Source organism: Notolepis coatsorum, assembly GCF_963971535.1.
Source record: "Notolepis coatsorum genome assembly, chromosome: 20".
Lineage (NCBI taxonomy): Eukaryota > Metazoa > Chordata > Actinopteri > Aulopiformes > Paralepididae > Notolepis > Notolepis coatsorum.
In genome coordinates, this window is record NC_140184.1 from 68,724,205 (window position 1) to 68,973,371 (window position 249,167).

General features: G+C 44.8%; 1 protein-coding gene across 1 annotated transcript; it reads left to right on the plus strand.

The window, feature by feature from the left end:
- Positions 1 to 135,030: 135,030 nt before the first annotated feature.
- hnf4b (hepatic nuclear factor 4, beta) lies at positions 135,031 to 242,799 on the plus strand (the record flags this gene model as incomplete). Its single annotated transcript, XM_084337141.1, is given in 9 exon segments — positions 135,031 to 135,097; positions 209,380 to 209,410; positions 209,412 to 209,478; positions 211,108 to 211,267; positions 212,241 to 212,393; positions 213,150 to 213,330; positions 213,332 to 213,396; positions 233,895 to 233,963; positions 242,672 to 242,799. Coding segments are annotated over 9 exon segments (921 nt in total).
- Positions 242,800 to 249,167: the final 6,368 nt, after the last annotated feature.

Sequence of the window (249,167 nt, forward strand, 5' to 3'; positions counted from 1 at the left end):
GCCTTGGTTGCTTGTGGTTGAAACAGCGTTTTTATAAAGCAACTGAGATGGGGGTTTTTCCTCTTCCGGCGACCACATCCCATGACCTGGGTGGGTTGTCGACGGATTCTCGTTCATGTCTGGGGGATGATGACGGGATGGATCTGAACATATGTAGTGGGGTCTCACGCCCTTGGGGTGGGCCACCAGGCGCGGTTCGTCCGAACGTCTGGGTGGCGCCTTCTTTTCATGTTAAGATCAACACGCATATCTGCCCTTCTCCTGGAGTAGGCATGTCGGCGTGGTTAGGGCACGGGACTGGTTCTGGTCACGCTGGTCCAGATCGGTTGAACCCGTTGTCCGCCGGGGATGCAGATCTGCTGTTCTGGTACCCTGAGGGACTTGGGCTTTTTTCAGGGGGAAAAATGCCAGGTCGGTCTGGGTGTCACAGGGTTAAGCGCTATGGAGACCCTGGTTGGGTATGTTTTTACTCAGCACTGTCGTCATGGCTTACAGCCATGCCATTCTGTACGCGCTCGATCTCGTCGGATCTCGGCCGCTACACAGGTTGGTCCTGGTTAGTACTTGGTTGGGAGACCGCCGGGGAATACCAGGTACGGTGTGCTTAGGGGCTGGTTCTCCATTATTTTTCGCTCCTCTCTCACGCATGGCGAAGAGGGGCCTGTGGGGGTGGTTTTTTGACCTCCTCTGGTGACCCTGTGCTTCCCGTACCGCCAGGCCCGGTCCGAAGTGATGTTTGCGACCCGTAGGCCTGGGTTAACCCTTTTTGGAAACTGAAACACTTGTACTGCGGTATAGCCGGTGTATACCCGCAGGTGTGTTTTGGAGTTTTTTCTTGAGGGGTTATAGGAACAACCACCGCATTGGGTAACACCGAGGTGGTTGATTCCCTGGTGTGTTGGAGCAGTGTCAACTCCCGGGTTCACCGGTTGAGGGTGCCCCTGCACGTTCATGACGTCTGCCAATCGTGTCAGCCTTCTCTGCCTCGACCCCTCTGGGTGGGGGTTGTTGAATGGAGGCTTGGTCATGCAACACCGCCAGCTTACGCTCCTTCCGCCGGGGCGGCTGTGTTCAGCTGTCCCCTCTGGCGCCTGTCTCGTCCGCAGTCTCCAGGCTAGGGTTAACAGCCTGTTGCCTGGTTTTTCCCCGGTGCGCTGCCTGCTTCCGTTGGTTAACCTTTTTTGTGTGCTTACGGCCATGCTGACTGCCTATTCTGCAGGGTCAGTGTGCCAGGCGGTGTACTATTGGGGGGACGGGGCCCGCTCGGCTTACGGCCATACCGACCTGAACACGCCCGATCTCGTCCGATCTCGGAAGCTGGGCAGGTTCTGGCCTGGTTGGTTCCGCCTGGGAATACCAGGTGCAGTAACTGAGGGGCCTTTGTCCGAATACGCTGGCGATGTGGGGGGCGGGGCACTACATGCCCACCTGGTGGGGTCTTGATGCTGGCATCATGGACTTCTCCGGGCCCCCATTCTAGGGAGTCCAGTCCTTTTGGTGGGTCTGGGTCTTCCTTCGTGCTCCGCTGCTACGGCCTTGCCACGGGGTTGGGTTTGCCCTTGACCCCGTGATTCTGGGGGCAGTAACGAGGTTGTTCCTCCGTTCGTTCCCGGGTGGCATGCGGGTTGTGCGTGTGTGTAGTCGTGGGGTCAAGCCACGGTCTGCTCACCCTGTGCGTTGAGTTGCTTGAGTGCCTCTTCGCACGGTCGGGTCCGTCGCCCTCCCGTGACGTCCCTAATAGGGGGGCTACCCTCCATTAGGGGGGGTCGGGGGGGCTCGGCCCTTCCTGTTCTGATGGTTTTGGGGGGCTGTCAGCGGGGTGTATTTGTCAGCCAAGTGGCTCCGCTTGGCCTCCCTTGTGCAGTAGCGATGCCAAGCTAAGCCACTAACGATACAGAACGTTAGGTTATGACTATAACCAAGTTCTGTTAGTTAGGGGCGATGCTTGGCATCGGACGGCCGCTGCAGCCCTTGTCCTCACCTTGTGGTGAAAGCTTGGGAAGGAGGAGAGCAGGTGACCACACACCTGCTTATGAAGGTAAGCTGATGAGGGGTGTGGTCAGACTAATACTGGTATTAGAGGTACATTTGTGGTTTATTCAGTACGCGTGCACGTACGCGAGATAGTGCAGTAGCGATGCCAAGCATCGCCCCTAACTAACAGAACTTGGTTATAGTCATAACCTAACGATATCATTTACAGTATTTATTATTATGCAGAAGATACAACTGTCAATTACTGGGTCGCTCTTTTATGGCGAATGATATTAGAAAGTCAGCAAGTAGCAAAGTCAGTGGGAATGAATAATTCCTAGGCTAGGTATACTAGACCAGACGCCGCCTGGCGTGGGATGGCAATATAGGGGGGCAAAACGAGGGTACAGCTGGAGACTGGTGATATCCTCCCAGAGTTGTAAGCTCCAGAGGAAGGAAGAATGTACGGATACTCAGGCTGTTCACTTGAAGAAAAAGGGGTTCTCATACGGATCCGGTCTTTATAATCCAAGTGCTCGGCAGCAAGGTAATAGCTGTAATCCAATGCCCGATAGCAATGATGATAGCCAGCCAGCTTCGTCCACGAAGCTAGCCCGTGGTCGAATCTTCAGGGTAGTTAAATCCAAACGACAGTGGGTATTAACGATGCTCTTCTCCACGGTACCACGTTTCCACAATCACTATAATCCAACCAATAATGGTTCTACAATATCGCCGCGGTAGGTTCCAATGCGCACATGTCCAATAGTTCTGCTACTAGGCGCACCTCGTGTGCTGGCACTAATTACTTTAAGTCCACACACACTTGCTAAGATTCACGCTAATTACTAAACGAACGAACTGCTTGTTAATGCTGCACACCGAACAAACTGCTGTAATACGATTCACACTAAATGACGACTCTTTACTTCACATTAAGTTAGGTCGAACTTGACCCTGCTATACGCTAGGTTCCACTACTGCTGTTGCATTACTCCGGACGAACTTCACGTTACTGCATTAGGTTGAACTTCACCGTTGTACTGACGAACGAACCAACTGCTACTTCACCGAACTGCTACTGTTCGCGCCTTCCACAATATATATACTTAGAGGGCTTTCTAGTGCGCAGCCGAAGCTCTTGTCTGGGATCAATGCGCTGGCCCCAGGCATGTCCCAACATGTCCAGACTCGTCTTTGAACTTGTCTCAGGGGCGCGATTCTAGGCGCCGCCGACGTCAAGGGCATTATCCAATGAGGAAAGCGAATAATGCTATGATTCAAACGAAGGCTTAAAGGGATATAGCTTATATATATAAATAATATACAAGTTATATAAAACAATAAAACGTAGATTCTCAATGTTAATCTGGCCCTTCAGAACAGCCGCCTCCTAATTAGTCCGCACCTAATTAGTAAAGGGAGCACAGATTAATATTAGGGTCCAGTCAACTTCTCCATACTTGTTGTGAGGAGTAGGGCAATCTACAAAGTCAGTGGGTCATGGTCGTCATCAGGGGAGTCAGGGATCTCCGGCAGCTCTATCAACTTCGCCACAGGTCGGGTGTAAGTCCGCCCTTGGACTATGACTTCTGCCGCTCTGACCTTCCCATCGGCACCAGTAATCACTCTGCTCACGCGGCCGGCCGGCCACGTAGCTCGGGGTAGTGACTGGTCTATTATCATGACGACTGTGTCCACCTTCAGGTTGTCCCTGTCCTTTACCCACTTCTGACGGGCTTGGAGGGATGGTAGATAATGGAGGAGGAAGCGGGTCCAAAACTGGTCGGCCAATACTTGGCTGTGTCTCCACATTCTCCGGCCGTTCATCTCATCTTGTCTGTACACCGCCTGTGGAAGGGCAGGGTCCAGCCGCACCATCAAGAGATAGTTTGGGGTGACTGGGTCGACGTCTGCTACATCACTTGAGACGTAACCGAGGGGCTTAGAGTTCAAGACGCCCTCGATCTCCGTGAGGGCGACTGTCATCAGGACTTCCTCAACCACGGTCTGGGCCCCAAGTACGGTGTACATAGCAGTCTTTATAGAATGGACTTCTCTTTCCCAGGTTCCCCCGAAATGAGGGGCGTTCGGGGGGTTGAACTGGAATGTGATCTGAGCGGGAGCGAGGCGGGTCTTAAGTTCTTCACCCATAGCCAGGAAGCTCTCTCTCAGTTCTCTGTCTCCTCCTCTGAAGTTTGTCCCTTGGTCGGACAACAACACAGATGGGGTTCCTCTCCGAGCTTGGAATCTCCGGAAGGACATGAGGAATGAGTCCGTACTCATGGTCTGGAGGATTTCAATATGAACAGCTCGGGTGGTCATACACTTGTACACAATGCCCCACCTCTTCTCCGTCCCTCTTCCTTTCTTGACGTTGAATGGGCCGAAGCAGTCCACGCCCGTGGAGTGGAAGGCCCTCTCACCGAGTCGGAGGCGGCAGGGAGGCAGGTCGGCCATCATCGGGATACTAGGCTGTGCTCTCCACTTGCGACAGGTTAGGCAAGTCCGCTGGAAGCGACGTACTGCTTCTCTCCCTTGGAGTATCCAGAAGCGTCGTCGGATCTCAGCGAAGACTCTCTCTGCCCCCGCGTGGTGCACCACCTCGTCGTACTTCTGGATGATCAGCTCGGTTATCTTGTGTCGGCTGTTGAGGACGATAGGATGCTTAGCATCGTCAGTCACGTCCGGGGCCCGTCTCAATCGACCACCCACCCTGATGAGGTGCTGGGCGTCGAGCTCTGGGGCCAAGGTGAGAAGTCGGCTGTCTGAGGGGACAGGCTTTTCCCCTGTCAGGCAGTCTAGTTCTTCTGGGAATGAGTCTCTTTGGGCTCTCCTTAGCAGAAGAAGTTCGGCTTCTTTGTAGTTCGATGCGTCAAGGTCTGTGGTGGGGGGAACCTCAGGGTGGTGCCACAAGAATGTCCTTTTCTGAGCACTCTCAAGAGTTAAGCAGTCGTCTAGGTTCGGGTCCGTTGGAGCCGGGGCGTGCGTCAGCCCGCAGAACATAGACTTCTTGATCTCTGCCTCCTCTTGACTCGCCTCCCGTGGTGTGGGGGTAGGCCACTTCTCCTCCGGGAGCTTGAGGAACTCAGGACCGTCACTGTAAGGGTTAAGACGTGTGAGGTCGTCTAAGGACATCCCCCGTGTGATGACATCCGCTGGGTTCTGCTTGGTGTCAACGTATCTCCAACATGCTGATCCTACCAAGTCTTGGATCTCGGTGACTCGGACTCAGACGAAAACTTTGTATCGACAAGAGTCGGACTGGATCCAAGTGAGCACAGTCATAGAGTCTGACCACAGGATTGTCTTTTGCACCGTTATGGTGAGTTCACTTTGTATCAGCGTGGCGAGTTGCGCACCTACCAGAGCTGCGCAGAGCTCTAGACGCGGGATCGACTGCTGCTTGCGGGGAGCTATCCTCGAGCGGGCCAGGACGAAGGCTATATGTACTTCTCCTCCCTCTTCTCGGGCTCTCAGGTAAGCCACCGATCCGTAAGCCACTTCGGAGGCATCACTGAAGACGTGCAGGTCTATCTGACACGTCTCCAGCCGCACTGTGGGGGGGAAGTAGCTCCGTCGAATGTTCACATCTTGGAGTGAGTCGAGTTCTCCCTCCCATTCTCTCCAGGTGGAAGCCAGGTGCTCGGGTATGGGGTCGTCCCAGCCCTGCTCCTTGTCCCACAGTTCTCGCACCAGCATCTTCGCCCGAGTGGTGTAAGGTAGGATACACCCCAGCGGGTCGTATTGGCTTGCGAGTGTTCTGTATACACTCCGTCGAGTGGTCGGTAGAGGGGTCGACCTTCCCTGCTCCGTGGTCAGGGGTGTGTGCTTGTAATGGAGCGAGTCTGTTTTGAAACGCCAGACGAGGCCCAATGTCATTTCCTGTGCTTCACCTGGGGTGGTCGCCATCCAGGTCTCGCTGCTTGCTGCCTTTGTCTCTGGGGGGAGGCTGCGGAGTACGTAAGGGTCACTGCTGGCCCATTGCCTAAGGTCGAATCCGCCTTTGACCAGGGAGGCTCGTAGCTTCAGCAAGATGCTCTCAGCTTCTTCTGGCGTAGATACGCTCTGTAGGCAGTTGTCCACGTAGAAACTCCTTTCCACGCTGTGTCTGACCTCCTCGTCGGCTCCAGGGTCTTCGGCCACGTGCTTCTGTAGCGCGAACGTGGCGCAGCATGGGCTGCATGTGGTGCCGAATGGGAGGACCTCCCATTGATAGATTGAGGGTTGTTCATCGTCGATCCTCTCTCTCCACAGGAACCGCAGCAGGGGCTTGTCTTCCTCCATCGCACTTGTAGGAACATTCCTTTGATGTTGCCGCTGATGGCTACTTTGTCCTGGCGGAAACGTAGTAGTACGCCGAGGAGAGAGGGGCAGAGTGTCGGGCCGGGCAGGAGCAAGTTATTCAGGTTCTGTAGTCCGATCTGATAACTGCAGTTAAATATGATGCGGTTCTTGCCGTTGTGTTGGACCTTGTGATGGGGCACGTACCAGGATTCAGTCGTCTGGTCTGCCTTGTGGTCGTCGATTTTCTTTATATGTCCAGCCGTGATCAGCTTGTCGATCTCGGCGCGGTATATTGTTGCTTGAGGGGGGTCTTTAGCGAGACGCCGCTCAGTGTTCTGTAGATAGCGTTGTGTCACTTCCTTTGATGCGTGCAGGGTGGGCATCCCCTCCCGCCTCAAGAGTGGAGTCGCGTATCTCATCATTCCGTCGACCTCGACCCTCTTGGTCTTCTGCTCGAGGAGAGCTATGGTGTACTTGTCTTCCTTGGAGCGAACTAGTTTACGTTCGTTCTTGAATGGCAGCGAGTCTAATGTCCATAGTCTCTCGACGTGCTGCAAGAGGGTAGTGTCTTTGTCGCTCAACTTCGTGTAGAGGCAGTGTGTGGACGTTGGTCGGTTGGAAGGCCCGGAGAGGGGGCCTTGGAGCGTCCAGCCCAGGCGGGTCTTGACCGCGGCTGGGCAGCCTCTGGGTCCGATGTGGACCGCGTCCGTTGGGACGATGAGGTCTGCGTGGTCGGAGCCTATGAGCAGGGTCGGTGTGGCGCCGCCGATGAGCGGTATAGGCAGTCGGCGTAGGTGCGCGTACTTCTCCATCAGCTGTGGGATGGGGTAGTCATAGCGTGACAGACCTATGTCATGGCTTGTAAACGCCTTGGTGATGCTGTACCGCTTCTCGGGCTGCTCGACCGCTGCTATTGTGAATGAGACGTTTTAACCCTTTATTGTATTTAGGTCTCGCCGAATGGTACGGATTGTCATTGTTTCCTTGGTACCCCGCAGGCCCAACTGGGCTGCGGCGGAAGCGAGGAGGAGAGTCTTTTCTGACCCGTCGTCGAGGACGGCGTAGGTATCAAGGACCTTGTCCTCGTAGCTCAGGAGCACTCAGACCACCTTGAGGAGCACTCGGGAGCTCCCGCTCTTCGCAGAGTCTATGTATAGGACGTCTGCTCTCGAGCTGCTTGGTGGTGCGGGTCTCCGCTTGTTGCTCTCGTGTAGGACCTCCAGGTGGGCGCCGTCACACTTGCTGCATCTTTTCTTCAGGCGGCACTCAGCTGCCATGTGGCTGCGCGCGCAGCGGAAGCAGCGGCGGTTCGCTTTAATCCACTGACTCACTTCTTCAGCGGTCAGCTTCTTAAAGGTGTCGCATTGAGATAGCCAGTGTTCGTGGTCACAATACTGGCAGGCGATCTTCCATTTTCCCTTCGCGGGGGGGGTGTTATGGCTCTTGTGCCGCGGCACTGACTCGGCCTGGTGCATCACGGTCACGGACCGGCGGGTGTCGTTGAACCTTCTCGTCCATCTTTAGGGTTAGAGCCACCCCACGCGAATGTGTCTATTCGTAGACTGCTGACCTCCCTGGCTAGGAAGTCAGCAAGGTCTAGGAGGGATTGTTCTGGGCCGTGGTGGTCACGGTGGTCTCTCTGCCGCCGAAAGCGCTCTTGACGGGCTGGGGGGAGCTTCTCCAGTATCCGCTCCACGTTGGAGTTGGCGTATAGTTCATATCTCCCCTTCTCCTTCTGTGACCCGAGCATCCCTACTAGGGATTGTACTTTTATAGATAGGTCATCTAGGGCTCTATTGTCTTTAGCTGGGGGGAGGCGTTCGATCTCCCGTATTTCTTGAATTACATAGTCCCATGTACGTCCATAACGCGCGTCGAGGGCCACCAGGGCATCAGAGTAGGGGGTTCTTGAGTTCGAATATGCCAGCGCTATGTTGTGCGCTCTGGGTACTTTAAGGTGCTTGAGGAGGATGGCATATTTGTAGGACGCGTCCTGTACTTCGGACATAATAGTCTCTAAACACATGCGTAGTTCAGTATACTGTGCTCTGTCCTCACGCGTAAAGTCTGGGAATGTGGGTGTCCCAATGTAAGATGCCATGGATGGCTGTGACACCGATGCGCGTAGGGGGAGAGGCCTCCTTGGCAAGTCTCCCCGTATGTGGGGTTGTGGGTTAGTGCTGGGTGGGAACCAGAGGCCGGGCCCCCAGGTACTGCTCCTCGGTGCTGACTGTTGATTAAACTCACCCCTGGGTTGGGTCGGGGGTTCGTAACGCAGCGTCTCTGGGCTGAGGTCGGGGCTGTACTGTGCCTCCTGGTCCGAAATAGGTTCGTGCTGGTGGGCTTGATGTCCTCCCTCGTCCTCCGCTAGGCCTTGAATTCTCTTAGTTAGTTTCTCGGCGACGTAGGCGGGATCTACCCGTTGGCTGGGTCCCGTATAGATTGGTCGGGGAGGGGTATGTGCCCTCGACCCGTGTAGTGATGATCTCCGGGAGCTCCGGGTGGAGGAGTGGGGGGTCGCCCTCTGGAGCACTTGCTCCATCATCTGCGCCTGCAGACAGTCTCTTTCCGCCTCGCGCTGTGCATTGGCGGCGTCGCGCTGTGCATCGCGTTGCGCATTGGCGGCGTCGCGCTGTGCATCGCGTTGCGCATTGGCGCGGTCTCTCTGGATGTTTTCTTCAACCTGGAGGCGCCTCTCTTCCAGTCTGATGTGTTCTCGCTCGCTCTGTTGTTGCGCTTGGAGACGTTCTCTTTCCACTACAGAATGTTCGCGCTCACTCTGTTGTTGCGCTTGGAGACGGTCTCTTTCGGTTGAAGCTGTCAGCGTGGCGATCAGGGCTTGCGCTAGTCTCTGGTCGGCCTCGCTTGGGGATGACGCTGATGAGGGTGATCTGGAGTTGACAGGACTTGGCGTTGACCTGTTCTCTTTACGCGCTCCGAGGTCCATCTCGGTGGCGCTGTGGTCTTTGGGCATAGTCACGTCATGTCCCGCTTGTCCCCCCCCCCGTGAGCTAAGTCAGTTTCATTTGAACCCGCTGGGGTCTCTACTAGTGGGGCCGACAAGTCGATAGGATTGGGCATGCTTAAACTATTAGTTTTATCCGTGCTTAACGTCTTTTTAGATAAGCTAGGAGGTAAAACGAAAGCGTAGTCCTCCAATTGTGGAGGGGGCTGACGTTGGCGCCTAGGGCGCGCTAGTTTGGGAGAGCCGTTTGGAGAGTGTCCGCCGCTGGCCATATTACTATTAATATGATTAAGATTACTGATACCATCCGGCTCGAAGGACCAATTGTAACTGAGGGGTTACAAAACCCTGACTGTATTAAAGATTGTGATAGATTAAACCACTACTACATATTATTATTATTATTACTTGCCAGACAGTACAGTTAATTATGGCAGACACTCAGAATAGACGGCACGGTGACAAGGAGATATCATTTACAGTATTTATTATTATGCAGAAGATACAACTGTCAATTACTGGGTCGCTCTTTTATGGCGAATGATATTAGAAAGTCAGCAAGTAGCAAAGTCAGTGGGAATGAATAATTCCTAGGCTAGGTATACTAGACCAGACGCCGCCTGGCGTGGGATGGCAATATAGGGGGGCAAAACGAGGGTACAGCTGGAGACTGGTGATATCCTCCCAGAGTTGTAAGCTCCAGAGGAAGGAAGAATGTACGGATACTCAGGCTGTTCACTTGAAGAAAAAGGGGTTCTCATACGGATCCGGTCTTTATAATCCAAGTGCTCAAGGTAATAGCTGTAATCCAATGCCCGATAGCAATGATGATAGCCAGCCAGCTTCGTCCACGAAGCTAGCCCGTGGTCGAATCTTCAGGGTAGTTAAATCCAAACGACAGTGGGTATTAACGATGCTCTTCTCCACGGTACTACGTTTCCACAATCACTATAATCCAACCAATAATGGTTCTACAATATCGCCGCTGTTACAAAGGGTCAGATTAAACCGAATATATATATTTACTGATTGATATATATTGCATAATATTTGTATATCGTTTGATATCCCTTGTGTATTCTTTGTACATATACACGGAATATCCCTTTAACCTAGTACAGACCATAATATTTCGTTCTCTTATTGGATAGCGTTCCACCAGCGCCATTGCCATACCCCCAGAGCCGAGTTCAAAGCCACCGTCAAGACATGTCTGTACATGCCCAGCTTTGCCCAGGAATACGAGACAGAAATAAGGTTGGCACTCGATTTTTTCACCTAACATATAAATATGGCGCAGGTGAATACAGAAGTAGTTCGAGTTCGAGTTACCCAAGTGAAGCCTCACCCACTATGCAACGTGCGGTGAAGTAGGGCCCGTTTTGCCCCAAAATAGAGTCTTGTCTTATCCTAATACGTTTGTTCAGCGTATCGTTCGCTCCTTACTAGTAAAGCCTTCATCACGAGTCAACGACCAAGTGAAGTGAGCAACCGTGTGTCTAAATAGAGCACGTATAGCCGCGTGCGAATAGGATAGTAAAGTGTCAGAGCCTAGTTGAATAATGTCAAGTTCAACTTAGTTAATGTGAAGTACCGCGCACCGGAGGATCTACACCAGTGAATGCAGAGCCCTTTTCCGGCAGGATTATTATTCTTATTGCTTTGGACCAGGCTGTTGGAGCGGAGAAGAATCGTCTACACCCACTACTGTGGGATCTACCCGTGAGGAACATCACTCGAGCCCGTCTCTATTGGAGAGGCTGGCCGGCTTTCACCTATGCGGCACGCATACTGGGATTACAGCTGCTGCTTTTCGTCTGCCGATCAGGGAGTAATATACCGCCTCCCAGAGCAGGAGCTTATTGAGTCCCCGCTGATCCAGACTTTGCATTCGAACATTTCCTCCCCCTGCTGGCTTACAACCGGTGGGAACCCCCTACCCGAATCTCCCGCTGCCTCCCCAGAGTACCATAGATATAATTCCTAAGATTCAGGTTGTATTCTTATCTCATGCGTAATATGAGAATGGACATGCATTATTGATTTGCCTACGCACATTCCTTTGCCTTATATGCGCATTCAAAGTAAAATAGAGAAGTATATTATGTACCTTTTGCTGCAATAAATACTTAAATACAACTTTGTGTGGAACCGATTTCATTGTGGGGAAGTGTTCATCATCATATACTTGTGTACGGTATGGCCAGTAGTAATGTACATAAGACGGTAGTGGTTTAATGATACCATACTTATTAATACAGTCAGGGAATTGTACCCCTCAGTTACAGCCGCGGTAGGTTCCAATGCGCACATGTCCAATAGTTCTGCTACTAGGCCCACCTCGTGTGCTGGCACTAATTACTTTAAGTCCACACACACTTGCTAAGGTTCACGCTAGTTACTAAACGAACGAACTGCTTGTTAATGCTGCACACCGAACGAACTGCTGTAATACGATTCACACTAAATGACGACTCTTTACTTCACATTAAGTTAGGTCGAACTTGACTCTGCTATACGCTAGGTTCCACTACTGCTGTTGCATTACTCCGGACGAACTTCACGTTACTGCATTAGGTTGAACTTCACCGTTGTACTGACGAACGAACCAACTGCTACTTCACCGAACTGCTACTGTTCGCGCCTTCCACAATATATATACTTAGAGGGCTTTCTAGTGCGCAGCCGAAGCTCTTGTCTGGGATCAATGCGCTGGCCCCAGGCATGTCCCAACATGTCCAGACTCGTCTTTGAACTTGTCTCAGGGGCGCGATTCTAGGCGCCGCCGACGTCAAGGGCATTATCCAATGAGGAAAGCGAATAATGCTATGATTCAAACGAAGGCTTAAAGGGATATAGCTTATATATATAAATAATATACAAGTTATATAAAACAATAAAACGTAGATTCTCAATGTTAATCTGGCCCTTCAGAACAGTTATTGTTAATGAATTGAAAGCAGGAGCAGTTTTGGTGCCCCCCCCCCCCCCCCCAACACTAGACCAGACCCAGCCTTCAGAAAAAGGTGCACCCACTAATCTGGCCTCATTTTCTGCCTCTTTAACCATGACCAATGTATTTAAATGGCTGTTCCTTTGACAGATGCTCAGTTCAAATTATTCCTAACTGGAAATTTGCAGGAGCGCTATTAAATATCCTTCAGGCCAGGCTGCTTAAAAGAGAACGATGGAACATCAAAAGGCCAAACACTTCAAAAACTAAAACTAATGATCCCAACCCACCTCCAGAGAGCAGGAGGGATCCGACTCAGTCCAACATCCTCCTGGCGGCAAGAAAAAACACTCCTTTAAATGGAGATTTGACCATTCCCACAACCCATGCCATTTAAAAATAATTTAAAATAAGATAGATAATGTAGATCTCTCTTTCAGAACCTACAGCAGAGCAGCGTGTAGAAAATCCATTTCAGAACCTACAGCAAAGCAGCATGTAGAAAATCCACCAGGGAACATTAGGAGTGGATGTGTCATGATGACATCCTGCCATTCTGATTCTGTCTGTCTCTCTCTTATTTCTCTATCTTCTCTATGCAGTCACAAGCTGATGACATATCATTTGCATAAATTAGGAACAGTAACGGTAGTATGCTTCCTTGTGGAACACCATTGTTGTCTCTCTTGTTTCTCTGTCTGTCTCTTGTTTATCTGTCTGTCTCTCTCTTTTGTTTCTCTGCCTGTCTCTCTCTCTCGTTTATCTGTCTTTCTCTCTCTTGTTTCTCTGTCTGTCTCTGTTGTTTGTCTGTCCCTCTCTCTTGTTTCTCTGTCTGTCTCTCTCTTGTGTATCTGTCTGTCTCTCTCTTGTTTATCTGTCTGTCTCTCTCTTGTTGTCTGTCCCTCTCTCTTGTTTCTCTGTCTGTCTCTGTTGTTTGTCTGTCCCTCTCTCTTGTTTCTCTGTCTGTCTCTCTCTTGTGTATCTGTCTGTCTCTCTCTTGTGTATCTGTCTGTCTCTCTCTTGTTTATCTGTCTGTCTCTCTTGTTGTCTGTCCCTCTCTCTTGTTTCTCTGTCTGTCTCTATTGTTTTTCTGCCCCTCTGTCTTGTTTCTCTGCCTGTCTCTCTATCTTGTTTCTCTGGCTGTACTATATTGTTTGTCTGTCCATCTCTCTTGTTTCTCTGTCTGTCTCTCCACCTTGTTTCTCTGTCTGTCTCTCTATTGTTTGTCTGTCTCCCTCTTGTTTCTCTGTCTGTCTCTTGTTTCTCTGTCTGTCTATCTTGTTTCTATGTCTCTCACTTGTTTCTCTCTCTGCCTCTCGCTCTTGTTTCTCTGTCTCTCTCTATTCTTTCTCTGTCTATATCTCTTTTTTCTCTGTCTGTCTGTCTCTCTTGTTTCTCTCTGCCTCTCTTGTTTCTCTGTCTGTCTCTCTTGTTTCTATGTCTCTCCCTCTTGTTTATCTGTCTCACTCTCTTGTTTCTGTGTCTGTCTCTGTTATATACCATACTGGCCAATCACGTCTCGCTCTGCCTACTGAGATATTACATTATCTCCAGTACCTACCGTACTCTGGGAAACAAAATAAAATGCACCCACTTGCACGTGACCACGCCACTCCCATGCGTGACTCTATATTACGCCCCCTCTCTGGGGGTGGATGCCTTCTCGATGTATCCATTCTGTATGCGTTCCCCCCATACACCTGATAGCTCAGCTGTTGGAGCGGGTACGTCGGGAGCGCAGGACTTTGATCCTGATCGCGCCGGACCGGGGCGCGGCTGTGTGGTTCCCGGCCCTGATTCAACTCTTGGTGGCCCCGCCGTTGCCTGTTCCGTGGTCACCGCTGGCCCTCTCTCAGGCATGCAGAACTCTGTTTCTGCCTCCTGTTCTGGGGCAGCCATTGATGGTTTGGCTGCTGAAAGGGTGAATCTGGAGGGGATGTGTCTTAACCCTACTGTGGTTGACACCATCCGGAACACGCGCGCTCCGTCCACTACTGCGGTTTACGCTGGGAAGTGGCGTATGTTTCAGGAGTGGTGTGAGGTTGGGGGCCTGGACCCAGTGTCTTGCCCCCTGGACTCGGTTCTTTCCTTCCTCCAGTCTATCCTGGATAGGCTGTCGGCCTCGACGGTGAGGGTATACGCCGCGGCTATATCCTCTTGTCACGTGGGCTTTGAGGGCGGTACGCTGTTCAGCCACCCTCTCGTGAAACGTTTCCTGCTTGGCGCTCTGCGTCTCAAACCTGTGGAACGTTCTCTGTCTCCGAGTTGGGACCTCCAACTGGTCCTGGGTCGGTTGTCGGAGGCCCCGTTTGAGCCTCTTGAGCAGGCGCTAAGCGCGTGGGTGAGCTGTGTGCTATCTCTGTGCGGCCTGAGTGCCTGTCTATTCGGGCCGATAGTGGTGCGACTCTGAGGCCTAATCCGGTCTTCGTGCCAAAGAATATCCGGAGCTCTTTTCGCTCCAGGGATATTGTGGTTCAGGCGTTTCATCCTCCTCCTCATGCTCACAGACTCTCTGTCTGTCTCTCTTGTTTCTATGTCTGTCTCTCTTGTTTCTATGTCTCTCCCTATTGTTTAGCTGTCCGTCTCTCTCTCTTGCTTTTCTGCCTCTCCCTCTTGTTTCTCTGTCTCTCTCTATTCTTTCTCTGTCTATATTTTGTATTTGTATTTGTATTTATTTATTAACACAGTTAAACAAAAGTAAAAACAATACATAATAAGTTATAACCATTGTGAAGGAGACGTTAGAAGCCTAGAGGCTTATCGAGAACTTCCCCTGTTTTATAAAATCAAACATACAAAAATACAAAAATATACATATAATAAAATACCAGAATACATAAAAAAGATACATGTTAATACAAACATACATACACACAGTACATAAATGCATACTGTATACTGCATACATAATAATATATAACAACCCACCCACCTGCCTACAAACCTACCCACCCACATAACCAAAATCATACCTACATGTATGACCTATTTATCTATCTACTACTTTTGGATATGAGCACTCTTTTTTCTCTGTCTGTCTGTCTGTCTCTCTTGTTTCTCTCTCTGCTTTTCTTGTTTCTCTGTCTGTCTCTCTTGTTTCTATGTCTCTCCCTCTTGTTGCTTTGTCTCTCTCTCTCTTGTTTCTCTGTCTGTCTCTGTTACGGATGCCGTCACTTTATGTTTGGGGATTTGTGTTACGTGTGTTATGTATGTAGGTTTAGGTTGTTTTGTCTTCTGTCTTCCCCCTGTTTTCTCCATATCTTTTTCTCAGATGCATCCCCTGACATTATAGAGGGCGCCACCCAGACGGTCAGAACACAAAGCACCGTGCCCGGTGGCCCACCCCAAGGGCGTGAGACCCCTCTACCAATGCTTCGATCTATTCTGTTAACATCCCCCAGAGATGAACGAGAATTCCCAGTTGCCCCATAAAAACGCTGTTTCAATGATGAGCAACCAAGTCGCGCAAGCCCATGTATGGTTCCTATCAGAAGCACCCAGGGCCAGCACTACATACACGTCGAGACCCAAAACATATCAATGGAAATTCTAACAAGAACCCACATACCATTCCTCCAAGCCGCCTGGGAGAACGACAAGAAGCCGATTTTTTTACAGAAAAAAATACGGACATGGGTCCCATACGACGCGGCTGAGGGAAAACAACACCCCGTCAACCTGCTCCATAAAAGAGGGGACGGGGAACCCCCAGAGAGACTTCCCACGTGAGCTATGTAACAATTGGACTAGGACTCTCTGAGGAGGAGGCTCTGGAACTCTGAGGAGGCTCCCTCACTGAGAGGGAGGTTCTGAACTCACAGAGGAGGCTCTGAAACTCCCTGAGGAGGAGGCTCTGACCCAATATACACACTACTAGTAGGGAGCAGAGCAGAAGAACAAATCGTCTCTACTGCATTGCATCACCTACCAAGCTCAATACACATACAACAGAGCAGAACTTCTTTTTAAGTTCTACTCACCTTGACAATAACAGAGGTCCACAACATGGAGCCTGAAAACAACTTGTGAGAACGAAAGTCTCACAACCAATAGAAACGCGCCCAGTGACGTACTCTATGGCGGGGGGAATTCCGTGGCCCACCGCCCAATATGGTGTGGGACCAGGAAACTCCCTTCTCCCCCCCCCCCCCCCCCTCCCTACCCTGTGACGCACTGACCCAGCAACGTGACAGGAAGCCCGAAGGACAGGAGGCCCAACCCCCTGACCAATCAGAAAAAGGGGAGGGAGGTTTTATCAGTTCACCCCCTCATGACCCCTCACCCCTGATACGATGCAATTACAAAGCAGAGCCATGACACCAGTCATAGCGTGTTACATGAAGCGCATGTACACCTGTCAAGGTAACAGCTTCACATAGGCTCATGTGCGAACCTGCCACCTGAATTTGTACACCTTTTCCTAAAGGAAGAAACACACAGACCAAGAGAGGGCCCCTTTAAGGGCCCTGGTAAGAGCTTACACATGTAACTTCTATAGGCCAACACCTAACCCAGTTGTGGATCTTAACGACACACACAACCCTCCATCACAACAAAAAAGGCAAAAGTACACTCTCACTATGAGGGACGCCGTTTTTCATAACGAGAGAAGACACAAGTCCTCGATTAAGTACTGGTCACAGGCCTTGCTAAGTCCACATGACAGCGACCAACAATCTTCAGAAAAAAATTGCCTCTCTAAGCAGGAGCACAACCCCAGCAGAAGCTGAGGGGTTACACCGTATCCACACAAACATAGTGAAACAATATATTGTAAGCAAAATCATGTTTGAGGGGAGGGGGGGGGGCCCAGGGGAAAACCGGGGGAAAAAACCACCCCTCACCACCTCACCCCTGATACGACTCGTTTGAACAGGTACAGCCCTGTTTATATGTGAAACTCGCCACCAGTTTATTGTCATCACAAGCTGAGAGAGGGACTCACCCCTCGATCACATGCCACTATGCATAGCTTTGCAGGGTTTTTAACCCAGTCAGTTGTGAGCTCAGCTACGTTGCCTAACGTTACATGAACACACAACCTCTCATCATACAACAAAACCAGTTCATTTTTACTCACGTAAAAAACAACGCCGTTTTCTAGGTAGAGAGAAAGCTATACCAGCGATCAAGACAATTCACACACAACACATGTCGCATCCCCAAATGTAGTGAAGCAACATACGTTTTGGAAAAAAACATCGTTATTACAAAACATTCGGAAGGGGAATGAAGGAAGAGGGGGGAAGTGTCCAATGGACCCTTACCTGCACCAATGAACGCAGGCTGAGAGGACCGCAACAGGCTGGTCTCCACGTTGACGAAGGCCCTCGCTGGCGGGGCAAAAGAAGCTAAGGCTGAAGCAAGGCTCCGGCGAGACGCCTCCCTCCAACAGCCGATCATGGTGCAGGGCCGACTACATCTTCTGTCAAAGATGACGTCGTAGTCAGAGTGCTATAGGCCTGCTATTCTCACGGCTAATGTTCAACGGTGTAGCACAAGCTAACAGCTAACTCCAGGCTAACTGGTAGCATCAGGCTAACGTTCCCAGCCGAGCGAGCGTACAGAGCTAGCGTCGTAGCTAACAGCTAACTGGCTAACAGGTAGCTCAACCCAGCTAGAACGCAAGCTAAGCAGCTACCACCGAAACTGCACAACGTGAGAACACAATATAGGCCAACACTTCAGACAGCCGCTGTCTGTCCCTCTCCTCATCCAAAGAGAGAAGAGGAAAAGAAGTCAACACAGTCTTCAGAACGGTGATTATCAGACACAGCGGTGCCGGCACAATTCCCTCATGGGCTGCAGCCGACTTGAGCGTGGAGATATTCTTATAACGAAAGACCAAACCCATCTCCCTCGCGCCGGGTAACTTTCATCTTGAAAGGCGGGGCCCGCACAGTGACAGAGAGTATCCGTTTGTCCAGAGATCCAGGGGATTGAACCGCAGATTCAGATACGGTCCCAGGCAACAAAGCTCCCGATGAGGAGCTCATGTAACGTGGGCGTCAAACCAGAACCCTCTCCGCGCCGCTAAGAGGCAGCAAAAAAGGGTACCAGCCTGGAGCCGGCTTTCATAAGTCATGCAGCCATTCCCCCCATAGCAACACAACTGGTGCTTGCATCTCAAAACCATCACCCGCCCGGAGAGGCAGCTGGCCCTCACACAGCCGAGCGCCTCTCAAGCAACGTCCAACTGCAGAGCGGAGGTAATACCTGTCCAACTGCAGAGCTGGAGGAATGCCGGTGGGGATTAGGCCAGCGACGCGAGCCCCTAATAGGAAAATGCCGGTGGAGGTCAGAATGATCATCATCTTCTAGACACCCCGGTGGCGAAGACATTATCGCTGTATTTCCTCGAAAAAAGTGAGAGAGAAAATAAAGATATAATGTCAACGCAGCTCCTTCATCGTAGCTCCTCTTCAACATTTCACTAATCTCAAAGTGGTGTATACAGACTGTAAAGAACCAAATTCCTCTGTTTATAATGTTAGACTTGATTTTACGTGGAATTGTTTTTTGCTGTCTCTTATTTTGAAATGCTGTCTTTTATTTTGACAATACTGGTGGTCCCCTTCACGCTGTGGATACTCTTGCGTTACAACGATATCCGGTTACCTTTGCAGGTTCAGAGAAATGGTTGACGGGAGAGAGTACTAACGTAAATAACTCGTAGATATCTCTCATTTATATAACTTCGTGAAGGAAACCCCCTTTTTTACCTTGTTTAGCACCTAGCTGGAAGGCGAAGAGGTATGTGTTTATTTATGGATTGTGTTATTTGTGTTATATTGGCAATCTTCATATTTTATGTATTGAGCTGAACTAGCTAAGATGCTAACCAGTGCTACACCTTTCACTGGAAACGTGGTTTGGACAAACGAATGACTGTATGTCTGTTTCCACTTTCAGCTCTTACGGTGTCAAATGGTGAAACTGTCAATAAATGGTTGGCATACCGCACCATAGCCATCAGTCTCACGGAGTTCATTTTGTCTGAAGTAAAGTCCAGCTTGGGAAATGCTACACAGACACTTGCCGTGGTGAAAACAAGGAAGGAGCTGTTAGTATGGCCAAACCCCTGCTTATGTAGAGGAGCGGATAGGGGTGTGGCCAGGCGGATGGGTGTGTAAAGGTGCATGTGGAGATTTATTCAGTGCTAGTACTGATACAGAGATGTATTCCAGTAGAGGCAGAGCGGAGCTACACGACCTATAACCCTAGTTTAGAGTGAGCACCACCCGCTGTACTTTTGGGTGCTTAGCACCTGCAAAGGGGTGGGTTTTCTTTTCTTTTTTGTGTTTGATTTGGTGCCACTGGTAGTCCTCCTTGCTCTCTGTGTTGCTTTGTATATAAATAAATATTATTATTTTGCAAACGGTTTCCTGGTTTTGTGTCGCTGCATCCTCACCCATCATGTCTGTTGCCTTGTGGTGCGCCCCTCCACAGGGGTGCCTAACAGTCTCTCTCTTGTTTCTCTCTCTGTCTCTCTTGTTTTGCTCTCTGTCTCTCCCTCTTGTTTCTCTCTCTCTTGTTTCTCTGTCTGTCTCCCTCTCTTGTTTCTCTGTCTGTCTCTCTTGTTTCTCTCTCTGTCTCTCTCTCTTGTTTCTCTGTCTCGCTCTCTCTTGTTTCTCTGTCTGTCTCCCCCTCTTGTTTCTCTGTCTGTCTCTCTCTCTTGTTTCTCTGTCTCTCTCTCCCTCTTGTTTATATGTCTGTCTCTCCCTCTTGTTTCTCTCTCTGTCTCTCCCTCTTGTTTTATGTCTGTCTTTCTTGTTTATCTGTCTGTCTCCCTCTCTTGTTTCTCTGTATGTCTCTCTTGTTGCAATGTCTGTTTCTCTTGTTCTCAGTCTGTTTCTCTCATTTATCTGTCTTTCTCTCTCTCTCTTGTTTCTCTGTCTGTCTCTCTCTCTTATTTCTCAGTCTGTCTCTCTATTGTTTGTATGTCCCTCTCTCTTATTTATCTGTCTGTCTCCATCTTGTCTCTCTGTCTCTCTATTGTTTGTCTGTCTCACTCTTGTTTCTCTGCCAGTCTCTCTCTTGTTTCTCTGTCTGTCTCTCCATTTTGTTTTTCCGTCTGTCTGTCTCTCTATCGTTTATCTGTCTTTATCTCTATTGTTTGTCTGTCTCCCTCTTGTTTCTCTGTCGGGTCTCTCTCTTGTTTCTGTCTGTCTCTCTATTGTTTGTATGTCCCTCTCTTATTTATCTGTCTGTCTCTATAGCTCTTTTTTCTCTGTCTGTCTCTCTTGTTTCTCTGCCAGTCTCTCTCTCTTGTTTCTCTGTCTGTCTCTCCATTTAGTTTTTCCGTCTCTCTCTCTCTCTCATTTATCTGTCTTTATCTCTCTCTTGTTTATCTGTCTGCCTCTCTATTGTTTTTCTGTCCCTCTGCTTCTCTGTCTGTGTATCTTGTTTCTCTATCTGTCTCTCTCTTGTTTATCGATAGGTTATGTATATAACCTAGTTATATGAGTACTGCGTCTCGCTCTTTCGCCATACCGAGATATACCTCATCTCCAGTACCTACAGTACTACATGAACGAAAACAAAACACCCTTGCACTTGACCAGGCCCCACCCCAGTGACCTACTATAAGTCACCAGGCGTGGTCACACTCGCCCTTCCTCAGGAAGAGTTTTCCATCAGAAACCCCCCCCCAAGGGACCTCAGGGCGCGCTAAAGAGCGAGACGCTAAGCCAGTACTCATATAACTAGGTTATATACATAACCTATCGTTATATGGTCGTACTGGCGAATCGACAACCGGCCGAGGACCAATTGAAGGTCCCAACTCGGAGACAGAGAATGTTTCACCGGCTTAAGGCGCTGAGCGCCAAGCAGGAAACGCTTCACAAGAGGGTGGCTGAACAACGTAACGCCCTCAAACCCCTCATGACAAGAGGATATAGCCGCAGCATATACCCTCACCGTCGAAGCCGACAGTCTATCAAAAATAGACTGAAGGAAGGTAAGGACAGCGTCCAGGGGGCAGAACACCGGCTACCAAGAGCTGGATCAGGATCGGGAACCACACAGCCGTGCCCTGGTCCGGCGCAATCAGGATCAAGGTACTGCGCTACCAACGTACACGCTCCAACAACTGACCTACCAGGTGTTTGGGGGAAAAGGCGTACAGAAGCCCGGGCGGCCATGGATACATCGAGAAGGCATCCACCCCCAAAGAAGGATCGTCCCCCCGACTGACCGAGAACCACAAGGGGCACTGGTGTAACTGTCTGCTCGCAAACAGATCCACCGAAGCTTCCCCGAAGCGGTCCCAGACCTGCCTGACTATGTCTGGACGTAGTTTCCACTCGTCGGAACGAGGACCGCCCGCGACATCACATCTGCGCCCACATTCTCCCTGCCAGGGATGTGGAGCGCCCTCAGGCTGCGCAGATTGCGAGACGCCCACAGCCAGAGCTCGAACGCCGCCCGGTGCAGACGGATGGATATACGCCGCTGCTGTCATGCTGTCTGTCCTGACCAAGACGTGCTCGCCTACCACCAAGTGGTCGAGCTGCTTGAGGACCAGGAGGACCGCCTTCAATTCCAACACATTGATGTGCATGGCAGACCGGGCAGCATGGATCGTCCAGCTGCCCCCCACTGCGTTGGTCTGACACGTCCCCCCCATCCCGTGAGGGAGGCGTCGGTGAAGACCGTGATGTGCGACCGCCTGCTGCCCATGGGGACCCCGCTGGTGAGGGTATCAGGCCTCCTCCAGTGGGCGAGATCCCCCCGTATCGTCAAGGGAACCTTCAACCGTTTCCACTTGTCCCTCACCGGGTCTATTTTCATACTGGAAAACCACCTCTGTATCCTCCTCATGAAGAGGAGGCCAAGAGGGACCACAGAGTGAGCAGATGCCATCATACCGAGCAGGCGCATCACATACAGCGCCGTGACCGTCCCGCCAGGACGGAAACCCCCGAGCACGTTGAGGATAGACACTCGCAGTTGCTCCGAGAGGGTTGCCCTCATGGGCCTTGAGCTTAGAACCAAGCCCAAGTACTCCACCTGTTGACTGGGAAGAGGCGTACTCTTCTTCCAGTTCACAGCAAAACCCAGCTTGGTGAGGAATTCCACCACCAGCCTGGTATGAGATCTGGCGACCTCCTCCGACCGGCTGAGGAGCAGAATGTCGTCGAGGTAGAAAATAATTCGTATTTTTTGACGACGTAGACGTCTCTACGCACTTGGTGAATGTGCGGGGGCCAGAGAGTAGCCGAACGGCAACCTCTGGTATTCGTACGCCACGCCCTTAACCGTAGGTATTTCCTGTGAGGAGGGAAAATCGGGATGTGAAAATACGCATCCTTCAGGTCTATGGAGGTGAACCAGTCCCCCACCCTGACAGCGTTTAACAGGTGTTTGACGGTCAACATTCTGAACAGTCTCGCCACAATCAGAAGATTGAATGCGGACAGATCCAGTATAGGTCTGACAGCTCCCGTTTTTTTGGGCACCAGAAAATAACGGGAGTAGACGCCCGACATCGCGTCCTCCCGTGGGACCACGACTACGGCCTGCTTCGCCAACAGAGATTGGATCTCGTCGGCCAGAGCTGTCACTGCTGCCGACCCTGACAACAGGGTCTGCACCAAACCTGAAAACGGAGGGTGGGGTTGTGCGAACTGCAGGACAAGCCCACGCCTCAACGTTATCTCCATCCACCTCGACATATGGCACTGCTGAAGCCATATGTGATGATACTCCCAGAGCGCACCCGCCGCCATTTGGCGCTGGTCCGCAAGGAACTGTAGATAGGCAGCCCGGTCCCTCCCGCTGTGCGTAGCCAACTCTGAACCCGCCAACTGTGCGGGCAGGGCGTTCCGTGGAATCGGGACAACGGTCCCTGATACAACCCACGAGGCAATCGCACCCAAGGGGGGACCCCGACAGAAAGGGCCGGTTTGATACAGGAGAAGCTGACATCATACCTGGTGACAAAAGCCCCCCCACTGAACACCCCTCCAGAACATGCTGAGGAGTCGTTCTGCAGCTGAACATGCAAGGTGTGAGGCCCCCATGGGTTCCTACACACTGTAGCCCTGCAGTGATATTACTACCACCCAAATCACGCGCGCCTGCCAGACCACTGCCGATCTTGCGGGAGTGGGAGGCACCAACGTGATACCCGGCCTGGCGAAGCCAAGGTCGGGGAAACCCACGCTGAGCATTCTTTCGAAGAGGCCTCGAGTCCCCCTGCTGACAATCTTTGAAGGTGACAGACGTAACACCAGGCTCACCAATCGCAGACGCATACCGCATGGCGAGTGAGCCACGTGACAGCACAACATTCTCATGGACAGACCCAGGCTCAGCCATCAACTGGGTGTCAGCCCCTGTCCCCATGAAAAGCGAAACGTGGGGCCGCATACGCTTCATTGAAGGCCCGTGGCCCGCAGCCAAAGGAAACAAATCAGAGCCCCTTTTCCACTGGTGTTGGGGGAGGGAGTGATCGGAGAGCAGGCTGCACGTGGCAGGACGGCGACGGTTTCTTAGGCCGTGCTCATCCAATGTAGCCGATCCCTCGGCCGCCAAGGCTGTCGGCCTTGTGGACACCTGTTGACTTAACGCCCAGGGTACCTCTGGCGGGGGAAACATGGCCGCTGGTCGAGGGCCTAGCCATAGTCGCTGACGAGGCCGTGCTCTCACCTCTGTCTGCATAGCGTGAGGCGGTGTGGGGCCCAGGCCAAATACCGCCCGCGTTTCCGCAGAACGACAAAAAAGTCCTTCCACGGAAAGAGGAGCCTTAAGGAGAAGAAACCTGTCCTCCTCCCCAAGGGAAGACTGCTCCAACCAGAGATGCCTATTAACAAGTGTTGATAGCATCCTGATCCTCCCTGCAGTTATAGCTTGCGACTGATTCAAGATTTCTATAACCCCAAAAACATGCAAGATGTTTCAGCGTCGGCTGGCCCTGTAGCCCCACTACCCGCCGCTAATGTGGACAGAAAAACAATCAGCTGAGCCATGACACTGGCCGCAGCTAAATTCTATCCTATGGCAGTATAACCCTCATCAGTCCATACTGCCACCTGCCGGGCCGACTTGCTCTCAAGCGTTGGCTTCCGGGTGGGACACCGGTCAACCCCGCCGGAGCACAGGATCGATGCTACCTGGCTCTCCAGCCACGGCACACCTGCCCTGCGCCCTGTTGTCAACCCATTTACCCGTAAAAATGGTAAATAAGTCTCAGCAAAACCCCCCACATTAGCTACCGACTGACCTTCATCAATGAAGCGGTTAAGAGGAGGGAAAAGCGGTGACATCCCACAGCGGGGAACATTAGAACAGTGACCCAGCATTATAGCATTAGTATTAGCAGCGAGCTCCAGGATAGCCTGGAAAACGTCCAACTCAGAGTCGCGTTTACCCAGATATCCTGCCCCTTGCGCCAATACACAACTCGGTTGTCTCACAGGACAACAAGCAGTATTACTAACACCAGCGTTAATGCCTGATGGCACAGAGTTAGCTCGATAGCTACACATCGCACGCTGTCCCTCGATCTGCTGTCACAAGACGAGGAAACACCAGGACAGACCCGACGTGCCGTTGGAACATGCCGAGAAGATTCCAGGGGCTGGCAAATCTCCGGCGAAAACCCAACATTGTTCAATTTCTCTCTGCATTTCATAACACTAGTTACACAGGGTGCAAAGCACGGGCATGATGGAAAACAAAAAAAGAGGAAGGGCGAGTGTGACCACGCCTGGTGACTTATAGTAGGTCACTGGGGCGGGGCCTGGTCAAGTGCAAGGGTGTTTTGTTTTCGTTCATGTAGTACAGTAGGTACTGGAGATGAGGTATATCTCGGTATGGCGAAAGAGCGAGACGCGATTCGCCAGTACGACCATATAACTGTCTGTTTCTTTCATTTACTGTCTTTCTCTCTCTCTCTTGTTTATCTGTCTGTCTCTCTGTTGTTTGTCTGTCTCCCTCTTGTTTCTCTGTCAGGTCTCTCTCTTGTTTATCTGTCTGTCTCTCTTGTTTCTCTGTCTGTCTATCCCCCTTGTTTCTCTTTCTGTCTCTTGTTTCTCTGTCTGTCTCTCTCTCATTTCTCTGTCTGCCTCTCTCTTGTTTCTCTGTCTATATATCTCTCTTGTTTCACTGTCTGTCTCTCTCTTGTCTGTCTGTCTGTTTGGCTCTCTCTTGTTTCTCTGTCTGTCTCTCTTTTTTCTCTGTCTGTCTCTCACTCTGTTGTTTCTCTGTCTGTCTCTCCCCCTTGTTTCTCTGTCTGTCTCTCTCTTGTTTCTCTGTCTGTCTCTCTTATTTCTCTGTCTGTCTATCTCTTGTGTATCTGTCTCTCTCTCTTTTTCTCTGTCTGTCTCTCTCTCTTGTTTCTCTGTCTGTCTCTCCCCCTTGTTTATCTGTCTGTCTCTCCCCCTTGTTTCTCTGTCTCTCTCTTGTTTCTTTGGCTGTCTCTCTCTTGTGTTTCTCTGTTGGTCTCTCTCTCTTGTTTCTCTGTCTGTCTCTCCCTCTTGTTTCTCGTTTGTCTCTCTCTCTTGTTTCTCTGTCTGTTTGTCATGCTCCTCCAGACCTCCAGGGTTCCCGTCCACCTTAACTCTCGTTATTCCCTACCCAGCTACTCTCCCTCTCTCTCTCTAACTACAGGATGGGGTGCAGGTGTGTGAGGACCAGAGGAGCAGCTGATTGGCATCTACAGGCTGATTACTATTCCTATTTAGACCTGGCCCAGATGTCATGAAGCTGCCAGATCGTAGTTCCCTATGTCCAGTCAGTCCGTATTCTCGCGCCTTGTTCTCTTTGTCAGTCCGTGTTCTATTGTGCTTATCTAACGCTCTTGCCCTCCTTTGCTCACAGTTCCTTCCTGGCTCCACTCCCTGTTCCCCCGTCTTGGATTCCTCCGCCTGCCTGACCTTCTCTCCGTGAACATCCCTGGACTGCATGAGAACCCGCTGCTGGCTACGACTCCCCCCCCTCGCTAGTCTGACTACCCTGTAACCTGCTGACTCCCTGGACAGTCTGACTACCAGCTCCTGGCTACGACCGCTACGCTCATCTGACTACCCCGTACCTGCTCACTCCCTGGACAGTCTGAGTACCAGCTCCTGGCTACGACCCCTACGCTCATCTGACTACCCCGTACCTGCTCACTCCCTGGACAGTCTGAGTACCAGCTCCTGGCTACGACCTCCCCGCTCGTCTGACTACCCTGTGCCCGCTCACTCCCTGGACTGTCTAGCGACTGGATTCTATTACTCTTCTTTTCTTATTAAATACACCCGACTTTTGGGTTATACTCTGATTCCACATCGTCTCTGCTTGTTTGTGTCTGCATGTGTGTTCTGGCTTAGTGAAACCGTTACACTGTCTCTCCCTCTTGTTTCTCTGTCCGTCTCTCCCTCTTGTTTCTCTGCCTGTCTTTCTCTCACTCTCTTGTTTTTCTGCTTGTCTCTCTCTCTTGTTTCTCTGTCTGTCTCTTATTTCTTCGTCTGTCTCTCTCTCTCTTGTTTCTTCGTCTGTCTCTCCCTCTTGTGTCTCTCTCTATCTGTCTCTCTCTCTCTCTCTCTCTCTCTCTCTCTCTCTCTCTCTCTCGTGTTTTCCCCTGCAGGTCCAGCAGATGTCCCCAGTGGGTTCCTCATGTGTGGTCATGTCTCCTGTCTTCCCAGCTGTTCCTCGTCTGTGTATTATTGTCCCTTGTGTGTTCTGCCCAGCTGTCGCCCCTTGTGTGTTCAAGTCCATAGTTAGTCCCAGTAGGATCTTCTCCCTGTCTTGCTGGTTTCTGCCTCACTGTTCCTTTCTGTCCTACCTGTACATTCCTGCTTAGTGTTCCTTATCTTTATGCAACCAGTTTTATTGGAGTCTCTTTTTGTTGCTCTTTGTTCCTTTCTGGTTTCCAGTAACATTGAGTTTGTTTTGCACCTTCCTCCGACTGTCTGCACTGTGGTCCAAACCACCAGAAATATTACAGGATGTCTACCATCCTATCTGACCTATCAAACACTATCTCCACAAAATAAAAACCAACAATATAATCCCACAATAAAAAACACAGTATTTTAGTCTCTTTGAAGTGAGGCTCTGCTGCAGTGTGAATGAATGAATGAATGAATGAAAACTTTATTTAACAGATTGCAGAATGGGTACAATACATACATGACATTTATGGCATAGGGACATACATGACATACAGGTATTTAGTAATGTTACATTTGTGACATATACGATATGCAAATATACAGTACTGTTACCCATAGATCCTGACAGAGTATATACATATGATGGGGAGGGGACTGTACATTAGGAGGGGGTGGGTGGGTGGGAGAGAATATATACATATGATGGTGTGAGGTTTTGCCCGCTGCTCACTACCTTTTCTCTGTCTTCTTTAAGCCTACTGTTAGGAATTCCCTACTCACTCTCTCTAGCCCCCACCCTCTCGTTCTTTACCCTTAGTGGCCACACCTGTTTGATATTCTATTATCTCTCGCACCTGTGGTGGCAGGCTAATTAGTCCCCCTGTGGGCTTTAAATACCAGGGCGCTTCCCCTCGTTTTGGCGTGGGGTCGTGTTGTATACTTGCCGAGTCATATTCTCTAAACATCTAGACTTTTTCGGGAGATCCTCTGTCTGCCTATGCTGTTCCATTCTCCGGCGTCGAGATGTTGCTCCAGCCTTCGCCAGCTGTCGCCGTTGCCTGTGGGGGAGACTGGTCTGCGCTCCCTGTACTTCCACGGGAGGCACCCCAGCGTTCCACTGCCGACCCCCGCGCAGCTGTTCGTTCCTGACGCACATCCAGACCAGCGCAGACGCTCTCCAGTCCTCAGCGCGCAACGCGCATCTTCCAAGGACGCTCGAGCTTGGCACGCTCTCCAGACCAGCGCGCAACGCGCATCTTCCAAGAACCCTCGAGCTTGGCACGCTCCTCCGTACCAGCGCACGGACGCGCATCTTCCAGACCTTCGAGCTTGGCACGCTCCTCCGTACCAGCGCACGGACGCGCATCTTCCAGACCTTCGAGCTTGGCACGCTCCTCCGTACCAGCGCACGGACGCGCATCTTCCAGACCTTCGAGCTTGGCACGCTCCTCCGTACCAGCGCACTGACGCGCATCTTCCAGACCTTCGAGCTTGGCACGCTCCTCCGTACCAGCGCACGGACGCGCATCTTCCAGACCTTCGAGCTTGGCACGCTCCTCCGTACCAGCGCACTGACGCGCATCTTCCAGACCTTCGAGCTTGGCACGCTCCTCCGTACTCAGCGCGCCGACGCGCATCTTCCAGACCTTCCTGCTTGGCACACTCCTCCTCGCAGACGCACCCCGATGCGTCTCTCTGTTCCGACGCGCACACCAAGGTGTGGCGCGCCACTCAGTTCCTCGGCTCCGACAGCGGCTACCCGGTGGACGACGCCCTCGCCACCGCCACTGTTCCGACGCGCACACCAAGGTGTGGCGCGCACTCTGTTCCTCGGCTCCGACAGCGGCTACCCGGTGGACGACATCCTCGCCACCGCCACTGTTCCGACGCGCACACCAAGGTGTGGCGCGCACTCTGTTCCTCGGCTCCGACAGCGGCTACCCGGTGGACGACATCCTCGTCACCGCCGCTGTTCCAGCACCCTGTTCCTCGGCTCCGACAGCGGCTACCCGGTGGACGACATCCTCGCCCCCGCCACTGTTCCAGCACTCTGTCCCTCGGCTCGGACAGCCAGCCACCCGGTGGCGATGCCCTCGCCCCGTTGCTGTCCCTGTACCATCACGCATACGCCTGGGTGAGTTTTGATTGTGATGTCACTCACCCAGCGTAGTGCCCTTGCCCCCGTTCCCGCTGCGTTCCCTGTACCATTACGCATACGCCTGGGTGAGTTTTGATTGTGATGTCACTCACTCAGCGTAGTGCCCTTGCCCCCGTTCCCGCTGCTGTCCCTGTACCTTTACGCATACGCCTGGGTGAGTTTTGATTGTGATGTCACTCACTCAGCGTAGTGCCCTTGCCCCCGTTCCCGTTGCTGTCCCTGTACCTTTACGCATACGCCTGGGTGAGTTTTGATTGTGATGTCACTCACTCAGCGTAGAGCCCTTGCCCCCGTTCCCGCTGCTGTTCCTGTACCTTTACGCATACGCCTGGGTGAGTTTTGATTGTGATGTCACTCTCCCAGCGTATTGCCTCTGTTAGTTAGTTTGGACATTTCATCTCCCAGCGTATTGCCTCTGTTAGTTAGTTTGGACATTTCATCTCCCAGCGTATTGCCTCTGTTAGTTAGTTTGGACAATTCATCTCCCAGCGTATTGCCTCTGTTAGTTAGTTTGGACATTTCATCTCCCAGCGTATTGCCTCTGTTAGTTAGTTTGGACATTTCATCTCCCAGCGTATTGCCTCTGTTAGTTAGTTTGGACAATTCATCTCCCAGCGTATTGCCTCTGTTAGTTAGTTTGGACATTTCATCTCCCAGCGTATTGCCTCTGTTAGTTAGTTTGGACATTTCATCTCCCAGCGTAATGCCTCTGTTTTTGGTTCTCATTTAGAATAGTATTTTTGGACTTTACATCTCCCCCTGTGTGTTTGTCACACGAAGATATTATTACTTTGTTCACTTTGTTATTTGGACTGTTCTGCACCTGCTCTGTTTTTTCCCTTTGTGCATTAACTCTCTCCTCTGTCCTGCAGAGCGGCCCAGATGTTTTCCCACCAGTCCCCAGTTCCTCCCTGTTCCCCAGCCCGCCTCCGCGGGCCTCAGTCCCCTCTGTTTCTAGTTCCACCTAGTTCCTGTCCCAAGTTCTCCCCTTCTAGTTCCAGCTAGTTCCTTGTCCCTAGTCCTCTATCCCTAGTTCTCCTAGTCCCTAGTCCTCTATCCCTAGCTCTCCTAGTCCCTAGTCCTCTCTCCCTAGTTCTCCTTGTCCCTGGTTTACCTAGTCTCTAGTTCCTCTGTCCCAAGGCGTTTTCCCTTAACCTTCCCTTAGGCGTTCCCTTACTTTCCCTTAGTGTTCCCTTTTTCCTGCCCGCCTCTTAAAGGCACCTTTCCTTCCCCTCATATTATATTCCTGTATTTGTGATTCTCCCTTAAAGGGACAGTGCCCTTTTCCCTGTATTTCCCTGTTGTTCAATAAATATCTGTTTCTTGGCAAACCATCATACCTGTCTTGTGTTGTGCGATTGGGGTCGGTTACAAACCATAACAGTACGACCCCACCAAATCGACGACCCCAGCCAGCACAGACGGTGTATGTTGAGTTTGCCTTTTTTTTTCTTGTTCCCTCTAGCTCCCCTGTTAGCCCTCTAGCTCCCCTGTTAGCCCTGTTAGCTTCCCTGTTTGCCCAGTTTAGCTTCCCTGTTAGTCCTGTTTAGCTCCCTTGTTAGCCTGTTACTCCCCTGTTTAGCTTGTTAGTCTCCCCGGTTAGCTCCCCTGTTTGCTTCCCGTTTTGCCCTGTTTGACCCCCCTGTAGCTAGCCATGCCAGGCAGCTAACCCAATTCCCTCTGCATGGCCCCGGTCTGCTAGCTTGGCCCCGGCTGTTAGCACAGCCTCTATGTTAATGCAGCCTTGCAGCTGGCATAGGCCCTGTAGCTAGCCAGGCCCAAGCAGCTAACCCGGTCCCTCTGCATGGCCTCCACTTTTTTGTGTAGCCTCTCCCACTGCTAGGACTGCCTTTTCAGCTAGCAAGGTCAGTTTATCTCACACAGCTAGGACTGTCCTTCCAGCTAGCTTGTTCTCTCATGCTGGTCCAGCCCTGTCTGCCAGCCTAGCTCCGGCAGCTAGCGCAGCCTCTATGTTGATGTAACAGTACAGCTAGCATAGGCCCTGTAGCTATCAGTGCCCTGGCAGCTACCCTTTCCCTCTGCTAGCCTAGCTCCGGCAGCTTGCGCAGCCTCTATGTTGATGTAGCAGTACAGCTAGCATAGGCCCTGTAGCTGTCAGTGCCCTGGCAGCTAACCTTCCCTCTGCTAGCCCTTTTCCCGGTGCTACCATGGTTACCCCTTTTGCTACCCTGCTTGCCCCTCAGTTCTCTAGACCCAGTTCCTCTAGACCTGTTCTCTAGACCAGTTCTCTAGACCAGTTCCTCTAGACTAGTTCTCTAGACCCAGTTCCTCTAGACCAGTTCCCCCAGTTGCCCCTCTGCTACCCTAGTTACCCCTCGGCGACCCTGTTTCTTTTGCTAGCCCCACTCTTGTGGTGGCTTCCCCTGCTGGCTTGGCCAGTACCGTCTTGTTTTGCCCCCTGCCACTCTGTCTGTATTTGTTTTGGGTCGCCGGGTGGCTCCCGTTGGAGGGGGGGATACTGTGAGGTTTTGCCCGCTGCTCACTACCTTTTCTCTGTCTTCTTTAAGCCTACTGTTAGGAATTCCCTACTCACTCTCTCTAGCCCCCACCCTCTCGTTCTTTACCCTTAGTGGCCACACCTGTTTGATATTCTATTATCTCTCGCACCTGTGGTGGCAGGCTAATTAGTCCCCCTGTGGGCTTTAAATACCAGGGCGCTTCCCCTCGTTTTGGCGTGGGGTCGTGTTGTATACTTGCCGAGTCATATTCTCTAAACATCTAGACTTTTTCGGGAGATCCTCTGTCTGCCTATGCTGTTCCATTCTCCGGCGTCGAGATGTTGCTCCAGCCTTCGCCAGCTGTCGCCGTTGCCTGTGGGGGAGACTGGTCTGCGCTCCCTGTACTTCCACGGGAGGCACCCCAGCGTTCCACTGCCGACCCCCGCGCAGCTGTTCGTTCCTGACGCACATCCAGACCAGCGCAGACGCTCTCCAGTCCTCAGCGCGCAACGCGCATCTTCCAAGGACGCTCGAGCTTGGCACGCTCTCCAGACCAGCGCGCAACGCGCATCTTCCAAGAACCCTCGAGCTTGGCACGCTCCTCCGTACCAGCGCACGGACGCGCATCTTCCAGACCTTCGAGCTTGGCACGCTCCTCCGTACCAGCGCACGGACGCGCATCTTCCAGACCTTCGAGCTTGGCACGCTCCTCCGTACCAGCGCACGGACGCGCATCTTCCAGACCTTCGAGCTTGGCACGCTCCTCCGTACCAGCGCACTGACGCGCATCTTCCAGACCTTCGAGCTTGGCACGCTCCTCCGTACCAGCGCACGGACGCGCATCTTCCAGACCTTCGAGCTTGGCACGCTCCTCCGTACCAGCGCACTGACGCGCATCTTCCAGACCTTCGAGCTTGGCACGCTCCTCCGTACTCAGCGCGCCGACGCGCATCTTCCAGACCTTCCTGCTTGGCACACTCCTCCTCGCAGACGCACCCCGATGCGTCTCTCTGTTCCGACGCGCACACCAAGGTGTGGCGCGCCACTCAGTTCCTCGGCTCCGACAGCGGCTACCCGGTGGACGACGCCCTCGCCACCGCCACTGTTCCGACGCGCACACCAAGGTGTGGCGCGCACTCTGTTCCTCGGCTCCGACAGCGGCTACCCGGTGGACGACATCCTCGCCACCGCCACTGTTCCGACGCGCACACCAAGGTGTGGCGCGCACTCTGTTCCTCGGCTCCGACAGCGGCTACCCGGTGGACGACATCCTCGTCACCGCCGCTGTTCCAGCACCCTGTTCCTCGGCTCCGACAGCGGCTACCCGGTGGACGACATCCTCGCCCCCGCCACTGTTCCAGCACTCTGTCCCTCGGCTCGGACAGCCAGCCACCCGGTGGCGATGCCCTCGCCCCGTTGCTGTCCCTGTACCATCACGCATACGCCTGGGTGAGTTTTGATTGTGATGTCACTCACCCAGCGTAGTGCCCTTGCCCCCGTTCCCGCTGCGTTCCCTGTACCATTACGCATACGCCTGGGTGAGTTTTGATTGTGATGTCACTCACTCAGCGTAGTGCCCTTGCCCCCGTTCCCGCTGCTGTCCCTGTACCTTTACGCATACGCCTGGGTGAGTTTTGATTGTGATGTCACTCACTCAGCGTAGTGCCCTTGCCCCCGTTCCCGTTGCTGTCCCTGTACCTTTACGCATACGCCTGGGTGAGTTTTGATTGTGATGTCACTCACTCAGCGTAGAGCCCTTGCCCCCGTTCCCGCTGCTGTTCCTGTACCTTTACGCATACGCCTGGGTGAGTTTTGATTGTGATGTCACTCTCCCAGCGTATTGCCTCTGTTAGTTAGTTTGGACATTTCATCTCCCAGCGTATTGCCTCTGTTAGTTAGTTTGGACATTTCATCTCCCAGCGTATTGCCTCTGTTAGTTAGTTTGGACAATTCATCTCCCAGCGTATTGCCTCTGTTAGTTAGTTTGGACATTTCATCTCCCAGCGTATTGCCTCTGTTAGTTAGTTTGGACATTTCATCTCCCAGCGTATTGCCTCTGTTAGTTAGTTTGGACAATTCATCTCCCAGCGTATTGCCTCTGTTAGTTAGTTTGGACATTTCATCTCCCAGCGTATTGCCTCTGTTAGTTAGTTTGGACATTTCATCTCCCAGCGTAATGCCTCTGTTTTTGGTTCTCATTTAGAATAGTATTTTTGGACTTTACATCTCCCCCTGTGTGTTTGTCACACGAAGATATTATTACTTTGTTCACTTTGTTATTTGGACTGTTCTGCACCTGCTCTGTTTTTTCCCTTTGTGCATTAACTCTCTCCTCTGTCCTGCAGAGCGGCCCAGATGTTTTCCCACCAGTCCCCAGTTCCTCCCTGTTCCCCAGCCCGCCTCCGCGGGCCTCAGTCCCCTCTGTTTCTAGTTCCACCTAGTTCCTGTCCCAAGTTCTCCCCTTCTAGTTCCAGCTAGTTCCTTGTCCCTAGTCCTCTATCCCTAGTTCTCCTAGTCCCTAGTCCTCTATCCCTAGCTCTCCTAGTCCCTAGTCCTCTCTCCCTAGTTCTCCTTGTCCCTGGTTTACCTAGTCTCTAGTTCCTCTGTCCCAAGGCGTTTTCCCTTAACCTTCCCTTAGGCGTTCCCTTACTTTCCCTTAGTGTTCCCTTTTTCCTGCCCGCCTCTTAAAGGCACCTTTCCTTCCCCTCATATTATATTCCTGTATTTGTGATTCTCCCTTAAAGGGACAGTGCCCTTTTCCCTGTATTTCCCTGTTGTTCAATAAATATCTGTTTCTTGGCAAACCATCATACCTGTCTTGTGTTGTGCGATTGGGGTCGGTTACAAACCATAACAGATGGGGAGGGGACTGTACATTAGGAGGAGGTGGGTGGGTGGGAGAGAAATATACATATGGTGGGGAGAGAATATATACATGCAGTGGGGAGGAGACTGTCTATTAGGTGGGGGTGGGGGGGTTTGGACATTTACGGTGGCCAGTTTCGAATTGCAGCCTCCCGTAGGTGCTCTTTAAGAGCGGTTTTGAATGTGGGTAGGGATTCACATTCGTTTACAGCTTTGGGTAGGGCGTCCACATTGATGTGGCATAATTGCGAAACGTGTTTAGTCCCTTGTTTGAGCTGAATCTGGGTTTAACATGATTTGTTGAGCTTCCTCTGGTGTTGTGGTCGTGGTATTCATTGACCTTTGGGAAGTATTTTGACATACATGACATTAGTCGTATAGTGTATCTTGTAGACCACGCCCATTGCAAGTTGCTGTACTCTGTCGTCTACTCTAAGCCATCCTAGGTTGTCAAAGTGGGCAGGAGTGAAGTGGGTTCTAGGGGTAAGGTCAAGTAGAAGTCTGACCAGTTTGTTTTGTGATGTTTGTAATCTTGTTTTTAGCGCCTTTGAGGTGCTTTGGTACCATGAGGTGCAAGCATAGTCGTAGTACCCTTGAATGAGTGCTCCTGCCAGAGTCTTCAGGGTATTCTTGTTTACCAGAGAGGAGATCCGGTAAGAATCTAGTTCGTTGGTTGACTTTTTTATTACCTTGGATGCCATTTTGTTACAGGAAAGATTTGCCTCTAGGATGGAACCTAGGTATGTAATTTCATCTTTCCTTGTGACAATATTGTCACCCACTGTAACTGAGAAGCCGTCGGTCTTGCTGAGTTTGTGTTGTCTCCTTTAATGGACTTGTCTCGTGAAGTATAGTATTATCTTAACAGTACAGTACACTGCTGTTGTTCTTTCTTTTAGTTGCTGGTTACGTTACCCATAGGAGAATATTACGGTGATGGATGAATCATCAGGCAGAATCCAGAGCTCTTGTCAGAAGGGGTTGCATTTATTGCATATAAACACAATGTATTTCTATATTAAAAGGTTGAAATCCAACAAAACTCAAGCATGAGTCTTTGTTGAAAATAGTCTATATTCAAATCAATGATGTTCAGAACAGCTTTGAATCTATCTAGCTGACTCAAGTTCTTTGTTGTCTGGAGAAACCAGGAAGTTCTTTGTCCAATCTCTTTTGTTGTTGTTTAATTCGTTGCTATGGTAATGAGTTCCTCCATCTGTTCTCGTTTGCCGTTGTCTGCCGCTGGGGTCGTGTGTGTTCTGTCTGCTGTGTGTTTCCTGTTTCTGTTTTTATCAATGAGAAAGACCTCTGTGTGATGTCATCAAAGGCCGTCCCCTAGACGTTTTTCCCACCAATTACAACTCTCACAGTCTGGATGTATTTGAAATTGGGGGTTGCTTTTCTGGCCAACCGTCCCCTTTGTTCCAAATCAGAGTAATAGAATTAGTCAAAATTAGGCTTAATACTTTTGGTATTAAGCCTCAAGATATTTTTGGTTGAATTCTGATTGATTCCCTAAACACAGACATATTATTCTTCAAAAGCTTTTAGGTTGGAAGATGGCCGACATGTGAGGTTGTGCAGCCAGAAGCTCAGCAAACAACTATCATAATTGAAGTTAATATACCATGTGAATGAATTAAACCTACGCTTAATTCTTATATATAACATTTTCCACCACTCGGCGAATCGAATTTAATCAGTTTATACACTAAACGGCGATGTCTCCTCGACGTGGTGGGAGGCGAAAAGGTGCCCAAACAAAAGGTAAGGAGGCTGACGATACCCGTGAGACACCTGAAGATGATGCACTCTCCTCTGGGACTGACACTGACACTACCCAAGGGCTGCCTGGGATTGATTCGAGGTCTGTGGATAAGATTATGTCGGCTATTGAAACCCTTGGAGCAAAGATGGATACACAGACGGCCACTATCCATAAAGAAATAGCGTCGATCCGCCAAGAGCTACATACGACCGTCAGCGCTCTACAGTCTGCTAACTTGCATAATGCTAAACGCATTGACGACATAGATGGAAATGCTACAGAATGCAGCTCATCTATCACGGCTCTGGAAACTATAGTTGGACGGCTACAGTCGGATATGCGCACTTTGAAGGACAAATGTTTGGACTTGGAAGGCCGCAGCCGGCGCCAGAACATTCGCCTGATTGGAATCGAGGAGGGCAGCGAACGAGATGATCCACGACAATTCTGTGCAGCTGTGCTGAAGGAGATTTTGGACCTCGAGGATGCTCCACGGTTGGACCGTGGACACCGCACATTGGTACAGAAGCCACGGGATGGAGAGAAACCCAGGCCGTTTATAATGCGGATTCACCATGGAGACGTCAAAGATCACATTCTCCGACTCTCAAATCAGAAGAAACAACTATTTTACAAGGGGAAGCAGGTATTTATCTTTCCCGACTACGCACCGGAGATTGCCAGGAAGCGGGCCGCCTTCACAGCGGTGAAGCGCCTTCTTTATGAATATGACAAACCAAACGTCAAATTCGGCCTCCGCTTCCCTGCCATACTCCGGATCACGTTCAACGGAGTGGAGAAATCATTCGAGGACCCCGATCTGGCCATGTCATACGTGAAAGAGAAGATTCGATCAACACCATGACATGAGTATGGTCAGGTAATGGCTGTATAAGCCACTATTTTTTTTTTCGAACTTGAGAGACTATTGTATTGTTACCTAATTTAATGTAGATTACCACCTAAATTGTACCATATTCAAGTGTCCAGCAGATGGACCCAGACGCTAATTTTTGGACTTGAGTTACAGACCAGATAATGAAATATATCTCTTTCTCCTTTTTTTTATTATCTATTTTTTGGTTCCCATCTTACGCAAGGCGGCATCGGGCCCTACTAAGTTTTATAATGTGGGACTATTTGTGAATACAAAAGGACACTGAATGACTGAACATTGAAATGCCTTCTCTGTTAATATTATATAGATTTAGATAAAAACAAATTTAAAAAGGGGGGGGGGGAGTCCTTTTAATACCCCCTCTTCTCTCTCTGTTTTCCTAACTCTCTTTCTGAAGGTATTTTTTTCTTTATTTTATTGTTTATGAAAGAGAAGATTTGATCAACACCATGACATGAGTATGGTCAAGTAATGGCTGTATAAGCCACAATTTATTTTTTATTTTACTTTTTCATCTCTTTTTCAAATTCCATGCTCCATGTATTATGACAACTGGGGTTATTTGCTATTATTACATGGCGTTTTCACATTCGCCGAAATGCTTGCTTGTGATTGGTCAACAGCCCCCCGACTGCGGTCATTATTTTTCAATAATGACCGCAGATTTTTCAATAATGACCGCAGAGTGCAGCTGTTCGCAATCAAGCCCACTGACACACTGTTTCAGTGCAATTAGACACTGCCGTGCCGGCGATGACAGGGGGCGGAGCGACGAGCGATACTATTGGAGACAGAACACAGCGGAGCCAGAACACAGAGGCTGCCCGCGATAATAATAATCACTTTATTTGGGCTGACAGAGCCACAGAACAACTGCGATTTGTCAAATGAATTAGGTATATTGTTAGTAAGTTAGCCATGTAATAAGCGGGATAATGTATAGCGCTGCACTGACAGCGGAGCCAGAGGCTGCCCGCGATAATAATAATCACTTTATTTGGGCTGACAGAGCCACAGAACAACTGCGATTTGTCAAATGAATTAGGTATATTGTTAGTAAGTTAGCCATGTAATAAGCGGGATAATGTATAGCCTACTCGGTCATTGTCGCAAAATAATTGACCTTCACTACGTTTAAAACACCTCGGCGCGGCGCCTCGGTATTTTAAACTCCGTGTCGGTCAATTATTTTGCGACAATGACCTCGTAGCTATACATTATCCCTTACATATAAAATACCACGGTAGTGACCAAAAATATATTTTCGGGTATCTTGACAAAGCATGGTACTGTAGGTTGTCTGTACTGTAATAGGGATATACCCTTTTCTTTTGTATTATTATTGTTTGCTTAGTTATGGGTTTGTGAAAGAGAAGATTCGATCAACACATGAGTATGGTCAGGTAATGGCTGTATAAGCCACTATTTTATTTCGAACTTGAGAGACTATTGTTACCTAATTTTATGTAGATTACCACCTAAATTGTACCATATTCAAGTGTCCAACAGATGGACCCAGATGCAAATTTTTGGATTTGAGTTACAGACCAGATAATGAAATCCACCTCTTTCTCTTTTTTTTATTTATTTTCTTATTATCTATTTTTTGGTTCCCATATTACGCATCGGGCCCTACTAAGTTTTATAATGTGGGACTATTTGTGAATACAAAAGGACACTGCTATTTCCCTACCATTCTTTCTGAAGGTGTTTTATTTTATTTTTATTTTTATTGCTCCATGTATTATGGCAACTGGGGTTATTCGTTAATATAAAATACCACGGTAGTGACAAAATATATTTTCGGGTACCTTGACAAAGCATGGTACTGTAGGTTGTATGCACTGCAATAGGGATATACCCTTTTTCTTTTATATTATTGTTGTTTGCTTAGCTAAAGGTTTGTTTAGGTTAGCCTGGTAGGACCAGGGTTCCATTGAGGTCTAGAGAGAAGCTACAAAAGCTTGGGCTTTTTTTTGGTTGTCCTAGAGATGACATGGGGGGATATTGGGGAGGGGGGGTATATTGGGGAGAGGGGATCAATGTGTTGTTTATGTTCTGGTTTGTTTTTTTTGTCTCTGTTTCACATCTTCTCTTGCTCTGAGGTCACACAACTGTTCTTTTTTCATACATTTTACCTGTGCAAATGTGTATACAGGGTTTTTCATATTTTCTCCAGTGATTCAGGATGGTGACACCCTCCACTACAACCTCGAAAGTTAAGGGTTGCCAAGTCAACCTTATCAGTTGGAATGTCAAAGGACTGAACCATCCACTCAAGTGTACTAAGGTATTGTCTCATCTTCTGCACCTTAAGGTGGATATAGCTTTTCTTCAAGAAACTCATTTGAGAAATGCATCGCACTTGAGAATTAAGAGAAATTGGGTTGGTCAATTGTTCCATTCAACATTTAACAATACAGCACGGGGTGCTGCGATTCTCATTCATAAATCTACCCCATTTATTGTCTCAAGTGTAAACACTGATCCACAGGGTCGCTATGTGGTAGTGGTGGGCTCATTATATAATACCCCTCTAATTTTGGCAAATGTATACGCCCCTAATTGGGATGATAGTACATTCTTCAAAAAATTCCTTTACTCCTTGCCCAATGTAGATACGCATCAGCTGATCCTTGGGGGAGATATGAATACCACAATGGACCCAGTGTTAGATAGATCTTCAATACGATCCCGTGTTATATCAAAATCCTCTGTGGTCCTAAAATCCTACTTGGAGTTATATGGTGCTGTTGATGCTTGGCGATCTCTCTATCCATTAGCTAGACAATATTCTTTCTTCTCTCCTGTCCACCAAACGTATTCACGGATTGATTCTTTTTTTGTTGATAAAAAACTGTTTCCTAATGTTAAGACCTGCACATATAATAGCATAGTAATTTCGGATCACAGTCCCCTTACTTTAGAGCTCAACTTTCCAAACCAGCACTCGGCTTACACGTGGCGCCTTAGTCCTCTACTACTGTCAGATAACGGTTTTGTCCAACATATTTCTGAGCAAATTGACATTTTCTTTGAAACAAATATGACTGCTGATGTAACATTCGGCACTATTTGGGAGAGCTTAAAGGCATTTCTACGGGGCCATATAATTTCGTATTGTTCGTTTATCAGAAAGCAGAAAGAAAAGCGCTTAACTGAACTAGCAGATCTCATTAAGAAGCTGGATCAGCAGCACTCAATGGCACCGTCGACAGACCTTTATAAACAAAGACTAAACTTGCAAACGGAATTCAATCTACTCTCCACTAAGCAGACGGAACAGCTGATGCATAGATCCAGACAGTCATGGTATGAGCATGGGGACAAACCATCCAAGATCTTAGCTCACCAAATTCGTAAATCGGAGGCTTTGCACATGATCCCTGAAATTGAAACCCAATCTGGACACCCCTCTAAGGACCCTAAAGTAATAAATGAGAGTTTCCAACATTTCTATTCGAAACTTTATAATTCGGACTCGTTAAAAAACCCTGAAGTGTTTGATGCATTTTGTGAGGGCCTGGTGTTTCCAACTTTGGGGGACGATGACAGAAGTGAACTTGATCAGCATATCACCTTAGAAGAAATTAAATTGGCGATCAAATCAATGCAGTCTGGTAAATCACCCGGTCCAGATGGCTTTCCGGCGGAATTTTTTAAGGTATTTAGTGACAAATTGTCTCTGCTCTTGCTGGACATGTACTCGGAATCCTTCGACTCGGGATGCCTGCCTCCCACTCTCCAGCAAGCGACAATTTCACTTATGTTAAAATCAAACAAGGACCCATTGCAATGTTCGTCGTATCGCCCAATATCACTTTTGAATGTCGACTGTAAAAAAAAACTGTCGAATCTAAAACTCTAGCTCTCAGATTAGAACATGTGTTACCTTCTATGATATCCCTGGATCAGACAGGATTTGTAAAGGGCAGACAGGGCTTCTTTAATTTGCGTAGGCTATTTAATATTTTATATACCCCTTCACCCTCGACACCTGAGATTGCTCTGTCATTAGATGCCGAAAAGGCGTTCAATAGGGTGGAGTGGGATTATTTGCTTTTTACTCTTGGAAAATTCGGTCTAGGTGAAAGGTACATTTCGTGGGTAAGGCTCTTGTATAACTCGCCCATGGCCCGTGTCAAGACAAACAATGTATGTTCCCCTTATTTCCCACTGAATCGTGGAACCAGACAAGGATGCCCATTGTCCCCTCTCTTGTTTGCAATTTCTATAGAACCTTTAGCTATGAAGTTGCGAGCGGAAGACAGGATCAGGGGAATCCATAGGGCTGGCCTAGAACACAAATTATCCCTCTATGCTGACGACCTGTTACTTTATGTGTCTGACCCTTTGGAATCGCTTCCCCATGCTCTTACCATTTTCAGAGATTTCGGCTGTATCTCTGGATATAAATTGAAATTGAGCATAAAAGCGAGTTGTTAGCCGTCAACAGTGAAGCTGAGGAGATCTCATTTGAGGCATTTCAATTTAAGGTAGCGGATCATCTGACTTATCTAGGCATCAAGGTCACTCGCTTACATAAAAATCTATACGAGAAAAATTTTGCACCACTCCTGGGCCCTCATTCATCAACGTGTTCTATGCACAGATCTGTGCTTACCCTGTGCGTACGATCATTTCTAAGCAAAGAGTGGGATTCATCGATTTCGATTTGAACTTGACTCCGTGCTTACATCTACGCACAGGTCAGACCACACTTACCTGACGCCCAGTGGTAGAATATATTATTACAACAAGGAAATGAGCTTCTGTGCATAATAACACTGGCATGTTCTGTACGAACCGTAGTTCATTATAGTTCATTGTAAAATAGCAACAGTAGTGTAATTATGGTCAAAAGCCTATAAATAGCATTTGGAATAATAGATCTTTCTCTCAGAATGAATGCAGCATGGTTTATATAGCGTTATCGGAATATACGGGGTGTAGGCTACTGACTGACTGCGCTCCGCGTAGCTTGATTGATTGATTGATTGGAAAGTTTATTAACAGATTGCAGAATGGGTACAGTACAGTACAGCTCAGTACATACAATTGTTAATTGGGGATGCAGACCAACTTTCGTCTTGTTTACATCAGGGTCCCCCATTTTCAATTCATCATAAATCATAAAGCTCAACTCGTTATTATTTTGCGCACAGACCGCCGAAACACGGGAACGTTTTGATTATATTTAAAAGGCTTTACGTTAAACGAAACAAGTGGAATTTCGAAGCTGTAAGCAGAATAAGTCATATGAATATAGTGTTCTTCCCCCTTTTTACTGTATAAGAAAGAATAGAAAACGCATTGCAATGACACCATGCAGATAGTGGACAGACTATGTATATGATGGGATTCAAGTTCGCGTTTTTGTTGCTCATAGGCATGCTGTCAGAGTATGATATCTTAATCAAACATTCTAGAACATTTGTCGTCACAGATCATGTCCTAATAGAACATAGGCTATGGCATGGATCGTGATATTGTGTGGACTGTAATTATTACTGTACCGGTACCACCCATTGTGACAACAGCCTTGTGAGTCCCGCACACAAACATGATGGAATTCAAGTTCATGTATTGAAAGGCATGCCTACATCATACATGCAGTGAGATTCATTGTTCTTGTATATGCTCTCTATTATTGTTTATATAGGCTACCCAATACTGACATCAAAAATAAATAGATTGTAGTATGCCTCTAGAAATCATATGCAGCAGGTAGAAAATTGACGGGAGATCCATCGCGATTTGGAATAGAATTGAGGAGAACTTTAATCCCTGGGTATCAATCAAACAACACGGGAAAAGGCAGTCATATTCCAGCGCGGTCTTTATTAGCCGACAACAAAATAGATGCCTCTAAAAATCATATAGCCAATCGAACACAACTAATAAAGGCATTCATATTACAGCACGGTTATAATGACACAACCAACGCCAAACAGTGGTCAACGAACGGTCTTTATTAGTATTCTGAGCTGTCCAGGCAGAATTGCAGCAATGGTCTTAGGGAGCCGTTGATATCTGACATCACCGTTTACAAGTCCGCCTTTTATTATTTATCCCATAATACGCGATAGTGTCTTCTTGGTTCGACAGCAGTGAACAATCTTCGTGGAGTTTCTCAGGGTTCCGCTCGGGTCAGTCCATTATTTCACATCCCATGGGGGGTGTTTCCTCATTTTCATGACCATATATGGATAATCATGCACGAGCATTGACGGTAGAACAAAGTGGTATTCATCAACACGGAGGAGCATAGAGCCTGCGTACGCACCGTGTGATGAATCCCGACTTCCCTGTGCGTACACTAGTTCTACATTCCGTGCTTACGTGTGGAAATAGAAATGTTCTACGCACACTATTGATGAATGAGGGCCCTGGAGCGTACTAAATCAGATCTTCAAAGATGGGATAGGCTTCCCTTATCACTAATTGGTCGTGTTAACGTTGTTAAAATGAATGTCCTGCCCAAATTTTTTTATATCTTTCAGTGCGTCCCAATTTATTTACCGAAACAATTCTTTAACACACTAGATAAACAGATTTCGGCATTCATTTGGAATGGCAAACTTCCAAGGATTAGGAAGCCATTTTTACAAGAGGTGAAACGGTCAGGGGGGCTGGCCTTGCCAAATTTAAAATTGTATTATTGGGCAGCAAACGCACGCAATATTCTTTACTGGATGGGGGATCGGTCGACTGAGACTCCAGCGTGGTTGCATATTGAGTCCTCTCACTGCGGAAAAACCTCATTGCAAGCTTTGATTAGCTCAGCTCTTCCGTTAAAATTGGATGCATACCGACATAACCCGATAGTGCATCACTCTCTTAGAATCTGGATACAATGTAGGAAAAGGCTCGGTCTACAATCAATGTCGTCTCGGGCACCAATCCCTTGCAATCATATGTTCCCACCGCCCCTATTGGACTCTGCTTTTAAGATCTGGAGCAATAAGGGTATATCTAGTTTTAAAGATCTGTATATTGACAATGTTTTTTCCTCATTTACTCAGCTGACTCAAAAGCACGACATCCCCCGGACTCATTTCTTCCGCTATATGCAAATTCGTGACTTTGTACACAACAGATATCCTACATTTCCCAACTTGCCTGAAAAAACAACTTTAGATGAATTTCTAGATGTTAATGTATATAGAAGGGGAGCGATTGGAGTATTGTATGATATATTGTCGACCCTATATTCCCCCTCTCTCACTATTATCAAATCACATTGGGAGGATGATCTGTCTGTAGAATTTTCGGATGAACAATGGCAATCTATTCTCCGGAATGTTCACTCTTCCTCAATATGTGCCAGACATGGGCTCATACAGTTTAAGGTGCTACACCGTCTACATTTCTCAAAGGAGAAGTTGGCTAAGTTTTATCCAGGGACAGATCCTTTGTGCAATAGGTGCAAGACGATGACGGGTTCTCTCGTTCATACATTCTGGACGTGTCCAAATCTATATAATTATTGGACATCTATATTTGATACTTTTTCTGCAATATTTGGAACCAAAATTGACCCTTCCCCTATAATCGCAATCTTTGGAGTGGCACCAGAGGATATACCTATTCACATAAAACACTCGAAAATCATTGCTTTTTCTACTTTAATTGCTAGGCGTTTAATACTTATGATGTGGAAGCAGGAGGCCTCTCCCACACATGTTCAATGGACCAGAGATGTAATGGGGTTCCTGCACTTGGAAAAGATGAGATGCACCTTAGGAGGCTCTACGGATAGATTCTATAAGACATGGCAACCCTTTTTGACGTATATGGAGAATGAAAGGTTGGGTACACTCCCATAGTGGAATCTATGAGACTATGTTGGGACCTCGGAGCAAGTTGAAGATGTGAATGTGTTTTTGTTTTTGTTTCGTTATGTTTGCATTTTCTGTTAGTTTAGTGTTTGCCTAATGTGAGTCTGAGTTGAATCTGGGAGGGGGGGGTGGGCTGGTGGGAGGGAACTGGTGGGAGGGAGAGGGAGTTGAAATGAAAATAAAATTATCAAAAAAAAAAAAAAAAAGCTTTTAGGTTTCAGATAAGAGTCAGTCTTTTACCATCAAGCCCAGTTCTATAGTTTTCTAATTATTTCTTTTAACTTATTCAATCTTCTATGCTAACAGTTCTTCTTAGTTATCATTTTAAATATGTCCAACTTGGTTCAAACAAGGCTTGATTGTAAACCTTCAATGACTCTTTTATCATAACTACAACATGTTTCATATCCTTACGTTCAGCAGCCTTTGTACAATATAACAGAAATATCTACCGCTTGTTTGGAGTTTAAATTAAGGACTTAAACGTACATTTAGTTACTGCAATAGTGAAACTTAAACTCCTCCTCAGACTTCTGTCTCTAAGTGTGTGTCACAGGGAGCAGATCACAGCAGCCTGTGATGTATTTAAATCCTTTGTTCCAGCTGCTGGCCAACTACTCTATATAAATCGACCTCTGTTTTTGAGCAGGCACCAATCAGCCTCTGTAGACACAGACACAATCTATGAACTGCAAAGTCTAGTCCAGGTTACTAGTATTTGATTTCCAACTGTTACACTTTGACTGTTTAAGATTAAAACATGGTTCATTCATTTTGCACACAGTTGTATTTCCTCACTAAATAACTATATTACTTACAACGTTTTCTCTTATCTTGCAACAAGCTCTGTTTTCCTGTAACAAATAGCTGCCTCTAGCTTGGCACTTTGACCCCTTTGGTTGACTGAATAGGACAGCTGTTTTCTGACCAAATCCTATTTAAAACCTTCTTTAGGGACATTTTCCAGTACCTTTTATGAGCTATAATTAGCATAATATACGACATTTGTTATTTGATCCCGAAGAGAATGGACTCTGTTTTACCCAGGTGTAATGATAGTTTGTTATCAGCGAGCCAGGTGCAGATTCTGCAGAGTTCAGAGCTGATGGTTTTTTCAACCTGTAACTTGTTCTTGTCAGAGACCAGCAGGGCTGAGTCGTCCGCGAACAAGAACAAGTTGCAGTCACAAGCTGACGACATGTCATTTGCATAAATTAGGAACAGTAGCGGTCCTAGTATGCTTCCTTGTGGAACACCGCAGCTCACTGTGAGGGGGGGGGGGGCTAGAGTACCGTTTACCTCCACCATCTGTTCTCTCCCCTCAAGGTAGGATTGCATCCAGCTCACTGATAAACTATCAAAACCAATTGCTTTTAGCTTGTCAATCAGAATGGAGTGATTGACAGTGTCGAAGGCCTTTTGTAGGTCCAGCATGACCATGCCGCAGTATTTGCCCGCGTCCACCTCTTGTTTGATGTGGTCGTTCAAATAGAGAAGGCATGTGTCAGTGGAGTGGGACGTTCTGAAGCCAGATTGGAATTTGTAGATTCGATTTTTTTCCGCCAGGTACTTTTCGACCTGTTCGTAGACTATTTTCTCCATGACTTTCGAGATGGAGGTAAGAATAGAAACAGGGCGGTAGTTGCCTGGGTCTAATTTGCTGCCCTTTTTGTGCAGAGGGGTCACTCTCGCAATTTTGAAGTCCTTGCGCTCAGTTTTTTGAGTACCTCATCGGTTGTTACCATTTCTAGTTTGAAGTCGTTTTTGTAGTATGCTATGTGTTCAACCCCATAATGCCCTGAGTGGGAGGGTAGTTTGTTTACCAGTGTTGTGGCTATGTTTGTGAAGAAGATGTTTAAGTAATTGGTTACATCCAGCTTGTCTGTGATGAGCATGTTGTCCTTCTTTATGTTTATGTTTGAGAATCTGGTTTTAAGTTTTTTACTGCAGCCTAGTTCATTATTGAGTAATTTCCAAAGTTCACATGGTTTGTTTTTGTTTTCCTCAGTTTTGTCATTGATGAAATTTCTTTTTGCGGTTTCTATCATGGTGTTTACATCATTTCTTAGTCTGTTTCTCTGAATTTGTTGTTCAACCACGTGGGCTTGGAGTTCACTGTTTGAGCTTTTGGAAAGCTTTGTCTGACTTTTATGAAGTTCCGAGCATTTTTTGTCTCTGGTTTTCATAGCGGTCAGTATTTCAGTGTGCATCCATGGCTCAGCGCGATTTTTAACCCTGGTGGTTCTTAGGGGTGCCATGTTGTTAAGTATTGTTGTGAATTTGGTTTTGAATCCAAGCCATGTTTCTTCAACCTGTGTACCACTGAGTTCATCTGACCAGTCCATGCTCTCCAGTTCTTGGTTAAAGGCCTCTCTAGAGTAGGATTTGAGGTCCCTAGATGTGACTGTTTTGTGACAGCCGGCCTTTTGTTTTAGCTTTTGCGGGTACAGAAAATCATATAATGATCACTTAACCCGCATGCTATCACCCCTTTATTGGAGATCATGGACTTGTCAGAGGTCAAAATGAGGTCAATGGTGGTTTGTGTTGAATCACATACCCTTGTGGGTTGGGTGATTAGCTGGCTGAAACCGTGCAGATAAGAAAACCTACTGAAGGCCTTGAAGACGGGTGCTGCTTTACATAGCATATCCGTGTTCCAGTCCCCAATAAGAATTCTTTCTACACCCTCCACCCCAGCTAAACACCCATCAAGTGTGTCATAGAAGCCACTCTGTTCTGGCGGTCTATAGATTGTGCCTACTAGTACTGATTTCGCCCTATCGAATAATTAACTGCACCTTTGCATCTACATAGACATATTTATTTATGATTTAATTTTATTAGGGATGTCCGATATTATCGGCCGATATCGGCATTAAAATGTGATATCGGAAAATATCTGTATCGGTTTCCAAAAAGAATATATATATATATATATATATATATATATATATATATATATATATATATATATATATATATATATATATATATATATTTTTACATTTCTATAACCTTTATTTACCCAGGCAAGCAAGTAAGAACAAATTCTGATTTTATTTATTGTCAAAAGTATGCATAATGTTGTGTTAATTCCACAACAAGAGATATGTAATGTTAATTACCTGAAATTATTCAATTTTTTGGGGGGGGAAACCCTGCATATATCGGTATCGGTTGATATTGGTTGATATCGGTATCGGAAATAAAGAGTTGGACAATATCGGTATATCGGTATCGGTAAAAAAGCCAATATCGAGCATCCCTAAATTTTTTATATATATATATATATATATATATATATATATATATATATATATATATATATATATATATATATATATTATATACATTTAGTCATTTAGCTTTTATGCAAAGCGACTTACAAATTGTGAACAAGACAGAAGGAGGGCTACACCTCTGGCAGCTAAGGGTGTGTGGTATTGTTCGTCTAGCAGTGCCAAGCTTGAGTGCTACACTCTGAGTGCATAGTAGAGTATAGTCATATTAGCATAGTAGGTAGTAATAGGCATAGCAGCATAGTACATAATAGTAAAAGATAGTAAGAAGGTTAGGGTTTTATCGAAAAGGTGTTTTAAGAGTATTTAAGTGTGTTTCGTGTTCTTTTGTGTTTTTTTGTTTTAATAGTTTTTAACCCATCTACACATCCAGAGCCTCTATAGTAAACGATAGGTTATGACTATAACCAAGTTCTGTTAGTTAGGGGCGATGCTTGGCATCACTACTGCACTATCTCGCGTACGTGCACGCGTACTGAATAAACCACAAATGTACCTCTAATACCAGTATTAGTCTGACCACACCCCTCATCAGCTTACCTTCATAAGCAGGTGTGTGGTCACCTGCTCTCCTCCTTCCCAAGCTTTCACCACAAGGTGAGGACAAGGGCTGCAGCGGCCGTCTGATGCCAAGCATCGCCCCTAACTAACAGAACTTGGTTATAGTCATAACCTATCGTTCTGTATCGTTAGTGGCTTAGCTTGGCATCACTACTGCACAAGGGAGGCCAAGCGGAGCCACTTGGCTGACAAATACACCCCGCTGACAGCCCCCCAAAACCATCAGAACAGGGAGGGCCGAGCCCCCCCGACCCCCCCTAATGGAGGGTATCCCCCCTATTAGAGGCTTCACGGGAAGGCGACGGACCCGACCGTGCGAAGAGGCACTCAAGCAACTTAACGCACAGGGTGAGCAGACCGTGGCCTGACCCCACGACTACACACACGCACAACCCGCATGCCACCCGGGAACGAACGGAGGAACAACCTCGTTACTGCCCCCAGAATCACGGGGCCAAGGGCAAACCCAACCCCGTGGCAAGGCCGTAGCAGCGGAGCGCGAAGGAAGACCCAGACCCACCAAAAGGACTGGACTCCCTGGAATGGGGGCCCGGAGAAGTCCATGATGCCAGCATCAAGACCCCACCAGGTGGGCACGTAGTGCCCCGCCCCCCACATCGCCAGCGTATTCGGACAAAGGCCCCTCAGTTACTGCACCTGGTATTCCCAGGCGGAATCCCATCCAAGTACTAACCAGGCCAGAACCTGCTTAGCTTCCGAGATCGGACGAGATCGGGCGTGTTCAGGTTGGTATGGCCGTAAGCCGAGCGGGCCCCGTCCCCCCAATAGTACACCGCCTGGCACACTGACCCTGCAGAACAGGCAGTCAGCATGGCCGTAAGCACACAAAAAGGTTAACCAACGGAAGCAGGCAGCGCACCGGGAAAAAAAAAAAAAAAAAAAAAAACAGGCAACAGGCTGTTAACCCTAGCCTGGAGACTGCGGACGAGACAGGCGCCAGAGGGGACAGCTGAACACAGCCGCCCCGGCGGAAGGAGCGTAAGCTGGCGGTGTTGCATGACCAAGCCTCCATTTAAAAACCCCCACCCAGAGGGGTCGAGGCAGAGAAGGCTGACACGATTGGCAGACGTCATGAACGTGCAGGGGCACCCTCAAACGGTGAACCCGGGAGTTGACACTGCTCCAACACACCAGGGAATCAACCACCTCGGTGTTACCCAATGCGGTGGTTGTTCCTATAACCCCTCAAGAAAAAACTCCAAAACACACCTGCGGGCATACACCGGCTATACCGCAGTACAAGTGTTTCAGTTTCCAAAAAGGGTTAACCCAGGCCTACGGGTCGCAAACATCACTTCGGACCGGGCCTGGCGGTACGGGAAGCACAGGGTCACCAGAGGAGGTCAAAAAACCACCCCCACAGGCCCCTCTTCGCCATGCGTGAGAGAGGAGCGAAAAATAATGGAGAACCAGCCCCTAAGCACACCGTACCTGGTATTCCCCGGCGGTCTCCCAACCAAGTACTAACCAGGACCAACCTGTGTAGCGGCCGAGATCCGACGAGATCGAGCGCGTACAGAATGGAATGGCGTGCCCTAACCACGCCGACATGCCTACTCCAGGAGAAGGGCAGATATGCGTGTTGATCTTAACATGAAAAGAAGGCGCCACCCAGACGTTCGGACGAACCGCGCCTGGTGGCCCACCCCAAGGGCGTGAGACCCCACTACATATGTTTAGATCCATCCCGTCATCATCCCCCAGACATGAACGAGAATCCGTCGACAACCCACCCAGGTCATGGGATGTGGTCGTCGGAAGAGGAAAAACCCCCATCTCAGTTGCTTTATAAAAACGCTGTTTCAACCACAAGCAACCAAGGCGTGCCAGTCAATCGCCTGTTTACAGCGAGCTAGCACTATACGTGCGTCGGGACACACCCCCATCAATGAACAGGCTATTTAGACCTGTCATTGAATCCCCAAGGCGCCCAGGGGAACGACAAGAGGGGTGTGACACTCCCTAACTCCAACACTTCTGGAATAGAAAGAAGGAAGCATCAACAGTATGTATCCCAGTCTACACAGCCGGGGTAAAAAATGTTCACATTTTTACATCCCACCACCCTCCCATAGGAAGAGACGGGGATCCCCAGAGAGACTTCCCACGCGAGCTGTACAGATTGAAAAGAATATATTGCACCTTGAGCCATGTAAAAAACTGGTTTTAGGGCCTCCGGGGAAGAGGCACTGAACCCATACACACTCAATAAACGAATTGAATCGAATATACATACAATAGAAAAGGACCCTTCTAGAGGGTCCACTCACTTTGACAATCTGAGGAGGAAGGCTCTGTACTCTGATGGAGGCTTCCTCACATGGAAGAAGGAGTCCGAACTCACAGAAGGCCTGAATAGGCGCTTGGTGAGGAGGAGCCCTGACCACCCCCCCTGAAAACAGATCCATCACATGGACCTGAACAGCACACGGAAGTCCTACCAACAGAGACGCGCACGGTGACGTACTCTATGGCGGGGGAATTCCTGCGGTGCACACGCCCAATATACCAGGCCGTGGGACCAGGAACTCCCTCCCCCCCCCCCCCCCCCCCCCCGTAACGTGCCGAACCGCCACGTGACGGGAACCTTGAAGGACAGGGGGTGTACCCCTGACCGACAGAACAATGGGGAGAGGAAAGGTTACCAGTTCACCCCTTTACGACCCCACACCCATGATACGACGTAACGACAAAAAGAGATTATGACACAGTCATAGTCAGCTCTATGAAGCGTTTCACAGCTCCACACAGCGCATGAGCTAACCTGCCATCTGATTTTTACTAAGGAAAAACACAGAATAGAGAGGGCTCTAAGAACCCCGGTCCAACATACACATGTGCTTCTGTGGCCAGTACAACCCAGTTGTAGGTCACATGACACACACAACCCATCATCACCTACAAAAAATGGCAAAAACACTCAACAGAGGAACGCCGTTTTTTTCACAATGAGAGAATACATCATTCTTGATTAGTATCGACCACAGGCCTTGCTAAGCACACATGACAGCAACCAAACCAATTTCCCTTTAGGAAATAAGTTTCTCCAGCAGATTTAGCACAACCTCAGCAATCAAGCTAAGAGTTACATCGTATCCCTACCACACAAAAGACACAATTAATGCACAACATGTCTGATAGGAGGTGATAAAGTCCCCAGGGAACCGGGGGGGGAAACACAATCCTCCTATTTTACCCTCAATACGGCCAGTTAAAACAGGAAAACCTGTTAATGTGTGAACACACTGTTCATTGTCATTACAGTCTGAGAAAGAATATTCTTTTACTCACTTGTCACCAAGCACAGCTTCATAGGTTAGTTACCTTAGTTGTGAGTACACGGTCGTGTTACTCACACAACAACCAGATCATTACATCCTGTTTGCATGGAGAAGCTAACTGCCAGTGACAAAAACAGCTCACACATAACCCGCAACGTATCCTAAATGCATTGTCCGTTATTCACAATACATTTAGCAAAGTAAAACCAGAAGACGTGTTATGAGGTCTGGCCAACCCCGTACCTACCCGGAACGCAGATCAGCGAAGTGCAGTCACAAGACACCGTAGAACACAGCCGTCCTGTGTTGTTCGATCCGGGCAGCGTCGCCGCTCCAACCAGTCGCTACAGTCCTCTTTGTTGACGCAATCCCCGTCCAGGCTCAGGGCAGGGTCGACGAACATCCCCTGTCAAGGATGACGTCGTGGTCAAGAGTGTAAAACATGTTAAAATCAAAGCACGTTCAACAGAATAGCATCAAGCTAACGGCTGCTCCAACCGTTCGGGTGCTATTGCCTCTGCTCGCGAGACGCCAATCTAACGACGCACGCGATCAGAAGCGAGCTCCCGGCGGCGCGCGAGAAGCTAAGCTACCCCGCGCCAGGCCCTAACCGTAAGCTATGAACATGTAAACAATGACATAACACTCACCCAGACAGGCCGCCGTTCTGAACCTCTCCTCACTTTTTAAGAGAAGAGAAAACAAGATGTCAACACCGCTTCACAACGGTGACATTACCACATCCGACGGATCAGCACAGTACCAACTGGCCTGTGTAGCTGACATTGAACATGAATCTGCCGCTATCGCACATTACATGCACATATCCCCTCGTGAAGGAATACTCTCATTTGGATATGAAAGATGGGGCCTTAACACGGTGACAGAGAGAATCCACTCGTCCAGAACACACAGGGATCACCAGTGTCAATGGTCGCGGCCCACTAGTTAAAACTATAATGGTCTCCAGACCAAGGCCTTCTGTCGCCTAGGTGGCTGAACAAAGGACCCTAGTCTGGGGCCGGTTTCCATAAACTTTGTCAAGTAGCCCCCATAGCACTAACAGACAAGTGGAGCACGCCAGCAAACACTACTCACCCAACCTGGAACGCACCGCTTCTCACAACAGCGGCATGTCCGACAGTTCAGCTGTGGCCTGACAGGTTTCACCCCAACAAACACAGCAAGGAACTGCAGTTGAGAAGCATGCAGCGGCGTGCTCCCAATACGAAAACCGGTGGAGGGTTTTTAGAATGATCATCATCTTCCAGACCCTCCAGTACGAAGACAATATCGCCGTATTTTCTCGAAAATAGTGAGAGAGAAAATAAAGATATGATGTCAACGTATCCTTGTTTCCCAAAGCTGTTCCTAATCCAATTTCTTCCATCATGGTGTCAAGTGTGGGGATCTACCGAGGCACTTCTTCCTTGTGGTGAAAGCGAGAAGGAGGAGAGCAGGTGACCACACACCTGCTTATGAAGGTAAGCTGATGAGGGGTGTGGTCAGACTAATACTGGTATTAGAGGTACATTTGTGGTTTATTCAGTACGCGTGCACGTATGCGAGATAGTGCAGTAGTGATGCCAAGCTAAGCCACTAACGATACAGAACTGTTTGCCAGGCCCACATACTGCACTGTGCTCGCCAGCCAAGGATCTTCACCACCATCAAGAGGCCACTGCATGCAGAGCGATTCTGACATGCTTAGGGGGAAAACAGAGAGTGATCTGAGAGAGAGAGAGCGAGAGAGAGAGCGAGAGAGAGAGAGAGAGAGAGAGAGAGAGAGAGAGAGAGAGAGAGAGAGAGAGAGAGAGAGAGAGAGAGAGAGAGTACAGGTAGAGAACAGCTGGCAACGTTCATCTTGGGATCTGATGGGATCCGACAGCAGTGATTAAGTCATAAAGCCACCCAACTTCCAGACTTGAGTATCTTGAGTACACAGGCACACCTGGTCACGGGGGCAAAGGGTGAGAGGGGTGAGAGGGGTGAGAGGCAGAAAGGGCAATCATGACTCGGGACACTTTGCCTCCTGTGCTGTAGGAACAGACCATGTCACTAATATAAGCTGAAGTGTAGAGGCCTAAAGAAACGTAATTGTGAGCATGTTATACACATGTGAAGGTGCAAAGCATGCAATGCGTTTTCTTACCCCCCCTCTCTACAAGCCTTTACACACCGATAACACCATTAATAGACAGTTTCAGTCGGATTCCAAAGAAACGATACCCTTCCGACCAGAGGGTTACGACACCAGCTGCATTATTCAACTGTAAGTGGAAGAGGTTTTTATTTTTCAAGATATGTACGTTAAGTACGGTAATACATTGTTAAAGGTAACCCATTAACTCATTGGACGACAGACCCGAGGATAGTCGGGGTATCTAGCCATGCGTTGAGCGCCAGTATACTCGGGTTTTCATCGTTATTTCTTTTATTCGATTTTTTTATTCATGTCAAGCACACGGACCTCGGGGTTACCATAGGGAATCATTCTGAGATCGCTAGAGTGCAATACCGGCCGCATCCTGCTAGGTGGCAGTATCGCCCACCCTTTGAAACCTTTTTTTCACACCAGGTGTTACATTTAATTCCCTCCGGGTGCAGTATTTTGGGTCAGGCGAGTCTAGCGGTTCACCCGATCACATTGAAACTCGTCCAATGCCCCCGATGCATGTGTTGTGCCGGATTATGTTGGGGACACGATGGACACCAATACTGGAAATTGCGATCAGACAATTGGAATATTCTTTTTGGGACACCTCCTAGTAAAGGTAAGGACTATATGACATCAATCCTACTTTGATCCAAGCATGATTTCACATTGATCGCAACAATCATATGTAACGAACTCCAAACGTATGCTGTTGGTGACGATCAAAGCATAAAAAAACGACCCCCCCACCTCTTTTATGCATTCATGATGAAACATAATACCTATTATATACATTTGATTTGGAAATAGTAGCGTGTCCAGGCAAGAAACGCCAACGCTTATAGCAGAATTCACGTAGCGCCCTATAACTCATCTTTTCAGGAATTAGCCTGGATCACTCCTAAACTATACAATATTCACCACGGTATAACACGCAAACATATACATGAAAAGATTTATTCTTTTTCACATGTTGAACGAAGGATAGTTGATGTCAAATGAGCCATAGTATTGTCTCCATAGCTATAATATAGAATATAGATTATAGCCCTGCAAACACCGCCACGCATCCCTATCTCTTAGAGCGTGGCACAGTAGGAACAAAGATGGCTAGACCCGCCGGTGCTAAAAGAGTTAAGGATTTTATACATATATTATTGTCAAAATACTTTTTTGATAACAACCACTTGTACTACTTATTTCAAATAAACGATAATGACAAAATCCTACCCACAACGCCTTCAAACAAAGTCTAGTTCCAACAAAGGTTTTCCACATTTCTGGTCATATCCCCAGAAAATAGGGTTAAAACAACGGGTTCCAAGAATATGTCATAAAGAATCCAGGCCGGGAAGCTCAAGCATCGCTGTAAAGGACAACCTATGCACATTAGTGACATGTTGAAATATTAACAGTGAAATGAATGGGCACCGTATGGCGGCTTTTAATGAAGCGCTGTCTCTGCCAGTGAGAGGCCGTATTCTGTTTCTTCAAGCTGTGGGGTTAAACAAAAAGCAAATGTTAAACTTAATTCCTCTGAAGTTGTGCCTGGCTTTGAAAAACAAAACCTACACTCTCCAGCCCCGGTCTCACCCACCGTTTTATAAGTCAAATCAAATGGCTGCTCAAACCGCCGCTCATAATTTACGACACCGGTGTTTTTCAGTGCTATTGTTATATCATTGTTACGACAGCCAAGAGAGGGGGAGAGGAGCGGCGCGGCTGACAGTCAAACGCCAGGCAGCTATTTGGAATAAACAGAATATGGAGGAGGCTTCAAGGGAGGCTGTCAAGAGCAAACACCTCAGACGGTCTGTCCAGCCAGTGTGCTAATATTTGGTTTATGGATGTCATGGAGAGAGACAGTCTGAACACCACGCATTCCGCTGGGTAACTTCCAGTGGTTTTCTGCGTCTTACTGAAGTGTTCTACTCTGGCATATGCATCAGATAACCCCAGCTATAGGACCACTCTAAAGGATACATGAAAGAGAGAGAATGTATAGTTTCAAACTACTTCAAGCTGTTATTTAATGGGGGGGAGAAACAACAATGTTGTCCGTTGCACGTTTGGTCTGGTTTGGTTTGGTTTATCTATTTGAAAGTAAAAAAAATAATGAGAAAAAAACACACATTTCACATTATAGGAGATTGGCCGTCTTAACAGATTTCAACATTCAACAGTTAAATTCCCTCTTCATCGTGGGAATGATATTGTATGATTCATATTTCTTCCCGCTAATAATCCGCATAATGTCTGCCGGGCTAGGAGAAAGAATGGCTTTTAGTGTGAAATATTACAATGCTATTAATTATAGAAGAACAGCTCGGCCTGGTAATAAATGTATCTTTCTTTATACTGTCATATTCCGCTACATGGTACATTAGACCTCACAGGACAGAGAAAGTCCGTCAGGTGCTGGAGTCGTACGAAACTAGAGTCTTTAAGGACCAGCTCAGAGCACACATGAGGCCACAGGAGAACAGGTTCCTCCTGCCAATCATCTTCAATGCAAGACATTTCAGCAATTTAAAGCAGAGCCATTTGGCAGTCAAGGGCCAGAATATTTCCGGGCCATACCTGAGAGGTGGAGCTCCCAGGGGCCATTAGTCTAAAAGAGTTTGGTTTCCTCCCGCAGTTTGCAAGTCACTCAATGGGCAATTGTTTCACTCATAGCACCTCTGGTGACAAGATGCATGAAATTTGAAAGATCTGCACACTTCATATTTTGTATGTACAGCAAACAACAGCAGGAGGAAGGAAATTCATATTGATAAAAAAAGGCTTTTGGCAGGGCATGGTTGCATCTAAACCTGTAAGTATTAACCCATAACAGCCATCCCTGTGGCCTTGCAGAACTCTGCATCAGAAGAATAAACCCACAGTCCTGTTAGCCACATGGATTTAATTTTTGCCATCTGCCGGCTTCATGCTTCTACACTTTCCATCCCCACTGCACATTCTTCACAAATTCAGTAGCTTCCTTCTTCTACATTTGTAAATGTTGTTGACTGTGGAAAGCGTCCATGTTTACTTTGAATCCCTTGCCATTCCTCGGCCCAGTCTAATTACCCGCAGCTGTTCACTTCTCCGCTGCTTTCCTTGGCCCCACGCTTCAAACACGCAGTCCTATTTTCAATGTAAATTATAGATTTGTAATAGACTAAATAAAAAGTGGCTCACTTTAATAATGATATTTTGAGATAATTTTTCATTATCATTTTTCCTGGCACGCGTCCACGCGTGGCGATTACGTTACAAGCCGTTTGGTGGCTGAAATACTTTGTTTCTTTTTTATCCATTTTTTTCTCTTCTGCTCAGCTCAAGACGCGCTCCTTAGAGAAAAGAAAAACAAAAAGCGAGTGGCCGACCTCACACACTCCATCTGAAAGCGGTGTACTGAGTGACTGAGTTAACATACTGTCAGATTCAATATACACACGTTCTCATTGTCTGCCAACAACAGCACCGTTTTATGCATATGGAAATCTACTCTGCAGCCACTAGCTTCACGGAAATTCGTACGCGTCGGCTAATTGCAGGACACTTTAATGTGCAGTACATATAATTTGTTTATTCATACTCTCGTGTCGGAGAGACAGGAGGAAAAACAGATACTTTAGAAAGCGGTCGGGCCTAAGGAAACTTGTCTTTTCTCACCTGCTCCTTACTGCAGTAAAGTGGAACGGCACATTTTTCACTGTCTGGGACACAAATTGGCATCTGAATCACGGTTATCCCTCCCGTATAATCTCATTAGAGGACGTCACAGACAGGACGGAAATCGGAACGTTATAAAGTTTGATAGACAGAGAGACACAAAAGTATCTGTGCTCCCGTCAGACCGGGCAGAGGTCTAAAACTTCAGAGCGCTGGCTGGAAGATGAACTGACTGAATCAGCCAAACTACACGCTTCGTGGTTGGGTAGAAGCACAATGTAGGGCCTGCAATACAAATTACTGTGCTTTCGGCTTTGAAGTCTAACCGTGGGGATTCTGACTGACATCAAACGCCATGTTATGAAAGGACAAGTAAACTGGGTATATTCGAATTAAAATTTTTGATACGACGCTTGGCCGTGGAATGTAATTGCGGTCATATTTACAGTTTTTGTATGGAAGCAAATGAGTGACAGAAGTATTTGAATTTTATCAGACACCGAATTTATAGCATTGAAAATAATTACTTTGAAAACATGTATCTGAATTTTTTCAGACACCGAATTTATAGCATTGAAAATAATTACTTTGAAAACATGTATCTGAATTTTTTCAGACACCGAATTTATAGCATTGAAAATAATTACTTTGAAAATCATGTTTGCTCCGAATTTACCTATGTGAAATAAAAATTCAGTGTCTAAAATTCAATGTAAAAAAAATTGAATGCATAATAAAATTCCATGTAAAAAAAGTCGATGCATAATTGCGGTGTATAAAATTCAATGTAAAAAATTCGATGCATAATTGCGGTGTATAAAATTCAATGTAAAAAATTCAATGCATAATTGCGGTGTATAAAATTCAATGTAAAAAACCATCATCCGGGCTACCCAGACAGGATAAGCAATCGAGCCTGGATGCAATCGAACTGACTTCTGGCCTATCACTGCATGGCTTTGTCAGTCATGTGATCACACCAACCCGGGAGAAAGATGGCCGTATATATACATACGGTGTGGGGAGAGAATATATACGGTAGGGAGGAGACTGTACATTAGGAGGGGGTGGGTGGGTGGGAGAGAAATATACATACGGTGGGGAGAGAATATATACATACGGTGGGGAAGAGACTGTACATTAGGAGGGGGTGGGGGGTGGGAGAGAAATATACATATGGCGGGGAGAGAATATATACATACGGTGGGGAGGAGACTGTACATTAGGAGGGGGTGGGTGGGAGAGAAATATACATATAATAGACAGTCTTCTCCCCACCGTATGTATATATTCTCTCCCCACCATATGTATATTTTCCCGCGACGTGCGACCAGGGCCGACCGGGAACAGGGAGCGGACGGAGGAGCCCGGCGGGTGGTTGGTGGGAAGCCTTCCCACGAGCACAGACGGTGCATGCAAGGACGAAGGCGCGGGTGTCTTCCCTCATGGTGACCCACCAGAAGTGCCGCCTCAGCAGGGACAGGGTATGGTTGATCCCAGGATGACAGGCGAACCGGGAGGCGTGGACCCACTGGAGCACCTGGGAGCGGACAAGGTCGGGGACAAAAAGCCGGTTAGGTGGGCCGTTACCTGGATCAGGCTGGACAAGCTGGGCCTCTCGGACGACGGACTGGATCTCCCAGGTGGCGGCGGCCACCAGGCAGGAGGAGGGGAGGATAGTGTCGGGGTGCGCGGGACCCTCTTCGGGGACAAACTGCCGGGAGAGGGCGTCTGGCTTGGTATTCTTGGAGCCAGGCCTGTAGGTCAGGGTGAAATTGAACCTGGCGAAGAACAGTGCCCAGCATGCCTGGCGGGAGTTCAGGCGCTTGGCCGTCTGGACGTAGGCGAGGTTCTTGTGGTCAGTCCAGACCAGGAAGGGGATCTCTGAGCCCTCCAGCCAGTGCCTCCATTCCTCCAAGGCCAGTTTGACTGCCAGGAGCTCCAGGTTCCCGATATCGTAGTTGACCACCGCTGGGGTCAGGCGGCGAGAGAAGAAGGCGCAGGGATGCAGTCTCTGGTCGAGAGCGGAGCGTTGGGAGAGGACCGCCCCTACACCGGTACTCGAGGCGTCAACCTCCACCACGAATTGGCGGGACGCATCCGGCTGGACGAGGATGGGCGCGGAGGTGAAGCGCCGGCGCAGCTCGGCGAAGGCGGAGTCCACTCTGTCTGACCAGACGAAGGGCACGGAAGGCGAGGTGAGTTGGGTGAGGGGTGCAGCGACCCGGCTGTAGTCCCTGATGAAACGCCGGTAGAAGTTGGCAAACCCCAGGAAGCGTTGGAGCTGCTTGACGTTGGTGGGACGAGGCCAGTCGGACACCGCCTTGATCTTCTCGGGATCCGCCCGGATCTTGCCGCCCTCGATGATGTAGCCGAGGAACCCGATGGAGGAGACGCGGAACTCACACTTCTCCGCCTTGACGAACAGCTTGTTCTCCAGTAGGCGTTGGAGGACCCGGCGGACATGCTGGATGTGCTCTTCCATAGAGCGGGAAAAGATCAGAATGTCGTCCAGATAAACAAAGACAGAGCGGTTAAGGACATCACGGAGAACATCATTGACAAGGGCCTGGAAGACAGCAGGGGCGTTGGTCAACCCAAAAGGCATTACCTTGTACTCGAAGTGACCGAGCGGGGTCTTAAAGGCCGTCTTCCACTCGTCTCCCTCTCGGACGCGGACAAGGTGATAGGCATTTCTGAGGTCCAACTTCGAGAAAATGGTGGCACCTTGCAGGGGTTCGAAAGCAGAGTTAATCAATGGCAGGGAGTACTTGTTCTTGACCGTGATGTTATTGAGACCCCGGTAGTCAATACAGGGGCGAAGGGAGCCATCCTTTTTGGACACAAAAAAGAACCCCGCGCCGACAGGAGAGGAGGAGGGGGTAATAATGCCCGAGGCCAGGGACTCGTGGACGTATTTCTCCATAGACTCCCTCTCTGGGCGTGAGAGGTTAACAGGCGACTAGCGGGGAGCGTAGCTCCTGGGAGCAGATCAATAGCACAGTCGTACTGGCGATGAGGTGGCAGGGAGAGGGCCTGTTGCTTGCTAAACACAGCCTCTAGATCGTGATAAATTGGAGGAACAGTCGAAAGGTCAATAGTTTCGTTGGGAACGGGAGAACTAGCGGCTCCCAGTGGCGACCGCGCCGACCGTAGACAGGAGGTGTGGCAGTGAGCACTCCAGGTCGTGACTGAGCCCGTTGGCCAATTTATTACAGGGTTGTGTAGCTTTAGCCAAGGCATGCCTAGAACGATGGGGTTATGGGGGGAATTAGTGACGTGGAAACGGATCTCCTCGCTATGATTCCCGGAGAGTCGAATGCGGAGAGGCGTGGTGTGGCGGGTTATTCGCGAGAGCAACCTCCCGTTTAGACCCTGAGCATCGCGGGGAATTGGCAAGGCGTCGGTGGCAATGTGGTAGTGGGAACTACCCCAGCATCAATGAGATTCTCGTCTGCGCCTGAGTTGACCAGCGCGGACAGAGGGAACGATTGACCGTTGTGAAAAAGCGTGGCACTGAATTGCATATTTGGACCGGAGCTGGGAGCATAATTAGGGCTTGTACATGCGCCCAGCGTCACTGTCGAGCCTCGTCGTTTGGGCGAACCGAACATGAAGCGATGGAGTGGCCGAGTTGCCCGCAATACAGACATGCCCCTGTCCTGAGTCTGTGACGACGTTCGCGGAGAGGGAGGCGAGAGCGGTCGAGTTCCATAGGCTCCGAGTCGTCGGCTCTGCAGCTCTGCAGCGGCACACTATTACCGGTGCGCTCCGGGTCTGCGGCTCTGCAGCGGCACACTGTTGACGGCGCTGGCTCTTTCACGGCGGCGTTCCCAAAGACGCGTGTCCAAATCTCTGGCTAAGTTGATCAACTCGTCGAGGGAAGTTGGCTTCACCTTAGACGCCAATTAGTCTTTTAGGACGTCGCTGAGGCCCTGGCGAAAAGCCCCTCGTAACGGTGTGTCGTTCCACTGGGAACCAGCTGCCAGGATCCAAAATTCAATAGCGTACTCGCTCACGCTGCGATGGCCTTGGCGGATGGTGAACAAGGCGGCCATACTATCTGAACCACCATGGTTCCTCCTCAGAGAGAGAGCCTCCTCACAGAGCCTCCTCCTCCGGGAGTTTTCAGAGCCTCTTCCTCAGGGGGTCCTCACGGCGTGCCAGGCGGAGAAGGGCCTTCACCTGTTATGTCCTGTCCGATGCGCTGGCGGTGTAAAGGGTGGTGTCAGGTCCTGGCTCCTGGACTCGGCGGCGGGCCTGCCTTTGAGTGGTCCATGGGGCTGGGACCTCCACCGCACCCCGCTGTTAAGGCTTCACCTGCTTCACCACGAGACGCCTCGCGGGCAGCATCAGGGTTTAACAACCCCCGACCCCACGAGGTGTCGGAGCGGTAACACAAGCTTATGCTTCGCGTACATTTCCCTGGTAGCGAGCGGGGCGCGCGGTGGGGTAGTCGCGGGTCCTTCTGTCCCGCGGTCTACTCACCTTGTGCATTTTTTTGGGTGCTGTCCCCTTTTTCGCACATTCGGGATCGTGTCCTCCCCCCCACCCCACCCCTCACTAGGAAAGTGTTTTGATGGTTGTAAGGGGACCTCAGCGGGTACATTTGTCGGGCTCTCCGCGTCCTGCTCCGTTCCTGTGTCGAACAGAGCAGAACGAGATACAAGAACGAAATGTAACAAAGGTTATCCAATAACCCTAGTTCTTGTGAGCGTTCTGCTCTCACTCACTGAGGACCCCTGATTGTCTTCCGAATGAAAGTCAAGACTCGGGAAGGAAGAAGCACGGTCACGACCCTCGTTTATATGCATAGGCGGAAATGGGCGTGGCCGGACAAGTGAAGGTGCATGTAGCGGAAGCTTTCAAGGTTACAATAGGTAACGATGAGGTCATCCCACAGAGCAGAACGCTCACAAGAACTCATGTAACTAGGGTTATAGGATAACCTTCGTTTCTGTGAGTGGGTGTGTTTCTGTGAGTGGATGTGTTTCTGTGAGTGGGTGTGTTTCTGTGAGTGGGTGTGTTTCTGTGAGTGGGTGTGTTTCTGTTAGTGGGTGTGTTTCTGTGAGTGGGTGTGTTTCTGTGAGTGGGTGTGTTTCTGTTAGTGGATGTGTTTCTGTGAGTGGATGTGTTTCTGTGAGTGGATGTGTTTCTGTTAGTGGGTGTGTTTCTGTGAGTGGGTGTGTTTCTGTGAGTGGGTGTGTTTCTGTTAGTGGGTGTGTTTCTGTGAGTGGATGTGTTTCTGTTAGTGGGTGTGTTTCTGTGAGTGGATGTGTTTCTGTTAGTGGGTGTGTGTCTGTGAGTGTGTGTGTCTCTGTGAGTGGATGTGTTTCTGTTAGTGGGTGTGTTTCTGTGATTTTGATTTGATTTGATTTTTATTTAGTACATACAATTTATACAATAGTATAAAAACAAGGGGTACAAGGATAACATGTGAAAGTCTGTCGACTTGTTTCCAACATGGTCCCAAGAAAAATACAATAAATCACAAAGAAAGAGTTAAGAAGATAAAATAGATACAACAAGTAGATAAAATAGACAACACAATTTTCTGAAAGAGCCTCATTTCAGCATGTCATGTTCCTGTTCTTCAAGAGTGGTGGCCAAGCACCCTCTGCAACCTATTGTTGCAGATGTCGCTTCACACCCCTCTTGAAGACAGCAATAGTGGGGGAGTTTTGGATGGCCCTGGGCAGAGAGTTCCACAGCCGGCTGGCTGTAGACAGAAAGCCATTCTGTGAATAGGAACCCTTTCTAGGCTCATAAACTGAGAGCTGTCCAGACCGTAACTGTCGTCCGTGGACCTGGCCACGCAGGACAATACGAGAGCATAAATATCTGGGGGCAGATCCATTAAACATTTTATACATATGTCCCAGCGTATATGTGAGTGGATGTGTTTCTGTGAGTGGATGTGTTTCTGTTAGTGGGTGTGTTTCTGTGAGTGGATGTGTTTCTGTTAGTGGGTGTGTGCCTGTGAGTGTGTGTGTCTCTGTGAGTGGATGTGTTTCTGTGAGTGGATGTGTTTGTCCGGTGGTGGGCTTTGTTTGGTGTTTGGTTACAGGTAATTCTAGGCGGTTCAGGTGGTGCTCTGCCTTGTGCCCTTCACCATCATCATGGGGACCTGCATGGATCTCTTGGATTGATGTGCTGGTCAATGCTCTCTGTTTTTGCTAGCTTGTTCCCATGTGCCTCTGTGTATCCTTCCCATCAGAACCTCATGATTGTATCATACACAGTGCTAGCCTTGCAAAGATTTTAGGCCCATACTCTTGAAGTGACTTAGTTTATCAGCATTAGTTTGTTTGTGTTAGTGTCAGGTTGTGTTATTTGTTGTTCTACAAGTGGGTGTGCCTGTATGGTCTATGTGTGTCTGTGGAGTCTGGCTGTCTGTCAGTTTGTCTGTGTACATGTACAGCTACCAAGTCTGATCCTGGAGGTGAAACCGGAGTCCTGGCTCTGCCACCTGCCCTGGTCGCGTGAACACTTTGGGCAACCAACATGCACTTCCGCGTTTCTCTGATTGGCCAGCGCTGGCCAGCGCTCTCCTTCGTGAATACCAGCCGCTCTACGCTCATTTACCCCCTCATGAGTCACGTGCAGTGGTGAATCCTTATGGAAGCCAACGGAAGCCATGCCTCCCTAATATTAAAATATGAATTAATATCAAATATGAAATATGAAAAAAAAAATATATATATATATATAATTTTTTTTAATATAGTTTACATTCTTTTTCATCTGTGCATCTGTGTTATAATTTTTTTTTTTTTTTTTTAAATGTCTCCCTCTTCTCCTTCTCACTCCCTCTAACACACTGTCAGCCTCACTATGCTCACTGCAGCAGGAGAGGAGGCAGATGGTAGGTCTCTTTCTCCAGGCTTCCAGCATTATAGAGTCCAAATCCGATCCTAGCCAATCAGATTCGAGCTGACTGCTACACCCTAAAAGTTTAAAACGGGGCTGAGAGGAAAACACTCAGCATATTTTCCCCTCTGCACTCTGAACATTGTATTAACCCGTAACTGTTCCCACGGGCCGAATATTGCCCCGATCCTCGCGAGATTAAATCCACGGGGACCTCTCAGCGTGCCGAAGCTTTTCCTAAATCACTTCCATCATCGAAAACGAGGGGAAAAGGTCGGCTCGCGACCCTGAAAATGTCGCATGATTTTAAAAACGCTGTATTAAGTGAGCCTATTATGGGATCCACGCGAGCTTTCTATCGTGGAAACATCTGGGCGTCCCGCAACTTTTACTGATTCACATGTAGCCCCTAAAATGCTTAGAAAAGGAAAACAGAAAGCGTGGAATAAACTCGCCGAAACGGAAAAGTGTCCCACGGGCGCGCCGTGATTCCGATCCGCGTGAAAATATTCACGGCCATAGAGGAGACCGTGGGACACCTTTTTGCAACCGAATATGTGTCTCGAATTTGCTCCCACGCAGCGCGCATAATCGTGCAAGGAAAAATCGGACCAAAAATTAACCAATGCTCCAGCAGTATTAATGACCCTGATGTAAACAAGACAAACGTCTTTCTCTGGTCTGCATCCCCTTATACAATTGTGTGTATTGAGCCGTACTGTATTGTACCCATTCTGCAATCTGTTAAATAAATAAAAAGAACGTTTGACTGGCCGCCGAGCCATACTGTAGTGTACATGGTGACTGCTTGACTTAAAAAAAAAAAAAAAAAAAAAAATATTAATAAAAATATTTAATAATTTTTTTTTTATAATTTTTTTTTGGCTTCCCCTGTTATTTTACCCACGCGACGCCACTGGTCACGTGAAACACTGCAGACCACTGATTTGTCAGAAGAGAGACGCGTCACTCGTTGGAGGGTCTCCAGAAAAACAGAAAGCCGCCATCTTTAATGTCTCGCTTAGGATTTCATTTGCAGTGTTTTAAATATGTTGCGACCGTCGGATTGTTGTTAAAAACTGAGGGATACTAGCTAAGGTGTGGGGGAGTTGGCGTATATAAGTTGATTGCTTTAAAAACGGAGAGAAATGTCGTATTTACGCTGTTTAAAACGGGGTGATGGGGGCGCCCTCGTGGCGCATACCATAGTGCCTCGCGCACCTACGCGGCCAACCCGGGTTTGATCCCAGCACCCGACGTTATTTGACGCGTGTCCTCCCCACCTCTCCTCCCGTTCGCCCTCTCCTCTGTCGGTCCTGCGTGACCAAGAAAAGCTGTAAAAATGCAAAGAAATTATAATAATAAAAAAAAAAAAACGGGGTGATGGCCGAAAATCTTTGGTTTTAGCATGATGGGCGAAAAATCTTTGGTTTTAGCTAATATTATGTGTTTTAAATATGTTGCGACCGTCGGATTGTTGTTAAAAACTGAGGGATACTAGCTAAGGTGTGGGGGAGTTGGCGTATATAAGTTGATTGCTTTAAAAACGGAGAGAAATGTCGTATTTACGCTGTTTAAAACGGGGTGATGGGTGAAAATCTTTGGTTTTAGCTAATATTATGTGTTTTAAATATGTTGCGACCGTCGGATTGTTGTTAAAAACTGAGGGATACTAGCTAAGGTGTGGGGGAGTTGGCGTATATAAGTTGATAGCTTTATAAACGGAGAGAAATGTCGTATTTACGCTGTTTAAAACGGGGTGATGGGTGAAAATCTTTGGTTTTAGCTAATATTATGTGTTTTAAATATGTTGCGACCGTCGGATTGTTGTTAAAACGGAGGGATACTAGCTAAGGTGTGGGGGAGTTGGCGTATATAAATTGATTGCTTTAAAAACGGAGAGAAATGTCGTATTTACGCTGTTTAAAATGGGGTGATGGGTGAAAATCTTTGGTTTTAGCTTAACGATAGCCATGCTAAAACGCTAGCACAACATTAGCACCTAACCTAACAACAAGCAGTGTACAGTGATTCAAACCGGTGCATGAGATGAGGTTCTATATGTAGAACATGGTACAGTTGTGGGGAGTGTAAACAGTGATTCGCACCCCCTCAATGTACAGTGATTCAAACCCCCTCAATGTACAGTTTCTACGGATTCCAACATAACATTACATTTCCGCGATTAACCTCGCTTGGCGTTTGAGTGCCGTCAAAAAGAAATTGCGCATGCGCGTGTTACCGGCGTAGGGGGAAAACGAGCGTAGAGGGCTGGCCGATCGCTGGCCAATCAGAGAAACGCAGAAGTACATGTTGGTTGCCCAAAGTGTTCACGCGCCCTGGTCATCTCTGCTGAATGTATCTGGCCTGTAAGTGGTGTCCTGCTCTGCCTCCTGCTCTGACTCCTGACCCGGCCGTCTCTGCTCTATGCCTGGTCTGTGCTTTTCCTCCCTGTCATGCAATGTCTTCTGAGTTGTGTGTTTGTCGTGTTTCCTAGGATCACCTGTCGGACATTAACAACACTATTTCTATGAACGATGTCTATGCCCGTCATGAATAGGACGATGTCCTATGATCGTCCTGGATGGTAACTCATTGAATGATGTTGATGACATATGGATATTGTTAAGCCCTGTTGTCTCCTGTTATGCCTTTGTATGATTTCCTTGTATTGTTTATTATCACTATTATTATTATTATTATTATTACTCCCTTATTATATTTATTTTCAAAATTGTTGCCCACTTCAACAGGCATGCGTTCTTCATGGGACGTGGTTGCACTCCGTGCAACCCCAGATAAGTACTCGCTATTTGCATATCAATAGCGCCGGTCGTCAGGTGTGTTAAATACGTTCTCAGATACATTCACACCTAACTTGTTGTGAATGACATGTGTTACATTCCATTCGTAGAGGCAATTAGGCACTGTCTTTAGTCTGTGCTCAAGCGAGGGGATATTAAATGCGCATTCGCGGGAGCGCGCGCACGTGGCGCCATTAGGTGCGTGCAACCCCAGATGATTTCAACAACGCACCACTGCACTTCAACATCTATTGCGGGGCCCTGTTTCTTGTACCTGGATAACTGAGTTAGCCGGATAACTTTAGCTGGATAACTGGGTTAGCCGGACTTTCCGATTTCATGTACCTGGATTTTCCAAATCACCATGACAACATATCCAAAAGTTTGAGCCTGGTCGAAAGCAGAGTTCAAGTTCAAGTTAGCCTGAACTATCGCCACGCCCCCGCAAATAAGTGACAGCCCGTTTCCTGAAACTATTCCCACAGTCTACGATCTGCATTATACCATTCTGAATTACGTTTTTGTGCTCCATTCTTCCAGAGGGGGCTTTTGAAATGTAAAATAGACCCAAAATGCTGATATTAAATTCACTTTGTCCTAAATAATGCACGTTATATATACCGTGGCGACGGTGGCGCTCGCTCGTGCGATGTACACATGATGTGGTTATTTTAATTGTAACTGGGATTAAGATGTCTGATGAGATGCGCTGTTTGACGGATTTGAGAAATTGAACGAGCCGTTGACGTCACATTAATGAATGAGGATAAAGAGATAAACTTCATTCAAAACAAAGGATATTCTAAACACGGGTCTCTCGTTCATTAATGTATAAACAATGAATTTATCCCATCTGGCCCAGTGGCCCAGCGGTAGTGCTCAAGCTTGCCAATCCAGCGACCGGGGTTCAAATCCCGGTGTTTCCAATATGATTTTTTTGAATATAATATTAATGATTATACGCCAAAGTAGCCTGGTTTTAAGTTAAAATATTATAAATCTACATGCATTGAGGATGTCATTCTTTATATAGCTCTCAACGTGCACCAAATTGAATTATTCCTATATTGCAAAAAGAAGGACCCCGGTCTTGAACCCGGGTCGTCCGTGTGGAAGTCAAAAGAACAACCCGTTGGACCACATTGGAGATAAGTTAAACATTGACTATACATCAATCAATGGGCAAGAAAGCCGTCTCGTAATTCTGTATAACAGTTAACTAGTTATTTTTGCTAGCAAGATCTCATTTGATTATTCAATCCAGCAGGCAAGTTTAAAGAAATATAATCTGATTGATTGAGGTAATGAGGGACTTAGAATTAGCCTATAGATAACGCATTTAACTTGTCGGCGAGGCGATTGAGCCTATTGCAATCTGTCAATAAAGTCTTAAATCAATTAATCAATCAATGCCGTTGAGAATCAGGGTCTCTGCCATCGATACGTGCTGGCTTTCCACCTAAAACGGGAGCGCGCATCTAGCCTGACTTGAGCCTGACTCTCAAGTCTGGCTTGAGTTAACGAGACTGAATCCTCCTTTGTGAAACAGGAAAATCCCGGCTTTGAACATCGGGTTAACTGAAGCTGGATAATGGACATGTTGATCGACTTAGTTGAACCACGTACATGAAACAGGGCCCAGGTCTGGGCATCCTAGTTGGGGGGATCTCTCATTGAATTGACCATCTAAGGATTCTTCCATTTTCTTTTTCCTGTGGCGGTTTTCCTTCTCCCACAGGGGATTAAACCAGGGGGGGTTGTACCTTTGTTAGCCTGTGAAGCATGAACGTAATGTGATTTTGGACACTACAAATAAATCTGACTTGACTTGCCCCGATTCTAACACCTTTGAATGCAGATAAAATCCTAATAAAATAACTCATTGACTGCCATGCTGTTTTTCCATCTTTACTCCCTGGCGCCAGCGTTATTGACCATTTTCACGATGTGTGCGGACCCATCGTATATTCTATATTATAGCTATGGAGACAATAGTATGGCTCATTTGACAGGCATGATTTATACTCCAACAGGGATGAAACAGTTTATTTCTACATACCTTCGTTTGTGCGCTATACCACGCAAAAAATCGCCCCGTTTCACAATAATCCAGGCTGGTTTTCTAGTGAGTGTTTTGTGCGGTATGCGCAAATCTCGCGGCTGCTCACCTGAAACCTATATTATTGCCAGGTCAAAGGTAAACACGACCATGTTTCTTCACAAAGCCATCGGGGGGGGGGGGGGGGGGTCGTTTTCCGACTCTGCGATCATTACAAAAGCATGTTTTATGATGGGGTTCAGTAAAATATATACGTAAAATAGACATTAGCTTTGTCAGTAGGTACTCCACTCTCGCTCCAAGTGTCTTGAATCAGAACAGGATCAATACATATAATGTTAGGTGGCCCTCAATCGTTATCTTCTTCTATAGTCAGACTATACCACGGAGCCGAATATGTTTCCTCATTGGCCGGTTCGACTATAGTATTTTTATGATTTACCAGAAGTGCTGAGTCCAACATAGTCTTGTGGAAACGCACCTTAACATCCATAATCATCCATATAATCCATTTGTCTTCTTCATAATATCCAATAGTTCGCTCTAGGCGATCGCCGTTATTGAACGTTAGATTGCTGTAGTTTGCTCACTGGTGCCATTCCACTGCTCCCCTAGTGATCCCTAGTAATCATTGCTCTCACTGAACTGGCCCATGCCGTTCATAAGGTAGGTGATACTGCCACCTGTCGGCATTCAATCGTCATTGCAGGTTCCAGCCACACTCACTCACACAGGCGAGTGTTTAGAATAAGAAAAGAAAAAAAAAGAAAAAAGGAACCAGAAACGAGAGATCTCGTTTATGGGCGTTTATGGCGCTCAAGCGTTGGCTCTCAGAAACTAGATATCTCATGTTTGGCGTTCTATGAGTTAATAAAACTAATTTATTTCAGTATCACAACGTATTATTGTGTAGCCTACTTTATCTTTGTGTACATTTTGTAATTATAATAATAATAATAATAACTTTATTTGTATAGCATTTTTCATACAGAGGTTGCAGTTCAAAGTGCTTCACAACAGTAAAAAATACAGGCATAAGCGAGCATAAAAAGATAGACAGGTAGAATCACAGTGTTTCACATTAGGATCTAGCATCCCAATAGGCTCTCCGCTTACAGTTTTCAGTAACACAAATAGTAAAAATAGTTTAAAATGATTCAGTTTAAAAATAGTAAAAAAGAATTATAAAATAGAACGGACATAAAAAATACAGGCATGAGCGAGCATAGCAAGATATGGCAAATCACAGTGTTTCACATTAGGATCTAGCATCCTAATAAGCTCTCTATTCAGTAATACTCCTGTAATTCCCAACATACCTCCCAGTACATATTGCTGTAACTTTAGTGATATTAGATCACAGGGACACGAACCCACACTGTAACTTTAGTGATACTAGATCACAGGGACTTGTCTTATTGGTATAATATATGTAATATATGTAGGCCCATACAAAGTTGGTATAATATATGTAATATATGTAGGCCCATACAAAGTAGGTCTAATCAAACATGTTCAACCAAGAACAACTGAGTGTATCTGATGTGGATTAAGGCCATGTGTATATTAGGCCAAGATTGTGTAATATCCTGTAACAACCACATGATACACGGTCATCTGGCAGTCAAAATTGGTACTATACAAGATGAAAGAAATCCTAATTGTACTGAGTAAAGCATCCACTGGCCATACTCAAAATGTTCATCAAGAAGGATTGTAAATATGTCGACAGATCTCCAAGGACATAGCTCAACTTCATTACCGAAATCAAAAGCTGTCTTATTGCCTGAAAAGATGCCCAACTTAGTTTGCTGCTGCTGACTTAATGTATGAAACCGGTGCTTATAGATGAAATATAGGAGCGTTCATATAGCAGGTGTACCGTATTAACACTTTGGTTGCCTTGGGTTAAATTAATGATATACCATAGATTGCCAGCGCTATTTGTCTATGGAGAAAGTCCCCTTCTTTGCAGGGCTATAACTTTTTAAATTCTATTGCTACATTGCCATTATTAGGGCCCATTCAAAGTCCTATATGTATTGTTCATTGTGTAGCAACGTTAAACTTTTTCATTCACATATTCATAGTAAAGTATGGTCTAATGTATAAGTATGTTTTCATCTCTTTCTGCAACTTTCTCCAGAACGTGATATATAGCCCCAAATGCATTATATTGATGATGAAATACAGTTTGATGGCAATCAGCGCGATATAAAAAATTCCAACTAGACGTACTTCTAGAAGTTACTACACGTCATCTGATGTTGACCGGATGGGCGAGGGGGCGTTTATAATTCCGTGGGCAGCGTTATACCAATCATCTAATGTGGGTGAAATGTTGATAAAAGCAGTTAGTATCGAAGATGGTAACGTTACACGCTGAAACTCACCCCAGTCTCCGCGCGCCGTTGGGCGATCATCGTCGAGTAGAAATTTTATCATTATGGGATATATTATTACCCGGTCCATCTCCAGCTTGTATAATGGTATATACGTCCAAATCATGTTGTTTATCGAGTTATTGGCAATCGATCGCTATGTAGAGTGACGAGCTAGAGTGCCGGAACCTATACCGAGTGGCCGGAAGTAATAGGGCCGACCAGCAAAACCTCTACTGCGCTTCCTGTTAAGCAGTTGCGCCGATCGGCCACCAGATGGCGCTCCTGAACCGCCAGAGAGCTCAGTGGGTCCTGCTGGTGGATATCAGGCCAGCGGAGGGGGAATATGAATCCGATTCCAGATTTTTGAAATATTGATATAAGGACGCTGTACAGCGTCCCCCGGCAACTTTAGCATGGCCAGCAATGACGCTGTAAAGCGTTTTTAGGCAGTCAAAGTGTTAACATGCTGACAATTGATATTGTATCTTTATTCACATGTGAATGGTTTGGAACGGAATGAGTAAAGTTGAGGTTTTTACACAGGGGACCAGACTCAACTCACGTTTGAAACAAGGCACTGAACTCAAGGAACCAGTACAGTATGTGCCTGATAGCTATAAATTTAACCAGTGTTTCTGAAATGGGGGTATGTGTGCCCCTAGGGGGGTGTGGGAGCGCTGCAAGGAATACATGAGAAGACTGACATACTGTATCTCAGAATCAACATTGAATGTGATACTATTTCCCACATTACGGCAAGGAATTTATGATGTATATTTCCATTGTGAGCAATGAGGCTTTGGGCCTTTGTCTGTTGATATGTATGATGATACGTTCACATGCTAATATAGCCATAGGCGCCTACGTAATTGAGCAGGCGAAGCGGGTGCTCTACCAGTATTGAACTTGGGGGAGCAAGCTTGTCTCTTTGCTCCCTCACTTTTTGATCATTGATATATCCCCCCCCCCCCCAATATATCAATATTATCTAACCATAACTACGTAATTTCAATCAAATTAATAATACGCAATGACACTTAATAACAAGTTTTTAAGTTTCCAAAGATTGCGAACCCCCCCCCCCCCCCTGCCCCATTATGGTTTGATCCAGTGCCTCCCATCTCCAGCGCGTAGACCTTTTGGCTCACAGCGCTGCAGTCAGGCTGCAGGTAGGCTGAGTGTAAATATCAAAGCGCACAGAGTGTGTCATAATATTGGTGGCAGACCAGGCAGGCAGGCTTTTCCAGTAAGTTGTTCAAATAAAAGGATTATGTTAGACATAAGTTACTATTGAGTGGTAGTAGAACTTCTACGGTTCTACCACGCAATACAATAAAAGTGTTTCACGGTCCCGAATTGCGATCTGGTCATACGGTTTCCTCGAATAAATAATAATAACGTTTCCCTCTCTGGTTGGCGTTAGCTTTAGTGCTAGCCGCTAGCTAACGTTATCTAGATATGTGGTGTGAGCTGGATGACGTTGACTTCATTTGCAAACGTTAACGCTATCTATATGGCAGACGAGCAGGGCCGGATTAACGACGACCGATGATCGATGTCATGATTGTGCACTGCAGACTCAGGGAGGAGGCAGAGAAGGAGAGAAAGAGACACAAGATTTACAGGTAATGGGAATATATCTTTTTTCTCTTTCTTATTAAAACTTGGCCTATTTGAAAGGAGATTGATTTAATAAAAATGAATGAGCGAAAAATCAATATACAGTGTATATACAGTATATATATATATATTAATATATTATTATTATAGTAATTGGCTATCATACTGCAATATAAACTGAGTTTTATAGTGAAAAGAGCAGCTTTATTGGTCAAGATTGAAGTCAAGTCAAGTCAAGTCAGTTTTATTTGTATAGCACATTTCCAGGCAGCGGCAGCTGACACCAAAGTGCTTCACAAGCAAGTTGATAAAAACAAATTAGTGTGAGGCAAGGTATAAGATTAAAAGAAAGAAAAAAAACATAGCAAAGCAATGAAAGCAACAAAAACAAACAGTATGGTGCAAGATATAGGATTAAAAACATAATAAAGCAATGAAAGTAATAAAAACTGGTAGGACACAGTAAAACAAAGAGGATAGAGGGGCCAGGGGTCTAGTGGTGGCTCTATATTGCAGGAAATTGCACGTACAGGTTCATTAAATTTAAAAAAAAAATCTGCCATGGAGGGGGTCGTGCCGGACCCCCTCCAAACCACACATTGCCTGTCAAAAAAAAAAAAAAATATTAAAAAAAAAATATTAAAAAAAAAAAAAAAAATCTTGCACCCCCACTTTCAACTATAACTAGGCGGCCATGAATATAGCTATAAAAAATTCAAATAAAATGTATTAAGGAAGGTGAGAAACTGTTAAAGATCCTTTCCACACACATGCTTTTAACACTTTAAAATGTTGTATATTTAATAACAATTAGTTTTTTTTGTATCCACTCTTTCTCCTTATTTTCTATTTTACTCCCATCCCAATTCCGCTGTTCTCCAATTCTCCCCTCCCCTGTCTTGAACGTTGCTCACATATGCCCCCCACAGGTTGGTCGTAGGGAGGATAGAAGCCTTGCATCACGTGTCCCCTCCGGTACACGAGGAGGCAGCCTGTCACATCTTTTCACCTGCCAGCGCGGACTCTCATTGGCGAGGTGTAACGTGTGGGAGGCTCACACTACCCCCTCTATTTCCTGTCTCTGCTGTGCAGGCGTCCCCCAACCGACCTGTAGGAGTCGCTGTCCACAACGTCCAGATTACCACCCATCGACTTCCACCCGCTAACTCTGCCAATTGAGCTAGTATGACGGCCGGCCCAAGCCGGAGGCAACGCCGACAGCCAGATTTGAACCCGGTGTCTCTTGCGTTGGTGACGAGCGCAATGTCCGCTGCGCCACCCAGCCGCCTTAATAACAATTAGTTTGATGAGTTCTTTCCACCAAAGATTTTCAATAAACTACTGAAAATGACTTAGGAGAATCCCTACACCTTTGACCTCATTGAGAATGCAAGGATCTATGAACGCCCCCTTTCCACCTCACATCTCCCCTGGTTAACTTTCTCTTTTTCAACCTAAACGGTTTGCCAAAAATGTATTTTACCCAAACACAACACTTCTTGGCTTACACAATCTTGTTATAACTAAGTGATTTGCTGAATTTTTGTTTTCGTGCATAGATCACTAGATGTATCAACTTAAACTTAAATTGAAGACACTGGAAAAAAAAACTGTAAACACCACAGAGGGCAGGGACAGAAATACAGAAAAAAATGAGTAATCTATCTATGTTCAGTCTTAGTCAATTAGGATCTTACAGAAATGGTGTTTGTAAACATTCAGAGAAGGAAATGTTATAGCATTATTTTGATAGTCATTCGAATTAATCATGCCCTTGTATTTATGCCCTTGTATTTGCCATTTGGAAAATGGCAGGTGGAGATGTGATGACTTCCTGGTGTTCTGCCTGTGAACCTGTGAATTTATCTGCAAATAATTATCAAATAATAAAGATCAATATTCCTTTATTGATCCCCTTGGGGAAATTCGGGTGTCATAGCAGTATGGGGTTGTGGGGAGGGAGGTATAGGTATGGGCAGGGTAATAATAAAAATACATAAATATAGGCAATACAATTGTATCCGAATATAAAAATATGAGAAAAAAATAAACAGTGTAAATAATATAATTAACTCTGAATATAAAAATATGAGAAAAATAAACAAAGGTGCAGATGAGGGTCTGTATGCCCTATCGCAGGGGTGGCAAACCCGCGGCTCGCGAGCCGCATGGGGCTCTTTGCCCGTCAATGTGTGGCTCTTCCATCCATAATTTTTTTTTTTTTTTTTTTATTCTTTTTTTTTGTATGTCACTCATTCCATAAGGACGTAGAATACAAATTTACAGATTTCTTTTTTAATTATCCATTTGCATGTTCTTGGTATCTAAATGTAGGTGTTACGGTGGGTGGCGAGGGGAGGTGAGAGAACCCAAAAGCTGGACAATGGTAATGAGAGAGAGGAGGCAGAGTCGACGGAGTAGGTACAATGAAAGGGTTTTTACTGCGCAGTAGTCACAAAGGTACACGTTACAGGGGTATAAAACAAGAGCGAACTGTAAGCATGAAAGAAAACCTCAGCAGTGCTGGAAAACGTGGCTAGGAAGCAGGAGAGGACTAGGCATATATGTATGATAGAGTTCAGTATCTGGAGTTGCCCGCTGGGTGGCAGCAAAAGGCCACTGTTCACATTGTTCAGGAAGGGACTCCGGCTGGGATTGTGACAGTACACCCCCCCCCCCCCCCGAAGGAGCAGCTTCCAGACGGCCGGTAAGATCGTCCGGGAACGGGCGAGGCGGGGGGCCGAGACCCCGGAACGAACTCAAGGGGAGCTGGAGACGGGGACAGAGGCCCGGTGAGGGGGGCTGGACACGGGGACAGAGACCCGACCAGGGGAGCCGGAGCTGAGGTGCGAGGGCGACAATCCCGGAGCAGGACCCCGGACGGGATTCAGACCAGACGAGGAGCCGGGACCAGTCGAGGAGCCTGGGCTGGGCGTTGCAGCCGGACCAGGCGTAGAGGCTGGGCTGGATGTGGAGACTGGACCGGGCGTAGCGGCGGGGCATGGCGTAGGAGCCAGAGAGGGAACAGGGGCAGCTGGGGCTACACTAGCAGGGACCAGGCTGGCAGTGGAGGCTATGTTAGCTGCCTGTGCAGTGCTAGGTTGGGAACCTGTGCTAGCTGCAAGGGCTATGCTAGCCGGGGCTAGGCTGGCTGTGGAGGCCTGGATAGGTGCGGGGGCTACGCTAGCAGTGGGAGCTCTAGTGGAAGGGGCTAAGGGAGTAGCTACCGGGGCTACACTAGTGGCAGGGACGAAGCTAGCAGTAGGGGCTGCGCTAGCTGTCTGGGTTGTGCTAGCTGCGGGGCCTATGCTAGTTGAGTTTCTGCTAGCTGCAGGGGCTATGCTAACCATGGGGCCCTTGCCGGCCGAAGGAGCGGTCCCAGCAACAAAGGCTATGTTAACTATAGGACCTGTGCAAACAGAGGGAGTTAGGAAGGTAGCTGCTGAGGCTACGCTAGCTCTAAAGGTTCTGCTAGACCTCCGAGTCTTGCTAGCCTTACTGGACTTGCTAGCTGCAGGAGCCATGCTAACGGCGGAGGGGGGCGTGCCAGCTGTACGGGCTATGCTAGCAGGTGAAGTCGGGGGGGAAGCTGCAGAAGCTACAGGGGCTGAACCAGCTCTAGGGGCTATGCTAGCAGCAGACACTAACCTAGGAGTTGAGTCCTGGTTAGCTGCAGAGGCTAAGCTAGCTGTACATGCTAGGCTAGCAGACAGGGCTCTAGCGGACCGGACTGAGGGACTAGCAGCAGGTGCTCTAGTGGACAGGACTGAGGCGGTAGCTACCGAGGCTACACTAGCGGCGGGGGATAAGCTAGTAGTAGAGGCCTTGCTATCTGCAAAGGGCCTGACAGGGTTAGCAGCATGGCAGTCAGCTGGGGAGTTGGGGTCCTGGAAGAGCACCCTAAACATGTTCCCGGCCAGTAACCGGAGTTTGCATGCTCTTCCAGGACTCCACTTCATCATGGAGAACACCAGGCAATAAGCGCTCTTTCGCTCCTCCAGACTGCAGGCCGGAGAATAATTGCCCATGAATTTTTGCAAAAGGGAATGTGCCTCATCAAACATGTCCCAGAGGGGGGCTACGGGACCAGTAGGGGACGCTATACTAGCAGAGAGGGCTATGGTGCTAGCAGTGGGGGCTAAACTAGCAGCAGGGGAAATGCTAGCTGTAGAGGTTCTGCTAGCTGCACTAGCTACCGGGGCTAAGCTAGCGATAGGGGCTGTGCTAGTAGTCTGTGCTGTGTTAGCTGCCGGGCCTATGCTAGCAGGGGGAGCTATGGGGGCAGAGGTTCTGCTTGCTGCACTAGCTACGGGGGCTAGGCTAGCGGTTGCTGCGGTAGCATTAGGGGCCTTACTTGCGGGGGAGGATGTGCTGGTAGTAATCAATTCAACTCAATCCAATTCAACTTCACTGAGGGCAGGGGACCAGAGCGCCCGAAGCAAGCCTATGATCACACGGCCGTGTGCCTCCAACTGAAGCGCCTGCTCCGCACTGCACTCACTTTCACTGACGGAGGTGAGCAGCGTGTACATGGTCCACCTCTCCTCTGAGGACGAGGAGAGAAAATCCCCCTTGAAGAATATCCCCATAGCGAGCAGTGCGTTGCTCGCTCTGTCTCTCTTCTTGACCGCTGGGTTCAGTTTTGGTCGCGCCATTCTGTTACGGTGGGTAGCGAGGGGAGGTGAGAGAACCCAAAAGCTGGACAATGGTAATGAGAGAGAGGAGGCAGAGTCGACGGAGTAGGTACAATGAAAGGGCTTTACTGCGCAGTAGTCACAAAGGTACACGTTACAGGGGTACAAAACAAAAGCGAACTGTAAGCACAAAAGAAAACCTCAGCAGTGCTGGAAAACGTGGCTAGGAAGCAGGAAAGGACTCACAGGGAAAAATGAGGTCAAGGGTTATTCCGCGGACGGCAGGAATAACAGGGAGCATCACAAATGGAGAACCGAGTAGCATGACAGGATACAGGTGGTAGACAGAAACAATGGAGCGACAAGGAAGACAGTAACAGGCAGGTATAAGTACTGCCACTGATTGTAAGGAGCGCCAGCTGGTTAAGGCCAGGCATGAACACAGACTGGCTGAATATCATAAACACACTGAGACAACACCAGACTAGACACAAGATGCGTAAACCACAATACACAACCCAGACAGGGGGAAGACATCATACCAGGGAGGGGAGTACCAAAGACAACATGAACAGAGGCAGAACATTAATCACAGCTAGCCATCCTAGGCATATACAGTATGTATGATAGAGTTCAGTATCTGGAGTTGCCCGCTGGGTGGCAGCAGAAGGCCACTGTTCACATTGTTCAGGAAGGGACTCCGGCTTGGATTGTGACACTAGGTACATCTATGGATCTCAGGGAATGTATTCCCAGTGTCAGAAATAGTGTGTCTGTTTACTAGGCTTGAGTAAATTGTAATGAATATCAATTCTTTTTTTTAATCCTCTTTTTTTCTCCGTCTGATTTTCTATGCTTTTCTCCCCATCCCAATTTAGTCGTTATGCCAATTCCCCCTGTCCCCTACCTGGTTGTTGTGCGCATGTTCCCCCTACTGATCGGTACAAGGGAACCCTGAAGTCTACCACATGCTTCCTCCGACACATGCGGAGACAGCCAGCGGCTCTTTTTTCACCTGGCAGCGAGGACTCTCATTGGTGAAGTGTAATGCATGGGAGGTCACGCTGCCTTCACCACTTCCTGCCTTTCGCTGAGCAGGCGCCCAGACCTGACCTGTAGGTGTCGCTGTCCACAACGCCAGATTCCCACCCACGACTTCCCTCCCGCTAACTCAGCCAAACGAGTTAGTATGATGATCGGCCCAAGCCGCAGGCAATGCTGACTCCGGGAGTCGAGACCGCAGCCTCTTGCATTGGTGACGAGCGCAATCTCCGCTACGCCACCCGCCTTAAGAAGAATATAAATTATATTTCAATTTTTTTTTATCTTTGACTGTTAATAACACCATGCTCAAATTTACCAGACCTTAAACATCTAAGCAAATGAATAAAGGGAAGATGATTAAACAGAAGGTTTTGTAGATACAGTACTGAATTCTGCCATCTATTTTATAATGTACATTCTCATCATATTGCAACACCGTTTTTTGCTAGACGTTCACAGAAAGGTAGATAAACGAACTGCGTTCTGTAATAACGTTCAGGTTTGTGGGAGATAATCCCAAAAAATAAGAGAAATAAAAAAGTTAATCCAGAAGTCAGATGATTGATAGGGGCTGGCGGTAGGTTAGTTTTTCGAAATTCGAAAGCCCAGAGTCTCTTCCTTCAAAAGACTACACTCACTTTTGGCTGCTCCACTTCCTCCTGTCAATATGCGCCGGTTTCCGACTCAATGCCCTGAGATTTCTATAATCTTATATTTCACTAATAACAGTTAAAATCATTGGTAAACAAACACTTTTATACAAAATATACACTTTTACTGTATATCTCGGGCTTAAGAGGTTAACCCTGTGAGGCCCAAATTAAAAAGACATTAGCAACTTCAGAGGCCAGAGGGTGGGACATATAAACACATTACTATCAAATAGCATTGTGAGGCTGAACAACAGGACCAATTGACTATACATGTGCTTAAAAAAATGTTAATAAACATTTACAGACTTTTTGGCTAAAAGTGATTTTGTAATTTTGCAACCGTGGGTCTCACAGGGTACTTTTAACCCTGTGAGGCCCAAATAAAAAATACATTAGCAACTTCAGAGGTCAGAGGGTGAGACCTATAAACACATGAAGGGTGCAGTGACTGAATTTTCTTTTGAGAAACGCTGGTATATGGTGTGGCTCTTTGTGGTACCACAGTCATTTTTGTGGCTCTTAGGGTGCTTTCTCACTCACCATCGGGGTCGAATCAGCTCCGTACCGTCTCGTTCCGTCTTCGGGTGCAAACGCTAGTTAGCTTAGCCTATTACTAGTAACATTGCTCGCATCAATTATATTGAATGTCATTGATCTACCGGTCGATCACGGCCGACTGGTTGGGCACCACTGGTCTATAGAAATAAATGCATTCGAACAAGAAAGTATAGTAGACATAGCAATGGCAAACGCTAAGCTAACGGCTAACGCTAGTTAGCTTAGCCTGTTCAGCAGCTAACATTATCCCATCGCTCGTGGCAATTATATTGCATGTCATTGATCTACTGGTCGACCACGGCCGACTGGTTGGGCACCACTGGTCTAATAGAAATAAATGCATTCGAACAAGAAACCAATGTATAGACATAGCAATGGCAAACAAAATTGCCAGGCCTAATGCGAGCCAGGGAAGTATTGTGCTTTGTAACGTGAACTACACTGAGCTGTGAGGCTCCACATGCTTGTTTTGGTTGAGGTCTGAACTCGCAAATTGCCCATAAATATCGTTTTTGTGGGTATTGTCCAGTTGTTGCTGTGTGGTTTTATCTGCCCAAAATTCAAGCAAGCATGAAAGCATTACAGTAACGACGTTGTGTGTGTCATGCCCCCCGCTCCCACTAGCGTGCACCCGAGACCACCTATTTCACCGGTCCAGGTTCAGCGCCCCCGGGGACGAATCAGCGGGGGACGGGGGGGAGCATTCTCACTCAGACAGACACACCCTTTTCTGGTGCGACCCGGCGCTGATTCGACCCCGAATGGTGAGTGAGAAAGGGCCCTTAGTCTCTGACTGGTTGGCCACCCCTGCCCTATCGGTTATATTATACGTTACAATAAATATAGGCAATAAAGAATTTGAATCTGAATATATACTATGAGTAAGGGTTTGGGAATGGACTCTGGGACATACATAAATTATACTTAAAAATAAAACCCTTACAGTATAAATAAAATGGTTGGTCAAGGGGACGCTTATTTTAAATGACTAAAAGGTGGTACACAAGCCAAAAAAGAGAGCCGTTGAATTAAATCAATGTTTTATAGTTACATGCTATGTGGCTTTTGAATGAAATAAATGTTTTATAGTTATGCTATGTGGTTTTTGAATTAAATCAATGTTTCATATTATGCTATGTGGCTTTTGGCTGGAAGTCTATGGAATGTGTATACTGAATCACCCTGTACTTTTTACTTCTCAGAATCACTATCCTTCAATACAATTATAAAAGAAAGTGATTAATAACTAGTCTGGAAAATATAAATATGTCTCTCAAGGATAGTTTGAATAAGCTTTCAGGCTGTTTTTCTTTCTTTCGCTCGTTTTGCATCCCAGCAGGGCACTTTCATTCATCTGTCATAAACTAATTCAAACAAGGCTCCAGCACACAGCCATAACTCCGACCAAACCACCCCTCGGATAGTCCCATCCCAGCACCTTCAATTGGCTCACATTTCTCCACAGTTTTCACATCCCAGCCATCCATCATACCGGTACCCTACACTACACTGAAAGTTAATGTTAGTATTCCATTCAAATTGTTTTTCCATCAGACTCAGTGTCTGGTCGTGATGCCAGAGGTTGGTTTCTGAGTAGTTGTGAAACCACAAGAACCCAAAAGAGCCAGAGTGTCTTCCCCTGTCAGCTCTGATCAGCAGGGAAATAGTTAAATGGTTCTCGTGTTGGAATGGAGGCCATGCAGTAAACTGTCCTAATGAGATATCATAACCACCTCAAAGCCACCAAAATCTCCTACCAATCTAAGAAAGCAGCTCCATAACCGCAGAATCCCGTTAAACAAAGAATCCCAGAGCCGAGGCATCTCAAACAGGGGTTCCTCTCCCAGAGCCGAGGCATCTCAAACAGGGGTTCCTTGGTTAAAGGACTTCATGACCATGCAGCCTAGATTACCTTCAGAGGAGAGGGGGTTCCAAGTTACATATTCACTTTCAGGAGAAGTGCATGAGATACCCACCCCTAAAACCACAGGACCGTGAAGCCTTCAACTTATATCAGTTACATCTCCGAAAAACAGAGGATTGTAACCTGGATGTAACCTGGAGGATTGATTGTACCCTCTACAGGTAGACTGCAGGAGAGAGATTGCAACAGTAGCCCTTTGCACAACGTGGGACCTTAAAGAGACTATAAATAAGAACTGTCCAAAATCCCAAGGGCAGGTGTGTGACATGTGGAGGACGAGATTAATACCCGGCAAGATATCAATCGACATTTTTAGCTACCGGGTAGTTGAGAACCACATAACAAACCCAATGAGGGAGATGCTTTACAGCGAGGATATACAGTAAGGCTTCCCTTCTTGAAAACATTAGGAAAACCCTGTCTACATGAATGAATATATGGCAACTAATTATTAGAGGTGATAATGTGAGGATTCGCCTGTTCCCTGGACCTTTATTCCCTGTCTCCTCACCTCACCAGCCCCCACCCTTGCGAGCATTTTCCCTGCCTCCTACTCTTCACCAGCCCCCACCCTTGTGAGAACTTTTGCCTGCCTCCTACTCTTCACCAGCCCCCACCCTTGGACATGCTGTTCCTCTACCTTCACGCACCTGTTGGGAGTTTGCAATCACCTCGGGAGAGTACATAGGTTGCAGACTCCCCTCCAGTCCTCGTCGGGTCGTTCTGTATCTGTGTCTGTGTTCATGGAGTTCTGTACGCCACCATCCTGTACGTTACCATCACCTGCCGCGTCTCCGGCGTGAGACGACGTGCCAGCCATCACCACCTGTCGCTGTTTGCCTGGAGTGGGACACCGTCTTCGCTCTCTAATTCTCTACGGGAGGTTTTCCAGTGTTCCCACTCCAGACGCCAAGCCGGCTCGCCATCGCTCCCGATTCCACGGGAGGAAGGCGTCTCTTCGTGATCCTCGTTCCTGGGGTGAGGCTCGTCGTCGCTCCCTAGTATTCCACGGGAGGACGGCGTGTGCCCATCCCGTTCCCCTTGGACCCAGGCTCGTCGTCGCTCCCTAGTATTCCACGGGAGGATGGCTTGTTCCCATCCCGTTCCCCTGGGATCTCCGTGCCCGGCCCCCGCTGTCGAGCCCCTGTCCCCGTGCCAGGCCTCCGCCGTCGGGGCCCCTGTCCCCGTGCCAGGCCTCCGCTGTCGGGCCCCTGTTCCCGTGCCAGGCCTCCGCCGTCGGGCCCCTGTTCCCGTGCCAGGCCTCCGCCGTCGGGCCCCTGTCCCCGTGCCAGGCCTGCGCCGTCGGGCCCCTGTCCTCATCCCTGTAAGCAGCCCTGGCCCTCGCCCTGTCCAAGGCCTTAACCCTGTTCTCTGTCCCTGTCTCCAGCCCGCCTCTCCGGGCCTCTGTCCCTGTCCCCCTCTCCAGTGCCCCTGGTCCTTAGCCCTGGCCCTTAGCCTTAGTCCCTTAGCCTGTTCGCCTCTTAAAGGCACAGTGCCGCATTTTCCAAATTTCTTTGACTCTAGTGTTTTTGTGTTCTCCCTTAAAGGGACTGTGCCGCTTTTTGTTATGTAAGAAATAAATGCCCTGTTTTGGCTTACTCTCATACCTGTCTTGTGTTGTGCGATTGGGGTCGGTTACAAACCATAACAGATAATACTAATGTGCAAAGAAAAGTGGTGTAATGTATAAATTATGATTATGAACTGAACAAGTAATACAGTATAGTATGATACATAGCAGGCCAGACTAGTCCCAACAGACTGAGGCTATCGGGCCATTATGACCAGAGACATTGTAGAGACATACAGTACAAGTACCAAAATAAGAGAGCCTTCAGTCACTGATTATGAAGAACCTCATGTTTCAGTCACATCTATACAAATATTTTCAAAAATGTGCTTAGGTACAATTACCTAAATGAGATTTTGACAGCACCCACTCTCTTCAATTTCTCTCAGCCAACTGTCTGTCATTTGAGTTAGAGCAGTAGCTGTATGCATACTGATAATCAGTGGTTAAATTATTCAAAGAAAAATATAATTGAATATGTTTGCACACTATTATTTCCATAATTCTTGTTAAAACAGGTTAACAACTTATAGGACGACTATTGGATCCAGAAAATGGTAAATTTTACCATTTTTAGGCAATTGTTACGTATTACTTTCACATGGTGGAGGGATACTTACTGTCTGTGGTGCATATTCACATTGTGTTTAAGTGTGCTGTCACTAATTGGTGGTCTGTGATTGACACACTGTTTCCTCCTGTTGTTTTTGTTTTCCATGTAATTAAAATGGCCGTTCTTGTAATTATCACAGGTGTGGTGATGAGCAGGGGCGGATTTAGGATTGTAGGAGATCCGGGGCTTAGCCCAGATTGGCCCCCTTTTTTTTTTATTAATTTTTTTTTCCTTAATTTTTTTTGTGGGCAGGCAAGGGGTGGTTTGTAGGGGGTCAGGCACGACCCCCTCCACGACAGATTTTTTTTTTATTTAATGAACCTGTACGTGCAATTTCCTGCAATATAGAGCCTTCAATCTTGACCAATAAAGCTGCTCTTTTCACTATAAAACTCAGTTAACCAGGTTAGATTTATATATTGGGGGGGGATATATCATATTTTTCATATAATCAAAAAGTGGTGGAGCAAGATCATACCTTTGCTCCCCCAAGTTCAATAGTGGGAGAGCAGAGATGCTCCGAATGCTCTTATGGCCAGGCGTCTATGATTCACTGATACAAAGTAAAATAGTGCAGTGCAATAAAATAGTTAGTAAAATAGAATAAAATAATGTAATAGTGCATTGCAATAAAATAGTTATCATCGTATTTTTTTGGGAGGCCGGTAAGGAGTGCATTACAGTAGTCGAGTTGGCTTGAGATAAAGGCATGGATCTGGTTTTCAGCGTCCTTTTGATTTATAAATGGCCGTACTTTAGCTATGTTTCTAAGGTGGAAGAATTAAGTTTTTGTCAACTTGTTGATTGTGATTTAAAGCTTAGGTCTGAGTCTACCATAACACCAAGACTTAACTCACTCAAATACAGTTAGCAGCTGGATAGACCACAGATGGAAATTAGCTTCTGCTAAATCTGGTGCAAACATATTTTCATGTAACAATGATGAATTGTAAAAAAATAAAATAAAATTAAATAGATTCGGGGCTTTTCAGAATACATCCGGGGCTTGAGCCCAGGTAGCCACCCCCTAGCTCCGCCCCTGGTGATGAGGCACCACGACCTACAAAGCAGAGCAGAGTGCAGGCTGCAGTGTCTCAGTTCACAAAGTCCTCGTCACAGCTCTCCAGAGTCTCACCTGCTCTCACTGCTTCCCTGTCTATTTTTGCTGTTTGTTCTCTTTTGCCTATGTGCATTCGTTTTTGTTATTGAACTTTGGAGTCTGGAACACCCAGCTCCCACTCTTTTTGTCCATTTAGATAGCTGTTCAAATAAATATTGTTATTTTTGATAAACTCTTGTCCAGTGTCCTGTGTCCACCACTTTACATTCAAGGCCTACACGAGCCATATTTTAGGCTTGAATGTAACAGCAATCATATTATTTTGGCAGTTTTTCACTCTTGTGGACATAAACTTTCACTGAGACTCTGGTTTATAATATGGCATTTATGGCAACAGGGGAAATTACAGTAAATCAGCAACCAGTTTAAGGAGTTTCCCGTCAAGGCCGTCAACACCTGGTGGTTTATTTTTACAAGTTATTAATATGTTTTCTACTTTACTTATACTTTGTCAAAATTTGAATTATAATTTTTACCTTTCATAATTAGATATTGTATTAAGGAATAGGATATTTAGTTATTTGTGTGCACTGTAAGAAAAAAATCGGTAAAAAAACTGTAAAAGTCTGGCAGCTTGGCAACAGAGATTTACTGTAAAATTTACATTGAAATACCCTAATTAAAATAAAGTGGAAAATCAATAAATTTACAGATAATTCTGTTTATTATTTGAGAACCAGAGAACAGAGAACCACTGTTAATTGACAGGTTAGGTTCAGCAGTGAAACACTGTTATTTTACAGGTTTTTTCCTACATTATTATGATCAAACACCTTCAATAAAGTGAAAGAACTTAAAGTTCAGCAGTGAAACACTGTTATTTCACAAGTTTTCCCTACATTTACGATGAAACTCCTTCAATTAAGTGACATAACTCAAAGTTCAGCAGTGAAACACTGTTATTTCACAGGTCTTTCCTAAATTATTACGATCAAACTCCTTTAATAAAGTGACAGAACTTAAAGTTCAGCAGTGACACACTGTTATTTCACAGGTTTTTCCTAAATTATTATGATCAAACTCCTTCAATAAAGTGACAGAACTTAAAGTTCAGCAGTGAAACACTGTTATTTTACATGTTTTCCCAGAATTATTACAATCAAACTCCTTCAATTAAGTGACAGAACTCAAAGTTCAGCAGTGAAACACTGTTATTTCACAGGTTTTTCCTAAATTATTATGATCAAACTCCTTCAATAAAGTGACAGAACTTAAAGTTCAGCAGTGAAACACTGTTATTTTACATGTTTTCCCATAATTATTACAATCAAACTCCTTCAATTAAGTGACAGAACTCAAAGTTCAGCAGTGAAACACTGTTATTTCACAGGTTTTTCCTAAATTATTACGATCAAACTCGTTCAATAAAGTGACAGAACTTAAAGTTCAGCAGTGAAACACTGTTATTTTACATGTTTTCCCATAATTATTACAATCAAACTCCTTCAATTAAGTGACAAAACTCAAAGTTCAGCAGTGAAACACTGTTATTTCACAGGTTTTTCCTCAATTATTACGATCAAACTCCTTCAATAAAGTGACAGAACTTAAAGTTCAGCAGTGAAACACTGTTATTTTACAGGTTTTTCCTAAATTATTATGATCAAACTCCTTCAATAAAGTGACAGAACTTAAAGTTCAGCAGTGAAACACTGTTATTTCACAGGTTTTTCCTCAATTAGTACAATCAAACTCCTTCAATAAAGTGACAGAACTTAAAGTTCAGCAGTGAAACACTGTTATTTTACAGGTTTTCCCATAATTATTACAATCAAACTCCTTCAATTAAGTGACAAAACTCAAAGTTCAGCAGTGAAACACTGTTATTTCACAGGTTTTTCCTCAATTATTACGATCAAACTCCTTCAATAAAGTGACAGAACTTAAAGTTCAGCAGTGAAACACTGTTATTTTACAGGTTTTTCCTAAATTATTATGATCAAACTCCTTCAATAAAGTGACAGAACTTAAAGTTCAGCAGTGAAACACTGTTATTTCACAGGTTTTTCCTCAATTATTACAATCAAACTCCTTCAATAAAGTGACAGAACTTAAAGTTCAGCAGTGAAACACTGTTATTTTACAGGTTTTCCCATAATTATTACAATCAAACTCCTTCAATTAAGTGACAGAACTCAAAGTTCAGCAGAGAAACACTGTTATTTTACAGATTTTTCCTAAGTTGTTACAATCAAACTCCTTCAATAAAGTGGCACCACTAAAAGTTAATCAGACAGACACTTTTATTGTACAGATTGTTAGAAACAAAAAGCTTCAAGTGTTAACAAACGGATTGTAAAACTGCTTTATTTTGGAAGCAAGTGTGCTGTATAAAACAGATTCAAATGATTTAAAACTTTAGCTTGCAGTGTTTGTTCAAATGTAATGTTTAAATACAGTATGTAAAGTTAAAAACCTATAGAAGTACAATCTAAACATTATTTATGGATCAATATGCATGGCAGCTGCCACCATTGGTGTGTGAATGTGTGTGAATAGGTGAATGAGAGGCCATACGCGCTTTGGATAAAAGCGCTATTGCTATATATAAGTGCAGTCCATTGAACATAACATAATGGCCAATAGTAAAGCAACATATTGTGCTGTTGAACCGAGGGGGTTGTGGTCAGGTCTACAGTTTTTTAGCTTTACCATTTCAGTTTTATATTGTTTTCCACAATATTCTCCCGACCCCTGGGGGCTCCATAATATGTGTGAACATTATACTGTTTAATTCAGAATCCCAACTATACAGTGTATTACTAAGTCAAATCAAAACATACCACACCACAAAAGGTCAATGAATCGGTGGCACAAGTGAAGAGCAGAATCCTCCAGATTGGCAGTAATCAGCTGGATCCTTGGTGCATGGTGCATCTGGGAAAATGAAGAAAAAGGACACTATGATTCACTGGAAAGTCCTTGAAAAGTAGGATTTAATGGGTTACCATTCCTCAAACTTTATTCAATAGTCTGTACCGACATTTGCCACTATTACACATTTTGGAAATGTGAACAGAGTACCGTCAGCTTTGAGAGTGCTAGTTGCATGTTTGTTTAGCAATAAAAACATGCACCTAATGCACGTCCTTGTCAGATAAAATTGAATCACCAAAAGAAGGAAGACGTGGATTCACAACACCGGATACCAAGCCACCGGGGCTGTGAAACATTTTGAGCGAGTAGCCAATCTCGGTATTGATCGTCACGTGACACTTTTAGGGGCAAACATACCTTTTCCCATAGACATACATGGGTAAAGAAACGGCTGGGGAAATCACTCAGGCGTCGCACAAAGTCCAAAACTACTCTTAACCCTTGTGTCTGAAAACTAAAGCGTTACTCAATTGTCCTCTTCAAAAACGCAATACAAATATTATACTATGTTGAAGGTGATAGTGGTGTATTTTTTAGACCCTCTTGCTTTGCTGCTGGGAGGGGGGCTCCTTCATCTCCTCTCACTACCGCAGGTGAGACACCACTAGGTTGCTCGTGGTAAACAGGGCTTCTACCACTAGTGGGACGGAACCATGGACTAAACTCCTCTGATGCTGCTGCCACTTTCACTTTTGAGGTTAGCTCACAGGAAATTCAATTGAATAGCCTATATTAATATAAATTATATTAATAATGATTTGAAGATGTTTACACTTTTTTTTACAACCCTACTGTTCTCCCAAGAATTAAATAAAGGTTTGATGATGATGACATGTGCTCGAAGAGAGATATAGATAGAGTGGGTGTGTTTGTACATGCAGGGAACAAAATTAACTTTTTGGCTTACCAGCCAAGGTGGCTGGTAGATTAAAAAAACTACCAGCCAGGCAGATTTTTTTACCAGCCAAAAATTTGAAATAGCTTTTTAGTATATTGCCATGTATTATTATTATTACTATGTACAGGGCTCTACGCTAACCTTTTTCCCAGGGAGCACAAGTGCTCCTAAATAAAATTTAAATTAAGAAATTTAGGAGCACAGTGAACATTTTTCAAGTAACAGAGTTTATTAACAAACTATTTATTACATGCATATTATACTGTGCGTGCGTGTGCATACTAACGGTCAACATCTGTGCGCACATATCACCAAAATCAGACATTGGCCCATGCCTACTAGACACAAAGGATATTGGTTGTCAAGCTGCTTTTGTATGTTGTACTGTTGTCACAATACCAACATTTTGACTTTGATACAGATAGGAAAGGTAATGGAATATATTATTAGATGACAGAACATGGAAAATCCTTTATACAATTATTTAATTCATTATCATTTAAACGCTATTGAATACTAGTTAATCAATAGTAATTAATACAATTATTCTGTTACAGCTAGTGAGCTATATACTATAGCTACTGTCCATCAATATCATCCTTTTGAATTAAATAGGTTCAGGAGAGAGATGGAGAGAGGGAGAGAGAGAGAGAGCAACACACACACACAGATTATCAGCCCTCTCTTCCCCCACTATGCCTCTGAGCATCCCCAGTGATTAGCATTAGCAGTAGTTAGCGTTAGCAGGTTAGCTTAGTTGGAGTACTCAGTTAGCAGATACTATTACAGTAGTTAATGTTTTTAGCGCGACGTGGGTATAACTGGCGAGGATGCAAAGCATGTTAGACAATTGGAACTGCTGCAGACTCTAGATGAGTTGTTACAGAGCTGGTCCACGCTGCTCCGTCTCTATTATGAAATTACAATTGCGCAGTTGAGACGCCCACTATGCAAGACTATTACTCGCACACTGTGCTCCTAAATGATTTTCCCGGTTCGCACAAATCTATTTTTAGAGGCAAATGCGAGTGAAATGCTCGCACTGTATAGCCTTGATATAATACTCTAATATGCTCATATGGCTCCCAATTATTTTACATGCCAGAGTGGCCGAGTAGCCTCTGTAATTTACCAGCCAAAGAGGAAATCTACACGCCATTGGCGTTTGGCGGGTGCTTATTTTGTTCCCTGTGTACATGCAAGTTATACTCACATCAGCTTAAGGGAGATGCCATCCATGTCAATTCAGCATAGGATGATTCAATGGCCTTGTGGTCAGCAGGGTCCCCCCCTCTGGCTGCTGGCCTCTGGTAGAGGTGTAGATCACCAGTGGCATCCCTCTGAGAACACAATTAGACTTTAGACGGTGGCTTGCGAGCACGATGAGCCTCATTTTCTAATTTTGAGATTGCTCTATCTATCCGATCTCATTACAAAATACTTGCCTCCTAGATCACTAAATGCGGGGCTCCTATCGATCCCTAGGGTAAAATGCATGCATGGGCTGAGCTCCCAAAGCGCCATGTGACTTGCAATACCAAGCTTGGCCTTGTTGCTTTAACACTGGACCATCTGTCACAAAAATTACAGGGGATCTGGGGGAGATAGTGTGAACCTCTGCATGCATTACGTTCCCCAAGTGAAACTCCTCGCTGTCAGGTGAAAAGAAGCGGCTGGCGACTCCACATGTACTGTACCCTCCCCAGGCCGACAGTTGGGCAACGCGTGCAACAACCAGGAAGGGAATTGGCATAGCAACTAAATTGCGATGGGTGAGAAATACAGGAAGCCCAAAAATAAATGGAATTAAAAAAGAAATTACCATTGTATATAATTAGAAATAATCTTCTCTAAAGTGTTATTCAGTGGACTTCTCCTTTAAAAAGGAACACACCAACTTTGTGGGAAATTTGCTTATTTGCCATCTACCCTGGAGTTAGACAAGCAGATTGATCAGTTAGCCTCATAGCATAATTACCTAAGTAATCTTTTGGCCAAATTGATATTTCTGCCTAACTCTACTCTCCTCACTGCTGCACCACCCTGGCTTAGTGGCTGTGTCCTCAGCCAATCAGGACCTTGATAAAAAATGGGCTGTTTAAGGAATTTCAGGCCTTGACTTTTTTATTTAATTTTTTTTATCAAGCATTTTAAGCACTTCAAGGACCTTGTGCGAACCCTGGATATAAACTCTGAACAATTTTTTGCCGAACCGCTGCTGCCTGACCGCAGTGATTTCATCACCTCAAAAGCCCAGTTTAAAAAAAAAAAACATATTTCGTGACTGTTGGGAACTAGGCTACACCGACACACCTACTTCCAGTGAATGACGCTAAGCTAGGCTAACGGCGCGGTTGTTCCCTAAGCCTAATGCATGTACAGAGAAGAAAAGGGTATGCATCTGCTTGTCCAACTCTAGGTAGATGGCAAATAAGCTAATTTCCCAAAAGGTTGGCGTGTTCCTTTAAGCCTCCAAAGAGACCTTTGCTGGAGTGGTCACAGCTAAAAATGTCAACGCATACTGTACACTTTTAATTACTACACTCTCCTGGAACAGGGCAGGCCAGTTGAACTCAGACCAGGGGCCTCTCCTCCACAATCTGCATTCGCCTGTAGGATAATGTTTTTTCCATTTTCACTTAAATGACGACTTCATTGTCATGCTTTTTCCTATAAGATCACTCATGTTTGGAAAAAGACACATTCTTGGAAAAAGACACATCCTTGATTACTTACCATCATAGTAGGAGGCTGCAAAAGCTGTTTACTGTGTTCTTTGGACTGCCTGAAAAGGAGAGAACATTGAACAAATTATAAGAGCTTCTTGTTCCAGCATTGAGTGTTTAGTCCAGGGGTCAGCAACCTTTACTATCAAAAGAGCCACTTTTCCCCCCTCCCACAAAATAAAATGCTCAGGGAGCCGCACAACCTATTTACCCTTAAAATGAAGATAACACAGTGTATAACGTTTTATATATCCCCAAGCAGCATACCCCACATTTAGTATAAAACGTCTGACAATTGCCCAAAGTCATTTGCGATTTATTATACTTTATACTTATAGGCTATAGCACACAGTTTGTTGCATAATTTTGTTTTTACCTGTTATAACAAAGGAAAACCTCAAACTCTTATGAAGAGACAAAATACTGGCTGTGTAGACCTATTTTTAAATAAAACACAGAGGAGACAAAACACTGGTGTCTATAGACCGACTTTGAAATAAAACCCTGAACTATTCAGGTATATTTGAGTCCTTCCCTTATTTGTGGAACATTTATAAAATAAAAAGTAGTCCACTTTGAAAAAAGACTACCATGTGTAGACCTACTTTGAAATAAAACACAGAAAAGGAGAAAAAACACTGGCATCTCACAGTTTAGAGGGTCTATCACCGTGTTTGTAGGGTTTGTAATCACTCGTTTAGCATTTCAAATATTTAAATAAATAAAACGTACATCAACTCCGAGCAGCAGTTTCTCCATAGGCTCCTTGAAGTACACCATAAGGAGTCTTCTCTGAAGCCTCTGGATCATATCTGGCCAGAACTTCCTTGATCTCCGGGTTGTCCAGTTTCTGGCAGAACTGCAGGATGGTCCGTCCTCTCTGACCCAGGGCATCTTGGATCTTTTGAAGGGCATCAGTGTCTGTCAGGAGGCCAAAGTGGGAGAAAAGCCCCACCAAAAGTAAAGTAGATTGCATGCCTGAGTAGATGTTCCGCAGATCCCTCTTCAAAGCCCCCAAGGCTTCCTCTATCTCCCCGTCCGGTATGTCTGCTGGGCCCCACCTCACACACCTAGGGATAGGAAGGAATCATAGGTTAACTCAATACTATTGGGGGAAATTATATTTTACAAAATCTATACATAATTTAAACATTCAATCCAAATAACCTAAGTTAGTCTAGCATGGCAGTGCCCCTGTAACCCCTAATTGCTCCCAATGGAGTGTGAATGGAGAGGACACTGGCACTGTTTTGCCACCCCTACACATACCCGTATTGGTTGACAGGACCTCTCGTCAGTCTGGACTCTCCTGCCACTCCAGTGTGTCGTCTTCCCTCTCTGCGGCGTCTAGCCTTCTTTAAATACAAGGAGACTAACACTAAACAGCAAAAAAAAAATATGATGCTGTTAAATGATAAGTTCACAATTTGACTGTAGACCCCTCTACCATGAACCTGAAACACAGAACCAATAATTTCACTCATCACTGCATTGTTGAGCTTACTTCTGTTCATCACCTATGGGACATAAGATCTCTCCCTGTGCAAGCTGTGTAAGGATGATGAACCTTCAACCTATTAAAGAAAAGAAAAAAAATGGTAGAATCAGTGAAGCAAATGTGACCACTGTGTTTCTGTCCTGTGTAAATAACGGACACAGGAGTCGAGATGGATGCAGCACTTACTGAGCTGTGAATGGGACACACAACCAGCAGTTTAACCTGTTCCACCCGAGTGTTGCATAAAATTTGCGTTTTTAATATCAAACGTATTCAAGTTTTAACATCACCATCATGTCACAAAAGCATGTAGAATGTATATTATCATCAATATGTTAGTTTAGCAATAGGTTAAAAGTGCCATTAGATAGAGTTAACTTTTCAATTTGCTGAAGTATATTCTGAGAGGGCGACCATTTTGAAAATTTTGAACCGTGGGAATTTTTCTGAACTACACTTCCTGGAAGATTATAATGGGATTCAAGGTTCAGAGTTCTGTATAAATTATTTCAATAACTGTTATTATTCGGGATAATCAGGGTTTGTACACCTTTTCCAAGGCAAAATGCAAGCACCTTTCAAGCATTTTCAAGGTGCATTTTCAAGATTTTCCAGCATCTTATGCGGCTGTGGTAAATTAAATATTTACTCAAAATCATTATTTCATTTCTTCCATCACATTAAATCAGATGTTATTGTGCTATAAACAACCAAAATGATGTAGACTTGGCATCATATATAATACATTATATTAACTTGTCAACCTACCTCGGGCAGCAACAGAATCCAGCAGCAGTCGTGATCTGCTTTCGCGGTGCAGCGAGAACACTAGGGTCAGCAGTTGGTTCAGACGGTTCTTCAGCTGCTGGGCCAGGCGGTTCCTCAGCTGCTGCTCCCGGCGGTAACTCCGCTGCTGCTCTGGGGACAGACCCTGAACCACGGCTTCCCACTCTGGTAGGACCTGCTGCTGCTGACCCTGGACCATCGCCTCTGCTAGGAAGGAGGGAGAGAGAGGGAGAGGGGGAGGGGGAGGGAGAGAAGAGGGGGAGGAGAGGGGGAGGGAGGAGGGGAGAGGGGGAGGGAGGGAGGGGGAGAGGGGGAAAACATGGAAGGGAATTAGCTAACGTTAGGCTAGGCTACATGCTGCCTATTTCAAAACACTGCGGTGAAAAACAGAGTCCGGTAAACACGAGTTTGTAATTCCAATAGTGTATTCTGCCTGTTACTTGACTATTTCGATTATTGAAGTGGTATTTTTATAACGAACATTTACGGAGACAGGTGTGGAGCACTTGTAGTCTCGAACTTAGTAGTACCTGGCGAGCCAGGCCGAGACACGTTAATAACATCCATGGCTCATTGGCTCACCTTTCATGTGGCTCGAAAGTGCAGACTCCCCCATGGTAAAAATCTGCAAGTCCTTTCTGCATATTTTGCACACTCCTACTCTGGGATGTTCTCCTCTTTTTAACCATGAATTATATTTTATATCTCCAAGCCAGAGCTCATTAAAACGGCAGCCTCCCGGCATGTTGGCCACACACACACACAGGCGCGCTGTTCTCAGATGGCACAGGTATAAAAAAGAACACTACGGGTCGAGCCCAGCCACATTTCATTTTGCGTGAAAGGCGAACGCAATTAGGCTTGCTCGAGTCGCTCCGACTTATTTTATTTCTTTATCTAAAAACCAAACTATTCAGTCAGATAGTGATTTATTATGAAAGTATAAAGTGCAATTACAATTTCAATAACTTTCCAGCACTTTATACACAATTCAAGCACATTTAAAACCTTGAAAACAGCACATTGAAATACAAGCATTTTAAAGGATTTCAAATTGCATTGGTCCGGATGAGAGAATTCAGTACTGTATATACAGAACCTTCGGTTTAATCATCTTCCCTTTATTAATTTCCTTAGATTTCTTTTTACACGTGATCTCAAGAGGGGACTGAACGAGATCAGTGGCAGTTTTTAATGTTTGGTCATTATTAGCATGGTGTTATTCACTGTCAAAGATGCAAAGAAAAATCATAATTCATATTCTCCTTTGTTTCATCACAATTTAAGCAAGCCTAGTAATAGACACAATATTTCTGACACTGAATACATTCCCTGAGGTCCATAGATGTCCCTAGATACCAAGAATATGCAAATTGTCCTTTTGATTTTGATTACAGTATTTTATTGTGAAATAATAATTAAATTGTGTGAAATATTGCTATGTTATTGTGAGATTACAAAATCTGATGTGATATTACAGAGGATTTTGATTACAGTATTTTATTGTGAAATAATAATTAAATTATGTGAAATCAAAGGATAGTGTATGAATGTCACTGTAATATAACACTCATAACAGAATTAGTTATCAATAACCTACCTGTATAAAGGTTAAAAGTTATTGCAAATATTTTTTCCCTCATAAATATACCACTATATACATTCATTTCTTATATTAGTTTTAAAATGACCATTTAAAAGTGCTCTGAAAATGCTCTGACAACATCATTCACTGTTTTAAGCACGAACACATAAGGGAGGGAAGGGGAGAGACGGGCCCTGCATGCCTGCACCCTCCACAAATCATGTTAAACCCAGATTCGGCTCAAACAAGGGACTAAACACGTTTCGCAATTATGCCACATCAATGTGGAACGCCCTACCCAAAGCTGTAAAGGAATGTGAATCACTACCCACTTTCAAAAACACTCTCAAAGAACACCTAAGGGAGACTGCAATTCGAAACTGGCCCCTGTAAATGTCCTAACCCAACCCCAGTCTGGCTGGAGACGGAGCTACAAGCTAACATGGAAGCTAACACAATGAATAATTATGCAAGTTAGCATTCAGATCAGGCTAGTAGGAACAATACAGAATGCTAACGATGCTAACATGCAAATCAACACGCAGGCTGGACTCGATGCAATACAGAATATTCAGAGGAACATGGAGGCTAATTCAAAAGAAATAAAAACGTTAGACAACAGCGAGGCTGGAGACGAAGCTACAAGCTAACATGGAAGCTAGAATGCTAACAACACACAGACAGGACTCGATGCAATACAGAATATTCAGAGGAGCATGGAGGCTAATTCAAAGCATATAAGCATAAGCCTTCTGAAAACATTTTGAAACGTTACTCATAACATGATACTCATACAACATAATATCAACATTATTGGCAGTACCTATACCTACTTGTTCGATGCAACAGACACACGAGGTGGAACGCAGGAAGAAGCCATACAGGTGCAGTGCAGTCTGGGAGGCGGAGGCGGAGCACAGGTGCAATGCATTCTGGGTGAACAAGTCTGAACTCGCCTTTGATTGATTGATTGAAAACTTTATTAACAGATTGCAAAGTGGGTACAGTACAGTACAGCTCAATACATACAATTGTTAAGGGGATGCAGACCAGAGAAAGACTTTCGTCTTGTTTACATCAGGGTCCCCCATTTTCAATTCATCATAACATATATGACATACACGACATACAGATAGACAGTACTGCTACATCTATACATTTATGACATACCAGATTTACAAATACAGTACTGTATTTACAAAAAAAAGAAAAAAATAGAGTACATTTGACGAATAAACTGTACATTGGGGGAGGTGGGTGGGGGTTGGGTATAGGTGGGGTGGGGGGGGGGGGTGACTATTTTATTGTGAAATAATAATTTAATTATGTGAAATATTCATAATGCTACTGTGAGATTACAACATCTGATGTGATATTACAGAGGCTAGCTGGAGTGGCTAGCAGCTGGTGTGGCTAGCTGGTGTTGCTAGATAGATAGATAGATAGATAGATAGATAGACTAGCAGTGATGTACCTGAACGCGTTCAATGAACGATCGTTCATGAACGCGTTCGTATTTTGGGCGAACTTGAACTGAACGTACTGTATATCCGCTAAATGAACGTAATTGAGAACGAGTTCATTCTCAGCCCTGTGTAACGGAGTTCAAAAGTGCGTTCATTCTCGGCACTCTGTTATTATAACGGCGTTCAAAGATGTGCCATATTTCATATGCATTTCAGCCGAAAACTCAGTTAAAACACACTGTAAACTGGACAAAAATGATGCGTAAAAACCACCCGATCTGGCAACGTGCCTGTCACCCCCTGCTATTGGCTACGTGATCAGACTCCTCCTCACAACAAGCAGTGGAACAGTGCTTACAGCAGAATCTGCGCGCAGAAGCCGAGAGGCGCTGCAGCAGCACTCGCTCAGTCAGAGTCAGACTCTAGACGTCGTCGTATGCATTTAAAAGAGTTTACAATTCAAACTATTTGATAAACTTCTACTTTCAGCCCGGAAATGCATTCTGATAAACTGGATTAAGGATAAGCCTCAATTTTTACAAATGTGGTATAGAGAGATCTTCGGTATGCTGCTACCCCATGAAAGACACTGTGCATAGAGGCAACAACGCTTCCTTTCAGGAGGTGTGTGGGCCCCACTATTAGACTATTTTCCTGCTGAAATGTATCGGATCCTTCTAAAGGCCCAATGCCCCATTGTATGGACAGACCTAGGATAGAAAAAATAAATATATGTATGTTTACATGTGAATGGGCTCGAGGCAAGTGCAATAATGTACAGTGCCTGTCTTGGTCTGCTTTCCTTTTTGCTTGTTTTTCTTTTTTTGTTTTTGCTTGCTTATGGTGTGGATGATGGCATATAGATGAACTGGAGGACCCCCCCCCCCCCTTGTCCCAATGTGTGTTTTTGTAATGTAAGTAACTGTACGTGAAACATCTATAATAAAAAAAAAAATTCAAAAAAGAACTAAAAAGAACTAAATTAGTTCATTTTTGAAACCATGAACTTTAGTTCAACATTTTGAATTATGAACTATGAACTGAACTAGTTCATTTAAAAAAATTTGAACTGTGAACTGAACTAGTTCATGTAGAAAGTGAACTTTCCCAACACTGTAGACTAGATAGATAGATAGATAGATAGATAGATAGATAGATAGATAGATAGATAGATAGATAGATAGATAGATAGATAGATAGATAGATACTTTATTAATCCCCTTGGGGAAATTCAGGGTATATCGCAGCTCATACATAGAAACTGTACATTGAAGGAGGTTGGGTAGGTGGAGTGGGGGGGGGGGGACTGTACATTGGAGGTGGTTGGGTGGGTGGGGTGGGGGGGTTGGGTAGGAGGGGTGGGTGGGGGACACTGTACAACTGTACATAAATATTACAGTGACAGTCCAGTTGAGTTAATGGATGGATGGGGGGGGGGGGGGGGGGGGGCGTTGACTTGCAATGGATGGAATAGTGTATAGTGCAGCAATGCAAGGGTGTGTGTGTGTGTGTGTGTGTGTGTGTGTGTGTGTGTGTGTGTGTGTGTGTGTGTGTGTGTGTGTGTGTGTGTGTGTGTGTTCTGTATGTGAATGAGTTCCAAGGCCTCGGCAGAACGGCACATCAAATCAGCCATTTCCCCCTCTGATAAGCATCTTCCCAGATCTCCTAGTTGCTCCCTACTGCTTCCAGTCCTTGTGCTAAGCTAGTACAGGGTGAATAAAAAGGGTGCCAATACAGTTCCCTGGGGGGCTCCAGTGTTGCAGTCAGCACGTCGGAGTGGCACCCCTGCAGTTTGACAGACTGTGGTCTGCCAGTGAGGTAGTTGAAGATCCAGGCCACCAAGTCGTCCTCCACCCCCATCACTGACAGCTTCTCAGCTAGTAGTGGAGGCTGAATAGTGTTGAAGGCACTAGAAAAGTCAAAGAATGTTACCCTCACTGAGCTGCCCGGCTTCTCCAGATGTAGATAGGCCTTGTGGACCATGTAGATTATGGCATCCTCCACACCGATGTTCTGCTGATATGCAAACTGCAGCTTGTGCTAAGCTATAGGCTAGCTGGTATGCAAACTGCAGCTTGTGCTAAGCTAGGCTAGCTGGTCCCTACTGCTTCCAGCCCTTGTGCTAAGCTAGGCTAGCTGCTCCCGGGAGCATGTCTATGTTCCCCGGGTCCTATGTTCCCTGGGTTTTATGTTCCCCGCTTTGATTGATTGAACATTTTAGACCACCAGCCCTGATTCCAAACTCTAACCGTAACCAGTTCGAAAGAGGGCCTAAGCTTAACCAGTTCGAAACAAGGCGGACATTAATTATTAATAAAATTATAAAAATGTATACAAATTTCAATCTATTAATCAATCAAGCGGGGAACATAGGACCCGGGGAACATGGGACCCGGGGAACATAGGGATGATCCCCTGCTCCCTACTGCTTCCAGTCCTTGTGCTAAGCTAGGCTAGCTGCTCCCTACTGCTTCCAGTCCTTGTGCTAAGCTAGGTAGGCTAGCTGGTCCCTACTGCTTCCAGCCCTTGTGCTAAGCTAGGCTAGCTGCTCCCTACTGCTTCCAGCCCTTGTGCTAAGCTAGGCTAGCTGCTCCCTACTGCTTCCAGTCCTTGTGCTAAGCTAGGTAGGCTAGCTGGTCCCTACTGCTTCCAGCCCTTGTGCTAAGCTAGGCTAGCTGCTCCCTACTGCTTCCAGCCCTTGTGCTAAGCTAGGCTAGCTGCTCCCTACTGCTTCCAGTCCTTGTGCTAAGCCAGGATAGCTGGTCCCTACTGCTTCCAGCCCTTGTGCTAAGCTAGGCTAGCTGCTCCCTACTGCTTCCAGTCCTTGTTCTAAGCTAGGTAGGCTAGCTGGTCCCTACTGCTTCCAGCCCTTGTGCTAAGCTAGGTAGGCTAGCTGGTCCCTACTGCTTCCAGCCCTTGTGCTAAGCTAGGCTAGCTGCTCCCTACTGCTTCCAGTCCTTGTTCTAAGCTAGGTAGGCTAGCTGGTCCCTACTGCTTCCAGCCCTTGTGCTAAGCTAGGTAGGCTAGTTGGTCCCTACTGAATTGAATTGAAAACCTTTATTTATCCCAGAGGGGAGATTAAGATGTCATTTACAGCATAAGCAGCGTAACAGCAATTTAAAAACAGCAATTAAAAAACAGTTTATACATAACATACATGTGTTAAAAACAAGACGGACAAGTACACAGGGATAGAAATAGCTAAAATAGGACTAAAAAGAGCTAAAAAGTGGTGAAAAAGAAACAAGTCCAATCATGAATGTGTTGTTAAATAATTAAATTAATTTGTTACAGTCCACAACCCAGCTCGTCCAGTTCACAGCAGTTGGCCCGTCCTGGCCCTGCTTGGTTGTGGAGCCTGATTGCCACCGGCACAAAGGACTGCCCAAAGCGCTTTGTGGTATGTCGGGGGGGGATGAGTCTGTGGCTAAACGTGGACCGCATTGCGGTCAGCTCATCATAGAGGGCGTGGCAGGGGTTCTCAAGGATAGCATGCAGCTTCCTCCTCGTCCTCCCCTCTGCCACCACCTGCAGACGGTCCAGGTCCGCTCCCACCACAGAGCTTGCTTTTTTTTTACCAGTTTGTTTATTTTGTCTGTGTTGGTGTTGCCAATCCCAGCATACCACAGCGAAAAAGAGGGCACCCGCCACCACAGACTGGTAGAACATCTGCAGCAGTTTGCTGCAGACATTAAAAGACCTGAGCCCTCTCAGGAAGAACAGTCTGCTCTGTCCCTTCCTGTAGAGGGCCTCTGTGTTGTCCATCCAGTCCAGTTTGTTGTTCGTGAGAACACCCAGGAATTTGTAATTCTCCACCCTTTCCACCTCCTCCCCCTGGATGATGATGGGAGTTGAGGGCTTCCTCTTGCTCCGCCGATGGTCCACCACCATCTCATTCGTCTTGCTGATGTTGAGCTGTAGGTGGTTTTCCTTGCTCCACTCTGTGAATCTCTCCACCACAGCTCTGTACTCCTCCTCGTTGTCGTTGGTGATGTATCCAACGATGGAGGAGTCATCAGAAAACTTTTGGAGATGGCAGTTCCCGGAGCTGAAGCGGAAGTCTGAGGTGTACAGGGTGAATACAAAGGGTGCCAATACAGTTCCCTGGGGGGCTCCAGTGTTGCAGATCAGCACGTCGGAGTGGCACCTCTGCAGTTTGACAGACTGTGGTCTGCCAGTGAGGTAGTTGAAGATCCAGGCCACCAAGTCGTCCTCCACCCCCATCACTGACAGCTTCTCAGCCAGTAGTGGAGGCTGAATAGTGTTGAAGGCACTAGAAAAGTCAAAGAATGTTACCCTCACTGACCTGCCCGGCTTCTCCAGATGTAGATAGGCCTTGTGGACATGTAGATTATGGCATCCTCCACACCGATGTTCTGCTGATATGCAAACTGCAGCTTGTGCTAAGCTAGGCTAGCTGGTATGCAAACTGCAGCTTGTGCTAAGCTAGGCTAGCTGGTCCCTACTGCTTCCAGCCCTTGTGCTAAGCTAGGCTAGCTGCTCCCTACTGCTTCCAGTCCTTGTGCTAAGCTAGGGTAGCTGCTTCCTACTGCTTCCAGTCCTTGTGCTAAGCTAGGCTAGTTGCTCCCTACTGCTTCCAGTCCTTATGCTAAGCTAGGTAGGCTAGCTGGTCCCTACTGCTTCCAGCCCTTGTGCTAAGCTATAGGCTAGCTGCTCCCTACTGCTTCCAGTCATTGTGCTAAGCTAGGTAGGCTAGCTGGTCCCTACTGCTTCCAGCCCTTGTGCTAAGCTATATGCTAGCTGCTCCCTACTGCTTCCAGTCCTTGTGCTAAGCTAGGCTAGCTGGTCCCTACTGCTTCCAGCCCTTGTGCTAAGCTAGGCTAGCTGGTCCCTACTGCATCCAGCTCTTGTGCTAAGCTAGGCTAGCTGCTTCCTACTGCTTCCAGTCCTTGTGCTAAGCTAGGTAGGCTAGCTGGTCCCTACTGCTTCCAGCCCTTGTGCTAAGCTATAGGCTAGCTGCTCCTTACTGCTTCCAGTGCTAAGCTAGGTAGGCTAGCTGGTCCCTACTGCTTCCAGCCCTTGTGCTAAGCTAGGCTAGCTGCTCCCTACTGCTTCCATTCCTTGTGCTAAGCTAGGCTAGTTGCTCCCTACTGCTTCCAGTCCTTGTGCTAAGCTAGGCTAGCTGGTTCCTACTGCTTCCAGCCCTTGTGCTAAGCTAGGCTAGCTGCTCCCTACTGCTTCCAGTCCTTGTGCTAAGCTAGGCTAGTTGCTCCCTACTGCTTCCAGTCCTTGTGCTAAGCTAGGCTAGCTGGTCCCTACTGCATCCAGCTCTTGTGCTAAGCTAGGCTAGCTGCTTCCTACTGCTTCCAGTCCTTGTGCTAAGCTAGGTAGGCTAGCTGGTCCCTACTGCTTCCAGCCCTTGTGCTAAGCTATAGGCTAGCTGCTCCTTACTGCTTCCAGTCCTTGTGTTAAGCTAGGTAGGCTAGCTGGTCCCTACTGCTTCCAGCCCTTGTGCTAAGCTAGGCTAGCTGCTCCCTACTGCTTCCATTCCTTGTGCTAAGCTAGGCTAGTTGCTCCCTACTGCTTCCAGTCCTTGTGCTAAGCTAGGCTAGCTGGTCCCTACTGCTTCCAGCCCTTGTGCTAAGCTAGGCTAGCTGGTCCCTACTGCTTCCAGTCCTTGTGCTAAGCTAGGCTAGTTGCTCCCTACTGCTTCCAGTCCTTGTGCTAAGCTAGGCTAGCTGGTCCCTACTGCTTCCAGCCCTCATGCTAAGCTAGGCTAGCTGCTCCCTACTGCTTCCAGCCCTTGTGCTAAGCTAGGCTAGCTGCTCCCTACTGCTTCCAGTCCTTGTGCTAAGCTAGGCTGGCTAGCTGGTCCCTGCTGCTTCCAGTCATTGTGCTAAGCTAGGCTAGCTGCTCCCTACTGCTTCCAATCCTTGTGCTAAGCTAGGCTAGTTGCTCCCTACTGCTTCCAGTCCTTATGCTAAGCTAGGCTAGCTGGTCCCTACTGCTTCCAGCCCTTGTGCTAAGCTAGGCTAGCTGCTTCCTACTGCTTCCAGTCCTTGTGCTAAGCTAGGTAGGCTAGCTGGTCCCTACTGCTTCCAGCCCTTGTGCTAAGCTATAGGCTAGCTGCTCCTTACTGCTTCCAGTCATTGTGCTAAGCTAGGTAGGCTAGCTGGTCCCTACTGCTTCCAGCCCTTGTGCTAAGCTAGGCTAGCTGCTCCCTACTGCTTCCATTCCTTGTGCTAAGCTAGGCTAGTTGCTCCCTACTGCTTCCAGTCCTTGTGCTAAGCTAGGCTAGCTGGTCCCTACTGCTTCCAGCCCTTGTGCTAAGCTAGGCTAGCTGGTCCCTACTGCTTCCAGTCCTTGTGCTAAGATAGGCTAGTTGCTCCCTACTGCTTCCAGTCCTTGTGCTAAGCTAGGCTAGCTGGTCCCTACTGCTTCCAGCCCTCATGCTAAGCTAGGCTAGCTGCTCCCTACTGCTTCCAGCCCTTGTGCTAAGCTAGGCTAGCTGCTCCCTACTGCTTCCAGTCCTTGTGCTAAGCTAGGCTGGCTAGCTGGTCCCTGCTGCTTCCAGTCATTGTGCTAAGCTAGGCTAGCTGCTCCCTACTGCTTCCAATCCTTGTGCTAAGCTAGGCTAGTTGCTCCCTACTGCTTCCAGTCCTTATGCTAAGCTAGGCTAGCTGGTCCCTACTGCTTCCAGCCCTTGTGCTAAGCTAGGCTAGCTAATAATTTAGGAAAAAACTGTCAAATAACAGTGTTTCACTGCTGAACTTTAAGTGCTGTCACTTAATTGAAGGTGTTTCATCTTAAATGTAGGAAAAACCTGTGAAATAACAGTGTTTCACTGCTGAACTTTGAGTTCTGTCACTTAATTGAAGGGGTTTGATTGTAATAATAATGGGAAAACCTGTAAAATAACAGTGTTTCACTGCTGAACTTTAAGTTCTGTCACTTAATTGAAGGTATTTCATCGTAAATGTAGGAAAAACCTGTGAAATAACAGTGTTTCACTGCTGAACTTTAAGTTCTGTCACTTTATTGAAGGAGTTTGATCGTAATAATTTAGGAAAAAACTGTCAAATAACAGTGTTTCACTGCTGAACTTTAAGTTCTGTCACTTAATTGAAGGTGTTTCATCTTAAATGTAGGAAAAACCTGTGAAATAACAGTGTTTCACTGCTGAACTTTGAGTTCTGTCAATTAATTGAAGGAGTTTGATTGTAATACTTATGGGAAAACCTGTAAAATAACAGTGTTTCACTGCTGAACTTAAGTTATGTCACTTAATTGAAGGTGTTTCATCGTAAATGTAGGAAAAACCTGCCAAATAACAGCGTTTCACTGCTGAACGAGGTTCTGTCACTTAATTGAAGGAGTATGATTGTAATAATTATGGGGAAACCTGTAAAATAACAGTGTTTCACTGCTGAACTTAAGTTATGTCACTTAATTGAAGGTGTTTCATCGTAAATGTAGGAAAAACCTGTGAAATAACAGTGTTTCACTGCTGAACTTTAAGTTCTGTCACTTAATTGAAGGAGTTTGATCGTAATAATTTAGGAAAATACTGTCAAATGACAGTATTTCATTGCTGAACTTTAAGTTCTGTCACTTAATTGAAGGTGTTTCATCTTAAATGTAGGAAAAACCTGTGAAATAACAGTGTTTCACTGCTGAACTTTGAGTTCTGTCACTTAATTGAAGGAGTTTGATTGTAATAATTATGGGAAAACCTGTAAAATAACAGTGTTTCACTGCTGAACTTAATTTATGTCACTTAATTGAAGGTGGTTCATCGTAAATGTAGGAAAAACCTGTGAAATAACAGTGTTTCACTGCTAAACTTTGAGTTCTGTCACTTAAAGAAGTCCACTATTATCCCTGTACCCAAAAAATCCAAGCCTGCTTGCCTCAACGACTACCGCCCTGTAGCTCTCACCTCCATAGCCATGAAGTGCTTCGAGAAGCTAGTAAAGGGCTACATCTGCTCCTCCCTCCCCATCAACATGGACCCCCTGCAATTTGCATACCGCCCCAACAGGTCCACGGAGGACGCCATATCCCATGTGCTGCACACAGCAGCATCACACCTGGACAAGAGGCAGGGGAACTATGTGAGAATGCTATTCATCGACTACAGCTCGGCATTCAATACCATAGTCCCCTCCATACTCATAGCCAAGCTCAGGGACCTGGGCTTGGGCTATGACCTCTGCCAGTGGGTCTTGGACTTCCTGACTGGCAGACCCCAGGTGGTGAGAGCAGGCAACTGCACCTCCTCATCCATCACCCTCAACATAGGGGCCCCCCAGGGCTGTGTTCTGAGTCCCCTCCTCTACTCCCTGTACACACACGACTGTGTGGCTCAGCGGAGTAGCAATACAATCGTCAAATTTGCTGACGACACAGTGGTGGTGGGCCTGATCTCTGCCAACGACGAGAGGGCCTACCTGGAAGAGGTCAAGGTCCTGGCGGGATGGTGCCAGGAAAACAGCCTCTCCCTGAACGTCAGCAAAACAAAGGAGATGATTGTGGACTTCAGGAGGTCGGGGGTCAAGGACTACAGCCCCCTCAGCATCGACGGGGCACCGGTTGAGAGAGTCAACAGCTTCAAGTACCTCGGAGCCCACATATCCGAGGACTTGACATGGACCACACACATTAACAGTGTGGTGAAGAAGGCACGACAACGCCTCTACTTCCTCAGGCGCCTAAGGAAGTTCCAAGTCAGCCAGAAGATCCTTAAGAACTTCTACTCATGTACAATAGAGAGCATCTTGACCGGCAACATCACCTCCTGGTTTGGGAATAGCACTGCAAAAGACCAAAGCAGACTACAAAGAGTGACACGTTCAGCCGAACGCACAATTGGAGGGGGGCTCCCCACCCTCCAGAACATTTACTACAAGCGTTGCAAGGGGAAGGCTAAGAGAATTATTAAGGACTCGAGCCACCCGAACAACTGCCTCTTTGAACTGCTGCCGTCAGGCAAGCGATACAGGAGTCTCAAGGCGAGCACAGAAAGACTCAGAAGTAGCTTCTATCCCCAGGCCATCAGGCTGCTAAACAAACAATGAATGAACACTACACAACAACAACCACCAAACACACATAGCACACACATCCACACGCACACACTCACTTTAAACAAACACACTGTAGCACCCACTCCACACACTTTATAGCACACACCCACTTTAAACAAACACACTGTAGCACCCACTCCCCACACTTTATATTTATGGATGAAGGATTGCACTACAACTCGTACACCTTACTGTAAATTGTACCTAAAATTGTACCTCATCCCATTTCTGCTTTGCACTAGATAGTACTGTACATTAGTACACTGCATAGTATTGTGTATTGTATATTATATGGTAACTCAGAACATTGTACATATGTCTATACCGAACACTGTGACCTCATTTTCTTCTTCTAAATTCATGCTATATTATGTTATTATATTATTTGATACTATCTTGTCTAGCACAGTCTCTGGAGCGTAACAGTAAGAAGCATTTTGTATGAAAGTATTCTGTACTTCTGTATGACAACTATTAAAGAACTTGAACTTGAACTTGAACTTAATTGAAGGGGTTTGATTGTAATAATAATGGGGAAACCTGTGAAATAACAGTGTTTCACTGCTGAACTTTAAGTTCTGTCACTTTATTGACGGAGTTTGATTGTAATAATTATGGGAAACATTGTAAAATAACAGTGTTTCACTGCTGAACTTTAAGTTATGTCACTTAATTGAAGGTGTTTCATCATAAATGTAGGAAAAACCTGTGAAATAACAGTGTTTCACTGCTGAACTTTAAGTTCTGTCACTTTATTGAAGGAGTTTGATCGTAATAATTTAGGAAAATACTGTCAAATGACAGTATTTCACTGCTGAACTTTAAGTTCTGTCACTTAATTGAAGGTGTTTCATCTTAAATGTAGGAAAAACCTGTGAAATAACAGTGTTTCACTGCTGAACTTTGAGTTCTGTCACTTAATTGAAGGGGTTTGATTGTAATAATAATGGGGAAACCTGTGAAAAAACAGTGTTTCACTGCTGAACTTTAAGTTCTGTCACTTTATTGACAGAGTTTGATTGTAATAATTATGGGAAACCTTGTAAAATAACAGTGTTTCACTGCTGAACTTTTAGTTATGTCACTTAATTGAAGGTGTTTCATCGTAAATGTAGGAAAAACCTGTGAAATAACAGTGTTTCACTGCTGAACTTTAAGTTCTGTCACTTTATTGAAGGAGTTTGATCGTAATTTTTTTAAATACTGAAAGTTGCCTTATTTTCACATACAGTAAAATGATGAGTATCTTATGTGTTTTTACATACAATTCAATGTAATTTAACATTCAACACAATTAAGCAAATACATGTATTTAAAAAGAATTACCTGTAGAATAACTGAAGGTTTTTACTGTTTTTTAATTATATTATTCTCTTTTTTAACATTATTTAACATTACATTTAAAGTATAACAGCAAAAAAACAGAAAGTTGCCTTATTTTCACATACAGTAAAACTATGTATATTCTAGGTGTTTTACATGTAACTTAACATTCAAGACAATTAAGCAATGGAATAATCCTGTAAAAAAAAGATAATTTCTTATTAAATCAATTTACAGATTACAACCTTTATTTAATGGTTAATATTTGTATTAAAGGTTATTTACTGTATTTTTATGGCATTTACTGTATTTTTATGGCATTTACACTTAAAGTAGAAAAACAAAAGTAATCTGTAAAATAATACATTGAAAGTCCCGTAAAAATACATTTTTTTAAGAGTGTGTGTGTGTGTGTGTGTGTGTGTGCATGAACGCGTGTGTGTGTGTGTATAGTGTGCGTGTAGTGTGTGTGTGTGCATGCATGTGTGTGTGTAATGTGTGTGTGTGTGTGTGTGTGTGTGTGTGTGTGTGTGTGTGTGTGTGTGTGTGTGTGTGTGTGTGTGTGTGTGTGTGTGCAGTGTGTAAGCCTTGATGAATGAGAAACTCGTAACTCTGAGGTATTTGGGCTTGAATGCAGGATGCTTTGTAATGTTACAGGATTCCCTCATGTGACAATTCTCTAAGAAAAACTATTAAATGAAACATATTAATGTTATTATTCTGTGTATAGCATGTGAATAACTTAGTGTGTTTCTCCATTTACAATCTAGTAATATATCACAAGCAATCCATCCCAGTCATCTTCCGAATCTGCCTGGTTAATTCCCTGGGATTCTAATAAGAAATAATGAAACTGGAGCTGATCATGAAAATGGCCGCTGGGTTTCCCCTTCCTCATTCTCCTCTGCTTTCACTAGCTGAGGTTTTCTTTTTTATTATTAATTTTATTTAATTATCCTGCAAAGCTCCTCTTACACAGTGCCATCATTGCCCATGCCCCATACTCTCACAGTGTGAGCTGTGTAATTTAATAAAGCCTAATTTAAGAGAGAGCTTGATTAAAAAATTAAGCTCCACTGATCACCCAAGCGTCTACACACCCTCCCCATCGCAAGATCCAATATTTCATATTACCAACGCATTGAGTGAAAATTACCACTGCAGGACAAATTACTGCTTTCCATAAGATCACATCATGATAACACGATAACAGAGCAATATGTCTGCTACTGTAACACCACAGAAAGGAGAGTTGGAGAGAGCAGTGGGAGGGAACAGTGAGTCCCCCCCCACCTCTCCTCGCTGTCTTCTTATCATCCATCATTTTCATTCATAATTCACAATTTTCCACTTCCTCTGACAGCAGGTGACTGGCTGAGCGTCCATCATATGGCTGTGATGGAGGTATCTGATACTTCCTACTCTTTAGAGTGGATGATGACACCGGACTGCAATATGAAACGGAGGAGGATGAGAAATCCAAGCAAACTGGCCATTGCCATGGCTCAGCTTCACTGGAGATAATTTGCAATGATGGTCTGATTGTTTACACACGGGCATAATGGCTCTTTGAAATACAATCTCTGTGAGCAAATCCCATCTCCCCTGCAAACTATACACGTGCAAGAAAACTGACCGATACAAAGAAAACATTCAAGCCATCGATTCCTATTGTAGAAGAGTGGTAGAACCCGTACAAAAAATTTATCCAAATCTAAATCCAGTTTATCTACATTGCAGTTAAATACCCTCTCACTGCTCCAAACACGACATCCGCGCAATTAATGCTTGAAAATTATAGCCTGGCTCTAGTCGTGGTTTTGAACCATAAGTTATTGATTTGGAAATGAAAACCTGTACTCTTCAAGGTTAAATCCAGTCCACCCTCATTACCGCTCTGTCCTTGAGAGGCCCGCATTAGGGTTTGCTGCAAGGAGCACAGAGGACTGCTTTAATGAAGGTGAATTTAATGGGATTTAATGTAGCTGGGGGCAATGGAACATCAGAGATATGGTTTTAACAAAGAGCCAGGGACCAAGGGTACAGCCTAGAGAGCAGACATTTTCCTTTTTTATAAAAATATAATTCTACATTTGGCCAGCCAGAATAAAAGCACACCCGCTCCTGCTTGTAAGTGGCTCCCAAGAGTGGGTGGTTACACTTCTGATCTCAGGACCACGTAGACCCGCCTCACAATCCACACTATCGTACGCTGTAGTGTGATATCATTTAGGAAAATGTCAGTCATTTCAGTCATCAAACTATTCTGAAGACCACAGGTAGCTTATGCCGCTTTTCCACTGCATGGTACCTACTTGACTCGATTCTACTCTACTCGCTATTTGTACTTGGTACTTCATTAGGCGCCATCAACACGACACACACACATATCGAAGCTAGCTATGAAACCAGTGCCCTATTAGCTCATGTACGCTAGCCGCAATGCTAACAGTTATAATGGGAAATCCCAGTCACATTAGCACATGAGCTAACAAAATTTGCGATCTTTTTGTGAGACTAAACTCTTTGTTTTTGGTGGTAAATTGTGTTGCAGTTGGTTTTGTTTCATCGATAAATGAGGCAGAATACACTGTGAATGTATCTTTTTTAGTTTATTGCACTTTGTTCTCGCTGGAAACAAATAATGAATGCTAATGTTTAGTAGTCGGAAGGCTATTTAAAGATGGCGGGTTTGTGTTTTTGTGCAGGACACCTCCCGTGTAGCGCAATGATGACGTAGTGATGATTCTCTCTTCTGACCAATCAGTGGCCTGCAGGTCACTTTTTGGTACCACTTCTACCTGCTTGGAACCCCGACAAAGCAGGTACTAAAAAAAGTACCCAATACCAGGTAGCCTACCATCCGCACATTTTGGCAATGGAAAACCAAAAAGGCAGAGTAGAGTCGAGTAGGTACCACGCAGTGGAAAAGCGCCATTAGTGAGTATTATAACACACTTATAGTAAACCAGGTGTACACCCCTGCGTCTGACCGAGCAGAGCTCCAAACTGTTACATTTGTAACCTGCTTCTGTTATTAATTGTGTGTACTGTAGGTCTCACACAGGTTGAACCCTAGTTTTTTGGTGCCTTGTAGAGTAGTCACAATGTCATGCTCCACATGGCTGTGACTTCATCTTTCTGTAGCTGTGAGGTCCTGCCCCACATGGCTGTGACTTCATCTTTCTGTAGCTGTGAGGTCCTGCTCCACATGGCTGTGACTTCAGCTTTCTATACTGTAGCTGTGAGGTCCTGCCCCACAAGGATGTGACTTCAGCATCCGTAAGCTTGATGTGAACAATGTGTACTTTCTGCAAAAAACATTAAACAGCCTACTTCTACAGTAATGCCCCATAAATATGCCTAAATCTCGAAAAGCAAAAAAAAAAAAAAATACTCTCATACGTGTTCTGAAGCCCTCGCACAGAGCCATTTATCTTATTTTTTTTTCTCTATTTTCCCTTCCCTGTCCACAAATCTGCTGGGTCACTGGCAGGCTGCTATAGTACACAGACAAAGAATGAGAGAGAGAGGAGAGGAGAGGAGAGAGGTGATTACAAATGTCCATTCTGAGATAGATTGCTGTGATATATATAGTTCATACACTATGTTATCAGTAACGATTGTTACCAACCAAACCATTACTGATCATTATCTCCACCAGGCGGCGCGCTTGTTACCAACCGATCCGATTACTGATCATCATCTCCACCAGGTGGCGCGCTTGGGGGAGATTATGTAATCGGTCTGGTGTGTATGTGTGTCCGCAGCAAATCTCGTCAACTACAAGGCCGAGGTGGATGATACTTCGCACATAGGCTGACAGCAGGTCAATGACCTGCATTCTGGAATACATTTCAAATTCGGTCAATGACAAGTATTTTATTTGAATGAATATCCATCATTGTCCATTTGAAATAGATATTCAGTATAAAGTTGCACCTTTTGAACACAAGAGGGCAATACTACACTGGTTTGCTGCTCAGAGCCTCCAGGAATCAGCTCTCTGGCCCCTATTTTACAACATGGAAATGCCATAATGTATTGTCGTTGATATACTTATTGCAGTGGAACATCGTCCGACTCTCTGCATAGGAGAAAGGGTGAAATAATGTAATAGTCTAAGTATAGTGTAATAGTGTGTAATAATGTAATAATGTAATAGTGCAATCAGGGAACAAAATTAACTTTTTGACTTACCAGCCATTTGGCTGGTAGATTTTAAAAACTACCAGCCAGGCAGATTTTTTACCAGCCAAAAATTATAAATAGCTTTTTAGTATATCGCCATGTGTTATTATTACTATATAATACTCTCATATGCTATTTTCAATTCATATCATAAACAACATAAGGACTATTAGCATAATTATGAGTGGACTGAAGGAATGAGTCGTTAATAGTTTTAAATGCAAATAATTTATTGAAACATAGAAGTGGGGTCGGGACACACACACACACACACACACACACACACACACACACACACACACACACACACACACACACACACACACACACACACACTGTTTCAACTCACCACCCCGCATCATATTGTATAGTATGTCTTCAAACTTCCACTCCTCTCGAAACTTTTTTATATTTGAATATCAACATTATCTGTCCATCCTCAGTAATCCTCAGTTTACTATAATATACTCCTGTCCTGAGTCCTGACTAGTGACTTCATCGTCTTTCCAAACGCACGCACACACACAGAGAAAGGGAGAGCCCCCCCCCCCCCCCCCCCCATTTCCCTTTCCCCAGTCCACACTTTCTGCTGTTCTCTATGGCTCTGCCGCTGATCAGGATTAGCTTGTTAGCTTACGCTAACGTAACGTTAATTTCGGGCGATGTGGGCATAAAGGAATGGCGACGATGCAAAGCATGTTAGATGAATTTGACCCGTTGTGAGATAAAAAAAACACCACATACTTATTTCGGGTTGCAAAATAGGCGCACTGCTGTGTAGCCCTGCTCCTCTGCTTGACCGCCCTGCGCCACAGACATTAGCACGGACTGGGCGGATATGACTCGTCAAGTTGCCATGGGGTTTTTCAAAATAAGAGTATCGATATGAACCGAACGTTGCTAGCTGCCGGAGAGATAGATATTAAGACTGGAGCTGCGCTTGGGGCGGAAATGAGACCCGGCACAGGATTTTCAAAATAAGAGTATCGATATGAACTATTTTGTTACACGCCTGGTGGCGGGCAGACCTCTCATTGTTACTCGCCAAACCTTAAATCTGCCCGCCATTGACGGTTGGCGGGTACTTATTTTGCTCCCTGAGTGCAATAGTGTAATAGGAATAGTGCAGGGAGATCTGCTTTCAAATCAAATCAAATCAAATTTATTTGTAAGGCCCAACAACACATGTTAATGTCCCCATGGGCCGGACACGTCTTCTTTAAACAAGTCAAGAAGAAACATCACAATAAATCAAGAACACAAAAACACCATAAAGTCCAAAATGTTTTAAATAAATGCAACACTCCCAGACATACCCCACGCGAAGGTAAGGAAAAACTCACTAAAATCTAGCAATAGGAAAAAATGCACCACAGGCAATGTGGAGGAGAGAAACCTTAGAAGGGCCATTCAAGGGGGGATCTCGCTTCTTAGATGTCGGTGATAGTAGTGTTACAATAAAACAGGCAAAACAGTTGGTAAGCATGCACTCATATGCGTAATGAAACACAGATAAGTGCATGCGATAGCAACTGAACATTTTGTAAGATAAAAAATAGAGCTGATGGCGGATCTATTTGAGGCAAGGGGGCGGCGCAGAGAGGGTCGCATCCTCCCGGTCATCATCACGGGACATCCAACACTCCGGTCATCACTACGAGACAGCCGGAGACAGGGAGACGGGATAGACGTTAGAGAGTTTGCGTGATTGTGATGGGCGGACATAGCAATAGATACAAGTGGTAAGCATATAATAGAATAGATCATTGGTCTACTGCATGTTTGCTCCGCCCCCTACACTTGGGTCCCATCTAATGTATAGATTACACTCTGTCAGCTGTCCTTGGTAGGCTAGTGACTAGGCTACTGTCTGTCAGCTGTTCTTGGTAGGCTAGTGACAAGGCTAATGTCTGTCAGCTGTTCTTGGTAGGCTAGTGACTAGGCTACTGTCTGACAGCTGTTCTTGGTAGGCTAGTGACTAGGCTACTGTCTGTCAGCTGTTCTTGATTGACTTGTCAATACAGTTAGGCTTTTTTTCTTTCCCGAGGATGGTGGCTGCTCTCTGTGTATGTTGTGTGAGTGTGTTTGGACACCAATAATTATGATTAATGGTAATAGGTGGCGTCTGCATTTGTTAAATATTGTAGCCATGTTTGTTTGCCCTGTGAGAGACAACTTGCAGTCTACTGAGCACACTTTTCTAGTTGTCTTTCCATCTCATCCAGCTCTGGGTAGTCTCATCCATCCCTCACCTTCCCCACCATTCTCTCATCAATAGGCAGGCAGCAAAGAGAGATGGTTCACCCCCTGCTTATGTTTAATAATAGCCTACTCCCTGCATTTTAAACACTGAACACTGCTGATACATCACTGTGTATTTCATGAGTCTCAGCAAGTCCAAACTACTTTAAAAAAGAAAGAAAAAAAAGAAAAAAGTCTCAGAAAGGTCAAACACAGGGTACATAATTAAAGACATATACCTTACATAGCAGTGTGTATGTGGACAGCCTTAATTAATGTGCAGGCATGCTTTTCGAATCCACTGATCCTCTGCCAAGTTCAGCATGTGTGGATGCCATGCTTCAGACAAGAGCAATCGGTAATGAGGGAGCGGGTAGAGGCAATAGAGCCTGCCCTCACCTCTGTCCAGAGACATTTGGGGAGGAATCAAGGAGGCCTGCATGACAGGGATAATAACCGCGGGCCAAGGGGTCACACCAACATTCACAATGCACACAGACAGACAGGCCACAGATATTTAAACCCGATAGCCGGCCCATCATACGCATGCATGTGGCCCATATGAAAGTGATTCACTGTCCAGATGATCCAATTAAACTGTTGCTTAGCACGTCTCCCTTTCATGTGCCTCCGCCTGTTGACTTGAATTAAGTGAAAATAGTAAACATCCCAGGACGGACCGGTTCAGAATAGCCACAGTAAATGGAGATCAGCTTTAACAGTGTGATCATGGTGCTTGTTCATAAAGGTTGACACTTCATATATACATTCTGTTTCTACTTACGCTCCCCTCATAATCAGCGCTCATGCGCGTGCGTGCGTGCGTGTGTGTGTGTGTGTGTGTAAGATCTACTCCCTCATACCATCTACTCTCTCATTAGATCTACTCTCCTACCATCAACTATCTCATAACATCTACTCTCTCATAAGATCTACTCTCTCATAACACCTCCTCTCTCATAACACCTCCTCTCTCATAACACCTTCTCTCTCATAACATCTACTCTCTCATAAGATCTACTCTCTCATAACACCTCCTCTCTCATAACACCTCCTCTCTCATAACACCTTCTCTCTCATAACATCTACTCTCTCATAACACCTCCTCTCTCATAACATCAACTCTCTCATAACACCGCGTCTCTCAGAACATCAACTCTCTCATAACACCGGTTCCTGACAGGCAGCGAGCAAGCGAACTGGAGACGAAATCGAGCGCGACACTGTCCTGATATGAGGCGGCGCGTGTCAGAGTGTGTCTTCTATGGCTCTGAAAGCAGCCTGCGATTCTCGACCAATAAAAAGTGTTTAGGGGCGGGACTCTGCCGCGTAATCGCTCAACTAGAGACACAGCGAGCGAATATTTGAGGGGTGAGCGACATTGCTGCTCAGTTCGCTGTCACTCGCGGCAGGTCAGGATAGTCTGATTGAAACGAATACATTTAATTACTTTTTCTCGCTCGCTCGCGTCGCTCTATGTCAGGAAGGGGTGTAACACCTCTTCTCTCATAACACCTCCTCTCTCATAACACCTCCTCTCTCATAACACCTCCTCTCTCATAACACCTCCTCTCTCATAACACCTCCTCTCTCATAACACCTCCTCTCTCATAACAGCTCCTCTCTCATAACATCAACTCTCTCATAACATCAACTCTCTCATAACATCAACTCTCTCATTACATCAACTCTCTCATAACATATACTCTCTCATAACATATACTCTCTCATAACACCTCCTCTCTCATAACACCTCCTCTCTCATAACATCAACTCTCTCATAACATCAACTCTCTCATAACATCAACTCTCTCATAACATCTCCTCTCTCATAACATCAACTCTCTCATAACACCTCCTCTCTCATAACACCTCCTCTCTCATAACATCAACTCTCTCATAACATCAACTCTATCATAACATCAACTCTATCATAACATCTACTCTCTCATAACACCTCCTCTCTCATAACACCTCCTCTCTCATAACATCATAGTCTCTCATAACATCAACTCTCTCATAACATCAACTCTCCCATAACACCTCCTCTCTCATAACACATCCTCTCTTATAACACCTCCTCTCTCATAACACCTCCTCTCTCATAACATCTACTCTCTCATAACATCAATTCTCTCATAACATCATCTCTCATAACACCTCCTCTCTCATAACATCTACTCTCTCATAACACCTCCTCTCTCATAACACCTACTCTCTCATAACATCAACTCTCTCATAACATCAACTCTCATAACACCTCCTCTCTCATAACACCTACTCTCTCATAACATCAACTCTCTCATAACATCAACTCTCTCATAACACCTCCTCTCTCATAACACCTTCTCTCTCATAACATCTACTCTCTCATAACACCTCCTCTCTCATAACATCAACTCTCTCATACCACCGCGTCTCTCAGAACATCAACTCTCTCATAACACCGGTTCCTGACAGGCAGCGAGCGAGCGAACTGATATGAGGCGGCGCGTGTCCGAGTGTGTCTTCTATGGCTCTGAAAGCAGCCTGCGATTCTCGACCAATAAAAAGTGTTTAGGGGCGGGACTCTGCCGCGTAATCGCTCAACTAGAGACACAGCGAGCGAATATTTGAGGGGTGAGCGACATTGCTGCTCAGTTCGCTGTCACTCGCGGCAGGTCAGGATAGTCTGATTGAAACGAATACATTTAATTACTTTTTCTCGCTCGCTCGCGTCGCTCTATGTCAGGAAGGGGTGTAACACCTCCTCTCTCATAACACCTCCTCTCTCATAACACCTCCTCTCTCATAACACCTCCTCTCTCATAACACCTCCTCTCTCATAACACCTCCTCTCTCATAACACCTCCTCTCTCATAATATCAACTCTCTCATAACATCAACTCTCTCATAACATCAACTCTCTCATAACATCAACTCTCTCATAACATATACTCTCTCATAACATATACTCTCTCATAACACCTCCTCTCTCATAACACCTCCTCTCTCATAACATCAACTCTCTCATAACATCAACTCTCTCATAACATCAACTCTCTCATAACATCTCCTCTCTCATAACATCAACTCTCTCATAACACCTCCTCTCTCATAACACCTCTCTCATAACATCAACTCTCTCATAACATCAACTCTATCATAACATCAACTCTCTCATAACATCTACTCTCTCATAACACCTCCTCTCTCATAACACCTCCTCTCTCATAACACCTCCTCTCTCATAACATCATAGTCTCTCATAACATCAACTCTCTCATAACATCAACTCTCCCATAACACCTCCTCTCTCATAACACATCCTCTCTTATAACACCTCCTCTCTCATAACACCTCCTCTCTCATAACATCTACTCTCTCATAACATCAATTCTCTCATAACATCATCTCTCATAACACCTCCTCTCTCATAACATCTACTCTCTCATAACACCTCCTCTCTCATAACACCTACTCTCTCATAACATCAACTCTCTCATAACATCAACTCTCATAACACCTCCTCTCTCATAACACCTACTCTCTCATAACATCAACTCTCTCATAACATCAACTCTCTCATAACACCTCCTCTCTCATAACACCTTCTCTCTCATAACATCTACTCTCTCATAACACCTCCTCTCTCATAACATCAACTCTCTCATACCACCGCGTCTCTCAGAACATCAACTCTCTCATAACACCGGTTCCTGACAGGCAGCGAGCGAGCGAACTGATATGAGGCGGCGCGTGTCCGAGTGTGTCTTCTATGGCTCTGAAAGCAGCCTGCGATTCTCGACCAATAAAAAGTGTTTAGGGGCGGGACTCTGCCGCGTAATCGCTCAACTAGAGACACAGCGAGCGAATATTTGAGGGGTGAGCGACATTGCTGCTCAGTTCGCTGTCACTCGCGGCAGGTCAGGATAGTCTGATTGAAACGAATACATTTAATTACTTTTTCTCGCTCGCTCGCGTCGCTCTATGTCAGGAAGGGGTGTAACACCTCCTCTCTCATAACACCTCCTCTCTCATAACACCTCCTCTCTCATAACACCTCCTCTCTCATAACACCTCCTCTCTCATAACACCTCCTCTCTCATAACACCTCCTCTCTCATAACACCTCCTCTCTCATAATATCAACTCTCTCATAACATCAACTCTCTCATAACATCAACTCTCTCATAACATCAACTCTCTCATAACATATACTCTCTCATAACATATACTCTCTCATAACACCTCCTCTCTCATAACACCTCCTCTCTCATAACATCAACTCTCTCATAACATCAACTCTCTCATAACATCAACTCTCTCATAACATCTCCTCTCTCATAACATCAACTCTCTCATAACACCTCCTCTCTCATAACACCTCTCTCATAACATCAACTCTCTCATAACATCAACTCTATCATAACATCAACTCTCTCATAACATCTACTCTCTCATAACACCTCCTCTCTCATAACACCTCCTCTCTCATAACATCATACTCTATCATAACATCAACTCTCTCATAACATCAACTCTCCCATAACACCTCCTCTCTCATAACACCTCCTCTCTCATAACACCTCCTCTCTCATAACACCTCCTCTCTCATAACATCTACTCTCTCATAACATCAACTCTCTCATAACATCATCTCTCATAACACCTCCTCTCTCATAACATCTACTCTCTCATAACACCTCCTCTCTCATAACACCTCCTCTCTCATAACACCTACTCTCTCATAACATCAACTCTCTCATAACATCAACTCTCATAACACCTCCTCTCTCATAACACCTACTCTCTCATAACATCAACTCTCTCATAACATCAACTCTCTCATAACACCTACTCTCTCAAAACATCTACTCTCTCATAACATCAACTCTCTCATAACATCAACTCTCTCATAACACCTCCTCTCTCATAACACCTCCTCTCTCATAACATCTCCTCTCTCATAACATCAACTCTCTCATAACATGTCCTCTCTCATAACATCAACTCTCTCATAACATCAACTCTCTCATAACATCAGCTCTCTCATAACACCTCCTCTCTCATAACATCTCCTCTCTCATAACATCAACTCTCTCATAACATCAACACTCTCATAACATCAACTCTCTCATAACATCAACTCTCTCATAACATCAACTCTCTCATAACATCAACTCTCTCATAACACCTACTCTTTCATAACACCTACTCTCTCATAACATCAACTCTCTCATAACATCAACTCTCTCATAACACCTCCTCTCTCATAACATCTCCTCTCTCATAACATCAACTCTCTCATAACATCTCCTCTCTCATAACATCAACTCTCTCATAACACCTCCTCTCTCATAACATCTACTCTCTCATAACACCTCCTCTCTCATAACATCAACTCTCTCATAACACCTCCTCTCTCATAACACCTCCTCTCTCATAACACCTCCTCTCTCATAACACCTCCTCTCTCATAACATCTCCTCTCTCATAACACCTCCTCTCTCATAACATCAATGATCTCATAACATCTCCTCTCTCATAACATCAACTCTCTCATTACATCAACTCTCTCATAACATCAACTCTCTCATAACATATACTCTCTCATAACACCTCCTCTCTCATAACACCTCTCTCATAACATCTACTCTCTCATAACACCTCCTCTCTCATAACATCAACTCTCTCATAACATCAACTCTCTCATAACATCAACTCTCTCATAACATCAACTCTCTCATAACATCTCCTCTCTCATAACATCAACTATCTCATAACACCTCCTCTCTCATAACACCTCCTCTCTCATAACATCAACTCTCTCATAACATCAACTCTCTCATAACATCTACTCTCTCATAACACCTCCTCTCTCATAACACCTCCTCTCTCATAACATCATACTCTCTCATAACATCAACTCTCTCATAACATCAACTCTCCCAAAACACCTCCTCTCTCATAACACCTCCTCTCTCATAACACCTCCTCTCTCATAACATCTACTCTCTCATAACATCAACTCTCTCATAACATCATCTCTCATAACACCTCCTCTCTCATAACATCTACTCTCTCATAACACCTCCTCTCTCATAACACCTACTCTCTCATAACATCAACTCTCTCATAACATCATCTCTCATAACACCTCCTCTCTCATAACACCTACTCTCTCATAACATCAACTCTCTCATAACATCAACTCTCTCATAACACCTACTCTCTCAAAACATCTACTCTCTCATAACATCAACTCTCTCATAACATCAACTCTCTCATAACACCTCCTCTCTCATAACACCTCCTCTCTCATAACATCTCCTCTCTCATAACATCAACTCTCTCATAACATGTCCTCTCTCATAACATCAACTCTCTTACATCAACTCTCTCATAACATCAGCTCTCTCATAACACCTCCTCTCTCATAACATCTCCTCTCTCATAACATCAACTCTCTCATAACATCAACACTCTCATAACATCAACTCTCTCATAACATCAACTCTCTCATAACATCAACTCTCTCATAACATCAACTATCTCATAACACCTACTCTTTCATAACACCTACTCTCTCATAACATCAACTCTCTCATAACATCAACTCTCTCATAACACCTCCTCTCTCATAACATCTCCTCTCTCATAACATCAACTCTCTCATAACATCTCCTCTCTCATAACATCAACACTCTCATAACACCTCCTCTCTCATAACATCTACTCTCTCATAACACCTCCTCTCTCATAACATCAACTCTCTCATAACACCTCCTCTCTCATAACACCTCCTCTCTCATAACACCTCCTCTCTCATAACACCTCCTCTCTCATAACACCTCCTCTCTCATAACATCTCCTCTCTCATAACACCTCCTCTCTCATAACATCAATTCTCTCATAACATCTCCTCTCTCATAACATCAACTCTCTCATAACATCTCCTCTCTCATAAGATCAACTATCTCATAACATATCCTCTCTCATAACATCTCCTCTCTCATAACATCTCCTCTCCCATAACATCAACTCTCTTATAACATCTCCTCTCTCGTAACATCTCCTCTCTCATAACATCTCCTCTCTCATAACATCTCCTCTCTCATAACATCTCCTCTCTCATAACATCTCCTCTCTCATAACACCTCCTCTCATAACATCTCCTCTCTCATAACATCAACTCTCTCATAAGATCTACTCTCTCATAACATCAACTCTCTCATAACACCTCCTATCTCATAACATCAACTCTCTCATAAGATCTCCTCTCTCATAACATCAACTCTCTCATAACATCAACTCTCTCATAACACCTCCTCTCTCATAACACCTCCTCTCTCATAACACCTCCTCTCTCATAACATCATACTCTCTCATAACATCTACTTTCTCATAACACCTCCTCTCTCATAACATCTACTCTCTCATAACATCAACTTTCTCATAACACCTCCTCTCTCATAACACCTCATATCTCATAACATCTCCTCTCTCATAACACCTCCTGTCTCATAACATATCCTCTCTCATAACACCTCCTATCTCATAACATCAACTCTCTCATAACATCTACTCTCTCATAACACCTCATCTCTCATAACATCTACTCTCTCATAACATCAACTCTCTCATAACACCTCCTCTCTCATAACATCTACTCTCTCATAACATCAACTCTATCATAACATCAACTCTCTCATAACATCTACTCTCTCATAACATCAACTCTCTCATAACACCTCCTCTCTCATAACATCAACTCTCTCATAACATCTCCTCTCTCATAACACCTCCTCTCTCATAACATGAACTCTCTCATAACACCTCCTCTCTCATAACATCAACTCCCTCATAACACCTCCTCTCTCATAACATCAACTCTCTCATAACATCTCTATCATAACATCAACTCTCTCATAACACCCCCTCTCTCATAACACCTCCTCTCTCATAACATCAACTCTCTCATAACACCTCCTCTCTCATAACATCAACTATCTCATAACATCTCCTCTCTCATAACATCAACTCTCTCATAACACCTCCTCTCTCATAACATATCCTCTCTCATAACACCTCCTCTCTCATAACATCAACTCTCTCATAACATCTCCTCTCTCATAACATCAACTCTCTCATAACATCAACTCTCTCATAACATCAACTCTCTCATAACATCTACTCTCTCATAACACCTCCTATCTCATAACACCTCCTCTCTCATAACATATCCTCTCTCATAACATCTACTCTCTCATAACATCTACTCTCTCATAACATCAACTCTCTCATAACATCTACTCTCTCATAACACCTCCTATCTCATAACACCTCCTCTCTCATAACACATCCTCTCTCATAACACCTCCTCTCTCATAACATCTACTCTCTCATAACACCTACTCTCTCATAACATCATACGCTCTCATAACATCAACTCTCTCATAACATCAACTCTCTCATAACATCAACTCTCTCATAACACCTCCCCTCTCATAACACCTCCTCTCTCATAACATCATACTCTCTCATAACATCTACTTTATCATAACACCTCATCTCTCATAACATCTACTCTCTCATAACATCAACTCTCTCATAACACCTCCTCTCTCATAACACCTCATCTCTCATAACATCTCCTCTCTCATAACACCTCCTATCTCATAACATATCCTCTCTCATAACACCTACTCTCTCAAAACATCTACTCTCTCATAACATCAACTCTCTCATAACATCAACTCTCTCATAACACCTCCTCTCTCATAACACCTCCTCTCTCATAACATCTCCTCTCTCATAACATCAACTCTCTCATAACATGTCCTCTCTCATAACATCAACTCTCTTACATCAACTCTCTCATAACATCAGCTCTCTCATAACACCTCCTCTCTCATAACATCTCCTCTCTCATAACATCAACTCTCTCATAACATCAACACTCTCATAACATCAACTCTCTCATAACATCAACTCTCTCATAACATCAACTCTCTCATAACATCAACTATCTCATAACACCTACTCTTTCATAACACCTACTCTCTCATAACATCAACTCTCTCATAACATCAACTCTCTCATAACACCTCCTCTCTCATAACATCTCCTCTCTCATAACATCAACTCTCTCATAACATCTCCTCTCTCATAACATCAACTCTCTCATAACACCTCCTCTCTCATAACATCTACTCTCTCATAACACCTCCTCTCTCATAACATCAACTCTCTCATAACACCTCCTCTCTCATAACACCTCCTCTCTCATAACACCTCCTCTCTCATAACACCTCCTCTCTCATAACACCTCCTCTCTCATAACATCTCCTCTCTCATAACACCTCCTCTCTCATAACATCAATTCTCTCATAACATCTCCTCTCTCATAACATCAACTCTCTGATAACATCTCCTCTCTCATAAGATCAACTCTCTCATAACATATCCTCTCTCATAACATCTCCTCTCTCATAACATCTCCTCTCCCATAACATCAACTCTCTTATAACATCTCCTCTCTCGTAACATCTCCTCTCTCATAACATCTCCTCTCTCATAACATCTCCTCTCTCATAACATCTCCTCTCTCATAACATCTCCTCTCTCATAACACCTCCTCTCATAACATATCCTCTCTCATAACATCAACTCTCTCATAAGATCTACTCTCTCATAACATCAACTCTCTCATAACACCTCCTATCTCATAACATCAACTCTCTCATAAGATCTCCTCTCTCATAACATCAACTCTCTCATAACATCAACTCTCTCATAACACCTCCTCTCTCATAACACCTCCTCTCTCATAACACCTCCTCTCTCATAACATCATACTCTCTCATAACATCTACTTTCTCATAACACCTCCTCTCTCATAACATCTACTCTCTCATAACATCAACTTTCTCATAACACCTCCTCTCTCATAACACCTCATATCTCATAACATCTCCTCTCTCATAACACCTCCTGTCTCATAACATATCCTCTCTCATAACACCTCCTATCTCATAACATCAACTCTCTCATAACATCTACTCTCTCATACCACCTCATCTCTCATAACATCTACTCTCTCATAACATCAACTCTCTCATAACACCTCCTCTCTCATAACATCTACTCTCTCATAACATCAACTCTATCATAACATCAACTCTCTCATAACATCTACTCTCTCATAACATCAACTCTCTCATAACACCTCCTCTCTCATAACATCAACTCTCTCATAACATCTCCTCTCTCATAACACCTCCTCTCTCATAACATGAACTCTCTCATAACACCTCCTCTCTCATAACATCAACTCCATCATAACACCTCCTCTCTCATAACATCAACTCTCTCATAACATCTCTATCATAACATCAACTCTCTCATAACACCCCCTCTCTCATAACACCTCCTCTCTCATAACATCAACTCTCTCATAACACCTCCTCTCTCATAACATCAACTATCTCATAACATCTCCTCTCTCATAACATCAACTCTCTCATAACACCTCCTCTCTCATAATATATCCTCTCTCATAACACCTCCTCTCTCATAACATCAACTCTCTCATAACATCTCCTCTCTCATAACATCAACTCTCTCATAACATCAACTCTCTCATAACATCAACTCTCTCATAACATCTACTCTCTCATAACACCTCCTATCTCATAACACCTCCTCTCTCATAACATATCCTCTCTCATAACATCTACTCTCTCATAACATCTACTCTCTCATAACATCAACTCTCTCATAACATCTACTCTCTCATAACACCTCCTATCTCATAACACCTCCTCTCTCATAACACATCCTCTCTCATAACACCTCCTCTCTCATAACATCTACTCTCTCATAACACCTACTCTCTCATAACATCATACTCTCTCATAACATCAACTCTCTCATAACATCAACTCTCTCATAACATCAACTCTCTCATAACACCTCCCCTCTCATAACACCTCCTCTCTCATAACATCATACTCTCTCATAGCATCTACTTTATCATAACACCTCATCTCTCATAACATCTACTCTCTCATAACATCAACTCTCTCATAACACCTCCTCTCTCATAACACCTCATCTCTCATAACATCAACTCTCTCATAACACCTCCTCTCTCATAACATCAACTATCTCATAACATCTCCTCTCTCATAACATCAACTCTCTCATAACACCTCCTCTCTCATAACATATCCTCTCTCATAACACCTCCTCTCTCATAACATCAACTCTCTCATAACATCTCCTCTCTCATAACATCAACTCTCTCATAACATCAACTCTCTCATAACATCAACTCTCTCATAACATCTACTCTCTCATAACACCTCCTATCTCATAACACCTCCTCTCTCATAACATATCCTCTCTCATAACATCTACTCTCTCATAACATCTACTCTCTCATAACATCAACTCTCTCATAACATCTACTCTCTCATAACACCTCCTATCTCATAACACCTCCTCTCTCATAACACATCCTCTCTCATAACACCTCCTCTCTCATAACATCTACTCTCTCATAACACCTACTCTCTCATAACATCATACTCTCTCATAACATCAACTCTCTCATAACATCAACTCTCTCATAACATCAACTCTCTCATAACACCTCCCCTCTCATAACACCTCCTCTCTCATAACATCATACTCTCTCATAGCATCTACTTTATCATAACACCTCATCTCTCATAACATCTACTCTCTCATAACATCAACTCTCTCATAACACCTCCTCTCTCATAACACCTCATCTCTCATAACATCTCCTCTCTCATAACACCTCCTATCTCATAACATATCCTCTCTTATAACACCTCCTCTCTCATAACATCAACTCTCTCATAACATCTACTCTCTCATAACACCTCCTCTCTCATAACATCTACTTTCTCATAACATCAACTCTCTCATAACACCTACTCTCTCATAACATCTACTCTCTCATAACATCAACTCTCTCATAACATCAACTCTCTCATAACATCTACTCTCTCATAACATCAACTCTCTCATAACACCTCCTCTCTCATAACATCAACTCTCTCATAACATCTCCTCTCTCATACCACCTCCTCTCTCATAACATCAACTCTCTCATAACACCTCCTCTCTCATAACATCAACTCTCTCATAACACCTCCTCTCTCATAACATCAACTCTCTCATAACATCTCCTCTCTCATAACATCAACTCTCTCATAACACCTCCTCTCTCATAACACCTCCTCTCTCATAACACCTCCTCTCTCATAACATCATACTCTCTCATAACATCTACTTTCTCATAACACCTCCTCTCTCATAACATCTACTCTCTCATAACATCAACTCTCTCATAACACCTCCTCTATCATAACACCTCATATCTCATAATATATCCTCTCTCATAACACCTCCTCTCTCATAACACCTCCTCTCTCATAACATCAACTCTCTCATAACATCTACTCTCTCATAACACCTCCTCTCTCATAACATCTACTTTCTCATAACATCAACTCTCTCATAACACCTCCTCTCTCATAACATCTACTCTCTCATAACATCAACTCTCTCATAACATCAACTCTCTCATAACATCTACTCTCTCATAACATCAACTCTCTCATAACACCTCCTCTCTCATAACATCAACTCTCTCATAACATCTCCTCTCTCATAACACCTCCTCTCTCATAACATCAACTCTCTCATAACACCTCCTCTCTCATAACATCAACTCTCTCATAACACCTCCTCTCTCATAACACCTCCTCTCTTATAACACTTCCTCTCTCATAACATCAACTCTCTCATAACACCTCCTCTCGCATAACATCAACTCTCTCATAACACCTCCTCTCTCATAACACCTCCTCTCTCATAACACCTCCTCTCTCATAACATCATACTCTCTCATAACATCTACTTTCTCATAACACCTCCTCTCTCATAACATCTACTCTCTCATAACATCAACTCTCTCATAACACCTCCTCTATCATAACATCATACTCTCTCATAGCATCTACTTTATCATAACACCTCATCTCTCATAACATCTACTCTCTCATAACATCAACTCTCTCATAACACCTCCTCTCTCATAACACCTCATCTCTCATAACATCTCCTCTCTCATAACACCTCCTATCTCATAACATATCCTCTCTTATAACACCTCCTCTCTCATAACATCAACTCTCTCATAACATCTACTCTCTCATAACACCTCCTATCTCATAACATCTACTTTCTCATAACATCAACTCTCTCATAACACCTACTCTCTCATAACATCTACTCTCTCATAACATCAACTCTCTCATAACATCAACTCTCTCATAACATCTACTCTCTCATAACATCAACTCTCTCATAACACCTCCTCTCTCATAACATCAACTCTCTCATAACATCTCCTCTCTCATACCACCTCCTCTCTCATAACATCAACTCTCTCATAACACCTCCTCTCTCATAACATCAACTCTCTCATAACACCTCCTCTCTCATAACATCAACTCTCTCATAACATCTCCTCTCTCATAACATCAACTCTCTCATAACACCTCCTCTCTCATAACACCTCCTCTCTCATAACACCTCCTCTCTCATAACATCATACTCTCTCATAACATCTACTTTCTCATAACACCTCCTCTCTCATAACATCTACTCTCTCATAACATCAACTCTCTCATAACACCTCCTCTCTCATAACACCTCATCTCTCATAACATCTCCTCTCTCATAACACCTCCTCTCTCATAACATCAACTCTCTCATAACATCTACTCTCTCATAACACCTCCTCTCTCATAACATCTACTTTCTCATAACATCAACTCTCTCATAACACCTCCTCTCTCATAACATCTACTCTCTCATAACATCTACTCTCTCATAACACCTCCTCTCTCATAACACCTCATCTCTCATAACACCTCCTCTCTCATAACATCTCCTCTCTCATAACACCTCCTCTCTCATAACATCTCCTCTCTCATAGCATCAACTCTCTCATAACATCTCCTCTCTCATAACATCAACTCTCTCATAACACCTCCTCTCTCATAACATCAACTCTCTCATAAGACCTACTCTCTCATAACACCTCCCCTCTCATAACATCAACTCTCTCATAACATCTCCTCTCTCATAACACCTCCTCTCTCATAACATCAACTCTCTCATAACACCTCCTATCTCATAACACCTCCTATCTCATAACACCTCCTCTCTCATAACATCTCCTCTCTCATAACATCTACTCTCTCATAACATCTCCTCTCTCATAACACATCCTCTCTCATAACACCTCCTCTCTCATAACATCTACTCTCTCATAACATCATACTCTCTCATAACATCAACTCTCTCATAACATCATACTCTCTCATAACATCAACTCTCTCATAACATCAACTCTCTCATAACATCAACTCTCTCATAACACCTCCTCTCTCATAACACCTCCTCTCTCATAACATCATACTCTCTCATAACATCTACTTTCTCATAACACCTCCTCTCTCATAACATCTACTCTCTCATAACATCAACTCTCTCATAACACCTCCTCTCTCATAACACCTCATCTCTCATAACATCTCCTCTCTCATAACACCTCCTCTCTCATAACATCAACTCTCTCATAACATCTACTCTCTCATAACACCTCCTCTCTCATAACATCTACTTTCTCATAACATCAACTCTCTCATAACACCTCCTCTCTCATAACATCTACTCTCTCATAACATCTACTCTCTCATAACACCTCCTCTCTCATAACACCTCATCTCTCATAACACCTCCTCTCTCATAACATCTCCTCTCTCATAACACCTCCTCTCTCATAACATCTCCTCTCTCATAGCATCAACTCTCTCATAACATCTCCTCTCCCATAACATCAACTCTCTCATAACACCTCCTCTCTCATAACATCAACTCTCTCATAACACCTACTCTCTCATAACACCTCCCCTCTCATAACATCAACTCTCTCATAACATCTCCTCTCTCATAACACCTCCTCTCTCATAACATCAACTCTCTCATAACATCTCCTCTCTCATAACACCTCCTCTCTCATAACATCAACTCTCTCATAACACCTACTCTCTCATAACATCAACTCTTTCATAACACCTCCTCTCTCATAACATCAACTCTCTCATAACACCTCCTCTCTCATAACATCAACTCTCTCATAACACCTCCTCTCTCATAACACCTCCTCTCTCATAACATCAACTCTCTCATAACACCTCCTCTCTCATAACATCAACTCTCTCATAACACCTCCTCTCTCATAACACCTCCTCTCTTATAACACTTCCTCTCTCATAACATCAACTCTCTCATAACACCTCCTCTCGCATAACATCAACTCTCTCATAACACCTCCTCTCTCATAACACCTCCTCTCTCATAACACCTCCTCTCTCATAACATCATACTCTCTCATAACATCTACTTTCTCATAACACCTCCTCTCTCATAACATCTACTCTCTCATAACATCAACTCTCTCGTAACACCTCCTCTATCATAACATCATACTCTCTCATAGCATCTACTTTATCATAACACCTCATCTCTCATAACATCTACTCTCTCATAACATCAACTCTCTCATAACACCTCCTCTCTCATAACACCTCATCTCTCATAACATCTCCTCTCTCATAACACCTCCTATCTCATAACATATCCTCTCTTATAACACCTCCTCTCTCATAACATCAACTCTCTCATAACATCTACTCTCTCATAACACCTCCTCTCTCATAACATCTACTTTCTCATAACATCAACTCTCTCATAACACCTACTCTCTCATAACATCTACTCTCTCATAACATCAACTCTCTCATAACATCAACTCTCTCATAACATCTACTCTCTCATAACATCAACTCTCTCATAACACCTCCTCTCTCATAACATCAACTCTCTCATAACATCTCCTCTCTCATACCACCTCCTCTCTCATAACATCAACTCTCTCATAACACCTCCTCTCTCATAACATCAACTCTCTCATAACACCTCCTCTCTCATAACATCAACTCTCTCATAACATCTCCTCTCTCATAACATCAACTCTCTCATAACACCTCCTCTCTCATAACACCTCCTCTCTCATAACACCTCCTCTCTCATAACATCATACTCTCTCATAACATCTACTTTCTCATAACACCTCCTCTCTCATAACATCTACTCTCTCATAACATCAACTCTCTCATAACACCTCCTCTCTCATAACACCTCATCTCTCATAACATCTCCTCTCTCATAACACCTCCTCTCTCATAACATCAACTCTCTCATAACATCTACTCTCTCATAACACCTCCTCTCTCATAACATCTACTTTCTCATAACATCAACTCTCTCATAACACCTCCTCTCTCATAACATCTACTCTCTCATAACATCTACTCTCTCATAACACCTCCTCTCTCATAACACCTCATCTCTCATAACACCTCCTCTCTCATAACATCTCCTCTCTCATAACACCTCCTCTCTCATAACATCTCCTCTCTCATAGCATCAACTCTCTCATAACATCTCCTCTCTCATAACATCAACTCTCTCATAACACCTCCTCTCTCATAACATCAACTCTCTCATAAGACCTACTCTCTCATAACACCTCCCCTCTCATAACATCAACTCTCTCATAACATCTCCTCTCTCATAACACCTCCTCTCTCATAACATCAACTCTCTCATAACACCTCCTATCTCATAACACCTCCTATCTCATAACACCTCCTCTCTCATAACATCTCCTCTCTCATAACATCTACTCTCTCATAACATCTCCTCTCTCATAACACATCCTCTCTCATAACACCTCCTCTCTCATAACATCTACTCTCTCATAACATCATACTCTCTCATAACATCAACTCTCTCATAACATCATACTCTCTCATAACATCAACTCTCTCATAACATCAACTCTCTCATAACATCAACTCTCTCATAACACCTCCTCTCTCATAACACCTCCTCTCTCATAACATCATACTCTCTCATAACATCTACTTTCTCATAACACCTCCTCTCTCATAACATCTACTCTCTCATAACATCAACTCTCTCATAACACCTCCTCTCTCATAACACCTCATCTCTCATAACATCTCCTCTCTCATAACACCTCCTCTCTCATAACATCAACTCTCTCATAACATCTACTCTCTCATAACACCTCCTCTCTCATAACATCTACTTTCTCATAACATCAACTCTCTCATAACACCTCCTCTCTCATAACATCTACTCTCTCATAACATCTACTCTCTCATAACACCTCCTCTCTCATAACACCTCATCTCTCATAACACCTCCTCTCTCATAACATCTCCTCTCTCATAACACCTCCTCTCTCATAACATCTCCTCTCTCATAGCATCAACTCTCTCATAACATCTCCTCTCCCATAACATCAACTCTCTCATAACACCTCCTCTCTCATAACATCAACTCTCTCATAACACCTACTCTCTCATAACACCTCCCCTCTCATAACATCAACTCTCTCATAACATCTCCTCTCTCATAACACCTCCTCTCTCATAACATCAACTCTCTCATAACATCTCCTCTCTCATAACACCTCCTCTCTCATAACATCAACTCTCTCATAACACCTACTCTCTCATAACATCAACTCTTTCATAACACCTCCTCTCTCATAACATCAACTCTCTCATAACACCTCCTCTCTCATAACATCAACTCTCTCATAACACCTCCTCTCTCATAACACCTCCTCTCTCATAACATCAACTCTCTCATAACACCTACTCTCTCATAACATCAACTCTCTCATAACACCTCCTCTCTCATAACATCAACTCTCTCATAACACCTACTCTACTCATAACACCTCCTCTCTCATAACATCTACTCTCTCATAACACCTACTCTCATAACATCATACTCTCTCATAACATCAACTCTCTCATAACAACAACTCTCTCATAACACCTCCTCTCTCATAACACCTCCTCTCTCATAACATCAACTCTCTCATAACACCTACTCTCTCATAACATCAACTCTCTCATAACACCTACTCTCTCATAACATCAACTCTCTCATAACATATCATCTCTCATAACACCTCCTCTCTCATAGCATCAACTCTCTCATAACATCTCCTCTCTCATAACATCAACTCTCTCATAACACCTCCTCTCTCATAACATCTCCTCTCTCATAACACCTCCTCTCTCATAACACCTCCTCTCTCATAACATCAACTCTCTCATAACATCTACTTTCTCATAACACCTCCTCTCTCATAACATCTACTCTCTCATAACATCAACTCTCTCATACCATCTCCTCTCTCATAACATCAACTGTCTCATAACATCTCCTCTCTCATAACACCTCCTCTCTCATAACATCAACTCTCTCATAACATCTCCTCTCTCATAACATCTCCTCTCTCATAAAACCTCTCTCATAACATCAACTCTCTCATAACACCTCTCTCATAACACCTCCTCTCTCATAACACCTCTATCATAACATCAACTCTCTCATAACATCTACACTCTCATAACATTAACTCTCTCATAACACCTCTCTCATAACACCTACTCTCTCATAATATATCCTCTCTCATAACATCAACTCTTGCATACCATCTACTCTCTCATCACATCTCTCATAACATCTACTCTCTCATCACATCTACTCTCTCATAACATCAACTCTCTCATACCATCTACTCTCTCATAACATCTACTCTCTCATAACACCTACTCTCTCATAACACCTCCTATCTCATAACACCTCCTCTCTCATAACACCTCCTATCTCATAACACCTCCTCTCTCATAACATCTCCTCTCTCATAACATCTACTCTCTCATAACATCTCCTCTCTCATAACACCTCCTCTCTCATAACACCTCCTCTCTCATAACACCTCCTCTCTCATAACATCAACTCTCTCATAACACCTCCTCTCTCATAACACCTCCTCTCTCATAAGATCAACTCTCTCATAAGATCTACTCTCTCATAACATCTACTTTCTCATAACACCTCCTCTCTCATAACATCTACTCTCTCATAACATCAACTCTCTCATACCATCTCCTCTCTCATAACATCAACTCTCTCATAACATCTCCTCTCTCATAACACCTCCTCTCTCATAACATCAACTCTCTCATAACATCTCCTCTCTCATAACATCTCCTCTCTCATAACACCTCTCTCATAACACCTCCTCTCTCATAACACCTCTCTCATAACATCAACTCTCTCATAACATCTACACTCTCATAACATTAACTCTCTCATAACACCTCTCTCATAACACCTACTCTCTCATAATATATCCTCTCTTATAACATCAACTCTTTCATACCATCTACTCTCTCATAACATCTACTCTCTCATAACACCTCCTCTCTCATAACATATCCTCTCTCATAACACCTCCTCTCTCATAACACCTCCTCTCTCATAACATCAACTCTCTCATAACATCTACTTTCTCATAACACCTCCTCTCTCATAACATCTACTCTCTCATAACATCAACTCTCTCATACCATCTCCTCTCTCATAACATCAACTCTCTCATAACATCTCCTCTCTCATAACACCTCCTCTCTCATAACATCAACTCTCTCATAACATCTCCTCTCTCATAACATCTCTCATAAAACCTCTCTCATAACATCAACTCTCTCATAACACCTCTCTCATAACACCTCCTCTCTCATAACACCTCTCTCATAACATCAACTCTCTCATAACATCTACACTCTCATAACATTAACTCTCTCATAACACCTCTCTCATAACACCTACTCTCTCATAATATATCCTCTCTCATAACATCAACTCTTGCATACCATCTACTCTCTCATCACATCTCTCATAACATCTACTCTCTCATCACATCTACTCTCTCATAACATCAACTCTCTCATACCATCTACTCTCTCATAACATCTACTCTCTCATAACACCTACTCTCTCATAACACCTCCTATCTCATAACACCTCCTCTCTCATAACACCTCCTATCTCATAACACCACCTCTCTCATAACATCTCCTCTCTCATAACATCTACTCTCTCATAACATCTCCTCTCTCATAACACCTCCTCTCTCATAACACCTCCTCTCTCATAACACCTCCTCTCTCATAACATCAACTCTCTCATAACACCTCCTCTCTCATAACACCTCCTCTCTCATAAGATCAACTCTCTCATAAGATCTACTCTCTCATAACATCTACTTTCTCATAACACCTCCTCTCTCATAACATCTACTCTCTCATAACATCAACTCTCTCATACCATCTCCTCTCTCATAACATCAACTCTCTCATAACATCTCCTCTCTCATAACACCTCCTCTCTCATAACATCAACTCTCTCATAACATCTCCTCTCTCATAACATCTCCTCTCTCATAACACCTCTCTCATAACACCTCCTCTCTCATAACACCTCTCTCATAACATCAACTCTCTCATAACATCTACACTCTCATAACATTAACTCTCTCATAACACCTCTCTCATAACACCTACTCTCTCATAATATATCCTCTCTCATAACATCAACTCTTTCATACCATCTACTCTCTCATAACATCTACTCTCTCATCACATCTACTCTCTCATAACATCAACTCTCTCATACCATCTACTCTCTCATAACATCTACTCTCTCATAACACCATCGTGAGGGACTCTGTGGAGGAGAGCATGGTGGAGATCCAGAGGGAGATGCAGGACCGGGTGGAGAGTGCTTGGGGACTGGGGAATGCAATGGGTACTGTGGGGGGGGAGGGGCTGAACATATGATTTTGAATGTCAAGTGGTTTTTATGTGCTGGAGGAGGTTTTTGGAGTGTGTAGGGGTGGTTGTGGGTGTGTGTGTGTGAGTGTGTGTGTGTGTGTGTGGGTGTGTGCGTGCGAGTGTGTGTGTGGGTGTGTGTGCGGGTGAGTGTGTGGGTGTGTGTGTTGTTTTTATGAAGATGCCGTGAGATTTTTGTGTCTCTATTGACTGTTTTTAGTTGACATGTTTTAATAAAAGAACATCAAAAGTCTCATAACATCAACTCTCTCATAACATCAACTCTCTCATAACATCTACTCTCTCATAACATCAACTCTCTCATAACACCTCCTCTCTCATAACATCAACTCTCTCATAACATCTCCTCTCTCATAACACCTCCTCTCTCATAACATCAACTCTCTCATAACACCTACTCTCTCATAACATCAACTCTCTCATAACACCTCCTCTCTCATAACATCAACTCTCTCATAACACCTCCTCTCTCATAACATCAACTCTCTCATAACACCTCCTCTCTCATAACATCAACTCTCTCATAACACCTCCTCTCTCATAACATAAACTCTCTCATAACACCTACTCTCTCATAACATCAACTCTCTCATAACACCTCCTCTCTCATAACATATACTCTCTCATAACACCTACACTCTCATAACATCATACTCTCTCATAACATCATACTCTCTCATAACATCAACTCTCTCATAACAACAACTCTCTCATAACACCTCCTCTCTCATAACACCTCCCCTCTCATAACATCAACTCTCTCATAACACCTACTCTCTCATAACATCAACTCTCTCATAACACCTCCTCTCTCATAACATCAACTCTCTCATAACACCTCCTCTCTCATAACATCTCCTCTCTCATAACACCTCCTCTCTCATAACACCTCCTCTCTCATAACATCAACTCTCTCATAAGATCTACTTTCTCATAACACCTCCTCTCTCATAACATCTACTCTCTCATAACACCTCCTCTCTCATAACACCTCCTCTCTCATAACATCAACTCTCTCATAAGATCTACTTTCTCATAACACCTCCTCTCTCATAACATCAACTCTCTCATAACACCTCCTCTCTCATAACATCAACTCTCTCATAACACCTCCTCTCTCATAACATCTCCTCTCTCATAACACCTCCTCTCTCATAACACCTCCTCTCTCATAACATCAACTCTCTCATAAGATCTACTTTCTCATAACACCTCCTCTCTCATAACATCTACTCTCTCATAACACCTCCTCTCTCATAACACCTCCTCTCTCATAAGATCAACTCTCTCATAAGATCTACTCTCTCATAACATCAACTCTCTCATAACACCTCCTCTCTCATAACACCTCCTCTCTCATAACATCAACTCTCTCATAACACCTCCTCTCTCATAACACCTCCTCTCTCATAAGATCAATCTCTCATAACATCTACTTTCTCATAACACCTCCTCTCTCATAACATCTACTCTCTCATAACATCAACTCTCTCATACCATCTCCTCTCTCATAACATCAACTCTCTCATAACATCTCCTCTCTCATAACACCTCCTCTCTCATAACATCAACTCTCTCATAACATCTCCTCTCTCATAACATCTCCTCTCTCATAACACCTCTCTCATAACATCAACTCTCTCATAACACCTCTCTCATAACACCTCCACTCTCATAACACCTCTCTCATAACATCAACTCTCTCATAACATCTACACTCTCATAACATTAACTCTCTCATAACACCTCTCTCATAACACCTACTCTCTCATAATATATCCTCTCTCATAACATCAACTATTTCATACCATCTACTCTCTCATCACATCTCTCATAACATCTACTCTCTCATCACATCTACTCTCTCATAACATCAACTCTCTCATACCATCTACTCTCTCATAACATATACTCTCTCATAACACCTACTCTCTCATAACACCTCCTATCTCATAACACCTCCTCTCTCATAACACCTCCTATCTCATAACACCTCCTCTCTCATAACATATCCTCTCTCATAACATCTACTCTCTCATAACATCTCCTTTCTCATAACACCTCCTCTCTCATAACATCTACTCTCTCATAACATCAACTCTCATACCATCTCCTCTCTCATAACATCAACTCTCTCATAACATCTCCTCTCTCATAACACCTCCTCTCTCATAACATCAACTCTCTCATAACATCTCCTATCTCATAACATCTCCTCTCTCATAACACCTCTCTCATAACATCAACTCTCTCATAACACCTCTCTCATAACACCTCCTCTCTCATAACACCTCTCTCATAACATCAACTCTCTCATAACATCTACACTCTCATAACATTAACTCTCTCATAACACCTCTCTTGTTGTGAAGGGCCAGATTAAACCGAATATATATATTTATTTATATATATATATTTAATTGTATTTGTATATTCTCTAATATTCCCTGATATCCCTTGTATATTCCTTGTACAATATGCATTGAATATCCATTCTAGCCTACTGAACATCCCATAATAGTCTCCATTCTACTATTGGTCGAGACCTTGGTGCCAGGCTGCCATACCCCTCAGACCCAGTTCAAACGTACCGCTCAACATGTACGAACAAGTCCTAGTTCCGCGTAGGAATCTGGCTACCGCACCACTAATGGGACTATTTGTTCATAGTGCGTATATATACTGCGCTACTAAAGTAGGACTTTCTTTTCAGTCCAGTTTCTTACCCTCCAATAGAGTCACAGACGTAAAGCCTCCCCGCGACGCCACGTGTGGGAGTAAGGCCAAGTTCGCCTACCATCGGTATTGAGACATCGTGTATATTAATATTTGAATAGTCATATTTGGCACTATATCGTCGAGTTGGACGTAGTCTATTAAGCTAATAATAGTCTGTTAATATATAGTGCTTCGTGCGGTGAGAATACTACCGTAGTCAGTACCCCATCGTTTCGGGCAGAGAACTGGCTGCTTACCCAGGGTGGTTGACCCCATGTGAAGCTGCACCCGAGGAGCCCCAGAACCGACGAGCGAGTGGACCTGTATACCGGATTATTCTACCGACGACAGCCCGCCTTCCCAGGCACGGATTATGCTTTGTATACTTTGATTATTCCATGGATAAAGACCCCCGACACTGCCGTGTGTTGGAACCCCCCCCCCTGGAGAGGACGCAAGGTGAGGAGACGCTCTGCAAGACGAGGTCGCTTCACGTCTCTCCCCCGTGGACCGGAGAGAGCCGGCCCACAAAGAGTCCACCTGCTTTCATCTGTGGTCCAAGGATCGCCGGCGCATTGAACGGCACTACAGTGGGTTCACCTGGGATACCCTTGGCCGGACGAGGCAGCCGGATTCTACCCCCCCCCCCCCCCCCCTCCTACTCCTGTCGGCTTACAAGCGACCGGATTAACCCCCTCTAGTGTATCTAGTATATAATCATTAAAGTATCATTGCTGTTATTCCTTAACTATTCCAGGTCGTATATTTACCACCTGCGCCTTCAGAGATTGGACATTCTCTATTGATATACCGACGAATACTCTTTGCCATAAAAGTGCATACTATTTCAATTCATAAATGTAATTAAGTGATTAAGTGCTTGTTCTACACACCATCGCTGTGTAGAAATAAAGACCTGTTTCGACTTCGTACATTTGTGTTGGATCCGTTTCATCTACGTGAGAGTGTTTATGATAATATATTTATGCCGTGTACTGGGTGGCCGAATATTAAGTACAAAGGTAGTGGTAGTAAGTATCATATCTAGTAATACAGTCAGGGAATTGTACCCCTCAGTTACAATTGGTCCTTCGAGCCGGAGGGTAATTAGTGTAATATTAATATAGTGTTATTAATATTGAAATGGCCTATGATGAACACTCCACGAAACGATCCTCCTAACCAACGCCCGCAGCGCGAACGACGGCTCCCTCAGTACTTAGAGGCTTACGCTGTCAGTCAACAACCTAGTCTTCTACTAACAGTAAACGCGGTAAAACTAGAAAGTAAAAGTATGTCTAACCCCAACGCCCAGACTACCCCGACCATAGAGGCCCCTACGGGCTCTAATGTAACTGACCAAGTTCACGGTGGGGACCAGTGGGAACCAGACATGACTTCACACCCCGCCAGTACTGAAGAAGTAGTCCCCGATGAGTCCCGGGAGGAATACAACGCTACCGAGAGAGAACTCGGCACGGAAGAAGACGGGGAGAGCACCGTGGAGATAGAACTCCAAGGCTCCGCAAGGAGTACCCCGAGGGAAGGCTCCCCTATACAACCGCCTTCTCCCAGCGAGGCAGAGAGGACCCTACAGCAGGCCTTCCTCATCAGCCTGAACGCCGCTGCTGAACGCGACCGACTGCAGATCCAGCAGCGAAGCGAACACGAGCAGATACGTCTAGAAATAAGACGCATTCAGATGGAAGAGAATGTGGCCCGAGAACGAGCCGGTGCTCAACGGGACGCAGCGCGCGACAGACAGCAGTCGCAACTAATAGAACAGCTGATCAGACGGACAACACCCTCTCCCTCCGCCAGAGGCTCCAGGAACTCGTCTAGACACACCTCCAGGGCGGCATCCCCTAGCCGAGTAAACAACCCTGAACTTGACCAACAGACGAGGTCTATACCCCCCACAGACCACCTCCCCCCACCGGTCCAAGCGAGACCTAGCAACCGGGAAGGAGCAGCATATCCTGTGGAGAGGCTAAACCAGAGACTACAAGCACTGGATGACCTAACTGAAGACGAAGAGGAAGAGGAGGAGAACCACGCCCGAAGACAGCACAGTACTCTACCGGACCAGGAGGTCCGGTACAGCCCAGGCTATACTCCCGCGGAGCTGCGCTACAGACCCCCGACTCTATACACGGGTGAGCACGACGCACGACCCGCACCGAGGAACAGCACCTGGACAAGCGGGCCATGGTACACTGCCGGTACCAGCCCATACCAAGGAGCGGGAGGAGACTCGCCTAGGAGGCCTCTCCCCCAACGCTCGCCGATGTATCCACAGTCAGCGTCATACATTGGCACGCCTATGGTACCCGACTTCACCCAAGAGAACCGGGCCCAGTATACAGAACTCCGCATGTGTCTGGAGACCATGTTGGTGGATGTATTGGATGAACGCCACAAATACGCCATCCTACTGAAGCACTTAAAGGTACCCCGCGCACATAATATAGCGCTCGCCTACGCGACTTCCACCACCCCATACACAGCAGCGCTGGTAGCATTGGACCAGAGGTATGGGCGCATATGGGATTTTACGTGATCCAGGAGATCCGACACATCGACCGCTTACCCCCAGCAATAGACAATCGAGCACTGGACGACCTGTCCATCAGAGTGCAGTCCCTGGTAGGGATGTTGGGAGCGCAAAGAGAGAAGGGGAGGCATGAACTTTACGCCAACTCAAATGTGGAAAGGATCCTGGAGAAGCTGCCGCCCGCTCGTCAGGAGCGCTTTAGGCGGCAGAGGGACCACAGAGACCCGAATGGCCCCGAACCGAACCTCCTCGATCTAGCAGACTTCCTGGCGAGAGAAGTCAGCAGCCTACGGCTAGATACATTCGGACGGAGCACCCCTGGCTCCAGAGAAGGAACCAGACGACTAAATGATGGAAGAAGATCGGTGACTGTGATGCACCAATCGGAGTCAGTACCGAGCAGCAGGAGCCACAGTACCCCCTCCAGAACGGAGAAGTGGAAGATAGTGTGCCCCTACTGTGAGAAAGAACACTGGCTAGCGCAATGTGACTCCTTCCCCAAGCTGAACGCGGAGGAAGCAGGTCAATGGATAAAGTCCAACAAGCGCTGTTTTCGCTGTGCGCGCTCACACATGGCAGCCGAATGCCGCTTAAAGAAAAGGTGCACCAAGTGCGATGGAGCCCATCTGGACATACTTCACGACAGTAACAGACGGCGCCCTTCACCTGCACCATCCAGCCGCAAAGCGAGCGTCATGTACATCGATCCCGCCAGCAGCAGTGGAGCCCGAGTACTCCTAAAAGTAGTGCGTGTGACACTAAGCTACCAGAATAAAGTCCTGGACACTTACGCCGTCCTCGATGACGGGTCAGAGAAGACCCTGCTGCTCGCCTCCGCTGCGGCCCAGCTAGGGCTGCGGGGAAGCGAAACCCAAATGACAATTCGGACAATAAGACGAGATTTGAAGACGATAAAGGGCGAGAATGTCTCATTCTCTATCGCAGCAAGCGGCCAGCCTGAGCGACGGTACCAGATTGCAGACGCTTTCACCAGCCAAGAAATAGGACTGTCGCGGTACACATACCCCGTCGCCAAGCTGATGGAGAAATATGCACATCTGCGCAAGTTACCGATCCCGCTCATAGACAATGCTATGCCGACCCTGTTGATAGGCTCCGACCATGCAGACCTCATTGTCCCGATAGACCGGGTTCATACCGGACCCCGAGGCTGTCCTGCAGCAGTCGAGACCCGTTTGGGATGGACTCTCCAAGGCCCGCTCGCCAAATCTCTCAACCGAAGTACAGCCACTAGATGTCTCCACTCCCGAGTCACAGAGGGAGAAACCGCACTCCTGCAACACGTAGAGCGGCTATGGACCTTGGAACAAATGCCCTTTAAGAACGGAAAGAAAGACATTCGCTCTAAAGATGACATTTACGCCATTCACCTCCTCGAGACAGGGACCAAGAGAGTCCCGGTCAACGGCGTGTTGAGATACGCCACGCCACTCCTGCGGCGAGAAGGAATGCCTACTTTCCACGCCAAGACAGACGCCACAGAACGGTACCTGCTGAACACGGAGCGGCGCTTAGCCAAGAACCCCGCCCAAGAGAGTGTATACCGCGCTGAGATTGAGAAGCTCATCACAGCGGGACACGTCACAAAGATGGACATTAAAGAGGCTGACCAGACCACTGAATCGTGGTACGTGCCCCACCACAAGGTCCATCACAACGGTAAAGACTGCATAGTATTTAACTGCAGCTACCAGATCGGATCCCAAAATCTGAATAAAGAGTTACTGCCCGGTCCCACACTCGGCCCCTCCCTACTCGGCGTTCTACTCCGCTTCCGCCAGGAAAAGGTGGCCATCAGCGGGGACATTAAAGGAATGTTCCTGCAGGTGAGATTAGTAGAGGCGGACAAGCCCCTGTTACGGTTCCTATGGAGAGAGAAGCCAGGAGATGAGCACCCAGCCATCTACCAATGGGAAGTCCTCCCCTTCGGAACGACGTGCAGCCCCTGCTGTGCGACATTTGCACTACAGAAACATGTAGCAGAGGACCCAGCAGCGGACGAAGAGGTCCGACACAGCGTAAAGAACAGCTTCTACGTAGACAACTGTCTACAAAGCCTTTCAACCCAGGAAGAAGCCGAGGCTCTCCTGATTAAACTCCGCGCCTCATTGATCAAAGGCGGCTTTGATCTCAGGCAGTGGGCCAGCAGCGATCCGCAAGTACTGCGCAGCCTCTCCTCCGAGGACAAGGCAGCCAGCAGCGAGACCTGGATGGCTACAATCCCGGGAGAAGCCCAGGAGATGACCCTGGGATTGGTGTGGCGATTCAAAACAGATTCGCTTCACTACAGACACAAGCCCCTGACTACGGAGCAGGGAAGGCCGGCGGCGGCGCCGACCACCAGACGGAGTGTGTACACAACACTCGCCCGACAATATGACCCGCTAGGATGTATTCTACCGTACACCACCAGGGCAAAAATTATTGTACGAGCATTGTGGGACAAGGACCAGGGCTGGGACGACCCCATTCCCGCACACCTTGCATCCACCTGGAGAGAGTGGGAGATGGAGCTCCACTCACTCCCAGGCGTTAATATGCGCCGAAGCTACTTCCCACCCACGGTGAGGCCAGAGACATGTAAAATGGACTTACACGTCTTCAGTGACGCCTCAGAGGTCGCATACGGATCAGTAGCCTACTTGCGGGCCCAAGACCCGGGGGGAGAGATCTACACAGCATTTGTCCTCGCCCGCTCGAGAATAGCCCCACGCAAGCAACAATCTATCCCACGTCTAGAGCTCTGCGCAGCCCTAGCCGGAGCGCACCTAGCCACGCTCATCCAACGTGAGCTCACCATACCGGTGTCTAGAACAATCCTGTGGTCAGATTCCACGACGGTACTCGCCTGGATCAAATCGGACTGATGCAAGTACAAAGTCTTCGTGGGAGTCAGAGTCACCGAGATTCAAGACTTAACCGAAGAGTTAACCGGAGAAACAGAGTGGCGCTACGTTGATACAAAACAGAACCCAGCTGACGTCATCACCCGGGGGATGCCCCTGGATGACCTCACCCGTCGCAATGTCTACAGTGACGGCCCCGCATTCCTAAGACTCCCGGAAGGACAGTGGCCCATGCCTATCCCGAGGGAAGCAAGTCCAGAGGAGGTGGAAAATAAGAAGTCTGTGTTCTGTGGATTGAGCACCGTAGCCTCCACCGACCCTAACATAGACGATTGCACGTCCATAGAGAGTGCACAACAAAGAACATTCCTGCGGTACCACCCGGAGTGCAAGTCCCCCGCTGATATGTCAGCAGCTAACTACGAGGAAGCAGAATTGCTTCTACTGCAGCGAGCCCAGAGAGACTCGTTCCCCGATGAATTGGCCTGTCTACAGGGAGGAAAGCCCGTCCCATCCGACAGCAGATTAATTCACCTGGCCCCCGAGAGCGACGCTCATACCCTCATCAGAGTGGGTGGTCGCCTACGCAGAGCCCCCAATCTACCGGATGACATTAAATACCCGATCGTATTGAACAGCCGACACAAGGTCACAGAGCTGATTATAAAGAAATACGATGAGGATGTACATCACGCAGGAGCAGAAAGAGTCTTCGCGGAAATCAGACGTCGTTACTGGATCCTACAAGGAAGAGAGGCGGTACGACGCTTCCAGCGAACATGTCTAGACTGCCGCAAGTGGCGCGCGCAGCCCAGCATACCAAGGATGGCTGACCTTCCTCCATGTCGCCTCCGAATCCGTGACAAGCCATTCCACTCAACGGGTATGGACTGCTTTGGCCCGCTGCACATAAAGAAAGGAAGAGGAACCGAGAAGCGGTGGGGTATTGTATTCAAATGCATGACCACCAGAGCGATACACATCGAGCTTCTCCCGACCATGAGCACAGACTCATTCCTTATGGCCTTCCGAAGATTCACATCACGGAAAGGAAGACCGTCTACCCTATTGTCCGATCATGGGACAAACTTCAAAGGCGGCGAAAGAGAGCTGAGAGAGAGCTTCCAAGCTATGGGCCCAGAACTTAAGACCCACCTCGCTCCAGCACAGGTTGATTTCCAATTCAACCCCCCAAACGCACCCCACTTCGGTGGCACTTGGGAACGAGAAGTGCGCTCCATAAAGACAGCCCTGTACGCAGTACTTGGGGCCCAGACTGTGGCGGAAGAAGTCCTAATGACAGTCCTCACGGAGATTGAGGGAGTACTTAACTCGAAGCCCCTCGGATATGTCTCCAGTGATGTGGCAGATATCGACCCAGTTACCCCCAACACACTCCTGATGGGGCGGCTAGATCCTGCATTACCCCAGACAATGTACCGGCCTGAAGAAGCGAACGGCCGACGAATGTGGAGGTACAGCCAAGTATTAGCCGACAAGTTTTGGAACAGTTTCCTACTGCACTACCTACCGTCTCTACAGACCCGCCAGAAGTGGGTAAAGGAGAGAGACAATTTGACAGAAGGAACAGTCGTCATGATTATTGATCAATCACTGCCCAGAGCTATGTGGCCGGCCGGCCGCGTAAGCAAAGTGATCACCGGTGCCGACGGCAAGGTCCGAGCAGCTGAAGTGCTCGTCCAGGGTCGCACTTACACCCGTCCCGTGGCAAGGCTCATAGAACTGCCTCGACTCCCAGACACAATCGATGATGACCATGACCCTACAACCCTATGACTTTGTGAAGTTGACTGACCCCTACAGCAAACCCTTATGTGTAAATAGACAACGCGATTAATCTGTCTCTGTTTAACTGATTAGGTCTGGGACCTATTCAGGGGGTGGCTGTTGTGAAGGGCCAGATTAAACCGAATATATATATTTATTTATATATATATATTTAATTGTATTTGTATATTCTCTAATATTCCCTGATATCCCTTGTATATTCCTTGTACAATATGCATTGAATATCCATTCTAGCCTACTGAACATCCCATAATAGTCTCCATTCTACTATTGGTCGAGACCTTGGTGCCAGGCTGCCATACCCCTCAGACCCAGTTCAAACGTACCGCTCAACATGTACGAACAAGTCCTAGTTCCGCGTAGGAATCTGGCTACCGCACCACTAATGGGACTATTTGTTCATAGTGCGTATATATACTGCGCTACTAAAGTAGGACTTTCTTTTCAGTCCAGTTTCTTACCCTCCAATAGAGTCACAGACGTAAAGCCTCCCCGCGACGCCACGTGTGGGAGTAAGGCCAAGTTCGCCTACCATCGGTATTGAGACATCGTGTATATTAATATTTGAATAGTCATATTTGGCACTATATCGTCGAGTTGGACGTAGTCTATTAAGCTAATAATAGTCTGTTAATATATAGTGCTTCGTGCGGTGAGAATACTACCGTAGTCAGTACCCCATCGTTTCGGGCAGAGAACTGGCTGCTTACCCAGGGTGGTTGACCCCATGTGAAGCTGCACCCGAGGAGCCCCAGAACCGACGAGCGAGTGGACCTGTATACCGGATTATTCTACCGACGACAGCCCGCCTTCCCAGGCACGGATTATGCTTTGTATACTTTGATTATTCCATGGATAAAGACCCCCGATACTGCCGTGTGTTGGAACCCCCCCCCCTGGAGAGGACGCAAGGTGAGGAGACGCTCTGCAAGACGAGGTCGCTTCACGTCTCTCCCCCGTGGACCGGAGAGAGCCGGCCCACAAAGAGTCCACCTGCTTTCATCTGTGGTCCAAGGATCGCCGGCGCATTGAACGGCACTACAGTGGGTTCACCTGGGATACCCTTGGCCGGACGAGGCAGCCGGATTCTACCCCCCCCCCCTCCTACTCCTGTCGGCTTACAAGCGACCGGATTAACCCCCTCTAGTGTATCTAGTATATAATCATTAAAGTATCATTGCTGTTATTCCTTAACTATTCCAGGTCGTATATTTACCACCTGCGCCTTCAGAGATTGGACATTCTCTATTGATATACCGACGAATACTCTTTGCCATAAAAGTGCATACTATTTCAATTCATAAATGTAATTAAGTGATTAAGTGCTTGTTCTACACACCATCGCTGTGTAGAAATAAAGACCTGTTTCGACTTCGTACATTTGTGTTGGATCCGTTTCATCTACGTGAGAGTGTTTATGATAATATATTTATGCCGTGTACTGGGTGGCCGAATATTAAGTACAAAGGTAGTGGTAGTAAGTATCATATCTAGTAATACAGTCAGGGAATTGTACCCCTCAGTTACATCTCTCATAACACCTACTCTCTCATAATATATCCTCTCTCATAACATCAACTCTTTCATACCATCTACTCTCTCATCACATCTCTCATAACATCTACTCTCTCATCACATCTACTCTCTCATAACATCAACTCTCTCATACCATCTACTCTCTCATAACATCTACTCTCTCATAACACCTACTCTCTCATAACACCTCCTATCTCATAACACCTCCTCTCTCATAACACCTCCTATCTCATAACACCTCCTCTATCATAACATATCCTCTCTCATAACATCTACTCTCTCATAACATCTCCTCTCTCATAACACCTCCTTTCTCATAACACCTCCTCTCTCATAACACCTCCTCTCTCATAACATCAACTCTCTCATAACACCTCCTCTCTCATAACACCTCCTCTCTCATAAGATCAACTCTCTCATAAGATCTACTCTCTCATAACATCTACTTTCTCATAACACCTCCTCTCTCATAACATCTACTCTCTCATAACATCAACTCTCTCATACCATCTCCTCTCTCATAACATCAACTCTCTCATAACATCTCCTCTCTCATAACACCTCCTCTCTCATAACATCAACTCTCTCATAACATCTCCTCTCTCATAACATCTCCTCTCTCATAACACCTCTCTCATAACACCTCCTCTCTCATAACACCTCTCTCATAACATCAACTCTCTCATAACATCTACACTCTCATAACATTAACTCTCTCATAACACCTCTCTCATAACACCTACTCTCTCATAATATATCCTCTCTCATAACATCAACTCTTTCATACCATCTACTCTCTCATAACATCTACTCTCTCATCACATCTACTCTCTCATAACATCAACTCTCTCATACCATCTACACTCTCATAACATCTACTCTCTCATAACACCTACTCTCTCATAACACCTCCTCTCTCATAACACCTCCTCTCTCATAACACCTCCTATCTCATAACACCTCCTCTCTCATAACATCTCCTCTCTCATAACATCTACTCTCTCATAACATCTCCTCTCTCATAACACCTCCTCTCTCATAACACCTCCTCTCTCATAACATCAACTCTCTCATAACACCTCCTCTCTCATAACATCAACTCTCTCATAACACCTCCTCTCTCATAACACCTCCTCTCTCATAACATCAACTCTCTCATAAGATCTACTCTCTCATAACATCAACTCTCTCATGACACCTCCTCTCTCATAACACCTCCTCTCTCATAAGATCAACTCTCTCATAAGATCTACTCTCTCATAACATCTACTTTCTCATAACACCTCCGCTCTCATAACATCTACTCTCTCATAACATCAACTCTCTCATACCATCTCCTCTCTCATAACATCAACTATCTCATAACATCTCCTCTCTCATAACACCTCCTCTCTCATAACATCAACTCTCTCATAACATCTCATCTCTCATAACATCTCCTCTCTCATAACACCTCCTCTCTCATAACACCTCTCTCATAACATCAACTCTCTCATAACACCTCTCTCATAACACCTCCTCTCTCATAACACCTCTCTCATAACATCAACTCTCTCATAACATCTACTCTCTCATAACATTAACTCTCTCATAACACCTCTCTCATAACACCTACTCTCTCATAATATATCCTCTCTCATAACATCAACTCTCTCATAACACCTCCTCTCTCATAACACCTCCTTTCTCATAACATCAACTCTCTCATAAGATCTACTCTCTCATAACATCAACTCTCTCATAACACCTCCTCTCTCATAACACCTCCTCTCTCATAAGATCAACTCTCTCATAAGATCTACTCTCTCATAACATCTACTTTCTCATAACACCTCCTCTCTCATAACATCTACTCTCTCATAACATCAACTCTCTCATAACATCTCCTCTCTCATAACACCTCCTCTCTCATAACATCAACTCTCTCATAACATCTCATCTCTCATAACATCTCCTCTCTCATAACACCTCCTCTCTCATAACACCTCTCTCATAACATCAACTCTCTCATAACACCTCTCTCATAACACCTCCTCTCTCATAACACCTCTCTCATAACATCAACTCTCTCATAACATCAACTCTCTCATAACACCTCCTCTCTCATAACACCTCCTCTCTCATAACATCAACTCTCTCATAAGATCTACTCTCTCATAACATCAACTCTCTCATAACACCTCCTCTCTCATAACACCTCCTCTCTCATAAGATCAACTCTCTCATAAGATCTACTCTCTCATAACATCTACTTTCTCATAACACCTCCTCTCTCATAACATCTACTCTCTCATAACATCAACTCTCTCATACCATCTCCTCTCTCATAACATCAACTCTCTCATAACATCTCCTCTCTCATAACACCTCCTCTCTCATAACATCAACTCTCTCATAACATCTCCTCTCTCATAACATCTCCTCTCTCATAACACCTCCTCTCTCATAACATCTACTCTCGCATAACACCTCTCTCATAACACCTCCTCTCTCATAACACCTCTCTCATAACATCAACTCTCTCATAACATCTACTCTCTCATAACATTAACTCTCTCATAACACCTCTCTCATAACACCTACTCTCTCATAATATATCCTCTCTCATAACATCAACTCTCTCATAACATCTACTCTATCATAACATCTACTCTCTCATAACACCTCCTCTCTCATAACATCAACTCTCTCATAACATCTACTCTTTCATACCATCTACTCTCTCATCACATCTACTCTCTCATAACATCTACTCTCTCATAACACCTACTCTCTCATAACACCTCCTCTCTCATAACACCTCCTCTCTCATAACATCATACTCTCTCATAAGATCTACTCTCTCATGACATCAACTCTCTCATAACATCTACTCTCTCAAAATATCTACTCTCTCATAACATCTACTCTCTCATAACATCTACTCTCTCATAACATCAACTCTCTCATAACATCTACTCTCTCATAACATCAACTCTCTCATAACACCTCTCTCATAACACCTCCTCTCTCATAACACCTCTCTCATCACATCTACTCTCTCATAACATCTACTCTCTCATAACATCTACTCTCTCATAACATCAACTCTCTCACACCATCTACTCTCTCATAACATTTACTCTCTCATAACACCTACTCTCTCATAACATCATACTCTCTCATAAGATCTACTCTCTCATAACATCAACTCTCTCATAACATCTACTCTCCCATAAGATCTACTCTCTCATAACATCTACTCTCTCATAACATCAATTCTCTCATAACATCTACTCTTTCATAACATCAACTCTCTCATAACATCTACTCTCTCATAACATCTACGCTCTCATAACATATACTCTCTCATAACACCTCCTCTCTCATAACATCTACTCTCTCATAACATCAACTCTCTCATAACATCAACTCTCTCATAACATCTACACTCTCATAACATCTACTCTCTCATAACATCTACGCTCTCATAACACCTACTCTCTCATAATATATCCTCTCTCATAACATCAACTATTTCATACCATCTACTCTCTCATCACATCTCTCATAACATCTACTCTCTCATCACATCTACTCTCTCATAACATCAACTCTCTCATACCATCTACTCTCTCATAACATCTACGCTCTCATAACACCTACTCTCTCATAATATATCCTCTCTCATAACATCAACTATTTCATACCATCTACTCTCTCATCAACTCTCTCATAACACCTCCTCTCTCATAACATCTACTCTCTCATAACATCTACTCTCTCATAACACCTCCTCTCTCATAACACCTCCTATCTCATAACACCTCCTCTCTCATAACATCTCCTCTCTCATAACATCTACTCTCTCATAACATCTCCTCTCTCATAACACCTCCTCTCTCATAACACCTCCTCTCTCATAACACCTCCTCTCTCATAACACCTCCTATCTCATAACACCTCCTCTCTCATAACATCTCCTCTCTCATAACATCTACTCTCTCATAACATCTCCTCTCTCATAACACCTCCTCTCTCATAACACCTCCTCTCTCATAACATCAACTCTCTCATAACACCTCCTCTCTCATAACATCAACTCTCTCATAACACCTCCTCTCTCATAACACCTCCTCTCTCATAACATCAACTCTCTCATAAGATCTACTCTCTCATAACATCAACTCTCTCATGACACCTCCTCTCTCATAACACCTCCTCTCTCATAAGATCAACTCTCTCATAAGATCTACTCTCTCATAACATCTACTTTCTCATAACACCTCCGCTCTCATAACATCTACTCTCTCATAACATCAACTCTCTCATACCATCTCCTCTCTCATAACATCAACTATCTCATAACATCTCCTCTCTCATAACACCTCCTCTCTCATAACATCAACTCTCTCATAACATCTCATCTCTCATAACATCTCCTCTCTCATAACACCTCCTCTCTCATAACACCTCTCTCATAACATCAACTCTCTCATAACACCTCTCTCATAACACCTCCTCTCTCATAACACCTCTCTCATAACATCAACTCTCTCATAACATCTACTCTCTCATAACATTAACTCTCTCATAACACCTCTCTCATAACACCTACTCTCTCATAATATATCCTCTCTCATAACATCAACTCTCTCATAACACCTCCTCTCTCATAACACCTCCTTTCTCATAACATCAACTCTCTCATAAGATTTACTCTCTCATAACATCAACTCTCTCATAACACCTCCTCTCTCATAACACCTCCTCTCTCATAAGATCAACTCTCTCATAAGATCTACTCTCTCATAACATCTACTTTCTCATAACACCTCCTCTCTCATAACATCTACTCTCTCATAACATCAACTCTCTCATAACATCTCCTCTCTCATAACACCTCCTCTCTCATAACATCAACTCTCTCATAACATCTCATCTCTCATAACATCTCCTCTCTCATAACACCTCCTCTCTCATAACACCTCTCTCATAACATCAACTCTCTCATAACACCTCTCTCATAACACCTCCTCTCTCATAACACCTCTCTCATAACATCAACTCTCTCATAACATCTACTCTCTCATAACATTAACTCTCTCATAACACCTCTCTCATAACACCTACTCTCTCATAATATATCCTCTCTCATAACATCAACTCTCTCATAACACCTCCTCTCTCATAACACCTCCTCTCTCATAACATCAACTCTCTCATAAGATCTACTCTCTCATAACATCAACTCTCTCATAACACCTCCTCTCTCATAACACCTCCTCTCTCATAAGATCAACTCTCTCATAAGATCTACTCTCTCATAACATCTACTTTCTCATAACACCTCCTCTCTCATAACATCTACTCTCTCATAACATCAACTCTCTCATACCATCTCCTCTCTCATAACATCAACTCTCTCATAACATCTCCTCTCTCATAACACCTCCTCTCTCATAACATCAACTCTCTCATAACATCTCCTCTCTCATAACATCTCCTCTCTCATAACACCTCCTCTCTCATAACATCTACTCTCGCATAACACCTCTCTCATAACACCTCCTCTCTCATAACACCTCTCTCATAACATCAACTCTCTCATAACATCTACTCTCTCATAACATTAACTCTCTCATAACACCTCTCTCATAACACCTACTCTCTCATAATATATCCTCTCTCATAACATCAACTCTCTCATAACATCTACTCTATCATAACATCTACTCTCTCATAACACCTCCTCTCTCATAACATCAACTCTCTCATAACATCTACTCTTTCATACCATCTACTCTCTCATCACATCTACTCTCTCATAACATCTACTCTCTCATAACACCTACTCTCTCATAACACCTCCTCTCTCATAACACCTCCTCTCTCATAACATCATACTCTCTCATAAGATCTACTCTCTCATAACATCAACTCTCTCATAACATCTACTCTCTCAAAATATCTACTCTCTCATAACATCTACTCTCTCATAACATCTACTCTCTCATAACATCAACTCTCTCATAACATCTACTCTCTCATAACATCAACTCTCTCATAACACCTCTCTCATAACACCTCCTCTCTCATAACACCTCTCTCATCACATCTACTCTCTCATAACATCTACTCTCTCATAACATCTACTCTATCATAACATCAACTCTCTCACACCATCTACTCTCTCATAACATTTACTCTCTCATAACACCTACTCTCTCATAACATCATACTCTCTCATAAGATCTACTCTCTCATAACATCAACTCTCTCATAACATCTACTCTCTCATAAGATCTACTCTCTCATAACATCTACTCTATCATAACATCAATTCTCTCATAACATCTACTCTTTCATAACATCAACTCTCTCATAACATCTACTCTCTCATAACATCTACGCTCTCATAACATATACTCTCTCATAACACCTCCTCTCTCATAACATCTACTCTCTCATAACATCAACTCTCTCATAACATCAACTCTCTCATAACATCTACACTCTCATAACATCTACTCTCTCATAACATCTACGCTCTCATAACACCTACTCTCTCATAATATATCCTCTCTCATAACATCAACTATTTCATACCATCTACTCTCTCATCACATCTCTCATAACATCTACTCTCTCATCACATCTACTCTCTCATAACATCAACTCTCTCATACCATCTACTCTCTCATAACATCTACGCTCTCATAACACCTACTCTCTCATAATATATCCTCTCTCATAACATCAACTATTTCATACCATCTACTCTCTCATCAACTCTCTCATAACACCTCCTCTCTCATAACATCTACTCTCTCATAACATCTACTCTCTCATAACACCTCCTCTCTCATAACACCTCATCTCTCATAACACCTCCTCTCTCATAACATCTCCTCTCTCATAACACCTCCTCTCTCATAACATCTCCTCTCTCATAGCATCAACTCTCTCATAACATCTCCTCTCCCATAACATCAACTCTCTCATAACACCTCCTCTCTCATAACATCAACTCTCTCATAACACCTACTCTCTCATAACACCTCCCCTCTCATAACATCAACTATCTCATAACATCTCCTCTCTCATAACACCTCCTCTCTCATAACATCAACTCTCTCATAACATCTCCTCTCTCATAACACCTCCTCTCTCATAACATCAACTCTCTCATAACACCTACTCTCTCATAACATCAACTCTCTCATAACACCTCCTCTCTCATAACATCAACTCTCTCATAACACCTCCTCTCTCATAACATCAACTCTCTCATAACACCTCCTCTCTCATAACACCTCCTCTCTCATAACATCAACTCTCTCATAACACCTACTCTCTCATAACATCAACTCTCTCATAACACCTCCTCTCTCATAACATCAACTCTCTCATAACACCTACTCTACTCATAACACCTCCTCTCTCATAACATCTACTCTCTCATAACACCTACTCTCATAACATCATACTCTCTCATAACATCAACTCTCTCATAACAACAACTCTCTCATAACACCTCCTCTCTCATAACACCTCCTCTCTCATAACATCAACTCTCTCATAACACCTACTCTCTCATAACATCAACTCTCTCATAATACCTACTCTCTCATAACATCAACTCTCTCATAACATATCATCTCTCATAACACCTCCTCTCTCATAGCATCAACTCTCTCATAACATCTCCTCTCTCATAACATCAACTCTCTCATAACACCTCCTCTCTCATAACATCTCCTCTCTCATAACACCTCCTCTCTCATAACACCTCCTCTCTCATAACATCAACTCTCTCATAACATCTACTTTCTCATAACACCTCCTCTCTCATAACATCTACTCTCTCATAACATCAACTCTCTCATACCATCTCCTCTCATAACATCAACTCTCTCATAACATCTCCTCTCTCATAACACCTCCTCTCTCATAACATCAACTCTCTCATAACATCTCCTCTCTCATAACATCTCCTCTCTCATAAAACCTCTCTCATAACATCAACTCTCTCATAACACCTCTCTCATAACACCTCCTCTCTCATAACACCTCTCTCATAACATCAACTCTCTCATAACATCTACACTCTCATAACATTAACTCTCTCATAACACCTCTCTCATAACACCTACTCTCTCATAATATATCCTCTCTCATAACATCAACTCTTGCATACCATCTACTCTCTCATCACATCTCTCATAACATCTACTCTCTCATCACATCTACTCTCTCATAACATCAACTCTCTCATACCATCTACTCTCTCATAACATCTACTCTCTCATAACACCTACTCTCTCATAACACCTCCTATCTCATAACACCTCCTCTCTCATAACACCTCCTATCTCATAACACCTCCTCTCTCATAACATCTCATCTCTCATAACATCTACTCTCTCATAACATCTCCTCTCTCATAACACCTCCTCTCTCATAACACCTCCTCTCTCATAACACCTCCTCTCTCATAACATCAACTCTCTCATAACACCTCCTCTCTCATAACACCTCCTCTCTCATAAGATCAACTCTCTCATAAGATCTACTCTCTCATAACATCTACTTTCTCATAACACCTCCTCTCTCATAACATCTACTCTCTCATAACATCAACTCTCTCATACCATCTCCTCTCTCATAACATCAACTCTCTCATAACATCTCCTCTCTCATAACACCTCCTCTCTCATAACATCAACTCTCTCATAACATCTCCTCTCTCATAACATCTCCTCTCTCATAACACCTCTCTCATAACACCTCCTCTCTCATAACACCTCTCTCATAACATCAACTCTCTCATAACATCTACACTCTCATAACATTAACTCTCTCATAACACCTCTCTCATAACACCTACTCTCTCATAATATATCCTCTCTCATAACATCAACTCTTTCATACCATCTACTCTCTCATAACATCTACTCTCTCATCACATCTACTCTCTCATAACATCAACTCTCTCATACCATCTACTCTCTCATAACATCTACTCTCTCATAACACCATCGTGAGGGACTCTGTGGAGGAGAGCATGGTGGAGATCCAGAGGGAGATGCAGGACCGGGTGGAGAGTGCTTGGGGACTGGGGAATGCAATGGGTACTGTGGGGGGGGAGGGGCTGAACATATGATTTTGAATGTCAAGTGGTTTTTATGTGCTGGAGGAGGTTTTTGGAGTGTGTAGGGGTGGTTGTGGGTGTGTGTGTGTGAGTGTGTGTGTGTGTGTGTGGGTGTGTGCGTGCGAGTGTGTGTGTGGGTGTGTGTGCGGGTGAGTGTGTGGGTGTGTGTGTTGTTTTTATGAAGATGCCGTGAGATTTTTGTGTCTCTATTGACTGTTTTTAGTTGACATGTTTTAATAAAAGAACATCAAAAGTCTCATAACATCAACTCTCTCATAACATCAACTCTCTCATAACATCTACTCTCTCATAACATCAACTCTCTCATAACACCTCCTCTCTCATAACATCAACTCTCTCATAACATCTCCTCTCTCATAACACCTCCTCTCTCATAACATCAACTCTCTCATAACACCTACTCTCTCATAACATCAACTCTCTCATAACACCTCCTCTCTCATAACATCAACTCTCTCATAACACCTCCTCTCTCATAACATCAACTCTCTCATAACACCTCCTCTCTCATAACATCAACTCTCTCATAACACCTCCTCTCTCATAACATAAACTCTCTCATAACACCTACTCTCTCATAACATCAACTCTCTCATAACACCTCCTCTCTCATAACATATACTCTCTCATAACACCTACACTCTCATAACATCATACTCTCTCATAACATCATACTCTCTCATAACATCAACTATCTCATAACAACAACTCTCTCATAACACCTCCTCTCTCATAACACCTCCCCTCTCATAACATCAACTCTCTCATAACACCTACTCTCTCATAACATCAACTCTCATAACACCTCCTCTCTCATAACATCAACTCTCTCATAACACCTCCTCTCTCATAACATCTCCTCTCTCATAACACCTCCTCTCTCATAACACCTCCTCTCTCATAACATCAACTCTCTCATAAGATCTACTTTCTCATAACACCTCCTCTCTCATAACATCTACTCTCTCATAACACCTCCTCTCTCATAACACCTCCTCTCTCATAACATCAACTCTCTCATAAGATCTACTTTCTCATAACACCTCCTCTCTCATAACATCAACTCTCTCATAACACCTCCTCTCTCATAACATCAACTCTCTCATAACACCTCCTCTCTCATAACATCTCCTCTCTCATAACACCTCCTCTCTCATAACACCTCCTCTCTCATAACATCAACTCTCTCATAAGATCTACTTTCTCATAACACCTCCTCTCTCATAACATCTACTCTCTCATAACACCTCCTCTCTCATAACACCTCCTCTCTCATAAGATCAACTCTCTCATAAGATCTACTCTCTCATAACATCAACTCTCTCATAACACCTCCTCTCTCATAACACCTCCTCTCTCATAACATCAACTCTCTCATAACACCTCCTCTCTCATAACACCTCCTCTCTCATAAGATCAACTCTCTCATAACATCTACTTTCTCATAACACCTCCTCTCTCATAACATCTACTCTCTCATAACATCAACTCTCTCATACCATCTCCTCTCTCATAACATCAACTCTCTCATAACATCAACTCTCTCATAACATCTCCTCTCTCATAACATCTCCTCTCTCATAACACCTCTCTCATAACATCAACTCTCTCATAACACCTCTCTCATAACACCTCCACTCTCATAACACCTCTCTCATAACATCAACTCTCTCATAACATCTACACTCTCATAACATTAACTCTCTCATAACACCTCTCTCATAACACCTACTCTCTCATAATATATCCTCTCTCATAACATCAACTATTTCATACCATCTACTCTCTCATCACATCTCTCATAACATCTACTCTCTCATCACATCTACTCTCTCATAACATCAACTCTCTCATACCATCTACTCTCTCATAACATCTACTCTCTCATAACACCTACTCTCTCATAACACCTCCTATCTCATAACACCTCCTCTCTCATAACACCTCCTATCTCATAACACCTCCTCTCTCATAACATCTCCTCTCTCATAACATCTACTCTCTCATAACATCTCCTTTCTCATAACACCTCCTCTCTCATAACATCTACTCTCTCATAACATCAACTCTCATACCATCTCCTCTCTCATAACATCAACTCTCTCATAACATCTCCTCTCTCATAACACCTCCTCTCTCATAACATCAACTCTCTCATAACATCTCCTATCTCATAACATCTCCTCTCTCATAACACCTCTCTCATAACATCAACTCTCTCATAACACCTCTCTCATAACACCTCCTCTCTCATAACACCTCTCTCATAACATCAACTCTCTCATAACATCTACACTCTCATAACATTAACTCTCTCATAACACCTCTCTCATAACACCTACTCTCTCATAATATATCCTCTCTCATAACATCAACTCTTTCATACCATCTACTCTCTCATCACATCTCTCATAACATCTACTCTCTCATCACATCTACTCTCTCATAACATCAACTCTCTCATACCATCTACTCTCTCATAACATCTACTCTCTCATAACACCTACTCTCTCATAACACCTCCTATCTCATAACACCTCCTCTCTCATAACACCTCCTCTATCATAACATCTCCTCTCTCATAACATCTACTCTCTCATAACATCTCCTCTCTCATAACACCTCCTTTCTCATAACACCTCCTCTCTCATAACACCTCCTCTCTCATAACATCAACTCTCTCATAACACCTCCTCTCTCATAACACCTCCTCTCTCATAAGATCAACTCTCTCATAAGATCTACTCTCTCATAACATCTACTTTCTCATAACACCTCCTCTCTCATAACATCTACTCTCTCATAACATCAACTCTCTCATACCATCTCCTCTCTCATAACATCAACTCTCTCATAACATCTCCTCTCTCATAACACCTCCTCTCTCATAACATCAACTCTATCATAACATCTCCTCTCTCATAACATCTCCTCTCTCATAACACCTCTCTCATAACACCTCCTCTCTCATAACACCTCTCTCATAACATCAACTCTCTCATAACATCTACACTCTCATAACATTAACTCTCTCATAACACCTCTCTCATAACACCTACTCTCTCATAATATATCCTCTCTCATAACATCAACTCTTTCATACCATCTACTCTCTCATAACATCTACTCTCTCATCACATCTACTCTCTCATAACATCAACTCTCTCATACCATCTACACTCTCATAACATCTACTCTCTCATAACACCTACTCTCTCATAACACCTCCTCTCTCATAACACCTCCTCTCTCATAACACCTCCTATCTCATAACACCTCCTCTCTCATAACATCTCCTATCTCATAACATCTCCTCTCTCATAACACCTCCTCTCTCATAACACCTCCTCTCTCATAACATCTACTCTCTCATAACACCTACTCTCTCATAACATCATACTCTCTCATAACATCAACTCTCTCATAACATCAACTATCTCATAACACCTCCTCTCTCATAACACCTCCTCTCTCATAACATCAACTCTCTCATAACACCTCCTCTCTCATAACACCTCCTCTCTCATAACATCAACTCTCTCATAACACCTCCTCTCTCATAACATCAACTCTCTCATAACACCTCCTCTCTCATAACACCTCCTCTCTCATAACATCAACTCTCTCATAAGATCTACTCTCTCATAACATCAACTCTCTCATGACACCTCCTCTCTCATAACACCTCCTCTCTCATAAGATCAACTCTCTCATAAGATCTACTCTCTCATAACATCTACTTTCTCATAACACCTCCGCTCTCATAACATCTACTCTCTCATAACATCAACTCTCTCATACCATCTCCTCTCTCATAACATCAACTATCTCATAACATCTCCTCTCTCATAACACCTCCTCTCTCATAACATCAACTCTCTCATAACATCTCATCTCTCATAACATCTCCTCTCTCATAACACCTCCTCTCTCATAACACCTCTCTCATAACATCAACTCTCTCATAACACCTCTCTCATAACACCTCCTCTCTCATAACACCTCTCTCATAACATCAACTCTCTCATAACATCTACTCTCTCATAACATTAACTCTCTCATAACACCTCTCTCATAACACCTACTCTCTCATAATATATCCTCTCTCATAACATCAACTCTCTCATAACACCTCCTCTCTCATAACACCTCCTTTCTCATAACATCAACTCTCTCATAAGATCTACTCTCTCATAACATCAACTCTCTCATAACACCTCCTCTCTCATAACACCTCCTCTCTCATAAGATCAACTCTCTCATAAGATCTACTCTCTCATAACATCTACTTTCTCATAACACCTCCTCTCTCATAACATCTACTCTCTCATAACATCAACTCTCTCATAACATCTCCTCTCTCATAACACCTCCTCTCTCATAACATCAACTCTCTCATAACATCTCATCTCTCATAACATCTCTTCTCTCATAACACCTCCTCTCTCATAACACCTCTCTCATAACATCAACTCTCTCATAACACCTCTCTCATAACACCTCCTCTCTCATAACACCTCTCTCATAACATCAACTCTCTCATAACATCTACTCTCTCATAACATTAACTCTCTCATAACACCTCTCTCATAACACCTACTCTCTCATAATATATCCTCTCTCATAACATCAACTCTCTCATAACACCTCCTCTCTGATAACACCTCCTCTCTCATAACATCAACTCTCTCATAAGATCTACTCTCTCATAACTTCAACTCTCTCATAACACCTCCTCTCTCATAACACCTCCTCTCTCATAAGATCAACTCTCTCATAAGATCTACTCTCTCATAACATCTACTTTCTCATAACACCTCCTCTCTCATAACATCTACTCTCTCATAACATCAACTCTCTCATACCATCTCCTCTCTCATAACATCAACTCTCTCATAACATCTCCTCTCTCATAACACCTCCTCTCTCATAACATCAACTCTCTCATAACATCTCCTCTCTCATAACATCTCCTCTCTCATAACACCTCCTCTCTCATAACATCTACTCTCGCATAACACCTCTCTCATAACACCTCCTCTCTCATAACACCTCTCTCATAACATCAACTCTCTCATAACATCTACTCTCTCATAACATTAACTCTCTCATAACACCTCTCTCATAACACCTACTCTCTCATAATATATCCTCTCTCATAACATCAACTCTCTCATAACATCTACTCTATCATACCATCTACTCTCTCATCACATCTACTCTCTCATAACATCTACTCTCTCATAACACCTACTCTCTCATAACACCTCCTCTCTCATAACACCTCCTCTCTCATAACATCATACTCTCTCATAAGATCTACTCTCTCATAACATCAACTCTCTCATAACATCTACTCTCTCAAAATATCTACTCTCTCATAACATCTACTCTCTCATAACATCTACTCTCTCATAACATCAACTCTCTCATAACATCTACTCTCTCATAACATCAACTCTCTCATAACACCTCTCTCATAACACCTCCTCTCTCATAACACCTCTCTCATCACATCTACTCTCTCATAACATCTACTCTCTCATAACATCTACTCTCTCATAACATCAACTCTCTCACACCATCTACTCTCTCATAACATCTACTCTCTCATAACACCTACTCTCTCATAACATCATACTCTCTCATAAGATCTACTCTCTCATAACATCAACTCTCTCATAACATCTACTCTCTCATAAGATCTACTCTCTCATAACATCTACTCTCTCATAACATCAATTATCTCATAACATCTACTCTTTCATAATATCAACTCTCTCATAACATCTACTCTCTCATAACATCTACGCTCTCATAACATATACTCTCTCATAACACCTCCTCTCTCATAACATCTACTCTCTCATAACATCAACTCTCTCATAACATCAACTCTCTCATAACATCTACACTCTCATAACATCTACTCTCTCATAACATCTACGCTCTCATAACACCTACTCTCTCATAATATATCCTCTCTCATAACATCAACTATTTCATACCATCTACTCTCTCATCACATCTCTCATAACATCTACTCTCTCATCACATCTACTCTCTCATAACATCAACTCTCTCATACCATCTACTCTCTCATAACATCTACTCTCTCATAACACCTACTCTCTCATAACACCTCCTATCTCATAACACCTCCTCTCTCATAACACCTCCTATCTCATAACACCTCCTCTCTCATAACATCTCCTCTCTCATAACATCTACTCTCTCATAACATCTCCTTTCTCATAACACCTCCTCTCTCATAACATCTACTCTCTCATAACATCAACTCTCATACCATCTCCTCTCTCATAACATCAACTCTCTCATAACATCTCCTCTCTCATAACACCTCCTCTCTCATAACATCAACTCTCTCATAACATCTCCTATCTCATAACATCTCCTCTCTCATAACACCTCTCTCATAACATCAACTCTCTCATAACACCTCTCTCATAACACCTCCTCTCTCATAACACCTCTCTCATAACATCAACTCTCTCATAACATCTACACTCTCATAACATTAACTCTCTCATAACACCTCTCTCATAACACCTACTCTCTCATAATATATCCTCTCTCATAACATCAACTCTTTCATACCATCTACTCTCTCATCACATCTCTCATAACATCTACTCTCTCATCACATCTACTCTCTCATAACATCAACTCTCTCATACCATCTACTCTCTCATAACATCTACTCTCTCATAACACCTACTCTCTCATAACACCTCCTATCTCATAACACCTCCTCTCTCATAACACCTCCTATCTCATAACACCTCCTCTATCATAACATCTCCTTTCTCATAACATCTACTCTCTCATAACATCTCCTCTCTCATAACACCTCCTTTCTCATAACACCTCCTCTCTCATAACACCTCCTCTCTCATAACATCAACTCTCTCATAACACCTCCTCTCTCATAACACCTCCTCTCTCATAAGATCAACTCTCTCATAAGATCTACTCTCTCATAACATCTACTTTCTCATAACACCTCCTCTCTCATAACATCTACTCTCTCATAACATCAACTCTCTCATAACATCTACTCTCTCATAACATCAACTCTCTCATAACATCTCCTCTCTCATAACACCTCCTCTCTCATAACATCAACTCTCTCATAACATCTCCTCTCTCATAACATCTCCTCTCTCATAACACCTCTCTCATAACACCTCCTCTCTCATAACACCTCTCTCATAACATCAACTCTCTCATAACATCTACACTCTCATAACATTAACTCTCTCATAACACCTCTCTCATAACATCTACACTCTCATAACATTAACTCTCTCATAACATCAACTCTTTCATACCATCTACTCTCTCATAACATCTACTCTCTCATCACATCTACTCTCTCATAACATCAACTCTCTCATACCATCTACACTCTCATAACATCTACTCTCTCATAACACCTACTCTCTCATAACACCTCCTCTCTCATAACACCTCCTCTCTCATAACACCTCCTCTTTCATAACACCTCCTATCTCATAACACCTCCTCTCTCATAACATCTCCTCTCTCATAACATCTACTCTCTCATAACATCTCCTCTCTCATAACACCTCCTCTCTCATAACACCTCCTCTCTCATAACATCTACTCTCTCATAACACCTACTCTCTCATAACATCATACTCTCTCATAACATCAACTCTCTCATAACATCAACTATCTCATAACACCTCCTCTCTCATAACACCTCCTCTCTCATAACATCAACTCTCTCATAACACCTCCTCTCTCATAACACCTCCTCTCTCATAACATCAACTCTCTCATAACACCTCCTCTCTCATAACATCAACTCTCTCATAACACCTCCTCTCTCATAACACCTCCTCTCTCATAACATCAACTCTCTCATAAGATCTACTCTCTCATAACATCAACTCTCTCATGACACCTCCTCTCTCATAACACCTCCTCTCTCATAAGATCAACTCTCTCATAAGATCTACTCTCTCATAACATCTACTTTCTCATAACACCTCCGCTCTCATAACATCTACTCTCTCATAACATCAACTCTCTCATACCATCTCCTCTCTCATAACATCAACTATCTCATAACATCTCCTCTCTCATAACACCTCCTCTCTCATAACATCAACTCTCTCATAACATCTCATCTCTCATAACATCTCCTCTCTCATAACACCTCCTCTCTCATAACACCTCTCTCATAACATCAACTCTCTCATAACACCTCTCTCATAACACCTCCTCTCTCATAACACCTCTCTCATAACATCAACTCTCTCATAACATCTACTCTCTCATAACATTAACTCTCTCATAACACCTCTCTCATAACACCTACTCTCTCATAATATATCCTCTCTCATAACATCAACTCTCTCATAACACCTCCTCTCTCATAACACCTCCTCTCTCATAACATCAACTCTCTCATAAGATCTACTCTCTCATAACATCAACTCTCTCATAACACCTCCTCTCTCATAACACCTCCTCTCTCATAAGATCAACTCTCCCATAATATCTACTCTCTCATAACATCTACTTTCTCATAACACCTCCTCTCTCATAACATCTACTCTCTCATAACATCAACTCTCTCATAACATCTCCTCTCTCATAACACCTCCTCTCTCATAACATCAACTCTCTCATAACATCTCATCTCTCATAACATCTCCTCTCTCATAACACCTCCTCTCTCATAACACCTCTCTCATAACATCAACTCTCTCATAACACCTCTCTCATAACACCTCCTCTCTCATAACACCTTTCTCATAACATCAACTCTCTCATAACATCTACTCTCTCATAACATTAACTCTCTCATAACACCTCTCTCATAACACCTACTATCTCATAATATATCCTCTCTCATAACATCAACTCTCTCATAACACCTCCTCTCTCATAACACCTCCTCTCTCATAACATCAACTCTCTCATAAGATCTACTCTCTCATAACATCAACTCTCTCATAACACCTCCTCTCTCATAACACCTCCTCTCTCATAAGATCAACTCTCTCATAAGATCTACTCTCTCATAACATCTACTTTCTCATAACACCTCCTCTCTCATAACATCTACTCTCTCATAACATCAACTCTCTCATACCATCTCCTCTCTCATAACATCAACTCTCTCATAACATCTCCTCTCTCATAACACCTCCTCTCTCATAACATCAACTCTCTCATAACATCTCCTCTCTCATAACATCTCCTCTCTCATAACACCTCCTCTCTCATAACACCTCTCTCATAACATCAACTCTCGCATAACACCTCTCTCATAACACCTCCTCTCTCATAACACCTCTCTCATAACATCAACTCTCTCATAACATCTACTCTCTCATAACATTAACTCTCTCATAACACCTCTCTCATAACACCTACTCTCTCATAATATATCCTCTCTCATAACATCAACTCTCTCATAACATCTACTCTATCATAACATCTACTCTCTCATAACACCTCCTCTCTCATAACATCAACTCTCTCATAACATCTACTCTTTCATACCATCTACTCTCTCATCACATCTACTCTCTCATAACATCTACTCTCTCATAACACCTACTCTCTCATAACACCTCCTCTCTCATAACACCTCCTCTCTCATAACATCATACTCTCTCATAAGATCTACTCTCTCATAACATCAACTCTCTCATAACATCTACTCTCTCAAAATATCTACTCTCTCATAACATCTACTCTCTCATAACATCTACTCTCTCATAACATCAACTCTCTCATAACATCTACTCTCTCATAACATCAACTCTCTCATAACACCTCTCTCATAACACCTCCTCTCTCATAACACCTCTCTCATCACATCTACTCTCTCATAACATCTACTCTCTCATAACATCTACTCTCTCATAACATCAACTCTCTCACACCATCTACTCTCTCATAACATCTACTCTCTCATAACACCTACTCTCTCATAACATCATACTCTCTCATAAGATCTACTCTCTCATAACATCAACTCTCTCATAACATCTACTCTCCATAAGATCTACTCTCTCATAACATCTACTCTCTCATAACATCAATTCTCTCATAACATCTACTCTTTCATAACATCAACTCTCTCATAACATCTACTCTCTCATAACATCTACGCTCTCATAACATATACTCTCTCATAACACCTCCTCTCTCATAACATCTACTCTCTCATAACATCAACTCTCTCATAACATCTACTCTCTCATAACATCAACTCTCTCATAACATCTACTCTCTCATAACATCTACGCTCTCATAACATATACTCTCTCATAACACCTCCTCTCTCATAACATACTCTCTCATAACATCAACTCTCTCATAACACCAAGGCCAGGATCCACTAAGAATGGATTGTGCTGTGGTAATTGCCCCCTTACTTACAATTAATTATTAATTGAAAATGGGGGACCCTGATGTAAACAAGACGAAAGTCTTTCTCTGGTTTGCATTAGGGATGGGCGTGAGTAATTGATTAATCGATTACTCGCAACTATGAGAATACTCCAAAAGACCTCCAGGGGGTTGGGCGAGGGGCTAACATCCCCATCCCGTAAAACACTATATTGTTACAGAAACGCCAACAAGAGATAAACAAGACATCAACACCTTGGCCCAGGGAAGAGAAGGGTCTTCGATAAGAAGGTCTGTGACACCATGTGGTGAAAGCCTGAAGTCCCTGCAAGCCACACGGCCGATCACCCTTCTTTCGTCCAGGGCTGCCCATATCAGTACGTGGAACGTGAGAACCATGTATGAGATGGGTAAGACATTTCAGGTAGCAGCAACGATGAGGAACTATTATCTCACGCTGCTCGGAATAAGTGAGACAAGATGGACACAGTCCGGACAGAAACGACTGGCCTCAGGAGAGTTACTGCTGTACTCCGGACACGAAGAGGACAATGCCTCCCACACCCAAGGAGTAGCACTGATGCTATCTAAAACAGCACAGACAGCGCTCATAGGATGGGAAGCCCATGGTCCAAGGATCATCGCCGCATCCTTTCAAACCAAGACGAAGAGGATCAATATGAACATCATACAGTGCTACGCTCCTACCAATGACAGCGAGTAAGCAGACAAAGACCAGTTCTACAACAGACTGCAGTCCATTATGGAAAAGCACCCAGAGAGAGACATCACAATCCTGATGGGAGACCTTAATGCCAAGATCGGAAGTGACAACAGGGGGTACGAAGATATAATGGGAAGACACGGATTGGCCATGAATGAAAATGGGGAGAGTCTGGCGGACCTGTGCGCTATGAACAACTTGGTCATTGGTGCCAGTGTTTTTCCCCATAAGAACATCCACAAGGCCACTTGGGTATCGCCAGACCACATAACCGAGAACCAGATTGACCACGTCTGTATCAGCAAGAAATTCAGTAGGTCCATGCAGGATATAAGAGTAAAGAGAGGAGCAGATGTGGCTTCAGACCACCACCTTGTCGTAGCCAGCCTGAAGCTGAAGCTGAGAAAGAACTGGATGTCGGCACATACAACACGACACAGGTACAACACAGCTTCCTTGAGAGACGCCAGTAAGCTGGAAGAGTTCAGAGTAACACTCAGCAACAAGTTCCAAGTTTTACAGGAGCTGTTGGAAGAGGTCGAGTGCACCCTGGAGAACAGTTGGAAGGAGATAAAACAGGGCAGTAACGTCTACCTGCCAGGAAGTTCTTGGCCCCAAGAAGCACCAGCACAAGGAGTGGATCTCAGGGGACAGTCTGCGAAAGATCCAAGAGAGGAGGGAGAAGAAGCCGGCAGTGAACAACAGTCGGACAAGAGCAGAGAAGGCCAAGGCACAAGAAAGGTATGCAGAAGGAACCAAGCTAGTAAAGAAGAGCATCAGAGCAGACAAGCGAAGGTATATGGATGACCTGGCAACAGAGGCAGAGCAAGCAGCAAGAGAGGGGAATATGAGAGAACTGTACAACATCACCAAGAAGCTGGCAGGAAAGTACAGCAAACCAGAACGACCTGTGAAGGACAAAAAGAGGGAAGACCGATAACAACGGGAGAGGAGCAACAGAAGAACAGATGGATGGAGTATTTTGAAGAACTTCTAAACCGGCCAGCACCACAGAACCCACCAGACATCGCACAGGCTGACACAGACCTACCCATAGCCTGCAACGCACCAACCAGGGAAGAAATTAGGAAGGCTATCAAGTAGCTGAGGAACAAAAAGGCTGCAGGACCAGACAACATCAGCACTGAAGTCAGATATAGAAACCACGGTGAAGATGCTCCACCCACTCTTCATGAAGATATGGGAGGAAGAAGACGTGCCAGGAGATTGGAAAGAGGGCTATCTCATCAAGATCACAAAGAAAGGCGACCTTAGCAATTGCGCAAATTACAGAGGGATCACACTGCTATCAGTGCCAGGGAAAGTTTTTAACAGAGTCATCTTGAACAGGATGAAGGACCTCATCGATGCACAACTCCGCGATGAGCAAGCTGGTTTCCGCAAAGACCGATCCTGCACAGACCAAATTGCAGTGCTGCGCATCATCGTGGAGCAGTCGATAGACTTTGTGGACTATGAGAAAGCCTTTGACAGCCTAGACAGAGAGACCCTCTGGAAGCTTCTCCGACATTACGAGGTGCCGACCAAGATTGTTACCATCATCAGGAACTCCTATGAGGGACTGACATGCAAGGTGGTCCACGGAGGGCAGCTCACAGAGGCATTCCAAATGAGGACCGGGGTCAGACAAGGTTGTCTGCTCTCGCCCTGCCTCTTCCTGCTGGCCATTGACTGGATAATGAAGACCTCCACAGCACAGAGAAGGTACGGGATTCAGTGGACACCTTGGACGCAACTGGACGACTTGGACTATGCTGACGATTTGGCACTACTGTCGCACACCCAACAACAGATGCAGGAGAAGACCAACAACGTGGCATCCACTTCCGCGCAAGTGGGACTCAACATCCACAAAGGCAAGACTAAAATCCTCAAGACCAATGCAGCAAACAACACCAATGCAATCATGCTGGATGGCGAGGCTTTGGAAGAAGTTGAAGCCTTTACCTACCTTGGCAGTGTTATTGACAAGCAGGGCGGCACAGATGCTGACATTAGAGCACGAATAAGGAAAGCACGTACAGCATTCGTACAATTACGGAACATCTGGAGCTCAAAAGAACTGACTTCCAACACCAAAGTCAGATTCTTTAACACCAACGTCAAGGCAGTCCTACTATACGGAGCAGAGACGTGGAGAACTACAGCTGCAACCATCAGGAAAGTGCAGGTCTTCATTAACAGCTGCCTGCGGAAGATCATCCACATCCGATAGCCAGACACCATCAGCAACTGCGAACTCTGGCAGAGAACAAACCAGCTGCCCGCAGAAGAAGAAATTAAGAAACGCAGATGGCGCTGGATAGGCCACACCCTGCGAAAGCCCGCAAGTACTATCACCAGACAAGCCCTAACATGGAACCCGCAGGGCAAGCGGAAAAGGGGCCGCTCGAGAAACACCTGGCGCAGAGACCTGGAGGCAGACACCAAGACCATGAAGATGACCTGGAACCAACTGGAGAGAACAGCTCAAGACAGAGATGCTTGGAGATCACTTGTTGACGGCCTATGCCCCAGAAGGGGTAGCATGCGTAAGTAAGTAAGTAATGAGAATACTCGCGGCGATGAGAATACTCGAACCAGCTTGTGAGAATTCGTTGTAGCCAGCTAGCGCTGATGCTATTCAATGCTATCAACATTAGCTAAATAGCTAACCAACTAACTTCAATGCCATTCAGAATGTATAACATAGCTACAACACATAATAATGTTAATACAATTACATGCATCATTGTTTACAATGAACGGGTGGGGCTACTGACCGAAAGGACTGGACACAGGGACAAGTTAAACATCAATTAATTTAATACAACAGGTAGTTTCGATATGCGCTGTCGTGCCTACACACCACAGGGCTATTCTATTATACGGCTTTGACGCGCTGCCGATTAAAATCAGCAGCTCTTCCTCCTCGTCGATTGCATGTAGCTGCATCTAACGTTAGCTAATGTTAAAACTAACCTAAAGTTAGTTGTTCACCAACAATCTCAACATTTGTTTTAGCGTTAGCTCAACAACACAGAACCGGACGACACAAGTTGTACGCTCATAGATAGGTTCCGCTAGCGATAATAACAACAATACTTCCGGTCGGGGGGTTTCAAAATAAAAGGGCAAAGTCTAAAACACCGGAAAAGACATTTATTTTGTACAGCGTTTTCCTCCACGAGTAATTCACGATCACTCGAGTATAGCATGCAATCAATCGATCTGGATTTTTCTTAAAAATGCCCATCCCTATGTGACCAATCGTATACCTTCTGCGTTGTGTTAAATGTCGATGCCCCGAGGGAGTTTCGAACCCAGGTCTCCCACGCCGTGGGCGACAACATAGACCGCTGCACTAAGAGGTGAGTTCACTCCTGGGTACCGTATCTATGTGTCTATTAACCCTGTTATGGGGAAGTGAGTTTAACTCGCAGCCCGCTTACTGCCACAGTCACTTCACACCACACACGTTCATCGTGACTGTGGTAATTACTCACGGACCTCCATTACACCTAGTATGCATCCCCTTAACAATTGTGTTTATTGAGCTGTACTGTATTGTAGGGGAGAACGGGGATGGTTGTCACATTTTTTACTCTAGTGTGAATTGCTCATCATCAAAACATCTTTCAATAGTCATTCCTACATTAACTCATTCCCCGCCATCGACGAGTATACTCGTTATTGGGCGGCAATCGTACGTTATTTGATCTTTATTTCTTTTATTCAATATTTCTATTCATTACAGGCGCACGGACTCAGGGTTAACATGGGGAATCCTCATGCCAATGTAAAAGTGCAATACCGGCTGCATCACGCTAGACGGCATATCGAGCACCCTTTCTACCCTTGTATTTTTCTCTGTGGGACGGTCCCAGGTCTCGGGTTTAATTTTTCCTTGTTGGGCGAGGCGAACGGTTGTCCCGATTCCATTGAAGCGCGTCAAATATCTCCGATCCATATGTTGTGGTGAATTATACCATTGACGAAATGGACATTGCATATACCAGATGGCGATCAAACAATTGGAATATTCTTTTTGGATTACTCCCGGCCACAGGTAAGGGCGATTTGACGTACATTTTTGCTTGATCCTGCAATGCTTTCATACCGATCGGGCTGATAACCGTTTTTAGTGTTCAATGCGAATGCCGTTACTGACAATCAAATAATCAGACACGACCCCCCCCCCCATTCATGATAGAACATAATAGCTATGATCTAGATTTGATTTTGGGGTAATAGCGTATGCAGGCAAGACATGGCAATGTGTATAGTGGAATCGATGTATAGCTTTAAATCAGGATTTCATTAATTACCCTAGACCGCTCTAAAACCATACTTATATTCACCATGGTATAAAACGGGAACGTATGGAGTATCTTATGAACAGTATCGAATTAGTTTGAGAAATATAAAGCCACATGCCGAGATAGTCTTCGCAACGTGGCATGATTTAGAAATAAAATATAGAAATAAGGCTAAGCACTAAAGGTCATTTCAAATGCTTGGTTCTGAGATTATCAATACAGTAAACATTTATTTCTGATAGGTGTGCTGATCAGCAGTAATGCAATGTTATGATTATTATTATTATGAAGTTATTATTATTATTAAATGAAAAATAACTCCTTTCCTTCACTAGAATATAATGTAATTATGAAATCAAATATAGGCCAGGGCTTTACAACTTAATAAAGAGATTGAATACAAGTAAATGGGATATAAACTAAATTAAATATAGCACAATAGAATAATATAGCACTATATTCTATTGTGCTATATTTAATTTAATTTATATCCCATTTAATATATATTCAATCTCTTTATTTTTATTTTTTTTTTAAACTTTGGCCATTCCCCTGGCTCTTTTATACGTTTATCGCATTTATACTTGGTCAAGTTCGACCGACAGAAGCAGGCTGAAAGGGTTCAGATGGGGGGGAAGACACTCTGGGAAAGGCACGGCTGCAGTCCGGGATTCGAACTCGCTCAGCCCCAGATCCGCGCGAGCGCGGTTGTCCACGGCGCTGAAATAGCACTCGCGGTACGTGGTGAGCTACTGGAGCTCCCCTATTCAATCTCTTTATTAAGTTGTAAAGCCCTGGCCTATATTTGATTTCATAATTATTATTCTAGTGAAGGAGAGGAGTTCTTTTTCATTTAATAATAATAATAGTAATAACTTTCGGTCTCAATTAAATAAAAAATGTGATATTCTCCTTCGAAATATTATTTCACGGCCACGCCTGGCATTATGATACCTGCGTCTGGCAACAACGCTGGCAGTGACGCTGGCATGAGGCCTCTTTATAGCGCTTAAGCCCCGAATATATTTGAAAACTGACACGTACACGCACGCGGCTGCAGACACGCCGTGCACGCGGCTCTGTTTATAGTCCATTTTTGGTGTCTGTAAGCGCCAACGTCGAGTGCTTATGTTATGATTAGGGCTGTCAGTGTATTGCATTAATTAGATTAATTAATTAATAATTACACAGCAAATTATCCCGTCATGAAAATTAACTAAAACATTATAATAATAATTATTATTATTATTTAAAAAAGATTTAAGTACAATTTGTTTAACTTTTTTTTATCTCATTCATTCCATAAGAACGTAGAATAAACATTTATTTACAGACTTTTTTTTTAAATGGGCCATTTGCATGTTCTTGGTATCTGATTCTAGGGACATCTATGGATCTCAGGGAATGTATTCCCAGTGTCAGAAATATTGTGTATGTTACTAGGCTTGAGTAAATTGTAATGAACCAAGTGAGAATATCAATTCAATTTAATTTTAATTTTTTTTATCTTTGACTGTGAATAACACCATGCTAAAATTGACCAGACCTGAAAAATCTAAGCAAATGAATAAATGGAAGATGATTAAACAGAAGGTTTTGTAGATACAGTACTGAATTCTGCCATCCGGACACATGCAATTTGAAATATGATTATAGAATATAGAATATCAGGCCTAAAATGGTTATGTGATTAAAATGCGATTAATTCGATTAATTAATTACAAATCCTGTAATTAATTAGATAAAAAAATGTAATCGCCTGACAGCACTAGTTATGATTGTTGTAATTGCTCCCGATGAGCAGGTTGGCACCTTGCATGGTTGCCTCTGCCATCGGTGTGTGAATATGCACACCGACTTATCCAAAGCGCTTTACAATTTGTTCCTCACATATTACCCGTTCACTCACACATTCACACACCGATGGCAGAGGCAACCCTGCAAGGTGCCAACCTGCTCATTGGGAGCAATTACAACAATTACAACAATCATAACATACATGTAAGCACTCGACGCTGACGCTTACAGACACCAAAAATGGACTATAAACAGAGCCGCGTGCGTGTACGTGTCAGTTTTCGAGTATATTCGGGGCTTTAGGGATCTGCGCTTATTAACCACCACGTCTGTGAAGACGGCAGGTGCGTCGCGTTAACTGGTCGGTGCAATTGGCGGGGCCGTTGTGGATACCGAGCAGATTCGACAACGCTCATTTACATAGAAAGGGGACATGTTCCGCCCATATTACCTCATTTAAATACGCGCCAATGGACCTGTCTCAAACCCTGCCCCTTTTCTTGATCCTCCAATCACAACTGTCGCTTACCTCGGACAAACTTGGTTTGTCCGAGGTAAGCGACAGTTGTGATTGGAGGATCAAGAAAAGAGGGCAGGGTTTGAGACAGGTCTATTGCACAGGATGCAATGCTGACAGAACGCTTAATTTGTATTTTGTGTCTATGCCTCATTTTTGTCTTATTTGTCCACTTCCTGATATCTGCCAACAGCCTGTTTTGATTGATTGATTGAAAACTTTATTAACAGATTGCAGAATGGGTACAGTACAGTACAGCTCAATACACACAATTGTTAAGGGGATGCAGACCAGAGAAAGACTTTCGTCTTGTTTCCATCAGGGTCCCCCATTTTCAATTCATCATAACATATATGACATACATGACATACAGATAGACAGTACTGCTACATCTATACATTTATGACACACCAGATTTGAAAATACAGTACTGTTTGTGATACGAAAAGAGTCCAGAAAAGAGAGTACATTTGACGTAGAAACTGTACATTGGAGGAGGTTGGGTAGGTGGGGGGGACTGTACATTCAAGTCAAGTCAAGAGTTTTAATTGTCACGGCATACAGGTATACAATGAAATGCGGCTGGTCTTGCCCGCGACGATGTGCAATACAGTGGTACAACATATAATAGAATCCAATAAAAATACAGTGGTACAACATATAATAGAATCCAATAAAAACAACAGTGCAATAAACAGGTAACATGGTGTGCCATCTCGGTATCTGTACATAGTATTTACAGAGCATATAGGACATGCTAGGTAGCTTTAGTAGTGCAATACACTGTTCCTGTTGTTATACTAATTTAAAGTGGCCTTTCCTCTGGCCATAAGTGTGCGTGTGTGCCGCATGAGTGTTAAAGTGGCTGCTAGTGTGTGAGCGTGCTCAGCGTGCGTGTCGTGTATGTGCTTGTGTGTGCTTGTGTGTGGATAGTTCAGTTTCTGTGTCTCTCAATGTTCATTGTTCAAGGCTCTGATGGCCTGGGGGAAGAAGCTTAGCCTAAGCCTCTCCGTCCTAGTAGCTGGGGTTCGCAGGCGTCTGCCTGACCTCAGCAGCTGGAACAGGCTGTTATTGGGGTGGTGGGGGTCTTTCATTATCCTGCAGGCTCTGGATTTGCACCTCTTGTTGTATAGAGCCTGCAGGGGAGGTAGCGCAATACCCGTGGTACGCTCGGCTGAGCGCACCACTCTCTGTAGGGCCTTCTTGTCCTGTGCCGTGCTGTTCCCATACCAGGCAGTGATGTTTCCGGTCAAGATGCTCTCTACAGCTCCTGAGTAGAAGGACTGGAGTATCTTCCCCGATACTCTGAACTTCCTTAACTGTCTCAGGTGGTAGAGGCGCTGCTTCGCTTTCTTTACTACTGTGTCTATGTGTGTTGACCATGTCAGATCCTCTGAGATGTGGACCCCCAGGTACTTTAAGCTGCTCACCCTGTCCACGGTAGCCCCGTTAATCATCAGTGGTGTGTGCGTCTCCTGCTGTCCTCTCCTATAATCCACGATCAGCTCCTTGGTTTTACCAATGTTCAGGAGCAGGCTGTTGTCCTGGCACCAACGTTCCAGTACCTCAACCTCCTCTCGGTAGGCCTTCTCGTCGTTGTCCGAGATCAGCCACACCACCACTGTGTCGTCTGCGAACTTCACTATGGAGTTGGAGCTGAACTTGGCCACACAATCGTGTGTGTAGAGTGAGTACAGCAGGGGGCTTAGAACACAGCCCTGGGGGGACCCGATGCTCAGGGTGATGGTGTTGGAGGTCTGACCCCCCACCCTGACCGCCTGGGGTCTTTCACTCAGAAAGTCCAGTACCCAGGCGCTCAGGGCGGAGCTCAGACCTAGCTCGATCAGCTTGTCCACCAGTCTGGTGGGGACTATGGTGTTGAACGCTGAGCTGTAGTCAATGAACAACAGTCTCACATAGCCCCCCTTCTGACGGTCAAGGTGGGAGAGAGTGCTGTGCAGTACCTGGGAGACCGCGTCGTCAGTGGACCTGTTTGTCCTGTATGCAAATTGCATAGGGTCCATATCACTGGGGAGAGAGGCACAAATGTGGTCCTTGACCAGCCTCTCGAAACATTTCATGACCACAGAGGTGAGTGCCACCGGTCTGTAGTCATTTGGACATGTTGGGGAGGGTTTCTTCGGTACAGGGATGATGGTAGACAACTTGAAGCAGGCAGGGACTACTGACTCCGCCAGGGATTGATTAAATATGGCGGTGAACACCGGGGCAAGCTGGTTTGCACAGGACTTAAGTATGCGTCCTGTTATACCATCTGGGCCCGCAGCCTTCCTGGTGTTCACCTGCATAAATGCTCTTCTCACACTGTGTTCCGACAACGAGAGAGCGCCCCCGCCCCCCCGCGGTTGCCCCCCCCCCCCCTCCACAACAGCCGGTGCGCCAGTGACGTCACTAGCCAGAGGGCTAGCGGCGACACTATCTACACCGAACCGAGCGTAGAAGGAGTTGAGTTTGTCCGCGAGAGAGGCGTCGTCGCTCCCCATTGAGGGGGCGCTGACTTTGTAGTCAGTTATTGTCTTCAGTCCCCTCCACAAGCCTCTTGTGTCGTTTTGTGCCATTTGTGTCTCCAGTTTCTCAGCATATGTCCTCTTAGCAAGTTTAACAGCCTTGCGCAGAGTGTAGACTGAAGCCTTGTACTCTTCCATATTTCCTGACTCTCTGCCCAGGTTATAAGCCGTGGTGCGTGAGTTCAGGGCTGCTCTTATAGTGCTGTCCACCCAAGGTTTCTGGTTTGGGAAAACCCGCGCCTTCTTTGTGAGGACAATACCATCTGCCACTGTTGTTATGTAACTCACAACGGTATCAGCGTACTCGCTGACGTCACTGGCGCTTCCTTTAAACATGTCCCAGTCTGTGTCCTCGAACGCATCACGGAGCGCGGCCTCTGATTCGTCAGACCACTTTTTTGTCTCACGTGACACGACAACGTCACGCGATCTTTGTTTGTATGCAGGGATTAAAAAAATTTAGTCGTGATCGCTCGTGCTTGCAGCACCCGTCAGTGGCGGAGCCGCTACAGCCTTGTAGCCGGCTCTGAACGGGGTGTAACAGTGGTCGAGTGTGTTTCCCCCTCTTGTAGAGCAGGCGATGTGCTGAAAAAAGGTCGGCATCACTTTTTTCAGATTTGCCTGGTTGAAGTCACCAGTCACTATCGTTGAGGTGGTCGTGTAATTCCACCAGCGCTTTGCCAGTATTTGCCTGTGGGTGGATATATACGACGGATATAATGACCGCGGTAAACTCACGGGGTAGGTGGTACGGGCGGCACAGGATTTGGAGATGTTCCATATCTGGGGAGCATGAACTTGAGAGGACATGTACTTCCTTGGGATTAACCCAGAGATTGTTCGTGAGGATGCAGACCCCACCTCCGATGCTCTTCCCAGAGGCTGCCGTGCGATCTGCTCTCAGGACGGTGAAATTGTCCGATGGAGAGACGCTGTTGTCCGGCGTCGCTGGCTTGAGCCATGTCTCCGTGAAACACATGATGTTAACGTCTCTCATCTCCCGTTGGAATCGGACCCTCGCTCTCAAGTCGTCCATCCTTCCCTCCAACGAACGTGCATTCGCCAGAAAGATGGATGGAATTGCTGGACGGTAAGCAGATCTTTTTAATCTAAGTCTGATACCTCCTCGTCTTCCTCTATGCTTCTTTCTGCCGTTTCCTTTGTTGCCGTTCTCCCGCTTGATTTCTGTTAGCCATTCTGGGCATAAAGTGTCTCCCAACTCCTCTTTGAGTCCGGAGTTTAGGTCCATAAGTGTCTGGCGGTCGTATGACATACCCGCCAGTGATGTTTTAATAAAAAAAGTAGAAAAAACAAACATAATAGCAAAAAATTTGCACAATCGTCGCGGAGCTAAACCAAAGGCGACTGACCGGGGTCGCGCCATCGTGGGTGGGTGGGGGGGAGGTTGGGTAGGTGGGGTGGGTGGGGGACACTGTACAACTGTACAAGCAAAACTGTACATTGGAATATTGACAAGACCATACTTGGTAATTTACTGTACATTGGAGGGGGTTGTGTTAGGACATTTATAGGGGCCAGTTTCGAATTGCAGTCTCCCGTAGGTGTTTTTTTAGAGTGTTTTTGAAAGTGGGTAGTGATTCACATTCCTTTACAGCTTTGGGGGGGGGGGCGTTCCACATTGATGTGGCATAATTGCGAAACGTGTTTAGTCCCTTGTTTGAGACGAATCTGTGTTTAACATGATTTTTGGAGCTCCCTCTGGTGTTGTGATCGTGGTATTCTCTGACCTTTGGGAAGTATTTTGACATGTACATGGGTACCTTGGTCGTGTAGTGTATCTTGTAGACCAGGCCCATTGCAAGTTGCTGTACTCTGTCGTCTACTCTAAGCCATCCTAGGTTGTCAAAGTGGGCAGGGGTGAGGTGGGTTCTAGGAGTAAGGTCAAGCAGTAGTCTGACCAGTTTGTTTTGAGATGTTTGTAATTTAGTTTTTAGCGCCTTTGAGGTGCTTTGGTACCATGAGGTGCAAGCATAGTCTTAGTACCCTTGACGTGCACCCTGTCAGGAGTGCACACTGCTCCACGAGCCAAATGCACAGGGGAAAACTCCACACATAATAGGCGTGTCTGCTCATCCGTGCAATATCCTTAGTTTAGTGGATAGCTTGCAAAGACGGAGACAGAATCCGAGCGCAAACCCCGTGCAGGTAAGGGTGCAATTAGCACCGCGCAATCCATTCTTTATGGATCCCGCCCCTACTCTCTCATAACACTTCTCTCCTAACATCTACTCTCTCATAACACCTCCTCTCTCATAACATCTCCTCTCTCATAACATCTACTCCCTCATAACACCTCCTCTCTCATAACATCTCCTCTCTCATAACATCTACTCCCTCATAACATCAACTCTCTCATAACATCTACTCCCTCATAACATCTACTCCCTCATAACATCAACTCTCATAACACCTCAGACCAAGGACACATCTGCCATAAACTGCTGCTATTTCCTCTAAAAGGTCCCCATGAATTGTGAATGGAATTAAGAAACCATGTCAATTCTAGTTCATTTTTCATAATTGCTAAATGGCCATGATGGCAATGAAACAAGCCACATTGTTCACACATCTGCGTTTTCCATTTAATCCTTGACTTTCATTGGAGCTGTCTGTAATCCCTCAAACATGACTAATGGAAAACATTAAGTACAAGTTTGGGAACAAGTGGTTTTAATTAAAAAGCCGGTTCACAGAGGACCTTGGACAGAGGGAGTTTTTTTTATCATTCTTCAGAGAAAACTGCATGTGTTTTCCCTTTTATTAGCAACTGTGGACACAGTCAGATCTCACAAAGGTGTTGTACATTTTCAACGGGAAAGAGCAAAATGAGTGCAATGCGTGCACAGAACAGTATTCAAACCACATTTCTCCCAGATGAATCCCCAGAGACTCTACTTATACCAAAGCAAAGGGGCCAAATGAAAGTTATTAACGCTGGATAATGAAGATTAAACACAGAGCCCTTACAACAGCGCCTGTAGGATGTTGGGCCTCCTTGTGGACATAACAATGGGAAAGAGTTAAAAGAAAGCAAGAAAGTAAGAAAGAAAGAAAGCAAGCTCTCAGCAACTTCAGAGGCCGCAGAAAGACATATCTTACCACTTCCGACAAGGACAGAGGTGGAGGGGGATCTCCACTGGCAAAGTTTGTGATATTTTGTTGGCAGCGGTGATTCCGCCCTGATGTAGTGGGCTCAACTTTATATGACTTAATGAACAGCACTTGCAGACATTTTAGCATATGTCTGTGACACCGTGACCCCGGCGACTTTAAAGGATATTACATATGGGCATGATCACCATAACAGATCCAGTGGACGTGAGTGCATGATGGGGGCTCTAGGAGCCGCCATGAAGGAATAATGGCTTCTCGTACCGCTAATTTGTTCCCATCGCCGCGTTGGAGAAAGTACAGTACGCTGCTACGGCCCTAAACAAAAGATGAAGGTTTGCGCTCAACGGTTATGGAACTGTTGGAGTGGTCACACTTTAAATTCTTTATTGGAATATTTTGATAGAGAACATTTTCAGTAATTTCAGTAATGGCTGACTCACTTTCATGAAATGGTACAAGCACACAAACCATCTGTGTTCCCGTCTGTTTTTCTTTTATATTTTTACCAGCTAAAAACATTGCTGAGGAGAGGCATTTTATTTTTTTATTTTTTACCACGCTGAGAGAATCAAGTGACTGGGGGGGCTATAAACAGGGGAGAGAAAGCACCGGTACCGTACTCTATGGACCTGGTTAGAATACATTTGCCATTCCAAAATAAAGTCAGGGCGACCGGTTTTGTCACCACTAACTCACTCCTGATACGTGCATTCTTCAGATTTAGACAGAACGCGGTGAGAGATTTATGGCAGAAGGTCAATGTGACTGTGGCATCACGGCCAGAGTGAAGGGCATTGGTTAATTCCATCCCTGACTCCTGACCCCTGGTCTTTGCTCTCTTTAACAGAACAGTTTTGACTACACTGAATAATCACAATATGAGCCTCCATGCTGAAGTGGCCTTATTTTATATCTCATGCATACGAAACCTGGCTAGATGTGGCCTACCCTTCTTTTGGTCGGTAATCTGTTCTATATCTCTGGATATTCTGTTAACAGGAATAAATCTGAGAAATGTGATATCTTTATAACCCCATTTGGGATGATGAGGCCAGGAATCTCCCATTCAAGCTGTGATCAAATATTTAGGTATTCCCACCGACCTGCCCTACAAGATCTCCTTTCTCTCAATTTCATTGCTCTTCTCCAAACCCTCCGGGATGACTTGGAATGATGGAACAATTCTCTGTTAATAGACAAATCTCGACCGTCAAAATGTATATTTGACAAAAATCAACCACCGTTTAATATGACTCGAATCACACCTACGCAGGGAGCCACCCATTCCTCCTCCCCATTGCATTTACTTAGGATTTCTCTCAACAGTAGGCAATCTACATGTCAAGGGAGCATTCTGACAGGATGGCAGGAAGGTTGTCGTGAAAGCCTAACCAGACGTTTGAGATGCCCGCATCTAAAACCATTTTCATCTGCAATTTCAGGACCACTATGATCCTCCAACGTGCAACTGGTATCAAGGGAAAGTTGACTTTTATTTGAGGTACTCTGTGTCCATTCACCTACCTGTAGTGTTTTTTTCCTATAGCTGCCTAAGCCATGTTCTTTCTGACCTTTTTGATGGAGGAACATCACAGATCACAAACTATTCTAAAGTGTAGCGGTGAGGTAAAGTTTGGGAGTTGATCTTGAATTCTATGAAAACAATATGCCTCATTTCCCCAGTTCTTTTTTAGTATCAAACACAAATCCTATGACATAATTTAGTTGAATTTAGCCTAGGCCTATGTGATCACTCACAATATGGTCTAACATCTTACCATGTACAGTATAGCAACACAATAGATTGCATCTTCACGGTTGATGCAGAATCTGGCGATAACCAATGTTTTATTTTTTTAGGATCATTCTCCGTCATACTCCTCCCTATTGGCCCGGTTGCGAAGTGGAATTACCAGCAGGACGAGGTGCTTTCTCTATTACCCTCAGAAAAAAAAGCTGGGTCTTGTTCGGTATGGTCCTAATGCTGTATAATGCATGACTTCCACCTCTCAATGCCACAGTGAAGATGGAGATGCGCGGCTGAGGACAAAGCAACTCTCCGACCCATTTATGGTCTATCTGTGTTCATCTGGAAAACACATCCGACCAGAGCAGGTTCTGGGGGGGGGCGATCGGAGGCTCTCTTTGACCCCTCTCTCTCTCTCCGAGCCGCCTCCCAGACTCGGTGGTGTTTGTGACAGGCTCTCTCCCGGTGAGCCGGCCTTGATGATGAATGGCCACCTTTCCACTCTTTATTGCCCCACTAAATCATACGCTTACCATGCTTTTATAACCCATTCTGCAGCTTTTTCTTTTTCATACTTTTTTTTACCCCCATTTTGGAATAAAGCTTACAAAGAATGTTGCTTCGTTTATTCATTCCTTTTAATAGGGAACACGGTGATACCGAGATGTATTTGCATTGGGTTTAGTATCCTGATGGAAATGTCGGGGGGGGGTTATCATATTAATCACGTTCGACCGAGACGGACGTGTGGTGGTTCTGTCGGATGAGACCGGAGAGACGCTCATTACCTAAAAGACCAAATACGTCCCAGAATATTCCTTTTGAGGTGGTACGAGGTGGGCTTATTTTCTCCCTTCTCGCTCAGCCACCCCTTTAGAAATTGGTCTTGAAGATGTATCGACTCTGCGTCTCACGGCGTCTTTCACCTACGGAATAATAACTACAGTAGCACACGGGGATATGTCTATTGTAAATGTGGAATAACATTGTGTGAGAGAGAGTGGGTAAGTGTTGCCGAGAGAATGCGGGTTGACAGAGTGACAGGGGAGGGTGAGGAAAGGGAGGAAGAAAGAGGGGACATTTTCTCCCAAGTCTATAATAAATGAGAGAGGGTTGAGCGCCAGTCTTTCCATACACCTTCCCCCTCTACTCTTACAGTAGCTGATAGGGGTGTAAAAGTACACGTATCCGTACCGAACCGAACCGTTTCAGTGTATACCGTACCGTACCGAATGGCTGTGTAGTGATGAGAGTCCGTAAACACGATCACATAACCCCCATCCTCCACTCACTACACTGGCTCCCCGTCTTATCCCGGATCAACTACAAAATCCTGACGATCACCCATAACTGCATAAACGGACACGCACCCCTCTACCCTCAGGAACTCATCACTCCACAATCCTTCACCCGCACCCTCAGATCCGCAGGTAGCCTGCTCCTTCAGGTCCCCAATACCCGGCTCTGCACCATGGGTGACCGAGCCTTCTGCACGGCTGCACCACGCCTGTGGAACAGCCTCCCCATCCAGCTGAGGGCACCACAGAGCCTGGACTCTTTTAAAACAGGCCTGAAAACCTACTTATTCAAAAAGGCCTTTGACTGTTAGCTTTTTATTTTAATTTTATTGCGCTGTTGTTTTTAAATTGTCGGTTTATACTATGTTTTTAATTAACTGTTCTATTTTTATCTTACTTTTATTCTGTATTTTATTTTATTTGTTTTACTAATAACTATTTTATTTCTATTTGTTTTAACTATGTTCTAACCCTGTAGTGTAGCACTTTGGGATCCCAGCGAACAAAAAGTGCATTACAAATCCAATCTATTATTATTTATTATTAGTGTACCGAACGAATACAACGGTATGTTAACCACTAACGACCGCCCACCGGGGGCTGTTTTTTTTCACAATCTAATATTATTATTCGATTAAGTCGATTATTAATTTCAATATAGAATATTCGTTGACAGCCCTACAAGTACAATTAGTTACTGCACACTACATCACCCCTGAGTGGAACATGGAAACAAACTTTCCCCCACTGTACTGAAAACCCGTACCGAACCTTGACTTCAAAACCGAGGTACGTACCGTACCGTGGTTTTTGTGTACCGTTACACCCCTAGTAGCTGATCATTCCTGCTCGTATGGGTTTCACATGAGGCTTCTGTGTGCCCTTATAAGTATTAAGGCAATATTAAAAAGCACATGCAGCATGCAAATCCCTGTATGAATTTACAAACGGTAACTTATTCCATTGCAACATTATTCATTCCAAAATATGATATTCCTAAATAAATCATACGGCTTACAGATGTATAAACTATTAGATCCTGGTTTTTCTTTGCCGTGTCCCATGATTGCATGATTGCGTGTTTCAAGCGAGTATCTTTTCCATTATGTGCATTCTTCAGATTTTGAGAGATTTAGGGCAGAAGGTCAATGTGACTGTGGCATCACAGCCAGAGTGAAGGTCATTGGTTAATTCCATCCCTGACCCGACCCCTGGTCTTTGCTCTCTTTAAACATTTAAAGTTTTCGCTTTCGGCTACACTGAATAATCACAATCTAAGGCAATATTACACTAAAAGCACATACAAAACCCCATATGAGTTCATGAACAGCTACTTATTTCATTGTGACATTATTTGTGCCAAAATATTATATTCCAATATATATCATACACCTTACAGATGTAGAAATTATGCTCATTAGACCCTGATGTTCCTTGTCTGTGTCCATGATTGCATGACTGCATGTTTCACAGGTTATTTTTCCTGCAAAAGAGTCAGAAATATTGAGTACTTAAAATGTGTTTGTTAAGTTTAACGTTAACAGTTTAATGTACATAGGGACATACTAGCTACATTGAATATCCAAAGTAAAAACAAAGCTGAATTCAGTTCTGAGGAAATCACTCGTCCTATTTTTTAAATGTATTAGAAGGATAAACCCCTTGAGATATGCTATCTCATTTTCGAGGGGGTCCTTAACATAGGATACACAACATACAATACAATACAATACAATACAATACAATACAATACAATACAATACAATACATAACAAAACACAGGACAACAAATACACTTATACACTGACAGACGCTCTCCCAAGCTCACCCCCACAATCCACACTGATTCCTCCCAAGAGGATCACCAATATATGTTCCCATATAAAACACATACAAAATTATTATTTGATCTGTAAACAACATGTAAGCCCTAACACAGTAAATCAATAACAGGTGCAAGTAGTCTGTAGATGAGTGAACAAAGATATCTTGAATAACCGGTAAGAAGTGAGAGATCTGAGTGAACTAGGCAGTTTGTTCCAATCAGCTGGTGCTTTATATTTAAAGGCAAGTCGACCAATAGCTTTGGTGGTTCGAGGTATAGTAAAGAAAGGATGATCCGTGTGTCTTAAATTATAAGTTGAACTATATGGTGTTAAGAACTGCTTTAGATAGGGGGGGTAATTAAAGTAAATACATTTGTAAACCAAAAGCAACCAATGAAAATGTCTTCTGAATTGGGGAGAAAGCCAGTTTAACGACTCAAACATAAGACAGTGATTTCTATTTCTATTAGGGGTTGAGAGGGTTTGCACAGCAGGGTAGGATAGGAGCTCCTATCTTTGGATGGACTCAATCTAAACCTTCATGTTTCAGCCACTAGAGTGAAATCCAAGCTGTAAAGTACTTTGCTATGGTACTTAAGTTGTTTTTGGGAGTATCTATATTTTACTTGAGTTTTTGTAAACAAATATTATACTTTCGCTCCACTACATTAAAGGTGCACTATGTCGTTTTGGGAGAGTCAGAGGAGTGAATAATTTCTAAGGTATATTTTCATAACTGAATAAAAAAAAACTGTCCTTGGAGGAAAATTGTATCCCTGGAACATGGTTTGAACCACACTGTGGTAAGTGAATTAAGTAATAGCAAAAGAAAAAAATATTCTGGCTGTTTTGCTTCTTTGTACTTTTACTTTTGATTTACATTTTAACACCAGATACATACCTTTGATACTTAAGTACATTTAATGTGAGCTACTTTAAGACTTTGACTCAAGTGATTTTCTTACGGGTGACTAACTTTCGAGTAGGATATCTTGACTTTTACTCAAGTATGGCTTTCAAGTACTTCTCACACCGCTGAAGCCAAGCCATCCCAGCAAATGAACCAGATTAAACGTTAATTTCATGTGATTCACCCTGACAAGAAAATTACAAGTGCACTGCTAAAAGTTTCCGGATCCCTCACACTTAAAGGTGCCAGCACCATTATTTATTTATGTTAGGTTAATAGCCCAACCTGCATTAGAGTCAAAAAGTGCAACTGTGCTGATTTGTGGCCAAAACCAATTCTGCTGCACTCTACACTTTACCCTCCCAAATCACAAAGGTCCCGGCCATGAGACATTGCAGCTGAGTCGTCATTCATCAGCGCTCTCCACAGACAGGCCGGCTGACACACAGAACTACCTCCAACACACAGAGAGAGAGCAGTGACTTGAGGAGTTTCTGTGGAGACGTTTCGAAAGTACAAGCTTGTATAATTAATTCAAATGCAATCAAGGGACAATTAACTCTACCAGAAGTTATCTTGAAGACATTAGCTCTAATATTGTTTATGGACCTGTTAGCAAATGTCAAGTGACAGTGTTCATAGTAGACCATAGTGCTTCTATGGTCCCTGAATAGACTAGTGTGGAGCCAAGTTTGGCCATTATACGCTGTACTCTGTCTCCCCCTGGTGGACACAGAAAAACAGGTCTTGTTTTGATTAATCTAATCTCACACCATCTAACTAGAATACTAGATAATAACGTAATGACTTGCTTTAAATTAACGCAACTTTTTTTTTGTATGTGTTATTTTTCTAAATCATGCCCAAAACACAAAAATGTGGTTCTATAACATCCTACAGATGACATGTAATATCCACTGGAGACCTCGTTGTTGTTTTAGACATGTTGAAAGTGATGCTTTGGCCTATGTGCAAAGAACAACTATGGAAATTCAAGAGTAATTTTTTTTATCTTCCCTTGACGTAACCTCACTGGGCATGAGAAGCACATTCTGCAGTGCTGCTCTGACTGACAGGTTTTTATGATCTATCAATCACCTAAACAAAGCTGGAGCGTTGGAGCCACTGCCATGGGAGGTCTAGACCTGCGGCCTAGCGTGACATTAAAGGAAGGAGTGCTGCTCACCCAGGAAACCCCATTACACCCAAGTATGATGGATGTCACCAGTGAAAAAGCTCATATGTGGTCTGACATCTAATTTGTTATAATTTGTAAAACTGATATGGCCACGTTCACCTTTCTCTCTTGTCTTTCACTCTTTCACAAACTCCCGTCCCTAAACACACAAAGGCTCCCATACCAAAGGTCTAGAATATTCCGTTCATCTGTCTCCTTGTCTGGGAAGTATCCTAGAGAGAAATAGCCTCTGTATGTCTGATGTGAGGAAACTAACTTGAGAGAATTGCATTAGTTTGTGTAGTTATGGATATGAGACTGAGGGTGATATTAAGATTGATTTTCACATTAAACGACATTAAATTACGTAGTAGTGCAATAGATGGATAACCATTAGCTTACTTCCCTAAGTCCCCATGTTCTGGCCGGGTTCTGAGCAAACCAGGAAGCTTCAGACAGGCAGCGCACAGAGTCTTGAAACAAAACAGTTTTAATTCAAACACAACATACAGACAAAGGATTTAGGACTGATTGTTACCGTGGCAATTTTGTTCAGAATGCAGAAAATGTGTGGACAGTGGAAATTCCACATTGCCAAATGACAAACAAACCAAAGTTTCTCAACAAAGCCAAGTGATCATGCAGGTCAGCCTTTTATTCGACATAACTTTGAATCCAAATTATTTTTATTATTATAATTATTTGCTACTGTCTATGCTAGCTGTCACCTGAATTATGCATGCAAAATATTTGTTTAGTATCACAACATTATTTGGCTATTTTGAACTTACCAGAAGCAAAAATTATAAACCTGTGATTACCATTTGGAAATATGTGACTCAGCACATACTCTGGGTCCTTTAGAGGGATCTTCTAATAGTTTTACATGATATGAAAGTACAGGTGCATACCTTCAAAATAAGCCATCACTTGTACAAATCGGGCCGATACTTTTCAATCTATGTCTTGTGAAACATGCTGATAACACACTACATATTCCAGAGCTACAGGCCTCTAGAGAAAATGGAGCCATTTCTCCTACAATGTATACTCTACCCAGAAATCAATGTACCCCCCCCCCCCCCCCCCCCCCCCCCCCCTTCCCACTTAACACCTTCCAGTCTGAGGGCACCAGAAATGGCACCGGAATGGTCCGCCGCTTCATTAAATGTGTGTTTTCTTTTCCTGGTTTTGATCTCAAGCAAACTGCTCAAGGTTTGACGTGACAGCGGGCCGAGACCACCTCAAACTGGCGGACCTGATCGATTCCAGTGTTCACACCAAATAAACCAAATAAACTGCACCAAGACGAGAGACACTCCAGGTTCCATTCAGCCGGATTAAACAGGCCGGTGAGAGAAACCAAAGCAGTCTGATACTTTACTCCAAGCCTAAGGACTTCAATCAGACACCGTATCCTCGCCCCACAGCTCACTCTCATTGCTCAGTGCTGAATCCCCACTACTGCATCTGATTGATGGTCGGAGTAATTTTCCCACAAACACCAGCAATATGCTGCAGGCCTAAAGACAACATTCAATGTGGTCAAATACTTTTGACTTTTGTCAAAAAGATTTTGACAAAATCTTGTTCCTCAGAGTGACACGTGTTCACCTGGCCGTCTCTGAACCCTGTTTTATTAACCCTATTGTCCTACGCTCTGATAAGACTTGCAAACAGACAGTAGGCCGAATCCCCGCTTTCTCTCTCCCTCCCACTATCTCATTCCTCTCCGGGGGCAGATCGGGAACGTTCACCTTTGTCCCGAATAAGAAAAAAGAAAAACACAATAGATCTACAATTAGTCATCGGTGAAAACCTCTATCAGTGCACTACAGCCTTACAGAGACGATGGGACATAGTGTATATACTGTGAGATTTTAGATCAAGAAGACTGAAAAACTTGTGTGAGGGAAGAGCAGAGCCAGGACTTGGAAGCCTGTGACAGAAACGAGACTGAACGCCTGAACTCTGAAAGCCGCCCTGGACCTCTGTGGCGTTTGAGAGATCCACCGGTCACAGCTGGACATAATCCAACTCACTTAAAGTATAATATTGAACAGAGCCATGAAGCTGAATGGAACCATGCAAGACCTGGATTATACAGATTACAGCATCAACCTTGACCAATGCATAATACTCACCATGCAGCAGTTTGATACCGTGAGGGTGTCACATGTGGAGACAAACACAGCTGGTACTGTATTATGATGACACAATCACCTCGTTAACTGTGATGTTATCTGATGTTAATAACAGTAATACCAGTACGCCGATTTAACCCAGAAAGACCCCTGTCTCCATTGTGAATATCCACAAGGGTAACCCTAACCCTAACCCCCTAACCCTAACCACCTAACCCACATTTTTTTAAATGGTTAAAATCCTGAAAATGAATAAATATTCTATATGTATGCGAGGACTGACGTTAATAATGATATTCATGAAAGAAAATTGGAACAATACATGAAAAAGATATGTTTTACTGAGATCGCAGTTTCGGTCACTAGGGAGACAGGTAGTGGGTTTTTTGAAGGTTGACTCGAGGGTTAATCTAGTGTATATTGAGTTGCCACTGCCAGTGACAAATGTGTGTGTGTGTGTGTGTGTGTGTGTGTGTGTGTGTGTGTGTGTGTGTGTGTGTGTGTGTGTGTGTGTGTGTGTGTGTGTGTGTGTGTGTGTGTGTGTGTGTGTGTGTGTGTGTATTTCTTGGCCTGGCTTACTGTAATTACTCTCAGAAGCCTGTGCACACTATATGCACATGTGATTCTCATGCACACATTTATTGGGGAATATTCTCCGGACACAGGACATGTGCATTCGTAGATTCAACAGCTTTCATTCCACAACTGTTCTCAGAAAAGCAAAGTGCTCAAAGTGGCTCTTGCTCGCTCCCTCTCTCTCTCTCTCTCTCTCTCTCTCCCACCTCCTCCACTCCCTAATCTAATTCTCTGTTATCATCATCATTAGGGTTCTGCTGAGTCAGTTCCTTCCCGCGGCACTTTAAAAGGGAGACGCCTTGACCAGCAGGCCGCTCTCCCGATGCAGATAGCCACGTGGCAGACACATTCTAATCTCTTAATTCAATCTAACTGATCTTCGACCACAGAAAGCATTCTCCTTGTTAAATTGTAATCCCTGGCCGCACCGTCTCCCAACACTAAGTGTGTGATTTACATACATTACAGCCGGGGGGGCCATTGTCCGTGCAGACGCAGGAATACTCAACCAAACACAGTATATTTGACGCTCAGTGGTTTTAAGAGAGACAATCCTGCAGCGATCGAATACTGACAGGGTGCAATTTAGTGCAACACGGAGGGAGATTGAATTAAAAGCGAGCTCCCGGTGAGGAATTAGCCAGAGGACGGCTGTGGACTTTGCCTCGCCACTGACCTCTAACTGCTTTCATTAAACGGGGAGTTTCCTCTTCCTCCGAGTAATAAGGAGCGGTGCTTCTCTTCCTCCGTGAGTCTGGATGCCGTGGAGAGCAGGCGGTGTCTCCGACCGCTCCGTGCTTCTGTTAGCAGCACCTGCTCTCCACAGACAGGGAAAGAGCACCTCCGATTATTCCCGGAGAGACTATACAGGCTTTTACAATCAACACGTTTCTGAAGTGGAGAGAGCCACTGTGTCTTGTGCTGTACATTACAAGGTTATTTCAACCCTGCAGAGGTGTCGTTATTGGCCTTCGCAGATGATGAGCGTGATAAAGGATTGTGCTGGTGCTGATCCGACACCATATAATTGGATTAGATTCAAATGTATTGTCATTGTACAGTACAATGAAAAGAGGTTTTGAATCCAACCAGAGTGCAGATGTAACAATAAAGTGCAATAGTAATATACAATGTACACAAGATAAACTGGGTATAAAATATATAAGTCAGTATTACTAATAGTGCTAATCATCACATGTATGTACAGAGTTGTAGTATTCATATGTACAGTGATACAGGTATAAAGACACTATGGTAGTAAGTCATACTGGCCAGCAGCATAACTAGTAAGAGTAGGAGATATATAGATATAGAATCTACAGATATGTCAAAAGGATTATATGCAGGTATGTACAGACAGATATATGGTAAGAATACCTGTAGGATATATACGGTATATACAGCATTATTGTACATGCTCTCATACAGAGTTACATGCAGGTGTATAAGTATCATATAATAGTGACACACTGTTTCACGAGGGTGACATCAGCCTCAGATGCTTGTTGTGGGGCTTGTTAATTCAGCCCCAGAGATGTTGCTTATTCATTGGCAGCCAAACAAAAGGCCCCCCCCCCCATATGTTAAGCAGTGTGTGTGTGTGTGTGTGTGTGTGTGTGTGTGTGTGTGTGTGTGTGTGTGTGTGTGTGTGTGTGTGCGTGCGTGCGTGCGTGCGTGCGTGCGTGCGTGCGTGCGTGCGTGCGTGCGTGCGTGCGTGCGTGTGTGTGTGTGTGTGTGTGTGTGTGTGTGTGCGTGCGTGCGTGCGTGTGTGTGTGTGTGTGTGTGTGTGCGTGTGTGTGTGTGTGTGTGTACTGTTATGCCTTATCTTCTACTGGCTGCCACATATATCCAGTGGAGAGAGACAGGAATGGTGGAGCCATGAATGTCCCCCTCACATGAATAATTAACATGGCTGACTATGGGCAAATATTAGCTCTGTGGCTTTCCAGAGAGACAAACTTCTCCTGCAGAACGTTACACAAAAGAAACAACCTGAAGTTAAGGTCAGGGACACAGAATCAAATATTTGCCTCGTTAATTTGTCAGAACACTTGAAAACCTTACAGTAAACCTATTCACAGGAAAGCAGGCCTGTGCACTTTGATGTCGTAAAATGTTTTACTTTATGACATATCAATGATGGCAATCCACATGTGTAAAGATAAACCTTCCAAGTAAAACCTATGGCATTCCTGTGATTGCTGTAGTGATTCCTAGTATTCCTGTTATTCCTGTTTTTTTGTGTTAATTCTGTCACAAACCATTACTGTAGCCTACTTTGTTATGGTCTGTTATGGTTTGTTATTGTTATAATAAACACAGCTTGTCTAGGGTCAAGGTTCAAAGTAATACTGATGGGGCAATTACTAAATGAGTTGAGGTGACACACATCATGGGAGAGGCTTACCTCCAGGTCCAAGTCGATAATATTGTCGCTGCTGGGAAGTCTTTGACCCTCTTTGACTATCATGAGCGACCGGCTCTCACTTCCACTGTGTGTGGCAGTGGCTCAGGGGCTAGAGTGATGATCTGGTCATCTGAATCTGAATCTAAATGAAAATAATAATAATAATAAATACACATGTACTCCTATTGTTCTGGACCGGGCCAGATTTCACACCTCCACTGCCTCCCACAGGCTGGGGAGATTTTCATATTAAATTTGTATTCGTCCCAAATGTCCCAGCCCCATCCGATTTCTTAGATTTGTTCACTGTTTACTTATCATGCATTGCAACACTAATATATGGTCAGTACCCCAAGTCAGACTGCCCATATAAAAATTATCTTGGGGGTCTGAGGGCAGTAGCCCCGACCCCCTCCCTGGGGAAGCACTTAAGTTAAGTACCCTCCCTTTGTTCACGTTTAGACCCAGCCACCAGCCCCCGAAAATTAACACCTGAGTGCTAGTTCTAAAGTGGTAGAAGAGTGGCAGAAGCGCAGCAGTAGGGTACTGAATCTGAAGTGCTTCATCTGTATGTAAAATATATCAACTTCCCACACTCAACCACTGCTTACCAAAATGTCCAACCGAATCTAACACACTAGCCTTCCAACATCCTCTGAACAGGCCACAACCACGTCCGCTAGCCGGGCTCCGTACTGGAGCACTTCCACCTGCCCAAAACCACAGTAGGCCTAATGCTTGATATTCATCAACTCAAATCTCTGCCCACCATGACCCTCCAGTATCCCCTGGACGGGCCACAACCACGGTCGATAACCACACACCGGACACACAGTTCTCATCTAAATGCTATCGCCTGACCAGAGATCAGTTAAAACTGACTCCATCAACACTCGTTGTGTCTAGTTCATGGCTAACTCAAGGCTGACACCGGACTAGCCGACATGTTAAACCACAAATAAGCTAAACCAGCTAACATACTAAACAGCTAACACACCAGCATCTCATTAGCACACCAAAGAGCTAACCAGATAGCAGTCTCTCTAACATGCTAAACAGCCCCCCTAAACAGCTAACAACCAACCCCAATAGCAGACTAAACCACTCACAAACGTACCTATGGCTAATGTTATTCATCCCACAGAGTGTAGACACTAAACATGAGCAGTTATTCTGTCCCCAATAGCTACACGCTAGATATGTATACCAGTGGAAATACAGTGTAGATTTATCACTTTAGTATTCCTGTGTTTATTTCATTAAACACTTGAAATACTAGGTATATTCTTATTACTATCGTGACCATAAAAGACATAGGTAGCCTACATACAGTATACTCTGGCCATGCTCAGAACTCAAATTGGTCCCAGACCCCAGACTATGGACGACCACTGCTCTTCATTGGTTAGGATGGGTTAAATGCAGAGGTATATGACAAATAAGGTACAGACAAATTCCAGGTATATGCAACAAGGCAGAGTCCCAGGTGGCCAAAAAGTTCTGGCCCATTAATGGCCCGTATCCGGCAGGCCGGAAGAAATTAATGGGCCCAAGTCCGGTTGCCGGAATCGGCCAAGTAGGCGGCAATGACTGACTGGCCGATTCCGGCCCGAGTACACTGGGCCAGGTCCGGGGTTGCCGGAAGCGGTGAACGTCCGGTTGCCTAAAGCAGCCCAGATGCGGCCCAAACACACTGGGCCAGGTCTGGTTGCCCGAAGCCTAGCCGACACTGCCAATGCAATGGTACTACACAGTAAATTCCACAGAGTACATTTGACTCAAACTGAGTACATTTGATTCAAACTGAGTAAAGAAATTTTACTCAGTTTGAGTGAAATGTACTCAGTTTGAGTCAAATTTACTTTGCGGAATTTACTGTGTACCCAGTATTCTGCCAGAGCTACTCCACTATCTGCCTATGACCATACATTACCGGAAATACAGTAGGAAATGGTTGATTAGTAATACAATGCCACATATTTAAGGACCCTTCCCTTTACCAATGGAGTATTGGCATGTCCCTCATTGAAAAATTCAGAAGTTTACATGCTGTCTCCTACCTCACTGAAATATATTCTCAGTGTATGTGCACATTGTACACAATATACACCATTCTGCAGTGAAGCTCAAATATCAAGTAAAGTAACAATTTTCCCCCATACATGCTACTTTTTCCAGTTAAAAATGACAACTTGAATAGATATTTAAACATTTATTAACAAAAAATATCACATCCTCCTCTCTGAACCCAACGACAAAGCCTCCAATGAAATTAACCCATTGTTCCCCTGCAACAGCTTCTCCCACAGGGGATCTTTGATTAAACACCTGCTATCAGAAGAATATAGACAGTCAGAAAAAAAGTTCACTGTTTACTACTTAAGTACATTTAAAAGTAGACACTTTGACTTTTACTCAAGTGTGTACTTTCACTTAAACTTTCATGTTAGTCTAGCTTAGCAAATTTTTTTAGGAGAATTAATACAAAAACCGAGTGATATGGCCGTTCAGTTGTAAATGAAAGCCTGCATTTAGTAAGACGTTGTTTATAAATGTCTTTTGGTTTGGTTATGAATGAATGACAGCATCTCTATAGCACAGCTCTATTACTAGGACATAAAGTGCTTTGGAATGACTCCATACATCTTTCACAATGGGTGGCCCCAGCAGGAATCAAACCCCTAACCGTGACAGTGTTAGTGCCATGCTCGGAGTGCCAAGCACAAGACCCAAATGTTATGCGGAGCTCTGCTCATAGGCGGGCGGCTCGTGGCGTGGCTCGTAGTCCTGGTAGTCCTGGTTGTAGAAGCAACCATCGCCCTCCATGGAGACCCCCTCCTCCCGCGTCACCCCAGCGAGGTGGCGGGTGGCGACCCTGACGAGGTGAGACATGGTGGGGTGGCGGGGGCCAGCAGGGGGAGGCCCCTGGCCCTGGGGGGGGCTCCGGAGAAAAGCGCCAGGGGGTCGGGCCGGGAGGAATAGGTGACGTGGGACCACGGGGGAATAGGTGACGTGGGGGCGTAGCGTGGCGGGGGTCTGGGGGAGCTGTCGCCGGCCCCGGCGAGGCGTGCTGGTCCCCGACGTGGAGGGGACGGGACTTCCACTCACCGAACTACTGCCCTACACGAAAAGTGAAAAAGGCAAATAAAAAGAACGAACCACAAATTCAACGACAGAAGAGAAGAGGATGAGATGGAGAGAGAGAGAGAAGAGAGAGAGAGAAGAGAGAGAGAGAAGAGAGAGAGAAGAGAGAGAAGGAAAGCAAGATAACAAAATACAACAAGAGCCACAGTATGGAAGCAAATGAGTGACAGAAGTATTTGAATTTGATCAGACACCGAATTTATAGCATTGAAAATAATTACTTTGAAAACATGTATCTGAATTGAATTTATAGCATTGAAAATAATTACTTTGAAAACATGTATCTGAATTTTTTCAGACACCGAATTTATAGCATTGAAAATAATTACTTTGAAAACATGTATCTGATTTTTGAATTTTATCAGACACCGAATTTATAGCATTGAAAATAATTACTTTGAAAACATGTATCTGATTTTTTTCAGACACCGAATTTATAGCATTGAAAATAATTACTTTGAAAACATGTATCTGAATTTTTTCAGACACCGAATTTATACAGTAGCATTGAAAATAATTACTTTGAAAAATGTATCTGAATTTTTTCAGACACCGAATTTATAGCATTGAAAATAATTACTTTGAAAATCATGTATCTGAATTTTTTTGCTCCGAATTTACCTATGTGAAATAAAAATTCAATGTAAAAAATTTGAATGTATAATAAAATTCAATGTAAAAAATGCGATGCATAATTGCGGTGTATAAAATTCAATGTAAAAAATTCAATGCATAATTGCGGTGTATAAAATTCAATGTAAAAAATTCGATGCATAATTGCGGTGTATAAAATTCGATGTAAAAAACCATCATCCGGGCTACCCAGACATGATAAGCAATCGAACCTGGATGCAATCGAATTGACTTCTGGCCTATCACTGCACGGCTTTGTCAGTCATGTGATCACACCAACCCGGGAGAAAGATGGCGGTATATATACATACGTTGGGGAGAGAATATACATACGGTGGGGAGGAGACTGTACATTAGGAGGGGGTGGGTGGGAGAGAAATATACATATGGTGGGGAGAGAATATATACATACGGTGGAGAGAAGACTGTACATTAGGAGGGGGTGGGAGAGAAATATACATATGGTGGGGAGAGAATATATACATATGGTGGGGAGAGAATATATACATACGGTGGGGAGGAGACTGTACATTAGGAGGGGGTAGGTGGGTGGGAGAGAAATATACATATGGTGGGGAGAGAATATATACATACGGTGGGGAGGAGACTGTCTATTATATGTATATTTCTCTTCCACCCACCCCCTCCTAATGTACAGTCTCCTCCCCACTGTATGTATATATTCTCTCCCCATCATATGTATATATTCTCTCCCCACCGTTCTCTTGGTGTAAAAAGTTTAAGACCAGGGTGAGGCCAGGCTATGGAGGGCTTTGAAGGTGAGGAGTAGTGTTTTGAAGTTAATGCGTTCCTTGATCGGGAGCCAGTGGAGGGAGGACAGGAGTGATGTGTTCGCACCGGGTGTTAGTGAGGAGGCGGGCAACTGAGTTTTGGACCATCTGCAGTTTATGGAGGGAGCGGGAGGTGATGCCAGTGAGGAGGGAGTTACAGTAGTCCAGGAGGGAAAAGATGAAGGCGTGTATGAGGGATTCAGCAGCAGGGGGTAGAGGCAGTGACGGATTTTGGCAATGTTGCGGACGTGAAAATATGAAGTTTTGACAATGGAGCGGACATGGGGTCAAATGAGAGGGTGGGGTCGAGGATGACACCGAGGTTGCGGACTAGGGGGGAGGGGGTGATGGTGGAGTAATTGATGGTGAGTGTGATGTAATACAATAATTTATACTGTAGCATTACAAACCATTTGACAGCCAGGTCCTGCACCTCCGTTCTTGTCCTCTAGGAGCCATCGCAGCATGGCCAAGACCTTCCTCATCCAGCATACTGTCCTTCTGAAGCTCTGAAGTCATTAGTGGCCATGAACCTAGAGAGAGAGAGTGAGAATACGTTAGTAGAAGGCCAGTGATTCTCAATATTATTTTGCATATCTAGGACCTCTAATTTAGTCCACGTAATGCACATCTACATACAATATACTGTAGCATTACAAACCATTTGACAGCCAGGTCCTGCACCTCCGTTCTTGTCCTCTAGGAGCCATCGCAGCATGGCCAAGACCTTCCTCATCCAGCATACTGTCCTTCTGAAGCTCTGAAGTCATTAGTGGCCATGAACCTAAAGAGAGAGAGCGAGAATACGTTAGTAGATAGTCTAAGGCCAGTGATTCTCAATATTATTTTGCATATCTAGGACCTCTAATTTAGTCCACGTCATGCACATCTACATACAATATACTGTAGCATTACAAACCATTTGACAGCCAGGTCCTGCACCTCCGTTCTTGTCCTCTAGGAGCCATCGCAGCATGGCCAAGACCTTCCTCATCCAGCATACTGTCCTTCTGAAGCTCTGAAGTCATTAGTGGCCATGAACCTAAAGAGAGAGAGCGAGAATACGTTAGTAGATAGTCTAAGGCCAGTGATTCTCAATATTATTTTGCATATCTAGGACCTCTAATTTAGTCCACGTCATGCACATCTACATACAATATACTGTAGCATTACAAACCATTTGACAGCCAGGTCCTGCACCTCCGTTCTTGTCTTCTAGGAGCCATCGCAGCATGGCCAAGACCTTCCTCATCCAGCATACTGTCCTTCTGAAGCTCTGAAGTCATTAGTGGCCATGAACCTAGAGAGAGAGAGCGAGAATACGTTAGTAGATAGTCTAAGGCCAGTTATTCTCAATATTATTTTGCATATCTAGGACCTCTAATTTAGTCCACGTAATGCACATCTACATACAATATACTGTAGCATTACAAACCATTTGACAGCCAGGTCCTGCACCTCCGTTCTTGTCCTCTAGGAGCCATCGCAGCATGGCCAAGACCTTCCTCATCCAGCATACTGTCCTTCTGAAGCTCTGAAGTCATTAGTGGCCATGAACCTAAAGAGAGAGAGCGAGAATACGTTAGTAGATAGTCTAAGGCCAGTGATTCTCAATATTATTTTGCATATCTAGGACCTCTAATTTAGTCCACGTCATGCACATCTACATACAATATACTGTAGCATTACAAACCATTTGACAGCCAGGTCCTGCACCTCCGTTCTTGTCCTCTAGGAGCCATCGCAGCATGGCCAAGACCTTCCTCATCCAGCATACTGTCCTTCTGAAGCTCTGAAGTCATTAGTGGCCATGAACCTAAAGAGAGAGAGCGAGAATACGTTAGTAGATAGTCTAAGGCCAGTGATTCTCAATATTATTTTGCATATCTAGGACCTCTAATTTAGTCCACGTCATGCACATCTACATACAATATACTGTAGCATTACAAACCATTTGACAGCCAGGTCCTGCACCTCCGTTCTTGTCTTCTAGGAGCCATCGCAGCATGGCCAAGACCTTCCTCATCCAGCATACTGTCCTTCTGAAGCTCTGAAGTCATTAGTGGCCATGAACCTAGAGAGAGAGAGCGAGAATACGTTAGTAGATAGTCTAAGGCCAGTGATTCTCAATATTATTTTGCATATCTAGGACCTCTAATTTAGTCCACGTCATGCACATCTACATACAATATACTGTAGCATCCATCAACACAGGATGACTCTTTCCAGCTGTTGAAATGAAAGTCCCAGATTGAAAAGTATATATATACACAGTCACACACACAATAAAACATTTTATACATCACTTACAAGCATGACCACTTGAAGATCTTGAAGACTTGGTAGATCTTGACCGTCTTGGAGAGAGAGAGAGAGAGAGAGAGAGAGAGAGAGAGAGAGAGAGAGAGAGAGAGAGAGAGAGAGAGAGAGAGAGAAGGCATTACAGGATGACTCTTTGAAAATGATGTCCCAGATTAAAAAGTATATATTATATATACACAGTCACACACACAATAAAAACCACGACCACTTGAAGTATACCGGTAGTTGTTATTGAGCTGTCTTCTGCTTTCATGTCGTTGTTGAGAGACAGCACTGTAACAGTATTTGCTACATTAACAATGAAATTATATATTTTATAATTAAATTAAACCATGAAAGATCTGCGTGATATGCATTGGTTAGCTAACGTCAGTATTCTACAGTCTAGGCCTGCTAGCAGTAGTGCTTGTAGTTTACAGATCCCGCCAGTTTCATAATATCGAGCAAATAACGTTACAGTAGACTAGTCACTGAAACACAGACTAAACAGCATTTATATCAGCAGCACGCATTACTTATAAATAATAAAATATGTGTTGCACAATTACCTGAGATGAGAACAGTTGGTGACAACGTGAGGCTCTGCCTGTAGCAGTGTATGTAGCCTAGTAGCTAACGTGAGCTTGCGCTACACTCAGTGTATGTAGCCTATAGTAGCTAACGTGAGCTCACGCTACACTCAGTGTATATAGCCTATAGTAGCTAACGTGAGCTCACGCTACACTCAGTGTATGTAGCCTATAGTAGCTAACGTGAGCTCACGCTACACTCAGTGTATGTAGCCTATAGTAGCTAACGTGAGCTCACGCTACACTCAGTGTATGTAGCCTATAGTAGCTAACGTGAGCTCACGCTACACTCAGTGTATGTAGCCTATAGTAGCTAACGTGAGCTCGCGCTACACTCAGTGTATGTAGCCTATAGTAGCTAACGTGAGCTCACGCTACACTCAGTGTATGTAGCCTATAGTAGCTAACGTGAGGCTCTGCCTGTAGCAGTGTATGTAGCCTAGTAGCTAACGTGAGCTCGCGCTACACTCAGTGTATGTAGCCTATAGTAGCTAACGTGAGCTCGCGCTACACTCAGTGTATGTAGCCTATAGTAGCTAACGTGAGCTCACGCTACACTCAGTGTATATAGCCTATAGTAGCTAACGTGAGCTCGCGCTACACTCAGTGTATGTAGCCTATAGTAGCTAACGTGAGCTCGCGCTACACTCAGTGTATGTAGCCTATAGTAGCTAACGTGAGCTCGCGCTACACTCAGTGTATGTAGCCTATAGTAGCTAACGTGAGCTCGCGCTACACTCAGTGTATGTAGCCTAGTAGCTAACATGAGCTCGCGCTACACTCACTGAAACACAGACTAAACAGCACTCATTTATATTAGCGGTATTACTTATAAATAATCAAAGATATCTGCATAAATTACCTGAGATGAGAAGAAATGCAACCGTGTCATACTGGTCTGGTCTGACTGTGCCGCGCGCGTCAATTCAAAATTTCAAAAACCACAATGCATTGTGGGGATCCCCCCCCACAATGCAACGCAGCTGTTAGTCAGTGTTGCCAAATGACAATTATTATTTATATTATTTATTTATTTTATATAACAGTTACTCAATCAACTTGCTTTATGCCTACAATCTCTCTGACAAATCTCAATGGCACAAGAATAACTTAAAATAATACTAATAATAATAATAGCTCTCTTTTCAAGTAAAATAATATGAAATAATGTTCGAATTAATACATCTTGTGTAGAAAATCCAGCTTTAACAAATTATCTCTGTATCTTTTCAATGTAAATAATAAATCAGTAACCTCACAAAGATACTAATCTAATTATCTTTAAAGTGCACTATGCAGTTTTGGATTTGTACATTTGCATATGAACATGACATTTCGGTGGGTTTTGAGCAGTTTTTTGAATGAGTCCAGAGTTGGGGCGTTGCGGAGTTCAGCGAGGAGGGAGTTCCAGAGGGTGGGAGCTGCCACACTGAATTATAGGGTGACTTTTTGATAATTACATTATTTGAATAGCCTAAAATATCATTTTTATTGTAGCATAAAGTGTATACATGAATTGGCATAAATCTGGTCTAGAATAGCCTAATAGATATTTATGTTAAATTGTTTATTATTATTGTTTAGAATGACATTACATTATAGGCTATATTTCTGTAACACACCATTTGCCCCCAGTGATAAGTCAGCTGAGTGCAGGACATCACACAGCCGCACGCTCCAACCAGGGTTGGACTGGGACCAAAAATTGGCCCTGGCATTTTTGGCCCAGACCGGCCCACCATAATCGGTCGGACACCACTCACCAGAACATCATCCTTGCGGTCCCCTTAAATAATTTGTATGGCTTTTACGGCGAGACACTGCAGGTGAATAGTCAAATATACTTTTTTTGTTGATTTTGAGATTTTGTTATATTTTGCTTCCTAAACATGTCTTCTATGAAACTAGTGACAATAAAACGTCAATAACACACATTTAGTTGTTTATTTTACATCATTTTGCCTTATTGCATCCATAAATGTGCACATATTTAATGGGGAAGTGCCTCATTTGCATATATAAACATACATTTCAGAAAACGTGCAATATATTTTTTCTTAGTTTATATGTACATAACAAATTGGGAAAGTTTCATAGTGATATCTATTCAAATATTTTTTGCCTATTAGGGGGTACTACACTGTACTACACTGTTTGTAGCCTGTGTGTAGTTCTGTTCAGTTCAATAACATCATTATTATTATTATTCAGTTATCAGGCATGTGTTTAGGTTGTCTATTACTAATGGTTTGATTAGGTATTGTGTTTGTAAATATCTGTTTAAAAAGTAGTTCTGTTCAGTTCAATAACATCATTATTATTATTATTCAGTTATCAGGCATGTGTTTAGGTTGTCTATTACTAATGGTTTGATTAGGTATTGTGTTTGTAAATATCTGTTTAAAAAAAAAAGTATGGCATTTTACAATACAGAACTTTGAAGGTGTTTTCCCGAAAATGAGTTTTAAGAGTTTTTCCTCATACTCTGAGCCAGAAATATCCACTTCAGTAGCACTCACATACACCAAAACGTCCAGTTCTATTCATATCTATGTTCTGAAGGTATTTACAGAAGGGTTTGTTGATATCGCATTCATACCCTGATTTATATCACATTTTATTCCTAAAAACATGGCGAAATATGGAATTTTACCATAAAAATGGACTGAATGGAGTATTTTCTGATTTATGGAGTGATAAAAAGAGATATCCAAAATCCCCTCTGTAATAACCTTTGGCTCTAATATGTCAACAAAATGAAACTATAATTTTGAAAATGGCTTTATCCAATGTTCAGATTTCTGTCCTGGAATTATATGCAAATTAGTGCATATTTAAGTAGATCATGCCTCATTTGCATATTTAAACATACAATTTCAGAAAACTTGTAATACAAAAAAGTCTTGTCTTAATATAAGTAATCAACTGGGGAAGTTTCATTGTGATATCTATTAGTTAATTTTTTTTACCCTATTCACCTGCAGTGTCTCCCCTTAAAGTAGAAAAACAAACGTAATCTGTAAAATAATACAGTGAATTTCCTGTGAAAAAAACATTTATTTTTTACAGTGTACCACCTCAAAAACATCTCCCGTCTCCGACCCTCACTCTCAGATTCTGTGGCTGAGACCCTGATCCACTCATTTATCACCTCCCGGTTGGACTACTGCAACGGAGTCCTGTTCGGGGTACCCAGCAAAGCCCTGGACAGGCTCCAGTATGTACAGAACTCAGCTGCCAGGGTTCTCACTCACACCAAGCCCTAGCTGGCAGCACATCACCCCCACCCTCATCCACCTCCACTGGCTCCCAGTCAAGTTCCCGATCTCTTTTAAACTCCTGCTCCTCACCTACAAGTCCCTCCATGCCCTCCCCCCCCCCCCCCCCGATACCTGTCTGATCTCCTCCACCAGCACACTCCATCCCGGAATATTGACAAAACCATGTTTGGTAATTTACTGTACATTGGAGGGGGTTGGGTTAGGACATTTACAGGGGCCAGTTTCGAATTGCAGTCTCCCGTAGGTGTTCTTTGAGAGTGGTTTTGAAAGTGTGACTTGGAGACTTGTGTGACTTGGAGACTTGTGTGACTTGGAGACTCGTGTGACTTGGAGACTTGTGTGACTTGTGTGACTTGGAGACTTGTGTGACTTGGAGACTCGTGTGACTTGTGTGACTTGGAGACTTGTGTGACTTTTGTGACTTGGAGACTTGTGTGACTTGGAGACTCGTGTGACTTGTGTGACTTGGAGACTTGTGTGACTTGGAGACTCATGTGACTTGGATACTTGTGTGACTGGGAGACTCGTGTGACTCATGTGACTTGGAGACTTGTGTGACTTGGAGACTCGTGTGACTTGGAGACTCGTGTGACTTGGAGACTCGTGTGACTTGGAGACTTGTGTGACTTGTGTGACTTGGAGACTCTTGTGACTTGGAGACTCGTGTGACTTGGAGACTTGTGTGACTTGGAGACTCGTGTGACTTGTGTGACTTGGAGACTTGTGTGACTTGGAGACTTGTGTGACTTGGAGACGTGTGTGACTTGGAGACTCGTGTGACTTGTGTGACTTGGAGACTTGTGTGACTTGTGTGACTTGGAGACTTGTGTGACTTGGAGACTCATGTGACTTGTGTGACTTGGAGACTTGTGTGACTTGGAGACTCGTGTGACTTGGAGACTTGTGTGACTTGGAGACTCGTGTGACTTGGAGACTTGTGTGACTGGGAGACTCGTGTGACTTGGAGACTCGTGTGACTTGTGTGACTTGGAGACTTGTGTGACTGAGACTCATGTGACTGTGAGACTTATGTGACTGGGAGACTCGTGTGACTTGTGTGACTTGGAGACTTGTGTGACTGAGACTCATGTGAGTGTGAGACTTGTGTGACTGGGAGACTTGTGTGACTGGGAGACTCGTGTGACTTGTGTGACTGGGAGACTCGTGTGACTTGTGTGAATACACAGGTCACAACATGTTTACAGGAATGTTCGGGAGTTGTATTTTGATTGTATATTTCCTGACTGTAGTGAACTAGGCTAGCTAAGCTGCATGTTAGCCTAGCACAATGAATGGAAGCGGACATGACTGGGTAGCCTTCGGGAGAGGTGTTAGTTGGACAATGCCTAGGCTAACCAGTCATGCCCGCTTCCATTCATTGTGCTAAGCTAGGCTATCATTGTGCTAAGACTGAGCGAATTTTCCAAAATGTTGGCGTGTTCCTTTAAACTGTATAAAGTTAGCTGTATAAAGTTGTCTATAAAACACTTAATATTTCATTAGATGATATGTGTACTTATATAAGCAGATAATTTTCTGCAGAAATGTTGTGCCTCTAATTTAATGTGTTTCAGATGTACTCATGTATGGGATGCATGACTTTCATGTTCAGTTTTACTGTAAAAGGTAATGTACAATTAGCAATTCTGTATATTGGGCTAAACCTTTCTGAAGCAGAGACTTAGTTAGTAGCTCCCCTGTTAGCCTCTTTAGCTCCCATGTTAGCTCCCCTGTTAGCTCCCCTGTTAGCTCCCCTGTTAGCCTCTTTAGCTCCCCTGTTAGCTCTCCTGTTAGCCTCTTTAGCTCCCCTGTTAGCTCCCCTGTTAGCCTCTTTAGCTGCGGCTGTTAACTCCCCTGTTAGCTCTCCTGTTAGCCTCTTTAGCTCCCCTGTTAGCTCACCTGTTAGCCTCTTTAGCTGCGGCTGTTAGCTCCCATGTTAGCTCCCCTGTTAGCCTCTTTAGCTCCCCTGTTAGCTCTCCTGTTAGCCTCTTAGCTCCCCTGTTAGCTCCCCTGTTAGCCTCTTTAGCTGCGGCTGTTAGCTCCCCTGTTAGCTCCCCTGTTAGCCTCTTTAGCTCCCCTGTTAGCTCTCCTGTTAGCCTCTTTAGCTCCCCTGTTAGCTCCCCTGTTAGCCTCTTTAGCTGCGGCTGTTAGCTCCCCTGTTAGCTCCCCTGTTAGCCTCTTTAGCTCCCCTGTTAGCTCTCCTGTTAGCCTCTTTAGCTCCCCTGTTAGCTCCCCTGTTAGCCTCTTTAGCTGCGGCTGTTAGCTCCCCTGTTAGCTCCCCTGTTAGCCTCTTTAGCTCCCCTGTTAGCTCTCCTGTTAGCCTCTTTAGCTCCCCTGTTAGCTCCCCTGTTAGCCTCTTTAGCTGCGGCTGTTAGCTTAGGGTGACCATATTTTGATTTCCAAAAAAGAGGACATGCCCCCCCAGCCTCGAGATACTTAATGATACTCAGGCATGCGTTGCTCATGGGACGACTGGTTGCACTATGTTTTAATGACGCCGCGCTCGCGCTCCCGCGCATGCACATAGATGTTCCCTCGCATTGCACAGACTAAAGACAGTGCCTAATTGCCTCTACGAATGGAATGTAACACATTTCATTAACAAGTTTTGTGTGAATGTATCTGAGAACGTATTTGAACACACCTGACGACCGGCCATATTGTTATGCAAAGTAGTACTTAGCGAGTTGGCGCATCAGTCGGGTGCAGCGCATTCCTGTGTGCACGCGTGTGCACATCCGTGCATGTGTGTGCTTCTGCTCACAGACTGGTTGCATGGCGTGCAACCCCGTCCCATGAGCAACGCATGCCGATACTCAACGTTTACTCAAAGATGCATTATTGTTTTAATATATTTAAAGTATGCCTCCTCTCTATGGATATACAATTATTGTTTATATTATTTTACTGTATATAACACAACACTATCTCTCTATAACCAAAGACACACCAAACCAAAGTTAACAATCAGCATGCTTGATGATTATGCCTAGAATTATCTGACATCTCAATGGCACAATAATTACTTAAAAATCAACCTGTAACAAAATAATAGCTCTCTTTTCAAGTCTTACTGGACAAAAATAAATAACAAAATATATGAAATAATAGAAAATATCTTTTTCAGACAAATCGTTTTTTTTTTGCCATGTTTCAATGAGATATTATGCAATGGTTTCTGCTGTCTCATTTGGTGTATTTAACCTCGATTCATTTTGTTTGCATGCCACCCATCTTCCAGTCAAAGTACTATTATGATTGGGAATATTGTCACTGCTCCGTGGTTACTCCTGTCTGTAGAAACACCACAGTACTGGATTTGATTTGAGTGCTTCATGTGCGACATCAATCGAGTCGAGTGGGGCGCTATAACACATTGGCTTCGGATTTAGTGCGCGCACTAGTGAACTTCGCCACCCATTTGTTCCGACGGGTAGGTACATTTGGAATTTCTTCTGCAGTTCATCTGTAAAAGTACATTCTTTGGCATTGTGAATGTGAGCTGCGCTCCACTCTGTCCCCTCTTCCTCTGTTTGTGTGTGAGTGTAGTTGTAGAGCCGCCCACAAAGCTTCTCAGGGATTACGTCACACACGCAACAGATTACCGTAGTATTCTGTGCAATGCGCCAGTCAATTTAAGTATATGCAAACGGTCCGTGAAAGCCGGACATTTTCATGCATTTATAAACCCCCCCCGGACGGCCCGGACAGGGCGTGAAAAGAGGACATGTCCGGCCAAAAGAGGACGTTTGTTCACCCTATGTTAGCTCCCCTGTTAGCTTCCCTGTTAGCCTCTTTAGCTCCCCTGTTAGCTCCCCTGTTAGCCGAATCTGGGTTTAACATGATTTGTGGAGCTCCCTGTGTTGTGGTCGTGGTATTCACTGAACCTTGGTCGTGTAGTGTATCTTGTAGACCAGGCCCATTGCAAGTTGCTGTACTCTGTCGTCTACTAGCCATCCTAGGTTGTCAAAGTGGGCAGGGGTGAGGTGGGTTCTAGGAGTAAGGTCAAGCAGTAGTCTGACCAGTGTGTTTTGTTATGTTTGTGTAGCAGGGTGGATTCCCTACTTTATGAGAGTAGATGTACACACTGTCACCAGCGGTAGGGGGGAACGCAGCAGATCTGAGTCCAACTGAATCCCCAACTTTAGTGCAGGAGTGGAGCTTTAGCAGAGAGATGGATGGGGCCTAGGATTTACTAACCTAGGTGTAGTGTGCTGGTCCAGCTTTAACAAATTATCTCTGTATCTTTTCAATGTAAATAATAAATCAGTAACCAGTATTGTTATGTTAGCGTACTGAGCTGCGGTTAAAGGCCTTAACCACAGTTGTTATGTTAGCTACTGAGCTGCTGGTTAAAGGCCTTAACTACAGTGTTGTTATGCTAGCTACTGAGCTGCTGCAGGCCTTAACCAGTATTATGTTAGCTATGAGCTGCTAACTATAGAGGCCATAACCACAGTATTACATATACTCTTGTTAGCTTTATGAGGCTACATCAACATCCTATGAGTGCAGCTATAATGTTAGCTTTATGAGGCTACATCAACATGCAGGCTCCTATGAGTGCAGCTAATGTTAGCTTTATGAGGCTACATCAACATCCTATGAGTGCAGCTATAATGTTAGCTTTATGAGGCTACATCAACATGCAGGTTCCTATGAGTGCAGCTAATGTTAGCTTTATGAGGCTCTGCCCCCCCCCCTCCACTCCTCTAACACCCACCTCGCTCTGCCCCCCCCCCTCCACTCCTCTAACATTTTATTTATTAATTTTATTATTATTATTTTATTTGTTGCCATTAAAATAATAGGCAAGCATAGGGCTAAAACATTTTCATAAACAATAATATAATTTTTAGTTATTTGGTTATAATAAGGGCTTTTCTATGCATTTGTCTGATTGATTGATTGATTGAAAGCTTTATTGACAGACTGCAGAGTGGGTACAGTACAGCTGTATTCACTTGTTGCGGTGGTCTCAACGGAACAATTTTGATTGACAGTCGATTCTGCCAATCATCTTTGGTTTATCTTTGGCGAGCCCGAGTCGGCTCTGCCCCGGCAACCATTGCCGGGCCAGAGCCGGTTTATCTTTGGCGAGCCCGAGTCGGCTCTGCCCCGGCAACCAGAGCCGGGCCAGAGCCGGTTTATCTTTGGCGAGCCCGAGTCGGCTCTGCCCCGGCAACCATTGCCGGGCCAGAGCCGGTTTATCTTTGGCGAGCCCGAGTCGGCTCTGGCACGGCAACCATTGCCGGGCCAGAGCCGGTTTATCTTTGGCGAGCCCGAGTCGGCTCTGCCCTGGCAACCAGAGCCGGGCCAGAGCCGGTTTATCTTTGGCGAGCCCGAGTCGGCTCTGCCCCGGCAACCATTGCCGGGCCAGAGCCGGTTTATCTTTGGCGAGCCCGAGTCGGCTCTGCCCTGGCAACCAGAGCCGGGCCAGAGCCGGTTTATCTTTGGCGAGCCGAGTCGGCTCTGGCACGGCAACCATTACCGGGCCAGATCCGGCTCATCGTTGGCGTGCCGTGCCGGACATGTGCCGAGTGTGCTGACCGGTAGCCGGAATCGGGCGGAGTATGCTGGCCACCTGGGGTACTACAGTATGCCACCCTAGGTTTATTCCAAGAGCTTAGGGAGTTCTGAATTCTATATACGTTACAAGAGGAGGTTATTTTATACAGTAGGACTCCAGGCAAGAGTGTGCAAACAGCAAACACCAGGAATGAAAATTTACTATTTTATTTGTATACACTATATCCAGAGAGTCCACTAAAAACACTAGACAGACAGTTAGAGACAGTGGATTTACATATCTTGTTGGTAGGAAAAAACACAAAAAAACACACAAGAAAGGTCAACAAAACGTAACAAATAAAGGCTCAACCATATATTCAGATTACCACAGGAATCAAACGACAAGACAATAAGGTGTCGTCCTGTATTGCACCAACATCCAACTGCTCTGCTGTTGTACACAGGGGCAGGTCATCAGCACACCTGTGACAGAATTAGCTGGGGGGAAATCAAGGGGCCCTGCACAATTTACAACACATCGAAAACATGCTAAATAAAATCACACTAAAATCAAAATTAAAAACACCAAACAGTAAAAGGCATCAGGTTCACCCTGTTATATTGGCAAATTAAGATATTCTAATCCTCATTCTAAATCCACTTTACAATTTCTACAGTAGTAATTGGTGCATATGGAAGGGAAAAGAAAACACAGGAATAGGCTACTATAGTTTTACCATAGTTCATTTTCTTATTAGTTTTCTCTTTCCGTCTGATTCAGATGCCAATCTATCACACCTGTTCCGTAGAGGACTCATTTGCGGCATCGGTGCAGCAGGGTCATGTCAGCGAGGCAGAGAGGGTGCCTCTCACTCTTTCTCCCGCTCTAGTGTGATAAATAGGCTCCTGATTGTTTGCTAAGGGGACAGCTCTGATGACTGATTGTTCCGAGACTGGAGCTTGTTGTCTGACTTTGCGAGGGCATATTGGAATCAGGTTAAGGCCATCCAGATTGCTCCCTTTATAATGACGTGTGCACCGGTCACCAGCGTGTGACCGTCTCCTCTGTTGGAGGTAATTCAAGACCGTAGAGCTACCCGCACAGCGCACACTCATATTGTGTGTTATGATCACCACTGTTATAAGTGTGATATAAAGATACTGCTTGTACTTACTTTTGATTTATAATTTAGATATTCCTTTATTGGTCCCCTTGGGGAAATTCAGGATTAATTCATACATGAGAATAATATTTATTCAGGATTAATTAAAGATGCTGTACTGTAAGTAGTGTTTTCTTTGTTAAAATAAGTGTCCCTCCCAGTCCCTCCACTCCGCAGTAAAAAGAAAATACATTTTCCGGTATCCCTTCCCACTTTATCCAATCAGGAGAGAACCCTAGATATGTTTAACTTATTTGAAGAACTCCTGCCAAGCCAAATTAGTTTACTGCACTGGCAGATTATTGTACGTGTTTCAGGCACATCATTTGTTTTTAATTAAAAAAAATTGTCAGACTGTTTTTTGCCGTGTGAAGTTCTCTCTCCTGATTGAATAAAGTGGGGACGGATACCAGAACCTTTATTTTCCGTTTACTGCAGAGCGGAGGGACTGAGAGACCCATGTTACTACAACTGCAGTTTGATTGATATTACCTGGAATGCACAATACAAAAGTAATACAGTATGGTAAATATGGAAGAAAATAATTGCACATTTTAGAATTACTGTTCAACTTGATTTGCTTTAAATTGAACCAGGGAGCAGAAACATGGCAGAAAGCCAGAAACCTTCTTGATGGTCCCTCCTTCCCTCTCTCTTCTCCTCAGCTGTTCAGAAGGAGCGAGACCACATCAGCAGCTGAGGGCCAGGGGCCCGGTTCTCTATCTGTCAGCATGCTAATACAGGCAGAGGCCAACGTGCATCGGGTACCTGACTGTCACTTAAAAACACTTTTCCTATTCAGATATAAAGTGCCCTGCTGGAAGTATGGACCTCCCATTTCCCACAAAGCCTTAAGCCCGGAGAGCTCTTATCTGTTTCTGAGAAACATGCAGATAAAGGCCGTAGAGATGGATAGGATACAGGCTGCACTTTAGACAGGCAGCCATTCAATTCCCCAGAGATTCTAGCTGCAGGCTGGATTCAGTTACTCCTTTTTAGAAAACTGCTAAATTGCCCAGAGACCCCATCTGATCACAGGCTATTTAATTGCAGTGCTAGGTCTGGGATTGTATGCCAATGTTCAATTGCCTTCAAATGCATAATAACAACCAGATATCCCCTTTTGCGTGCAGAAGGAATGCGCCAAAATTAATTGGATGATTGACAAATGAACCACAAAATGAGGCCAGTGTGTTTTCCATCAGGGTTTTCATGTGATGTGTTCTGTGTCTGTATGTGTTAGAAATGTGCCAAGGCACTCAGATCACAGAGCACTGGATCACGTTTGTTCACACACACACACATACACCCTGTCTATCAATCAAAAAGCTAATAGGTCATTTTTACCCTTTGTGCATTTCCAAATGCATACATCTTTGTTCATAGAAATACAAAATGTACATAAAAAACTACCTATTATTATTAATGTATATCTTAAATAAATGTATGCATTTATACCTATTTCAGTCAGGTCAGACCATATTTGTATTATTCATGATTAAACCTGTATTGTTAAAAATATACATGATATGCTGATCCATTGATGCCCTGTAGAGGCAAGTGATTGATGTGATTTCTACTACTGATGTGCTGTATGATATATGGTGCATTTGTTGTATGGACGGTTAAAGGAGGTAATAGCATCTTGGCTCATCTAGTGCTAATCCTCCTCCCACCTTCACAGACAATCATCACCTCACACCTAGCAGTACTCTGACCACCATCTACATCCTCATGCACCCTCCACCCCATCCACACGCACACACATACACACAGGGGCGTAGCTGGGGGGGGTAGCTTAGGATGATTCATTTTTTTTTTTACTAGACATCACTCAGGTGTATTATTGATGCTCTCATTGATACTATGTTTGTTTCTGAAGTGTGTGTGTGTGTGTGTATGTGTGTGTGTGTGTGTGTGTGTGTGTGTGTGTGTGTGTGTGTGTGTGTGTGTGTGTGTGTGTGTGTGTGTGTGTGTGTGTGTGTGTGTGTGTGTGTGTGAGATATATATAGAGAGAGGGGGGGCTTTGGTAGACTATTGCATTGGTCCATTCATTGAAGATGAACGCAATGCGACATCCTTTACTAGGCTCACCCACCAACAGTGCAGGTGCTGAACTGCTGATCCGAATGTATAGGTAAAAACCATATTATGCGTTTTCATCAATAAAAAAATGGCCAAAAAAAATCCGCTCGCGCACTTGCGCGCCCTCGCATTCAGTGGGGGCCTACAAATACATTCTTTCATGGGGCCCAGAATCTGGAGCTACACTCCTGCATACACACACACAAACTTGTGCACTGACACACACACACCATCCATACAATTCATTCCCAGGTTACACTAACACCTGGGTGTCCTGTGAGCCTCTTAATATGGTCTGCCATTCCTAGTTCCCAGCCCTGGCCTCACCTATGAGCTGTGACATCAACACCAAGAAAATAGCTTCAGTGGGAGATGTGTTCGAGTCCATGAAGCAGCAACTCCTCCTGCTGGTGGAATGGGCAAAGTGCATCCCAGAGTTCTTCTGCCTCCCGGTAGATGACAGGGTATGCAAAAGACAGACCTACCCACTTGCCAAACCACTGTTTATATCAGTGGCCCACTAACAGCTGTACATGCAGATTACAATAATAACAGCTGTTTTTGTATTTATTTTGGTGTACTTGGTGTTTGCATTTAATGGTTGTAGTACATGCTTTCTTCTCATTGTGCATTCAACTTTCAACTTTCTTCTCATTGTGTTTTCAACTTTCAGCTTTCTTCTCATTGAGCATTCAACTTTCAGCTTTCTTCTCATTGAGCTTTCAACTTTCAGCTTTCTTACCATTGTGCATTCAACTTTCAGCTTTCTTCCCATTGTGCTTTCAACTTTCAGCTTTCTTCTCATTGTGCTTTCAACTTTCTTCTCGTTGTGATTTCAACTTTCTCCTCATTGTGCTTTCAACTTTCAACTTATTGTGCTTTCAACTTTCAACTTTCTTCTCATTGTGTTTTCAACTTTCAACTCATTGTGCTTTCAACTTTCAGCTTTCTTCTCATTGAGCTTTCAACTTTCAGCTTTCTTCTCATTGTGCTTTCAACGTTCAGCTTTCTTCTCATTGTGCTTTCAACTTTCAGCTTTCTTCTCATTGTGCTTTCAACTTTCAGCTTTCTTCTCATTGTATTTTCAACTTTCAACTCATTGTGTTTTCAACTTTCAGCTTTCTTCTCATTGTGCTTTCAACTTTCAGCTTTCTTCTCATTGTGCTTTCAACTTTCAGCTTTCTTCTCATTGTGCTTTCAACTTTCAGCTTTCTTCTCATTGTGCTTTCAACTTTCAACTTTCTTGCCCTATAAGAAGAGAGAATGTTTTTGTTTTAGAAAAAGTTTAGCATTTTTCTAATACCTTTGTGTGCCATGTGTTAAACGGTATAGAGCAATATAAAACAAGTATAATGCTTTCACGGCCCATAGTACTCTAGTTCATAGTGTCATAGTTCTCTTGAATGAACAGAGTGTGTTTTATTCCTATTATCTCGATCAGGTAACAACTTCGTAATCCCAGTGAACGGCGTGGAGATGGAGCTGTCCAGAGTGGCTTTCCGTATCCAGGAGGAGCTGGTCAAGCCTTTCAGAGAGCTGGACATCACCCACAGCGAGTTTGCCTGTCTCAGAGCCACCGTTTTCTTCGCCCCAGGTCAGTCAGTCTGTCTGAGGGTCACTGCCTCGTCATCTGTCCTCCCACAACAATTCATCCATCCTCCCGGACAAAGGCAGACACTTTGCCAGGAATCTTTTACTTCACAGTTTCTGTCCTGCGTGTCTCTCTCTCCTCTGTCCTTGGCGCCTACTGTACACACAGGTCGGTCTGCCCAGTCTGGTTTTATCGTGTTCTGGGGAAAACTATTAATAATAATCAGGGTGTGGTGGTGAGATCCACGCTGGCAGGGAGAGGTGGCCGCCGGCTGGACTTTATGGCCTGTTGGCCTGAAGCTGTGAGCAGCAGAGCCAGGCTGGAAGGTCATAGGACCTGTCCTGAGAATGCAACAGACGCAGTCCCACAGCCACAACACGTGTAGCAGTCACTGTTCTCCATGACCCAGCCCTGCACCTCCAGAAAAGCATCTGCCTGGTCCTGTCCTCCATGGACGGCTTGTGTTTGTTCAGATGTGACTTTTATCACAGCATGCCTTCTTTACATGGAAGTATAGCCTCCAAGAATTATTTCCCTGTCTGTCTGTCTCTGAAGCAGTGGACATTGGCAATGATAATCTTGTCTCACTCCTATCTCAAATCTTCAATGTTGTCTTTCAGCTTTTGACCATGATTGACTTAAGAAGCTTTATTTTACTATACTGATAGTAATGTCATCTCCTCATCCGCTTGCAGTTATATATAAGACGATTTTAGATTTCAGAAGCCTACATTGTGGCGGTGTGCCCATGTCTCCCAGACTGCCCAGGGTTGCTGAGCCCTCAGCTGGTGCAGCGTCTGCGTTTCCAGGCTCACATGTTGCTGGACAAGGCGATCTGTGAGCAGCGGGGGCGCCTCGGGGAGATGCTGCTGATGCTGCCCCCCCTGCAGAGCGTGGCCTGGCAGATGGTGGAGACTCTCCACCTGACACGGCTGCTGGGTGGAGTGCCTGCTGCAGGAGATGCTCCTGGGGGATGAGAGCTCAGCGGGACGAGGACTAGGCTTGGGTAGGAGGCACCAACTACAGTATTCTGATTATTGCTGCTAGCTCCTATCCTGAAAGAGATAACTTGCTGAAATACAGTTTGGTATCCAGTGTTGGGACTAACGCGTTACAAAGTAACGCGTTACAGTAACGAAGTTACTTTTTGCCGTAAATAGTACTCTAACGCATTACTTTTTAAATTCAGTAACGCTACTTACGTTACTGAATGGTTTGTTAGTTCGTTACTGCGTTCTTTGTATGTAGATTCATAGCGAGCGTCCTTATTTCGCCTGCGTTTGTTTCGGTTACTGTAGAGAGCGTCTATTTCTTTCCGTAGCCTCATTTCTGGTTTGCTCATTTCTGATTGGCCACTGACTGACGTTCTCTGACCAGACAGCGTCAGTCAGTGGCCACTGGCCAATCAGAAATGCGCAAACCAGAAATGCGGCTACGGAAAGAAATAGACCCTCTCTATTGTAAACAAAACAAACGCTCGCTATGAATCTACATAAAAAGAACGCAGTAACAAACTAACAAACCATTTAGCAACTACTTGGAGAGATAATTAATATACAACATGGAAACGAGATAAAGAACATGTTTGAGGCCCTGCTGGAGTCAACTGGACTAACGTAACGTTACTACATCTCGACCACCGCAGACTTTGGTGAGTGCAATGTGTTCACTGAAACTCAAGTTGATCAACGGATTTTGACTGTACGAAATCTGCCAGGGAATCTCATAATACTAATCAAACAATATAAATATAGTCCTTTCATGCACAATTGATATCCTAACTATTCTAACGTTGCAATGCTTTGATTTATATCTTAAACAACGTTGCAACTTGCAAGATGGTGAATGAATGAATGAATGAATGAATGAATGAAAACTTTATTTAACAGATTGCAGAATGGGTACAATACAGTACGGCTCAATACATACAATTGTTAAGGGGATGCAGACCTGAGAAAGACGTTTGTCTTGTTTCCATCAGGGTCCCCCATTTTCAATTCATATAGACATTTATGACATACACAACATACATGACATTTATGCCATAGGGACATATAGGTATTTAGTACTGATACATGTGTGACATAAACGGTATTCAAATATACAGTACTGTTACCCCTAGCTTTGGGTAGGGCATTCCACATTGTTGTGGCATAATTGCGAAACGTGTTTAGTCCCTTGTCCCATCTTTTTTTAATTTTTTTTAAATAACTAAATAGTTACTTTTCACAGTAACTCATTACTTTTGGGTGTAAGTAACTAGTACAGTAACGAAGTTACTTTGAAATGAAGTAACTAGTAAAGTAACTGAGTTACTATTTTTCAGTAACTAGCACAACACTGTTGGTATCCTAATGTGTTTCAATTATGCATACAAAAACAAGAGTAGATGCACACTCACCATGCCATGGTTCATATTCACATGGCAGCCATTTCCAACCTGAGCATGACATATTGTGCTTTCAACTTTCTTCTCATTGTGCTTTCAACTTTCAACTTTCTTCTCATTGTGCTTTCAACTTTCTTCTCATTATGCTTTCAACTTTCTTCTCATTATGCTTTCAACTCTCAACGTTCTTCTCATTGTGCTTTCAACTTTCAATGTTCTTCTTATTGAGGCCACCATGTGAAAATGGTCAATGGATGCACGAGTGGGAGGTCATTAAAAAGATCCTGGCGTGGTTCAGTAACCTGTTTTCCTCTCACATTTACCAACCTGGTGGGGAATCTACATACTGTAGCTTGGGAAATGCGCTAAATGACTGTTTTCCCACATTTATCTTAACATAGTCATTATTTCTCGATTACTGCTGGGGTTTTGCGAACGTGTTGTTATGGTTTGTATGCGACCCCAATAGCACGACACAGACAGGTAATTCAGAGTTAGCCAAAAACAAAGGGCGTATTTATTTTGAACAACAGAAATGTGCGACACTGTCCCTTTAAGAAACAAATAGATGTGAGGAAAAAACAGCGTCAGTAACTTGAGGGGGGGGGGGGGGAATAGGAACGTCCCCTTTAAGGGAAAATGTCAATAGCCCAACGGAAAAACACGAGGCAGAGTCGAGTAACATAAAATTCAACAACTCTTCAATGTTTAGGGAAACACCCGAAGGCGGACGAAAGCAATGAGTCCAGGACAAACAAGGATATATGTTGAGAGGAAATAGTCTTATATAAGACTCACCAGGAGCAAAGTCGAAGGGCAATTCAAGGCATGGGTCCAAGGGGGAGAAGAGTGAGTACACAGCAAAAAAACTCGGCTTGTCCGGATGGGAATGGTGAAAGTCGGCGATCAGGGCGGGGTCGACCGTCCATGATGAGCTGGCGGGAAACCCAGCTCTGTTCATCGGGACCATATCCCTCCCAGTCCACCAGATACTGGAACCCCCGTCCTCGGCGTCGGATGTCCATGAGCCGGCGAACCCTCCACTGTGGGTGTCCATCCACCATCTCGGGAGGAGGCAGATCTGGGGCAGGAGGCATCAGGGGACTGAGAGAGACAGGTTTTACACGGGACACATGAAACACAGGATGGATCTGCATGGAGGCTGGAAGCCTTAGACTCACCGCCGTGGGGCTGAGCACCTTCCGGATCTCGAAAGGGCCGACGAACCGGGGGTTCAGCTTCTTGGCGGTGGATTGAAGTGGGAGATCCTTGGAGGATAGCCACACCCTCTGCCCTGGTTGGTATGCTGGCGCTGGTGTCCGGCGTCGATTAGCTCCCCGACTGGCGCGCTCCGATGCCCGGAGCAGAGTAGTCCTGGTGATCTCCCAGACGCGACAACACCGGTCAAGATGAATCTGCACGGAGGGAACTGCCACTTCCGACTCCTGTGCTGTGAAGAGAGGGGGTTGGGAGCCCAGAGATACCTCGAACGGCGAGAGGCCGGTGGCGGAGCTGACCAGGGAGTTGATGGCATACTCGACCCAGGGGAGGAACCGGCTCCAGGATGCAGGCTTCTTGGCGGCAACACAGCGGAAAGCAGACTCCACACTCTGGTTCATTCTCTCCGTCTGCCCGTTAGTCTGTGGGTGATAACCAGAGGAAAGGCTAACAGTGGCCCCCAATCCCTTACAAAAGGCCCGCCATACCTGGGAGGTGAACTGGGGCCCCCGGTCTGAGACGACGTCCTGGGGAAACCCATGGAGGTGGAACACGTGGCTCATCAGGAGGTCCGCCGTCTCGGGAGCTGATGGAAGCTTGTGAAGGGCCACGAGATGGACCCCCTTGCTGAAACGATCCACCACTGTTAGAATGGCCGTGTTTCCCTGGGAGGGAGGAAGGCCAGAGACGAAGTCCAACGCCACATGGGACCAAGGGCAGCTCGGAATGGGAAGTGGCTGCAGCAGGCCGGCGGGTGCTTGGTGAGAGGCCTTGCTGCGGGCGCAGACCGTGCAGGCCAACACAAACTCCCTGACGTCGTTCCTCATGGTGGACCACCAGAACCGACGAGCCAGGAAGGAGAAGGTGCGGTGGACGCCGGGGTGGCAGGCAAACCGGCTGGTGTGGCCCTATTGGAGAACCCGGGACCAGACAGAGTTGGGTACGAAGAGGCGACGAAAAGGTACGTTGCTCGGAGCAGGATGGAAACGTAAGGCACGCTTCACCACGGTTTCGATGCCCCAGGTAACCACTCCCATCACCCTGGCCTCAGGGAGAATGAGAGTCGGATCCTTGGTAGTTGGATCCTCCTTGGTGTGTAGCCGGGACAGAGAGTCGGCCTTCGTGTTGCGCGACCCAGGGCGAAAGGTCAGCGAGAAGTCGAACCGACTGAGGAAGCTGGCCCACCTTGCCTGCCGGCCGTTGAGGCGCTTGGGTGCGCGGATGTCCGTTAAGTTCTTATGATCAGTCCAAATAGTAAACGGTTCCTCTGCCCCCTCCAGCCAATGACGCCATTCCTCCAAGGCAGCTACCACTGCCAACAGCTCCTGATTCCCTATGTCGTAGTTCCTCTCAGCAGGAAGGAAACAGAGAGAGTAGAAGGCACATGGATGGACCTTCTGGTCCGTCGCTGACCGCTGAGACAGGATAGCCCCTAGTCCATTATCCGAGGCGTCCCACCTCCACAATGAACTGCCTCTTGGGGTCTGGGTGGAGTAAGACCGGGGCGGTGGTGAATCTGTTCCTGAGGGAACGGAACGCAGAGCAGGCCGCTGGAGACCAGTCGAAAGGCAGGGAGGGAGAGGTCAGCTTGGTAAGTGGCTCCGCCACTTCTGTAGTTCCGGATGAACCTCCGGTAAAAGTTTGCAAAACCTAGGAAGCTCTGTAGCTCCTTCCAAGAAGAGGGCTCCGGCCACCCTACCACGGCCTGGATCTTGCGGGGGTCGGCTCGGGTCTGGCCGCTCTCCACGATGAAGCCAAGGTAAACAACGGAATTGGAGTGGAAACGGCACTTCTCCGCCTTAACGAAGAGCCGGTTGCGGAGAAGGCGCTCAAGTACTCGGCGGACATGATGGACATGCTCCTCGAGGATGTCGTCGAGGTAGACCACCACAAACTCATCGAGCATGTCACGAAGGATGTCGTTCATGAGCGCCTGGAATACCGCCGGGGCGTTGGTGAGGCCGAACGGCATTACCAGGTACTCGTGATGACCCCTGGGAGTCTTGAAGGCGGTCTTCCACTCGTCGCCCTCTCGGATCCGGACCAGATGGTAAGCACTCCGGAGATCCAGTTTAGTGAAGACAGTAGCCTGGGTGAGGGGCTCAAAGGTGGAGTTCATGAGAGGAAGAGGATACTTGTTCTTGATGGTGATATCGTTAAGTTGGCGATAGTCAATGCAGGGTCGGTGGCCTCCGTCCTTCTTCTTAACAAAAAAGAATCCAGCCACCACCGGGGAGGACGAGGGCCGAATGAGGCTCGAAGATGTACTCCATCGCTGCCTTCTCGGGGATGGTCAGACTGTAAAGGCGGCTGCCGGGAAGGGAAGCCCGAGAGCGGAGGTCGATCGTAAGGCCGATGAGGAGGAAGGGCCTGAGCCCGGGACTTGCTGAAAACCTCCCCGAGATCATCGTACTCAGGAGGGATAGTAGAAAGGTCTGGAAGCGGGACACTAGGGGAACTCCAGGAAGAAGGGCTGGGCGCAGCCTGAAGACACTGGACATGACAGCAGGGGCTCCACCCCATGATGGTGCCGGAGGACCAGACAATGTGGGGCTCATGCTTCTCTCCCGGAGGCGTCCGTTGATGCGGATGGCGAGGCTAATTAGGGCCTCGAGCGAATCGGGCTCCTCTCGGGTGGTGAGCTGGTCCCTCACAGCCTCGTTGAGACCCCTCAGGAAAGTGAGGCGAAGCGCCCGGTCGTTCCAACCACTCTCGGTTGCAGCCAGTCTGAACTGTGCGTAGTCGGTGACACTGCCACTGCCCTGCTGGAAGGTGCCCAACCGAGCTCCAGGGTCCTGGCCACAAGCTGGATGGTGGAATACCCTTCAGAGCTCCGCCACGAAAGCCGAGTAGGAAAAACTGAATTTAAATTAGCCCTAAATGTTTTTAAATCACTAAATGGCAAGGCTCCTCCCTATCTATCCGAGCTCTTGCACCGCCACACCCCCCACGATCCCTCAGATCAGCTGACCAGCTGCTATTGGTGGTGCCTAGAACTAGGCTCAAGACTAGGGGAAACAGAGCCTTCTCCACTGCAGCGCCTAGATTGTGGAACAGCCTCCCCCTCAGTGTACGGGCCGCCCAGACCGTGCAGGCTTTTAAATCACTTTTAAAAACCTACCTGTTCTCCTTGGACTCCCCCCCCACTTAATCACCACTAGACCCCTGGCCCTTCTATCCTCTTTGTTTACATGTGTCCTACATGTTTTTATTACTTCATTGCTTTACTATGTTTTTAATCTTATATCTTGCATCATATTATTTTGTTTTTATCAACCTGCCTGTGAAGCACTTTGGTGCCAGCTGCCGCTGCCTGGAAATGTGCTATACAAATAAAATTGACTTGACTTGACTTGACTAGTGTAAATATACAGTCAGGAACCAGCTACGGTTAGGTGTGATGCAGTGGAGGTTATTGCATGACTACTAGTGAGGCAGTGCTTCACTAGTAATATACAGAAAGAGTAATATACAGAAAGAAGACAAAAAAGTTATTATTAATATATATATATTTTTTTTATTATTATTATATTTTTTTATTAGAAATGTTTTCCTCTGTGAAAAAAACAATGCCAGTGAATTCTTTTTTTCTTCAAAAATGTCCAAGTTTCAGCTCTGAGCTCTCTGATCTGGCCTGATCCCATAACTGCAGTATTGGCCAGATGTCAATCACTCAGTGCTAAAATAGGTGCACAGGTTGGGCTTAAGAATATAATTATCCAATCAAAATAGGGTATTTGAGTTTATAAAAAGCGGGTAGTGAGGCTAAACCTCACTCATACATTTGAATGGGGCTTGAATGATTGACAGTTCTGACAGTTCAGTTTTTTTTACACCAATCAGAGAACACCATTTCCTATTTCCTATTTCCTGCTTTGAGAGGGCTTGGAGAGCCCAGTCAGTAACATTACTGTGTAGGCAGTAGCACTGTAGGCTAAATGAAACTTTGCACCAAAGGACCGAAGTATAAATCACCAACATGGAGAGGACTTATGCATCTGGATCAGAAAAAAAAGTTGTGGATGAAAAAGTAAGTACAGTGTTTGTAAAAGCTTGTATGCTAACAGTAGCTAGCCAATTTGTTAGCTACCTTTAGCTTAGCTTATATTACATCACAATGATGATCACCAAGCTAACTTACTGTACACAGTAGGGCTGGGCAATTAATCGAAACAAAATTGCGATATCGATTCATAGACCTATGCAATCTCATTTCTAAGTTATGACGATTTTTCTTTTATTAAAAAAAAGAAAAGTTATAATTTTTTTTTAAACTTTTTAAATGATTTTATCTGGGTTGAACATGATTTGTGGAACTCCCTCTGGTGTTGTGGTTGTGGTATTCACTGACCTTTGAGAAGTATTTCGACATGCACTTGGGTATCTTAGTGGTGTAGTGTATCTTGTAGACCAGGCCCATTGCAAGTTGTCTACTCTAAGCCATCCTAGGTTGTCAAAGTGGGCAGGGGTGAGGTGGGTTTTAGGAGTAAGGTCAAGCAGTAGTCTGACCAGTTTGTTTTGTGATGTTTGTAATTTTGTTTTTAGTGCCTTTGAGGTGCTTTGGTATCATGAGGTGCAAGCATAGTCGTAGTACCCTTGAATGAGTGCTCCTGTTAAGAGTCTTCAAGGTATTCTTGTTTACCAGAGAGGAGATCCGGTACAGGAATCTAGTTCGTTGGTTGACTTAGTTTTATTACATTGGATCCCATTTTGTCACAGGAAAGATTTGCCTCTAGGATGGAACCCAAGTAGGTAATTTCATCTTTCCTTTTAAGATGAGATAAGATATTCCTTTATTGATCCCCTTGGGGCATCATAGCAGCATGGGGGAAGGGGGGGGGGGGGTACAGGTAGTGAAAATAACACAAGCAGTGTAAACAAATAGGTCAATATAATTTACTATCTAACTAACTGAAATATATATTCACAGTATTCACAGTGTCACATAAGGTGCAGTATGCATAAGGTAGTGTTATAATTTACTATCTAACTAACTGAAATATACATTATTCATTATTCACAGTATCACAGTATCCACATAAGGTGCAGTATGCATAAGGTAATGTTATTGTCCTACTTGGGTTCCTATTAGTTCTAGGTCGATGTCTGGCAGCAGTCCCTGCCCACTGTTGTGGAGCCTGATGGCCGCTGGTATGAAGGACTGTCCGAGGCGGTTAGTTGAGTGTTGGGGGGGTATGAGTCTGTGGCTTCCTTGTCACCTTCACCTAATATGTTTTTATTACTTGCATTGCTTTACTATGTTTTTAATCTTATATCTTGCATCATATTATTTTGTTTTTATCAACCTGCCTGTGAAGCACTTTGGTGCCAGCTGCCGCTGCCTGGAAATGTGCTATACAAATAAAATTGACTTGACTTGACTTGACTAGTGTAAATATACAGTCAGGAACCAGCTACGGTTAGGTGTGATGCAGTGGAGGTTATTGCATGACTACTAGTGAGGCAGTGCTTCACTAGTAATATACAGAAAGAGTAATATACAGAAAGTATGCATAAGGTAGTGTTATAATTTACTATCTAACTAACTGAAATATACATTATTCATTATTCACAGTATCACAGTATCCACATAAGGTGCAGTATGCATAAGGTAGTGTTATTGTCCTACTTGGGTTCCTATTTGTTCTAGGTCGATGTCTGGCAGCAGTCCCTGCCCACTGTTGTGGAGCCTGATGGCCGCTGGTATGAAGGACTGTCCAAGGCGGTTAGTTGAGTGTCGGGGGGGTATGAGTCTGTGGCTTCCTTGTCACCTTCACCTAATATGTTTTGATCTGGTCAGGTGCGCTGTCACCTAATATGTTTTGATCTGGTCAGGTGCGCTGTCACCTAAAATGTTTTGATCTGGTCAGGTGAGCTGTCACCTAATATGTTTTGATCTGTGTCTGGTTAGGTGTGCCGTCACGCGTCACCTAATATGTTTTCATCTGTCTGGTCAGGTGTGCCATCACCGAATATGTCATTTTTTGCATCTGTGTCTGGTCAGGTGCGCCGTCACCGAATATGTAATTTTTTGCATCTGTGTCTGGTCAGGTGCGCCGTCACCTAATGTTAATATGTTTTCATCTGTTTCCACTGACCACTGACACACACAGTGGGGGATGTTTTAAAAATATAAATTAATATATGTTGAAGTCAGAAGTTCTGTGTAGGATTGTTAGTAACTGTCTAACTGTATATATGGCTGTTTACACTAGTAACTGTTTACCTGCATATATAACTGTCTCCACCAGTAACTGTCTAGCTGCATATATATCTGTTCCCACTAGAGGGCGCTCTAGGCGGAGCCACCCAGGTACACCACCATGTTGCGAGTATAAAAGTAGATTTCTCCTCCCACTTCTTTCTCTCCCCCCATGTCTCTCAGTGAGAGAAGACCTGTGTTACTGCTCTTTCCATGTGAATAAAAGACACTGTAACTGAGGGGTACAATTCCCTGACTGTATTACTAGATATGATACTTACTACCACTACCTTTGTACTTAATATTCGGCCACCCAGTACACGGCATAAATATATTATCATAAACACTCTCACGTAGATGAAACGGATCCAACACAAATGTACGAAGTCGAAGTATGCGTTTATTACTACACAGCAATGGTGTGTAGAGCAAGCACTTAATCACTTAATTACATTTATGAATTGAAATAGTATGCACTTTTATGGCAAAGAGTATTCGTCGGTATATCAATAGAGAATGTCCAATCTCTGATGGCGCAGGTGGTAAATATACGACCTGGAATAGTTAAGGAATAACAGCAATGATACTTTAATGATTATATACTAGATACACTAAGGGGGGGTTAATCCGGTCGCTTGTAAGCCGACAGGAGTAGGAGGGGGGGGGGGGGGTAGAATCCGGCTGCCTCGTCCGGCCAAGGGTATCCCAGGTGAACCCACTGTAGTGCCGTTCAATGCGCCGGCGATCCTTGGACCACAGATGAAAGCAGGTGGACTCTTTGTGGGCCGGCTCTCTCCGGTCCACGGGGGAGAGACGTGAAGCGACCTCGTCTTGCAGAGCGTCTCCTCACCTTGCGTCCTCTCCAGGGGGGGGGGTTCCAACACACGGCAGTGTCGGGGGTCTTTATCCATGGAATAATCAAAGTATACAAAGCATAATCCGTGCCTGGGAAGGCGGGCTGTCGTCGGTAGAATAATCCGGTATACAGGTCCACTCACTCGTCGGCTCTGGGGCTCCTCGGGTGCAGCTTCACATGGGGTCAACCACCCTGGGTAAGCAGCCAGTTCTCTGCCCGAAACGATGGGGTACTGACTACGGTAGTATTCTCACCGCACAAAGCACTATATATTAACAGACTATTATTAGCTTAATAGACTACGTCCAACTCGACGATATAGTGCCAAATATGACTATTCAAATATTAATATACACGATGTCTCAATACCAATGGTAGGCGAACTTGGCCTTACTCCCACACGTGGCGTCGCGGGGAGGCTTTACGTCTGTGACTCTATTGGAGGGTAAGAAACTGGACTGAAAAGGAAGTCCTACTTTAGTAGCGCAGTATATATACGCACTATGAACAAATAGTCCCATTAGTGGTGCGGTAGCCAGATTCCTACGCGGAACTAGGACTTGTTCGTACATGTGGAGCGGTACGTTTGAACTGGGTCTGAGGGGTATGGCAGCCTGGCACCAAGGTCTCGACCAATAGTAGAATGGAGACTATTATGGGATGTTCAGTAGGCTAGAATGGATATTCAATGCATATTGTACAAGGAATATACAAGGGATATCAGGGAATATTAGAGAATATACAAATACAATTAAATATATATATATAATTAAATATATATATTCGGTTTAATCTGGCCCTTCACAACAGACACCATGCCAGTTCAGGCTCAAGATAGAAACCATGCCTCTTGACCACATTACTGTCGCCCTATAGCCGAATTCTGTTAACAGGTTATGGGCCCAGATAACGCTGGGGTGAAATAATTAGGGTACTGTAGCAAGCTTAGCTGAAGTATAGGCTAGGTTAGCACCGGGAGCACTGTGTGGCTAGACGCTAGGCCAACAAGAGCAAAAGCTAAGCATACCACTAACGAAGAGGATGGAAAACAAGAGAAGGGACAAATGGCCGACATTCAATGGAAAAGCAGAGAACTATGAGCTCTGGGAAGAGCGCATGCTGTGCTGCATGCACGGGGCGGGGCTGAAGGAGACGATCCTGGCGGCCCCCACCGGAGAACTGACGGCGGAAGAGCAAGCCCTGGACGATCAGCGTAACGCAAGTGCGTACTGTGAGTTAGCGCCGATGCTCGACGACACCAGCCTGGGGCTGATATTCCGCGACACTAAAGACCGAGGCCGAGAAAGCCTGGCGGTATTGAGAGAGCATTTCATCGGGCGAGGAAGACCCAGAGTCGTGGCCCTCTACATAGCACTAACGGGCCTGAGGAAGGGGACCACCGAGACCGTGACCGAATACGTCAACAGAGCGGAGCAGATCACGACGCCACTGAGAAGTGCCGGAGAAGCACCAAGCGATGGGCTAATGATGGCGATGATAATGAGAGGACTACCGGAGCTGTACAAACCGTTCACACTCCTGGTAACACACGGTTCAACGGACATGACGTTGGGACAGTTCAAGGCTAAGTTAAGGAACTTTGAGGCCTCGGAAGACACCCACCCAGCCGCCGCGGAGGAGGGGGAGAGGGTGCTAAAGGCCCGAGCGACGCCAAGGGAGAGAACCAGGACCACGACAGAACTGGCGTGTTGGCGATGCGGAGATAAAGGCCATCGAAGAAGCGACTGCACAAAGACTGACTGGTGTAGCTTCTGCAAATCCATGGGGCACACAGACAGAGCGTGCATGAAGAAACACAACCAGAGCGCGCGATACGCACATGGACAAGATGGCGGCTACGGACGACACGACGGCCATGGACGAGACAGAGGCCACGGACAAAATGGTGACTACAGACAAAATGGCGGCTACGGACGAAACGGCGGCCACGGACGAGACGGAGGCCATGGACAAAATGGCAGTTACGGACAAGAAGGCGGCTGTGGACAGGATGACGACAGCGGACACGATGGCGGCGACGGTCGACGTGAGACAAATCGAGACGGCGCCCGGAGAATCGATGACGGCGACAATCGACGTGAGACGGATCGAGACGACGCCCGGAGAATAACGGGACAAGAAGACCAAGCTTTCGGGGCGCGGACGGCGGGCACCGCCGGACCGGCCCAGCTGCAGCGGGCCCAGAGAAGGGGGCTGATTGTGGACACAGGTGCAGCGTCCCATATCATCAACGACAGGAGTCGGTTCAAGAACTTTGACGACACTTTCCACCCGGAGAGGCACAGCATGAAGCTGGCGGACAGGAGACACACCTACGGATTGGCACAAGAGAGGGGAGACGCACAGGTATGCCTCACGGACAGTAAGGGGCGCCGGCGTACGGTGACATTAAAGAACGCTCTCTACGTACCATCGTTCCCACAAGGACTATGCTCTGTAATAGCTGCTACTGCAAGCAGTGCCAAGGTATTCTTCGATAAAGGTAAAAGTGTTCTTGTAGAAACTGACGGTACCCGGTTTGCAGTGATGGGAATAACGGAGCTATAAGTAACGGTGTTAGTTTTTTCAGTAACGAGTAATCTAACGGATTACTCCTCCAATCTCAATAACGCCGTTACCCAGGGCCGCCTCAGGGGGTGTGCGAGCAGTGCGGTCGCACAGGGCCTCGCGGGAAGGGGGGCCTCGCAAAAAAAAAATACAAAAAAAATAAAAAAAAAATATTTTTTATTTATTTTTTTTATTATTTTTTATTATTTTTTTTTATTTTTTTTTTATTTTTTTGCGAGGCCCCCCTTCCCGCGAGGCCCTTTTTCATCACAGACCTAAAATCTAGTTTTGCTTATATGCTTATATATTTCACATTAGACACGTTTGTAGAATGTGTCTGACTTCCTGGCTCTGCAGACTGCAGTTTTCCGGTTTCTGCGGATTTGCTGCTCTACAGATTTTAGGATAGTGTTTCCGGCCCGTCCGCCGACCGCCGTAATACCAAATAGAAGAAGAAGACACACGAGGTAGATAATTCAGCGCTATTCAGAGGAGCGAGGCGAGTGGATGTCTTTTCAAAAGAAGGAGAAGAGAACTTGTGAGCAGATAAATCTGTTAGGCAGCAATATGCCGAAAGGTGTCCAGTCTGCCGGAAAGTACTCGAAGAAGAAGAAGAAGAAGAATTACACCGTGGGCCAAGTCGCCATGATGCTGTCGCCGGCTAGTAGCTAGCTTAGCTAACGGCTAACCTATCCAGAGGAGCGAGGCGAGGCGAGTGGATGTCTTTTCAAAAGAAGCAATACGCCGAAAGGTGTCCAGTCTGCCGGAAAGTACTCGAAGAAGAAGAAGAAGAAGAAATTACACCGTGGGGCCAAGAAAGTCTCCTTCCACGTGACGTTGATACTGCGTTATGGTGAGTGACCGTGAGTCAACATATGATTATATACCCGCCGTGGATCTGTCTTTCTCTCTCTGGAGCCAAACTGGTCGACTACTGTAGCTAATACTACTAGTAGCTAACGCTAACGGTGTGTGCCTGCTGGTGGTGAGAGCACCTGGCTGTATGCAGCTACATAGAGCCACGTGCCTGATTGAGCTAACTGTTAGCCAGACGCCATGTGTGGGCTGGCTGGCTGGCTGTCGGCCCACCACGTCCTCCCCACACCCAGTCTCCTCGGCCGGAGCCGTGGCCCCCCGTACTATACCAGGAGGGAGGGGTGGGGAGCGAAGGTGGAGGGAGGCGCGCTGAGGCCTTTCGTCAACGTGGAGACCTGTGTTGCGCGGCCTTTCGCCCTGCGCCCTCGTGCAGGTAACTAAGATTAATGAAAATGTCATGACATTACCCCACTCTTACTTCCTTCCCCTCCCGAATGTTTTGTTAATAACAATGTTTTTTTCCAGGCAAAACATATGCTACTTCACAACATTTGGAGATACGACATGTGCTGTGTGTGAATGGTGTAGCTTGTGTAGCTTGTGTAGCTTGTGTAGCTTGTGTAGCGTTGGGCCATTGGCCAAAGCTGTGTGTGGCCTGGTGTCACAGAGTACCTGGCTAGCCTATTTAGCTGATGTCGGCCATTGGCTCCTTGCTTTGGTTTCTCTGGTATACCCTGCTCTTCTTGTTGGATTTAAGTGTTGATCTTTGTCCTTTTGAATCTGTCATACATGCTCTAGTCTCTAACACACACACACACACATGACAAACACACATGTTCTCTCTCTCTCTCTCTCTCTCTTTCTAACACACACAGTCTGCCTATGGCGGCCTTTCTCGATGGCTAGGCTGTGCTCAAGGATCTTCAGTCACAGTGCTCAGGTATTCTGCCACTGTGTACTCTCTGTTTAGGGCCAAATAGCATTTCAATTTCTTTCCAATGTGTCTCTCTCTCTCTCTCTCTCTCTCTCTCTTTTGATCTTTGTCCTTTTGAATCTGTCATACATGCTCTAGTCTCTCTCTAACACACACACACATGACAAACACATGTTCTCTCTCTCTCTGTACACTGTATATTGACTGTAGAACGGGAGCTCTCTCTCGCTCTCTCTTTTGCTATATGTTGACTGTATCATGCCCCGCCTCGGGCAGCGCTATTATTTAAGAATATGCCGTTACCGTTACTGCAAATAAATCCAGCGCATTACTATGAATGAACCTGTTTCTTTCATCAGACAGATATCTGCGCTGAGAGGCAATATGTTCTTCCTTGTATAGTGGGCAGTGCGCAAGTCAAGCGGATACATGCTGACGATCGGCTGAGGCTGAGTAAAATGTCATGGTAAGCCAATCAGAGGTAGAGGTGGGCGGGTCTAACGCATCCAGAGTCTGAGCCACAACACAAGCGATTCAGTCAGCGTGAGACCCCGGGTCCGTGTAGTGTACGGTTTGAGCCCAAATAATCCAAAACAAATCCAACGGAAGAACATAATAAGCGAGCAGTCAGCGTGAGACTGCGGTTCACTCTTGTTGTGTTGCAGCGCAGGGCAGTAGTGGCTCTACTGCTGACAGGCTCAACCATAGATATATAGTTCTATATATATCTATGGGCTCAACATAGTGCTGCACTTCCTGGTTTAATAGCACAGTCTGGTGCGCAGAGATATATATCTGTATGTCATGCATGTCTTAAATGTCATGATTAGATTAGTTTAGAATGATTCGATTAGATTCTTATATCTGTATGTTGTGTATGTCATAAATGTCATGAATTGAAAATGGGGGACCCTGATGTAAACAAGATGAAAGTTTCTCTGATCTGCATCCACAATAACAATTGTGTGTATTGAGCCGTACTGCTGTACCCATTCTGCAATCTGTTAATTAAAATGTTCAATCAATCAGTATATTTGTTATTTATTTTTGGTATAGTGCTTAACAAGCATAATTTAATGTTGCCCAGTTGTGGCCTGTTGAGGGGCAATACATATCAAAAGTTCCAAAACATCTATTGTATTTGTATGATCCACTATATAAACATAGTAATTATAATATCTACATACATGGCATTTGATTGGAGGCTAGTCTCACTTTGTCCCACAGCAACATTAAAATAGTTTAGATTTGTGTATGTTGTTTATGTAAAAAGAAATATATATATAGAAAGTAACGCAATAGTTACTTTCTGAAGTAACTAGTTACTTTTATAATTTGTAACTGAGTAAGTAATTTAGTTACTTTTTGGAAGAAGTAACTAGTAACTGTAACTAGTTACTTTTTAAAAGTAACTTGCCCAACACTGCCGGTTTGACATAAAGATGTACCAGAGAATATATTATCTGAAAACGGAGTGTAATGACAACGACCAGTGTAATGATAATGATGATGTGTGTAGCGGGACGGCCAGTCACGATATTCAGACATGGCACGAGATTATGGGTCATTATAATTACGAGGATTTACTGAAACTGCAAGTAGTGTCAGAGGGCATGCACATTGAAGGGGAGAAGCGTAGACCTGACAAAAATTGTGCAATGTGCAAAACGGGGAAGTTTACCCAACCGAGATACAAAAATCCCACAGACAGAGTAAGGGTACCACTTGCACTAGTTGACATGGACCTAGCAGGCCCAGTAAGCAACGAGTCCATAGGAGGTTTTAGATATGTACAGTCTTATACAGACATGTGTACAGGGGCAGTGTTTGTTTACTTTATCAAACCAAAGAGTGACACACTCCAGGCCACAGAGAAATTCCTGGCAGACATAGCCCCTTATGGTACAGTAAGATGTTTGAGGTCCGACCACGAAACCGAGTTCACAAACAGAGAGTTCCAATCACTGATGAGAAGGTATAAGATAAGACACGAGACGTCACGTCCATATCCCACACACCAGAGCGGGGTGGCAGAGAGGGAATGGCACACCCTTTTCGAAATGGCTAGGTGTAAGCTAGCAGATAGTAACTTACCAAAGAGCCTGTGGCATTATGCGGTGCAAGAAGCCGCTTACACCAGAAACAGGTGCTTTAATAAGCACTCGGGCACCACCCCGTATACAGCGCTGACAGGAAAGAAGTGTAATCTAGCCAGAATGCACCGATTTGGATCAGTGTGTTATGCGTACCTGCAGGACAGGGGAAAACCCAAGTCCAAGGATTTAAAAGGATTTTTCGTAGGACATGACAAAGGAAGCCCTGCTTTCCTAGTTTATCATCCCGGTAACGGGAGAGTGCAGAAACACATGCTAGTCAAGTTTGGCCTGAAGACAACCTGTGAGAGCGAGACACAGACAGAGGAGTCAGAGCTGGACTCCAGAGCAAGGTGTGTAGAAAGTAACAGAGACACATCAACCCAGTGTACTTAGTACAGTCGTGCAGACAGACAGTCAGCAACCCCCAGAGGGCGATGACGAGGAGCACCCGAGGGTGACGTCAAGTGCCCCAAGCAGTGGGAGGTATCCCCCAAGGGAACACAAACCCCCAAAATATCTGACAGACTTTGCCAGGAAAGGGAGTGACGAGGAGGATAGTACACCTACCCCCGTTGAGTACTACTACAGGGTAGCCAGTGGGGTAAACCCGACCTTTAAAGAGGCCACATTGTCCCCCGAAGAGGGCAGACATACAGTGGGAGGGAAATGGTTGTATTCAATCCAGGAGGGTATTGAAGGCCACGGCAAATATAAAGTATGGTTCGTAGAAAATTGCTTAAATGCTGAAGGTAGGTACCCCATATTTAAATAATGAAGAAGGGTGACCAAATTGCTTAAATGCTGAGGGAGAATACTCCAGGTTTAAATACAGGAGGAGTAGAATCCAGGTTTGAAAGTCTGACTAGAGACCATGTTTGAATACTGAAATTAGTCCTATGTTTGGTTCCACGTTTAGATACAGAAATGGGTCCCATGTTTAAGTACAGAGGTGGATGAGTTACCATGTTTAAAAATACTGAAATGAATCTTATGTTTAATCCCATGTTTAAATACAAAGGTGATTCAATGTGTGAATACAAAAGAGGATCTGTGTTTAAAATACAGAAGTGGAGGATTTGATCATCGCACCAGACAACAATAGAAAGACCTAGGCAGGTTAAACCATTTTATAGGTATGGACTTCGAACAGTCTGCCAATTGTGTAAAAATATCCCAGAAGAGATATGTGGGAAAGATCCTGAGATGTTTCGACTGAAGTAAGAGATGTATAGAAAAATGTGGGTAGCTTCATTTTGTTGGACAACCTGTACTCGCCCTGACCTATGTTTTGTAGTGAGTAAGAGTGTCATAGTATTTTTGTTGACCCCACAGAGAAGCATTGAACTACGTCAAAATATGTTTTTCGTTATCCCAGAGGTGCTGCAGATGGACAGCGGTGTTTCAGAAAATACAACAAAGGTTTAAGGCTTAAAGCCTACAGTGATACTATCAGCCTGTGAAGCTGAGTATATGTTTCTAGCTATGACAATGCAAAATGTGTTTATCTAGAGCAACTGCTCGAAGTGATGAAGATAAGGCTATGAATATATTGCTCAAAATGCAGTAGGTAATTGAAATGTATTCTCTATACCGAATATGGTGTTTTTGAAGAATGGGCATTCTGTCAAAACCGTTTAAAATGATGGACATTGTGTATATATGGAGACTGTTGTTTATGAGGACAACCAGGGGACCATTGTGATTGCTAGGAACCCAATGTGTCAATATAGATGTAAACATGTCATTATAGATAATATCATCTCATGTCATCAGATAAGAAAGAATGACACCGGTTTACTGTCCAATGGACGACAGAGTAGTAGACACTATGAGGAAACCTGTTTCAAATACAAAATTTAAGGGATTTGCAAGGGTCATGTTTAATGTGAAGATATTGACTGTCATACCCTGTTGATGTTTTTGGGATTATATAATTTCCTTTGTAAAATGTTTTTCCAAGAAGTCAGCCAGTATGCTAATGCGAACCTAAGTGGGAGTGTTGAAGTCAGAGGTTCTGTGTAGGATTGTTAGTAACTGTCTAACTGTATATATGGCTGTTTACACTAGTAACTGTTTACCTGCATATATATAACTGTCTCCACCAGTAACTGTCTAGCTGCATATATATCTGTTCCACTAGAGGGCGCTCTAGGCAGAGCCACCCAGGTACACCACCATGTGGCGAGTATAAAAGTAGATGTCTCCTCCCACTTCTTTCTCTCCCCCCATGTCTCTCAGTGAGAGAAGACCTGTGTTACTGTTCTTTCCATGTGAATAAAAAGAAACCACGCCAGTTCAGGCTCAAGATAGAAACCATGCTTCTTGACCACATTATTGTCGCCCTATAGCCGAATTCTGTTAACAATATATAATATAATATAATAATTTGTGCTTCACCAAAAAAAATTGTCAGAAGCCACCACTGGTGTGATGTCTCCAGTAAGGTTAAGGTTAAGGTACCAACCTGATAGGGAATGTGCATCACAGTTGTCCAGGTTTCTCAGAACCAGAATAAGAACTCCTTGTACAGTTATTCTAAAATGGAAATTATGTTTAACACATACACAACATACATGACATTTAACTACATCAAACTAACAATCATTGCAGTAGACAAGACGCTGTCACCACTACACCTCACTACCTTCCCCATGGTGGTTATGGTTAGAATTAATGTTAGTTTTAAGGTTCGCTTAATGGTTATGGTTAGTTTAAGGTAACAGTGTGGTTATGGTTAGGGTTATGGTTTGGGTGAGGCTGTCAGAAAAGTGTGGCTCGGGCGGTCAGGTGGCGTAGCGGAGATTGCGTTCGTCACCAACGCCGGAGACGCTGGATTCGCCTGTTCGAATCCAGCTCCCGGCGTTGTCACCAGCTTGGCTGGCCGTTCACACTAATACAATTGGCAGTATTAGAGGGTGGGAAAGCTGGAGGGGTGGGTCCGGGTCGTTGTAAACAGCGACTCCTACAGTTCGGTCGGGGCGCCTGCTCAGCGCGGATAGGATCTAAGGGGGGTAGTGTGATCCTTCCACACGTTACACCCTCTCAGTGAGAGTCCGCGCTGCCAGGTGAAAAGAAGCGGTTGATTGGCTAGACGTGTGTCGGAGGAAGCACGTGATAGCCTCCACTCTCCCAGACCGACTGTGGGGGGTAAGTGCGCAGCGACCAGGAAGGGGATTGGGAATTGGCATAACGACTAACATTGGGATAGGAGAAAATCGGAGGAAAAAGGAGGGGGGAAAAGATCAATAAAATAAAAAAATAAAAAATAATTATTTAATAAATAATAAATAATAAATATAAATTAATTAATAAATAAATAAAAATAAAGTGTGGCTCGGTTGAGGTAAAAGCAATTACTGCTTACCAATGTAGCACCCCGGTTCAATCCCTGGCAGGCAAATTTTTTTTGTATCCACTTTTTCTCCTCTTTTTCAATTTTTTTCTCCCATCCCAATTCCACTGTGCCAATTCTTCCCTCCCCTGTCTTGAACGTTGCTCGCATATGCCCCCCACTGGCTGGTTGTAGGGAGGATAGAAGCCTTGCATCACGTGTCCCCTGCGGTACACAAGGAGGCAGCCTGTCACATCTTTTCACCTGCCAGCGCGGACTCTCATTGGCGAGGTGTAACGTGTGGGAGGCTCACACTACCCCCGCCATTTCCTGTCTCTGCTGTGCAGGCGTCCCCAACCGACCTGTAGGAGTCACTGTCCACAACGTCCAGATTACCACCCATCGACTTCCACCCGCTAACTCTGCCAATTGAGTTAGTATGACGGCTGGCCCAAGCCGGAGGCAACGCCGACAGCCAAGTCAAGTCAAGAGTTTTATTTGTCACGGCATACAGGTACAACGTCTCGACCTGAGGCCCTGCTACCTGCTATTTTTTTTTTTTATCCACTTTTTCTCCCATTTTTCTATATTTTTCTCCCATCCCAATTTCGTATCATCCAATTCAACCCTCCCCTGTCACGAACGCTGTTTCTTGCCTCCCACCAGCCGGCTGCAATGTGGACTAAGTCATACATAGCACAAGTCCCCTCCGGTACTTGAGGTAACAGCAGTCGCATCTTTTCATCTGCGCAGCTCGATCTCTCAGTGGCGAGGAGTAACGCGTGGGAGGCTCACGCTGCCCCCGACACTTCCTGATTCTACTGCGCAGGCGCACCAACCGACCTGTAGGAGTCGCTGTCCACAACGCCCGATCCCCACCCTTCAGTTTCCCTCCCCGTAATACGGCCAATGTGTATTACTGTGGATGACCAGCTAAACTGAAAGCAATGTGGAGCGCTGGGATCGAACAGGCGATCCCAGCGTCTCCGCATTCGTGGCGAGCGCCTTGCCCACTACGCCATGTAGCCGCCGCCCCCCCTGCTACCCGCTCTTATTGTTATTCCCTGTTCTAACCTCCCTCTCTTGTGCCCAAGGTCCAGCGTGCCCGTCTGGACCCCTGGTGCTGGACTACGGAGTTCCTGTTCTCAACCCCGACACAGCCGGTGTCTACCTTCCTCCCGCACCGCACTAGGAATGCACCTGCCCAAGGAACATTCTCTCATACTGCACGAGGAGTGCACCTGATCAAGGACCATTCTCTCGTACTGCACAAGGAGTACCCCTGTGCTACCCCCCCCAAGAACATTCATTCCCATCTGTTGTACATTCCTGCATGTGATTCTTGTCTGCTTGGGGGAAACAATTAAAACACCCTAAACCGCTCCATTCTCTCTACTCCTGTGTTCGCTATTGGGCTCCACAAGAACCCCTATCCTCACACAGAGTGGGGGGAAGACATTCGACAAATAACGACGGGTTCGGGAATCGAACCCGGGTCGGTCGTGCCGCGACTCAGCGTGTTATGTGGTTCGCCACTGGGGCGCCCCATACTATACTATCTTAAAGTGACCTTTCCTTTTGTAAAGTGACCATAAGTGTGAGCGTGTGCAGCATGAGTGTGTGCGTGCTCATGTTAAAGTGGCTGCTAGTGTGTGAGCGTGTACAGTGTGTGTGTTGTGTGTGTGCTCATGTGTGCTTGTGTGTGGAGAGTTCAGTGTTCACGGCTCTGATGGCCTGGGGGAAGAAGCTGAGCCGAAGTCTCTCTGTCCTAGTTGCTGGTGTTCGCAGGCATTTGCCTGACCGCAGCAGCTTGAACAGGCTGTTGTTGGGGTGGTGAGGGTCTTTCATTATTCTGCAGGCTCTGGATTTGCACCTCTTCTTATATAGGACCTGCAGGGGTGGTAGTGCAATACCCGTGGTACGCTCGGCTGAGCGTAGGGCCTTCTTGTCCTGTGCCGCGCTGTTTCCATACCATGTTTCCAGTCAAGATGCTCTCTACAGCTCCGGAGTAGAAGGACTGGAGTATCTTCCCAGATACTCTGAACTTCCTGTCTCAGGTGGTAGAGGCGCTGCTTCGCCTTTTTTACGACTGAGTCTATGTGTGTTGTCCATGTCAGATCCTCTGAGATGTGGACCCCTAGGTACTTGAAGCTGCTCACCCTGTCCACGGTAGCCCTGTTTATCCTCAGTGGTGTGTGTGTCCCCTGCTGTCTTCTCCTAAAATCCACGATCAGCTCCTTGGTTTTACCAATGTTCAGGAGCAGGCTGTTGTCCTGGCACCAGCGTTCCAGTACCTCAACCTCCTCCCAGTAGGCCTTCTCGTCGTTGTCCGAGATCAGCCCCACCACCACTGTGTCGTCCGCAAACTTCACTATGGAGTTGGAGCTGAACTTGGCCACACAGTCATGTGTGTATAGCAGTGGAGGTTTCTCTATGACAACACGTGAAATACAAATTCACTCATAATTCATAATTATTATCAATTTACATATACATATATATATATATATATATATATATATATATATATATATATATATATATATATATATATTTAAGCATTACATCACGCGCAGGAGTGGTTTATTGTTCACAAATCACGACTGCAAGTGGTGTAATGCTTTTATACAACTGCCATATTCATCCAACCTTATTGCTATACAATAAACACACATTAATCGAAGATTTATTGAAAAAACCATCCGCCAGAAAAAGTAGTTCCCACAACTACAAAAAAGACAAGTTGCCTCCATGTGGAAGCAGCTTGAAGTGCATTAACACATCCAACTGTGTATTATTGGAATGATTGAGAGAAGTTGCCTCATGTGGAAGCAGCTTGAAGTGCTTCCAACCAACTAACACATCCAACTGTGTATTATTGGAATGATTGATTGAACATTTTATTACCAGATGCAGAATGGGTACAATACAGTACGGCTCAATACACACAATTGTTAAGGGGATGCAGACCTACTTTCTATAGAACTTCATTCTTAGATGCTTCTATAGAAAGTAGGTAAAACAAATTAAAAAGTTTTCTTTGCCCTATAGGAAAAAAAAGTTTTCTTCGCCCTATTTTTTTATTTATTTTTTTAAACCTACTGTAGAGGGCCTAAACTTAACCAGTTGGAAACCAAGCGTACAGTAATAAAATTAGCAATCAATCAATCAATCAATCAACTCAATAGGCCATGCTCACTTAGAACAGCGCAGCACCCAGCTCTCTCTCAGTCTGACTATCCCCCGCGTTGCAGACATGAGTGTGTGTGTGTGTGTGTGCGTGTGTGTGTGTGTGTGTGTGTGTGTGTGTGTGTGTGTGCTTGGGGTGGGTGGAGACTGAGCCAGCGTCGGACAGTGTGAGAGTGAGGGCTGCAGAGAGAAGGAAAAAGAAATTGAAAAAGAATTTGCAAATTAATCAATCAATCAATCCGCGATTTTTCTTTTGTTACACAATGATTCAAGACCCATCAATTACATCATCCAACATTGTTTAAAGCACTAAGACATTCGCTGTGACAGAATCGCTTGATATTTAGTCGTTTAGTCGTTATCAACATATCCATTTGTTAAATTATTGTCAGGCATCTTGTGATCCGGCGGAGTGATGTGATGTGATTCGGTTGTGGGCGGGTCCTGGGCCAGCAGCGTGGAATTGTGAAGAATAAACACGTGTAAAATGACTGTTTCAGCCAATCAGAATCGAGAAATGTGCATGCCGTTGTATAAATATATATATATATATTTTTTTAAATGATTATTATTTATTTTTTATTATAAATGTTTTCCTCTGTAAAAAAATGCCAGTGAATTTTTTTTCTTCAAAAATGGCCAAAATTGACCGCTCTGAGCAGGCCTGCACTGCAGTAATTATTCGTGCAGAATATCTTCACAGGTTGACCAGGGTTAAATAAATAATAAATAATAGCGAATCAAAATAGGCTATTAACTTCATCTAAGCACGGTCTGTGCAGTTAAACTCTTGCCATTGAATGGATAACAAGGCTGTCAATCAGATCCGGCCCGCGGGATGATTCTGACCGGCCCGCCAAAGATTACATGATAAATTTTTTTTTTTTTTTTTAAATAATATTTTTTTTTTTAAATATATTTTTTTAATATTTTTTTAATATTTTTTTTTTTTTTACTTTTTTCTTTTCATGTCAACGTTAACACGCACAATTGAGCCAAAAGTCACTCAATTAATGACAGATTTCATTGATAAATTGAGGGAAAACTTTGCAAGTCGATTTGATGAATTTGACATGTCCAGAGAATTGATGCATTTTGTGAGCAACCCATTTGCCAATGTAGCTGCTATTTCCACAAAAGGACAAGAGTTCCTTGCATCACTTCACATTGATGAAGGTCTCCTGCAACTTGAAATAATTGACATGCAAGCATCATCTGCTCTGAAGCAGGCACTTGAGAATGAATCCACCACAACATTTTGGATAAAGTGTATTCATGTCAAGACATTCCCCAAAATAAAAACGCTGGCAATATCTGTGCTAACAATGTTTGGCTCAACATACACCTGTGAATCCAGTTTCTCTCACATGAATGCCATTAAAACAAGCAACCATGCCTCCTTGACAAATGAGCATTTGCATCACTGTTTGCAGGTAGCCCTCACTTCCTATGAACCCTCTTTCTCTGCCATTGCCGAGTCAAAGAAGTGCAATCGCTCTCATTAGATGTGTGTATGTAGGCTAGGCCTGTCTGCCCCCCACCCCCCTGATGTTTGAGAGTTAAGAGTCGACAATAAGTGCTATAAGATGCTGTGATTTGCTGTTGTTGCACAGACATGAAGCATTTTTTCATAAGCTCAGCTGCACTATAAATGTGTTTTTTTGTTCAAGTGTTGATGTTAGAATGTTCAGATGCACATCATGCACTTGTTTGTTTTTTATTTTATTTTTATATTGAAATGTTGAAGAGGAGATGTTGCAGTTGTTGCACAGTCATAAATTAAGCACTTTTTGCAGGAGATGTTGCAGATGTGGCACTTTTTTTGAAAAGTATACTACTTTTGCAATGTAGTTAAATAAAAGTTGTCAAAATGTGGTTGCGTGTTGTGTCAAGTGTACATATATTCATAGCACAGGGAGGCGCCATGGCAGCCCGGCCCCTGGCCCCTTGGGTTTCTGACAATGTGGCCCCCTGAACAATTTAGTTGAATAGCCCTGGCATACTGTGTTATTTTTTGATGGGCCCGAGCCATACTGTACATGGTCTGCTTGGTTTGATCAGGGGCCGCCGAGCCACTGTATACTGTACATGGTCTGCTTGGTTTGATCGGGCCGCCGAGCCACTGTATACTGTACATGGTCTGCTTGGTTTGATCGGGCCGCCGAGCCACTGTATACTGTGTATGGTCTGCTTGGTTTGATCGGGCCGCCGAGCCACTGTATACTGTACATGGTCTGCTTGGTTTGATCGGGCCGCCGAGCCACTGTATACTGTACATGGTCTGCTTGGTTTGATCAGGGGCCGCCGAGCCACTGTATACTGTACATGGTCTGCTTGGTTTGATCAGGGGCCGCCGAGCCACTGTATACTGTACATGGTCTGCTTGGTTTGATCAGGGGCCGCCGAGCCACTGTATACTGTACATGGTCTGCTTGGTTTGATCAGGGGCCGCCGAGCCACTGTATACTGTACATGGTCTGGTTTGATCAGGGGCCGCCGAGCCACTGTATACTGTACATGGTCTGCTTGGTTTGATCAGGGGCCGCCGAGCCACTGTATACTGTACATGGTCTGGTTTGATCAGGGGCCGCCGAGCCACTGTATACTGTACATGGTCTGCTTGGTTTGATCAGGGGCCGCCGAGCCACTGTATACTGTACATGGTCTGCTTGGTTTGATCAGGGGCCGCCGAGCCACTGTATACTGTACATGGTCTGGTTTGATCAGGGGCCGCCGAGCCACTGTATACTGTACGTCCCCAAAATGAATGGAAGCGAATGAGGAGCCTGACACCTGGGAGGAATGGGGGTGTTGCAGCGTTGGGGATGTTTAAAAAATATAATTTAATATATAATATAATAATTTGTGCTTCACCTAAAAATTTGGTCAGCAGCCTCCACTGGTGTATAGTGAGTACAGCAGGGGGCTCAGAACACAGCCCTGGAGGGACCCGATGCTCAGGGTGATGGTGTTGGAGGTCTGACCCCCCACCCTGACCGCCTGGGGCCTTTCACTCAGAAAGTCCAGTATCCAGGCGCTCAGAGCGGAGCTCAGACCCAGCTCGATCAGCTTGTCCACCAGTCCGGTAGGGACTATGGTGTTGAACGCTGAGCTGTAGTCAATGAACAACAGTCTCACATAGCCCCCCTTCTGGTGGTCTAGGTGAGAGAGGGTACCTGGGAGACCTGGGAGACCGCATCATCAGTGGACCTGTTTGGCCTGTATGCAAATTGCATAGGGTCCATATCACTGGGGAGGGAGGCACAAATGTGATCCTTAACCAGCCTCTCAAAACATTTCATGGCCAGCCGGAGTCGAACCCGGTGTCTCTTGCATTGGTGACAAGCGCAATGTCCGCTGCGCCACACAGCCGCCTGCCTGGCAGGCAAATTTATACATTTCATGTTGATATTTATTGTCTGAGCCGACAATACGACTGTCATAACGACTGACACTATGTGACTATTAACACATTAAGGACCGTCCACGAGTTAACTCGTGTTTTGATTCCACCCGTTGTGGACCAGAGCCACGAGTTAACTCGTGGCAAGTTGTTATTGTTTTATTCCATATTAATGAACGGATCAAGATCCCCGATCGACTCTGCAGATTTACGCGCCAGATTTAAATCGGCGACATGCAATACCGGCCAGATCCTCTTAGGGGACGCCATCGCTCCACTGCAGTATCATTGAGGCCGAATGGGAAAATAATTTCTTTTACTGTCTGGGGCGTTTCGTATGAGCCTGGATCCCAGCCGAACATCCTCCATCTTTGATCACGTTACGGAACGCAGATTTCAGCCTGGAATAATGGGATTTATGATCAGCAAATGGACATATCGATCTACCAGATGCCGATGAATAATGGGGAAATGCTGCCGGCGATCACATGGGCTGACGGTAGGATACTATTCACCCAAATTACAGCCGGATTGGACATTGTTGTAACACGCAAGCGATCGATCAGTGAATGTGGCTACTTGAATGCACACTGTATTGCTAATCAATAATACTAATCGGCGTCCCCCGCCGCCCCCATTTCATCCATAGATGCTCTGTAATAGTCCGGATGCTAAGCAGTTTGTTTTATTTCATTCGTATATATACAACAGAAATGGCGTTTGATATAACGTGACTAGCCTTTAGCCTCATATCTAGCTTCCCAGAAAAAAGACGAGACAAAAACTGCGATAAAGCTTATATTCACGACGCTATAAAATGACAACCAACCGATGGATTTTTATTTTCTTTAAGCCATTATGAAGGCACGGTTTATGCACTCAAGTGACAATGAGAATGGACAGATAGCAATACTATAAAGTATATATATAGCTGTTAGAAAGTACATCGGTTTGTTGACAAACCCTGGTCGTCTAGAACCATATTACACTGCAAGCCGTGGTCGTCAATGTGTTAAACATATGATTTACATGCATTCTGAGGCTGTATTATTATTATTATTATTATTATTATTATTATTATTATTATTATTATTATTATATTATTATTATTATTATTATTATTATTATTATTATTATTATTATTTGCTGTTTACATTTGTAATGTTTGTTAACACCAGAGTAAATCAGACCTGAAGTTCTAAAAACAGACTCTTGAAGGACATACATAACCTGATGTTTACTGGTCATATAAATGCCCATATATTTAATGTAGTGTTCTTTAATTGATATACTATCTTATCTTATTCTGCTGGAGAAACATGCCAACATTTTGGGAAATACACTTATTTGTCATTTTTCCCAGTGCTGCACGCTAAACCTAGCTTAGCACAAGGACTGGAAGCCGTAGAGAGCAGCTAGCTTAGCTTAGCACAAGGACTGGAAGCAGTAAGGAGCAGCTAGCTTAGCTTAAAGTTTCAAGTTCAAGTTTCTTTATTAGTTGTCATACAGAAGTACAGAATACTTTTATACAAAATGCTTCTTTCTGTTACGCTCCAGAGACTGTGCTAGACAAAAAAGATAAGTATAAAATAAAATAAGTATAGCAGTATAAAATAGAAGTCACGTACGTAGACACAAGTGTTTAATATGTACATATATACAATGTTCAATGCAAGTAGAAGTAACTGAGTTACCATACAATATACTATACAATATACTAATATACAATATACTATATAGTGCAAAGCAGAAATGGGATGAGGTACAATTTAGGTACAATTTACAGTAAGGTGTACTGAGGTATGGGTTGTAGTGCAAATTCTTTGCCAATAAATATAAAGTGTGTTTAGGTGTTCTAAAGTGTGTAAGTGGGTGCTGCAGTGAGTTGTTTGTTTAAAGTGAGTGTGTGCGTGTGGTTGTGTGTGCTGTGAGTGCATTTGATGCTTGTTGTATAGTGTTATTGTTCGTTGAGCAACCTGATGGCCTGGAGATAGAAGCTTCTTCTGAGTCTTTCTGTGCTTGCCATGAGACTCCGGTATCGCTTGCCTGACCGCAGCAGTTCAAAGAGGCAGTCCTTAGCACAAGGACTGGAAGCAGGAGGAAGAGGTTAGTCTTGCTCTGTCAGAAGTGAAGAAATACACATTCCAACAACTCCAAAACAGTCTTATTTACCTCAGCCCCAGGCTGTTTCAGTTGATTTTGCCTCCATTGCTGCCTTCTTGCCCGATCTGCTTTCAAAACCAGTAGTCCCCCCTCTAAATTCTGGTTCAAATAAGGTTCTGGATCTTGGTCTGTCCAGAATAAATCATCCTCAACCTCTCTTACAAAGTCAGCAATGATTAGCAGCTGTTCTTCGCTATAATTCAATGTTAGAAAATAGGTTAGCTCACTGGTTTTGTTGACTGAAGAGTGACAGCAGGATGTTTGCCATCCTGCGCGTAATCACGGCACCCAGTGGTTGTTTGTTAAATATCTGCAACCAGAAACAATGTCAAGCTAAATAAGACGTGTTAATAAGACGTTTTTGGAGTGGTTTATTTCTTTACTTTTGATGGATCTCTCACTCCTGACACGCATCTCTCACTCCTGACACATATCTCACTCCTGACATGGATATCTCACTCCTGACACAAATATCTCACTCCTGACACAGATGTCTCACTCCTGACACAGATGTCTCACTCCTGACACAGATCTCTTACTCCTGACACAGATATCTTACTCCTAACACAGATCTCTCACTCCTGACATGGATCTCTTACTCCTGACACAGATCTCTTACTCCTAACACAGATCTCTCACTCCCACTCCTGACACAGATCTCTCACTCCTGACACAGATCTCTTACTCCTGACACAGATCTCTTACTCCTAACACAGATCTCTCACTCCCACTCCTGACACAGATCTCTCACTCCTGACACAGATCTCTCTCTGCAAACACAGATATCTCACTCCTGACACAAATCCCTCTCTACTGGACACACAGTGTTCAAATTGATATCTAGCTTCTTGTCTGACTGAGAAAGATGGCAAATAACATAAGTATATTTCCCAAAATGTTGGCGTGTTCCTTTAACATTGCTAGGCTATCACAAAGCAGAGTAAAAAGCAGGATAAAGCACGATATCACAGAGTGCACAAACGCTCTCCCTCTTCAGGGGAAGAATGTGGAAAAGGTGGTCGGTGACAAGTTCTGTGAAATAGCAACCTGTATAGTGTACGTCATGCCTCAGAGAGGAATTAAATGCCGGTATTGATGTCTGTCTGTTTCACATAGCCCTTCAAGTGGCTCCGCTGATGCCCACACCGACTAGCACTGAGGTGTACAGACATGGTGAGGGTGCCAACATGGCCGCAGTGCCTGCCCACGGCATGCCGGTGGCACCTGTCCACACCTGCCTATGAGAAGACAGACTGAGGAACATCCCTAACCCTATGAGAAGACAGACTGAGGAACATCCCTAACCCTATGAGAAGACAGACTGAGGAACATCCCTAACCCTATGAGAAGACAGACTGAGGAACATCCCTAACCCTATGAGAAGACAGACTGAGGAACATCCCTAACCCTATGAGAAGACAGACTGAGGAACATCCCTAACCCTATGAGAAGACAGACTCAAACCCTATGAGAAGACAGACTGAGGAACATCCCTAACCCTATGAGAAGACAGACTCAAACCCTATGAGAAGACAGACTGAGGAACAACAGCTACTGTTCACACTTATGAGAAGACATATTGAGGAACAGCCGTAACCCTATGAGAAGACAGACTGAAGAACAGCAGCTACTGTCCACACCTGCCTATGAGAAGACAGACTGAGGAACAGCAGCTACTGTCCACACCTGCCTATGAGAAGACAGACTGAGGAACAGCAGCTACTGTCCACACCTGCCTATGAGAAGACAGACAACCCTATGAGAGGACAGACTGAACAACAGCTCTACACAACAAACACTAACACACACAAACACACACAAAACATACACGCACACAAACATACATCCCACCACCTGCCTTTTACCTGGGGTCCATCCTAGAGCCAAATCTTTCCTGCGACAAAATGGCAAACAATGTAATAAAAAAAGTCAACCAACGAACAAGATTCTTGTACCGGATCTCCTCTCTGGTAAACAAGAATACCCTGCAGACTCTAGCAGGAGCACTCATTCAAGGGTACTACGACTATGCTTGCACCTCATCATGGTACCAAAGCACCTCAAAGGCACTAAAAACAAGATTACAAACATCACAAAACAAACTGGTCTTACTGCTTGACCTTACTCCTAAAACCCACCTCACCCCTGCCCATTTTGACAACCTAGGATGGCTTAGAGACTAGTAGACGACAGAGTACAGCAATTTGCAATGGGCCTGGTCTACAAGATACACTACACCACTAAGGTACCCATGTACATGTCGAGGTACTTCCCAAAGGTCAGTGAATACCACGACCACAACACCAGAGGGAGTTCCACAAATCATGTGCAACCCAGATTCGGCACAAACAAGGGACTAAACACGTTTCGGAATTATGCCACATCAATGTGGAACGCCCTACCCACAGCCGTAAAAAAGTTTGAATCCCTACCCACCTTCAAAACCACTCTACGGGAGGCTGCAATTCAAAACTGGCCCCCATAAACTCCCTCCCACCCACCCACCCACCCCCTCCTAATGTACATTTCCATCCCCCTCGTATGTATATATTTACTGTTAGGATCTCTGTTTAACAGTACTGTATATTTGCATATCTTGTATGTCACAAATGTAACAGTACTGTATGTCATGATGTATGTCATAAATGTCATGATTAGATTAGATTAGATGATTAGGGCTGTCCCTGAGCAATGACCGGAGTGTTGAATGTGAATGTGTTGAATGTCCCGTGATTAAGACGGGGAGGACACGACCCTCTTTGCGCCGCCCCTGTGCCTCAAATAGATTCGCTATCAGCTCTATCTTCAATCTTTCAAAATGTTCAGTTGCTATCGCTATCAGCTCTATCTTTAATCTTTCAAAATGTTCAGTTGCTATTGCATGCACTCATCTGTGTTTCATTACACACTTGAGTGCATGCAGTGGCGGCTCTGCCACTAGGGGCGCACGGGCGCCGCCCCACCTGCTGTTAAATCAGAGAAGAAGAAAATAAAACTTTTTAGTTTTTTGTTTTATAGCCCTATAAATAATATAAACATGTTTAAAATGAATAATATTTACTCATTTTAAGAATGTTTGTATTTCCAATGCACAATATAACGTTATTATCTAAAATAAAAAACACTCGTTTTCCTGAGAAGGAAGTGACTCACGTTTTTTTTATTTTTTTTATTTTTTCGTATTTCTCGGCCCTGGCTAGACGCGATAGCGCTCTGAGTGCGCGTCACCGTTTGATCGCTGTATCCGTCACAGCCAATCAGTGCGCGTCAAGAATTTCTGTAGCCGCATTTCGCGGACGCCAGTATTTTTTTCCGTAGCAGAATTTCACAGAGACGATCTCTGATTGGCCGAATCCAATTTCTAATGTTCCAATTCTAGCTTATTCCTAGGTTGGTCCGTTGGTGGTAGAGAGATAGTTGTGTTGTTGTGAGATGCAGGCAGCTGTTTGTCTTAGAGCGTGCCGTGACTGCAAGTTCTTTAGACTGTTAAGCTTAGGCACTCTTTCAAAGTTGGTTAAGGTTAGAGTTTGTCTTAGAGCATGGCGATAGAACGCCAGGTAGTTTGCAGTCTGTTCGAGCGGAAATGGACAAAGGAATGAAGTACTTGTGTTGTGTGGTTCTGCTAACTGCTAACAAGCTAACACTTGGCTAACAAGCTATATGGCGGATGCAGTCTGGACACAGTGGACAGTAGTCTGGAATACATCAACAGTGGATCATACACTACTTTATCAAGGCAAGCCCTCCTGCCCTGGACGTGTCAACTAAACAGTGAGTCTCTCTCTCTCTCTCTCTCTCTCTCTCTCTCTCTCTCTCTCCTCTCTCTCTCTCGCGTTTGGATTGAAAATACGTGGATTATGGCTTGTTCAATATCGTCTATGTTTGAAGGAATGAATGAATGAGAACTTTATTAACAGATTGCAGAATGGGTACAATACAGTACGGCTCAATACACACAATTGTTAAGGGGATGCAGACCAGAGAAAGACGTTTGTCTTGTTTACATCAGGGTCCCAGATTTTCGATTCATATCGATAGTTTAATAGCTAGCCTTGGCTCGTTTAACAATATGCAAAATATGTGTACAGCCCTGTACTCATACTGAAGTTATTCTTGGTATATAATAGGTCTGATTGTGTAACGAATCGATTCCATGTCGCGCTGTGTGTGAGAGAGAGAAGGAGAGAAGGAGAGAGGGAGAGATCTGCGTGTGTTTGGAGACGGAGCGAGTTTTGTTTCTAACTTTTCTATTTATATATTGTGTTTCAAGTTGTGAATTAGACTATACTTTATTTGACTGGTTGTGTGTTGTTGTAGTAACAGCTGAGCGACTCGTTCATAAGAGCCGATTCATTGCCGTGAGCGTGAGTCGAATCGCTCACGTCTTGCCATGAGTCGGTTGCGTGGTACTGTACATGTTTGCAAAATGTTTGGTATAGCGCCCCTAGTGGCGAAGCATCCACGAGCCGCTACTGAGTGCATGCTTACCAACTGTTAGTCTGCAACACTACTATTACCGACATCTAAGAAGGGAGATCCCCCCTTGAATGGCCCTTCTAAGGTTTCTCTCCTCCACACTGCCTGTGGAGCATTTTTCCCTATTGTTAGGTTTTAGTGAGTTTTTCCTTACCTTCGCGTGGGGTATGTCTGGGAGTGCTTGCATTCTTTCATTTATTTGCATTTATTTTAAATTTGTTGGACCTTATGGTGTTCTTGTTCTGTTCTTGACTTATTGTTATGTTTTCTTCTTGACTTGTTTAAAGAAGACATGTACAGCCCATGGGGACATTAACGTGTTGTCGGGCCTTATAAATAAAGTTGATTTGATTTGATTTGATTAGATTAGATTTTTTATATATCTGAATACCTGTATGTATGTCATAAATGTCATTATGAATTGAAAATGGGGAACCCTGATGTAAACAAGACGAAAGTCGTTCTCTGGTCTGCATCCCCTTAACAATTGTGTGTATTGAGTTGTACTGTACTGTACCCATTCTGCAATCTGTTAATTAAAGTTTTCAATAAATCAATCAAAACCCTGTTTGGGGCCTAGGCCGTCAACAAGGGTTCTCCAAGTAAACATACATACATATATGCATACACACAGACACACACACACACACACACACACACACACACACACACACACACACACACACACACACACACACACACACACACACACACACACACACACACACACACACACACACACACACACACACACACACACACACACACTGCTATTCCACTCACAAAAAAGACCTAGTACCAACGTCATGCCATTATTCTTTACAGATTTGAACAAAGATAGAATCATATGCAAATCAAATATCAGAAATGGCTCTTTATTTGCTCACAGTTAAACTCATTAAAAGATAGATATATATATATCTGTGAGGGTGATTGTTAACTTATATGACTATGTAATTTCTGTGATGGTGAGCTCTCGGTTTGAGTGACATTAGTTGACAAATAGTGTCAAGATGATAGTAGCAACGACAACGGTGATAACAATACGAGCTGTACTTTATTAATCTCAGAGCGAACTTTAAGGGTTATAAAACACAGACATTAAAAGCATTATGTCACACAATGATTGAACAATAACCAGCACATCACATAGAGAGTCGATACCGGACAATAATGGCTCAATCTAGAGGCAGTGTAAAAGAGAATATACTGGGCTTTGTGTGTGCGTGTGCGTGTGTGCGTGCGCGCGCGTGTGTGTGTGTGTGTGTGATGTGTGTGTGACGTGTGTGTGTGTAATAGAGAAAGAGGGGAAAAGCAGTTTAACTGTCCGTGTGTAATGTGTCCAGTCTGCCAGCAGAGGGCGCACAAAGCCTGTTCACAAAATCTTCTCTTTCCCTTTAAGTCTTTGAGGTAGTAACCCTTCCTGTATTGTTTACAGATCTCTGATTTGTTGGCAAATAAATGTGAATGGAAAAACAAGAGCCCCTCTCTCCCACAGCAGGTTCAAAGTGGTTATCAGGACCACGGCCAGGACACAATGTTTACAACACACAATCAAATGCAGTATTGTTTATACTGTAGTCAATCAGCTGACAACAACATGTGGAGAAATAATCACAGGGGAAAAAAGGGTTGTTTTGAAGGAAATCTTTGTTCAAGTGTCAAGTATCAAGTGTATTTGAAAATCAGGAAGCATGGGTAGTGCTCTATGGACCCGTTCTGATCAAGACACTGATCCTGGACCAGGCCTTAGAGGTATAGTGTTACCATAGTGATCAAGACAATGATCCTAGACCAGGCCTTAGAGGTCTAGTGTTACGGTACCAATCAAGACAATGATCCTGGGCAGTTAATTCAATAGTCTCCCCAAACTGGAAACCAGAGCGTCAAAGACTTGAATTTGTGATGTGATCAAGAGACACTTTTTGGAGTTGGGTCCATTTAAATTGGCAGACTTTTTGGGTTGAAATAGTTTTTGTTTATGCTATTATTACATCCAAAGCAGTTGTATATAAATGTTATGCGTACAGCTCTGAATCAGAAAATGTACCCACATCCAAGTAAAATCACCATGGTTACTGCCATAATTGTCCCAGGAGTTGGTCCTGTCATCTCTTGATGACATCATCACTTCTACATTGTGCACAAATAAAAATGTAGCAGTACAATACAACAGAAATAACAAATGTGACTGCTATTACCCTTTAAGGTGGAGCTTAAGGTGAGCGGGGCGACAGCGCGGGGGGGGGGGGGGGGGGGGGGGGGCTATCATGACTCATCAGAAAGAGTTGGAAAAGGAGCAGGCTGCACAATGAACGGCCCTCCTTCGATTTTACTTAGTCCAGTTGTTTGTTTTTAACCTAAAATACCAGATCATATCTGTCTTATTCATGTCTCATGTACTACAGCCTCCCTGTCTCATGTACTACCCTCCCTGTCTCATGTACTACAGCCTCCCTGTCTCATGTACTACCCTCCCTGTCTCATGTACTACAGCCTCCCTGTCTCATGTACTACAGCCTCCCTGTCTCATGTACTACAGCCTCCCTGTCTCATGTACTACAGCCTCCCTGTCTCATGTACTACAGCCTCCCTCTCATGTAGTTCAGCCTCCCTGTCTCATGTACTACAGCCTCCCTGTCTCATGTACTACAGCCTCCCTGTCTCATGTAGTTCAGCCTCCCTGTCTCATGTACTACAGCCTCCCTGTCTCATGTACTACAGCCTCCCTGTCTCATGCACTACAGCCTCCCTGTCTCATGTACTACAGCCTCCCTGTCTCATGTACTACAGCCTCCCTGTCTCATGTACTACAGCCTCCCTGTCTCATGCACTACAGCCTCCCTGTCTCATGTACTACAGCCTCCCTGTCTCATGTACTACAGCCTCCCTGTCTCATGCACTACAGCCTCCCTGTCTCATGTACTACAGCCTCCCTGTCTCATGCACTACAGCCTCCCTGTCTCATGTACTACAGCCTCCCTGTCTCATGCACTACAGCCTCCCTGTCTCATGTACTACAGCCTCCCTGTCTCATGTACTACAGCCTCCCTGTCTCATGTACTACAGCCTCCCTGTCTCATGTACTACAGCATCCCTGTCTCATGTAGTTCAGCCTCCCTGTCCCATGTAGTTC